The sequence below is a fragment of the Pinus tabuliformis genome, chromosome 3_2, assembly GCF_031772625.1.
Source record: "Pinus tabuliformis cultivar Carrire ecotype Pingquan chromosome 3_2, CPIR1, whole genome shotgun sequence".
In the NCBI taxonomy this organism is placed as follows: domain Eukaryota; kingdom Viridiplantae; phylum Streptophyta; class Pinopsida; order Pinales; family Pinaceae; genus Pinus; species Pinus tabuliformis.
The window spans coordinates 137,194,744-137,483,101 of record NC_142302.1 but is presented as its reverse complement, the minus strand read 5'-3'; the positions used below and the strand labels follow the sequence as shown (position 1 = coordinate 137,483,101).

The 288,358-nt window shown below is 38.6% G+C and overlaps 1 protein-coding gene across 1 annotated transcript; it reads right to left on the bottom strand.

Moving 5' to 3' along the window:
• Positions 1-283,814: 283,814 nt before the first annotated feature.
• On the bottom strand, positions 283,815-284,288 carry LOC149180202 (uncharacterized). Its single transcript, XM_089413803.1, has one exon. The coding sequence runs from the start codon at positions 284,286-284,288 to the stop codon at positions 283,815-283,817; it is 474 nt and encodes a 157-aa protein (XP_089269929.1).
• Between the last annotated feature and the right edge of the window lie 4,070 nt (positions 284,289-288,358).

Genomic DNA, 288,358 nt, shown 5'->3' with positions numbered 1-288,358 from the left:
TCAAGGAGGAATCTCATAGGGATAAGATCAAAGGATAATATTGGGAGAATTCTAACACATCCACAACAAAAAACATCCATCTCGTTATTATGGAAGCTTCTAGATCACGAAGTTTCTCCTCCAGTTTGGGAAAACTTGCCTTAAAGGGCTAAGCGCGAGTATACAAGAAATAATCGCACTGGTAGTGTGAGGCTCCTATAATGCCACCTGCCATCAGCATGAGAGGGCAGTGTCATAATCGTGCTGACCTATAAATTAGGGTTTTGAGCTTATCTTTCTCAGGAAAGACTCAAGGAAACTTTTCAATAGTTCTTCAGGAAGGATTTGGTCTGCATATCAGGATGGTTACACAGCATAGTTGTGTAGAAATTTTGAATAATTTAACACATATTCACAGAGATTATCCTGATCATACAATTATAAGCGGAACATGTATAATACATAATCTCCTCTACGTTGATCATCAATTTACAGAAGCAGAAACATTCACAGGCACACATAGAAGCATCAATCAAACTCATAAACACAGTATGTATCCCGGGGAAAGCATCTCGCTAAAAACCCCACACTATCTGTATATTATATTGATTGAATCATGTAACATTACAAAGTACAATTCTTATCACAAGCAATCCAGTACCAGCTCCACCTGTTACACACAATACAGCTCAGATCTGATCTCCAAATCTCCCCTGCTGCTTGCCTGCCTCCACTGCTCAATACCTGCTCAAGAACTGATGAGAATGGCTTCCCAAACTCGTATTTCACCTCAAAATAATCACTCACACTTTGTTGGATGTGAGAAAAGGCTACAATACTGGGCAAATACGTGAGCAAACTCATTGGCATACTCAATCCCTTGATTGTGCAAGATCTGGTGCACAACTATAGTCACAACTGATAGCAATCTGATTCTCTACCACTTGTCCCTGTTGAACTGAACATGAACTGACACGCAACTGAGTTAACTGATGTATTCTATAGTTGCATTATGAGTTAATAACTTGTGAATTAATTAATAACTAATTCACCCAACTCATCTCTAGTCTATTGATCAGTTAGAATAAATACAACTAGTTTAACAAAGCTAAACCGAACACAACTCCATCAACTGCACCTCCAGTCCACTAAACTCAACTCACTTGAGTTCTAACTGAAGTCATGCATGCAACAACTCAACTGACTCATAAGAAAAGCGTATTTCCTTCTGACCGCTGCATGTGCCACCTCTGTAGCTCAAACTGAAGTGCTCCAAGAGAATAAGATCAAGTTTATAGTCCAAATATTATTATGAGACAATAATATTTGACTTTTCTATTTTTGACAGCCAGTCTAAAAATAGACTTTGATCACTCACACTTTGATCAAAAATAGAAGTCCATCTATTTTTCCCAACTAGACCAATCATCCATAAACAGCAACCTGCAATTCATAGACATGATCCATATGTCTAAAAATAGACTTGCGCCAAAAATAGCATGCGGGCCCACTTAGTGAAGGCGACTCTTTTCACTAAGCTCCATCATCTTGTTGCACTCTCAACAAGCATTTCTTGTTGCACACTTTTCAACAAGTTGTCAATGTTTTGGCACTCCGAGGTATGACACAAGGAAGTGCAAGAGGTGTGAAAAAATATTGTGTAACACATCCAAATTCAACACGAAGGCATACAACCATGAAATTTCTCAATACATTCATATTCTCACTATAAATTGACTCAACAAGTACAACCCTCAACAAATCAAGTTAACATTATATAGATAGAGAAATAAACATGTACAGAGGCATTAAACAAATTGTTCATTAATCAAATCCATACATACATTAAAATGGCCAAATTTACAATGTTGGCATGTGTAGCCCATGCGTCTTGAACCCTGCCTCTCCTCTTAGCGCTGGAGCTTCTCCTTCCTTCTCCTTCTCTTTTCCTCTACTGCACACACTACTCTTCTCAAACACTCTTCCTCTTTAAAAAGAAAGCTACATGGGATAACCAAGAGTCACAAGTGATGGTTCATTTCCCCTTCTCACAAAATATGGGAAATTGAAATTATACTTACATTAGAAAATATTTCCTCCAACTTATTCTAAAAACAAAACTCACATCCTAATGCAAATATCTACATAACATTTAAAATCTTTCCCAACGTCGCCATGTGACCATCCCATCACATTAGAAATACATCAAAATTTGTGCTCCATCTATGCATCTGCAACAATAGGGTAAATGAAGATGCTAGCTCCTTTCTATTTGAATTTGATATTTTATGTCGTAACTATGCTTAAAATACTAATGCGTAAAAATTACATTTTTTCTTGCAACATTGAAAGAAGTTGCATTACGTTGGTTCATGGGATTAGGTGAAGGTGCTATTGCATATTAGGATGATATGAAGAAATATTTTCTTAAGAAATACCAACCCTATTGCAGACCTATAGATTCTCAGGACGATATATTTCAAATGATGCAACAAGAAGACAAAATCCTAGAAGATTGTCTAGAAAGATTCTTATACAATTTGTAGAAATTCAAACAACATGATTTGAGTCATGACATAGTCCACACAATATTCTTAAAAGGAATATGTGATATATATATAATTTAATGAGTTTTGATGATATTTCTCATTTAACGTTTGACAAAATTAGTGATTTGTGCAGGAAGTACTCAAGAGGGAAAGCTAAAACTAGTGCAGGGATAAGAAATCCTCTTACCAAAGTTACTAAATCGACTACTAGAGGTTTCAGTAGAGAAGAATTAGGAAATTTGTTAGAGGGTTCCAAAACTGATCTTTTAAATATTCTTACTTCTCAAATAGATGATTTAAACTTTAGGAAAAATAAGGAAGAGAAAGAATCATTTTTTTCTATTTTTTGCACTAAATGTCAAAAGAAACAACCATTAAGGGAGTTCCCTCTAGATAAAATTCAATTTTGTTTAATTTATGTTGAACAACATAAAACCGAGGAACTCCCGAAATTTGCTAAGATGAAAGAAAACTACCAAGGAGACTATGGAAATGAAAAATTACTTTACAACATTATTACCCAGAGACCTTGGAAACCACACAAAGCAGATATGTATCAAGATCCTAGTCAGTAAAATCTTCCTTATTATAATGTTCCTCAAAATACATGGAATGCTCCAATTCCATGGAAGGCATGGCCTCCACAACAAGTTCAAAATCAACCCTATCAACGGGGTTGGAGAGGATTTTCCTATGGAAAAGTACCCACCCATCCTTATCCACAACAACAACAATTTCAAGCCCCATACCAATAACAACCATATAACAAACCTCGGCTCCCATATCAACAATACCCACAAATGCAACTACCATATCCATCCCTTCCTCAAGAACCACATCCTCCTCAACAACCGCAATTAATTCAACCCTAATAATTACAACTTCCATCCAATCAACCACCCCCACAACCTACTCAACTTCCTTCTCAACCAGTTGCGAATTTAAATAACAAAATGGAAAAACTTGTTTATAATGCAGAATTTGAATCATTTCCCACATATCTCATAGCTCTAGTAAAATTACAAGAATTTTATGTACAATTACAAAAATCTTATGTACAATTACAGGAAAATCTAGTAAAATCACAAGAAAATCCTGTAAACTTACGGGGATTTTTCGTAAAAGTAAAAAACATTCCTATAGAGTTACATGAGATTAATTTGCGATCTCATAAAGCTGTGAACCCAAAAAATACAGTAATAATTAAAGAACAAAATAAAAAAATTGTAGATAAAATAAAAAAATAAAAAACAACATTAAAAGAAACTGCCCCTTTACAAGAACAACCTCAAACTTCTAAGACAATTCTTTTTCCTGAAGATGGGTTCTTGAAAAACCAAAAATACCAAAAACCATACTTGAATTTGATATTATTGATGAATTGAAGAATATTTCTATAAAAAATCCCATAGAGCAATACAAAATATACCAATTTATAACAAAACAATAAGAGAATTATACACTATAAGAACTGGAAAGAGGAAACAAAATCCATCAATAATACAAGTTATAGGTAGATTGGACAGCCTAATGACTACTGAAATCATTGCAGAAAAATATGTTGACCCACACATACCCATTGTAGCAATAGCAATCAAAAAAATTTCTATTCCTAACACACTTATTGATTTAGGTGTTGCCATAAATGTGATGACAAAAGAAACCATGGAAAGCCTACAAATTGACAACATTAGACCAACTCCCACAACATTAGAAATGGTTGATAGATCAAAAATTAAACTCGAGGGAATTATGGAAGACATTGTTGTTTATATTGACTCTCAGGTATATCCCTTAGACTTTATGATCCTTCAACCCAAATCTACAATAAGAGGACATCCTTTAATCTTGGGAAGACTGTGGTTGGCAACTACTAACGCGTACATTAGATGTCATTCCAGAAAAATGACAGTAACAAATGGAGACGAAATAAAAAACATTACTTTATACCCCCTTTATAAAATTAAAGGTGAATTAAAGAAAGTTCATTTGTTTGATGAAAATGAAATAGATGATGAAATCATTCAGCTTTTACTAACCATTGAAGAAGCATTTAATCTTTAGGAAAATACTCATGAAAATTAAATTGATCATTTCATTTCTCATCTCAATTTTCTATAATATTTTAGGGGAAAACCATTTAGAACTTCAACTACAACATAAAATTTCACAAAATCTGAAAATCATGAGTAATCTAAAAATTTTGTAATTCTTGTCATTTCTGAACAACCTATAATTCTTATAATTTTTTAATAGTTTGAAATTCCTGCAATTTCTGAGTATCTGAAATTCCTGCAATTTCTGAGTATCTGAAATTCCTACAATTTCTAAGAAATCTGAAAATTTTCCTATAATTTTTGAACAAGCCTTATTAAGTACTCAACATTTTCCTTTGCATTCTCTTGTAGGTCAACTTTTCAAGAAACATGTACCGTGGATAGCTTAAAATATTCTTATTTTCTAGTCTTTCATGTATATTCAATATCAAATTCCTGAAATAAAGTCATTGAAATTTCTCTTGGAAAAAATTATATATCAACTATGAATTAGAAAATTTTCAGCAATATCAATCAATTACATTATTGCAAAAATATTCCAAATCCCTTGCTTGGGATTATATTGATACGCCAAGAATACATGTTGATCCATGCAGGCATCACATATACATTTAAGAAAATGTTAAACTTGTTAGACAACTGCAATGAAGAATGAATCATGTATTGAAAGAAATAGTAAAAAAGGAACTCCAAAAATGATTAAATGTAGATTTCATCTACCCTATATCTGGCAACCAATGGGTTTTGGCCTTGGATATTTTTTCGAAAAAGAACGGTAAATGGAGGGAATGTATAGACTACATGGAACTTAATAAATCCACTCTAAAAGACCATTTCCCTTTGCCTTTCATAGATCAAGTAGTAAATAAATTGGTCGGAAAGAGATACCTTTCTTTCCCCGATGGGTTTAGTGGCTAAAATTGAATAAGAATAGCTCTAGGAGACCAAGACGAAACAACCTTTACTTTCCCATGGGGAACCTATGCTTATAAATTATTACCTTTAGGACTTTATAAGGTGTCTACCTCATTTCAAAGGGAAATCTTGGTTATGTTTACTGATTTGAGCCATGATTGTGTAGAAGTGTACATTGATGACTTTACTATCTATTTAAATACTTTCAAGGAAGCCTTGGATAACCTAGAAAAAGTCTTAAAAAGATGTCAAGAGTCAAATCTTTCTTTAAGCAATGAAAAATGTTTTTTAATTTTTAATCAAGGAATTGTCCTTCGACATCATGTATTTTTATTGGGTATTAAGGTGGATCCACATAAGATTGAAATGATTGTTAACTTTCCAACTCCATCCTCCCAAAGGGATATAAGAATATTTTTAGGACAAGTGGGGTATTATAGGCATTTCATTAAGAAATTTTCAAAAAATGCCTTGCCATCGTTTAAAATTCTTGTAAAGGATGTTGAATTATATTGGGATAATGATTACCACATTTCTTTTGATGTGCTTAAAGAAAAAAATTCTACAACTCCTGTGTTAAGAGGACCTGATTGGACATTACCTTTTCACATATCTACAAATGCTTCAAATTCAACCATAGGAGCAATTTTAGGACAAAGAGAACAACAAAGAACATATGCTATTTACTACATCAGTAAAAACTTGACTTCGACTGAACTTAATTACACTGTTACAGAAAAGGAATTTTTGGCAATTGTTTATGCAGTTAATAAGTTTCGTCATTACATTACGGGATATGAAGTCTTTGTGCATACTGACCATTTTTCCATCCGATACTTAATGAATAAACCAATAACAAATGGCATAATTACAAGATGGTTGTTACTATTGCATGGAATTTAACATCACAGTGTTAGATAGGACGGGGAGAGAAAATTAGGTAGCATATTTCCTTTATTGTATCAACAATCTTGGTGAGACCATTCCTGTAATAGACAATTTTCCTAATGAAAATTTATTTGCAAATTTTGTTATAACTCATTGGTTTGATGATATTTCCAATTACTTGTCTACAGGAAAGTTTCCACCACATTTTTCATCAAAGGAAAAGCAAAAAGTGATCAGACAAAGTGCTAAATACTCCTAGATTCAAGGATATCTTTTATATATTGGAATAGACATGGCTATTCGCAGATGTGTTAGAGAGGATGAAATGCTAGATATCCTAAAAGCATGTCATGATGAGCCATGTGGTGGAAATTTTTCAGATAAGAGGACAACCTATAAAATTCTCTAGCTAGGATACTATTGGCCAAGCATCTTTAAAGATGCCAAGAAGTATGTGAGAAGTTGTGATAGTTGTCAAAGAATGGGTCGTCCAGTTGCAGCTGATGAAATTCCTCTTCATCTGCTATTCCTTGTGGAACCTTTCAATAAATGGGCCTTAGACTTTGTGGTACCCATTAAACCAGCATCGAGAAAGTAGAGGTATATATTAGTTTGCACATAATATGTAACAAAATGGGCATAGGAAAAAGCTTTGATAAGAGATAATGAGAAATCAATAGTGGATTTTCTCTTTGAAAGCATTTTTTGTTTGCTTTGGGGTACCTAGAGAGATAGTTACTAATAAGGGGGCTCAATTTATATCAAATTTAATTGAGTCAATTGTGAAGGAATACAAAATCAAACACCAAAATTCAACTCCTTATCATCCATAGGCCAATGGCCAAGTGGAATCTACAAATAAGGTTTTGGAAGGAATTTGACAAACACTGTTTGGCTTCGCCAAACAGATTGGGCATAAAGGTTTCTTGAGGCCTTATGGACATATATAAAAACATGGAAGAGTACAACCGGTCATACCCTATATGAACTGGTATATGGAAAACAAGTAGTTTTTCCCATTGAATTTCAAATTAAAACTTTCAAAATTGTAGCAGAATTGAGATTAAACCTATCAAAATCTCAACAACAAAGAGTTTTACAATTAAATGAATTAGATGAGATGTGGTTAGATGCTCTATATAAAACCACTCTTATACAACAGTAGAGAACTAAATGGCACAATATATTTATAAAGAAGAAGGAGTTCAAAGCTGGAGATTGGGCCCTATTGTTTGATTTGAGGTTTAAAGACTTCAAGAGTAAGTTTACTACTCATTGGTTGGGTCCCTATGAAATTCAAACTATGTTTGATAATGGTGTTGTAGAAGTAAAAATATTGATGGATCAAACATCTCATTTATAGTCAATGGTCATAGGTTAAAGTTGTACCATCAACCAATTTTAAGAGATAATTTTATTTCTTATTTATTTAACCAAGTAGAGATGGACATTGTGGATAAAGGGGATAATGCCCCTCATCCACTTTCATCCTAAATTTACATTTTTGAAAAATAATGAGCTAACTTTGTTCCTTCTTATGGTCATTAAACTATGAGAAGGACATCTATCAAATAAGGGTTTATCCCTTTATCTGGCCTTGGTAGATTAATAATGGAAAAGGAATGTCGTTAGAGTTTTCTTTAAGTTTTTTAGTGTAACACCCCCTCCTCCCAGGTCCACCCAAGAAACCGAACATCCGGCGTAAACATGTGACGAGAGAGGTCACTATAAGGGATTCAACTTCCTTAGTGACCTTAAGGAAATGGAACAAATAGAACATATAAAACAAACCCATCCACATCAACAACAACACCTTCAGGAGACATGTCAGCCACTCAGATATCCCATCCCTGAGTCCCAATGATGATTTAAGTCTTTTAACCCCTATTCGCGCTCATGGTATAGGCAAGACAGTGTCTAGAAGCCAAAGTCACTCTCACAGGCCTATGTGCCAGCATCCATGGACTCTTTTCAGAAAACCTGTGCCAATGTCCCTGAAATTTGAGCCACTTTTCTAGCCCAAAATCCTGACCTCTGCCCAGAAAATGTTACAACCTCTAGAATCCATCAAATACATGATGACAAGATAAACAAATCAAAAATCAACCTCAGGACTAAGCCTGAGCATCCCCAACCAGGATTGATATTCTGTCAAACACTTGGCATCAATGCAACCTATAGTTCTAGGATACAAGGCAGAGCATAAATGATTGAAAGAACTTATGAAACATAACCAGAAGGATCACCACCTTCTCCATTGAACTATTATATCATCAATTAGGTATTTTATCCATCCATTTAACAATTACAAGTAAATAAATGAAATAACTATGACATGAACCAATCATATAACCATGCTTATAACTAGCATAAAACCATATAAATATTAGAGATATGACAACCATTAAATCCACATAAAAACAAGTGAAAAGGTAAGAGAACTTATATTTTATTAATCATACGAAAATCCGACCAGGTTCGGGACTTCCATGCACCACCTGACCATAGACATGGTTGAACCAGATCTGTCTTTCATCCAGTCACCCCCGTGCCATATTCTAAGCATGAATGTGGGATCTCATAGAACAACCAATCCAAGAAAGATCAAGGGAATCCATAGGTTAAACCACCTCCAGCCTCATTAAACCATGATCACACAAAAACAGGTGCTCCAATCACAACTAAACCGAACTTGGAATGCCATCTGGAATCCATCACTATCCTTAAGGAATTTTCCATCTCCTTGTCTCTCAGGATTTACCGCAATCTAATCCCAGATCACTAGACCCTAAACTGAGACCAGTCTCTCAGGCTTTATTGTAATCCAAACCCTAGATCACTAGGCCTTAAACCGATACTTCTCTCTCAGGCTTTACCATGTATCCTGTCGAAACCGGTCAAGAGATCCCTAGGCCTTTGGTAATGAAACTTGAGACCACCTCCGCCCAAAATTCTGAAATCCATCTGGCAAACCAAAACTCAAAACTGAGATAAACATCCTAACATACCATGGCATCCAAAAAAAGGCAAGGCTAAGTTGAAATCCATTGTCATAACCCGACAAAACCATGCCACCGACAGCAAGAGAACCATACACCAACATGCAAACCCATGCATTTCCAAACCAGCTAGGAAATCACATACGAAAAAGGTTACCTGCAACTATTTCTATTGAAGCTGCATGATCCTTCTTTTCCTTCCTTAATCCTTGCTTTCCTTCCTTTCCCTTTTCTTTCTTTTCCTTCCTTGATCCAAATCTAGAGTGCTCCAAGAAAAATCTAATGACCAAGAGTGAGAGAGAGAGAGAGAGCTAGAATAATGAGAGAGCTCCAAACTTGAATTGACAAAAGGTTCCCAACTGATCCTCATAATACTTTTTATGAATGAGGCCTCCATTTTCTTCATTTTCCATTATTTTCCTTCATTTTCCTCCTCACATGCAACATGTGACCATTCACCTTACTTTTCTCCTAATTTCCTTTATTTCCATAAATAAATGTGCCAAAAATTCCTTTTTTCCTTTTCATGCCTTTGCCTTAGACTTTGTCAATTTTCCTTAGCAAAAACACACATCTAGTGATGCCCACTATGATATCTTTGCCCAACATTCAACTTGGAATAAGTGTCCCTTAACCGTGGTCTTATTTTTCCTTTATTAACTTTTATTACAGGGATTTTTTCACCTGGGTTATTACAGAACCCTCCCCCTTGGGGAACACCGTCCTTGATATTAAACCAAAATAAGGCACAAAACCATTGAAAATAAAACATATTTCCCATGGATCTTTATAACCTAGCTCGTTGCAGTATTTACAATGAAAGACCTGCTCAAAAGCAAAACATCATGACAACATGACAATATAACAACCATAATAACATGACACCCATACTGCTTATTGGAGCTTTATATCTTAGCTCATGGCGGTATTTACATCCATATACATATATACATATACCAAAACACCAGAAAAACATATGCCAAACATATACCAACATCAAACCAAAAATGCTTTGCCTCAACTAACAAATAATGAAGGATATAGGGCTCACACCTGATCTGCCATCTCCCATGTAGCTTCCTTAGGCCCAAAGTGATTCCACTGCACTTTAACTTGCTCTATGTCTTTTCTCCTGAGCATGAGATGTTTCTGCTACAATATGCATTGAGGCTTTGGCTGGAACTCTCCTTCTTACTCCACCTACAATATAGATCAATCAATAACATGATCAACATCCTTTATATAATTCTTAGGCAATGAAACATGGAAAACATCATGGAATTTCATTGTTGGAGGCAGTGCAAGTCGATATGCCACTAATTCAATCCTCTTAAGGATCTCGAAAGGCCTGCGATACCATGGTGCCATCTTGGCACATGAACCAATCCTCAAAGAGTTTTTCTTGGGCTTGATGTGCAAACACACATGCTCCCCAACCTGAAACTCCTTGAATACCATGTGTTGATCCGCATAAATCTTCTATATATCCTGTGATGCCTTTAAATTCTTCTTTATAAGCTGCATTTCCTGCTCCATGTCTGCCAACATATCATGTCCAATAAGTTCCCTATTTACTAGATCACTCCAACTAATGAGAGTGTTACAACTCCATCCATACAATTCTTCGAAAGGACTCATCCTCAATGACTCCTCGCTCATCAATATAAACCTCCTTCAAAGAAGATATTGCCTCCACATCTTCAATGCATGTATAATCATTGCTAGCTCAACATCATGCATCGGATAGTTCTACTCATGATCATCTAGTTTCTGCGATTTACAACACACTACCTGTCCTTATTGTGTGATAACTCCACCAAGTCATCTCTTGCAAGCATTTGTACACACTACAAACTCCTTGTCCAGATCCACAAACTTTAGCATTGGTGCATGTGTCAACAACTTCTTAAGCTGCTCAAAACTAGCCTCACATTCTTCTATCCATTCAAACTTATTACCTTTTCGTTGCAATGATGTGATAGGATATGAAATGCGTGAGAAGTTCTCGATGAACCTCCTGTAGTAACCTGCAAATCCCATAAATGATCTCACCTCATCCACATTCTTAGGAGCTTCCCACTCCATGATAGCCCTTATCTTCTCGGGATCCACTACTATGCCATCCTTGAAGACATCATGCCCCAAGTAATGTACCTCAGTATGAAAGAAGATTCACTGACTAAGTTTAGCATATAATTGATGCTCTCTTAGCAATTTCAACATTGCTTCTAAATGATCAGCATGTTCTTCTTCATTCTTAGAATATACCAATATGTCATCAATGAATACAACAACAAACTTGTTTAGATAAGGATGCAACACACTATTCATCAGACACATAAATGTAGTTGGAGCATTAGTCAAACCAAATGGAACAACAACAAAATCATAATGCCCATACTTGGTCTTGAACACAGTCTTGAATATATCCTCTTCCTTGATGCTTACTTGATAGTATCCTGATCTCAAGTCGATCTTAGAGAATAATGTTTCTCCCTTCAACTGATCAAACAAGTCATCAATCCTCGACAAAGGGTACATGTTCTTGATTGTTACCTTGTTCAATTGCTTATAGTCAATGCACAATCTAAGAGTACCATCTTTCATCTTTACGAACAACACCAGTGCACCCCAAGACGATACACTTGGCCTAATGTATCCATTGTCAAACATCTCCTTTAGCCATAATTTCAAATCTACCAACTCAGGTGTGCTCATCCTGTAAGGTGCTTTTGATGATGGAGCTGCCCCTGACATTAACTCAATAGAAAAGTCTACCTCCCTGTGAGGTGGAAACTCTGTAATGTCCTCAAGATATACATCCTGAAACTATTGCAAAATTGGGTACCTGCTTAACACATATGTATCCTAAACCTCCTTACCCTTGTCGCAAGAAATGTGTACTGCAAACATCACACAACCTTTTCTGCAACTATGCTTAGCCTGCATAGTGGTAACCATCCTCACTAATGTAGGCTTCTTATTCCCCTGCAAAGTCCTATTTTCTCCACTATCATCCACACACTCAATGTCCTTGTCGAAGCAATCCACTTTGGTCCTGTGAAGGTATAGCTAATCCATACCCAAAAGCACACTATACGATCTTAATGGAAATACATTCAAGTGTGCTGCGATAGGCATACCATTTAACTCAAATGCACAAGATCTTACCCAATGGTTAACTCGCTTCTTTGTACCTGTAGCCAACTGTACCAACCAAGATTATGCATGCAATTCTTTTCTCAAACCACACTTATCCACCAGGTCATGATTAATATAACTATAGTTAGATCCATGATCAATCAAAATAGAAACTGCTTGATCACAAATCTTACCATCCATCTTAATGATCGATGCATGATGATCTGCCTGCCTATTGTCCACAGCTTCATAGATCTGAGGAATGTTATGACCAACATCACCAACTGTATGCACCTCCTGAGCACTATAGATCTGGGATCTACCACCACTCTGACACTATGGACAATACATCTTATGATGATCCTTACCACATATCCAACATTGCAATGGTTCCTTACCACCGCCTCTAGCTTGTTTCTCTCCACGTCCCTTCTCAACTATATTAAACCTCTTGTAAGGAACTAAATGTTCTTTCTCACTTGCGTCTTGAGGTATCCCTCTCTTTGGTGACCATTTTCCTTTAGATTTCTCATTTCTTTCCAAGTCATGCTTAGGCTCAACTTTGCGCTTTGACTGCTCATAACAATGTTTCAACTTTCGGATGGCCTCCTCCAATGATCTAGGCTCATCAAACTCAATATGGTCTACGTATGCTACTAGCCATCCATTGATGAATCTTTGAACCTTTGCCTTCTCCTCCCTGGGGTAAAGCACACATCTCAACAACTCCAAAAATATAATAGTATACTCCTCATCTGTTATAGAACCCATCCGCAACTCATAAAACTCCTTAGGCCTGTCATCATAGTACCTCTCTGACATGTACTTCTTCTTGAAGAGCCTTTCAAACGCATGCCATGTCAAATCATCCTCATGTATACTTTTGAAATTATTCTTGTCTTCCCACCAAATATCTGCTTTACATTTGAGACTAAAAGTGGCTATCTTTGCTTTCATGTTTTATGAATAATCAGGAAATCAGAAGAATTTCTTCATACCAAGCAACCACACCTTTGCATCCTATGATTTCTTCATTTCTCCATTAAATTTAGGTGGCTCTGATTTCTTAAAATCATCTGGCAAGTATCCCCTATCACTCCTCCTGTAAGGATGATAACGATGATTATCATGATGCCTATCAGAGCCAAAATTGGAATAGTACTTGTGTCTATCACCTCTCCTATCTGGAGTGTCCAACAACCTGTCATCTCTAATTGTGTTAAATCTATTCGACCTATGTCTAATAGGATACCTATTGCCATATGCCCCATTAGTTCTATCCTCTTGTCCATGGTTGATCTGAAGTGGCCTCTCTCGCTGCAATTCTAACAAACTCTGAAGTAGTATCACATTCACCTCTTCTTTTTCTCTTCTGCCTGCATGATTTTGTCATTGTCTTCTTTGCAGCTCCTTATTTCTTCCTTCAGGCTTCTCAATGTGTCTTCCAAATTAGAAGAGTGCCCCACACCACGTTTCCCATCTGATGCATAGGGAGAATGTATTTAGTCTACCACCTTGCTAGCCATCTGATCTCTTTCCGACAAGGCATACTATGTCAACTAAACCAAATCACAATAAACCAACATACCTTAGCATAATTAGAGGAGGATACCTTGTCTGCAATATCATAAAATCAGTGTGATGCATGTATAATATAAACATAAAAACATATAGACATATATCAAATAAGCATATCAACGCATAAACATCATTCTAGTTAGGGTCTCGTCATCAATGCAAAGCCATATCAACAATGCATGCTATGACCTCATGCATGACAACAACCTATACTCCATTGTACACATTGCCACGTGCAACCATCAACATGCATAAGAAATGCCTAATCAACTACGCATACACATAGATGCATGTAGTCTAGCATAAGCGATCAATTCTTGTAATCAACCTAAAATACTGATACATTTAATCAAACAACCAAGAATGCAACCTAACGTACAAGGATGTAATCAAGTTGCATATAATCATATAACCAATCATATACTCCTGACAATGAATTCTAAAGAATCAACATGAAGTTACTCCTGACAACCTTATTACAATCATGATCAACATGATGCAATGCAATAAGCACCTAGAATTCAAGGGTAAGAGACACACATGCAACTGACGTGCATGCATGACCAACACATTCACCCAATGAGAGCGCAACCACACTCTGATACCAATCTGTAACACCCCCTCCTCCCAGGCCCACCCAAGAAACCGACCAGTTGGGGTAAACATGTGACAAGAGAGGTCACTATAAGGGATTCAACTTCCTTGGTGACCTTAAGGAAATGGAACCGATGGAACATATCAAACAAACCCATCCACATCAAAAACACACTCTCAGGAGACATGTCAGCCAATCAGATATCTTGTCCCTGAGTCACACTGATGATTTAAGCCTTTTAACCCCTGGTCACTCTCATGCAATAGGAAAGACAATGTCCAGAAGCCAAAGCCACTCTCATAGGCCTATGTGCCAGCGTCCCTAGACTCTCTTCAACAGACCTATGCCAGCTTCCCTAAGATTTGAGCCACTTTTCTAGCCCATAATCTCGGCCGCTGCCCAGAACTTGTTACAACCTCCACAATCCATAAAAGACATGATGACAAGATAAACAAATCAAAAATCAACCTCATAACTAAGCTTGAGCATCCCAAACCGAGACTGATGTTTTGTCAAACACTTGGCATCAATGCAACCTACAGGTCTAGGATACAAGACAGAGCATAAATGAGTGAAAGAACTTATGAAACATAACTAGAAGGATCACCACCTTCTCCATTTAACTATTATATCATCAATTAGGTCTTGCACCCATCCATTTAACAATTACAAGTAAATACATGAAATAACCATGACATGAACTAGTCATATAACCATGCTTATAACCAGCGTAAAACCATACAAATATTAGAGATATGACAACCATTAAATCCACATATAAGCAAGTGAAAAAAGTAAGAGAACTTATCTTTTATTAATCATAGGAAAATCCGACCAGGTTCGGGACTTCCAAGTACCACTCGGCCATAGACATGGCTGAACCAAATCTCCCTTTCAACCAGTCACCCCTATGACATATTCCAATCATGAATGTGGGATCTCATAGAATAACCAAGCCAAGAACAATCAAGGGAATCCAGAGGTTAAACCACCTCCACCCTCATCAAACCGTGATCACACCAAAATTGGTGCTCCGATAACAACCGAACTGAACTTGGAATTCCATCCGAAATCCATCACTATCCTTGAGGAATTTTTTGTCTCCGTGTCTCTCAGGATTTACTGCAATCCAATCCCAGATCACTAGGCCCTAAACTGAGACTAGTCCCTTAGGCTTTACCGCAATCCAAGCCTGGATCACTAGGCCATAAACCGAGACTTCTCCCTCAGGCTTTACCATGTATCTCGCCAAAACCGGTCAAGGGATTCCTAAGCCTTTCGGAATGAAACTTGAGATCACATCCACCGAAGATTCTGAAATCCATCTGGCAAACCAAAGCTCAAAACCGAGATAAACATCCCAACATACCATGGCATCTGAAAAAAGTCAAGGTTAGGCTGAAAACCACTTCCATAACCCAACAAAACCATGCCACCGACAACAAGATAACCATACACCAACATGCAAATCCATGCATGTCCAAACCATTTAGGAAACCACATATGCAAAAGGTTACTTGCAAGTATTCCTGCTAAAGCTGCTTGATCCTACTTTTCCTTCCTTAATCCTTTCTTTCCTTCCTTTCCCTTTGCTTTCTTTTCCTTCCTTGATCCAAAGCTAGAGTTCTCCAAGAAAAATCTAAGTGACCAAGAGTGAGAAAGTGGTCAGGTGCTCAAAATTAGGCTCAAAACTCAAAGTGGCAAAATCTTGATAAAGTTAGCTTCAGATCGAAGTGCTTGTCATCCTGATTCCAACGATGCAAATGACACTTGAATCTATGCTCATATGAAGAAGTTAGAGCAAGTCAAAGTTCAAGTTTGACTTGGACAGATGGCAGGAGAAGATGAAATGGCAGACTCTTCAGTGAATGGGGAAGCACCAAGTGGTAGGCTTCCATTGGCCCCGCATTTCACAAATCACATATCGCAGGCGGGTCAACGTTAAAGAATCAGCCCTAGAACAAGCCAGGGTGCGATGCGATAATCACAATCGCACATCCCAAAAGGGAAGTACTACAAAAATCGACCCCTAATGTACCGGATTGTGATGCGATAATCACAATTACAGATAGCATAGTGAAGAGTCTCGTATATATATGTTACCCCCTGACTCCGTTGATTGTGATTTGTGATGGATCCTGGATGCGATTGTTGGAAATAATACTGACAGGGGGGGTGAATCAGTATTATCAAATTCTTTTCAATATACCTTCCAGATTTATACTTTAATTTATTCTTCAAATATTGATAATTAATTTGTATGTTAGTGCCATATAATAATGAACAAGAACAAGAAAAATAGATAGGCACACCAAGGAACACCAGATATAAGGTGGAAACCCAATGTGGGTGAAAACCACCTGCTGCAATATGTCTCTATCTTCTTTCAATTAGAAACTTCTTTTACAAGGATTTTGTATTGCTGCAGTCCTTTACCAGTACGCAGGCTGCAACCTGCAGAGAGCTACAACTCTCTCTCGTTTTCCAGTCTCTCCTGGAAGGGAGCTACAACCCCCTTTGCTCTTTTACTTCTTTAAGGACCTAGATCCAAGAAGATCAAATAATCATCAAGTACATGCAAATCACCCAATCTCCTTATACAATCAACCAATGAATCACCCAACTTCTTAGAATGTTGTAAACAGAAAAGTACTACCAGAAATCTAAACCCAGAACACTGTAGCAATAGATAAAAGACAGCCAAAAATTGTTTCAAGATAGGTCCGCAACTTCACCAATAGTGACCTGCGAATACCCGCAGCTCTTCTGTGTCTAAACTGCGCAAATCCGCACCTGGTCGGTATACTGCTCTACGTATCTCCACACCACTCGTTTTGCTTCCTTGCATACCTCTGGTCAGATCCGCACCTGCACTGCCTGTCTGACAGGGTACCTCCGCAACTTGTTCTTCTATTTCCCTGCGTACCTCCACAGTGTGCCTTCTTCTGCATTGCGTACCTCGCACTGCGCCTTATGCTGCGGTGCGTACCCTCGCACTGCGCCTTCTCCTGCGCTGCGTAACCCCGCACTCACGTCGTGGATCGCCTGCGAACCTCTGATTAGGGCCAAATTAACAGTCTTCCAATGTGCCACAGACAGTCAGATCCACAGATCTGATCATGCGCCCGAGAGATCACGACTTATCAATAGATTCACCTTAATTTTTCTCCTTGATTTAGATCTAGCTTTTAAAACCAATCACCAAAAATTTCAGATCTTAAGATATTCAAATTTCACAAGTGTCTAGCCAAGTGATCTCCTTTCCTTTTTATAGGCAAGCCCTTATTCAAACCATGGGACAAAACCATCGAAAACCAATACAAGGGATCCAAACAGGGGTTCAAATAATTTAGATCCTATACCACGGGCCAAAACCATAGGATCAAGAACGAAGGGCTAAATACCAAGGACCAAACATAAGAAACCCCACGTGAGCGTGCTTCTCTGCATTGGAGTGAGTGAACTGGGGGACCGCACCTTATGAACGGATAACCTGCGGGTATATCCGCACTTCCTGGACGGCGAACCTGCGGGTCCGCACCTTTTGAACGATGCACCTGCAAACCTCTTATTTTTCATCATTTTGAGAGCTTGAAACAGAGTTTTTCCACTTGAGTGAGTTGCCATCAAGTACAACACATGTACCAGAGAGCCAAACCAGAATCATAATGCCAACAATCTCCCCATTTGGACTTGATGGCAACCTCAAGATCCTCAACATCATTCTCCCCCTTTGACATCAAGGGCAAAGGGTTATGCTCCCCCTGAGAACATGCTTAGGCCTTTGCTTTGCTGATGATGCTCCCCCTGACTAAAGATCAGATTTGCAAAAGAGAAAAAAAATTCTTCAAGAACCATAATCCACCATACACCATAGATGACCGTGAAAGAGATAGAGACATATTGCAGCAATATTCATATCAGCATCCATGTTCTCCTTCTGTACTTCCTCCAAGATCTTCTACCATAATGCCAACAATGCATTATTAGAAGAATATATGCTCCCCCTGAACCTGTGCCATTCGATCTTCGACCAATCCGCAACCCAGCAAATGTACGCGTATACCCCATATGAAACTTGCGTACAACCAACAATCTCTGAAACATATGAGATTCAACAACAGGATGATGCATCAACAACCCCCAGCTTTTGCCTGAGGTATTCAAAGGTCTCCCTGGGCAATGGCTTGGTGAGTATATCAGCAACTTGTTCCTTAGAAGGAACATACTCCAACTTGACCTTTTGTTCAAGCACTTGTTCCCGGAGAAAGTGATACTTGATCGGTATGTGCTTTGTCTTTGAATGCATGACTGGTTCTTTGAAATGCTGATTGCACTTGTATTATCACATAAGATGGAGATAGGTGGAGTACAAGTGATCTGAAAATCCTGCAAGGTCTGCATCATCCAAAGGAGTTGAGTGCAGCAAGATGCAGCAGCCACATATTCCGCTTCAGCTGTAGATAAAGCAATCGAACTCTATTTCTTGCTAAACCAAGATACTAATCTGGAACCCATAAAGAATGCACCACCACTTGTGCTCTTCCTGTCATCCACGCTTCCGGCCCAATCTGCATCTGTATAAGCATGAAGTGTGAGATCTGTATCTCTAGGATACCATAAGCCATAGTTTTGAGTTCCTTGAAGGTACTTGAAAATTCTCTTCACTGCCTGAAGATGAGTTTCCTTTGGATTTGCCTGAAATCTTCCAACTATTCCCACTGCATGCATGAAGTTTGGTCGGGTACCTGTCAAATAAAGTAGACTTCCAATCATAGATCTGTAGGTTGGTTGATGCACTGCTGTTGATTCATCATTTGCACTGAGGCTACATCCTGTGACCATGGGGGTACATACTGGTTTTGCATCTTCCATGCCATATTTCTTCAAAATCTGCTTGAGATACTTGGTTTGAGACAAGAAGATCCCGCCTTCATTTTGTTGGATTTGCAATCCAAGAAAATATGTCAATTCTCCAAGAAAATACTTTTCGAATTCTTTCTGCATCACCAAGGCAAAGCTTTGACTCATAGCTTCTTCATTGCTACCAAAGATAATATCATCTACATACACAACAAGTATTAGCAATTTGTCATTTTCAATTTTTATATAAAGATTGCTACCTGTTGTTCCCTTTGAAAAACCTTGTTGATGAAGATATTTGTCCAAACAGTAGTACCAAGCCCTTGGAGCCTGTTTAATACCATACAGAGCCTTTTTTAGTCTGCATACAAGATTTGGATCATTCCCAAGGATGAACCCATCTGGTTGCTCAATGTACACTTCTTCTTCTAAGTCTCCATTCAGAAAGGTTGATTTTACGTCCATTTGAAATACTTTGAACTTCTGAAAGCTTGAGAGAGCAAGGAACATTCGGATGGCCTCAAGTCTAGCAATGGGAGAAAAATTCTCTTCAAAGTCTATTCCTTCTTGTTGAGCATACCCTTTACAAACAAGTCTGGCCTTGTTTCTAATTACTTCCCCATTTTCATTCAACTTATTTTTGAAGATTCATTTTGTCCCTATGACATTCTTATCTTTTGGTCTAGGAACCAACTACCAAGTGTTGTTCTTTTCGATCTGCTCAAGTTCTTCATCCATTGCCTTGACCCAGCATTCATCTTTGCATGCCTCTCTTACATTTTGTGGTTCAGTGGAGGAGAGTAATGCCAAATAGCTTGAGGCTTCTGCAATTTTTCTTCTTGTTTGTACACCTGCCTATTTCTGCCCCAAAATCTGAGATTCTGGATGATTCTTCTAAACGTACCTGGATGGAGTCTTCTCTTCTATCCTTATCTGTTCCTCTAGTGCCTCTTGAGGTTCTTCTTCATCATCAATCTGGTTTGGAGAGTAGTCTTTTCATCCTCTTTGATATTTTCATAATTTACTTGCCTAGGAATGTATCCTTTTTCATCAACTACTACATCAATGCTGTCAACAATTCTTCCAAGTCTTTTATTGTAACACTTATATGCTTTGCTGTGGGGAGAATAACCAAGGAGAATGCCTTCATCTGCTCTAGGTTCAAGTTTTCCAAGTTGTTCATCATTATTCTTAATATAGCATTTGCTTCCAAAAATTTTGAAATGCTTTACCGAAGGAGTCTCACCATACCAGAGCTCATGAGGAGTTTGAGTGTTGTTCACTCAGACATTTGTTTTGTTGAGAATAACAACCGCAACAAAAGCAGCTTCACCCCAGAAGGTTGCGGGAGTCCCAGACTCATCAAGCATAGCACGAGCCATTTTTTGGACCGTTATGTTCATCCTTTCCACCACTCCATTTTGCTGAGGAGTCTTAGCTGTAGAGAATTCCCTTCTTATTCCATGTTCTTCACAGAAATCGAAAAATTCATTTGAGGTAAACTCCCCACCTCTGTCGAACCTGAGGCACTTAATTTTGTGATCTGATTCGTTTTCAGCCAAGGCTTTGAAAGATTTGAGTTTTTCGAATGCTTCGTCCTTGTGTTTCATAAGTTCCAACCAAACCATCCTGCAGAAGTCGTCAATGAATAATATAAAGTATTCTTCTCCTCGAGGTGACCTTGTCCTAAATGGACCACATACATCTGTATGGACTAGTTCAAGAGGCCTGTTGGATGATCCTTCCTTCTCAGGGAAGTTTGTTCTGGTTTGCTTACCAAACTGACATGATTTGCATATGGTGTTGTCTGGAATTTTGATATCTGGAAGACCACGAATTGCCTAGTATTTGCATGCTTTCCTTATTTGTGAAAAGCTTAGATGCCCCAACCTTCGGTGCCATAACCAATGTTCATCATCTTTGCTCAAATAGCATTGTTGTTGTCCTTCTTCAAATATGTATAGATTATTTGGAGTTCTTCTGCCTTTGATCACTGTTTTTCCTGTATCAAGATCACGAACACTACATCCATTTGATCAAAATATTACCTTTGTTCCTTGATCGCACATCTGACTGACACTTAGTAGGCTATGCTTCAAGCCATCAACATACAAAACATTTCCAACTTTGACCTTTTCTTTCAACTAAGCAGTGCCTTTTCCTTTTATGGCTGCAGGGGTATCATTTCCAAAAGAAACTTTCTTTCCCTTTTATAAAGCAGTATATGATTCAATTTTTTCTTTATCACCTGTCATATGCTTCGAACATCCGCTGTCGATGTACCATAGATTTTCTTGTCCTTCTGCATAAAATGCTATCCCACATCTTTCTGTTTGTGGTTCCTTTATTCTCCATGTTCTGGTGCTTGAGGCTTGTTCCTTTGTCTGCCGAAACTTGCTCCTGCATTCAGAATCTTCATGACCGAAGTTATTACAAATAGAACATTCAATTTCATTTTCAAGGGCAGAAAAGTTGTTATAGGTCCTTTTCGTAATCCCAGTCATACTTCTTTGTTTTTGAGCTTCTCTAGTCATGATTGTCTTATAAGCAACACATTGAGCTGCTTTGTGACCAAAGTTATGGCAAGAGAAACATTGGCCATTGAAGAAACTTCTGCGATTATCAAATCTACCAGCCAAATGATTGTAATTTCTATTGTCATCCATTCTTGAAGCAAATTGAGAAGTTTTTACCTGTGGCTGGTTGTAGCTTTTGTTCACCCTTAAGATGGATTGCCCCTGGTTTACCTGGTAGTCTTTGTTTGTTCTTGATGTAATTCGTCCCTGCCTTACCTGTTGATCTCCATTGGGCTTTTGCTCATTCCTCCTTGCTGCATCAAGATAACTCTTTGAAGTGGATGCTTGAGATGTTTCTCCATTATAACCCAGACCTGTCTTGATTAGTGGAGAACGTTGTACATTGATAATCTCATCCAGAGTTTCAGATCTTTTAACAAATTTAAGATTAAGAGCCTTTGTTTTCTCAATTTCTTTTCTAAGGCCAACAATTTCACATTCTAGCTTCTCAAGAGATTTTTCCTTTTCATCAAATTGGAATTGTAGAGTATCAATGATCATATCTTTTTCTTCTAAACATATTTTGAGTCGAGAAATCTCTTCATAAAAACCATCTACATCTATAGCGTCCATGTAATCATCATCTTCGAAGGCCATTAAAAGTTTATAATCATTACCTCGTTCATCTGCGTCACTATTTGATAGGCCATCACTATCTTCATGAGTGTAGTAACTTTTCTTAGTTGCATTCTGTTTCTTGTTCCATCTAAAAAATTCCTTCCCTTTGCCAATCTTATCCTTATGAGTACATTTGGAAGCATAGTGACCGACTCTTCCACAAGCAAAGCATTTGAAAGGTAACTTACCTTGGAAACGACCAGTACCCCGTTGAAGATTTCTGACAAAATTTGATTCTTCATATTCTTCTGACACGTGTCCTGACTCATAGTACTCGCCTTTGCCTGAAGCCTTGAAGGTAGCTTCTCTCCTGTCTGATGGACCTCCTTTCCTCATTCCATAAGCAGTTAGAATTTCGTGCAGCTGTGACATTTTAAGGCTTTGTAGATTCTCTTTTTCTTCTATTGCAGAAACTTTAGATTCAAACCTAGGGGACAAAGATCTTAGAACTTTCTCAACCACAACAGCCTCTTTTATTTCTTCACCCAAATTTTTCATACAATTAACAATCTCATCTACACGAAGAAAATAGTTAGCCACACTTTCATCATTATACATCCTGAGATTTTCATACTGAATCCTGAGGGTTTGAAGTTTTGCTCGTTTTACCTGATCATCTCCTTCATAGCTCAGAACAACCTTGTCCCATATCTCTTTTGCGAATTTACACTGCATTACCTTGACAAATTCTGATTGAGATAGGCATCCTAGTAGAGTATTGACCGCCTTTGCATTTGTTTCATATTTCTTCTTCTCATCCGGATCTGTAGGAGTTGCTGATGGAAAAGTATACCATGTATCTATGATATCCCGACTTCTGTACCAAGAGATTGAAGATAGGCAGTAACTCTTACCTTCCAATAAACGAAGTTTGTCCCATCAAAAATTAGTGGCCTGATTGATGCTTCCCTCTCGTAGTTGCTCATGATGAAAGATCTTTCTTCAAGCGATCAAGCTTCTTCTAAAGAACCTGCTCTGACACCAACTGTTGGAAATAATACTGGGGGGGTGAATCAGTATTATCAAATTCTTTTCAATATACCTTCCAGATTTATACTTTAATTTATTCTTCAGATATTGATCATTAATTTGTATGTTAGTGCCATATAATAATGAACAAGAACAAGAAAAATAGATAGGCACACCAAGGAACACCAGATATAAGGTGGAAACCCAATGTGGGTGACAACCACCTGTTGCAATATGTCTCTATCTTCTTTCAATTAGAAACTTCTTAACAAGGATTTTGTACTAGTGCAGTCCTTTACCAGTACGCAGGCTGCAACCTGCAGATAGCTACAACTCTCTCTCGTTTTCCAATCTCTCATGGAAGGGAGCTACAACCCCCTTTGCTCTTTTACTTCTTTAAGGACCACGTTTCATTAATTTTCAAACTAGATCCAAGAAGATCAAATAATCATCAAGTACATGCAAATCACCCAATCTCCTTATACAATCAACCAATGAATCACCCAACTTCTTAGAATGCTGTAAACAGAAAAGTACTACCAGAAATCTAAACCTAGAACACTGTAGCAATAGATAAAAGACAGCCAACAATTGTTTCAAGATAGGTCCACAACTTCACCAATAGTGGCCTGCGAATACCCGCAGCTCTTCTGTGTCTAAACTGCGCAGATCCGCACTTGGTCGGTATACTGCTCTGCGTATCTCCGCACCACTCGTTATGCTTCCCTGCGTACCTCTGCTCATATCCGCACCTGCATTGTACGTCTGACAGGGTACCTCCGCAACTTATTCTTCTGTTTCCCTGCGTACCTCCACACTGTGCCTTCTTCTGCATCGCGTACCTCGCACTGCGCCTTCTGCTGCGCTGCGTACCCCCGCACTGCGCCTTCTCCTGCACTGCGTACCCCCACACTCACGCCGTGGATCGCATGCGAACCTCTGATTAGGGCCAAATTAACAGTCTTCCAATGTGCCACAGACAGTCAGATCCACAGATCTGATCATGCGCCCGAGAGATCACGACTTATCAATAGATTCACCTTAAGTTTTCTCCTTGATTTAGATCTAGCTTTTAAAACCAATCACCAAAAATTTCAGATCTTAAGATATTCAAATTTCACAAGTGTCTAGCCAAGTGATCTCCTTTCCTTTTTATAGGCAAGCCCTTATTCAAACCATGGGACAAAACCATCGAAAACCAATACAAGGGATCCAAACAGGGGTTCAAATAATTTAGATCCTATACCACGGGCCAAAACCATAGGATCAAGAACGACGGGCTAAATACCAAGGACCAAACATAAGAAACCCCACGTGAGCACGCTTCTCTGCATTGGAGTGAGTGAACTGGGGGACCGCACCTTATGAACGGATAACCTGCGGGTATATCCGCACTCCCTGGACGGCGAACCTGCGGGTCCGCACCTTTTGAACGATGCACCTGGGAACCTCTTATTTTTCATCATTTTGAGAGCTTGAAACAGAGTTTTGCCACTTGAGTGAGTTGCCATCAAGTACAACACATGTACTAGAGAGCCAAACCAGAATCATAATGCCAACAGCGATAAGATTATGGGTTTCAGTTGATAGTTTCGTTGGGTCCGTCGTTTATCGCTCACATATCTCCCATGTCGCGTTCATAAAACCATTAGACCCGTTGGTTCTTGTTGATTACGATTTCCGATGAATTTGTCGGTGTTGATAGCTTTTCTTCGCCGTGTGGAGATTTTTTCACCCAGTTAACACTTTTTGGAGCAAAATTGTAGGATCATGCCGGAAATGGTGCAATTTGTGGAGTGAACATTGGAAAAACTAGGAGAGGCCATAACTTCTTCAGTTTTCCACCAAATTGGATGCAAAAGGAGGCTAGATAGCCATTTTTGGATAGTCTGGACTCATTGGAGTAGGTTTCAGAAGCATTTGAGCATTTTAAACACATCCTTTTACACTTTTGAGCATAATAGAGAGGCCCAAGCCAATGGAAGCAGGACCAAGGAGACGTAGCCCAAGAGGGGTGAAATCCTTTATCATGTTCATGTTGTAATGTGTTCTTGATGATGTTCTGTACATGTTTATGATGCTATTTAGTCTCTTATTTATGTTTAATTTCTCATAAAATCAACATAAAAACTCATTTTTCACTTGCAAAAACTCATAAATCCTTAAGCACAATGAAAACATTTTGTTTCTAATCTCAGGAGGATCATAACACAACAATCTAATATTCTAAATCAGATCATTTTCGTATCAGAGCTCTAGGTTTGATTTGTGAAAGAAGGTTTTAATTGTTTGCAAGTTTATGTCATGCTTACAAGGTTAAAAATCAAAAGAGGAGAAGGGAAGCTGGTTGGAAGCCCTGAAGTTGGGTGAAGGGGAAGGAGAGAAAGGTTGCCACAATCTCCAATACCAATTCAGCCTCGAGTTGCAGTTGAGACTCCAAAGATCATGTATCATGAAGGAGAACCTACAAACATGATAGAAGATGAAAAGGCCTTAAAAAATGTTTTCTTTGATATGAAGATATGGTAAAGGTCTTCTATGAAGAGAGGAATACTAGGTTAGGGGAAAGTTCCAAACCTCCCAAAGGAGAAAGATCTTCAGGAGGAGGTAATGGAAATAGAAACAAACCTCCACCCTCTCCACCATCTTCTTCATCTTCTTCTTCACAAGCATCTTCACCCTCTTCCACTAACACAACCCTTACTTGTACTCATCATCATACTTCAAAAGGAACTGGTAAATCACCTTTTTTTTAACTTGATGTTAAATTTGAGATGCCCATGTATAATGGTGAAGTGAATGCATAGAAGCTTGATAATTGGATTCATCATTTGGATATCTATTGAAGGATTCAAAACCTTCAAGAGGATGACATAAAGATTCAGTTATCTTCCTTAAGAATGGAGGGTGCAACACTAGTATGGTGGGAATCAAAGACCCAAGAGGAGATTAAAAAACATAGTAGGATCTCAATTTCTTGAAATGATTTCATTGTTGCAATCAAAAGACAATTCTACCCTCTAGCTTATATGCAGAAAGCCATCATGAATTCCTAGAACTTTAGACAACTAAAAGGTCAAAATGTGCAAGATTACACCCAAGAATTCAGAAAAACATCTTTGATGTTAGGTGTAGATTTTAAATCATAGGACACATTGCTGAAGTACATATGGGGTTCACACAGTTACCTTAGGCATACTATCTTAATGTTTAATCCCAATAATCTAGATGATGTGTGTGTGCAAGCCACTCAATATCTTGAAGCAAGAGGGAAAAACACCCCAGAAGAAGGTAGTAAAAAGGCATTTAAGAGTAAAGGAAATGAAAAGGATTTCAAAGGGAAGGAAATGAAAAATGCGTCTATCAAAAAAGGAGAGAAAGTTACATGCAAACATTGTTCCAGGGAGGGTCACAATGAAGTTCATTGTTGGAAGCTTCATCCTAAAATGAGACCAAAGAGAAACAACAACAAGGGAAAACAAAAGATAACTGCAACCACTCAACAGGATTTGGGATCCAATTTGGGTGATGAAACTAAAATCACATCCATGAGGTTAAAAGGAAAAGAATCCATTTCTAGCACTAGTTCTTCAAACTCACAAAATGAAATTTCAAACAAAAAGAGGAGAATATAACTTTTTCACATAAGGGTGATCTCAAAACATAACAAGATTGATACGCTTTTCAATAGTTGCTCTCAAGCCAATATTATCTCGGAAAACATTGTCAAAAGTTTAAACTTGGAAATCGTTCCACATCATAAACCATATCCACTTGGATGGGTGTGTGACAATGCATAATTGCAAGTTACTAGAAAGTGTAAATTGAAATTCGCCATGACTGCAAATTTCATAGATGAAGTGGAGCTTGATGTTGTGTCGTTAAATATTTGTGGCATAGTTTTGGGCAGCGTGTACCTTTATGATAGAAAAGCTATTTTCCATAGACATGAAAACAAATATCATTTATTCAAATATGGAGTAGAATATATTGTGAGAGCTCATAGCAAGAAAATAAATATTTCCTTGTTAATGCAAGGCAGATGAAAAGACTACTGAATTCGAGCAAGACTTTTGCGCTTCTAATGATCAAACCAAAGAATGATGTTGACAATGAAGCTTTTAAAGGTTGTGATTCAAATTTGAAAATTGAATTGGTTGAAGTAGTTAACCAATATGATGAGATGTTTTAGGAACCAAAGGGATTACCTCCCAAGAGAGGAATCCAACATGAGATATAATTGCAGAATCCTAACATTGGTATGTACAGGATGTCAGTGATGGAAAGCACAAAAATTAAGAAGCAACTTCAAGAGTTGTTGATTAAAGGGATTAGACCATCTTCCTCGCCATGTGGTTCACTTATTGTCTTGGTGCCAAAGAAGGATGGAACATGGTGCATGTGTGTGGACTTTCGTGCATTGAACAAAATTACAGTAAAGAACCATTACCCACTGCCTAGAATAGATAATTTACTTGATAAATTGAAAGATGCAAAGTATTTTACTAAGTTGGACTTAAGAAGTGGCTACCATCAAATTAGAATAGTTGAAGGAGACATTTGGAAGATAGCATTCAAAACAAAACAAGGATTGTTTGAATGGATAGTTATGCCTTTTAGTTTATGTAATGCTCTCGCTACATTCATGCATGTGAGAATGATGTGTTGAAGCCATTTCTTGATGAGTTTGTCATAGTCTACTTATATGACATCTTAATTTTCAGTAAATCTCGTGATGAACATGTCATGCATGTAAGAAAATTACTTGATGTCTTGAAAAAAGAACAGTTGTATCTTAAGAAATCAAAGTGTGATTTTGGAAAAACTTCTTTAATTTACTTGGGTCATATTGTTGGAGGAGGTGAGTTGAAAATAGATCCCTCCAAGGTTGATGTCATTGTAAATTGGCCAAGGCTTTTTGAGCCCCAAAACTACCTCTCTTCCAAGCATTTTCTTAAACCCTTTCTCTTCTATTTTCCCATGTCAGTGCATCCTAAGCTATCAAAAGTTGTTACATGTTGATTTCAAGAGTATATTTGAGTGATTTTCAAATTATATCATTGTGTGTGCTATTTGATCTAGGTTTTGTTTATCAGCTACAGAATGTAGCCACTTTCCGTAGCTAACTGGCAATTCTGCAGCCATTTCCATTGTTTTATAGGTTACAGGTGTCAGGAGGAGGAATGAGACACATGGGCAGCTCAGGAATTTTCCACACATGGATGAGGTCCTATTCACTTAGCCAGATTCGGAAGGAAAGGTCCCGGTCAAAGGGAGGTCAACGGAGAATTCTATGCCAGCTAGAACTCTATTCTTGCACGTAAAAGAAGCCCGAAGCCGTTCCTGAACTCGTGGATTCGTTTTTGCCACCTGCATGCCATCTACATAACGCAATCCAACATCCACCTCGCATAGATTTACTGCTCATGGCAACCGGGAGGCTGAATCCTCGGATTTTGACCTGTTCACGTGTCTATCGTTGAAGAAATTCCTCTAAGATATAGTTATCCATTTTCTCTATAAATACAAGCGTTTGCAACGCAGATAGGACGTTCTGGATATTGTTGTTATAGTGTTATTTTGTTGTTCTGTAACCGAGAGACACATTACTCTATTTTTCATAATACAAACTCTGTTTTCACATGTCTGTTTGAGCGTATTTTGAAGTAACAGCATGCTAGTCCGAAGCTGTGTAGAGGGCCCCTGCGTAGTTGAGGTCCTTCTTTTGTTTTTTTATAGTTTTCATGTACATTTTCTCTCATTCGAATTGTGTATTTCTCATGTTTTGCTTATGATCTTAATCCTTTTAACCTTGTATATGTTTTTGCAGCTTGTCATATTTCTTACTAACATTCACAGGTGCATTTCAGAGTAGGTCCTTAACTCTAGTTATGCTCGAGCTTCTTAGTGTAATTTTTGCATCAAGTGGTGTTATTGAGACTTACTTCCTCTACTGAAACTCAGTTTTCAATTTCAGTTGTTTATGCTTTTACTTTGTGAGATTTTTTTACTGTTCAAGATAGTTTAGATGTCAGTTCTTTCATGCTATATGATGATATTTCCAGAGCCTTTAGCTTAACCCTGTTTTAGAAGTTAATTGGCGAAATATTGTGATTATAGATGAACTAATTGGCTTTGCTTTCATTAGTGTGCAACTAGATAATTTAGATGTCATTTATTTCATGCTATATGATGATATTTCCAGAGCCTTTAGCTTAACCTCATTTTAGAAATTAATTGGCGAAATGTTGTGATTATAGATGAAGTAATTGGCTTTGCTTTCATTAGTGTGAAATTAGATAATTTAGATGTCATTTCTTTCATGCCATATGATGATATTTCCGGAGCCTTTAGCTTAACCCCATTTTAGAAGTTAATTGGCAAAATTTTGTGATTATGGATGAAATCATTGACTGATCATTAGTTTCCAGTGTCTTTACTTTTTGGTTTAAGTTGCAACAGTTTATTAGATTTCAATTTTACAATTAGGATGAACAGCAGAGATAGTAATCTCATTTTCGGTACTTAATTTTTAGTTTGGTTTATATAGCTGCATATTCACACTCTCATTCAAGTTCTGATTTTGTAGACAGCATGTTTTAAGATCTCCTAAGTTCAAAGTTTGGAAATTATCACAAGAAGCAAGAGGATAAAACTTGTCTTCAACTCTACATCCACACTTGATCTTTAAAAGATATTCTTAAACTTTTTCTTTAACAACAGATTAGGATTTCCATTGCATTAAACCACTTTAGGAGACCAACAGAACAAAACCCCAAAACAAGATAAAACTGAAAACAGTGAGGTAAGAAAAGGGTTGTCTATACAGTGCACTACATTTCATCATTTTACGACTCCCAGATTGACAACTTATGTAGCAATTTAGGACATACTAAATTGACTAAACAAGGCCCAAGACAGTGACGGAGGTAAGAAGTTTTTTGGGAGCAACCCAATATTGGAGGAAATTCATTGCTAATTTTTCTCTTATAGTTGCTCATTTGCATGCGTTGACAAGTGTGAAAAAAAAAATCAGTGGGGAGACAAACAATAAAAGCCCTTTGATGCATTGAAGGAAAATATCAGTACAGCTCCAGTACGTGCACTTCCAGACTTGAGGCATTCATTTGAGATTCAGACTGATACTAGCGACTACGCCATGGGTGCAGTCCTCATGCAACATGGCAAGCCTATCTGTTTTCATTCGGAAACTTTTAATGGTGCAATGATTAACTATCCTAAATATGACAAGGAATTGTATGCATTAGTGCAAAGTGTGAAAAAATGGAAACACTACTTGATGGTTAAGGGAACAATCATTCACACTGATCATCAACCATTGCAATACTTGCAATCACAATCAAAGTTGTAGCAATCAAGGCACTTCCGATGGATGGGTTTTGTTCAACAATTCCACTTGGTAATCAGGTATAAGAAAGGTATCTATAATAAAGTTGTTGATATGCTTTCTAGGCCTACTTTTAGTGCAGCTACTTTACTCAAGCATAATTATATTTTACATGAAATTTATATTGAGAAATATGCATTAGATAATGACTTTCAAAATGTTTATGCAAGCTTGAGTCAAGGTAACCAAGTAGAGGAATTGGATTATCATTTGCATGATAACTTGTTGTACCATCTTGGAATGCTTTGTATTCCACAGGGAGAAAGAGTTAACATCATAAGGGAGGCACATAATTCTCTTATTGCTAGTCATTTTGGTGTAAGTAAGATAGTGGCACATCTACAGAGGTATTGTTATTGGCCTCGTATGCTTGAAAGTGTCTCATTTCATTAAAGGATATTCATTATGTGCAATCAGTAAGCCTAGCAATAGGAAGTTAGGATTGTACAAACAACTTCTGGTTCCTTCATGACCGTGGGAGAGTGTTTCTATGGATTTTGTAGGAGGTCTTCCATTGTCAAAAAGAGGTCGTGATTATTTCTATGTAGTTGTGGATAGGTTCAGCAAAATGTGTATTTTGATGCCATGTAAAAAGCAAGTTACAACTGAACAAACTGCTCAGTTATTCTTTTAGAATGTTTGGGTGCATTTTGGATTTCCCACATCCATTGTTAATGATTGAAATTCTTGCTTTGTTAGGAATTTTTTGTCAAGCTTGTCGGGATTCATGGACACCAAATTGAAAAAGAGTACAAATTTTCATCCACAAACAGATGGTCAAACATAAGTGGTGAATAGAATAGTGATACATCTTCTTCGTGGGTATTACAGCAAGCATCCTAAGTTGTGGGATGAACATTTTCACTATATTCAACATGCTTACAACCAAGACAAGCACTCTTCAACTCAAACTTCGCCATTTGAGGCATGCTTGGGATACTTACCTAAATCTCCTTTGCATTTTATTTTTGGAAAAGATGTTACTATTGAAGGTCATAGCAACATAGACAAAGCAAGAAAGTTCATTGAACAAATCCATTTAAACACCAAAAGGTTCAAGAACAGCTTGAGAAAAGCCAAGGCAAGTACAAATAAAAGCACGATAAGCATCGTCAATATCACAAGTTCCAAGTTGGTGATGAATTTTGGCTTCACATTAACAAAGAGAGGCGCCAAGGAGAAGGTAAAAAGCTAAAACGAATTAGATATGGTCCATTCAGAATTTTGGAAAGGATTGGTAACAATGCCTTCAAGTTGGATTTGCCTTCATATATGAAAGTTTATTTTGTTGTTAATTTTGAGAATTTAAAGTTGTATGAGCCTCCTTTGATTGAAGATCAAGGAGAGAATATTCAAATTCCATCTATTGAAGACTTTTCTCCAGAATTCCTTGATGAGCTACAACAAGACACTATACTTAACACAAGAACAAGGACATCAAAAAGGGTAAGTATCGATTATCTTCGGGTGGGGCTCAAGGGTACAAATCCTTTAAAAGCCAAATGGATAGAGGTTGGAAAGGTGATGGAATTGTACCCTCACCTTCTAGACAATTGAAAGTGATCCTTTGGGGTCCAAAATGCTTCCAGTGGAGAGGAGTGATCAGGTGCTCAAAATTAGGCTCAAAAATCAAAGTGGTAGAATCTCAATAAAATTAATTTCAGTTCGAAGTGCTCATCATCCTCATTCCAAGGGTGTGAACGAAACTCGAATCCGAGTTCATATGAAGAAGTTAGAGCAAGTCAGAGTTCAGGTTTGACTTGGACAAATGGCAGGAGAAGATGATGTGGCAAGACTCTTCAACGAATGGGGAAGTGCCAAGTGGCAGGCCTCCATTGGCTCCACATTTCACAAATCGCATAACGCAGGCGGGTTGTCGTTAAAGAATCAGTCCCAAAACAAGCCAGGGTGCGATGCAATAATCGCAATCGCACATCGCAGAAGGGAAGTACTACATAAATCAGCCCCTAGTGTATCGGGTTGCGATGCGATAATTGCAATCGCAGATACACAATGAAGATTCTCATGTATATATATATCTATATATATATATATATATATATATAGATGTTACCCCTTGAATTCACTGATTGTGATTTGCGATCGATCCTGGATGCGATAAGATTATGGGTTTCAGTTGATAGTTTTGTCGGGTCTATCATTTACCGCAATCACATATTGCCCATGTCGCATTCACAAACGATAAGACCCGCTAATTCTCACCGATTACGATTTTTAATGGATTTGTTGGTGTCGATAGCTTATGGCTGCCGTATGGCAAAATTTTCTCCCAGTTAGTGCTTTTTGGAGCGAAATTGTAGGATCATGCCAGAAATGGTGCAATTTGTGGAGCGAATAGTGGGAAAACTAGGAGAGGTCATAACTTCTTTAGTTTTCCACCAAATTGGATGCAAAAGGAGGCTAGATTGCCATTTTTGAACATTTTTGACTCATTGGAGTAGGTTTTAGAAGCATTTGAACATTATAAACACATATTTTTACACTTTTGAGCATAATAGAGAGACCCAAGCCATTGAAAGCTGGACCAAGGAGACGTAGCCTAGGAGGGGTGAACTCCTTTATCATGTTCCTGTTGTAATGTGTTTTTGATGATGTTTTCTACATGTTTATGTTGTTGTTTAGTCTCTTGTTTATGTTTAATTTCTCATAAAATTAACATAAAAACTCATTTTTCACTTGCAAAAATTCATGAATTCTTAAGCATAATGAAAGAATTTTGTTTCTAATATGAGGAGGATCTTAGAACATCAATCTCATATTCTAAATCAAATCAGAGAGAGAGAGAGAGAGAATAATGAGAGAGATCCAACTTGAACTGACAAAAGGTTACCAACTGATCCTCAGAAGCCTTTTTATGAATGAGGCCTCTATTTTCTTCATTTTCCTCCTCACATGCCACATGTGACCTTTCACCTTAATTTTCTCCTATTTTCCTTTATTTTCGTAAATAAATGTGCCAAAAATGCCTTTTTTTCCTTTTAATGTCTTTGCCAATTTTCCTTAGCTAAAACACGCATCCAGTGATGCCCACCAGGATATCTTTTCCCAACGTTCAGCTTGGAATAAGTGTCCCTTAACCGTGGTCTTATTTTGCATTTATGAACTTTTATTACATGGAATTTTCACCAAGGGTGTTACATTTAGACTATCTAAAATTGAAAATATCGGCAAGAATCAACTATCCTGAGCTCGATAAAAATCCATAGGATAGTGTCATAAAAGTGTAAATAGTATGGATTGATAGTAAATATCAACAAGGAAGTGATCTTGCTCAGTAAAGTTCTCTTTCTTTAACAATAAATTGTGTGAATTGTTTCCTGTAATTCTAGAATTTAGAACAAAGTTTTCTGTAAATTCTTGTAATTATAGGAATTTTTGAGCATGAATATTTTCAATTCCTATAATTTCAGAATTTAGAACGGAGTTTCATGTAAATTCCTTCAATTACAAGAATTTTTTAATTATTTTCAATTCCTATAATTTCAGAATTTAGAACGGAGTTTCCTGTAAATTCCTTCAATTACAGGAATTTTTTAACCTGAATACCTTCAATTATTTGTCCAAGCAAGGTTATTTTTAATCACTCTTGTCAGCGAATGCATCAAAGGAAAAATTTGCATCAGCATCAACTACAAAAACTTCAATCAACATCAACCAAGAGAACACTATCTCAGATTCCAACAACTGAAGTTCCATTTCCTGTAATGAAGTCTCAAATTCTTACAATTGAAATTCCACTTCCTATAATTAAGTCTAAGATTCCTGCAATTGAAGAACAATTTCCTGTAACATAAGCCTCAACAGAAAATGTCAACCTCAACAAGAAGTCTTTACTCTATTTTTGCATGTAAAAAATGAAGGTACTAAACAAGCTTATATTCAACACTCTTTATAAAAGGTAATGAAGTAAAATGGTTCATTTATATTTATTTATTAAATTGGAAAGATTTAAAAAATAATTGATTTTACCTAAAAAAATCCTATGTTATGTCTTTTTCATCATTATCCTATATGATATTCAAACCTATAATGTCACCTGCCCTTCTGCAAAATCATTACTTTTTAATGTCTAACACTGATAATCCAAACATTTCAAAGTCATAATTTTTAACCTCATCGTCTCTCATTTTTTTCAAAATCCACCACACAATTCGATAATTTTCTAAAATTATGATGTGATATTTGTACTATAATTACAAATATCACTATCGTTAAAAATCAATATTATTTCGAATTGTTTCATTTTATATTTTACAGTCATCCTGAATCTTGCAAGCCAAGTTCTCCTAATATGTTTCCTACATTGCCTACTAGGATTCAAATTGAACTTTCTTCCACATTTTTGACAAAGAAGTTAAATATGGCTACCATGGGGGTGGTGCAAATTGAACCCTGTGGTATAGAAATTTTGGAAAGGTTCCCTGCATGCATAATACAATTCCATAATGCAGGTTTACTCTCGTTCGTCAAGAAATTTTAGGGACATAATGCAACAACAATAAAAGTGTTTGCCAATACAATCGATGAAGAAATTGCAAGTATTGGAAACATTACAAAGGAAACCCTAGCCATTGTTACAAGGTTAGAACAAGATGGTGAAAAATGGTTTAAAGGATAGTGAATAAAGAACGGAGCGTGAATGGGTTTTCTAAAAATGTCAAACCAAAATGTTGATTGGACAAAAGTAGTGCCGAGGAGACGACTTAAGGATCCATGGGTGGATATCATTTATTTTCTTCATAAATATGTCACTTTTGAGGGTAGGTACAATATAATTTTCTTTATCATAAATGCATATTTGAGTATGTTAAGGATAGTGCTAGAAAAGTCAATTTTCCATATTTCCTTTATAAAATTTTGTTTGAGATGGAAACTATGGTCCAAAAGTGTCGTGGAAATAAGAAAACACTATTATATCATCATAGATTAATAAAATTACTTGTTCTGGAAGAATTAAGTAAATCAAACAAAAATTGGAATGAGTTTTTACAGAGAAATCATTTTAGGGTTGAAGAAATTATAATTGAAGATCCTAATGAGGCAAACCCTGACCATGAGGAAGAACATGCTGACGAAAACAACTTGGAATCACTAGTAAAGCCTATTTGTAAAGTACACAAGAATGTGGAACCTGTGCAAAGCCCTCAAATCCAACAAAAAATAGAAGAAAGTAAGGGAGAAGAGCAGAGAGAGACTTGTTTGGGCAAGAAGAGGAAAACTAGTTCTAAATTTGCATCAACAACCTATAACATGTTAACAAGGGGAATGATATGGTTATTAAAAGAAGCCTATGGGGAGAGTTACAACTCTACTGAGCTAAAACAACCACCTAAGAGAGATAAGACCAAAGCTCAAATATTTTATGATGAAGCACTGGAAGAGCTTCATGTTGAACAAGCTCAACAAATTCATAAAGAACATGGGATTTATACTCAAGAGGGTTACATTGAGGAGGTGTACACTGAACAAATCCAAAAATTTAAGCAAGAACAAGAAACCTTTGAAGAACAATCACCACAGAAAGAAACTCAAGTATAAATAGACCCCAAGGATCAGCAAATCAATAAGTTGTTGGCCAAATTGAAGAAAAACAACAAAATGATCAAAAAGTTGAAGCACAAATTGCATGAAGTAGAAATGGTAAATGAGGTAGTATAATTATAAAATTAAAGATTGAAGGATCGATACCATAAAAACAAGGAAAGGTGCAAGACACTCAGGAAGAAATATATAGACATGTATGATGAAAACATAAAAAACATCAAAATCAACAAGAGCTTAATGTTGAGGAACAAAGGTTTAAAGGAAAAGTAGAGGAATAGAAATGAACCTTCAAATACAAATTTGAACCTCCTCATTAAAATAGAAGGAGCTATATAAGATAACAAGTTTACAATTTTGACTAGGTTTTGTGAGGCAGTAAAGTACAATTTTGACTAGGTTTTGTGAGGCAGTAAAAAGAAAACTTCAATTTTGTTGCATAAGGGTCATGAAAAAATATAAGTTTGGGGGAGGTGTTGGGTCCAAGTTTTGATATCCTTGGCCACTTTATTCTTGACCTTTTTATCCTCCATTTGAACCTTAAATCCTTATCTTTTTACCAATTTGATGAAGGAAATGGCATAAAAGGATAAAATTGAAGGTAAAAGTCTTTTATGGAAATTATATTTTCTTTTTAATTCATAATTATTTATTAAATGCATTTATTTCATGTACTAATGGGTAAAACAATAAATTACAAGAATTCTTGTAATCATAGGAAATTAACAAATACAAAATTCCTATAATTTGTCCAAATTTTGTGGAGGTCTAGATCAGCTAATGCAATTCTGACACATGGAGTATGATCAAGATGTTCATATAATGGATGAATACCTATATGGCCTTCTCGTAGCTGCTTACAACCCATGAGTCAAGGTTGGTCAACACAACATATCTACTTAGCAAATCCTGTAGGCCATTTTGGAAATTGCCTAAATCCTCTCCATCTGTTGGTATTTAATCATATGTACCTGGAAGTTGGCATACAAGTGATGAAGGATCGAGGAGACCATGCAAGGATCACTAATTTTCCTTTATAATCGTTTTATTTTGGCTTGAAGCATTGAACTAGCCTTTCTTTTGGGAAAGTCAGTTTAAGATTTACATTTATGTATAAAAAGACGATGCATAAAGAAGATATAGGTTAGAGAGACATATGTTATAGTTATTATCTTTGAACAAAGTAGTGATTATGTATTAAGCTTCTGATTCTCATTAATATGAGAAGTATTTCTCTAATATGGTGCACATTTTTCTATAATCTCTTAGTGTTTCATTGGCAACATACACTAGGAGGCCCCTTGGTAGGCGTTGCATATCTTTTGTCATTTATTTTACAAATTCTATTATAGTTTGAATGACATTTGTTTATTAATTTTGTTATGTATCTAAAAAATGTACATACTCAGTTTTCTTGTAAATACAATAATTTCCTGTAATTTTCTCGTAGTGATTATGTAATCACACAAAATCCCTGTAATGTGTGCTCTATTTTCCTGTAATGATCTTGTAATCACATTGAATTCCTGTAATGCATGCTCCATTTACCTATAGTAGTCTAGTTTGATAATAAAAAAATGTAGCAAGGGAAAAAAGTTTAGTTAGATATGCCTCCCTGATTAGTATTTATTGTGTTTTTAATATTAAATCATCAAAATTAATCATATTTACGATGATGAAACAATAGTTAGAGGGATAAATTGAAGAAGTTTTTATTTTAGATTAAAAGAAATTGTCATTATATTTGAGTGAATTTGTTTATAAGCTTGGAACATTGATTTCACTTAGAATTCTCGTCTATTACATTCTTAAATCAGTTTTGACCATACAATTACTCTTTCAGAAAGAGCATCTAGTGAGAAAGTGTGATGCATCTATCTGAATCTGCAATCTTGTTTCAACAAGGTCAAAAATTGAATTTAGAAGTATGAAAACCATTGTAAGTTGGAATCAACTCTGAGATCTACCTATATTTGGTTTATGCTTGATTTATGCATAGGAAAGTAGTTAAGTAACCAGTTTATACATATTGTGTTTCACCTCACAATTTACTTACCTGGGTTTGACAAAATAAATGTTAAATCATTTACTCCACATTATGACTTGACAAACATCAAACATTTTCCACATATTTATGAAACTCTTCTTTTGCTACAAGGTTGATACTTGTCTTATAGAGATGAGATTTGAAACACCTTTCACTATTTGTAGGTTCCCCATTGTCATCCATGTAGTCAAAGGTTTTGTTTTCGCAATCCAATTTGACCCAATGTACTATAAACCAATCCATGCCAATTAAAACATCATGTGAACATAATGGAAAATATTCAAATTTTCCCTCAGAATTGATCCATTCATTTCCACTGAGCATGCTTCCACTAGATTACTCACTTTTCTCTAAGTTCATGTAGCCATCTATACTAACCATGATTTCCTATGCTTACAATTTTGAAGGAAACAAGAGTCAACAACTTGAGGTGCAACATATTTAAGTTTAGATTTAGGGTCAATAAAAATGGAAACAAATTACTTGGAAATACTACCTTCAGCTTCCACCACTGATGCTTAGAAGTTAACTTGTCAGTATTCTACAACAAAATAGATTCTAGGAACATTTCTAGCTTCATCATTCATTTTTGTAGATTTTTATATGTTGTGGATCATTCTATTGTTGTCCTATCTATGAGGAAAATCCTTGAGCAAATGCTCCTCTCCACATGCCCAACATTTTAGAGGTACTTTCTATTTTCCCCCGGCCTTTTTCTCGTTTCCTCTACTTACTTGTTTCCACTTTGTCATGGAAAACTTGGCCAGAATCGACTCCATGCATGGTTAATTGGAATAATATTCCTTGAATACTTCTTATACCTTTACGGCTTAAACCCTTTATTCTTATAAATATATTTCTCCTTTCTCTTTCTTTCCAAGCCTTATTGAATTTCATTTCCATTTGGCTTTCTCATGATAGTATTTTTCATTTTAGATTGTTTCCTCAAGAGGCTTGGCTCCTCAAACTCAATCAAACTTGGTAGAATTGAGAAAATCTGCCAAGAAAGTTTTGAGTGTTCATCTTCTCATCTCTGATATATGGAACATATCACAACAATTCCAAAAATCAGTTCGCATAATCATCCATGGTTAACTGTCCCGACTTCATCTTGTGAAAATCTTTGATCTTACCATCATAGTACATCTTTGGAAGGTGCTTATGTTAGAAGCATCTCTTGAAATACTATGAGATGACTTTGTCTCTCTAATCCTCTTCATATTCTTGAGGTGTTCTCACTAGATTGATGCTTTTCCATTGATATTAAAAATGGCCACTCTACCCTTCATATTCTTAGAGTAATTGCATACCTAAAAGTATTTATTTAATCCAATAATCCATGATTTGGCTTCTTCACTGGATTACCTCACCATCAAAGGTGGGTGGCTCTACCTTCTTAAACTCCTCCTGTAGACAATCTCTAAAATGCCTCTTCTTCTTATGTCTACATGATTATGCTTTGATGTGTTACTGATTGATTTGTTTGAAGTGGTTGTATCTTTGTTTGAGGAGTATAGCAATGTTCCTTCACTTCATATCCGAGTCTAAACACCATGGAACCTCTTCCTTGAAGGGATTCTACTAGTGTTACTTAAATTTATCCATGATGCAATTGCTTTTGAATTTCAATAATAATAAAAAAAGGAAACCTTTAACTCGTTATGTGCTTCTCGAGCCCATATTATATTCTCATTATCTACCTTGAAACTTTGAAGCTTTTCTTTTAGGATAGTCATGGTCTTTTCCATGACTATCAATATTTCTCCACTCATTATAATTAAATTCTTAGGAGTATGGTAAATATTCCATGTTAATTCTTAGTAGGAATGATCACTTGTAATGTCTAATCACTATTCATTACAGCTCTCTCTCTCTCCCTCCCATGTTAGAAGAAATAAATAATTTATTATTTTTTGAATTTATTTTTAAAATCGTAGCTGTTGGAAATACTGAGAGGGGGGGTGAATCAGTATTTCTTTTTCCCACTATTGTTTTACCAGTTAAAACATATATATTCAGAACACAATATGAACAGCAAGAATAAATGCTTTTATTAATATAACTGTGCAGCAAAATAAATACAATAAATAGATGGTCACAATCGGTTGCCAAGCTCCAACTTGGACTTTGGTGAGGCTCCAACCTCCAGAGCACCAACTCTATTTTCCCAAGACACCAATCTTGGAATTAAGAGCACCAACTCCCAAGGACTTCAATCCTTCCTGCTTTTGAGGCACTAACCCCAAGGACTCCAATCCAATCTCACTTCTGAGGCACCAGCCTCAAGGACTCCCATCCTTCTCACTTTTAAGGCTCCAACCCCAAGGACTCCAATCCTTTTGCTCTCAGAACTCTTCTCTGCTGAGTTCTGTCTATTTACAGCTTCACTGTAGTCTCCAAACTACAGTATCAATGACAACCATGTCTTCTTATGGATGAGTCTTCACAGCTCTGCACACTGCCCACGCATAGTCTCCAATAGCCTTTTCTGCTGTTGCTGCCTCTATAACCTTCGCTGCTTCTGCAGCCTCTGCTGCTTTTACTACCTCACACTCTGGTTCTTCACCCCCACAGCAGCTCCAACAGTGTTCAACAGCCGCAGCAGTGTTCACTAGCAAATTCAAACAATGCTCCACCACCTCTACTGCTTCTGCTACCTCATATTCTGGTTTGTTTGCAACAACCATCACCCATGCAGTCCTCTGTTTACTGTTTTATGCATACCTGTCTTTGTCCATTCGTTTCCTCTTTCTCGCTGGCTCTTCGGCTTCCTTCTCGCCTGCTTCAGCTTCCTCACTTGTTGGCTTATTTGTCGCTGTAGCTTCCTCTGTCCATTCGTTTTCACAGGACACGTTGAATCAATGAGCAAGGATCGAGTCATCCGTAGAGAACACAAGTTCAAAAACTTGTAACAGCGCTGCTTTGCCAATAATTGTGGGCATACACAGGGATGGCATTTTTTAACGGACAGCCACATCCTTATCATAATCATAATCGTCGTGATTTGGTCTCCTGCACTATCGGGACTGTTCCTCACAGTATTTTCGCCTCCACACTATAGAATCAGAGCCACCCTTTTTATCGCCGCTTTTATGTCTATCGGAAGCCACCGCCCAACCGTGTCCACACATACAATCAACACAAGCATTTCAATATATGTCTTAAGGCTTAAACCCACAGCCACATATAATATATGGGAAACATTATAAAACCCCTTTATAAAGATTTCGGTCACATATATTTTAATACACGGGAACCCATGTAATTCTGCTCAATATGAACATTCGCGGATTTCAAATCTTATCCGCCCGCCTTTATAATTATCGGCGGGTCCGGATTTCGGTGATCCCAATTAATCCCTTAACTCCGACCTCCGACGCCCTTGCGGACCCGATATGCCGATTACATCCCTTCCTAAAATGACTTCGAGTCCGGGATGTCGGGGTTATCGCGGCCTCTTGCGATGTGATAGTTCTGCGGACCCGACGGCCCTCTATACTCTGCTTCTTAATGATTTCGGGTCCGGCTTTTCGGCAGGTTTGCATTGGCATTTTTGTAATACAAAGGGTCTGCGGACCCGACGCACCTTTAGGCTCTATTTTATAATATTTCGGCTCCAATTATTGGCGATGTCACATATCGCTTCCCCCGATCCTTCCGACGCGATCGCTCCAATATGCCGATTGCCGATTAGATCTCCGCCGTCCATTATTCCTTCAGATCGGACGGTCAGCGCTAAGTCGCATATCGCGTCCACTGCATTGTTGCTCCGTTCTCCGACAAGGAACGCGGACCCGACACCTCCTTATACTTCTTCCTAACTTAATTTCGGCTCCGGGTTCTTCAGGATTTCGCTGATCGCTACCTCCGAAATGATACAAGTCCTCCGCGGACCCGATATGCTTTCTATTTTGCTTGATAAGAGTTTCGGCTCCGGGTCCTTCGGCGATTTCGCTGATCGCTACCTCCGAAATGATACAAGTCCTCCGCGGACCCGATATGCTTTATATTTTGCTTGATAAGAGTTTCGGCTTCGGATTTCGCTGCTTGCACCTTGAACAGTTCCGACGACTCCAAGGGACTTTCGCCGATGCGATAAGGATTCTCTGCTCCTCTGCGATTTCTTCTGGACCATTGATCTGGCAGATCAAACGGCTCCTATGTATTCTCCCGCTTTGATGAAAGTTTGGCTTTAAACACAACTATATATATATGAAGTATTGTCTTCGATATGGCTCCTATGCTCTGACACTCCTTCGATATGGCATATATATATGCTCTGTTCCATTTGCTCTGTTTGCTCCTGTAGCTCCGCTAACTCTGTCTGCTCCATTGCTCCTCTTCTTTGGCATATATGTATGGTCTATAAGTATGGCTCCGATAGCTCCTCCGATGGCTCCTCTTGCTCCTGTAGCTCCTCCGATGGCTCTGTGTGCACCTCCTCTTTGGCATATACCGATGGCTCTATATATATTGCTCCTCTTGGCTCCTCTTGCTCCATCTGCTACTCTCAGTCCATTTGCTCCATTTGCTCCGATATGCCTGTTTTACAGGCAGTGTTCCTCTTGCTTTGACATGGCTCTCCGATGGCTTGGTGGCTCTGTCTGCTCCTCTCGTCTCCATCTACTCCTCTTGGTTTGGCAGTGTCTTTCAAAGACCAACTCCTTGCATATATGTCTGTTTCCGCATATATATATGATATATATATATATGGCTCGGCTATCCTGATGGCCTTTGCTCCTGTCTCTTCATGAATCTGCTCTGCATCCCCTTGGCTTCATGTCATCCTCTAGTATCCAGAATATTGCCATATTGACATCAATGACAACCTAGTTCAACAGTAGCATCAACACTATTATCACTCCCTTTTTTCTAAGCTCATACTATACATAGTGCATTCTAGTCTAATACTTGAGCCAAGGTGCTAATAGCTTCACCATTGTGGTCCTGCTCCTTCATTGGAAGAAATAAAAAGTCAACAATGCTAAACGAGATAAAAATTCCCATCATTGAAAATGAAGAAAAGTTAGAGTGCAAACATGAGTATATTCCTCTTGTCGATTGAAGAAAAAGTCAAATAATTGCAAGGTAAAGTTTTTTGGTTGTCGAAGTTCTAGAAAAGTTTGAGGTGTTGATGGGAGAGTTTGAGCTAATCACCAATGAGGATGAAAGATTGAAGGTGTTGGCAGCAAAGAAAAGTTTAAGGTACTAATAGACATAACCTATCAAAGCACTAATGGAATGAATTTCATACTACCATGCGAATTATGGATCCCATCGTTCATATATTGACTCACCTTCATCCATATAACAACATGTTAACATCCAAGGGATCATTTCGTAACGATCTTCATTGGTATAAAATTCGCACTGATTGCCAATGGGTGAGAAAATTTCTACAACCCAAAATTACTTGATTCATAAGTATACTCCCATAGTCATAATGGTACTAAAAGAGAAATAAAGTGATGTATCATTATAAAGGAATTATATGAGTTAAAACTCAAGGAAGAGGTAATGAGTAATCAATTATTTTCCAAGCTCATGAAATTACATACAACACCGAGAGCCAAATTCCATATAAAAAACACCATAGATATTTACTTGATCCTAAATCTCAAAAATGAAAGAAACACCATCCAAAACCTTCATTTCCATAACTTAAACACTATAAGTCTCAAAATATAATTTCCAGGACCATTATAACATACTTAAAGATAAAAACCAATAATTTAATTAATTGTTTTGGTAGAAATTATAGAAAACAAATCCTTTCACTTCACAAACTGGAAATATGGTTCATATTTACACACATGAATAAATTAATATATAGCCATTCAATTATTTATCTAGTTAACTATATTTATCTTTACAAACCATACAAATTTTCACAATTTAAACAACATACAAATTTACAAAGCTAGAATGTGATATTATATATTTAAAATTCTTGTCCAAATAAATTGCCTTAAGGTGAGTGATTTTCCACACAACCATAGGTGTTGTTGCACATCAATCTCTTTATAATAGGCCACTTCCTAGCTAGGCCATGATACCACAAGGGTGAAATTGGTACTCACGGGGATTTTCTAGTAACCTCTCAAACTCAGAGCTAAGATTTACCATTAGGAATCTCACTACTTAGTTCTTAGGAACAACAAACAACAATTGGGCACCGCAAATGCTTGCCCCACATAAAACAAGGATAAAACTCTATTCTCTACTCTACAATCCCTCAGAATCCTCCCCTCCAATGCTTTTCAATGTGTGCCCAACAAGGTTCTAGTTGTAGTCCTATAACTACAATAGTTTTCCCATTTTTCATGCATTTCTCAAGGTGGTAAGCACTTGTTTTCTTGGTTGGTCTCATTCACACACTATGGCCAACTCTCTTTCTCTATAGAAACTATGATTTTGTTCACCCCCCTTTTACAAAACTTAACACCCTTTTTCCCATTCCTCGCTCTTTTTCCCATGCATGCTTTGATCCTCACAATTCTGAAAATTGGGTATACTCAACCCATACTTGAATAACTTAGTGAATTGACTCTCTCACCCACCATTTACATGAATTCAATGATACCATTACCATCATGGGTACTTTCCGAACCCATGATCTCATAACCAGAGGTGACTTCTTCCGATATCCCCTTTCATGCATTCAATGATTAGCTTGGATGAGTAAAAGGGAAAAATAAATGGATGCAAAAATAATTATATGAGGTGGCTTGGGATTTTTAGGCATGTAGAACCCTCTTTAGGTCCCCTCACTTTCCCCACTCATGGTTTCATGGCCCATATAGGTGCTTGTGCTCAATTAGCTATTTGGTTTCTTCATTGAATAGAAAGCATATATACAATGTTTAATATGTCCAAATCACCATGGCATGGTAATAAAATATCTATGCTAAAATTAAACCAACATTAAACATAACTAGTTAAAAATTAATCGTAGGATCAAAACTAGGAAGTTATAGATGGGGGTTTGGGTATTAGTGAGAACCGACTCTCGTTGATCTACAATATTGGAGTTCAATGTTTCCATCAATGTAATAAAGTCAAGTACTATGAGTGATTAATTTAATAGATTTCATAATAGAGAAATAATAGAACTAGTTAGAGATGGTTGAGAAATTTTATCAACTTCTCCTTTGAAGGTAAAAATAAGTTATATATGATAATAACTCATGAACTCTATATAATGGAGTCACAACCTATTGTAATTATATATCAGTTGTAAATAATATCATTTTTGTAGATGAAACTATGTCTATTCTCCCATTTTCTATCATGGTATCTAAGTGGATCTAGGCTTAACTCCCCCATGGGATGGATCAGGAACATGAGAGAACCATAATAGTTGATCTTCCGTGCACATATAAGATTAAATTAACATAGGAGAGTGAATTGTTGGTGAGAGTAAATTATTTTTATTTTTTGGTTGATAGTGGATTGGTTGCTACTTTGCGTTTGTTTCTAGGTACACATTCTTGATTGAAGTTGGCTTTTACATGGAGATTGATTGTCTTAGTTGGCTTGTGTGAATACTTCCATCATACTAGTACTCTCCACATTTGGGAACGATTTGTTGTCGTCAACTGTGAGTGACTTCTATATTCACATAGTTTAACAGATTGAAATGTGAAGTATGCAACTTATATAGAGGCATTCACGGTCATACATAAAGATATATCATTCTATAGAAGCCTGTGATGAAATAAAGAAGGAAAATCACTATTTTCACTCTTCTCACAAATTTGTCAATCCCATCCATTGTCATTTATAATATTTATTAGTGAAGAGAATGAAGTAGTTTCCATGTGTAAAAAATCGTCATCACTACTTGCGCTAGATCACTTTCAACTATCTAGGGATCTATGTTTTTCAGCCACCAAGGTAGCTTCCATACAATTCCTAAATTAGGAAGAGCACAACCAAAAATTAACCAAAATCATTTTATCTTTGGAGAAGAATAGGGGGTAGACAATGATGACAAGTTGCAAGTAAATGGGGTACATAGCCTATGCACTCGAGTTTGTCAAAGGAGACGTAGCCATCATTTAAGAACCTCCAGATATCACTAGTAATGTTGTATTAGTGAAAAGATATTGAATATACTTTTCAAAATCCCACATATTGGCGATAATGAAGGATACCGTGAAAGATAGATAATTGTTCAACAGTCTAGGATACTAGAGAATCAAAGAAACTATAGCTCACTTGGGTTATGTGATATGCATGTGAGCACTGTTTTTTTTTAGACAAAAACGGTTATTTTTATTAAAAGGCGCCAGCGTTAAGGCAAAGAGTGAATACAACGCTTTTCTGGAAACTAACCGAGGGCTTGTTTTTCCAGCTATTACAAAACACTGCTAATCGGAGATAGAAAACATCCCACTGCTGGAGACTATCGGCAGAAATCAACGGAAACATCAGCGCTTTACCTTCAGATCTGTAGCAGTTCGCTGGATGCTGAATGGGCCCAGAGGCAAAGGATCTCTCCAGAGCAGCAGACGGATTCATCAGTCCCAGAACACCACGATATGCGCTCTTCTTATTAATCTTTTGTTTGCACTTACAGCAGAGAAAAAACTCAGTGCGATAAGTCAGCAGCAAAGGATCCAGGGAGCACTTCTTAGGGGATATTGCAGAAGCAATCGACCTGGTTAACTGACAGCGAACTTTTGCTTCGCAGAACGCCTTGGTTGGCTTCCATATCTGCTTGGGAGTTTAAATTCCTGAGGATGTGATAGAAGGAGATCTTGTGGAATTTGGGCAATATAAGTCTGATTCTCCGGAGGATGGTTGATAAGTGGAGCTGAGAAGGATTCTTTTTGGATTGCAGAGCCTGGATAATAATCTTGGAGTCCCCGAAGACTGAAATGGAACGGACGTTGCCTTTGATCGCTTGAGAGAGCCCCTGCCACAAAGCCAGAGCCTCCGCTCTGTTGTTGGATTCCTTGCCTAAACCCCAAGCAAACCTTAACACCTCAGAGCCATCCGGACACAAAAGAACTCCGCCGCCTCCTGCGAAACCGGGGTTGCCTTTGGAGGCCCCATCAAAAAACAGGCAATGCTCATTCAGAGCCGACCTCCATTTAATGAACTCTTGCTCCTCCAGCCTGATTTCCCAATTGGAGGGAACGTTGGTAGCGATGGTAGCACAATCTTTATGGTTTGGGACCAAACCATTCAGCCAGAGTTCCTCTTCTCTGTTCAGGGCTTTCCCAGATTTTTTGGCAAAGCTGGCATCCAGAGTTTCTCCTAAAAGAGCTTTAACTTTGGTGATGACTTTGATCGGGTTGCAGCTTTCGTTTCTGAAAAGTCTGTTATTCCTTTCCAGCCACAGCTTCCAACAAACGAACTTGGGGATCCAAAGCCAGCAATTTTTGAGGAGGATATTTTTGGAAAGACCATACGGAGATAATTTGCTCCAGGACTGGAAAAGGTTTTGGATGTTCCTGGGGAGCTCGAAATTATCAGAATTTAGCATGAGAACCCCCTTCCAGACTTCTGATGCAAAAGGGCAGGTTAAGAACAAGTGGTCAGCTGTTTCTTCCTCTGGCTTGCAAAGAATACACCAAGATGGTCCTTCCATTCCGTGCCTACGGAGATTATCTCGAGTGAGAATACTATTGTGGGCTAATGTCCAGCAGAAGAAATCAATTTTGGGAAGAGAGGGGGAATCCCAAATAAAATGCCATTGAGCCGGATTTGGGGGAACATTCGAGATGGCCATAATACTTTTGTATCCTTCAGCAGCAGAATACGAACCAGAGACAGAACCCCACCCTCGTTTGTCTTTTGCTGAGGCTTTTACTGGAGCTTTCCCTTGAAGCTTATCCAAAAGAACAGTGGCTTCACCCTCCAGCCATTGAGGGACCTCCCCCAATTGCCAGCTTTCCCAGAGACCATCCTCCGACCAAGAGGAGATATCCCAGAGAGTGTTCAGATTGCGATCTTGAAGCCAGACTCTGATATTGGAGATTTCTTCCACCTGTTTCAACGGTTGGTCACCTAGTATAGGATCATCCCAAATTCTTATTTTTCGCCCATTACCTGGAATCCAATACAGTTTATGACTAAAATGTTCCAAAGCTTTGATGCAGAGATTAAGAACATGAGAACCTTTGGGGGAACGAGGAGGATGATCCAGGCATCTGAGGCGCTTCCCATGTAAATATTTTCTCCACAGGACCTTCTTGCTCCAACTAATTTTTCCAGAGACAATGTCCCAGAGCAGCTTGGTTCCCAAGGCCAGATTTTGAGCAGCCAGATCGCGGATTTGTAATCCTCCTTCCATAAATGGCTTTTTAATAGTATCCCATTTAACAAGGTGCAGCCTTCTTTCGTTGTTTTTTCCCCCTTCCCACAGGAAGCGCCTGAGAAGAACTTCCATCTTGTTGATGAATGTTTTAGGGGCCAGGAGGATAGAGTGTTGATATAACGGTAGACTTGAGAGGACCGCTTTCATCAAAATGATCTTCCCCGCATTATTTAGCCAAGAAGCTCCCCAGGCATGAATTCTGTTTTTGATCTTGTCCAGCAAGGGCATCCAATGGGCAACTTTGGGAATGGTCCTGAAGATAGGGATCCCTAGGTATTTGAAGGAGTCCCAGGCCCAGGACCCTTCCATATGGAGAATCCTAGCAATATCAGATAATTCCTTGACCGAGCAATTCCAGCTATAGACTATGCTTTTTGTAAAGTTGATCTTGCTGCCCGAGACTTCTCTGTAGCTGTCCAGCTCCTTCTTGAAGGATTTTGCAGAGTTTATGCTTGCCCCACCCAATAAGAGCGTATCATCAGCAAATTGGGCATGATTTATGTCTTTGACCTGGTGAACCATGCGGAGTCCAGGAAGGATTTGAGTCTGGAGGTTATGGTCCAGTTGAAAGCTAAAAACTGAGGCTTGAATCGCGTAAAGAAGCGGGGACAAAGGGCAACCTTGTCTGAGGCCCCTAGAGGCTTGGAAGAAGTCTGAAGGTCGCCCATTTACTAAAGGCGCAATCCAAGGAGAGGCAATGCAGGCTTTTATCTAGTTAATGATAGCTGGAGAAAAGCCCATTTTCTTCATAACCATAAACAGGAATTCATGCTTTACCCTGTCAAACGCATTTGCCAAGTCTAGCTTAATCACCATACCTTTCTCCTTACGATGATAGCTTGAATGAACCGCTTCTTGCACCAGCACTATATTGTCAAGAATTTTTCTCCCTTTGATGAAACCACCTTGATTTTCAGGGATAATGGCAGGTAAGATTTTTTTGAGGCGGTTGGCTATAATTTTGGTTATAAGCTTGTAACTGGAGTTACACAACGAGATTGGCCTGAATCTGCTGAAATTAGATGCTCCTTTCTCTTTTGGAATCAAGGCCAGAAACGCTGAATTGATGCCGCCTCCGATCTTTGCACAAGATTGGGATTTCTTAACCATTCTCAGAAGGTCAGATTTGATTATGTCCCAACAGGAAAGATAGAATCTAACAGGGAACCCATCCGGACCCGGAGCTTTGTCCGGTTCCATACTGTCCAAGGCATTTCTGAGCTCATTCATGCTGATCGGAGCCGTCAGCATAGTGTTGGTAGGATCTTGGACACAATGAGGGATCAAATTCATCGGATAGACCTGAGGATCCAATGGTGGTTCATCCGGGGCTGAGTAAAGATCTTTGAAGTGAATGTGAGCTGCCCGCTTGATTTCTTCGAAGTCTTTAACCACTACATTTTGATGGTGAATTTCTTTAACGGATTTGAATTGCTTGCGGGCTTCAGCTTGCTTGTGGAAGAAGCTGGTATTTTTGTCCCCAGCTTGTAACCAGAGAGCTCTGGATTTCTGCCTCCAGAGTTCTTCTTCTTCCCTGCTTGCTTTGTGAAATTCTTTTTGCAGGTCAATTTCTCTTTGAAGAAGGTCTTGGGTGACTACAGTATTTTCCAAAGACATTTGATGGGTAGCAAGATTGTCCAGGGCCGTCTTTCTGTTGGAGGAGGGAGATTTCAGCGTTTTTGCCCACTCCTTGAGTCTTCTTTTGAGCCCCCTCAGCTTTTCTTCCCACACATAGAAGGGGGAACCTTGAACCGGTCTGTTCCAGGCTTCTGAAACCATCTCTTGGAACCCCTCATGTTGAAGCCATAATGAGCTGAACCTGAAGGGAATGGGCCCAAGATTTTCCTCCGTGGAAAGCTCAAGAAGAATGGGTTTGTGATCTGAGGTGCTGTTTGGCAGAATTTTGGACGAAGCCATGAGACCACAAGTCAGGAAAGAGGATTGAACCAGAAATCGGTCTAACCGAGCTACGATATGATTTGGGCCCACCCTTTTGTTGGACCATGTGAACTTCCCAGATGAGGGCTTGATATCCTCTAGTTCCCATCCCAATATGAGATCTTCAACCCATTCTCTTGCTGGGTCCCTGACCGGGGATCCTCCCCTTTTCTCATTTGCAGCAAGAGTAACATTCATGTCACCAGCTATAATAATGTTTTCAGGGTTGTTCAGCGAGAGATAGGACGAAATTGAGTCCCAGCAGGATTTTTTCTCAGAAGGAAGAACAGGAGCATAAATATTAAACAAACTTACTTGATGGCCGGAGTCTTTATGGAGGAGCTTCGTGAATATCCAGTGGGAGGAGTTATCTTTTTGAATCAGGTCATAGATAGTGCTGTCCCAGAAGGTAGCGATTCCACCGGAGGCGCCTCTTGCACTGACAGCACATCCAATACCTTTTCGCCAGAAGGATTTGCTAGCATTAAGGAGGAGATTTTCCTCCAACTTTGTCTCCTGGATTAGAAGGATTTCAGGCGAGTACATTCTGACTATATCTTTGAGGGCATCTTCTTTTAGCTTGCTGCCTAGTCCTTTGCAATTCCAGGAGACGTACTTCATTATTTATTGGCTTGGGGGAATGTGGCTCCTTTTGGAGCCGAGCCCTGCTTGCGCCCAGACCTTGTATTCATCATTCCCTTGAGAGTTTTTTGGGATCCTTGGAGAACATCCCTATAGGTTTTCTCCTCTCTTAGTTTCTTCTTGGATTTTCGACCCCTAGCTGACTTGATAGGAGTGACTTGAGAGCTGTCTGACTCATCGGTTCTTCCTTCTGAGTCTTCATCCGATTCAGAGGCCAGGCTTATGTGTTCTTCATTATCTTTATTTCCTTCAATGCCTCCTGAGGCTGGGGGGGTGAGTTTTTCAGTACCCGTTTCTTTTGCTTCCTTCATTGAGTTTTCAGGTGCTTCTTGAGTCTCGATGGTTTCTGCGTTCCCTCCGGAGGAGGTTCCAACTTTTGGATCTTCATTGTTCTTCAGATTGGACTGCAGCTTCTCCCCTGAACCAGAATTTTTCTTCTCTGTTGGTCTTGGGATAGCCTTGCCTCTTTTGATTTCTTTCCATCCTTCCTCGTCTTCCTTAGTCCCGGCTTGGGATTTGGGGCAATTCCGTTGGAAGTGTCCGTGTTCATGACATGTTCTGCATTTGAACGGTAGTTGTTCGTAGTCCAGCTTTTGATAGTGATGCCATTCTCCCACTGTGATTTTAATCGCTTCGGGAAGACCAGCCTCTAAGTCAACTTCCACGCAGATTCTTGCACAAGTGTATTGGCCTTTATTGTCTGCTTTGTCAATGAATCTGCCCAGACCGTTCCCAATCTTTTGCAATGACTGATAGCTCCAGCAGTGGATCGGAAGGTTGGGGAGCCTAACCCATACTGGAACTTCCTTCGGAACATCTACTGAGGGATCGAAGTCCGGGGTCCATTTATTGAGGTACAGACCCTGATTTCCCATGAAATACGGTCCATTCCTGAAAACCAGATCCCGATCTTCTTTGGTGGTGAACTCGAAAATGAAGAAACCTCTCCCTACCGGATAACAGATCACACTGTTCTTCAGCTGGGGCCTCCAGTTGCGTTGAATCCAATCATCCGTGGTTTTTGTAGAGGGCCAACGCCCCATGAATTGCCCGACCAATCCTCTATCAGCAAGGGCAAGAGCAATTTTGATCGGCTGATCTTCTTGCAGGGCTATCTCAGGCACTTCCTCGAGTTTTTTAATGAATTTTGGGATATCTGGGGCAGGACGTTTCTTTCCTTTCTGCGTTAATAATCTCCGGAAGGCTTCTTCAGAGGATAGTGGAGGGGTGGGAGAGGATTCCCCACCCCCAGGATCACCCATGACTGCCACAAAGGAGCGCAACCAGGGATCTCAGCTCATACCCCAGCGCCCCTTCAAATCCGAGAAAACAAGCTTGGATCCAGAACACGGCTCAAATAGACGCCCAGCCGAGGGCGCAGCGCAACAGAGTGAAGCGGAACACTGTGAGGGAGCCCGTTCAGTCGCCCAGAGGGCCGAGGCCGCCGACACAGTCTCAGAAACCCTAGCAGAGCTCGTTCCCCGCCCGACCTAGCTAACTCAGAAGTTCTGATATGCATGTGAGCACTGTTATCCAATAGTTCGATGGAGATTTGTGATTCCAAAGCTCAGGATCATACCTCTACAAGGGTTATGAGACATTGTAAGGGATAATGGTGTCCATTGGTGTTGGGAAACTTGGGTCACAACTAGGAGATTAATTGTTTGGTGGAACAAGAAGCAACCTTGAGGAGTTGTACTAATATAGCATCGTCTATTTCTATTTCTATGTATGTTCATTCAATGTGTGCTTGTTTCTTCCATAATGTAAGCATTAAGAGGGGTTGTTGGAGTTTAACACTTACATTGTTGTAATAAAGTCATGTAATATGAGTGATTAATTTAATATATTCATAATAGAGTGTTAATATAAGTGGTTAGAGATGATTGAGGTATTTTCTCAACCTTTTCTTCTAAACTAAGAATAAATTAAATGTGATAACAACTTGTAAACTCTATATAATAGAGTTACAACCTATTGTAATTATAAATCGGTTATACATAATATTGTTTTCGATATATGAATCTATGCCTATTTTTCCATTTTCTATCACACATAAAAGAACTAGATAATATTGAAAGATTTACTCTCATCTTTCTCTTTTTTATTATTTTTCATTTTGAATTCTTTGATGCTTTCTTTTCTTCCTCAAAAAACTTTTTAACTTTTTCTTTCGTTGATATGTAGTCACTTTTTAAGATGGTTGTATTTTTTATATATTGTTTATCACCTCTAATTTTATTATTATTATGACATCTTCTTTGTAGTTTTATTTATTTATTATAATGTTTTTATCTTTTTAATTTTTAATTTAATTTGATTTGAATTTTTATTTTTTATTATATTATTTTATTTTTTTTAGGGTTTTTCTTTCTTTGTTGTGTAAACTCTATTTTTATGACTCTTCCAATTTTGATTTTGGTTGATTTTTGTATTTTTTTTGGTGATATTTTGATCATTATGCTTTTTCATCTTCTTCTTTCTTACATTCCCTATGTCTTGCCTTAATTGTTAGGGGTGTGATATACATGGGTTGGGTATGGTGATGATGGGTTAGCATTACATGTAGGTTGCTTGTAAGGTGATCGTTGAGACAATGTTCTAGTAGTATAGGCAAAGTGTGCGAAAAAGAAAGGGTTCCTTTAATGATAGGAGCAAACACAGTGAGACATGTTTATTTGATGATGTCTCATAAAGCCTGCATGGTTTCATTGTAGCTATTGCCTTATTATCATGTTGCTGGCAGGTATTACGCATTCAGTAAGTCATAGACTACCGAATTAGTGAGTTCTTGACTAAAAATTAAAAATCGTTTTCTAACGTGAACATTGCAAAACCAAAAATATTTATTTTTTAAAATATTTTGTTTTATTTTTTCTTGCATTATTTGGCAATGATTTCATTGCACTGACAACAATAAATATGAACCAAATCCTCTAGCAAAATGTATAGAGTTTGTACTAACAACAATGAATGCTCCTGCCACAAATTGGATCAAATCAGATCCTCCAACGATCTTCGCAGTGGTAATGTACATAGTTTTGTGGTTAATCATCATGACAAAATAAATAAATGACTAGATTCTGATTTGATAGGTTACAAAAAAAGCTAAAAAAAGTTGAGACGTTAGAAAATATTAATGACTAGATAAATAAAAACCATAAAATATTAAAAAAATAAGATAAAGGTAAAAAAAAAATATAATAGAAAGTAATAATTTAGGAATAAATAAATAAAATAATAATACAATTAAATAAATACACTAAGAAGTAATAAAAGAGTAGTAAATTTAAGAATAAATAAATTAAATAATAATTTAACTAAATAAATAATTGAAAAATAAGAATACAATTATAAATAAAAACCTATAAAGTAAATCAATAAATAATATTTCCATTCTGAATACTCCCATGAATATTTAATTTACTTTTGGATCCATCGATTTGGTCTTAAATGCACATTTATAACGTAGTCGTACACTGCAAATAACATAATAGAAGAGAATAAATCAAATGGGTGGAATAACTATTACAAAAACTGTTGGACAAATAAAGTATATATTAACCTAAGAAAAGACAAAAAAACAGATATACATCTAAATTCACTGTGAATAAACCTCCAAAAAAACCCACTGGATGGACTGTGCATCCATAAAAATAATAATTCCTATCCTTCCTATCCCATAGCCAATCAATTAAAAGCCATATGACTCTCTATTACCTGCATGTGCATCCGCGAAAGCAAGAAAATAATGAATTCCTATCGCTGATTAGCCATAGGAAGACCTCCATGAATTCCTATCGTTGATTAGCCATAGGAAGGCCTCCATGAATTCCTATCGTTGATTAGCCATAGGAAGGCCTCCAAAGTAGAACGAGTCTTGCTATTGTACCTGATGTGGCAACGTATAGATCATTCTTTAATGCATTTAGGGTTAATTAGTTCTATATTGATGATAAATTTATATTATTTTATATAAAATATTATAGTTATTATTATTTTTTAATATTCAAAATTATTTAGGTAATTTTCATTCGATTATTGATCGAGAATCTTATTGCAAGGCCGATAGTAGGTGTACTGATGTTAGATGTATTAATGCCCACCACTTTCAATCATTAATTTATTTTAGATTCAAAATTAAATGAAAAAAGCATGAGTATACGTGTTTTTCTTATTATACCTGCTACAACAAGGTATAATACAACCATTCAATAAGACTGAAAACCTATTCACAATTACATCAAAATGAAGTCATAACCTTACGAGTAAGTAATATCATCTTCAAAATTGAACTCCAACGAGAATGTAATTCATTAGGAATCCAAAACAACATGTTTTAATTATTAGTTCACAACAAACATTGTATTCTACAATCACATTAATATCAAACCAAACAAATATGTAACTAGACAACTATAGGTGATACCATGTTCACAACTGAGCTAAAAGTAGAATGTAACTAGACAATAGTTAATAGCATGGTCCACTATTTATCCATTAAATCATGTGTATTTGAGTACATATATATATATATATATAACCCATAAAACAAAATTCACAACTCACAACAACGCAATGAGTTCTAAACAAATCCAATTATAACTAAAAAATATTTATGCAAGAAAAATATTATTATTAAATAAAAATAATAAATTTATTGATTTAACCAATCAATAAAAGTTCAAATTTGAAAGTTTATTCATATTTAAAAAAAAAAAAATTAATATAAAAGACCTAGAATAACTTTAAATTAAGTTTTTGTTCAAATTTGAAAATTCATTTATATTTTCAAAATTTAATAATTAAACTGAGTAACAGGAAATGCTAACTATTCAACTTTGTTTTAAAATAATGCCATTAGAATGAGGGACATGATGCCAAAAGAGTCATCATTAAAATCGGAATTCCAATGAAGGTTCATGCTGGAATATAATCCTTCATAGTAAAGTCGGAATTCCAATGAAGGTTCATGCTGGAATATAATCCTTCATAGTATGTTTAGTATAAATATTTCTAATGAATTTAATTATTAGTATTTTTTCTTATTAGTTCCCGAGGAAAATGAGTATTATAGCAATCAATTTGACTTGGTATAATTTAATCTGACTTCATATAATTTAGTCTTTTAACTATAATATTTTGTATTTATTATATTTTTTTATATTAGTAAAATATATATTTTTTTGAATGATTGAATTTCATTTATCTATTATTTAAAGTTTTGGAGAGATTTAAAGTGTTTTTAAGTAATTACCAATTAGATTCCAAGTTTTTGGGTTTTTGTGAGTTTTCGAGTTTTTCTAATTTTATATTGTGGATTAGCTAATTTTTAAAGCCAAAAAAACATAAAAATATTTTGTCTATCAGAGCAACATTTAATATAGTTAGACATAATTAGCTTAGAAAGGTAATCTATATTTATAATAAATCATAATATGTTAGTAATTATTTTTTTTCCAAACGAAAAAAAAAAAAAAAAAAAAAACCGTAATTTTATTCATTGTGAAATGATTGAAAGTCACATTATGTAGATACTTTTTATATAAAACTGTTATGTGAGCTCTTAAAAAATAAGCTCTTTTGACTAGAATGCCCAACCATTAACCATAAATTTATAGTAGAAAAACATAAATGCTATTAATTACAACCAAAGTGAGGTGTAAAATTGTTCTATCCAACGAGATATATTTTACCTGAGTGGTTGAAAAAAAATAAACACAAAAATAGAGAGCAAAGATTTGGAGCTTGTGGTATTATGCTCTTGTTGTTCCACATTTGGTGTCCCTGTATGCCATGCGATAGAACTCATAGGCCTATCCATTAATTCTCTCCATTATACCCCAAAGTCCTTGATCCATCTCAAGGCCCTCTTTTGAGAGGCTTCTCTCCCTGTAAATATGAGAACATGTAAAAAGTAAGAAAGGTTCAATGAATCACATGGATTCCTGCATAATAGGCACGAGAATAATGCACAAGGGCTTCAGTAGGGAGTAATACCATACCACGTGGGTTCATATTGGGCTATATATATTGAGGAAAAAATGACATAATATATTGAGCATATATTAGGAGGTAAAGGGTTTTCATATTGGCAGGTATAAAATATGGAGGTCAAAGTTAATGAAAAAATATAAAGGGTTATAAAAAATGTTAATGAAAAAAAGGATACCTACAATATCTAGTGAAAGTAGGGGTTTTTTGAATCGGAAAGGTGTATTGGGTTTGTATTGGTAGGGGGTTAAGTAATGTGATTTTTAGAGGTATTTCCCAATATGTAGTAAAATTAGGGGGTATTGTTTAGCATGGCATGAATGCACGTGATATGTCAGAGGTTCATTGAGTGAAGCCCCCGTGGAATAATGTTCCCGCATAATTGAGTTTTGTTAAGCCAATTAATAGTGAGCATAGAATCCCCAAAAACGTGAATCTGAGTACATCCCTTTTCAAGAGCGAACGACAACAAGTTTTTATAAGCCAGGAGCTCTGCTTAGTTGTTGGACCTGTTAGCCTTGTTGGCAAATGGCCCAAAAATGGTTCCAAATATGCTCTTTAAGTCTTCAAAATTTGCCTAACGATCATGCAAAAATCACAACAATCGCATGCCAAGAGCCCTTAAAAGGGAGGAAAAACACTATCGGGAGGCTAAAACAGAGAAAAAGCACAGCAGTCGTTAGATCTGGCTGATGAACGGCCCAAATCTAAGCAACAAATTGCAATCGGCGCTGCAGAGAGGACGACTTAAAGAAGGGGCTCAAGACACCGCCAATCAGCGATCTCCGATGATCGGATCGGTGGGTCGCATCAGCGGGGACATGCGCCGTGTTATATAGAGACCTTTGGCTTGGGTGATATGCGATTGCGACATCGTCGCATCGCAATATCACAACGGAGCAATGCCAAAGGGCGGGACCTTTACACATTCATAAGCGCTAATGCGATAACGCCCAGACCCGAAAGGGTTCGGGAATGATATTATATAACATTTCAAGTCCGCTGTAAGCCGATTTTCAATGCATTTTCGATGTATTTCGTTATATAACAAAATACAAAGGGAAGCTTGGGTTTGCGATATGCGATAAGACCCGGACCCGAAATGGTCCGAGAAGGGAAATATATAATATTTGAGGTCCGCGCCAAAGCCATTTTCAATGTATTTCTTTATTTAAACGAAATACAAAGGGAACATGGGAGCAGCGCCAATGCAACCTTATGAACCCGAAAGGGTTTATTAAGGCAGTTGAACACCATTTCAAGTCCGATAAAGCGGGATTTTCACATTTTTATGTATTTTCCAATATAAAGGGAAAATAACAAAACCAGCAAGATTTCGGGAGAGCCAAAGGCGATAAGTGGTTTAGGTCGAGCTCCACCCGATGCCATACATCGGATGCCACGTGTCTAGGATGAGGAGAGAGAAAACCACCCTCATCGGGCGGTTAACTCCAGTACAAAAGAGCTGCCCGAAATGGATCACAACCGTTGAATCTTGAACTCCCAGATCAACGGTGGAGAGGTAATATCACTACAAAGGTGGACCCAATAGGAAGATAGGCCATGATTAAGGACTTTTGAAGTCCGGGAGAGCAGAGCTTGGCGGGATTTTTACAGTGTTGTTGTGTTCTCTGTATTAAACAGAAAAACAGTCATTCTAAATATTTAAAGGGAAACAGAGACCGAAAAGGGGATAACAAGGCCCACGGGACACGCAACTCATCCCAAACCGACAAAGCAGTCATGGAGCAGCACAACGCAACTAGCCCGAAACAGAAATATAATGGGCATCAACAACGTAACACAGCCACAACAATAGAGATCATGGAGCAGACAACGTAGCTAGCCCAAAATAAACAGAAACATCATGGGGCATTGATAGCACTCAGCCCAAAAACAACAAAATCAATTAAGGGGCATCTCTGGCGCGAGAGAGCTCCCTGCCATCACAGCAAACCACCTAAATGCGGTTACTCTTCTGTCAGAAGAAGGAACCTTCGAAGCCCATGCTTGCCTAGTCAGGGCATCAGTCAGTTAACAAGACAGATAAGACAGATTAAGTCTTCGAGCCTTAGAGAGCTCAGGAGCATTGTAAAAGGCCTATAAAAGGCTGGAAACTAAATGTAACAAGGGTTCAACTTCTGGAGATTGTTACTACTCTGTTCCTTCAAGCTTCTCCTCTTCATTCTAGCAATATAAGCTTCTTTTGTTGTTATATGTTCAATGTCCATTTTCTCTTCTGTTCTAAGCTTGCACTTGAACAGGTTGTTCATGTTTCTTTTGTGTCTAAGGCCAGATAAATGTCATCTTATCTCTGCTTTGATAAATTAGATTTGCAAGCTTCTTTTATTGCCTGTAGCTAGCCATTCATATGTGGTTATATATGCATCTGCTGGTACAGTCAGTATTCTCCATCTATCCATTGAATCTACAAACTATTGAGCATTAGTGGTCTAAAACCTTGTAAAGTTGAGGGTGTTCATGCATGTCTTGAGTGAAAAACAGAGTTGAAATGGTTATCTGGCTTGATCCAAACCATCATCCATTCCAATAGTTCTGAGAACAATATTGAATATTATATATTACCAGGCATCTCCGAGCTGCAACCTAGGAGAGTTTCCTGGAGTGATAACAAGACCCTTGTCCAAAACCTATTTTAACCTAATAAAGGTGAGCCTTTGTGAGAAAGAGGACAAAGCCTCCTCCACTCTGTTGTCCATTATTGTTTGGGGCTCCATTAAAGTAGGCCCACAACCTTGTTTTATCAATGATTTATGTCACGATCACTCTAGGGGGGCAAGACCTTTTTCTTGCAACAAATGACTTAAGCTAGTGAGGGCTTTAGTAGCAATACGCTCAGGTATCAGAGGGTTGTCTTGAAAAATGGCAATATGTTAGTAATTATATATTAACTATTAATATATTTCTTTAATATATAATATTTAATTAACTAATATTAAGATTAAACGATCACTATATATTATAATATTATTAATTAACTAATTTACAATTAAATAGATATGTAATATAGTTTTTTCCCTGAGAAAAGAAACCCATATCTTCATTCATGATTAAAAAGAAAATACATTTTGTATATACATACTTATAAACGTTTGCATTCTTCAAGGAACTGCCCAAATCCTTTTGTGGAAAAAAAATTCAATACAAATGCTTTAAAGCATTCAATAAGTGCCAAAGGCCAAAACAAAAAATGAAAAACCGAAACAAAAAATGAAAAACCGAAACAAAAATAGAAATACAAGGGTAGGATCAAGTAATGGAGACACTTGTTTTCCCTTATTCCCTTTCTTTTTTTGGACCTAAAGTCAATCCCTAGCTTTGGGATCCAATGGAACCATAGCCAAGTCACCCACAAAAACCTCGGAAGGTTATTCCTTGTCCGAATTTGAGCCCTTTTGAAATGTGGACATATTTAGAGCTCATTGTGTTGTCCTCCTTGTGTGTCATATTTATTTGATGTTCTAGTGAAGTCTAAAAGCAATATGTAACAAAGAAATTATGGATTTGTGTGTCGACCCCTAACAGAGTCGCGGTGTCCCCACCCATTTTAACCTATCGTTGTCCCTATTGAGTTCCATTGTATTATTTCCCCTCATCATCTAAAGGAGGTATCTCATAGAAATGCCAAAAATTTGGCCTATTTGTCTATCCATTTTTCCTTTTTGTTTGTCTTCTTGGCCAATGGACATGTGTTCTGAAAATGGCCTATTTGAAAACATACCCAACACCAAAATGTCATGTTCTCATAATCTAAAACTTGAGACCACTGGAAGTCCCTATGTTTCAATGTTATGTGATCTGGTAGCGCCTTAGATCTATTTCCACACAAATTTAGGCAAATGTGAAGACACCATTCTCTGATCACTCCATATCCATTTTTTTGAATTTACCTAATGTATCTCCTATGTCTTCAAGAACTTTGTGATGTCATAATGGAAGAGGGAGGTTTGGAAGCCTAACCCATATTAGCATAGTTGTAACCACCATAGAAGTAGCATCAAAACCAAGATACCATGGAGTGATAGATAAACCAACTCTACCCCAAAACCATGGTACCTCATTTTGAACAAAGTCCAGGTCCTTTTGTGCTTCAAATTGGACTATGAAGAATTCTTTAGAACATAGAAAAATGTTACATTCTAGTGTCCAAGAGGTGAGCACCCATTGAAATAAGGGATCAGGTTTAGGCCAAAAGCCATTGAATATGCATATACTGGATTTTGATTGCAGAGCAGAAAACAATGAAGATACCTTTGAGTTATTAATATCCACGGATGGAGCTTGCTCCATTTTGTCCATGATATAGGGTCCTAGTGTATATTGGTTCATATATGTAGTGGCAGTAGCCTTCCCTCGTATAGGTTCCTTAAAGGATATTGGAGTATCATTTAATGTCTTGACATCAAGAGCACACCCCCCGTAACCTCATATTCAGAATAATAGTTGTGTTATTTGTGATGTTGTAGTCTTTTAACTAGGCAAAATCTTGTAAGACCTTTCCACCAAACTGTAGGCACTATAATGATGTGGGTATACCCGCTTTCAACTCAATAGACTCCTTTAGTGAGGAGACATAATTTGTATTCCATACCCAATATGTGATTGATTTCCCACTAATTTCTTTAATAAAAATATGAAAATTTGCATTATGTGTCCTCCCTATTTGATGTAAATGAAAAATGTCACAATGGGGTGGACCAGAGCCCAAAAACCCATGAACAACGTTGGCACATGAAGCACAAAGGTGTGGAAATGCATTCATATGGGGCACCCAAGTGGAGGTTCTCGGAACAACTACCATAAATCTATACCAATCCACTTGCGAAAAGGAACTAGTCACAACAAAAAATCAGACTCCACAACCACCAAAAACCACCCCACAAAGGATTTTGTATATAAAAATTATAACAAGAAAATAAATTGGGGAAGGACAATACCCTTGCAAAACTAGGCCATTCGTCCCAACTCATCCACACTAGCAAAGAGAGAGTGCCCTCATAAATGGCCAAAGGCATTTGAGAAATGATTTTGATACAAGGTTCTGACTTTTTAAAGCCCCCAATGAAATATGCACCCACAAGGCCGAACCTTCCTACTTCGTAGGATGCCTTGAACATGAAGCACAATTGTTCCAATCGAAACTCCATTAGAAAAAATGAACCATGACTTCGTCTTAGCTTGTTTTCACTATATACCTCAGTATAAAGACACCATGGAAACTAGCAAGGGGCTTGTTTGTGATCGCGATGCCAAACTCCATGAAACAAAGTATCAAAACCCTAACACAAGTTCTTTCTTTTTTTTCAAAAAATATATAGCCCCATTGATATATATATATATATTGTCAAAAGTAAACCGACCTCAATCCGCCACAAGGGAAACCGAATATGTTGGTTGGTAAGAGGAGAGATAGAGTTTCAACGAAAAGAGACTTCAATTGATCATAGCAGTGCTACATCACAACAAGGCTACATGATAAACCAAAATAACTATAAAAAAACATACTCAAGAATCTAAAGATGCCATAGGAGCAGGGTCCCTTGCACTTGTGCCAGCTAGTGCAGAGGGCTTGAACTCGAATTAGAGGTGACTCTCTCGGTGGGTTAAGCGAGCATCCAATCTCTCTAGACAAGACCATTGATAACATTGTACCCTCTAGATCTTGTTCAGGGAGGAAATTATATCATTCATATCTTCATGTTTCTCCTTTAGAGCTCGAACTAACAGGGTCTTCAACTACAAGTGTAAGGTGATGGAATGGATGTATTCGCTCATTTTTCCCCTAGTATGACCAAGGTCAAGAAGCCAATTAGAAACCTCCTCCATAATTTAAGAATCTCAATAGGCCTGAAGATCATAGATGACATAATTCTCAACGAATCTCCTCCCAAATGCTAGGAAAAGTCGTTGAGTGATAAATGGCAACTGCTTCTTGGGCCTGGGTCTAGGTACACAATCGACCTTGTTGGACACATCCGCCAAGCCATTTTCCATCGTGCATCCTCTGACAAGGCATTGAGGTCAAGTAACAAGGAAACTAAACACAAAACCAAGACCATAATCGACTCCTTTAAAACTAGAACCAACCACCAAGTGCCCCTCTACTACGAACCAGTGATAGAAGAGATAACAAAGACACCTGAACCACCCCAGAAAAGCAATCAACCAAAATAAGTCTGACTCACAGAAACTCAGCCTTGCCTGAAGGAAAATTGACCAGGTAACTCCAGGGTGCAAAATGCAGGACAAATTCAAACCAAAGAGCAGGACACCTGTGGAATTAAGTTAAAAAAACCCACAATAGGAGTGGGGCAGGACCAGAAATATAAGATGACATAGGATCCACCAGAGACCCTAAGAAATTGAGACCCAATAAATAGGAATGTGATAAGAGAAATGTATGAGGGCACCCAACAAAGAACCAACCATAGACATATAATGAAAGATCCAATTCATATAACAGGGGGGAAACTATTACCCAGAGAATGCTACCTAAGAATGTCGAGGTTGATAGAAATCTTGAGCTTAGAAGTTGAGTGATGGTGCTAAAAAACTCCACTAAGCAGTGCATATGACCCTACAATATCTCGACTCTTAGATCTATAATAGCTTCATGACTTGGAGTAATGACACCTCCCACTCCCCTGAAAAAACACCTTAATCTCTCAGACACCAAAAGTAGAAGAAATTGGAAGCTGACGTGGGTCACTGCCACTACTACAATATCAACATGCGACCCCAGACTGGGAAATACAAATCCCCGCTCCATCTATCATTCAAGTTTTCCTTGATTTTAGAATCCACTATGTAAACCAAAAGGAAATAATATCCAATTGGTGGCAGGGGTGTAATTTGAACCAGGCATATAAACCAATATCCATGCAATAACATAACAAGTCGAGGCCCTGTGGAGAATTAAGGTCTCACATGCTTCAAGCATTAGAGGAGATGGCCACACTACCCCCCTCTTAATTCCCCACAGTACCTCTTAGAGGGGAAAGTGGTGGGGTAGTAGGCACCCCTCCCAACCTCCATTGACATTTGTCCTTGCACCACGGTAAGGGGATAACTAGTATAATATTTATTTTTAATTAAAATTATAGTATTCTAATATCACTATATATCATATAAGTTAACGCACACTCACATAATATTAATATTTATATTAATAATATGTTAATTGATGTTATCTCGGTTGGTTAAGCTAAATGATTATTATTGTATAGACTCAAGTTCAAATTTGCAACAGTGACATGTCGAGTTTTGACACCTTAATGAATATTGTTCTAATGAACTCTTAAGTGAGTGTATATATATAATTAAAATGTTGCTTTGATATCCCTGCTCAAAAGTGACATCTATATTAGAGAATTAATAATATTATATAATAACATTAATATTATATATAAAATAATATTAATTGTAACTATATATTACTTTAGCTAATTAAAATATATATTAACTATAATATATATATATATATATATATATATATATATAGAGAGAGAGAGAGAGAGAGTTAACTAATGAGTGTTAAGTATATAATATAATATAACACTAATATATAGTATTACTCTATATATATATATATATATATATATATATATTATGAAGTAGTTTTGTATTGCTTGTGAATAGAATTACATCTCAATGTCTAATGTCAGAGTTTTGATCTGGTTAGCTGCTAGGAACGACAGATCATAATTTCAATCTCTTCAAAAGAGCACTAGACTAAAAATATATCTCATCTTCTGAGTTCAAAAAGATAAAGCAGATAGTTGGTCCTCTTGGGCCTATTGCACAAGTCTGGTAATTACAAAAATGTTGAATAAGATAAAACTATAGCAACTAAAGACAATTAGGAAGAGTTCTCTAAATCAATAGCTTCTACTTGGATGCGCTTATTGTTACTATCTGGAGAGCAACTTGTTTCACGAGGGATGCCCATGTGAATTCAACGTGGCCAAGCCTTCGGTCCATTACTGCCAATTTCCTTTGCATGTTATCCAAAGAGAGAAGAATGTCATCTTTTCTTTCATTATGTCTATCGCAACTCTTCCTAGGAAAAATTTGAGGTGTCAATAGATATCCATAGTATACATGTATTGATTATATATTCCACATGTGTGAACAACATTTGGAACCCAATCAACCACCTCTGCCAACACTTCATTTTTTGTAAGGGAACAAAGCTCGTTTGCCAATTCCCTTTCAACTTGAGATAATTCCTCTTGCATTGACTAGGGAGTATGTTCTCTCAACCTAGTCGCAGAGCTTTCAACCCTTAATTTGGCTCGAGTACAGACATGTTCTTGAGAGTGTATAACTCCATGGTGGAAAAGCACATTAACATGACATGATGCCCTATTTTGGAGCTATTAAGGAGTCAAATTGGGTTGTGAATCTTACAATATAGGAGTAAAAATTCATGGAGAAATTAGGTTTGTGATGTGAGAAGATGATGAGAGTTAACTCTGCCTTACTAGAAGATACAAATCTCCTAACACAAGTAGGACTCCTAGTGGCTTCTAGAGAGAAGGACAAGTAGGACTCCCAATGGCTTCTAGAGAGAAGGATGTCCCTCTCCTAGAATCCATGTTATTGCCTTCCCTCTATCTAGATACAACATACCACACAAAAACAAAGATAATGACAAGTAAAAAAATTTGGCTAATGGAGAAGACCGAAAACTCACTTGACCAGTCTCAATCACCTTCCATGACTTGCGAGATAGGTAAAGTTTGAAATCTTTGACAGAGTTGGCTTAAGTTTTTCCTTCTCCGACTCAGCCGGCGCTTTGGAAGAGTTGACATGAGCCATAAAAATAGCCAAGAAACATAAATAGTGAGCCCATATTTTTGGCCTAATCCCCCGATGAAGCTGCTAGTATGAGCTCATGCCCAAAATAGAGACCTTAACAGACATCAAAGAGGCATAATCATGAAACACCACTGCAATAGATAGGAAAAACACTTAAATCGGATGCATTGAGGAGGGTTTTCCCTGAAACTTCTACCTTGAGACTTCAATTTGGGCTAGATACCTCCCATGAAGTGATGAATAATGAATTCCTTGAGCTAGAAACCAAATCATAACCCTTCCACATGCCACCAAATGAATGCTTGATTTATGGGACTGGACAAAATGAAAGGCATGTCGGGCGAGTAAGTATACATTTCATATATGGTCTCAAACTTGATTGTACTTCACACCATCAAAAGTTGGTTGCAAGGTCTGAAGATGGGACTTGTGCAGATCATTGGGAGGTGATTGAATAGGCTCCCTCGTTACTACTACATGTGATCTAACAAACCACTATGAAGGCATGCTACCAAACCCACGGGCGTGTGACCTAGTGGGATGGTGGCAACATATCCCCCCACCACTTCTGGATTCTGACACCCTAACGAGGAATAATATTATTTTAATACCTTATTAACTCAATATTATAATAATATATGCTAATATTAATGGGAACTATTGAATTTGCAATAGGAAAAAAACAAAGGAAAAGGTAAAAAAAAAAAAATTAAAATTAAAAGGCAATAATTATTTTTTTTAGAAAAAAAAATTATAACCAATCAAAAAGGTTTTTAATTATTTTTTCCTTAAAGTTAATGAAAATTTTTTGACAACATTATTGCATTAATGTGTGTATGTATAATTATTACTTATTTCTAACTGCACATTATTAATAGTTATTACATGGTATAGTATGAATAAATAAAATTAATTCTTATAATGGTGTTAATACCTAATTTTCAATTGGAAAAAAAAGGTTTTCTTTTGATTTTTCCTTCAAGCTAATGTTCTAGTGGAGTTTTGTTTGAATATTATATACATTAATGTGTGTATATATATTATTTTATAATGTCACAATATTAATAGTTAATATATATGAGATAATATGAACACATCCAAATATGATGCCAATATGGTTAGGTTTAAATCTCTTTTTGCTTTAATTATGAGTAAATAATTATCTTACAAAGTGTAATTAGTCATTTTAAGTTTCACTATTCACTATATTTTTTCTTACTTTTAGAGAGAGACTAACCTACCATATAACACTTATAAATAAGTCATTTTATTTTATTCTCAATTCTATTTATATTTATATTTAGATTAATGTTAATTTTAGTCATTATTTTTATTTTTTCCCCATTGTAATTTTATTAATGAAAACCAAATTACATGTTGTAGATGCTCGTTGAGCATTCAATCAAACCAGTGAAAATGGTGCTCACAGAGACAGTACAAAATAAAAGCAAATAAAAATAAACTACTCCTAAAAGGAAGAATCTAGTTAGCCTTTTCTTCCTTTCTTCTTTTCTACCTTCCGCCATCCTCCTTGATTTGGAGTGGTCATTACAAGTGTTAGTTGGTTCTCTTCATTCATCCTTGGATTTTCCTTATCTGAATCTGAACTCTCAGAAACATTATGTTGTTTGAAACCTCCTGTCTCCTTTTCTTCAGGGATTTTCTCCTGCTGCATTGTTGTGACTGGGTTTCCTGATGCTTCATGATTAGCTCCCCCATTTGCTACACTTTCTTGTGGATTATGGGTTTCTTCATTGATAGGGAGACCCATTTCCTCATCATCCTCTTCATCTTCAGACTGTTGCTCTAGAAATTGTCATCCCTTGGGTTTCCTCACTAGATTCTTTTTCCTTCTTGGCTCTTTCTTGGTCATAGGACATGTGTTTTGTAGATGTCTTGTTTGTCGACATATTCGACACCTACATGTTGTGTTTTTTTAGTCTAGAAACTATGTCCAACACTACTTGTTATGTGTCAAGAGGATGCGATCTGACAATCCTTTACTGAGGTCCACCTCCACATGAATTCTGGTGAAAGTGTAGATTCTTTCTTCGGTTCTTTGTTTATCCGTCTTTATGTACCTCCCTATGTGAATACCAATTCCTTCTAGCACTTTATTGTGCCAAAAATGAAGAGGGATATTATGCAATATAACCCAAACCGACATTCTTAAAACCACCATTATATTGGCATCAAATTCTAGGAATCATGGGGTGAGAAAAAGTCTCGCATTACCCCAGAACCATGGGCCTTCTCATAAGACATATTCTCGTGCTTCCGATGATTCAAACTTTACTATGAAGAAACCCCTGGAGCATAGGTGAATCTCACAATTAATTGTCCATGTTGTCAAAATCCACTGAAATAGATTCACTGGATTTGGCCAGAAACCATCAAATTTGCATATGACTACCTGGGATTCAAAGATTGTACATAGATCATTTGTCTATGATAGATCCACTGCCATTGATAGGACTTGATTCAATTTCTCCACAATATAGAGGCTGGGTATATTGAGAGCCTGATATGTTTTGGTTGAGGCAACACACTTCCCTTTAAGGACGTCTTTGAATGAAGTACCTCCAGTTATTTGTCCCTTATTCGACTCTGATCCTTTGGGGAAACTAGATCCAAGCAAACTCCCCCTCAACCCCAGATTGATAAAGATTGAGGAATTTCATTCAGCTCCTTGGTTTGGTTGCAACATTTCATCTTGCATATATCTGCCTGCAGAAATCAAACTTTGCATCTCCATTGGAATATCTGTTCTTTTATAGATCCCCCATTTCAGATCCAACACCAAGAAGTCCTTTCAAACCCCTATAAGAAGTGATCTACCATATGGAGTCTTCGCAAAAATTTGAAAGGAAGCTTCTTCTTCCAATGTTGTTGTAATACTATTATTCTTACACCTTTTTGGCAGATTTGAGAGTATATAAGGTGGATATGCAACTATTGGATTTTCAACAAGCCTGCTCATGGCCCGCTCTGTGTTTAAGAAGGGCAAAAACCATGATGGAAATAGATTGAGAGCTCCTACCAAGAGATATCTTGATATTCTCCTTTCCCATATCAGATTTGCAAGTAGAAACACTTGTCCTTGATCCCCATAACCCTGATCTATACAAACAACAACAGATCTCCAGAGATCATCGCTCGTAGGGAGGAGGAGATCCAAAATGGCGTTGTTTAAAATGTATATTGTGAACCTATCCTCGCGACAACCCTGAATCCACCATGAAAGAGTCTCGTCTCTCTTACCTCGAAAATGACTGTCAGATATCTTAGCTTGCTTAAGCCTACGACTCTCAGTCGAAGTTATCACCTCCTGCACTGCTCGACCACTACATGTCTTTAGCACAGACACTTGAACTATTTTATATCATAATCATCCAATCATTATTTTTATTATTGTTAATAAATGTATGAGAATTTATAATAAAGTCTGATATTAATACTTGTCATTAGTAAACTTAATATTAATACTCATAAATATTTACTATGGATGCTTGTGGTAATATTAATATTAATTATATATTTTAATGTTAATTATAATATTCTCATTTCCTTCATTATTAAAATAATTTTTTTATTAATATTAAGTATACAATTTTTGTTTTAATGTTTATATTTTGATTATTCTTCATTTTTTCTTATTATTACTAATTAAAAATTAGTTCTAATATTAATAGTAATAAGTTAGTTGGAATTGATGACTTTAATGTAGTAAACCTTTTGACCTTGGATCTATTTTATTTATTTATTAAAGTTTGACAACATTTTATATTGATTTAGAACCAAAAAAAAAAGGCACATCATATTTTTTGTCCTACCCCATGGCATTAGGGAAATCAAATTAGTGGCACAAAAGTAAAGCTTAAATTGCTTGAAATTATCTAAACATTATGGAAAAATTTACTAGGTGACATAAATTAAGAGTCTGCAAGCCTATTGTATAATCAGTATTTTTCCTTTCTTGTTATTGTAGTCAAAGTCCTAAAACTACACAAAACAAAATAAGCTAGATATACAATTTAATTGGAGGGAAAGTTGACCTCAGGAGGACTTGTGTCACTAGTGGAGTTAGTGAACTCTAGATAACCAAGATTTTTAGCTAGCATGTTGACTTTTTCATATAACCTCTACAGATGAAGGAGAACTTCATCTATGCTCAATTATTTGCTTGGTTCTTGTACTACATGTGTTAGGTATCCATCCACCAGACTCCTCGTTTATGTCTACATACGAAATGAATCTCCTTTCTATTCAAGCTTCCCTCTTAATAACTTAAATTTCTCGTCTTATTTGAGGAGTGAGTCAAGTATATGTTGTTGTAGAGTAATTTTCTCCTTGTTCAGATTTGGAGGAAGGGGGAAACCTTGAGCTTCTTCTTCCTCTTTCGCTGGAAGATTTCGAGGCATGTGGCATGGTCAAACGGGGATTTATAATAGGAGTGAAGAGATAAAGAGGAGAAGGGAGAGTCCATGGTTGGTGGAATTGGCTAGCTACAAATTACCGCAAGAAGGTTTCAGGGAGGATGGTTGAGACCTCTATAAAGGATAACGCTAAAAAAAAGAGAATATAATTTGAAAAATCACTAAGACTTTCCAATACCCTCAACCATGATACTAGTGGACACACAAAGCTAATAACACAACAAGGATACACTAACCATATGTAGAGGACCTTAGACAATAGAAGTGAGAACCTAATTATGTGAATAAACACTTGAACTCTTAGACCATGCACCTAAAGAATTAATGAGTAAAAAGACAAGAAATAGATTGTAAGAACCTATGTTCAACTGACATGAAAAATCGAGATAATAGAAACAAAGAATAATACTTCATTGATGCCAATCCTTTTGGAGAGTTCCCTAAAGAGAAATCCCATGGAGGATACCAATTTTCTGAAAGAAGTGGAAGGTGGCAAGACCATTCTTAGTTTCACCTCCTTGCGTTTTTCTTTCACACACAAAGAATTCTCTAAAAAACATGGTAGAACTTAAAACCCATAGCTTTATAACCAACATGAAACCAAAAATCCCATTGAATTGTCACTAGCAAGTCCAATAATGATGAATCGACGGAGGAATACTTTCACGTATCCTCTACATGCAAATTATTGAACATAAGTAAATTATCTCTACTTTCCATCAAAGTTGAGAGATTCAATGGCATGTTGATTATAGGAAGTGGAGTGGCTGACTGACTTCAAGCCATTACGCTTCAGAGTCCATAATTGTAAACATACCCATTGCATGTGATCCCACAAGGTTGGTTTTCCACGTGTTTGGATCTCTCTATCGCCACCCGCCACGGTCTCCCAAACCATTATTCTTCGAATCACCAATGTGAACAAACACCCTCGATGGGGAAGGGTAGCCTTCCAGAGCTATGGTTTGACACTGTGATATTAGTGGCTCTTTTACTAACTATGATAACTCCACATCTAGAGGTGATTCCTCATATTTACTTCCTTCATTTTCCATTTTGTCTTCAAGCTTGTTTGCAGTTCTTCTCACATGAGAAACTGTAGAGGTTGGAAAAGCCAAGAGCATGGATCTAATTCTTTTCAAGGCTCCTTCCAGTCTCCAACTGGCTAATATTTTTGAAGGTGGGGACCCATTTTGCAATTTCTTAGTCATTTGTGTAATGAGCAAGGGGTCCCCTTCGATGATGAGGGTTATGAAATTGTTTCTAAGGGTAGTCTATAGACTAAATTCTAGTGCAAATAACTCAGTAGATTTATTACTATCTATAACAATAGAAATTGCATAAATGATCAAGATGTTTTCCTTTTCATCTTTGAAGTCTCACCTAAAGCTAGGTGGGCATGTGTTTCCTTTAAAGATGCCATCAAAATTTATTTTGATAAAACTTAAGGGAGTAGGACTCCATTCACTAGGGTTGTCACATTTGGGATTGAAGGGGCCAAAATGATTGCAGAGATAGATTATGAGAGATTCCCATGGCTTTAAGTATTAAAGCTTCCTAGGCATTGTAATTACAATCATGTGGAGACCAATTGGAGGTTAGCACAATTTCTTTAATGATTTTGATTATTCTTTCCCAAACAAAATCCTCAATAGCACAAGATTTATGAAAAGTATTATGTTTCTTTCCTTACATATTTTCCAAAGGAGGAATCCAGGAAGGATTTTCCATATTCTTCTTATAACTAGTTTTGAAAATGTTGAATCTCTCTAATTAGTGGGGGTGAGTTTCATGTTCATTTTGGAGTGATCCAATCAACAAAGGAGGTGAGCTACCCTATCCAACAAGTTGGAGGAAAAGTGACACTCCTCAAGGAGATGCTTAGCATTTTTAGAGCCCTTGGCAGAAAGATGGTAGGAGGGATCTTAGAATCCTTTGTACTATAAGTTGTAGCAAGTTAGGATCTTCCCTTGAACTAGAAGCCAAATAAATAGTGAGAATTTCAACCATGGGTTCATTTCCATGTTTTGATCCAAACACTGTCATTTTGGAGTGTTGTGGCCTTCATTACTAGATTATAGGCTTCCTTTACGTTGTATTGGCCAACTTGTTTGTATACCCATTGGATCTCATCCTTTCCTTGCTAAACTCTATTTCTTCCAGTTGAAAAAATCTTCTATAAGTTCTCTTATATAGTGTCATTAGCCATTTGAGTCCATTATTCTTTTCGCAGCCAAGTCCTCCATTTTGATTATTACGAGGTAGTTTCCCAATAGTGCGCAACAAAGTGTCTACCATGTTTGCTCATGCTAGTGTAAGATTCTTGAATGTTATCCATGTCTTTTAATTTGGGGAGATGATTCTAGGAATCTTTCCAAAACCAAGTGTTGTTCCCTTCTCTTACTTCCATAAGTTATGGTTTTGGATAAGGAATCTATTTTTCCATGCTATACTCCATAATTGTGATTTGTTCATGTTCCCTTCCATCCTTATCAGGTTTTGTTCTTCTAGGTTAGGGGCATGTTTTTTTCCTCCATAGTTTACCCCATGCCTCATTTGGGGAATGAAGCCATCACCACCGTATTTTGCAAACAATATTTTAGTAAGGGCTTATGGATCATTGAGGCCAAATATTTCTTTCATTTTAGGATGACAGACCTTATCCCAAGAGGCTAGTGCCCATTTCCTCCCTAATTTGGCACCCCCCAAGGAAAATATATTTGGATATTAAGGATGTTTTTAATGATTATTTTTGACATGGCCAAAGATGAAAACAAATAAAGGGGAAAAACTTGGAGGAAATATTTAATAAAGGTAAGTTTGTTGGCTATATTTAGGGATTTATAGGTCTAGATTGCCAACTTTTTTTCAAATTTGGAAAGAAGGTCTTCCCATGCTCTATTTTGAAGAGTGTTTTCCAAGAGCAGTGCAACTAGGTATTTGGACATAAGGAACACCAATGAATACCAAATATTATGGAAATATGAATTTGAATTAATTTGGGAGTATTCAAGAAGAGTATATGTGTTTTATGAAGGTTGATCTCTATTCCCGAGGCCTCCTATAAGTCCTTGAGGATTTTTTTGATGGTTGAAAGTTCCTTAGTTATAGGGACGACCATTAGTAAGATATCATCCACAAATTGTTATTGTGATGATGAATATTCTTCCCTATGAGTCTTATACCTCTGATTTTATTGATATTCTTAGCTTTTTGGAAGCGAGAGACCAATGATTCAGCCATGAGGATGAAGCAAAAGGGAGATAAATTATCTTCTTGTCTTATACCTCTAGAAGGATTAGAAGTAATCAATTGCATGACATTAATGAGAATTGAGAAAAATGCATTGGAAAGCAATGCCAAGACACAATGGATCTGTTTTTTGTATGCCCAAAAACTTATAGTATATGATAAATATATTGACATCTAAGGTGATCGCAAGATTTAGAGAAGTTTAATTTAATAAAAACACCTCATTTCTTGGTGGTATTTAATGAATGATTTAGTTTATGAGTGTTATGGAACCAACTCACAAAACAGAAGAAAAGATAGAACAACGACTTGAAAAATAACCTCTTCAAGGAGGCAACCTCCTTTACATCACATAAATGAACAATTCTTGTATTATAAAAATACTAAGGCCGCCTTGGTGTATATAGGAGTCTAAGGAGTTACAATATAATCAGAGTCTACATAACAATAATAATGTAAAGGAACAACAATAATAATAGTGGGTTTCTATGGGGCAAAACAATAACAATATGGGGGATACATGAGCACAACAATAACAATAGGGGGATACAATAATAATAACAATAAGGGGGATACACCAGTGTTATAGGGATCTAACATGCCCCTCTCCTTCAAAAAATTGTTGTCCTCAATGCTTGAGTAGTTCTTGATGCTTCTGTATAAAATTATCATCCTCCCATGTGGAATCTTCAGCAAGTAAGTTCTTCCACCTAATGAGATACTCTTAAATTAATTAATTACATAGCTATTGAGTTCTTGTTTCTATGATTGCTTTAGGCTCAAATACGATTTTTCCTTCTTCGTCAAGTTTTGGCAACATTGTTTGAACTGGGAGTTTGTCACCAATAACCTTCTTTAAGCATGAAACATGGAAAACTGGGTGTACTCGGGAATCTGTGGGCAGCTCCAATTTGTATGCCATAGTACCAATCTTTTGCAACACCTTGTAAGGACCATAGTACTTGGGTGTTAATTTATTATCCTTCTTAGCTTGCTTGAGAGACATTTGTTTGTATGGTTGTAGCAATAAAAATACCCAGTTGCATACATCAAAACTTCTTTCACTGCGATGTTGATCTTCTTGTTGTTTCATTCGATTCAATGCCAAAGTGAGGTTATCCTTTAAGAGTTGCAGAACTTGTTGTTGATGCTCGATGTGATCTTCCACTGCTTGAACCTTAGAATTTTCTCTTAAAGATGATGTGATAGATGGTGGATGATATCCATAAAGTGCCATAAATGTGGTCATTTTTGTTGCAATTGGAAGGAACTGTTATACCACCATTTAGCTAGAAGTAACCACTTAACCCTTTATGTTTGTTTATAAGATACAAAGCAACGAAGATATCCTTCCAAACATTTGTTGACTATCTTAGTTTTCTCGTCATATTGAGGATGATAAAATGAGCTATGAGCTAATTGGGTACCAAGACAAGAAAATAATTTCGTCCAAAAATTTCCAGTGAAAATTTGATCTTTATCACTTACAATAATATTTGGGTTTCCATGTAGATTTTGAATAGTTTCCAAAAATGCAGTACCAACTATACTGGATTTAAAAGATGAGATAATGCACAAAAGTGTACGTACTTGGTAAGTCTATCAACTACCACCATGATGACACTCTTTTCTTCATTCTTGGGTAAACTTGTGATAAAATCCATTGAGACCTCCTCCCAACATTGAATTGGAATGGCTAAAGGTTGTAACAAACTCGAGGTGTTAATTGTCTCAACATTATTTTTTTGGCAAACCAAACATTCTACCACAAACTTCTGAATATCAAATTTAAGGCCATGGAAAGTTTTTAAAAATCCTGAGTGCCCTCCTAAGGGGTGGTGTGCAATTCCAAAAGAATCTTTTGTCTAAGTTGGAAATTCTTACAAAGATATAAGAGATATTTGTACCATAATGAATAATTTTTCCAACTAAATGTATCTAATGCACTGGGATCTTGTTGCAACTTTTGAATGAGTTTCCACACCTCTTCATCATTTTTCTATTCATCCCTTGCTTCAGTTATCTAATCAGGTTGGATAATAGAAATGGAACAAATAAATGCTTCCACCTCCTCATCCTTTCTTGAGAGTCCATCTGCAACAACATTTTGCTTCCCTTTTTTGTAGATGATTTCAAAGTCATAACCCAACATCTTTGTGACCCATTTTTTCTTCTCTTCTTAAGATAATATTTGTTCCAAAAAGTATTTAAGACTATCATGATATGTTTTTACATTGAAGTGTCTTCCCATTAGGTAAGGTCGTCATTGCTTTAGTGCATGTAGTATTTCCAACATTTCCTTATCATAAATAGGTTTGTGTAAATACTTTCATTTGATTAGACGACTTTCAAAAGCAATGGGTCTTCCTTCTTGCATTAAAACAACACCAATTCCATTTCCCGAGACATCACATTCCACAATAAAGGCTTTTGTGAAGTCTGGCATAGCTAAGACCAGTGCTTGGCACATTTCCTCTTTAAGATGTTCAAAGGCCTTAGTTGCTTCTGGAGTCCAAGAAAATGCATCTTTCTTCAGTAATGTTGTTAGAGGTGTTGTTATTCTTCCATAATTCTTAACAAAATTGAGATAATATTTGTCAATCCAAGAAATCCTCGAATATGCTTTATGGTTGTGGGGATTTTCGATTCCTTAACATTGTTAATTTTTTTAGGGTCTACCTTAACACCCTCATGAGATACAATATGACTCAAATATCCCACCTCTTGTACTCCAAAGAAACATTTTGAAGTTTTTGCATATAATTGTTTCTCCTCCAATAGTTTGAGCACCTTGTCAACATGTTGAACATGATCCTTCCAAGACTTGTTGTATATGTGTATATCATCAAAAAATACTAACACAAATTTTCTAACGAAGAGTTTGAAAACGAAATTCATCAAACCTTGAAATGTGGAAGGTCCATTAGTAAGCCAAAAGGCATGAACAAAAATTCATAACGACCCTCGTGAGCTCTGAATATTGTTTTTGGAATTTCTTCAATCCTCATTCTAATTTGATGATATCTTGCATGAAGATCCAACTTGGTGAAGTAAATTTATCCATGTAATTCATCCAACAATTTGTCAATGATAGGAATGGGAAATTTATCTTTAATAGTGAGCTTGTTGAGCTCCATATAATTGATCCAAATCTCTTCAGCTACCAAAATTAACCAAGATCTTTTACTTTTGTGATGTTAGCAGGCATATGAAAGAGTATGAAAAGCCACATGTGCATATTGTAAAGAAGATGAAACATAATGACAACCATCAAATAGAAGCACACACACACACATTGATAACAGAGTTCACCGAGTGTGGGTTACGTCTCCGAGCCTTGGCGTCAAGAGTGGGGAGGTCGCTTCATTAAATGTTGCAAGATGATGATGAGTACAAAGTACATTCTTTGTCATTACAAGGATAAATTCCCTCAATCAAGGTGGCATGTCTCTCCACGAGATGTTCTCCCTATAAGAACTCTCACTCAAATGGGCCTTCCTTCAGCATGACAAGCTATTCAATTCTCACATGATGTGGCATACAAGTATCCCTCAACATAATGATAATAAGGATCTTGACAAAAAAACATCATCTCAGCAAATCAAAAGAAAAAGACATGGCATAACTGCATCATATACCTCCACTTTCGGGGATGACCGAAAAATGCAAATCTCAGATGTTGAAACATACATCACCAATGAATTCGTGGCATGAAATCGTGTCAAACGACTATAAACTTTGCTCCTTTCTGACATCGAAAAAAATTAGACCCTCGGGAATCTTGAAAATTCCCCCAAATATTCCTTCTTGAAGATGGCCGAAAAATCCATTGCTCGGATGAATATTCTGAGCAAATCACTACGTTCCCTACAAAATTCTATGAAAAATGGCTATAAAGTTGGCATCATTCTGTCTCGGTCAAAAATGCTCTGTGTGGGGACGCCACGTGGCTACCTCCCATTGGCCCACGTCGCTACCTACTATTGGTCCACCCAATACACAACATCCACCAATGGAAAACCTACACAAATTCCAACGGAGAGAGGCCAAGTGGCAGCCTGTCACTGGTCCTCAAAAACCCAAAAACACAGTGAAATCCCAAATTTTGCCCTTTTTCCCCTGTTTGCGAAAATGGTCAGCGAGCTATAACTTGAGCTCCCAATGTCGAATTGAGGTGAAATGAACGTTGTTGGATTCAGAATGAAGAACACTTTGATTTGGCGTTGGTTGCAACAAGTTCTTAACACTTTCATTTTCAAGCATAAATTTGATCACCTGCTCACTCCTCCCCACTAGGAACTTTTGGACTTCAAAATTTTACTTCCCTAGTTCATATAAAGAGGCTACAATTGAAAAATACTCAAAAAACTCAATCCAAATTGCAAAATTTTCAATTGGTGCCCTTCAAGCCCCAATCAAGGCACTTCACTTATCATCCTCATGAAAACCTATTGGCGTGTCAAGAATCGAGCCAACATTCTTATGTTGTCACAAGAACAAAATATCAATGAGTGGAATCTGAGCATTCTCTTTAATCTCATCTTTGTACGGCTCCAAAACACTTCATCTTGAAATCAAAATTGTTGAAGACAAACTTGATTCCATCTTGGAACTCATAAGCAAATGAATATGCTTTAGCGTCCTCAAAATGAACTTGTACATGAAAAGTACACTGTTGCAAAATAGTTATTATGCAAATGGATAGGAGTAGTACTTGAGATATTGATTACCTATTTAAACTTGTCATGCATGCTTTCTGCTTTTGATGGTGATGACGACGACCAACTTGTAGATGAATCTAACCATCCACCCTTGTCCATTGCTATTGGGGGTGCTTCTTGAAGATGCTTACAAAACTCATATGCATCATCTTCTACATATGATCCAAAACCACTATTTGAACCATGAGCACATATTGGCTTCATCTTAGAGGTCTCTTTTGCTGGTGCAAGAGTAGGACTTTTTGCAACTTGCTCATCAAGCACTTGCTGCAACACAAAGTGGATGTGCCTCTTCTCCTCTTCAACTATCTCCAACATCCTTCTCAACTCTATATTATCCATCCGGGGAGCCAAATTTCGCTCTTCAAGCTCTCAGATACTCTTTTCGCTGCCCATCTTGCAACTTGGTCAACTTGTGCTCTGATACCAAACTGATTTGAAAATGGAATAGGCGATTTCTGTCTCTCTTTACAAAATCAGATGAAACAAAAACTATGAGGACCATGTTGACTCTTTGCAAGCATGAAATTGGGTCTTCATAAGCAACATGTTTTTTAGTGTCCCTTAAAGCATGAATTAGTTCTCATGTGAAAGTTAATCATAATGAACATAACACATATAATTTATGTAGACATAGAGAAGAGCAACACAAGGTTTGATGATGGAGTTCACCCCTCTTGGGTTGCATCTCCGAGTCTGTCAACATGACTAGACCACTCATATTTCAGTGTAAAATTGAAGTACATAAAGTATGTTGATGACCATGTGGTTATTTCCCCTTCAAGGAAATGTTCTCCTGCAGAGAAATCTCACATAAAAAACAACATGACAACCTGCAATTACCATGTAAACTACATCAATACAAGGAGTCTTCTACAAAGACCCTAGACCTCATATGAAAATGAGCATATATGCAAAAAGAAGGACATAACCTAAGCTTCCCTCATCTTGACATAGAGAGAAAAATGTCCAAGAGTTGAACCCTGCAAGTATCAGTTGCCGCAAATGGATTTTGAAGGTGAAGAAACCCTTACAAGGTCTTCTTTATGCTCAATACCCTCAAGATCTGCTACCAATCCTTGTTTGATCCATACATCCCTTAGCCTTCAACCTGCAAAAAGGTCATCTAGATGTGCTCTAAACATAAAACAGAGGTCACTAATGGATTCAAAGCATCCAGAAACCCCAGGTAACCTCTTTCTGAGCTCCAATTGGTGAAAAACTCAAAAAGTTATGAGCTACAACCTCATCCATGAACTTGGTTGTTAACCATTCTACAATTTCACCCTTCTAGCTAACAATCCTACAATTCTGCCCTTAAAATCGCTAACTAAGCGACAAATTCGCCCTTCGCATGTGCAATTTGTTGGGCCATTAAATTGTCCTCTAACCCCTTGAGAGCGAAAATCGTGGCCATATGGCCGCATAGGGCTGAGGATTGGGCCTTCACGCCCGCCTTCGACAGCCTAGCCCTTAAATTCTAAGCAAACGGTTACATGGGGTCATGGGTCCATGGGTTGGGCCTTAACGCCCTCCCACCTGTCGGAGCTCTTTTCCTCTTGGCGCACAGTCATGTGCATTGCATATGCCTTGGGGCTAGCCCCCAATCCTTGGCGCCTTCCCACCTGGCTCCTTATCCGTTGCATGTGGTCATGTGGGCGCGAGGTGGCCATGGGCTAGGGCTTAGCCCTAGCTCCCTTCTCCAAATATGCGCCACATACCCTTTAAATAAATGTGCTCCTCTATAATTTACAAGGAAAATAGCGCGCTGTAATGATTAGGCATGTGGTTGCTTGGTGGGAGGTCACGAGTTCGATTCCCGTAGGGTGGCTTGACCCTCTCAACCAATATTTTTGACCTGTGTGGGGAGGCCACTTGGCTCCCTGTTATTGGTCCACCCAATACACAACATCCACCAATGGAAAACCTACACAGCTTCGACCAATGGAGATAGGCCAAGTGGCAGTCTGTCACTGGTCCTCAAAAACCCAAAAAACACAGTCAAAACTCAAATTTTGCCATTTTTGTTTGTTTGGGAAAATGGTCAGCGGGTTATAACTTGAGCTCCCGGTGTCGGATTGAGGTGAAACAAACATCGTTGGATTCAAAATAACAAACACTTCGATTTGGCACTAGTTACAACAAGTTTTGGACACTTTCATTTTCCAACATAAATTTGATCATCGAATCAACAATTCATGCAACTTCAAGTTACATCATAAACTAGGAGTGTATATATTGTAAATTTTTCTTTATTTCAGGGCTCTATTGGAATATATTCACCTCCAACCCCCCCTTCCTTTATATGTGTGAATAATGTACCTCTCAAGAGGACAATATCGATTTTGGACAGGAAAGATCAGTCTGAAAGGCTTAAAGCTATGATGATGTATTTCTTAACGATTTTCCGTGAACGAGATGAATTTTGATCTAATACAAAATTCTTGTTATTATTAAAAAACAAATAAAAAACCTCAAATTTATGGAATACATGTGTATAATTGATTTGATTTATAATTTATTTTTATTCAAAAAAATTTAAGAGATGATAGTTATGAAGATCTTGTTAGTGAAAATCTAAGGCAACTAAAACAATAGGAATTCACTAGGAATTCTATTAAAAAATAATTAGGAAATGATAGTCATTTTTTTGCGTGTTGTGTGTGTAAGCAAGGCATTTATTTTATACTTCTTAAAAAAAACATACATATTCCTATCTATTGGACTTCCACTAGGGCAACTAGATCAGTAACACTGGTGTGTTGCCTTTGTCCATATAATCAAGTTGAATTCAAAAGTGACATAATAAAGAAAAATTATAAGCTTGATATTGTCTGAAATTTTATTACCTGACCTATATCTAGGATCATACTAATTAGTAGATTTACTATTGATTAAAAGAGGAATATAAGACTTAATTCTTAACATGTTACTAAAAGGGTGAGTCTGCTCGTTTTGCCACTAAATGTTCTTCTTCTTATTTAGAATCAAGAAATTCCAAGTTGACTATCTTCTTTGCCAATTGGGAGACCTTGTTGTCCAGTTTTTTACTTAGAGCTAGAGAGAATCTATGCATAATAGGATTTCTTGTTGGGCCAAACACCTTTCCACAAACACTTTTACCGTGTTAGTTTTCACCTACCAATAAAGGTCCACTATTTGAAGTGACATGTTGTGTCTCCCTTTGATGATACCAGTGTTAAGGATCCATTGATCCATATTCTCTTTAATTTCTCTATCCTCAATGAACTCTCTTTCTTGGCATTCATCTGTGCACAGGTTTGGGGATGTCCCCTGTCACCATGATGGCCCCTTCTGGTTTGGCCAACACCAATGCGAGGCATTTTGGGAAGTATACTCACAAAAACGACATGGAGGTGAGGCAACAGAGGATTGGGAGACTGAAGAGAAATCAAAGGGGGACTCAGGTTGCAACAAAGGGTGGAGGAAGGTGAGTAGGAGAGGCCACCAAAAACACACTAATATTAAACTAAATAGAAGGGAGGAACTGTAAGGGGTGGATTCACTATTTGAGAGTGGAGGAAGTTGCAACAATAAAGTCCATAGGTATGAAGCCCACTAAGGTCAAAGTGGGTTGAACACTATAAACCCATTAGGATAAAAAGTCCACTAGGGGAGTAGAGGGGAGAAGACCAATGTGTTGGGATACAGTACCAGGGGAGTAGACCAAAGGGATATGCTTACTCTATATAGAGAAAGCAGTGAACACAATACTGGAGGACCTCATTGCTTCATACCACCTAATCCATTTTCCAAGTCGATTATGCCCACATAGGAAGCTAAGTGACACAATCTTGGATGCTTGATGAAGAATACAAATGTTTGCATTTTTTAAAATAACCTTGTTCCTAAGTAACCAGATTCCCCACCATACCTTCTTTTTTGCAGATTTTCCCAAGTCAGAATTTTGTTTTGAAGGGCTAGCCAGGAGAAACATTTTAGCTTATTAGGGATGTTCCATTTCCATATATAGTTGTTCCACCAGCTGGAGTCTTAAACGACAACAGAGTGGCCAATTGCTTCATAGGCCAGAATTTCTTTCACCTGCCTGAGGAGGTGTCCCAACTCCAAACTAGCAGGTCCTTGGAATTATTTAAATAGACCCTGTTGATATTTACCTCCTCAATGAAGGAGTTCCACTCCTCTGCCAATGTTCCAACCAGTCCCAATTCTGTTGAAGTAAACCAATAACTCTTTATGGAAAGAGAAGAGGCCACTCTTTTTACAATATAAAGGTAGATGTAGCCTTTGGAGTTCAAGCAATGAATAAATTTTGAAGATAACTTGCAGACTCGGGCACCTCCTATAAAGGGGTCCTTTCCCAAAATCACCTATTTGTCTTCTCCAAATTTTCAGGCGAGCCAGTTGAAGAGGAAGGTAAAGAGTCCATAAGGGCCAGTTCTAGACAATGGAGCCCCTATTGACAAGATTTTTTGCTACTCCTCTAAGCCATTCCACCACCGACAATCTTTTTAGATATTTCTTCTTAATAACTTGGCTCTAAAGCCCCCCATCGAACAAACCTCTCCACAGATTTTTCAGAGCTAATGCTTTGCCAAACTAGGATAGGTTCTTGAAACCCCACCCATCAAGATTTTTTGGTTTGGACAGGGAGCCCCAGCTGGCAAGGTGAATCCTTTCCTCACTTTTTTTACCAATCCACAGAAAGTTGAACATCGTTTACCTAATACTATTTAGAATTGATTTGGGAATCTTGGATATAGACAACCAGAAGGTTGGAATATTTTCCAACATTAATTTAAATAAAATCATTCTTCCGCAGGGACAACCAGTTGTAACATCATGGCCTTATTTTATGTTCGATTCTTCTGAGCAGACACATCTAGTCTTCTTTATGATAGCCATTTGGCTTTAGGAAGAAGGTTAAGTACTTAAAACCATTTTCCATAGCCTCCATCTGGAAGTGCAAACATGATTGAATGGATAAGAGGGTTTCAGAACTGATAACATCGTGATGAAATGAAGATTTTTCTGCACTAATATCCATTCCAGTGGCCTGGAAAAATAAGTTTATAACCCTATGAAGACTTTCCATTCCGAGACGGATCCATCCACCATCAAAGAGCATCATGCACAAATAGTAAGTGTGTAATACACTGTTTATAAGAGATTTTTATACCTTTAATGTTTCATTCCTGCTTTTCTTTTAGCAAAAGTAGACTCAAGCTTTCCATCATAAGCATAGACAAAAGGGGAGACATTAACCCCTGCTAAGGCCTCTGGAGCTGAAAGAGTTGCTTGTAAGGAAGCCATTGATAGATATGGAGAAATTTGTTGAGGTCACACAACCCATAATCCAATTGGTGACCTCTAAGCCCAATCCAATATGTAATAGGACTAATCTAAGGAAAGTCCAGTTCACTTTGTTAAAGGCCTTATTGAGGTCCATCTTGAGAACTAAGGCTTCTAGATTTTTTTTTTTTATGGAATGGAGGATTTCTTAAGCAATGCCAATAGCATCATGGATCTGCCTATCGGCCAGAAAGCCGAATTGATTAAGGGACATCTTATCAGCTAAAATTTGTTTAATCATATTTGAGATCACTTTTGAAATGATTTTGCAAACCAAATTACACATGGATATGGGCCTGAAGTCAAATAAGGTCTTAGGCTTGGGGCTTTTTTGGATCAGGGCAATATAGGTAGCATTAATGGCTTTTGAAACTTTTCCAAATCTTCTTGATTCCTCCACCATTTTACAAAGGTCAGGCCCCATGAGGTCATAGAAAGAAAGAAAGAGTTTGATAGTCCAGCCATCTGGGCCTGAACTTTTGCTTTGGAGAAAAGCTTCAACACCTCTTTAATTTCATAAAGGGAGACAGGGCTACCGATCTTTACAGAGTCCTCAGGGCTGAAGAATCTTGGGTAATTTCGGATGAGCCGAAGTTGAGAGCTAATGTTGGTAACTTGGTAGTACCCAGATCTCTTAATAGTGACGAAAAGTAGGTAGTAGCAACATCTTTTAAATCATGTTGACTAGAGGAAACCTTTCCATCCTCCAACTCAAGCTTCCAAATAGAGTTAATATTTCTTCTGTGATTAGCAAAATTATGGCAAAATTTAGTATTACCGCCCCCTTCTTGATCCAAGTCGCCCCACTTTTTAATTTGTAGGTCTCTTTTTTTAGATTTAAAACATGGAATTTTCTGGCTTCCAAGGAGCTCATTCTTTTAGCTAATTCTACTGGAAAGAGAGCTAGAAAAAGCCAGAAATATTTTTGAATTCTATTTCTAGATCCACCAGTTCTTCATTTTGTTCCTGTTTCCTTTCCTTTTCCCATTCCACAACCACCTTCTTGAGCTTCCCAAGTTTTCTAACAAGGGAGTCCATAACAGAGGAACAACTTTATACTGAATTGCTCTTCCAAATACCCATCACCATAGATCTAAAATAATCTACTTCCAACCATGAATGATTGAATTTGAAGGAGCATTTTTTATGTGATCCTCAAAATCCAATTCTAATAGGATTGGAAGATGATCCGATAATTTATCTTGAGATATCCGGGATCTGAATCTCCCCACATTATCCACTAGCTGATCAGCCCTCAATAATTTATCAAGGCTCTTTGCTATACCTTCCTCACCAATCTTGTTGTTTCTCCATGTAGGAGCTAATGGAAAATGTGCATTATCACGGAGATTTAAGTTCTACATCTCTGAAAAGTAAGTTGCCAAAGGATGCAAGCCGGCTCGAGACCCCTAGACTCCGCTGACTAGATTGGACCTTATCCCAAAATTCTCGCCTTTCTCCTTAGGGACTGTAGCAGTTTACTAACTTGATTAGCAAAGGAAAACCCCTGATAAACCCTTCTAAGATGATACCAACAGAAGAGGAGAAGCCCTGAAATTATGCAAGCTTTGATAAACCCTTCTAAGATGATACCAATAGAAGAGGAGAAGGCCTGAAATTATGCAAGTTTTGGATTCCATAAGGAGAGAATCCCTCCAGATAGGTCAGTGGAATCCATAGGGACCGTAGCAGTTCACTAATTTGATTAGCACAGGAAAACCCCTGATAAACCCTTCTAAGATGATACCAACAAAAGAGGAGAAGGCCTTAAATTATGCAATTTTGGATTCCGTAAGGAGAGAATCCCTCCAGATAGGTCAGTGGAATCCATAGCACAAGAAAACCAACCCAGACATAGGTGTTGAAAGGCCTCCCTATCGTCCTCCCCCATAACCATAGTTTCTTATAGCAAGATAATAAAGGGTTTGTAGATATCTACTAGTCTCTTGAGAGAAATAAATTTGGTGGTTCCCTGACCCCCCTAATATTGAGGGACAAGATAATAATTTTTAAATAGCCATTGAGGGCTTTTGTGCTCTAAGGGCCCTTGAAACAATATCCTTGTCTATAGGAGGAGTCAGGCTTAGACCTCCTTGGATAGCCTCTGGAGAATTTCCTTCACTTGCCAGAGATTTTTTGTTTTCATTTTTCTTTCTGATGGTTACATTTCGGAACAGAGAGTTGAGATCATTATGAAGTTGATCGGTAGGGGATGTCCCTGAGAACGCAAAGAGGGGAGTCATATTGAGGACATCCTTAAATGAAGGGATAGAAGAATGATTTACCAGAATAAGGGAGACTTGGGAGCCTTCATGCGAAGTTAAAGGCGGTCGAGTGGATTTCACGGAGTGATTAGTCCTAGGAGAAAGATTTGGAGTAACCATTTGAAATAGTCGAAGGGTCACTGTTTTCCAAAAGAGGATATGTCCATATTGGTCGTGAAGAGCCATAGACTGACCAATCGATCTCAGAACAGGGTGTTGACAAGGCCCTAAAGATTTATTTAATTTTTTGTTTGAAGTGGTTGAATAAAAAAATTTAGTTTCCAGAACAAGGTTAGGAATGCAAGGAGGGAAAGAGGATGCATTTGAGAATTGTTCTGGTTGTTGAAAGCATACTTTGTTAATTGGTCAGTAAGCAAGGAATCTTCAAAAGAAAGGAATCGGATAAGAGAACTGGTGGATGAGAGCCTTACTGGAAATTTCATCGCTTCCATGTAAGGGTTCTATCCAATTGATCTTTGACAAGTCCATTCGAGTCAGAGGGCTCCAGGATTTTTCTGCTTTCCTCCACATCTTTGTCGATGGAATTTACTGCAGAAACCCCAGAGAAGCAGGCATCATCAAAACTCGGGCAGGAGTAATCATCCTTGGGTTTTATTCCACTAGTCGGAGCTTCATCCTTAGTCAAATCAACAGAAACCGAATTTTGAAGCACTGTAATACTATTATCAACCTCTTTCACAGCCTCGGAAGAAATGGAGATTGACTGCCAAGCCCCTAAGGTTGCTTGGGAGTGTGAGGAGGGTTTTTGAGACTCCGACAGAGTGTAAGGCCCTTCCTAAACCTTGCGGAGATTTTGAGACCCATAACCTCGACAAGAAGGAACCGCACAGGTGCCAAACAAATGTCCTACTTTTCAGCAGTTCAGGCATCTAAATGGAGTTTTCCAAAAATTGAGCGGTTGAAGGATGACTTTCTCTCCCCGCTGGATTTTAAGAGTCCCTGGTAGCCCCTCTAAGACATCCATTTGCACCAGAACCCATGCCATTATCTTTTCGACCTCAATCAAGGAAGCTTCTTGAAGAAAAACAAATCTACCAAGAGAGTTTGCAATATTGGTAAAAACCTCTTTGGACCAGAGCTCTAATGGGAAATCGGGCAACATAACCCACATGTTTCTACGATTTTGTTGCTCTGTTCTCAGACATAATGCAGGATGCCATCGTTGCAGGCACAAAGTTCCTCTGCCTATGACCCAAGGCTTGCTTAGGATCATATCCAGGTTAGATTCTGTTAGGAAATGGAAGTGTATCCATTTGTTCACCAAGATACTCACTACCAGGGTGTAGTCCACAAGGGGTTTCCAGGTGACCTTCATCCAGGAAAGGATCTGTTTGTGGGTGATAAAGGTGCAGATAAATTTACTCACTAGAGCTTGCATGGACAAGGATTCAACTCTATCCATGTTAACATCCAACCCAATTTAACTCCTTCACGGTAGCTAGTGCCTTGTAGGATTTTTGGGCGTGTTTCTTTTTTCCCTCTCCCACGGACACTTCCGGACAATCCCTTCTCCTCCCGCTCCAGCTTTCTGTAAAAATGCTTGGACAAACTGCTCCACACTGACATTTTGGTCTGGCATCGAGCGGTCTCGTGAGGAGTCCTGGAAAAACTGTCCCTCTGTCTGTCTATGGAGGACGACCCTGTTTTTCAGCTAAAACTTTTTGAAACTGGTAAACGCGGGAGGATCCCACTGGGACCTCTCCTGAAGGGCCAATAACGTGATCCATGAGCTTCGGGACTTCGGCCATTTGCAATCGAGACTTAGCCGCAAGAAACCAAAACCAAACGTGTGAAAAATTCCTTACTTATATACACACTGAGATTGATCTTAAGAAATATATTGCACATTAAATTTGTTATGATAAGTTTTCCATATAAGGGATTGTTATGAGTGCTGGTTTTTGAAAATTAGATTTTACGTAATTAAAATGTACATTTAAGATAATTTGCAAAATTAGCGAATCTTTTGTCGACGCGTTTCGAACCAACTAGTTTTCCAAGTTGAAGAACCAATCTAGCTTAGCGTGAAGATTGGTTCTTCACGCTAAGCTAGATTGTTCTTCAACTTGTCCTGACGATGAACCACACTAGTTGGTTCGAAACGCGTCGACAAAAGATTCGCTATGTGATTTTGCCGAAGATTATCTTACAATATTATGGATCACAGAAGTCTAAATTCCTTAAAATGTACATATTATTGAAATTATAATTTCATTTTTCATTGGTTCTCTCTCACCTATAGTTTGCATCGCTGCCTGCTTGATACATTAATGCATTTATCCAATTTATAATACACTATTATTTTTTATATGTACCCAAATTATTATTATTATATAATATAATCTCAAATTATACTAATAATATGCTTAAATTATTATAATGTATAATAAAAACTAAAATTACAATGGAATTATCCCTACATCACACAAACAAATTACGCAATCAAATTATTTTCTATATAAAGCTTTAGTTGCCATCCTAATTTACATCATTTTATTTATTCGAAAATTTTGACATTTTTATTTATTTTACTTAATTTAAATATAGCTAAATTAAAATAAAAAATAAAGAATGAAAAAATTTGTTCAAGATGAGAGACCAATTAATTTAGTTTAAATATAACTAAATTAAAATAAAAAAATAATAAACAAAGAAAATTTATTCAAAATGAGAGATCAATTGATAATCAATATTTATTTTTAATATTTATATATAATTTAAAATAAATATATATTTAGTAAATTGGTTTGTTTGAGAGAGATTAGATTAATTTTAAAAGTTTTATAAATTTTACATATTTTATGCTTACCATTGTATAGCATTTTTTCCTGCCTCCATTAACAATAAAAGCTCTGGTAAAAAATGATGTTCTTCTAACCTGTATGAGTCTTGCTCAATTAATTTTAAACCAATCCACTATCTAGGAAATTTAACATGTATGAGTTTTGTTGGAAATTAGGATTTTGTTAAAAAAAACTGTCCACCTAATGTATTATACAATATCATTAATGATCTTGAAAACACGTAGAATTAGATCCAATGTCTATAAACAATTAGATCCAATGTCTATAAACAATGTAACTAGCAATATTACGTTAATTACAACAATCAAAATATTACGTTAATTACAATTATCCATTGCGTATAGGTTTAGGAGTTGTCTTTAATGTGAATTTTTGGACTTTCTAGTGTCAGAATCGAGCAGAAAAAATTGAGTTGAAATCTTAATTTTTGTTATTTGAATTGGTTTTTTCACTGTATATATGGATTTAGCACCCTCAAAAACCCTTAGGGCACTTCGATTGTGCAAGGTTACCCATCAAATTTGTGATTAAAAACCCTTAGGGCACTTCAAACTTGTGATTTCAATAAATTCCTGTGGGATTTTAGAGAAATGAGACTTAAAAACCATTCGGAAAAGCTTCCAAAAAGTCGCACTAAAGACAACTCAAGAGATTCTTAGGCTTGAGTAAATGTATGTAAAAATCAAGATTTAGGAGAGTTTAATAGAGGATAATTGCCTTTGAATTTTTTCAATGGTAGAAATAGAAGTGTTTGGATAAACCCAATTTGTCAGCGCACAGATGGTCGCAAGATGCATCGTCAAAGTATGTGTCTACAATTATTTCCTTGCAAACCTATTCGTAGAGGTCATTCGAACCAGAACGTACTATGTATGAAAATTAAATCACTAATCTGTGATATGAATCATGAATCATTAAATTAGGGATTGGCTAATAACATGTTAAAATAAATAGTCAATAATGTGACACATAAATATGAATAAAATAAATGACAAAAAATTAAAAAATTAGTTTTTAAAGTTACCAGTTGTCTTTAGTGCTACTTTTTGGAAGCTTTTCCATGGGTTTTTTTGGTATAATTTCTCTAAAATCTAACACGAGTTTATTGAAATCACAAGCTTGATGGCTAACCCATGCACGATAGAGGTGCCCTACGGATTTTTTTTGTCTAATTTCTCTAAAATTAACATGAATTTATTGAAATCACAAACTTGATGGCTAACACATTCACAATCGAAGTGCCCTAAGGATTTGCTAGGGTGATGAATCCATATATACAGTCAAAAAACTCGTTTAAATAATACAAATCAAGATTTCAACTCAAATTTTTCCGTGGCACGGGAAAGTCCAAAAAGTCACACTAAAACACCTAGAAGGATAAAATCTGGTAAGATACAAACCTTTCAAAAAAAAAGATTTGATCCCTTAAACACTTGGTAAATCTAAATTAATTGATAAATCAATAAAATAATATATCTTTTAAATGATGGATCATCAATAAAAGAATATTGAGAAAGTATTGCATGGATATTTCAGGACAATGAAAATGGTGAGAAACATCATGAAATTATTCAAATAAATTTAATAAAAATTCTAAAACTTGTGAAAAACCTAATGAAATAGCGCCCTGTACCGAGGTGGAGGAATTGATCGGACCATCAAAAGTCGTTGGGGGTAAAAGAAATTCAATAAATCTTGGAACCCGGGTGAAAGAAATGTTTGAATCATGTTTTTGATGGTGGAAATGGATTCAACACCATCAAAAACTTTTGGGGCACCCAAAATCTTAAAATTTGAAAAACCCCAACAAAACTTTATCACAATATTACCAAAATTTTCATAATTTTGAAGCAAAAATACAACGAACTACTTTTAATAATAACACAATTAAATAACATTGTGTATGTCTTATCTTCGTGTAAAAACCGTAACCAACAGGTGACAAGTGGTTCCAAATCCCCTACAAAATTTCCACCGTCTGTTGGATATGATTATGAGAATGGCTGGGAAAATCTTCGTGTCTCACAAGCCATAAATATTTGGTCACATGGAGACAAGTAAACATTTAAAAAAAAAAAAATTCAATCTTACTTAAAGTGTGTAGTTCGACTGTGCACATTTACAGTTGAGATTTATGCGGATATGAAAATTTTATTTTCTATATATAGTTATTTAAGAAATAAAAAATTATTGAGATTTATGTTTATATGAAATTTTTTATTTTTTATATAATTATTTAAAAATAAAATAAAATAAAAAAAATATATTAAATATGATTATTGTAAATAAATGTATTTTTTTCAAATATTTTTATAGATATTGATAAAAGTTTATATTTTTTATATTCTATTTTTTAAAGTTGGAGGGAAATTTAAGGGATTATAAATATTTAGATTAACCATTATAGAATTATCTTAACTTTGGATAGCATTGAGAGGGATCAAATCTCTTGAGATGCAAATCATTTTTAGAGTGAAAATATTTGATCTTTGTTGATACTTAGTAGATCCGGAGTTAACACAGATTTAAGTTGGTTTAATTTCGGTTTAATTTCCCCCTTTAAATAGTTTATACTCCACATGAATACCATGGGTTCTCATAAACTTGGAGCTCAAAAACCACTTGACCAAGTCAAGTTTACCTTAACTACCCAACAAAAATTAGCATAGAATTGTTATTTTTATATTTTAACATAGAGTTATTAGTCTGTGCCTTGCTAGGGACTATAACATTCTCTAAATTATTTTGTTGTGGTTTTGCAATTTTAACCAAAGTTTCTGGAAAATGTTGAATATTTCTATTTTCCAGTAAATTAAAAAATAGTTTTCTAATTTTTTGGAAAGCTTATTTCTAATTTTCAATTGATTGACAAGCTCTAAGAGGACATAATTGAGGGCGTTTTATTATCTCTATTTATGAGTGTGTGACAATTCATGGCGTTTTATTTATCTCTATTTGTGAGTGTGTGACAATTCATTTTAAAATAATAATAAAAAGGTTAATTTTGTGAGTGATCATTACTTCGGTGAGTTTACTGACAGTGACACTATTATGCTACTACTCCTTTACTTAGGTCAAGGCGGGCAAAACAAATATCTATAACATTTGATACAATGTGTGGAGTGAGAGGAAGAAACTAAGAGTGAGGAGTGTCGAGGATTTGATACAATGTGCAAAGTGAAAGGAAGAAACTAGAAAAAACTAGGAGTGAGGAGTGGGGCTCCTCCGCACAATGTATTAATGTTCTAGATTTTTCAGTTCATTAACAATAACCATCATCTTGTCAATCAATTTTATAACATGTAATTTAAAATAATGATCTTACAACTTCTCCTAAAATGATCAGGATATATTAAAATATTGTTAAATGGATGTCGATTTCAAGCAAACACTATCATTTTTACTTCAATTTGATTCAGGTTCATCTTCTATTCAATGGTCTACATCACCTCATTCTGCTCATATTCTACACACAAGAGGTTCAATTGAACATGATAAAGCATTAACTTAATTTCCTTGTAGAACTGGTATTCTACCATGGGTTCTCTGTCCATGATGGCAACTGGACCTAGAGATACCTGGATGCTAGACAGAAAGCAACACCAAAGATCTGGCGGGGGTTTGAACTGGAGACACACCATTGTCATCAATAAATCATTCACAAAGTTCCAAAAGACTTGTGCAAACAGAGAATACCATCGTTGATCCTTAAACTTATTGAGGGCAGAGACAAGGGGTTTGTATGGGGTTTCGATATCGAGATGGAACTTTAGCGTAGAGAGGACAAACTACTCACCCCTCAAGACTAATTGTTTTCTTTGTTGGAAGAATTGGGTGGCCTTTATAACCTCTGCAGTGAGCAAGTCTGCATTTTCATGGAGGACTTCGTAGGAAAATAGAGTCAGATATTTGATCAAACACATATGTTGTGATTGTGTATCTGTCGTTCTTACTGTGAATATTCAGTAAATGCATTTTACAAATGTCCTCTATAATGCAACCCTTATAATACTTAATTGTTAGAAATTGTAATATCCCTTCCTAAACTATTTTGGAACATGATTTATTTCTACATTTTGGGGCCAATTTTGGAGGAGATGGAGCCCATTCGATTTTATTAGGAGACTTAGGAGTTAGAATTAAGTTATTTTGGTTTTGTGCACACAAGGAAAATAAGCACTTCCTAAGCCAATAGTTTGAATTGCATGAGAGGGAAAATCGATGGCTTAGTGACAGACCCACAAAGGAGGGAAAATGGAGGGAAAAAATGCTCCACTAAATCTATATAAGGAAGGTAGCTCTCATCATTTCATTCATCTTATTGGAGTATATCGAATTCTCTTTGGTTGCTCGCGCTGCTTAGCTGAGTCACTGGTTGTTTAGCACGAGTTCTTCAGGCAAAGATCTCACCCTTTCTTCAGGGGACTTTGAGTGATCACATTGTGATTCCTAGCAATAGCATTCCCTTCCAGGTTGTGCGTATTACTGGGGGACATAGTGGAGAGGAGGTCGAGTTCATTGGTGGTGCTTAGTAGTGGAGATCTAATGTGAGATTTTTCGAAGAGGAGGCTAGGGAGGATTGTCATCATCTGGGAGAGTTTGGGATTTGATTGAGCTTCTGGCTTAGCAATGTGACTTTCACACTACCTAGGCCAGCGAAGAGGCAGTGTGTGGGAGCTCATTTGGTGGGTAGAGTATTAGTCCTTGAGGCTGAGCTTTGCCATGGAGGTTAGAGAAGATATTTGGAGTAGTGCTTGCTTCCATTTCAGAGCTTGGAGGAGGACTTTGTGGTCATTCCTTGCAGGCCGTATTTCTGGAGTTGTTTGGAGGGCATGGGCCATAGAAGAGGTCAAATTTTGGAGGTCAAAATCCAGCCAAACCATTTCTAGGTTTTTGACAAGGATCTCAGATATAAAGATTAAGAATTTTCTAAGCACCAGAAGTGGGGTTTCCAACTGTATCTTTGCAGCATACAATGCATAATTGCTAGGGATTGCACATTTCTTTTCAGGGTCGATTTTGGGAGGTCAAAATCGGGCCAAACCATTTCTTGGTTTTCGTAGGTTTTGGTCAAGGAGATTGGGGCTGAATTTGTAGCATTTTCCAAGCAACAGAAGTGGAGTTTCCTTTCCAGCCAACAGTGTAGTTTTCTAGGTAGCACAGAGCATTAGAGAAGTAGACATTTTCTAGTACTTGATATCATTGTCTCATCCCCTGGATTGTGTCATGCTTGCCATTGAGGCAAGCCTAGGTGCATTCGTACATACTATTGTACTGCTCCATTGATTAATAAAATGGCTCAGTTGATTCTACTTCTAGAGTTTTTATGAGCATGCGTTGTTTGTTAAAAGTTTTTGCGTTTAGAATCGTTTTTCTTTATATATCACTGTTTTTTTAAGTTTAGAACTTTACAGTGGTATCAGAGCATGATCTTGGCCCAGCTGTGGGAAATTAGCCATAAGATCATGGAAGCTTTGGGTATGAGTGCACAGTGATGGGTGAAACTAGAGACAAACCCATGGCTCAAGGGAAATCAAGTATGCAGAAATTCTGGGGTGGAGTCCGTTGGGACAATGAGAGGTTGGCCTAGTTGGTGGCCACCCACCTATCCCATTTGGACCCCCACAACTGTCTCTTTCAGTCTTTTCAGTTTCCTAAATTGCAGCACAGCTTACTATTTTTAGCAGTTTTTCAGGTCCTGAACTTCCAGAGCCGTTTTGAGGCCCTAAACGACGTTTTTTTGGGAATCTGGGGCAACATGAGTCCATGGATCGATGTTGCCTCCCAAAGTGGTAGTACTCAGATAGATCTTTCTAACGAGCTATCGTACGCATCAAACGGAGATCGTATGCCAAAGTTACGACCCCGGGAAATTGATGTACCAATTTACCCAAACGGGGCCCACAATTTGGCGTTTCATCTTCTAGGGTTAGGTTTCGGGATGTGAAGGGTTTTCCATTGTTTCTCAACAATAAATAGGCCTTCGAGCCTCATTGTAATACAATTTTAGAACAGTTCAGAGGCATGTAGCCACCACATCTCTTCTCAGAGATAAGCTACCATCGCCCTAGCTGATTTATTTCTATTTCTGGTTGTAAGCATATTTCAGTATTTTCCATTAATGAAATGAAGTATTATTTCCGCTGCATCTCTGTATTTATGGTTATCGCATCTCTGTATTTATGGTTATCTCTGTAATCTATTGCGTTCCTGTTTAAAATCCGGATCAATGGTATCAGAGCGGTCTGCTTTTCTCTGTTTTTCTTGTTGAGATTGCAACAAGATGATGGAACTTAGTGAAAAGAGTCGCCTTCACTAAGTGGGCCCGCAGGCTATTTTTGGCGCAAGTCTATTTTTAGACTATGCCTATTTTTAGACATATGGATCATGTCTATGTTTATGGATGATTGATCAAGTTGGGAAAAATAGATGGACTTCTATTTTTGATGAAAGTGTGAGTGATCACAGTGTGAGTGATCAAGTCTATTTTTAGACTGGCTGTCAAAAAATAGAAAAGTCAAATATTATTATCTCACAATAATATTTGGACTATAAACTTAATCTTATTCTCTTGGAGCACTTCAGTTTGAGCTACGGAAGTGGCACATGCAGCTGTCAGAAGGAAATTCGTTTTTCTTATGAGTCAGTTGAGTTGTTGCATGCATGACTTCAGTTAGAACTCAAGTGAGTTGAGTTTAGTGGACTGGAGGTACAGTTGATGGAGTTGTGTTCAGTTTAACTTAGTTAAACTGGTTGTAGTTAGTCTAACTGCAGATAGACTAATGATGAGTTGTTAAACTAATTATTAACTCATAATACAACTAAAGAATACATCAGTTAACTCAGTTGCATGTCAGTGCATGTTCAGTTCAACAGGGACAGGTGGTAGAGAATCAGATTGCTATCAGTTGTGACTATTGTTGTGCACCAGATCTTGCACAATCAAAGGATTGAGTATGCCAATGAGTTTGCTCACATATTTGGCCCGCATTTTAGCCTTTGCTCACGTCCACAAAGAGTGAGTGACTATTTTGCAGGTGAAAATCGAGTTTGGGAAGCAATTCTCATCAGTTCTTGAGCAGGTATTGAGCAGTGGAGGCAGGCAAGCAGTGGAAGAGATTTGGAGATCAGATCTGAGCTGTATTGTGTGTAACAGAGGTGGAGATACTTGTGAGAAGTATTATGCTGTGTAATGTTACATGACTCAATCATTAATATACAGATAGTGTGGGGTTTTTAGCGAGATGCTTTCCCCGTGATACTTATTGTGTTAATGTGTGAATGCTCTTGATGTTTTATTGTTATTGATGCTGCTATATTCTTGATCAACGTAGAGGAGCTTATGTATTGTGTATGTTTTACGCATTAGTACATGATCAGGATAATCTCCATTGAATATGTGTTAAATTATTCAAAATTTCTACATGGTATCAGAGCTAGATAATTGTAGAGAAAGTTTCTACATTTCTTTGCATGTCCCCAACGAGGTCGGGATATAAGGAGTTAGGGCTTGAACTAGTCGAACCTTTGCAAGACCAGCCTCGCAAATCCCGACGGCCTCCTATGGCGGATGAGAAGAAAGATGAGGGGGCAGGAGATCCTATCAAAATCTTGCTCGAAGAAGCCCTCGAGCGACAACGGAACGCGATGATGGACAGTTTTGCCCAAATCCTTCAGCGGCTACCCCGAGGCGACGCATCGGCTTCCAACAACGACTCTAGAAACGCCACGCCGTTTAAGGTACAAGTTAATTTTTAAATCCCCATCTTCGAGGGTCAAATAAACGCAGATGCCGTAGATAAATGGTTAAATCTGCTAGATGGGTATTTTTCTGTTCATGAATTTTCAAGTCGGGAAAAGATTGTTTTCGCTCTTCTCAAAGCAGCCCCCCACGTCAAGGACTGGTGGGAAACCTACTGCGAGCAGAAGGATGAAAGTACAGGCTCACTATTTTCAGCCGCACCCACTTGGAATGACTTCCGGGATGCCATCAAGGAGCAGTACTACCTTGTCGGAAGCTATGAGGACAAATACATCAAATGGACCACACTGTGGCAGGGACGAGACCAATATGTGCCGGAGTTCACAAACATTTTTCATACCCTTCGCACACAGTTGGGTATTAAAGATTCTGAGCTGCATCTGGTACTTAAATACCGTGGCTGCCTGCACAAGTACATCCAGGAAGAGATGGTGTTCTTGAACATCTCCTCACTTGGCACAGCATACCGATACGCTGTCAAAATCGAGCAAAAGTTCAAACAGAAGAAGCGAGACTTTGGATCTGCAAATCCGAAGCCCAAAGGACAAAGCCAAGGCGGGGTGACCCAAGACAACCCGTCGAAGCCGCAAGAAAAGAACAACACCATGAAGCCGAAGAAGGACACAGGGAAGTGGTGTAAGTTCCACAAGAGTCCCACTCATAACACAAGTGAGTGTCGAACCAAGCAGTTGCTGGTGGCTGAGTTGAAGGCTTCCGAATCAGATGCATGTTCCGACCCTGAGCCAGAACCCGACAAGGGGAATGGAAAAGGGAAGCAGATCATTGTTGCGGATCACAGCGCCACTGTTGCCACCACCAAGATCGAGAAAGATGAGCCCGAAAATCCAGAGGAAGGGGAGCGTCTTTTCCACTCACAGATGTGGGTGAAGGGTTCGCCGCTACAATTCATTGTCGATAGTGGCAGCCAAAAGAACCTCATTTCAGCAGAGGTCGTGAAGCGGTTGGGCCTACCGACTACACCGCACCCGCAGCCGTACAGTATCGGGTGGCTTCACGAAGGACGAGATCTGAAAGTTCGCCAGCAGTGTCGCCTTCCATACAGCATCAAGCCCTTCACAGACGAGGTATTGTGTGATGTTACACCTCTAGATGTTTGTGATGTATTATTAGGCCAGCCATACTTGTGGAGGCGACATGCTGTGTATGAGTCCAGGCCTCGTGCTGTCATTATTTCTTTGAATAATTCATTATACAGGATACCGGAGGTAGCCCCACCTACCGCCACATCTTTGATCACTACCAAAAAAGGCAGCAAGCTCATATCACAGACAAGGAAATTCATCTGTCTGGTTCACTCCCAAAGTAAGGGGAAGATCGTTGCTACATCCATGACCCCTACAAAGGGTTTCTCCACGCAGCAGCAGCAGCAAAGGGATACGGTCATGAAAAAACACAGGAACAACTTCTCCTCACCCACATGGGTACCACACAAGTTTCAGGTGGGCAACAAAGTCTGGTTGCATCGACAGAAAGAACGCCTTACCAAAACCCATCAGAAGCTCAGATCACTCCGACATGGTCCTTACAGTAGTACCAAGGCTATGGGGAACAATGCTTTGGAGCACATCATTCCTCCATTCCTTCGTTGGCACCAAATGTTCAATGTGGACCATCGTCAACCATGCTTCCCACCATCACTGGACACATCAGAGATTGCAGGACAAGTTCAGCAGATGGAGGAACTCAACGCAATGGGGACCATTGCTTCCTAAGGGGGGAGGAATGATCCAGGTGGATGTTGGTGGCCACCCACCTATCCCATTTGGACCCCCACAACTGTCTCTTTCAGTTTTTTCAGTTTCCTAAATTGCAGCACAGCTTACTATTTTTAGCAGTTTTTCGGGTCCTGAACTTCCGGAGCCGTTTTGAGGCCCTAAACGACGTTTTTTTGGGAATCTGGGGCAACATGGGTCCATGGACGAATGTTGCCTCCCAAAGTGGTAGCACTCGGATAGATCTTTCTAACGAGCTATCGTACGCGTCAAACGGATATCGTATGCCAAAGTTACGACCCCGGGAAATTGATGTACCAATTTACCCAAACGGGGCCCACAATTTGGCATTTCATCTTCTAGGGTTAGGTTTCGGGATGTGAAGGGTTTTCCATTGTTTCTCAACAATAAATAGGCCTTCGAGCCTCATTGTAATACAGTTTTAGAATAGTTCAGAGGCATGTAGCCACCACATCTCTTCTCAGAGATAAGCTACCATCGCCCTAGCTGATTTATTTCTATTTCTGGTTGTAAGCATATTTCAGTATTTTCCATTAATGAAATGAAGTATTATTTCCGCTGCATCTCTGTATTTATGGTTATCGCATCTCTGTATTTATGGTTATCTTTGTAATCTATTGCGTTCCTGTTTAAAATCCGGATCATTTTGGTCAAGGAGATTGGGGCTGAATTTGTAGCATTTTCCAAGCAACAGAAGTGGAGTTTCCTTTCCAGCCAACAGTGTAGTTTTCTAGGTAGCACAGAGCATTAGAGAAGTAGACATTTTCTAGTACTTGATATCATTGTCTCATCACCTGGATTGTGTCATGCTTGCCATTGAGGCAAGCCTAGGTGCATTCGTACATACTATTGTACTGCTCCATTGATTAATAAAATGGCTCAATTGATTCTACTTCTAGAGTTTTTATGAGCATGTGTTGTTTGTTAGATAATCTTCGGCATAATCACATAATCAATCTTGTGTCGACGCGTTTCGAACCAACCAGTGTGGTTCATCGTCAGGACAAGTTGAGGAACTAATCTGGCTTAGCGTGAATAAATAGCGTGTGCAGAGACTCCAACGGCTATAATGCTAACGGCTACTTTTGACCGAATGAACTTGGTCAAACCACCAACCTCGGTAATAGGTATAATATTATTATTATCCAAAAATCAAATTCCGTTGGTCATTATATATAGTAATTAATCTATATTTAATTCCTATAAAATACAAGAACTAATCTATATTTAAATAGGATGGTCATTATATTTTGTAACATATATTAATAAAACTATAATTAATTATTATAAATTACTAGTAAAGGTAATACTCCTAGTTATTTATAGAATCTAGTTATGTTAGGTAATTGTGTAATAATTAATCTATATTATAAAATATAAGTATTAATCCTCATTTAATTAAGATGGTCCTTAATCCCATAATTTAATTATTAAAAAATACAAGTAGAGGTAATCGCTCATATATACTTTTAGAATCTAGTTATGTTAGGTAATAGATTAATGATTATTTAGGTAATTTAAATATATTGGTCCAATAAAATAATAAGTTATATATATTTTTCAAATAATCAATTTATTAATAAATTAAATTAGAATGTAAACCATTAATCATCCTAGAATTTTGTTATAGTATAACCAATAATATCGTTATATCATCAATTAGAACTATATTTATTGTAAATTAACCCAGACCTTAGGTCAAATAACTATTACCTATAGGAGCTTACTATAATATATGGAAGAAAGTTTACTACTATACTAATCATAATCTATCTTAAAGGTCTAATAAACATCAAATCTTAATACATAATTATTTATTCCAAAATTTTACTCAAGTTAATAATGTCAATAATACTTATACGGTTGCCAAAGGGTTATTTCTATGGTTGAGGGGGCTAGGAGGACAAGGCCGGGACCCAACAACTGCTAATCTTCCAGCCATCATCCCTATTAAGGTTGTTTGGCCTTTTCTCAATCTCTAGGGCCTCTCTAAATTTGCGATGGTGAAACTGCGCAATTTTGGCAATGACCTGAGCCTCCTCTATACATACATGATGCATAGTTTTTCCCGCATGCTCAGCCAGGGCTGAGGACTTGGTCCTCCCATGCCTTAAGTCCGCCGAATGCTCGCTAATCCGCTGATTAATAGAGCGACCAGTCTCACCAATATAAGGGGTCCCACAGGAACAGGGAATGAGATAGACACCCTTCATGTCCTTAGGGTCAATCGAGTCTTTCACCGACCTGAGGGATCCACGGATAGTATTGAGAGGTCTAAAGGTAGTGGGCACATCATACTTCCTCAGAATCCTTGCAATCCTGTCCGTGGTTCCTTGGATGTACGGAATGTTCACACCCATGGTACGATCATAGGGAGCTTTCCGGATCGAAGGTTCCTTCTTGGCCCTGAGGAATGCTTTCTGACCTAAGTGCCTATCATAACCATTCTTCTCGAAGACCTCAAGGAGGTGAGCCTTTTCCGCTTCCAGGCTCTCCTCATCCGAAATTCTAACGGCACGGGTGGCAAGCGTGCTAAGGACACCTAACTTCTGAGCAGGGAAATGGTGTGAAGAAGCATGCAAATATTGCTCAGTATGCGTCTTCTTTCTATACACCTGATGAGAAAAGGAACCATCCACCTTCTTCGAGATGAGAACATCCAAGAATGGAAGACAACCATTCTCTTCTTTTTCCATCGTGAATTTAATGGCGGCGGATTGGTTATTGAGGTGACCGAAGAAACGATCCAGCTCAACAGGGCCATGAGACCAGACAACACCAGTGTCATCAACGAATCTCTTCCAAAGCTTTGGAAGGAGACGAGAGGAGGTTAAAGCCTTAGACTCAAAATCCTCCATGAAGAGATTTGCGACTATAGGGGACAGGGGGGAGCCCATGGCAACCCCGCAAGTCTGCTCGTAGAATTCACCCTCAAAACTGAAAAAGGTAGAGGTCAGGCAAAGTTCAACTAACTTGGACGTATCAGGGTCAGTTAGCTTATTAATTACCTCCATGGCCTCATTGATAGGGATACAGGTATAAAGAGAGACCACGTCAAAACTAACCAAAATGTCCTCTGGATCAAGATTGATATTTTTAAGATCCTTAATAAAAGCAGCCGAGTCTTTGACAAAGGACTCAGTCTGCCCGACCAAGGGTCTCAATTTTGCAGCGAGGAACTTGGCCAGGAGGTAGGTCGGACCTCCGATCGTATTGACAATGGGTCTCAGGGGGACCCCATCCTTATGGATTTTTGGGAGACCATAAATCCTAGGAGTGATGGGGTTACCCTCAATAAGTTTCTGGGCAAGAGGAATCGTGGAATTGCACGATTTGATCGCAAGAGCGACTGCTCTGGAAACCTTCTTGAGGGGATTCTTCAACAGCTTCTTATAACTCCCACTATTACAGAGATGGTCCAACATCTTATTTCTGTAATCTTTCTTATCCATGATAACAGCAGCCCCACCTTTATCAGCTTTCAAGACCACGATGTCAGGATTACCGTTCAAGCTCTTCAGAGCTTCAAACTCGGCCTTGCTGATATTGCTACGGGGAGGCTTAGCCCTCCTCAGGGTAACGGCACAATCCTGCCTAATTGTGTCTTTAATCTTATCCGGAAGGTTCTTAATACCATATTCTACATCGCAAATGATGTCTTCAACCGGGATCTTCCTGGGGGCTAAGGCAAAATTTAGACCTTTCCCTAAGAGATTAAAAACTTCAGGCGGGAAGGAAAAACCTGAAAGATTTACCACCTTATTACTTTGAGGACGGGAACCCGAATTACAAACCGACATACTCTTGCTATCAAACTTACCATACCGGCTATCAATCCCAGCTTTATTATTACCATGTCTACTAATACTCTTATTACAGAGTTTAATAGAATCATACTTATGAGTATCGTTTTTACTTAAATAACTTACCGCTCTATTCTTGACATCACAATTGTTAAGGTTATTCTCAAGAGAATTCGTATCGCTATCCTTATTATCACTAACGCTACCAATATTATCAAGACTATCAATATTCCTATTACCGACAATATTAGAATCGAACTTATGACTAGAAATGTCACATTTATCGTCCTTATGGTCTATGCTACAATTACGAAAATCCTTCTCACTAACTAAATTATCATTCGTGCTATTAACCAAGCCCGATAATGGATCTTTACTACGAAGGGAGCTACTCACCAATTTATTAACTCCAGCTCCAATAACCACCGATACGTTCTGCTGGACCGCCGAAAGGGGAACCCTTGACTCCACCTCACACACGGCTGGGACATTCCGCACGCCACACCTAACCGATTTGGCTGACCACTCCACGCCTTCCAGCTCATCAAAACCCTTGCGCAGATCGATCACCGATGACCCAATATTATCAAGGCCACCTGGAACCGCATCTACGTGCAACTCTTCATCACCCTTAACAGATTCCGTTCCAATGCCGGCCGAGACGATCTGCTGGACAGACGTAAAGGGAACATCCGACTCCAGCGTACAAACTGTCGGATCAAAACGCAAGCCGTTTTTAATCGAACGGGCAGATCTCTTCACGCTTCCAAGCTCATCAGAACTTCTACGCAGATTAACATCCGAAGACCCAGTCAAAACACAGCTACCCGGAACCATACCTCTGTGCAATTCATCAATCACCGAATCAGCCGAAACTCCAACAGACTGCTGCGAGCAGGGTGGAGAGCGAACAGTTGAATCCACGGCTTCGTTGACCAGATATACCGGCCCACGGCTACCGCAGCCATCTTCAATGCTCGACACCTCGCCCCTACTTGCACCAACGCTAACCTTCACTAAGCCAGAGCCATCGGATGGCGGATCCATACTGACAGACGAAGGGTCGTTCAAAACCCAAGCCCTTAGGGAGGAAACCTGATTAACCGAGACACGACTGCCTGAACTTCGAACATCGAAAGGGCAAGACTCCAGAATCGCACAGCCGGAAAGTCTGTTATACTTCGCGGACTGTCTTAGCTTAAGGGATTCTTCCAATCGCAGGGATTTCAATGCCGAACATGCATCGATCCTGGCCCAGATAGAAGAAGGAAGGAAATTCGCCAGCTCCAAAGGAACCTCGAGAAGAAGCCTGGACCGATGATCCAGATCCTTCCTAACCCTGCTAATCTCAGACCTGATCAACCCTAAACTAGCCTTCAGAAAAACGCCATGATTCTTAGGAACATTGAACATGTGTTGTTTGTTAAAAGTTTTTGCGTTTAGAATCGTTTTTCTTTATATATCACTGTTTTTTTTTAGTTTAGAACTTTACAGTGGTATCAGAGCATGATCTTGGCCCAGCTGTGGGAAATTAGCCATAAGATCATGGAAGCTTTGGGTATGAGTGCACAGTGATGTAGAGACAAACCCATGGCTCAAGGGAAATCAAGTATGCAGAAATTCTGGGGTGGAATCCGTTGGGACAATGAGAGGTTGGCCTAGTTGAGGAGGGTGGCAGACCAAACCCATCCTCACCCTTACAATAGAGACGTTAGAGGTGAGCAAGGCGTGGGGGTGAAACCATCTACATCATGTGGGGAAAGTCGACCAGATCAGGGCACCAGATCTTTTGAAAAGGAGCAGGCAGGACAAAGACAGTTAGAGGGTGAGACCAGGGGCGCTTTTGATGGTGGAGACCTAGTTTTAGACATCAGGGGCCTGAGGAGGAGATTGAGCATGAGGTAGAGGACACGCGGGAGTGTAAGGAACACATTGGTATACCCAGTGTGGGACAGAAGTCAGCATTGTTGGATACCTCTTTAATAGCACTAGTTGACACCTTGGGGGAGAGAGAAGAGCATACACCCATAGGGACATCCATTGATGAGGTGCCAGGAGACACAAACATGTCCACCGTTGAGAAGGTGACATCCCTTGTTGAGGTATCCAGGGTCGTGACCGAGTTTTCAGGTGATAGCAGTGCATGACTGGATGATGAGGTGACAAGAGATATCACCACCCTTGATGAAGATTTGATAGGTACAAAGGCACCCAGATCTATAATAGAGTTACGGGATGACATCCACCTACAACAACATGGAGAGAACATAGAGGGGTGTGAGCTAGTCATGGAGAGGCAGTTCGTGACTCATGTTGAGCCCATGGTGGAGGAGGACAAGCAGTATTCTTTGGGGCCAACCACTGACTTAGAGTTGATAGATGCACAGACCGTCAACAGAGTTGCAGTACTTCCAAATAATAGCTCTCTCTAGGATTATATATATGGGGCTTACAACATTGCTAGACTACCTTTGCACCATGGAGAGAGAGATGCAGAGACACCCCGACAAATTTTATGTGTTGACCAGGATGGTGAGTTGAGGCGACATGAGTTGCGCAGGGTGCAAAACTTGCAGGATGGAGGGCTTGTTCTATGTGATAGAGTTTGTGCATTCGACCCCTCTCTTGGGGTTGGATGGAGAGATATTTTGAGTTGGTACCCGGTGGAGTGGGCTAGACTCATGGAGATGGTCGTACTCTTGAGTAAAGCTCAATGGGAGCTCTCAGACATCAAGGGTGATGGAGGCCCAGGTTGGCATTGGGATCCAGGCGGGGCTTCCTATCCGATATCAAATATGTGGGATGGTTATGGCATTGATGAGATAGTCAACCTCGTGCCAGAGCGCATACATTCCTTAGGGGAGTTCCAGTTGACGCTAGTGGCCAAATGGTTTGTGAGAAGAATCCATTGGTTGTTTTGGCATGCTGGTTACGCATGGCCCCGTAGGATGATTAGCATTCTCTGGCAAGAGTTGGTTGGAGGAGGTGGCATGGGTAGGCCACCACACCGGATATTGTATGAAGACGATGTTCTCCCATTGAGGTTTAAGACTTAAGGGTCACAAAGTATCGACATAATAGAGATATCCCCTCTAGAAGGAGTGGAGTTAGGGTGCTCAGGTCTACCAGGATGGACAAGGGGACATGATGCATGTCATGGTGGGGTCACTATTAAGGTGGAATACACTTTGGCACATGTGGGATACCATATGTTACAGGGTGGTATGAAAGTAGGCAATGGTACACAAGACTGCACAGAGTCAGGTCGTAGCGTCAAGTGTTATATAGAGGGATGTGGCTTGATGCATACAGACCCAATTCCAGGCCATAACATCCAGTGGTGTGCAGGGCTATGCAGCGAGGAGAACTGGCCTGCAGAGGAGCATGGAGATACATGGTGGTATACCACAGCATGTCAATTTACAATGTGGGGTAGGAGGAGTGACTCTCATTGCATTGAAGACGTGTGGGGAGTGACAGGTGCAGTGACACAAGCAGGACACAAGATGCTACAATATGGTATAGACGTAGCCTGGGGTATCCAGTGGTGTACAGGGACATGTTGCGGCATACAGTGGCATGTTGAGGAGTGTGGTGGTATTTGGTGGTATGCAATGACACATGATGTGGCGCAATGAGCTCTTGGAGCATTTCCTCCAGGGAGACTTATGGACAGGGAAAATAGGTGTACCATTGGATGCAACTCGCCTAAGATCGATGAGGACATCATTGAGCATTTGAGGACACCATGTTTAGTGGAGGCAGGGCCTCGAGGGAGTTATCAGCAGATCCAAGGAGGAGAGAAGGTCGTCTGTAGGATTACTCTTGAGCATTCCGGTAGATTCTTGATCATACTCTTTGGGACATACCCACCCATCATCCTCTAGTGTTGCTTATAGCCGCAGAGAGTTTAGTTGTTGCACTTTGATACTCTCCATTCAGGCAGCAGGGTATGGAGGACTCACCCTAGGTAGTTGGATGAGACACCTCGCGTCATGAGTCGGGAGGAGACTCTCCTATTGAGACACTTGGTAGGTGCACAAGTTGACAGTTACAGGCTTAGGGATGGCATGGTTGATTGTTGAGGTAACATATGTTCCACCCCTAGGCTCTCACTTGGGGAGATGACCGAGAGGGAGTTACATGGTGCTTTTTCAGTTGGACAACTTAAGGCACCAAGGGAGCATGAGGTGCAGAGGACGGTAGTCCTTATTGGCAGGATGATGCCTAGGCTTCTGGCAGTACCCGAGCACATCATCAAGAGCTGGGATAACAGATCTCGTTGTGTGATTTGGTAGGCATATAACAACTGGATATTTGCGGCACAAGTTCTTGATGCTCAGTGCATACTTATTGGATACCTACAGGAGGCAGAGACGGGACACTGAGGGGTCCCAATAGCTAGTAGCATATCATAGTGATAGACATAGAGGATTGGGGGTTGTGGACCTCCTGTATGGTTATGGGATCCAGGGATCCAATGGATTGGTGGGATACTCCACTCCTCAATGAGCATGATCGGGATAACAAGCGGAATGATTCATTCATAGGTAGACACATGGGCGATAACCGAAGTCCTCACTATAGGACAAGGCAGATTGTTGCTCAAGATTTGGGCTAGCCACGGAGTGATAGGCACTAGCACTGTTGAGTCACTTTGGCCAGATTGGCCTAGCTTCAATCATCGCATAGACTATGGCTGAGATTTATGGGAGAGGAGGTTCGAGTATGAGCATGATAGGTAGTCATTAATGACCAAAGTGTCACGATGTCAGCAGGATAGGTTCCTTTGTGATGGGCAAAGGATTCTGGCATAACGGGGCTAAGTTGTTTAACTACCCATAGAGGTCAACTAGTTTCTACAGGGGAGGGTCATCTAGATCTTCCATCTGGTTTTAGTGATCCATTGATGGTGTGGGGAACTTCACCGTTGTGGCAGGGTGATCAACAGGAGGAGATCAGGGGAGGCCCGGGTAGGCGAGGGTTCAATTTCACCAAGATTGGATTGCATCTTCAGGAGTTTACTCTTGTAGTGCATGAGATGGACTACTCAGTAGGGAAATTTCATGGGGAGTTGGGTAGAGTCCTACATTATCATGATTCTCTACTTATTGCTAGTATGTAGAGGGCTTCTAATACCTGTATCTGGTTGGTTAGCGAGTGGAGAAAGGTGTGCTTCACATTGATTAGGATGGCTTGGGACCCTAGTATCGAGGGATTCCTTCATGTCGGGACAATGCTAAGATTGGGGATGACTCAATGGTACATTTGGGACCCTGGTATTATTGGTGGTTACAGTGATGATCAACAGTCAGAGAGGACACTTGTTTAAGCATTGCTTAAGGACAAGAAATTTTTGGCGGGGAGGACTGTAATCCCTTCCTAAACTATTTTGGAACATGATTTATTTCTACATTTTCGGGCCAATTTTGGAGGAGATGGGGCCCATTTGATTTTATTAGGAGACTTAGGAGTTAGAAGTAAGTTATTTTGGTTTTTTTCACATAAGGAAAATAAGCACTTCCTACTGATGGTGCTGGACCCTCCAACATACTAGGGGATCTCCCCATTAAGAAGTCCCAACTAGACCTCAAACCATTTGGTGTAGGAGTCCCAGCATTGGGTCGTACGGTATTGCCTTGACTGTGGTTGCGCACAAAGGCAAGTAAAATGTCCTTGTTGGTAGCAAGGGTGTGACATGTGCAGCAAGCCAAGGAAGGTGCTTGAACGATTCTAACACATGGAGAGTGAGGTGAGTGCGCCCCTTGGAAACGTGTGAAAGCACATGGCTAAGAAGGGAACACACGAGCAAAGATGCATCACAAACTGGGAAGAAAGTAAGCTAACAATCCAAAGTGATGGTTAAACCAACAACACAGCTCAGTGAGATTCATACATACTTATACAGAAAGAGTCCATACATGCATGTGTAAGCAAACATATACATATATCATTAGAGTAACCAAGATAGCTAAAATACAATAGCAACATATGCATGAAACGTGTTGGCTATGTTATATTAAAAGTGAAAGTTCTAATCGTACAATACAACCATGACCAACCACTAGTCCCGGTAGCAGAACGTTACAGTCACTGTTGCATGCTCCTCCAAAGAGATGTACTAGCTCTGCACTATGGAGAAGCCAAGGCTCGTTACAATACTCTCCAAGCTTTCTCTAAGATACTCCTATCGGAATCTTGGTTGACCAAAATCCCTTACAATGAGTTATGAGGTACTATATATAGCAAAGGGTGGGGTGACCCTTGACATTCCCCTTTGTGACTGTTCATCTACCCTCATGACTCTTCAACTACTCTATGACTATTACATTTAGCTATCGACACTTGAACTTCCACTTGACAAGATGTTACATACAATCTGCACATGTACCCATGTGAGACAAAATAGGCTTGAGAAAGCCATGCAAGACATCACTATGACTCGGACAACTGTGGGAAGACCAACTCTTCGACATCCTCATGATGGTTGATGGTGGCGAACTGATGCCAAGCTTGGTAGTCCGTGATGGTGTCTGTGTACTATGTGGTGACATCTTTCTGGAAACGAACTCTTGCCTCTGTTGCATCTAGGTACACTGCTTTGGCTCCTCTGTCCAACTTGTCTGATAACATGCACATCATTGTCTTGAGTGTGACCAGACTAGCGACATACTGATGCATAGTATCTGCACTGATTTCCAAGTTTGCGTTGGTGGCTATGCGCATCAACTTGTCAAAGTATGACTCTAGCTCCAGTCGGACTTGTGCCTTTGTCTTTGCTTCGGTGAGTGTCCTAATAGATGGGATCGCATGTGCGCACACAACAACATCCATGCTTCTGAATACTCGTGCATGGGAAGCTTGCAAACTGGTGATGAGCTGCAGGAGTTCTTCATAGTTCTGGATCTGACTCCGGATGTGTGTCTTCAACTCAACCTCCCTGGGCTTCATCATCTTGGGAAAGTGTAAGGAGGCTCTCTTGTATCTCATTGTCCATGTTTGCATGTAAGCGAAAGTAACATGCAAGTTTGACAAGATACGTGCTCTCCTAGCACAACACTACTGCTAACCATTGAGATGGACAACTACCTTATGCACGATACCAAATATGGAATATAGCACCTGCATGACTGTCTCAAGGGACGATACTTCATCCAGTATCGCCTTCTTCAACTCTGCTTGGATGGATGTTGTAGCCATTACTCCTCCCTGCTTGGCCGTCTGTAACTCCTTAGCCATTCGCTTGTTCTCTGCTATCAAGAAGCGAACACTTGAGCTAGTGGCTTCGACATATGCTCTGGTAGCATCGGCCAATGCTGCTGGATGCTTGCGCACATCAGATATGATCACTTGTTGCTCAAACTGCATAGGAGATGTGTGGTCATCCAAAGTAAACACTCTGCATGATTACACAACTCTATGAATCGACTCGTCGAATGATATGTTGTGCATCTCTTCTTCTGGATTGTCTCCAAGGATCTTAGTATCTCCTTGGTCACTTGGGACCTGCTCTGCTTCCAGATTCAGTGAAGTCAGTGGATCAACCTCTTGGTGGTATGGCATGAGGTCGATATCTTGTTCTAACTATGGCTGCTTCATCTCCATATCAATCTGCTCAAGTACTCGTTCAATCTCTTGAGCAAAGTCCTGCTCCTGCGACTGCTCAACCTGTCTGCTTTGTGCTAGCTGCTTGGATGAGTCTATCACCTATATGGGCATAATTTCATCAATCTATGCATGTTTCACCCCTAGTGTATTTGTCCTTGTTGCGCTTCCTTCTCATGTCTGTGCAACTCTTGTTCCTTCAACTCTTGCAACTCCTTCATTGTTTCCTCGATCCTCTGTTTTTCTCTCTACCTTTGCGTGGTCCTCTTGTCGTGTTGTTGCTTCTTCGCTTCTAGTACCAAAGATGCTTTCTGCACAAGTGGGTCTGCTCTAAACTTGTAGCTTTGTTCTGCCTCTACACTTTCGACAATATTTCTCTTGCCTTTGTCGCGCGCCAGTATGTTTCCCTCTACTGCTATTGTTGTTAGTGCTCTCCTAGATGTTGCTTCATGCTGCTTCGCTGACCATTCCACATCGATGTCGATCGGTTAATTGGGCCTAGAGAAGCTGTGACAATATCTCCATGGGTCTTCCTCAGCCCAATGACACACCTCGTGGATCCACAGAAATTGCACTCTCGCGCAGTGATCCTTCACAAAGCAATGCGGGTCATACGGATTGAAGCTTCTGGTGCCAAAAGTAAATTTCTTGAACTCTTTTGTCTCGGCATCCGCGTGCTTGAGATTTCATATCTCGTACAACCTGATCCACAACAGAAGAGTGGGACAAGGTGCCTTCTTCTTCCAATGCAGCCTAGCTGACAGTCCTGCTAAGATGTGGTATGACACTTCTTGCATGACGAGCTTGTCCATGGAAAACTTCGACAAAACATGCAGAGGCTTCTCCGTGTTGTACATCCATATGAAGGTGCCAAAAGGTGAGGCATACCAATCCGCTATGTCGATCAGTGCCTCCATTGTTGCCTTTGACATGTAAGGTGGATCCTACTCAAATATCATCTTGTACACCGAGGTGACAAAATGGTCTGACAACTGTGTGATGACCCCGCGGAAGCTGCATTCAAAAAACAATTTACAATAAGTGTTGACATAGGTTTTTGCGGATGTCCATGCCCACTTCAATCCCGGAAACCATTGATGGGCATAGATTGCATCCAAGATGTATGTGGACATGTAGATTTCTTCTTGCTGACCTTTCGGTGGTTGCCGAGCTCCTGTTACCTGTTCCTTCAGCTTATGAGCCAACATGTCAGACCAGTTGCATGCTTTTCCTTCACTGCCTAGTTAGTCCAACATGATCACCCAACTCTGCAGGAAGGTCTCCGTGTTCTCTTGGCCATACAAGTGACATGCAAAGATGACCAAGTACTGATATGCCTTCCACAGTATCTTCGTCTTGTAAATTGTGTTGGGTGTTATCCTGAATTTGGCTGGCTCCTTCACCCAGTTCTTCAAGATATCCCTGGAGTTGGCATTGCTACTGGGTGTGTTGAAGGGTGTCTCCATGGTGATCAATGAATTTGGCAAGTGGTACATCTGCTGATAATCCTGTGCCCTGAAGGTAGCAATCTTTGTCCCGCTGACATTGCTTAACACCATCGTCTCGGGATCAGTGTGCGAGACGATCCAATGTATCATGTCTGTGCATGGGAACGTGGGATACCTGCATGCAATCTGGTACAAGTCGGACTTGTGAATGTTCACATAGACTTTTCGATCTTCAAGATCTTCCCCAAATGTGTTTGAGAATGCATCATTGACCTCCTGTCATTTCAACTTGTGTTCTTTGTCTACGATTAGCTTGGTGTCTTTGTATATCAGCAAACTCATAGATACTCGCTCAATTGCTTCGCCAGTGGCGCTTCCGTTAGTGCCCTTTGACCCTACTCTCTTGGAGGCCATTGATCCTTAACTGCTGAGAGACGGATGAACACTTGCTATAACTGGAGACATGGCAACATGCATGGCAATAAATCTATCAGTTAAAACCAAAGAAAACTTGAGGAATGACATGCAACATACTTGGGGAACTGCTGGCAAGGATTGCACGATTTTCACTGGGAGATCGGGAGACTCACTGTTAGAGTTGAGAAAAAGGTAGTCTGGATTTTCGGGAGGCTGGCTGGTTACTGGAATTGTGCAATCCAGACTGGCCTATTGGGTGCTGAGATTGTGCAATGTGCAATTTCAGCTGGCAAATGATAAAGGCCCAGGGACTACATTGCATAATTTTCTGGGACAATAGACATTGCGTCTCAGAATTGCGCAAAGAAATACTGGAGGACATAGTCTGGCCAAATTTACACATTTTCTAGGAGGAAGGCAAAGCCTTCCCTGTCGGAATTACGCAATGTTGTCCAGGCAAGGCATAGTTCGGGCCAAGGTTGCCCAGACCTGCCGACGGGCAATTGAAAGCATATGAAGATGTGAATGCATGGCGATACTGAGTGTAAGCAGGAGTGAATGATCATGCATGCAAACAATGAATGCAAGATTCAAAAAATGGAAAAACATGCATGTGTGTGAAACAAGTCACCGAATCGGCGACCGTTCATGCAAAATAGTGTCATGCATGTGACAAAAGTGAGATGCAAACAAAAACTTAAATGATGCTTGTACAGGCTAACATGCATACAAACGACAACAAGCATTCACAGAAATCAAGCAGACAAGACTCACACAAGCCAAAACACAAAAAGCGATAGAAATGTTGCAAAAGACAAGTAAAGTGGATTTACCCGAAAATAGTTGAGCTGGATGTGCCGAAGACTCTTGGATGTGCTATGGGACATCAGAGCTCCAATATCGATGTGAAGAATGAGCTCTGAAGTGTCAAAGAAATAATTTTGAGGCTCATAACATGCATGCCACAAATCTAGGAAAAACGACACTTGGAGGGAAGTTTCTAAAACGATCTTTGCATGTAACCTCGAGCTGCTAAAAATAGCTCCCTAAAATCTAGGGATGCTTTTTGTATGTTGCTTTTTTGTTATTTATGGAAAAAGCAGCCCATGCATGCAATTCAAGTTGCTAGGTCCCGGGTAGAACCGGTCAACCTGAAGGCACATGCAACAACCTGCTTGACTGAGGAAGAATTTTGCGCAATTTCTGGGAGGAGTTGGGCTGGCTGTCCCAGAGGGATTACAAAATTTCTAGGAGGAGCAGGTGACTACTGCCCAAAATTTCGCAATTTGCGCTGGGCTGCAGTGTTGGGCCAGATTGCGCAATTTTCCCGAGGGAGGCTGTCTGACTACATTGCACAATTTCTAAGCCTAGCAGGTTGCCCAGCAGATTTGCACAATTTCTGGAGGGAAGGCTGGTTCCCCTCCATATTTGCGCAATTTTCTGAGGGAGTTACTCAGCCAGCAACAAGCTTAAGTCTGGAATGACAACCTATGAGGGGGGTGAAGCAAACTGACATGCACAAGCTGGAAAGCTACTGAAAAACCAATGAAGCCTATGTACTTGACAGTGCAAGACATGCAACTAAGGATGGTTGGTAGGGAGGTTCCGAAATGAAGCTAAGGCAAAATTTTGGAGGGTGGTTGTAGCCACTACAACACTTCGTAAGCCAATAGTTTGAATTGCATGAGAGGGAAAATCGATGTCTTAGTGACGGACCCACAAAGGAGGGAAAATGGAGGGAAAAAGTGCTCCACTAAATCTATATAAGGAAGGTAGCCCTCCTCATTTCATTCATCTTATTGGAGTATATCAATTTCTCTTTGGTTGCTCGAGTTGCTTAGTCGAGTCACTGGCTATTTGGCACGAGTTCTTCAGGCGAAGAGCTCACCCTTTCTTCGGGGGACTTCGAGTGCCACCCTAGGAAGGTTTTCTTCATTTCTTCAAGAAGAGGATCACATTGTGATTCCTAGCAGTAGCATTCCCTTCCAGGTTGTGCGTATTACTAGGGGACACAGTGGAGAGGAAGTCAAGTTCATTGGTGGTGCTTAGAAGTAGAGACCTGATGTGAGATTTTTCGTAGAGGAGGCTAGTGAGGATTTTCAGCATCTGGGAGAGTTTGGGATCTGATTGAGCTTCTGGCTTGGCACTGTGAGTTTTGCACTACCTAGGCCAGCATAGAGGCACTGTGTGGGAGCTCATTTGGTGGGTAGAGTATAAGTCCTTGAGGCCAAGCTTTGGAATGGAGGTTAGAGTAGATATTTGGAGTAGTGTTTGCTTCCATTTCAGAGCTTGGAGGAGGAATTTGTGGTCATTCTTTGCAGGTTGTATTTCTGGAGATGTTTGGAGGGCGTGGGCCATAGAAGAGGTCGAATTTGGGAGTTCAAAATCCGGCCAAGCCATTTCTCGGTTTTTTTGGGTTTTTGACGAGGATCCCAGATATAAAGATTGAGAATTTTATGAGCACCAGAAATGGGGATTCTAGCCATATCTTTGCAACAGACAGTGCATAATTGCTTGGGATTGCACAATGCCTTTAGGGGTCAATTTTGGGAGTTCAAAATCGGGCCAAAATATTTCTGGGTTTTTGTAGGTTTTGGTCAAGGAGCTTGGGGCTTAATTTGTAGATTTTTCCAAGCAACAAAAGTGGAGTTTCTTGCAGTTCCTTTCCAACTAGCAGTGTAGTTTTCTGGGCAACGCAGAGCATTAGAGGAGTAGACATTTTCCAGTACTTGATATCATTGTCTCATCACCTAGATTTTGTCATGCTTGTCATTGAGGCAAGCCCAGGTGCATTCATCCATACTATTGTACTACTCCATTGATTAATAAAATGGCTCAGTTGGTTCTACTTCCAGAGTTTTTATGAGCATGTGTTGTTTGTTAAAATTTTCTGCGTTGAGAATCATTTTTTCTTTATATATCATTGTTTCTTTAAGTTTGGAACATTACAAAAATTGTAATTACTCCCGCATGTCGAGTTAGCTAAAGTTATAGAGTCAGTTAACTGAGTGTTGAGCGTTGAGTCAAGTTGAGTGATGGATGAAGAGTTAAGTGCAGTCCATATTTAGAGTGTGAGTTAACTAAGTTAAGTGGGTGTGCATGTCAAGATATTTTAGGCGAGTCGCTGGTCGAAAAGGTTTAAATACCCTTCAATCGGTTCATTGTAAAAATCAAGTTTTGTGTGATCAATAGAAAAGTTGTAGCTCGTGTGTTTTGGGTGAATATGTGTTTTGTCTCCTAAGCCTTTCCACAAATTGGTATCAAAGCCAGAGATGAAAAACTAGAAATTTTGTAGTCGTAGCTTGTAGAAACCCCAAGTGAAGAGTCGAAAGTTTCACCACTGTCGTTGAGCAATACACTGTAGCTTGTCGGTCATTGAGTAATAAGTTGTAGCTTGTCGAATTTTCTGAATAAAGAGACGGTCACAGCCCTAGACACCGCCAGCTGAAGCCCGAAGTGCGTCAACCACAATCGCCGCATCCACATCGGAATCCGAAGTGAGCATGCAGAGAAGAGATCCGACAAAAAAATTCAAAATATTGTTTTATAGGGCGATAACCGTCATCAAAATTCAGTGCTGAGTTAGCCACCGAAGCCAAGTTTGCAAAGAAGTTAGCGTACCAGGTCAAAGGAAGGAGATGCACGAGAAGTCAACCAGAATGTGCGTGGACAAAATCTCAAGAATATGACAAGGAGATATATTTTTAAAAATCCATGTGTGCAAGACCATATAATTTGCATTTGAAAAAAAGTTTTCGAAAGGTTTGAAGTTCTAAAAGCGTATTAAAAGGGATTTAAAGTACATGTGTTATGAAAGGTTATTAAACGAAAGCTTTTTTTAAGAGGTTGAATTAATTTAAGTATTTTTAAAGGCTGGTTAAAGTTTGATATATTTAACGGCTGGGCTATTATAAAGAATTTTTGAAGGGTTTTTATTGGGAAGAGAACATAGGGCTTTGCAAAAGTTTATCTATTTGCAATTTTTTTTTGTTTTTTTATCAAGTATGATAGTGTTTTGGGAGAAGATTGTGCCTTACGGGGGCGCATATTGAAAATCATATTTTTCTTGGGGTGATATGCAAGATAGACTCAAGCAATCAAAAAAGAAGCTATAAGAAAAGGAATGACAACAATCATGGGCCGCAAAGCACGACTGAAAAAGTCTAAGAAAAGGAATAAAAAGAAGAGGCAGAGATTATTGACATGGTTAGAGAGGTTCAAGCCATAGCCAAGGAACTAAGAAGTCTAGCAAAAGATGAAGAAGAATTTGGTGCAAGGGGGAGTGACATGCAACAGCAGGTTATGTCACAAGCAAAGAAGTCAGCCGCAGATATGAGAGTAGATGAGCAAGACTCTGAGAGGAAAACAGAGCTTGGAGAATCCCACTCAAAAGTGGATGATGGTTGTCAAGACCATAAAATTGAAACCCATTATGCAAGCATGAATATGGATGAAGAATATGCAACAAAGATTGCAGAGAGAGAAGTTGAAGCCTTTATGTGTGAAACAGAGCAAGAGCAAATAAATGCTCAAGGACTCTAATGTAATGTGGATGATACAGATGATGGTGAATCCCACTGTGATGAGACACATGTGGATGATGAATGCAAAGTTATATGTGAATTGTTGAATCCAGCCGTAGCTGATGGATTTGGTGAAGTTGAAATTGTCAATGAAATTGACAATGAGCACATGCATGCTCGGATATCCCACCATAGTGTGGATGAGCATTATGTTGATGATATGTGTGCTTTCTTTTTTGAAACAGAGATTGATTGTGGAAATATGGTAAGTGTAATGTTTGATGAACATTGAAGGTTGAAGTTGCCACTGTAGCAACAAGATAACTACTCATGAAGCAGTCGGAACTGCTCATGAAGCAGTCTGTCATCTAGCAATAGTTGATGATCAAGAATAGGGTAAAGTGATTGAAGAGTTTTTTATGAGAATATCCGCTAACAACATCACAGTGGAAGACAACCTCCATGCAGTTGAAAAAAAGGCAGATGTAGAGTAGGAAGCTCTCACTGAAGAGAGTCATTTTAAAGATGTTTTTAACATTGTTTTTGAATATGCAGGTGTTCAAAATAGCATGGGAGGAGAAGTTGAAAGCAAGGTTGTTAATAAATTTGATGCAAATTTGAAGCTCATTGAAGAATGGATTCAGAAACCAATAAAACAAATTGTTGCAAGTCTTAAAGTAGCAGTTGGAATAAAAGAATTGAATGAAATGGTGAATAATGATCTTGAGTGTGCAAATTACAAGAAAAAAGATGAAGTACCTGATGATGAAAGTGAAAATAATGATATGGATGTTTTTGAAGATGAAGATGAATGCATTGAAACCATTTTTCAACAATGGATTCAAGAAGAGATAAGATTCTGCTATTAAGAAACATGGTAAAAAAAAGTAAGGAATATGAAGCACAAGAAGAAAAGCAAAGAAGACGGTTTGAAGATGCAATGTTGTGGAAGTAGTCCATGGTTGAACGAATATTTGAAGAGGAAAGTGTAGAAGACGAGATAAAATTGTGTTTCAGTGCAAATTCAAGAAAACTCAAAGGAAAGTTGCTGCAGCAACAAGTAAAGGAATATGGAGCCTACAACAAGAAAGTGCAACGGAGAATGAAACAATTTCGAGGATATAAAATTTGGAAGAAGAGAAAAAGAAATGGAAAAATGTGAAAGTCTTGATTCACTGTAAGCTTAGCTGAGACATAAATCAGCATGCATGTTTCAGTGATAATTGAGTCAATTTCTATTGTAAGCCTAGTTGGCATAGTTGAGTCATGTTAATTCATACGATCGTAATTAAGGGGGAGTGTTACAAATTGTAATTACTCCCGCATGTGGAGTTAGCTAAAATTAGAGAGTCAGTTAATTGAGTGTTGAGCATTGAGTCAAGTTGAGTGATGGATGAAGAGTTAAGTACAATCCATATTTAGAGTGTGAGTTAACTAAGTTAAGTGTGTTTGCATGTCAATATATTTTAGGCAAGTTGCTAGTAAAAAAGGTTTAGATACCCTTCACCGAGTTCATTGTAAAAATAAAGTTTTGTGTGATCAATAAAAGAGCCGCAACTCGTGTGTTTTGGGTGAATTTGTCTTTTGTCTCCTCTATTTTTCCAACATTAATATCATTTATAGTTTTTATTGAAGTTACATAACAAAATATCATTGAAAAAAAAGTTAGAAATGAATTAACATTGGGCCCTCATATGATTTTGTGCTATGGATTGTGGGGGTGGTTCTACAGACGAATATGGCTGAATAGAGGAAAGTGGGGATAGACTTGCTTACCAGTGAAAATAGGCAACACATATTTACCAGTCTATGAGGCTATTAATATGCGGGGCAGTATATGCCCGGTGCTTGGAGAATGTACCTAAATATTGGTTGTCAAAGCAACTTGCAGAGTAATCAATATTTCTTATAAATCTATTCTCCATAGCATGAGTCATTTCACATATTTATAAACAAATATTTCTTAAGTCGTAACCTTAGTGTAAATACAATTTTAAAATTACTGTTGCACCTAATTGTAGTTTAGCATGTCAAAATATGTAGTGTCGACATAGTGAAAGTCGGCAGAGTAGCATGCTTCTAGAGGCTTTGAGGTTGGAAGATACCTACATTTTCGCTTGTTGCAGTGAATGTCAAGACCAGTAGTTGTTGGAGTGAATGTCAAAGTGACCAACGACTGGAAGCTCTGTGATGCTACCAACATCGTGGTTACTGGGAGGTCCAAAGTCAGGCAAATGTTCCAAACCTTACAGGGAGGTCCAAACTAGGCAAATGTTCCAAACCTATTCTCTGCTTGAGCTTCAAAAGGTTTTCATTTTTCTCATGTCTTCAACGTTTGTAATTGATTACTTGCAATGTTGGGATGTTCTTTTTAATCTATAGTTTCTCTACACTCTACTTTGAACAACCGCCATGGAATTTTGTTGGCAAATCTATAACAACCATTTATAAACCACGATATAAATTAAGTAGAGAAGAGGAAACCCAGGAAACAGAGAAAGATGAAATGAATGACACTAGCTTATCCCACAAACTTCTATTGTGTTCTGAAAGTTTATCCCACAAACTTTACAATGAAGAGTTCTTCTTTTCTTCCTATTTTTTACCCCTGGCCAACTATTTTGTTCACATTAATTTAAATGGTCTACACCTTCTAAACGTTTTGTATACACAATAATTTTATGTCAATATAGCCCTCACGGTATGTTTTCTTCAGACTGTAATCAACTAGTTTGAATAAAACTACGTCTATCATTTTCATATTAATTTTTTTTCCCATGGTTAGCTTTGGTTTTTAAAGAAGCATATAAGTGGATAACTTAATATCATGTATTATAGTTTTAATAAGTAAAATTTATAACTAGGTATAATAAGCGTTAAATTTACTAAAATGAACATAGAAATAAATTATGAAATATTTTCAAATTTGAGATGAGTTGGAGTTAAGTTGAATTAGAGAGATATGTAGTTGTGGAATGAACATAAAAATAATTTAGGAAATATTTTTAACCTTAAATTGAGTTGGAGCTAAGTTGAATTTTAAATTTGTAGTTGAGTTGAATTAGAGATTTCTAACCATCTTCCTCTTACATTTCTCCATAATTGTTAGACTAAATTTAACATCCAACCAACTTGAAACAACCTTTCTTGCTACTTAGCCCTCAATAACCCCTTAAATTCCTTAAGACAGATTTGTGCAACTTACCCATTCACTTTATGGTATGTTCACGCATTAAATTCCTTCATGTTTGTGATGATACAATATCATATTTACATTTGGTGAGTTTTGGGTTAAGTCAAGTTAGAAATTGAAATAATTATAATTTTAAGTTGTTAAATCTACATCTTAGAGTTCTTCAATATACTAACTCTGTTTCTACATTCAAAAATATAATTTAAATAACAAAACATCAGCATCTCATCAATAATATAATCATATTAAAAAAAATTAAAAAATCACCTAAATCTTTATACTTTATTTACACTTTAAATCAAAATATTTACACCTTCTAAGTGATCCAATATCCATGAACCTTTTCCAACTAATCATAAGGTAATTTCCAATACTAACAAGGTCAAAGATTATTCCAACTTATCACCAGATAATCTCATGTGCCCTTTGTTTTCTCACTTCTGGCTTAATTAACAAATGATATCACTCAGATTCTCATAGTCTATCTGATCCACCAACATTCCATTTTGAGGTCAAGAATTTGCCAATAGGTTGAGACAAGTATAGCAGAACAATGACCAATTGTGCCACGAGAATAAAGTCCTTCATATACAATTGGATGATGGGCGGAGGAAAAGGATATCATCCATGAGAGAAGCAAGTAATCGAGGATAAAGTAGAATCAATTCAAAATCACATAGGACATCCAAGGTATGCATAACTTTTTTTTAATCTTCCAGTGATTAAGATCTTGAATGTGGCCATGCGTTGGTCCTGTGTTAGTAACCGAAGCGTGTAGCCAAAAAAATGTTATAATAATTGGATTGTAATTGGTGTAGGGTGTTTCTTTATTAGTTAATGGTTTACATTTATTTCATTTTAATTTAGTTATATTTAGTTTAGTTTAACTTTCATTTAATAATAAGAATAATTAATTATTTTATAATATTGAATATAATTAACTATTTTATATTAATTTATAACATTAAACAAAAGTCTATTGAGTTATAAATAGATTACTAGCCTCCACATGCTAGCATGTAATTATTTTTAAATAGTTTTAGAATCTCCCAGGCCTAGGTGTATGCATTATAGTAGTTAATGAGAGTCAACTTGCTACCATCAGTTCTAATTATTTTATTAGGGTGAAGTAAACCTTTTTGGTTGCAAACTTATTGAAAACAACGTGGCATGTCCTTGAGGATTTGACTCCAAATTAATACCAGTGAAAATGAAAAGGCTTCAATTTCAAAATAATAGTGCTCAAGATCTGGCATCAATTTCAAGATAGTTATACTCAATATTTGGCAGTTCTAAAATGTTCATATTTGAAATATATAAAAGAGGGAATAAATATTAAGAATCAAGTTCAATCCTAGTAACCAAAATCCATTAAAATTAGAGAGAATTGGTTTTAGAATTACCAACCACATGGGGCAAACAAGCAATGATCAAATTTGATTGAAGTACCAAGCACAAGGGCAAGCAAGTAATGATCAAATTTGATTGAAAATGAAATGAAAGGTAGAGATAATATATTGTTGTCAATTGAAATGTATTTTTTTTTAACTTTTCATTATGGAAGGGTAGCGTGAATACATGCTCTTCTAATTGAAATTAAGACATGCCCTTCAGATTTGATCACTGCTCTACACCTCTACACCTCCGCACACCTCCACATACATCATCATACAAAAGACAAAGTGGAAATAAAGCATATGCAAGGAAAAATATCGAAGGAGATCAACACCCTTCAAAGATTCCATCACAAGGGTCTCGTCACTCTGCTCGACATCTATGTGGAAGAATTGGTGGACCATGACTCATATCTTGTCTTCAAGTAAGATGAAAATGGATCTCTAAATGTTTGGATCCATGTCACACGATCACATGTAGGGGGTTCAAATCTAACTTGGAACCAGAGTCTGCAAATTGCTCTGGACATAGCATATGGGTTGGAATATCTTCATCACAACACGACTCCCACCTGCTTTCATAAGGACCTTAACAACAACAATATTCTTCTAGACAATAATTTTCAAGTGAAGATCACCAATTTCAGATTGGCCAAATTTTGGGTGACAGAGGATCATAGGTTCATGCATTGAAAAGCTACATCATGAGGAAGTTGATTGTGTGGAGTGAGGAGGTCCTCCATGCTCAGCATAATGAATTTTCTTCAAAAACTCCACATTCTGCTTTTCGCTCAACTATATTTTGAGAGCCATTGATCTCCATGCTCATGGTGGAACAAATGGTATCAATCTAGGATTCTTGTGTAGGACTTGTGGAGAGTGTTAATGATTAATGGAGGAAGTTGTGTGGAGGCAGAGGAAGTTGTGTGGAGGTGGATTTCATTGTGCTAGGCGTGCATATGTGCGAAGGAAGTGTGTGTGGAGGTGGTTTCTCAAGCAACCGATGTAAAAGCCTTCGATTTTATTTTATTTTGAAGTATTGATTTTATTTCTTCATAGAATCATGTGGACAACTTATGAGGTTTTGATTCCCATACATAGCTTTCAAATATTATAGAAAAACATCTACAGAACACTATGAGCCATAAAGGTAATCCAACACACACTCTCAAGAAGCATTCCACTAAATTTTCAAATCCCTTAACTAGGCAGCATCGGTGGAAAACATGAGCATAAAAGAGATCTCTAGCAATATTTTTTGTTCAATCTTTCCATTTTGTAGAGTATGGTTTCAAGTTGGCTTTCAAACAAGTGCATGTCATGAGACGCAATTATTAACATACTATCAACTCAAAATAGAGTTTGTTGGAGAATGAAATATGGTAGCTTATTCATTCAACTTTTCCTTAACCTTAATAATTGCTTGTGAACTGTATTTATCTTCCTATGTTTCTTTATTAGATCTTCTTCATCAAACAATTATCAAGAGAAAAAAATAATAAAGACAATGGACACAAAAACTAGTCTCCAAGCCACGACAAAAACCCTCCAAGTAGAGAACCCAAAAAAATCTCTTATCTTCTTATATAATATGCTTCAAATGAGAAAACCAAGACCAAAACCTCCTCATAACACCAAGTCAACCCTCTAAGAAGACCTCCCCATTAGGTCAAAATCAAACCAAGTCAACAAGAGACAAATCCTTCCAAAACTACACCAAACTCAGAATTTTGGCCCCCAACTTCAGAATTTCGGACATGTAGTAGTTCTGCAACTTCGACCCCTACAACAGTGTAACTACTTCGCACGTGTGAGAGAACGCTAGTGAAAAACTTCGATTTTTCTTCCTTCTAGCTTTTGCTTCATTCTTCCTTGCCTTTCTTGACCTTCTTCTTGAACTTCACACTTCAAATTGAGTTCCTTGATTATATATCAAAATGGTGAGCAAATGAGGTCAAAAAACTTATATTTATGCTCATTCGGCTGGGTCAAATAGCCCTCTATGGTTCGACTTATCTCAGGCAGGGCCGACTTGTGCTAGGAGGCTTATTTTGACTTCTTTAACTCAAAATAGATTCTTTTACAAGGTACATTTTTCCCAGATGGGTCTTATAATCATGACATTGACTTTCTTAACTCATGAAAATAAATCCTATGACCTAACAAACCCTATAAGCATGAAGAACATGCTTTTACCTAGAAGACCATCAACAAGAAGCATGAAACCCATGCTCTAAAATAAACCCATGTTGGAAGAAAATATGAATGGCGAAGCCATTTCCTATACATATTCAGACTTTTTGTCTATATATCAGCAGATATAAATATTTACATATTTGATGAAACTCTGAAATAAACAACAATATATATATATATATATATATATATATATATATTATATAGGGCCTATATAATTAGGGCCTATCCACCCTATTGTAATCCTGGTCTATATATGGCTTGTGGTGATATAATTAGGGCCTATCCACCCTATGGTAATCCTGGTCTATATATGGCCTGTGGTGATATTGGTAGAAGTCTGCTCCCCTCTGTTCAGAGATTATCCACATGCCTCGGGGAAGTAGCGAGCCCTCCTTGGAAAGTCTGTCAACATCTTCATTATATTCCCTGTATATATGATGACAAGAGACTGTGTTAAACACTGCTTTGTAATTGAAGACTTCATCCAAAATGTTTTGTAGAGAAATAGCATGACAATGATTTTTGTTGTTGAACCAATTGATAATAATTTTGGAATCCCCGTAGATCTGAATAGAAGTGCAGTCATGTGCTAATGCAAAATGGAGCAGATGTCTGAGGGTAATAAGCTCGACAAAGTTGTTTGTACCCTCCCCTAGACCTAATTGGACCTTAAAGAAATGTTGTTCAGAGATGTATAGCATGAAACCCCCTCCGCAACCATGTGGTTGGGCAGCTCCATCGAAGTAAGCCCATGGCTTGGATTTATCGATCTGACCCGGTGCCGAGGTTCTGCGAGTGTGGGGGTTTGCCTCTTCTGGGATATCCTGATAAGCTGCTACGACCTTTGCAATGAGAAGTGGCCATCGGGCAGTTTCATTCTTGAAAATAATTTTGTTTCGGGTCAGCCATAAGGTCCAACAGATGATGAGAGGTAGGCATTGTGCCTTAGCTCCCTGGTGTGCTGCAATCCAATTGTTCCATGCTTGGAGAATAGAAGTGCCTTGCCATGCATTCTGCATAGAGAGTTGTTGAGTTGTAACTTGCCAGAATTGTATGACAGTCGGACAGAGGAGAAATAGGTGTTCATTGTTTTCAGTGTCTTGATTGCAGAGAACGCACCAGGTCGGGCCATGAATAGATCTGTGCATAAGGGCATCGCCTGTAGGAGTTTTGTTACATAAGACACTCCACATGAAGAGGCGTGCTTGGGGAGGAGTTTTCATTTTCCAGATCTGTTGCCACCATGTTTGAGAGTGTGTAGGCTTGCGATCCAAGAGAAGTTGATTGTATCCCTATTTTGGTGTGTATTTCCCATGCTCAGCTGGGATCCAAACAAGTACATCTGGGTCATGATTTAGGTGTACATGAGCTTCAGACAGAGCTGATAGATATGAATCCCAGGATTGTTGCCATTGTGCAGGAATGTTCAATTCAGGTGTTGTCCTCCAGTTTTGTTTGAATATAGTGTTGTGCTCAGGATCGACGATGTGTGCAATCGTCAAGGTATTCCTGTGCTGTAGGTATTGTATGAGTTCAGGTGGTAAATGATATATGTTTCCCCCTCCTATCCAGGGATCAATACCAATGTGAACAGATGCACCATTGTTAATGCGCCATGCCAAGCCTGATTTGATGAAAGGCATCGATTGAAGGATTGCTTTCCATACTATGGAAATGCCCACCCGAGGCCATTCTGGTAATCTTACCCAGTCCAATAATTGCAGCGGCCATATATATTTGTGGTAGGACACAGTTGTCCAAAGATTCTGTGAAGTGAGGAGGGACCAGCTCATCTTGGCTGCAAGAGCTTGGCCAAAAATAGACAGGTCTTTTAGTCCCCATCCCCCCCATTTTTTTGGCAATGCGATTTTCTTCCAACTTACCCAAGCAAAGGTTTTACCTTCCTTTTGTCTGTTACAAAGATATCGACAACATATCTGTTGGATGCGCCTGAGTATTCCTCGAGGGATCTAAGCAAGTGACATCCAATATACCGGGGTGGCTTCCAGGACTAATTTTATCAGGACAAGGCGCCCAGCTCTTGATAGAAATCTATGATTCCATGCTTTCAATATCTTCTCAATTTTAATCACTAACCAGATCCAGTCAGCAATCTGATAGTTGTGGGGTTTGATCCGAAAACCCAAGTATTTCAGACCCTCCGAGAGATTGTGCAGATGATAGTGGAAAAAATGGAGGGCAGCTCTATCCTCCTGTGGGGTGGTGTGAGACAGAGTAATAGTAGATTTTGCCTGATTTGCAGCCATACCAGTGGCTTTTTCAAAGAGATTAAGAATGTCATGGAAGGAAGAAGAATCCCTGATGCTGCCATCCAGGAAGATCATAACATCATCAACGAAAAGAAGATGTGTGAGATGACAAAGTTCGTTCATTTTCAGTCCTTTGAGTCTGCCTTCCCGTTTTGCAGTGCCGATGAGCCTACTGAGACCTTCCATCACTATTAGAAACAGAAGGGGAGACAGGGGGCATCCTTGCCGGAGTCCACGTTCGGCATGAAAGAAATGGGATGCAGAGCCATTAATAAGAACACTGAAAGATGTCAAGGATATGTAGCAGATAATCCAGTCTGTGAAAGCCAAGGGGAATCCTAAGTGGATCAGGATCATCTTAATGAAGAGCCAGCTGACATGATCAAATGCCTTCGCAAGATCTATCTTGAGGATGATGCTTTTTAGATTTTTAGCTTTGATAGAGTGGATGGCTTCCTGGGCAGTGCCTATGGCCTCATGGATCTGCCTATTTTGCAGAAAAGCAAATTTCTTAGGAGAAATGTGATGGGAGAGTATAGGTCGGAGCCTGTTTGCGATGATCTTTGCAATGATTTTATATAGGGTATTGCAGAGAGAGATGGGTCGGAAGTCATTGAAGGATGCTGGAGAGTCAGATTTTGGAATGAGAGCAATAAAGGTGGCATTAATAGCCTCATACATTTTCCCAGAGATCCAACACTCTTCTACTACATTGAGGAGGTCATTCCCAATGAGGTTGAAAAAAGCTAAGTAGAATTCAATGGGCCATCCATCAGGGCCAGGGCTTTTATCTTTCTGAAACCATTTTAGTGTCCCTTCGAGTTCAAGGCAGGGGGCTCCCTGTAAAGTTGTTTGAAATGTGAGATACCTAACCAAGATATTTGATTGAATGTTTTTGCAATACTTCCATCCGGAGAGGGCATTTGCCAAATGGTGTTGGAGGCTTTTCTTCCCTTGGCAAAGTTTTGGAAGTACCTTGTGTTCTCATCCCTAGCTTTGAGCTAGATCGCATGGCTCTTGAGTCTCCAGGTTTCCTCTCTTTCCTTCAGAATTCTGGCTCTTTGATTTTCTAGCTCGATCAAATTTAGCTTGGCTTCAGGACTTAAGAATCCCCTATTGTGTTCGTCCATAAGGTGCGCCAAGGATGATTCAACAGATGTGAGGGTATGGGAATCCTTTTGGAGTTTTTCCTTTGCCCACTTAATAGTAAGCTTCTTGAGATGCAGTAGATTTTGACAAAAGCCCTCAGCCCAAGTGTGTCCTTGGGAGGGAGGATTTTGCCTCCAGAAGTCTGTAACCAGCTTAATATAGGAGGGATCCAGAAGCCAAGATGAATTGAACTTGAACGGGGCTTTGGGCTTGATAGGAGGACCTGATATTTCAAGGTAGATAGGCGAGTGGTCAGAGATGCCTCCGGTTCCAACCCACTACCTGTAATGAGATAATCGTTGCATCATTGGATTTTTAAGAAGGAAACGGTCCAGTCTTCTAGCGAGGGCAACCTCTCCAACTCTTCTATTCCTCCATGTTGGTAGGGGTCTGTTCATAGGGATATCAGTGAGGTGAGCTTGATCAAGGAGGTTTTCCATGATATCAGAGAGTGGGTCAATCTGTGCCGATGATCCCCAAGACTCACTATATCCAATGGAGAAATTTAGGTCCCCGCCCAAGATGAGATTGTCTGGAGAGGTAAGAGAGAGATTTAGGAGCTGATTCCAGAATGCCTCGCGATCATGGCACGGCCCATAAACATTCATGACACGGAGATCCATCCCCAGCTCAGCAGAAAAAATATCGATACCAATGAACCCCTTTCCTCCCCAGGCCGATATTAGGTTTATGGATCAGGGATTGTATCCCAAGGCCAATCCCCCTGATCGACCAGTAGCATCAAGAGCAAGGAATTCCCATCCCGGGCTTATGTTATGCAATATCCGAATGATGTGTTGGGTTTCTCCGAGGGTTTCTTGAAGAAGGATAATGTCCACAGACTTAGCTGTAAATAGCCTGCACAGGGCTAGCTTTTTGGGTGAGCTAGCCATACCCCTGCAATTGAAGGATAAGAATTTGTGGTGGAACAATATCAATGGTAATCTTTGCTCTAAGAACTCGATCTAATGAGGTTTTCCTACTCGAGACCACCTCAGCACCAGCCCCAAGAATAGCATGTGAAAGGTAAGACTTGCACCCACGAAGGGGTTTGATGGTCGATGAGGGGAGGGACAACCCAAGTCCAAAGGGTGTTGGATGGGAGTCCCTAGAGGATGGCCGAGATCACAGATTGTAATGGTGAGGGGGATCAGGGGGAGGAGAAGATGGGGGAGAGGTGGACACCAATTGAATGGTAGGGGCAGTGGTGGAGAAAACCAGGTGATGGGGGAGAAGGGGGCAAGGAATAGATGAGGGAGAGATGGTGCGAGTCTGAGCCAGTGCATTATGCAGATGCTATGCAGAAGAAGTATGAGCAGAAGATAGAACAAGGGAAGAGGGGAGAGGAGTACCCGATGATCAAGCCGCTTCAGCTGTTGCCCTGGCTCGAGTCAGAGGTGGAGATGGGGGTCCCGAAGAGTTTCCTGTGGAGTGCTGGACTGGATGGGATGGAGTCACCTTCCGAGATGTTGCAGGTACTGAAGATGGAGCCTTCCTAGGTGTGTCAAGGGTGTCCTTACCACTGCCTGCCTCCTTTTCCAATGCTGCTTCCTGGGGTTTCGAAACCAGAGGACATTCCTTATACAGATGCCCGACCTTGTGGCAGCGTCGGCATCTAAATGGCACCCCCTCGTAATCCAGAATTTGAACCCTAGTAAAATTTTGCCATTGCAGAGTTATTTTTTCTTCCAGGCCCTCTCGGGTGTCCAGATGCACCAGAATGCGGGCTAGGGTTCGATTTTTGGATTGTACTATGGATTTGTCATAATCCAGAAAGGTGCCAAGGGTGTTCCCAATCCACACGAACACTTCTTCAGACCAGTACTGAAGAGGTAACCCTGGTAACCATACCCATAGAGGTCCAGCTCCTATCTGCTCTCTTTCCGGATCGAAGAGAGGGCTCCATCTTTTGAGCAGCACTAACGCCATTTCGATATGCCAATATCATGCAAGTGTCAGGTTCGTGTATTCCTCCAGAGAAAAATGAAGCGCAAACCATCCTCGAGGCAGTATCTGGACTTCCGAGAGCTGAATGAAAATATGTCCCCATATCTCTTTAACCCACAGCCCCAATTGCTTTGTCATATAGGTTCTTCCACAAACCCTTCCCACCAGAAATTTCCCTGCATTGTCGGTAACTTCCCCCATGGTGAGTCCTTCGCCAAACTTTATGGTGTAATCCTTGCCGGATGCCTTGACGCACTTTGTTTTCCTCTTCCTTGTACGTGGAGCAGTAGGGTGGTCCTGTAACGGGTCCGAGTGGCTATTAGCTTATGGGTGTGTCTCCACCGACCTAGCTCGAATGACATGGGTATCAAAACAGCCAGAAGGAGGAGCTGTATCCTGAGTCGCCTCGCAGCCTCCAGGGTGGACGGACGTCTTCCATGTTTCTACGACCGCATCAGGGATGGATCCCGGGTGAGATGAAGGGTTCTTGGAAAAACAGAGGTCTGCATCAGGCGAAGGGTCAAATAGAGGGGACAAACAAGTAGCCAAGAGGTTGAGGGTACCAGGAGACAACGACGGATAGTCTAGAGCAGGTGAGTCTATGGAGAGGGTCCCAATGTGTAGAGTGGAGGCCGTAAGCCCAGGGAGGGAGACAACCGGCACCGGATGTGAGTTGGACGGTGCTAAGGAGACGGGAACCGGTCTAGGGTTAGGGTTACAGAATATGGCCTGCTCTGGGTAGGGATCTAGCGAGTAGTCTACGACGTCCAGCTCCATACCCTCCATGCTATGCCTTGGAATGGTAGAATGACCATTAACCATCGACAATTGGTTGCAGATGCAAGCTTGAAACGACAAGGTGTAGGTGTTGTTCGGAGGTTATCGTGACTGCAACTAATCGTGGTCCGAAATTCATCTAGGGTTTGTGCAGGTGGAGTTGCAGCACGCCATCCAGAGTCCCCTAATCTTGGTCTTGAATACAATCCGTAATGATTTCCTATTCATCATCTCTTTTTTTTTCCATTATATTGTATTTCAATTTAGAATCTTTCCAAGTGTTACTAAAGAATGTTATATGTTGCTCAAAACCCTACTGGCACTAATAAAAATTGAGCCATTTTTCGACGAACTTTTGTCACTATTGCCACAACATGTCATCACTATAATGACAAAAGGGGGTTTTACTAAATGTGGAACACGGTGCAATCACATTATAAATGTTTTCGAAATTTTTCATAATTTTAATGCCTACCACACATCAGTCAACTAAGGCGAAGGAATTGTTTGGATGGTCAAAAGTGGTTGGAATCCGGGAAAAAAAAATTCAAAAAAATCTTGTAGTAGCAGTGTTTGAATCATGTTTTTTTATAGTGGAAACATATTCAAAAACCTCTGGGTCACCCAAAATCTCGAAGTTTGACCGTTCTAACCTAGATTTAGAAAAATACCTGCTGGATTTTATCAAAACCTCGGGGGAATTTCCATGATTTTCAAGGAAAAAAAGCAATATGGTTAGACTACAGCTTATGGAAGTTCCATTACCACCACTTATGGAAAATTCTACTTTCATTGTTTGTCGTATTCTCTATCTTGTCATGTCTCGTTGGACTTAAATACTAACACAAACGTTTGTCATGCTCACATATAAATTTAATTATTTATTTGAATTTCTCAATGCATATGAATCATTCTTGAAAACACTTCACTACCGAGTTTGTCAAAGCAACTTGCAGACTAATCAATATTTTTTATAAATCTATTCTCTATATCTATTCTCCATAGCATGAGTTATTTCACATACTAATAAATAAATATTTCTTAAGTGGTAACTTTAGTGTAAATAAAATTTTAAAATTACCTGGTTTGATAATAAAGTTCACAAGGCTATAGTTCTTGCACCTAATTGTGGTCTAGCATGTCAAAAATTTTAGTGTCGAGGTAGTGAAAGTTGGTGGAGTCACATGCTTCTAGGGGCTTTCCAGTTGGAAGATACCTACATTTTCATTTGTTGCGGCGGGTGGAGTACTTGTGTGGAATGTGGAGGCCTCTACATTTCATAAAAGCCTCCACACACCTTTGCACCTCCACACACCTCATCATATAAAAAACAAAGTGGAAATACATCATATGAGAATACACGTATCGAAGGAGATCAACACCCTTCACAGATTCCATCACAAGAGTCTTGTCACTCTGCTCAACATCCATGTTGACGAATCGGTGGACCATGAATCGTATCTTGTCATTGAGTAAGCCAAAAATGGATCTCTAAGTGATTGGATCTATGAAACACGATCACATGTAGGGGCTTCAAATCTAACTTGGAACCATAGGTTGAAAAATTCTCTGGACATAGCAGAGGGGTTGGAGTATCTTTATCACAACACGACTCCCACCTACTTTCACAAGGACCTTAAGAGCAACAATATTCTTCTAGACAAGAATTTTCGAGTAAAGATCACCAATTTTAGATTGGAAAAATTTATGGGTAACAGAGGATCATAGGTTCATGCAGTGAAAATATACATAGTGAGGAAGTTGATTGTGTGGATTCTGGAGGTCCTACACTTTCAACACAATGAATTTCCTTCAAAAACTCCGCATTCCACTTTCCGCTCAACTATATCATGAGAGCCATTGATCTCCATGCTCATAGTGGAACAGATGGTATCAATCTAAGCTTCTGGTGGAGGACTTGTGCGGAGGCAGAGGAAGTTGTGTGGAGGTGGCTTTCATTGTATCAGGCGTGTGAATGTGTGGAGGTAGTTTCTCGAGCAACCAATGTAAAAGCCTTCAATTTTCTTTTAGTTTGAAGCCTCGATTTTATTTCTTCATAGAATCATGTGGACAAATTATTAGATTCCAATTCCCATACATAGCTTTCAAATATTACATAAAAAATTCTACAAAACACTATGATCCATAAAGGTAAGCCAACACACACTTTGAAGAAGCATTCCACTAAATTTTCAAATCCCCTAACTAGGCGACATTGGTGGAAGGCATGAGAAAAAAATAGATCTCTAGCATGGTTGTCATTCAACCTTTCCGTTTTGTAGAGTATGGTTTCAAGTTGGATTTCAAACAAGTGCCTATCATGACATGGTTATTAACATACTATTAGCTCGAAGGAGAGTTTGTTGGAGAATGCAATATGGTAGCTTATTAATTCAAATTTTGCTTAACCTTAAAAATTTGTTGTGAACTTTATTTATCTTCCTATGTTTATTCATTATATCTTCTTCATCAAACAGTTATCAAGAGAAAAAAACAGTAAAGACAATGGACACAAAAATTAGGCTCCAAGCCAAGGCAAAACCCCTCCAAGGGGAAAACCTAAAAAAATATCTTCTCTTCTAATATAATTTGTTTCAAATGAGAAAAATAAGACCCAAACCTTTGCATAGCACCAAGTCAACCCTCCAAGAAGACCTCCTCATCAGGTCAAAGTCAAACCAAGTCAACAAGAGACAAATCCTTCTAAAACTACACCAACTCAAAATTTTGGCCCCCAACTTTAGAATTTCAGACCTATAGTATTTCAACAACTTAGGCCCCTGCAACAGCGCAACTACTTCGCACGTGTGAGAGAACACTAGGGAAAAAATTTGATTTTTCTTCCTTCTAGCTTTTGCTTCCTTCTTCCTAGACTTTCTTGACCTTTTTCTTGAACTTCACACTTCAAATCGAGTTCCTTGACTGCAGATCGAATTGGTGAGAAAATGAGGTAAAAAAACTTCTATTTATACTCATCTAGGTGGGCCAAATAGCTCTCTATAGGTCGACTTGTCCTTGGTAGGGCCGAGTTGTGCTAGGAGGCTTATTTTGACTTCTTTGACTCAAAATAAATTCTTTTACAAGGTACATTTTTCCCAGATGGGTATTATAATCATGAAATTAACTCTTTTTACCCATGAAGATAAATCCTATGACCTAACAAACCCTATAAGCATGCAGAACATGCTTTTACCTAGAAGACCAGCAACAAGAAGCATGAAACCCAAGCTTTAAAATAATAAATATTATTTCTCCTTTTTCTTGTTACATAAGATATACATATTGAAATGAGTACAAATACAATTATGAAGCTCGAAATTAGTTACATTTTCTAACACTCCCTCTTAACTGTGTGTTAACTAGGGGGGTATTCATAATTGTATAACCAGTACAACATCATTCTCAAAATGAAGAGTTCTCATAAGAAGAGTTAGATTGATAAGTCATCTGTAAGAATCAACATTATAACCAACATTGTAATCTAAGCCTAACTTGAAAAGCTCTACTTCATTCGAGAGCATTATGCTGGAAGGATTGACCTGAGATACTTTACTACATCTAAGGCACATACCCCATCTAGATGTTCACCGAGCATGTTCTTTTAGGACTATTCTTATCTTATATTTCCAATCCTCAATACTTAAATAATATTGGTCCTCTTCAACCACTCTTATCTTGGAAACATGTCCTGTCCTCAAAGAGTGTCATTACATTTCCTTTCTTGGATTGTCTATCCTCAAGGAAACCACAGATTCTTATTCAATCTTCCACCATTCTCCCTTTATATCTTTCACTGGTACTTATGGTTGTTAGTCCCGGCTAAGTGCATGACACATGAAGAAGAGAATTCACATGTGATGTTTAGCATCACTCCCTCTCAACCAAAGAATAGATCCCTATTCTCACTTGGAATAGATCCTTGTTCCTTCACAAATATCAGGAGACTTCATACTTCTTCTAAGGCATAAAGGAGATCATTTCACTTTCTTTCAAGTGGGAATTCATAACCACAAGCTCTCTAGCTTGATTCCATAAGAGTATCAACTACCTATTCTTTATGGAGATAGTTGCATGGTTCGTTCCTTCCTTGGTATCTTTGGAGCCATCATCTTCCTTCAATCTTGTGTCAAGGTTTAGGCCATCAAACTTCAAACCAACCATAGCTCCCTCTGAAAGTGATCTTTGTTGTACGTACATGAATTTCAAGTTATCTTTTCACATTTCTACCTTTTAATCCCAAGATGAAAACATCTTGACCACAACATTTCCAAAAACATATGCTCAATCCATATGTTGAACTTTCCTTAACTATCATCATGTATTTCTGCAATATCTTTCTAGGTAGCAAAAAAATACGTTAACCAGATAAACAATATCAAAATATTAATATTAGACTTACCTTATCATGATGGCCTTCTCATCAAACCATCAACTTACTTGAGTTCTTCAAGACCAACATCCTTCCGCATGACCCATCTCCACATGAATATTCCTTCATGTATTTATCAGAGTGCCCATGGATCAAAATTTATTACCAAGTTACAATTTCTTCCTTAGAATTTTTATTATTAACTCCCTTTGTTTCCTTCAAAGACTATACTAGATGTTGATCAATATTTTATACAATCTAGTGAGAAAATCAAAATTCTTATTTCAAGCATCATATAACTATATGGAAGATTCACCAAACATATTTTTATGACCAACTTCTTTTGCAAGATTTTGTACATATGAATCCTACCCTAGAGAAGAGTTACTTCAAATATGCATTCATATGCTTCCATACAAACATCTAGCCATTGTTCTTAAATGATTATGCATCTTATAGAAAATAGGTTTCTTTCTTAAGACTGTAACTTTACCATATGCATTCCTTCATCCTTTAATAGTATTGTTTCCATACTATATGGAATATTTACCAAACTTTTCGTAATGATCCTTCCGAGAACCTTCCAAAATGATGGCTCTTATAGGATCTTGATGACCCTTTTTAGAAAAATGACCACCTCTAACATAATGTTAGACAATGCTTGGATAAAAAATAATATGAAAAATGGTCCCAATCTTCTCATTTGTGTAAAGTAGATGATTCTTGTCAAAGAAACTCAATCAAATAGACTCTAATACTTCTACTATCACACAATTCTATCTATGATGCCATGTTTTTAGAAAATCAAGACTATAATTCTAGAGTAAACAAAAGTGCATACTATTCTACTTAATAAAATAAAGACAAACTTCATAAATAACTTGACAGAGTGGAGGCATTCTTTAGTAATACAAATCTTTGGGATCTTCTCCTTTCGAATTCTTCTCATGTTCTCCCTTCTCTTTGGCTATGTGAGCTTCACTTCTTTCCTTTCTCTTGTTGTTATTCTTTTTAGGACAATCCCTCTTACAATGTTCATACTCATTGCATCCAAAACATTGAACCTTGTACATATCTACTTTCTTTTTGAACTTTCCAAACTTTCACTTATTCATCTTCTTAGTTATTGCAATGAAAGGTTGGTATTTTTCATCTGATCCAGTGTCATCCTTTACCTTGATCCTAGTTTCTTCCAAGATGCATTGAGCCCATAACTCATCAAAATGTCTAGAATCCTTCTTTGAATAGATGGTAGTTGCAAAACTACTCCATTAAGGTGGCAAAGCATTTAGCACACAAATGGTCATTTCATAATCAGAAACAGTTTCCCTAAGCCAATGTAACTAATATCTTATTTGTGAAACCTTCATTAGATAGGAGGCCATGTCTTCATCCTTCGATTTCCTTATTCTATATATTTGGTTCCTTAATGAAATATTTTGACCTAATGTACTTATCTAGTACAACTTTACCAATTTATCATACATAGCCTTGGATGTCTTCAAATCAACAATAAAGGGAACAAGATGATCCTTAATAGATTCAATAATTATTCTTAGTGCCCTTATCTATCCTTTCTTGTAATTTGCTAACTCTTGAGTCTTTTCTTTGCTAGGTTCAACAACTTCACCAATAACATATTACATAACCTCAAGTTCTATGAATTCCAAGTCAATCATTTTCTTCCATGCAAGGGAATTTGATGAACCAACAAGCTTATTGGTTTCCTTGCAGAAAGAACCCATATGACCTGTATATTGGGACTTAGATGATGCCCTAGAAAGATGACTTTTGGGATTCCTTCAAAAACGACTTCAAAGAGTGATGAATGATACCAAAATTTCTTGATGCTTTCCTTCTTCTTCAAGATGATGTACTTAGAGAATCTTCAATAGGTAGTTGATCATCCTTCTTTTAATGAGATCTTGATGTAGTCACCCTCCTTCAAGATTAGTAGGTCTTCTTCTTCTTTCCTTATGTCCTAAATGATTTACATTGACAAACAAACCCTTTTTTGTGTCGACAAGATGATCTTTTTTCAATTGCCTTCTCCTGTATGAGAATGCAATATGGCAACTTATTAATTCAAATTCTCCTTAACCTTAACAATTTCTTGTGAACTTTATTTATCTTCTTATGTTTCTTTATTAGATCTTCTTCATCAAACAATTATCAAGGGAAAAAAGCAGTAAAGACACTAGACACAAAAATTAGGCTCCAAGCCATGGAAAAACCCCTCCAAGGGGAAAACCCAAGAAAATATCTTCTCTTCTAATAGAATTTTCTTCAAATGAGAAAACCAAGATCCAAACCTCAAGACCAAAACCTCCTCAAAGCACCAAGCCAACCCTCCAAGAATACCTCCCAATTAGGTCAAAGTCAAACCAAGTCAATAAGATATAAATCCTACCAAAAGTGCAAGAAAGTTAGAATTTCAGCCCCCTAGCTTCAAAATTTTGGACCTGCATTAGTTCTGCAACTTCGGCCCCTGCAGTAGCACAACTACTTCGCATTTGTGAGAGTAAACTATGGAAAACTTTGGTTTTTCTTCCTTCTTCCTTCTAGGTTGTTGTCATCTACAAGTACATTAGGCGGGATGTCCATTCCACCCACCCCCCCGCCTCTTTAATGCAAGGAGAGGCAGAGAGGTGCCTCGCCCCACCGCCCATACTGTTGGTTCTTCATACAATGCCTTGATCAGGGACACCTTGGCGTGTAGTTAGAAGAATGGTTTACTCCAATTGCCTTGATAGGTATAGTTAAAGACCACAATTTTATATAGTTATAAAGGTGATTTTTTAATGCCCTTATAGGTACATAAAAGGGCTGTTTTTAATTATAGCTATTGGGGTGGTATAGAATAATTATTAAAAGGTTTGGAACGATACATTCTTTTGATTAGTTGTTTTAAATTATAATTTTTGGGGTGCTATAGAATGATTATTAAAGTTTCATCATCATACTTGCTTTTAACGATGGTTGTTTAGAACCACTGTAAAAGTTAATAATGATTGCTAAAACCATCCTTAAATTAATTGTTAATATAACTTTAGTAGGGACGACTATTGAAAAACCATCGCAAATAATTTAGACTTTAGTAATGCTTTCTTTAAACTACCCTTAAAATTGATTACGACAACTTCAATATTCCAATAATTTAATTCATATTTTTATTAGTGATAATCATACACTCTAGTAGAAACCACTTCTAAGGATTTTATGAGTGGTTCCTTTCCAAGCATAGTGACCTCCACAAACTCCATTATGGTGCTTTTTAACCAAGAAATCTAAGTCACCTTCTAGTACAGTTTAGTAGAATCCCTACTGTATCTTTTCTAATATAATGTATTATTTATTATATAATATTTTATAGCTTTTATTTTTTATGAGCAAGTTTGTGATTTACTCAAATGAGTTGAACATTAAAAAGTCTGAAGTTAAGTAATAATATTAGTATACTAGCTAGATGAAAGGAATCTTTTGTCAATTGGTGGAGTGTTTTGATTAGATAACAACATCCTTAGTTGTTTACCCTTTTCTTCTCCTTCTATTTATTATTATTAACAAAAATGATAATATTTTCTATTAAAATATGTCCTTGGATGTAGTAGTTACTCAGGAAGTAGTTACAACAATTCATCTAATAGTGGTTCCTTTAGAGAGAAGCTTTCTAGAATTACTAAAAAGTTATACTGCAAGCTGACTATTATTGGCGAGCTACATTCATAAACTTTGAAAAAATGACTGAGAAGGAATCACATTTATAGAGGGAATACATCAAAGAATTGATGGGGGATAATGTTTGGGAAGCTAGTTGAGATTAGGGAGTAGTCTACCCACATGCTAATTGGAAGCATTTTTGTTGGTAGTCTGATTATCACTGACTAGGTGGTGCACCTTTAAACCTTCTATCTACTGTAAAAGAACATCAATTTTGTCCTCATGTCGAGCTAATTTTTCTTTCAAGGCTTATATTTATTCAAGGGGTTCGATGGGTGTTTCCATTTGTTGATGCAACTTCCAATTAATTTCCATTATTTCCAGTTGTAGAGATTCAATTTGTTGGGAATAATTGTTGCAATCTAGGTTACCCAAAGTTTGAAGAGTTTTATCTCTTTCTTCCCACTGGCTTAAATTGATGGAAGGGAAGACCTTTTTTCGTTCTTGCATGATGCGCAAGAGGCATTGGAGAAAAACATGAGGGATACAAGAGAAAGGGGCCAGGGCAAAGGTTTCTTGGAGGAGGAAAAGAGCAACCCTATAATATACAACATGGTTTAGGCGAAGATGAAACAACCATAATTCACCAAAGGAGGTAGAGATCACCCAAAGAAAACCAGATGTAGAGATGCATGGGCCAGAGTAGCAGTGAGACAAACTAAATTCACTAACAAAAGGGTGAAGATAACATAGACACAAAAGTATAGAGCTAACTATGGAAATGGAAGAGGTTGCACTGAATTCAAAGAAGTAAAGGACGAGCCAAAAGAGGAGAGTACCATACAGATGGTTAAAGAAAACTAAATTGGAGGAGCTCTAGCATAAAAAGATAACCGAGAGATTAAAACATGACTGACAAAGACTAATTGGCATGGGCATACCAAAATGAACCAGAAACCCATAAAAGTCTAGAGGGAAGTGCTACTATTGGAGTTAACTCAGAAATTGATGAAGCAGGATACCAGAAATTTATGCCCCCCACCATAGAGAAGCCTGGAGATGTCAATCGTGCTAAGGAGAAACTGCTTAAAGCACCTCTGAAGGAAATATAACTCAAAATGGCAGGGAATTGACAGGCTAAGAGTAGGAAATCAATTTGAGACCATACATTTAACATGCTTGGAGTTAATCCCACATGTGATTCTACTCCATACTCCATTAACCTTCATAATTATTTTAGCGATTAGAACAATCAATAAAACAAGTTCAAGGTTTGAGAAGTGATCAAACCATTGTCGTTTCCTTGTACTCAGAGAATGTGAAGAGATTGAGATTAAATGAGTTGCATGAAGTGTTGCATCAATGGGAGCCACAAACCCTGTCACATGGTCCCCCATTTTTACCCATTTTCCTAAAGTTTGGATAAGACTGAGGGGAAAATGATTTGGCCTTATAACATTAGACATTAAAGCATGTACTTGAAGGAGGGGTTCATGGGATACTTTTCCATCCATTAATACCATTTACTTATGTTTGTCCTGCTTTAAGGAGACAAGCTAGGTTGGCTTGTTTGTCAGCTTCTGAAGTTTGATGCCTAAGGATGCGAAAGAAGTATTTAAGAGGGAATAATTCAAGAGCTCTAGAGATTCTTTAGAGAAAGTGTTTGAGACTGTTTTCTTTAGGCTAGATTCCTTTGTGCAAATGTTGAATTGTTAGAAGAGAGTCCCCCAAGATTGATAAATTTTGTATATTGAAATATTTTGCCTAGATTAAACCTAGGAGAAGGCCATATATCTCCACTTTATTATTGGTCCTTTGTCCCAGCCCCCAAGAATAACTAATAACTAATTTTCCATCAGAGTTTTGTATATTATTCTCCTTCCAGTTGAGTAATAAGGCTCAACTGAGTTATTTGATTAATCCATAGGGCTTCAAAATTTGTTTCAGCCAATAATTTTGCTAATCCTTTCCCTTTTATTATATTTATTTTATTTAATTCAATACCATATTCATGTATTTTTGTTATCCACTTTTTTCTCCTTCCTTGGTTGTGATGTTGGATTAAAATTTCCTTTACTACAAGTTTATACACATAAGAAATGGTTTTTTATTTTAAGATATAATATCCAAAATATCTTAGATACTTAACCAACACATATGTTTGTTTTTTCCATTATATTATATTTAAATTTAGAATCTTGCCAAGTGTTACTAAAGAATGTTATAGGTTGCTCAAAACCCTACTGGCACTAATTAAAATTGTGCCATTTTTTGACGGCCTTTTGTCACTATTGCCACAACATTTCATCACTATAATGACAAAAGGGGGTTTTACTAAATGTGGTACATGGTGCAGTCACATTATCAATGTTTTCGAAATTTGTCGTAATTCTAATGCCTACCACACATTAGTCAACCGACGAAAGGATGATCTTACCACACATCGGTAAACCGACAAGAGGGCAGTCTTTTTGTGTCGCACAATCAACAGAACTTGTCATGAAAATTCCAATGGATGTAGGAGTCTTCTAGTGTCACACAATTGATGATAATTATGGTCGGCCTACCACCAAAAGTATAGATACTTCAACAAAACTAGTTGTAGGAAGACTGATGGATATTTGAGTCACTCTACTGACATCATCGAGCATAGGAGTCCAAAGAGTGACAAAAAAATTAGCGTCAGTAGATAGACAAAAACCAATTTATTGCGACGAATGTGTTATATCGTCAACATTAACAATCGTCATAATTGTCCTTGTAAGACCAAAGAGGATGTCATCGTAACACTGACGAGGCGTAGTTTATATATATATTCATAAATATCTCCGCCCACATTTTATTTCATCAGATTGATTGCATAACCAACGAAGGAACTGATAGCTAAGGATGGTAGGTCTACTCCTAGGTATGGATATGAAACTACTTATGCATCTTTCACATAAGAAACCATTGATGAAACTACTCAAAGGTGGTGGCGTAACTGATGTTACTGCTACTTATGGATTTTCTTCCTTAGTCGATTGTTGATTATTCCATACCCTTATAACCAACCATTTAGAGTTGGCCATTTTGGTTCCTTTTCTATGTGTTGCTAGGGTTCATATAGGTGGATCATTGGGCCAAGACCTTCTTACCTTACAGACCCCAATTTTATTCGTTGTCCATTCTGCACTATTCCTTCAATTGATCTTAATATTATGGTATAAAAATGGATAGTAATTGATTCTATGATGTGTCAACATGTCATAAGTTAGCACAATTCTTATAGGTACTGTTAGTGTCAGTCTTTCCAGCCTTCCTCTAGTGATCAAAGCTCTTTGCATTTGCATAAGTAGGTGTCTCATTAGTGTCTTCTCATTGCATTCCATTAGGCATGCCATAACCCTGATGGAGGAGCTGGTGTCTTTATTCCCCTCTTGGCATTGCTGGATCAAGGTTGTTTAAGTCCTTAGACTCTTTCAAGCTTACTTGTCTTGTCTTGAAGTCAAATTCTAGGTCTAGGGTTTTGGTCAAGATTGTCTTCAAGGTCATGTCTTTGAAGGTCAATAAGTGCCCAGCAAGCCAGAGGGATGATTTTCAAAGTATTTCTTCGAAAGATTCTATCTTGTACAGTTAAATTTCACCTTGGATTTAAAAACCCTGTTTTTAAAGCCAAGGTCATTTTTCAAAATTTTGTAAAAAATGGTAAAATTTCAAAAGGTTTCAAAGGACAGCATGTAACCTTGGCTCCCTTGCCAAGATCCCTCAGATGTTATCCCTGCAAAAAGTATTGAGCAAAAGCATCAAATTAGTCAATTTCAGGATAAAAGGAAACCAAAAACATCAAGTTTATAAAGTGTCAAAGAAAAACATTATAAAGTGGGTTTGGGCATGAAATTAATTCAAATCAAGGTTATAAAAGCCCAATCTCCCTCCATCGAGCCTCATTGTGCATCTAAGTCACTTGCAAGAGAGATTGGACGAAGTTTTTGAGCTGGACAGGCGCGCGACCCGTCAGACCAGGCGTGCGACCCGTCAAAGGCGCGCGACCCGTTGAGCGCCCTTCGACAGTGCAAATTTATAACAGGCGCGACCCGTCAGTGGCGCGCGACCCGTTGGGTGAGGCGCGCGACCCGTCAACGCCCTCCTTATAAAACCGCCTGTAAATTTCACCAAGGAGCCACAAAATCGCCGATTGTGTGAGGTAGGCCCTCAAGCTTAAAAATTTGTTGCTTGTTATGGTTAAAAGAAATCATGAGTACATTTTCAAAGATCTCCATGTGCAAGAGAAAAGCTCCATGTTGCTGTAGTTTGAAATTGTAAAAGTGGCTAGGGTTTTATGCTGTTTTAAGGTATTCCCTTGTAATCATTTTTCCCCATTCCCATTTCTTTTTCCTTGACATTCCATGTAAATTTCCCTTGCAAAATTAGTGAAAAGCCCTAAACCCTACCCCTCTTCCCTAACAAGTAAAAATCAAACCCTAACCCTACCTCTAATAATATCCATGTTAATAAGTTTGTATAATGGTGTATATGCAATGATTTTTCCCAAAATCCCTGTTTTATATATTTATTCCCATTTTCCCTTTAAAGTGTCCCTCCCCTAACATTCCCCTCGTGCTCCTTGTCCCCTTGAAACAACATTTTAATCAACATTTTACCAAGCAGAAACAACAGTACATTTCAGCCACTTTTCTCCTTAAACAATGTCAGAAACCGAAACCAATTACGAGCAAAGTGATGACCAGGCATCAGCTTCAGAGTTTGAGGTACAGAGGAGGCCTCATAAGGGTGAAAAGGGTGGTCATCATAGGAGAGAGGAGCCCACTTCTTAGACAGATTTACAGGCTTGTCCTATGGCAGTCTCATGTTTCCCGTATATGTCTTGTTATGAGTTTTGTGAGAGGATCTCTCGGATTCAACATCACAGAGAGTTGGCTCGCCTATTTGTTTTACATTTGCATGATGGACATGTCAACCTTGCCGGGGTGGACTTTACATTGACACCCGAGGTGATTGCACAGGCCACAGGGATACCTAATGTCGGAGAGGTATGGAACAAGCGCAGGATGTTGGACAGTGTTCAGTTTGAGCCTTTCATTAGACCTGCATTCATGAGACATTTGACAGGTGTGTTTCCCTTCAGATTTCTCAGGAGTGAGTATGCTCCCATGATGAGGCTTATCATGCTCTATTTTACCTGTGAGGGCAGATTTTCACAGGTATATTTGTACCATATTCGAATATTGATGCATTTCACACGGGTACGGATGATGAACATCCCTGTTTTCTTTTGCAAAAATATTGAGAGGATGGTACCCGTGATGCAGCGGAAGAGCCCGGCACAGCAATATAGGAGCCTCTACCATTATGGTTTGATTCAGCTTGTGGTCTTACATCAGTTGGCTCAGCAGGGCATCTCATGGGAGGAGTTCATCTCTCGTGAGTTCTTTACAGCACCACCACCACATCCGGAGATTGTTCATGAGGAAGGAGGACCATCACAGCAGCATGATATCCCTGAGACCAGATATGTCAGCTCTCCTCCATTGGTCACTTATCAGAGAGGCCAAAGGGCCTTATTTGCAGCAGCTAGGCGAGTACTTTCTCCACAGCAGGTGGAAGGGGTCTCGCCTTCTTCATCAGCACCACGAGTGTTATCTCCACACCAGGTGGAAGGGGCCTCGTCTCCGACAGCAGCACAGGTATCAGAGAGGGGCAAACAGCCCAGGATTGATGAGGGGCCATCAGGTGTTCCAGATATAGAGCTTGTTGATCTCGATGTCAGTTCTCCTAGCCAAGAGTCAAAGGAGATCATTCAGCACCTTAGAGCTGAAAATGATGCATTGCAGAGGAGATTAGAGGGGGCACAATGGACAATCTCATATCTAGAGCAGCGCAACAAACAGTTGGAGGATGAGCAAGCTCTTGATGAGTTGTGGAGGATTCGTGGAGACCGCATCTTGAATAGAAGAAGACCCGGTGATCTATTGCCCGCTGAGCGAGAGTCCATGCTTATCCGGCTCAATGCTCACTTGGAGAGGCTGTTGGCTAAGGCCAACCAAGATAAGAAATTGTTGAGAAACATGAAGAACCATTATTGGGCGCGGATGCACGTGTGCAAGGCGAAGATGAAGGTGCTTCAAAGGCGGTTGGCCAAAGCACAGAAAAGGAGAAAAAGGCCCGATCCCCTCCACATCTTGGCCGAGGCTTCCTTGAAGGAGAAAGGCACTAAATAGCTTAGTCCCAGCACAAATTCCAAGAAATTTTGATCATTTTGGGTGATTTTTGGTTTTTAAGGCAAAAAACAGGTTTTTCCGCTTGACGGGTCTCACCCCCCGCGCGACCCTTTCACTTGGCAACTCTATTTTCAAAAAACTCAGCATTTCTGGATTTGGCATGAAAAGTTACACATGCTCACCCATTTCCAAGATATTTTATGAAGTTTTGGGCCTCCAGAAAGTCAAAAAATAAGCAAAAAATGACTTTCTGCCACATTTTTGAGACACAGAAAGTAGTCTTGGGAGATTGCAATTTTGGAGGGGCAAATGACAACCAAATTCATAAATTTTAGTTGGGTTGGAAAGTAGACTCACAGACCTTTCCAACAAGCCTACTCTTGCCTCATTTAGACACCTGAAAGTTCCCCAAAAGTGCTCTCAAAGGCGCGCGACCCGTCAGGATTTGGCACGCGACCCGTCAGGCAAATTGCTTAGGATTTTAGCCTACAGCTCAGCAAAACGCAGTTTTGACTGTGTTTGACTTTTTGGAGTTGATATTTATCCTTCTTGTTGTAAATGATGTAAATTTATGACACTTTTACACTTATGTATCTCTTCTGGAAGATTCATTCATGAGATAGGTGAAAATTAAATGAATGAATTGGTTTCCTAGTTTATAGAGGCAAGTTGTTTTGACTGCCTAGTTTTTAGTGCTCAGTTTAGAATTGGTTGAAACAGCTCCTAGAAGGATGAGCTCGACCCCTAGAGGCAAGGAAAGGTGTTAGCTTGCCTATATTATGTATTTTCTTAGTCATTTTCAGAGGTTGGAAGGTTGGACTCTTGAGGGAGAAGCTATCATTGTATTATTCACTGTATCTCTGCAATTTTTGGCTAAGGAAGACCAGGGTTTTGCAGTCCTTTTTGGGATTCTTGTGGTTACATGTATTGATGGCATGTTTCTCTATGTACTTGTAAGTGTGTTATGTGAATCATTTCCTTTCTTTTCCTTCTGCACATTAAGCAAATGAAGTGTTAAAGTAGAACTCATGACTGTCATGCTCTGCTTTTAAGTTTGTTTAATTTCAATGTTTTCTACTGTTTAAGGAGAATTCAGAGTTATTGTTTGCTCTCCTTAACTCCTCATCTGTCATTCTTAATCATCCACCTCAATCAAAGGCATCAATACTGTCTCCTACCTCGCCCCAAAGAACCCCCTGCAGAAACTGTGTCCAATCCCCGCACCCAAAATTGCCACCTCCTCAATTTGCCACCAAAAACCCTAAAAATCCCAAATCAACCCTTTGATCAGTTTACTAGCCTAAAATCAGTGTTACCCTATTGGTTATCTCGCCCATTGAATATCTTTATCGAGATAGACCGGAGAGAGCCCTCTCCTGCCCCGTAGGGCTAGCTACGAGGCTAAGTGGTTTGATGTTGCCTTGAGGTTTACCTTTCTCAGCCTGAGGTGAAATTTCAAGCGCTAACAGGTACCATGATAACGAAGTAATGAAATCCAAAAGTCAAACTACCAAAATGATGTTGAACACTACATGAGTACATGTGAAAACCAAGAGGAACATTAAGGACTACTAAATGAATGTTTAATCGATAGCTATGATATGTTAAAAGGTAATAGTCAATACACACACACCGTCAATGAATGGGTTTTGACATAAAGGATATGGGAGGGAACCTAGGGATCAATAAAGATAGGAAAATAAGTGTATAATTCTTCTAACAATTAGAGTTCATGTTCAAGATATGCAAATGAATCAAAGGTAAAATAACTTGTTCAACTTAATAGCTACACACATCAATTTTCATGCAACATAAGTGTGATGAAGATATATATTACAAATACATAGTGAATATATGGATGGTTTGGATGTCTTAGAAAGGAGACTTTATTATGGCCTCATTACATTTAAAGAAAAGTGGATCGCCAAACAATATTATAAAGACTAAAACCATTTACATGTGGTATGAAATGCTCATCAAAATGGATCATTGTATATGGCGTCGACTCACGTTTCATCATTTCAAACCTCTTGAGATTTGAGATTGAGATTTTATCTCAAATTTTATACAACTATAACTTGTGGTCTACTTTTAACCTTTACGCTCACCACTACCAATTTTGGGCACCAAGGGATCATAAATTTCAAAAGGTATCTTTACACATATCATGGACATGTGATCATTTGTGAAGAAGGGGCAATTACTTTCACTTTAAAAAATTCAAGGGGAATCATGAAAAATATTTGTTGATAATAGTTAGGTGAGATAAGATGAAGTGACAACGACAAAGTGGAACATAATGAAATATGGAAAGATGAAAGTACAATGAGTTTGTTAGTCATGCCATGGAATTGAGAATATTTCATGGCTTGACTTTCAAGTTGAGGAAGCTAAAACACTAGCAAAATAAATGGTTAAGAAACACCCAATCTCTTGGAAACATCACACATGTCATACCCATGCAAGGGTAAAGTATTAAGAAGGTTTAGTAAAGATTCAACTTCCAATGTGGCAATGATATAGACTCTAATTTATAATAAGTCATTATGACATACGAACCCCAACAATTAGGCTCAAACTCGTATTAAGAGTCTTAATTTAGAATAGCTTTCAAATTTTATTTTAATACCATGTCTCAGGTTCGAGGCGAAATTATCTATTGTAAGCTCTAGCAATTTTCTTATTGTATTGATGTGTGTCCTCAAGGGGATTAAGGTGATTTTCATCCAATATTTTTAACTCAGTAAAGCATGTGATTCTCTGCTCTTTATTATGGATGGAATAATGCAAATAAACTCTAAGGGATGACATTGTAATATATGTCATAATTAGAAGAGGAAAATAAGAAGGAATGGGAAGAGCCACAATATATAAACCCGATGGAAATTGGGCCATAAGAGACTTCCATCGTCACTCCAAGAACTTCCTTCAAAGAAGGCCATTTTCCACATGGAGAGGTTGGACTAGGTGAATTTGTCCCTTCTAAATGACATATAATTGATAGCCTAGATGCATTTATTCTCATAAAACAAGAGGGAAACTTGTTATACAATCCCATAATAAGTTAAAATTACAATGAGTTTAAATACTTATGATAACCATAGAGACCCCACTTGTGGCACATATTCGAAGAAACCCTATAGCTACGGACTTAGCTAAAGTAGAATTTTCATAATTTGTAGATCAAAACATCAAAAGCAGGGCTCAAGAAATTGAAGAGCGGAAGGACATGAATCTATGACCTGGAATAAATCATAATGAATCCCCTCTCTCCTTTTTATAAATCTCAACCAACGTTGATCCTATTCAGGGGTGTTTCAGATGTGACTTTATCAATAAACCTTAGGAATCTGAACTAATTGCTAATAAATACCACTAATCTCTAAGATTGTTGAAACATAATTGTGTTATTTTTTATTTTTTGGCCTAACAAAAATAGGCTTTAGAGTGCAAGAAACCCTTTTAGATTGAATTATAAATGCATTCAACCAATTCCAAGCCTTATATGATTTATTTAAAAATGTGATAGATGTGAATTGGTTAATAAACCCTATATATTTGCTAGGAAAATTCATACCAGGACCTATATAATAGAGATGTATGAGATTGTGAAAAGAGACCAATGTATTTTCTTTTTTGGCTTAATAAAACAAAGGCTTGAAAGGGAAATAAAAGCCCCATCTCCTTTATTTTAATATTTTAAATTTCCATTTCGGAAGTAGTAGAATAGAAAGCTCATCACTAAATCAAATGAGCCTTAAACATTGAAAACATATAGACTTAGACCGTTCTAAGCAAAATCATATGCTAATAGACTCCAAATATTGAGAATTTGTAAGTGGTTGATGTGGGCCTCCCAAGCCAAAGTGAGAACATGGGTACCTAATAAACATGGAGCTATGTTTGATCCCCAAGCTCTGACATCTCAAAACAAAAAACCACTGGACTTTGAAATTAAATATTTACTTGACTATGTACATTTGAGACCTTTGCGTTGCTGGAAAATGGAAAGAACACAACTCTAGTACAAAATGATTAAGATATAATTCAATGCTAGACACATACATCATCCTTTGAAATATAATGTAAAGCATTTGATGCATCCACACACCCATTTATAGCATGTATTATGGCATCCCAACATAATAAGTAAATGTTGTAGGCATTGGATAGGCCAATACCGTGAAATATTATAGAAATTCTTATCTAAGATGTCCCCAAGGAATATGATGATCACCAATTTGACCAAATATTTCCAATATGTACTGACCAACACATTATGTTGACATGCAATTTGTGCATCCAAGCAGGATTGGTTAATGTAGCACTAGGAAAGGTCACCCAATTGCCTACATATATGGATTGGGCCTTTCAAAAATGTTAGCATATGTTGTTGTGGAGTTAGATACATATATTGGTAAAAAATAGGACCAAACTAAATGAAACAATTTATGATTTCCACCCATAAAGCATGGAAACAAGAAACACGTGCTGGTTAAGATGTCATGGGCATTGACTATACATAAGTCCCAAGGCTTAAGATTGTTGAAGCGAACCATTAACACGGGAAAGTTTGAAAACAATTATTTGTGTTCCCAAGAATATCATGCATCACACATTATTAGGATTTTCATTTGAACTCATATGACCTAGGGGTGCAAGCACAATTTTGAAAAAGTAACTAGGCTATTGTCAATGTTGAATGCCTCCAGGGCACTTTAATTATTAAGCTTTCCATTCAAAGTATTCATTCTGAAACACTCATTCCATATTCCCAAAGCTTGGATTCATTTAAAAATGCTAGGATATAAATAGAAAAGAGCATATCTCGTAAGAAGTTGTTGTGCTCTACAACAACCCCCCATTTCATAACATTTTCATTCACAAAAAATTAACATATGGAATGGGTCCCTTTTTAAAATTAAATTGGCATCAATGCTTTTGTGTTCAAAAAGGTATGACAATCAAATGAGTTTATGTATTTAAGCCTTTTTGAATAATAGTGTTCCAATAATAAAACAATCTTTTGTTATTGCAATAAAGCGATCGCAAGATCGCATATCGCAATGACATGAGAAATACATTAAAATGGCACCTTGTTCTCCGCCGATGCGATATCGCTGTCGGCGATCGGCGATATTCCATGCACACCTAATAAGGGCACATAACTCACGCCCCGACGCGACGCGATATCGGCGATCGGCTATCGGCGCTGCCTCATGTGAAAAAAAAAAAACGCTTTAAGTTATAAACCCCGACCCGATGCGATATAGCCATCGGCCGTCGACAGAATCCCATGCACTTTGATAAGGCACTCGGGTCTTACCCCCGATGCGATGCGATATCGCAATCGGAAATCGGCAGGATCTTTTCCTAATAATTGTGTAGCATCTATTCCCCGATGCGATGCGATATCGCTCATCGGCGGTCGGCATTCTCAAAAAGTCATTGCTTGAAGCCTTAAAGTTATATTGATATCCGGTTGATAAAGCGCAAATTTCAAAATGCCGTTAAATGCAGGGATAAGGTAATGCATGTGTATTTAAAACTTTGCCCCTTCGATTAACGAACACTTGCGTTTAACCGCCAAAATATCTGTTGCACGCTTAGGGGGGTCATTCAGCCGGATAACGGTGTAATAGTCATTTAATGGGTAGCAGGCCTTAAATCACCATTAATGCATCTGCAATATCTTCCCAGTGATTGGATCCGCAGCCACTTTTGAGAATTAATCTCACCACACTTCAAATGATATATCTTTCCCGTTATGGATTGTCATTGTTATTTCCTTGTTACGATTTCTCTTGCATTTGTGTAGAATTCATCTGTTGAGAGAAGCCTAAGCATGATGGGGAAGAAATCCAAGAGGACCACGGGCTCCACTGCTACATCTGTTGCAGGACAAGCTGCCGCAGATAAGAAGAAAGGCCTAATTTCAGACACTACGTGCACTGGTCTCACTAGGACTTCATGGCAGGGCACATATAATCTATTAGAGGCTGAGCAACCGAAATTGACAGTGACAGAGGCTAGTGTGGATGTACTAAAGAAGTCCGATGCTACTCTCAAAGACTTGGCCGACTCCTTTCTTCACAGGATAGCAGCCAGAGAGCAGGTCCTTCCCTACACTGATGTAGTGCGCTGGGCAATCGAGGAAATTCCAATCATCGATAGAACGTTTCACACAAGGGATGGAAGGATTTTCGGGTCGTTCAAGCCAGAGCACCTAAGGCAAATGTATCATTTGCTCGAGCCGGAGAAAATCTATAACAAAGCCTTCGTGGAGAAATTTGCAGCCGAAAATGAAGTACAATCTGAACCCATCCGGGATTGGAGGCAGAATCCGGCCAAACACAAGCGCGAAAGCTCGGGTAAGTACTCCGTCGACTCTTTGGCTTCTCCCTATTGCTATGCGGGGATTATGATGTGTAGGCTATGGGGGTTACATGACTCTGCTAATTTCGACATAGAAATGGTTCCCCTGATGGAAGCAGCTATTAATAGTATAATCATGGATTGGGCCACCATTCTTTCTGATAAGTTGGCCGTAGCTGTTCGTGACTTTAGAGCCAAATCCAGAGTTACCGAAAGGAAAATCCCACCATTTTATTATAGTGCTTACATTATGGATACCTTGTGCTTTAATTCTGAGTTTCCTATCCTCGGTTGGAGGTGGACCACCCAAGACCCTTCACCCATTCATTTGTACCATCAGAAATTGTGGAAGTCCTCTTACAAGGACCATGTGTATCAAATTTGCAATGGTTTTATGGTTCCCATTCATTATTCCATTTTTGATCGGCCTATTCCCAAAATCTCCTATCTGGCTTCCTTCGACTTACCAGCTGTAGCAAGTTGGTTCGGGGAAGAGCATTTTACCTATGTTAGGGTTTTTGGGAGCCAGGCCAAGCCGCATGTTCTCCCTTTATATGTTCCAGACAAATTGTTGGCCCGAGAAATCTCCTACCAGATTATGGCCGAGAGTGTCACACAAACTCTCAAGAAAGAAAAGAAGAGGGGCTGGCCCTCTTTTCCCTTGAGAATTGGTGTTTTTACTCTGCATGATCTCAAGCATGCAGAAAAAGAGGCAACAAAGATACAAGCTTTATCCCTGGCCACTATCCCAAGCAGACTCTATGATCCAAATAAAACTGCCTACACTGCCCTAGAACAGGCCAAATTAACAAAAGTTGACCATCAAGAGGATATGTTTGATGACCTGTTCGTCGCCGCCGATACAATAAGCCAGGCCAAAGAGCTTGCTAGAATGAGATATAATGATGAGACGTTAACCCAGTTCAATAAACTTAGAGAGCAGAGGTTGCAAACTCTGCCTCTAGATTTATTGACAACAACCCCAGCGTCTTCCTCAAGCGAGCCTGGTCAGCAACAGACGAGCCAACCTCCTGTTACAACTAAGGAACAAAAGAAACAACAGGAGGAAAGCCAAAAGAAGCTATAGGCAGAAAAGCAAAGAAAAGAGCAAGTTGAGAGGCAGAAGAAGGAGCAGATAGAAAAACAGCAAAAGGCGCAGAAGGATCAAGAACAGAGAAAGTAGAAAGAGATAGAGGAACAGAGGAAGAAGGAAGAAGAGGAGAAACAAAAGAAAGAACTGGCAGATAGGCAGAAAAAGGAATTGGCAGATAGACAGAAAAGGGAGCAAGAAGAGAGACAAAGAAAAGAGTTAGAGGAGCAGCAGCGAAAAGGACTAGAAGAGCAGCAAAGGTTAGAACAAGAAAAAGAGCGGAGCAAATCCCAGACAGAGCAACATAAACAGACCTCCATTGATCCTGAATTGCTTAAACAATGGAACCAATTCGATTCCATTATCAGTGGAAAGGAAGGCTCCAAAGACACAGACACCTCTAAGACAAGAAATGCACCAGATACCACTTCTTCTCAGGTTCTAAGCGGAACCAGCGGCCCACCCATTTCAAAGGATGTCGAGGTAATTACTAAAGACCCTTCCGATCAAATTGTTCTCCAGGTAGAAGATATTCCTCCTCTGGATGTTTTCTGCAGCCCAAAGCATAAAGCCGTTGTTAAGCGCTCAAGGAAGAGACGAAGGCTTGATCAACCTTCTATCTTTCCTGAGCAAACAGTTACGGGCAATGTAGTCTGGAAGGAGGAATTGGATCCCTCCGATGATCTAACAAAGTTGTCGTAGTATGCGGGAGCTTATTCTGCAGCGACTATTGACAAGGCATCGGAGGTAAGTTTTCTATTGAAGACTAAGGACCAGGAGATTTGTACATTACAGGCAGAAGTAACCGAGGCGAAAAACAAGGCAGCGCAGGTAGAAGAACAGTTGCTGGCACAACAACAAGAAAACAATATATTAACCCAGCAACTGCAGACTGAAAAACAGAGAATCGACCAGAGCGCAATCCAGAAGCAGAAAGAATTGTCAGAGGCATTGGCACAGTTGAGAGCGGCGAATGAGCTGATGATGAAATCAAAAGACGAGCAAATAGCTCGACTATTAGCGCAGCTTGAAGACATCAAGGGCACCCAGAAAGTGGAGGATTTCAGAGCAGAAGTAGCTCAAATAAATGGCGCATTAATATCTCAGATTAGACTCCTATGCCAGCAACTTACTGAGGCTGAGCCATTATGCGAAATATCTACAGCAGTATGTCAGCAGATAGAGAAAGCCAGAAATGAGCTAGATCAGGCCGAAGAAACCATAGCCGGATATCTTGATTGGCAAGATACTGATGTGGGGAAGGCAGCGAACTTGCCTAGAATCTATGAGACATACAAGGACATACTCTTCACGGAGTGGAACACTCAGGTGATGAAAGCGGAAAGGGCAGCTTCAAGGTGTAAAATGATTGCCAGCAATATGATTGATTTAGTCAACAACACACTCTATTTGGCAAACATGATTTCCCAGTGCACACCTGGAAGCATAACAACAACAAACATGATTGAACAAACAAGTTATCATGACTTGGAAGAAAAGGGAAGGTTAATCGCTGGAGTAAATACTTTAACCTCCGAGGCATATTGGCTCTTTCTAATCAAGCCACACACTCAAAGGTCGGCCCTCAAATGTTTAACAGATGCTCTCGGATGCCTGATCCCCGACATTCAGGATGCCACATATGATGCCCAGCTCACTTCGTGTCTCAACACTCCACCGGAAGTAGAGCCAATGCTGGCGATATGTCAGCTAAGGTTTAAAGGCAAAGAGGCCACCTGATGAAGCATTGCCGCCGAATGCCAGATCGCCAAGGAAGATGGAAGAAATATTTATTGATGCCAATTTAATAGCTTTTCAGTTTCTTAGATATTTAGATTAGCTTAGTATTTATAGACCCTTTCATTGTTTTGGAAAGGGTCGTAAAATTTTGTAATAGACTTAAAGGCTGAAGTTTGCACTACTGTGCTTCAGCCTATATTTTTTTGTGAAACTCGACCGATAGTTCTTAATTTAACGAGAAGGCTGTTTTATACAATTGCGCACTATTGTCTCTTGTTTGGAATGCTTTCTGGTTTGAAGGAAGGACTGCGACATAGCGATTAATATACTGGATTGTTAAGCAGCTTACATGGTACTTTTATCTGCATCTGTGTTCTTTCCTCTTATATGAATTGCTGTGTTATTATTTTTGCTATTGTTGAATACATGTATGCGCTGTAACAGCAAATCTTCATTTCGTTCCACTATTGGATGTTTTGCGATATGCCCTCTCTTTTAATCATGCATGTAGCAATGATATGAATGACAAAGTGTAGTAATTCGCTATTATCGCTCTGCATAACTAATTATGCAGAGCAATCTTAAATGGTTTAAACATCTATGCTTTAGCGTTAGAGTCATCTATATGCCTGCCTTAAAGCACAGATTATCAAACGCTACGCTTTAAAAATTGATAAGTCCCGGGATTAGATTATAGTTAGTATATTTCGCCGATAGTTTTAGTTGTTCGCTTATCACCATCATATATCATAAGTCACTCATCCATCCCGTTTACTTATAATTCTTGGGAAACTGGTCCCATTATCCCCAGTCGGATCCACTATTCCAAACGGAAAAGGAGCTGTACTAAGGTCCGGACCGGGTGGTTTCCCCAATGTTGTTGCAACGATTTTCGGGGCCTCAACATTTTTGGCGCTAGAAGAAGGGCATCAACTGTGAATGGCACATAAGTCTAAACCTATAAGCCATTCCAAGAGTATTTCCCCCTCCGAATCCCCTCGACCTTCCCATTTGCATACTGGTTCGCCGGTATCGAAACAAGGAGAAGAGGAATCAACTACCACTGCTCAAACCCACCATACCACAGAACAATTAAGTCTTGAATCACCTGAAGTCCAGTCTCTAATCCATAAACTTCAGAGCTTCTCGATTTCACCATAGAAATCTGAGGTATCAGAAGGCAGCGCGACTTCGCAGTTCAATCTCACTCATCCTCTCACCAGACTTCAGAGCGAAAAACTCGGTATTGAACCCACTGAGTTTCCTTTACCTAAAAGGAAAAGGGCGAAGAAAATTACTGAAGGATCTGATAGTGAAGAGCTCTCATCCACGTCCTCCATTGCATTTTCCCCTCTGCGAGGTCAACCATCCACTCCCCCATTACAAATTGTCGCCCATCAGGTATCAGAAGCCTCAATATCCCAACCTATTCACTCCTCATCTTTGATCCCTTCCCATACATCTGGAATCCCAACATGTAGTGTCAACCATTGTCGCTATCATAATGGCAGACCCATGGACTAGGCCAGGTGCAGTCAACATGCCTGCACCATTGCATGATCTACCAGATGCTCCCAAAAAATGGCTGCCTAAATTTAATCCAGATGACGGGACCCAGGCTGAAGAACACATCAACAATTTTATGTTAGCAGTTAACTTAAAAGGAGTGACAGAGCAAGATGTTGTTGTAAGACTCTTCCCCTACACCTTACAAGGATCAGCAGGATCCTGGTATTTTTCCTTACCTTCTGGTTCAATTACCAGTTGGAATACATGCCAAGTGCAGTTTCTTACCAAATATGGAGATGATAGGTCCTTAGCTACTTTAATAAACGACCTCTCCAATCTGAGAATAGAGCACAGGGAACCAATAAAGGAGTTTAATGCCAGATTTAATAAACTCTTGAATAAAATCCCTACCGCTTCTAAACCAAGTGAACAAATCCGAAGCGAATGGTATATTACTGCCCTACTTGCCAACATAGCTATTTTTGTAGACAGGGCTGGGAAACCTACCTTAGCTGAAAACATGAGAGAAGCATTTGCTGTTGAAAAGCGCATCAATGCTCTAGAAAAGAAAGCTGCTTTGGAAGATAGAAAAGCTAAAAAAGTCTCGTTTAAAGAAGATTCCAAGAAGAAAACCCCAAAGGACCCGTATGACATGGAAGGTTTACAAAAGGTCCTTAAAACATTGTCTAACGAAATGGTCGAGATAAAGAAGCAGGTGGCCGAAACCTCAAACAAAAGACCATTTAGAACTTATAAGAAAACTGAATCAAAGCCGCCCAATGTTATATCTAACGCAGATTCAGAGCAAGAAGAAGAGGAAGAGGAAACAACTTCACAAACCGATGATGAAGAAGAAGTAGCTGAATGCCACAGAATGTGGGATTTTATACTCCCAAACTCTGATACCGAGAATGAAGAAGAAGCCTTTCCGGTTACTACAAGAAGTAAAAGTACTTCTGAACCTGCCCAGGCAACTTCAAAGAAGAGGAGCGCAGGTGCTGCTACAGCAAAGGAAAAAGTCCCCCCAAAGAAGTCGCCTGTAGTAGTTCCCCAAAACCAGCCTTCAACTTCTAATTCTCCTTCAACATCCAAGACATTAGTGGTATCTGATTCAATGGAATATAACATTGTTGATGACATGAAGAAAACTAAGGCAAATATAACCATGTTTGAGCTTAGCAAATTAAAGCATCAACAAAAATTACTTCTTAAAGAATTAAATGCAGTTCCCTCTACTCCCCTTCCCAGTGCAAGAGCTGCCAATGATTCAGGCCAGCCTCCTGCAGGTATGGTTGAAGCTACCGATTCAGTTCTGATAGGGGACAGATCAAATTCACATACTCCTCCCTTTCTTTTGACCTATGAGATATATAACATAAATCTGCACAACTGTTTAATTGACTCTGGGGCATCATCTAATATAATGCCAGCTTCAGTTTGTTCTAAGCTGAACATTGAACCCCAGAAGTCTACCATTCATATTGTACAGTTGGATAGGACTAAAGTGCAGGTTGTGGGAGAAATTAATTCTGTAACCATCAGGTTGTCTGCCGACCCCAGGATTGTACAGAGGATTGACATCTTAATTGCAGACATACATGAATTTTATGGTTTAATTTTGAGCAGAGATTGGTCCGAAAAACTGCATGGGTATATTTCCACAGATTGGTCACATATGTGGCTTCCCTACAAGGGAAAGCCAAATCAAATAAGGATCGATCGAGAGAAGCATATGACCCACACAGTTACTGAATTTGAGCAAGAAAACCAACCTGTGGCATTCAACAACAACATTTTGGGGAACTATTCGTCAGAATCATTCTTTGGCAACTTTGTTGCCCAACCATCTCCTTTTTCAGTCAATCATTTTACATCTCAGATTGAAATTTTTTCACAAACTGATAAGTCCAGATGTTTTAATGATGCTGAGAAAAATGTAGATATTTTTGTTAATACTCCTTTATTTTGGTCTTTATATTTTGATGGCTCTAAGTCCAGTGAAGGCTCAGGAGCAGGTTGCATTTTGGTTAGTCCACAAGGAGAAAAGACAATGTTGTCTTGTAGGTTAGAATTTGAATGCACTAATAACACAGCCGAATATGAAGCTTTAGTCCAGGGATTATATAAAGCAATCGGCCTTGAAGTGCGATATCTAAAAGTATTCGGCGATTCAGAAATCATTGTCAAACAGGTTAGAAATGCAATTCATTGCCTTTCGACTCACCTTAAACATTACCAATCGCTAGTCCAAGAGCTTACCTCACACTTTTTGGCATTCAACATTTCCTCCATTCCTCGATCCCAAAATTCGGCAGCTGACCTACTAGCCAATGTAGCTTCTAAGCTTCTACCTTCTGAAGACTACAGCCTTGATAGATTTTCTGTAGAATTACTTTTTAGGCCTTCAATTCCTGACAATGTCACTAATTGGAGAGTATTTAATCATGATGATGATATTTTGCAATTTTTAACTTCTGAGAAGTCTTATGATAATCAAGTTATTGAGGAAAATGATCATGATCTACAGATGAAAGAAATGCCTCAAGAAAATTCGATCCCTAAGCCTGTGGTAAAGCTAGAAGATCTTTATGATATCAAAGACATGTTTAAACCTGTAATTAATGCAAAGCTTCAAAGTTCTACCCTTAGGTTTGAATTTATAAATCTAGGCACTAACGATGCTCCTCAAAACATCAACTTAGGAATAGGACTTTCCTAGGAAGAAAAGGAAGCATTTATTAAACTATTAAGAAAAAACAAACAGGTCTTTGCTTGGAAATATGATGACTTGAAGACATATGATACATCTATTATCCAGCATACCATTCCTATGCTTCCTGATCAGAAACCGATTCAGCAAAAGTTAAGAAAAATACATCCAAATTTGGAGAGCCAGATAAAGTCGGAGCTTAACAAGCTCTTGAAAGCCAAGATTATTTTTCCGGTCTGACATTCAAACTGGGTCTCTAATATGGTGCCAGTCAGAAAGAAAAATGGCGACATTCGAATCTGTATTGATTTCAGGAACTTGAATAAAGCGAGCTTAAAAGACAATTTCCCATTGCCTACTATGGAGCAAATTCTCCAATCAGTGGCAGGCTCTGAATTGATGTCCTTTCTAGATGGTTTTTCAGGGTACAATCAAGTTCTGGTTCATCCTGATGACCAGCTTAAAACTACATTTAGAACAAAATGGGGAACCTATGCATATCAGAAAATGCCTTTTGGACTCATAAATGCGGGAGCGACATTCCAGAGAGCCATGGATATAGCCTTTAAAGGGTTGATTAATCGATCAGTAGTCGTCTATCTAGACGATATTACCGTGTATTCTAAGAAGAGATATAATCATTTGCATGACTTAAATCAAATCTTTCAGCGATGCAAAAGATATGGTATTTCTCTGAACCCAAAGAAGTCTTTCTTTGCTCTTGATCAAGGAAAACTCTTAGGCTTTATAGTATCCAAAGATGGCATTTATATTGATCCTGATCGGATTAAGGAAATTTCTGAAATCCCTTTCCCACACAATAAAAAATCAATGCAGTCATTTTTGGGTCAGATTAATTTTGTCAAACGATTTGTTCCAGATTTTTCTCAAATTGTATTACCACTTCAGACAATGATCAAGAAGAATTCAGTCTTCAAGTGGGGATCAGAAGAAAAGCAAGCTTTTGATGTTATCAAGCAATCAATAATCAATGCCCCAGCCTTGAATACTCCAAATTTTTCTAATCATTTTACATTGTATACCATTGCGTCCGATGTATCTTATGCTGCAGTTCTCACGCAGCCAAATGCTCACAATTTAGAGGCACCAATATCATTTTTCAGTTCAAATCTTCAGGGTGCCGAATTAAATTATTCCGATGTGGAGAAACAAGCCTTTGCTGTATTCAAAGCAGTCAAACATTACAGACCCTTCCTTTTGAAAACTCACACAAAAGTTATAGTCCCTTTCCCAGCGGTAAGGCAACTATTAATTCAAAAAGAACTGGGTGAAAAAAGGGCCAATTGGGTCACAGCGCTTCAAGAGTATGACTTAGAAATAAAGCCAACAAAGATTGTTAGGGGCCAAGGTTTTTGCAGGATATTGGCAGGAGCATCAAACATTCCTGAATCAAGCGATATGGATCAGACTGAATCAATCAATCAGATAAGTGTCACTGATTCTGAATCTCAATATGCAGATTTAATATTTTATCTGAAGAATGGTTATGCTCCTCCAAATTTATCTTACAAAAATAAAAGGGCCATTAGGTTAAAAGCAAAGAATTTCACTCTCATTGATGATGTGCTTTTTAGACAAAATTATGATTCTATCCTGTTAAGATGTCTTGAGAAACCTGAAGCTCAAAAGGTTTTGCAGGAGCTACATGATGGACCAGCAGGAGGACATTTTGGAGCAGACACAACAGCTCACAAAGTTATTCATGCTGGATATTATTGGCCTACTCTGTTTAGAGATGCTCATGAATACGTAAGAAAATGTTTCAATTGCCAAACTTCTAGTGGAAGACAACGGAAATCAGCTTTCCCTCTGCAACCTGTCAACATTGAACAGCCATTTGAACAATGGGGATTAGATATCATCGGGGAAATTACTCCACCATCTTTCAAACAACATAGGTATATCCTCACTGCTACCGATTATTTTACTAAATGGGTGGAGGCTATTCCTTTAAAGGCAGCGAATTCAGAGGCAATCATCGAGTTCATAGACCAATTCATCATTACCAGGTTTGGTGTCCCAAACGCTCTCGTTTTTGATAATGCTTCCTATTTCTCAGGAAATGCTATATATGATTTCGCTATTAAGAGGGGGTTTAAACTGAAGTATTCTGCTAATTATTATCCCCATGGAAATGGTTTAGCCGAATCTACTAATAAGAATCTCATCAAAATCATTAAGCGAACTGTTGAACATAATCATAGAAACTGGCACAAATCTTTAGTGTTTGCATTATGGGCTGATAGAATAACACAAAAGGCTTCTATAGGTTCCTCCCCATTTAATCTGGTATATGGAAAAGAAGCAGTATTGCCTACGAATCTTGTTCTACCCTCTTTAGCCCTAGTACAGTACATTGAAGAGACTCCTTCTTCTTCTATCCAACTTAGACATGACCAAATTCTCAAATTAGAAGAAGAAAGGGAAAAAGCCAGAATCACTCATGCCAAACATCAACAAATCATCAAAGCATCCTTTGACTCAGCATCATCCGGTTCCAAACAGTTTCAAGTTGGTGACTTAGTTCTCAAATGGGACAAGGCCCATGAAGATAAAGGTAAGCATACCAAATTTCAGAAAATGTGGCTTGGACCATTTCAGATCTGTGAGAAGATAGGCCATTCAACCTTTATATTTCAAGACTTATCAGGGTTGAGAGATTCTCTCCCTGTTAACGGCCTGATCCTGAAGAAATTCTTTAATTGAGAAGGTAATCCCTTCTCCTCTTTGTAGATTTGCGTAGTTTGTAGGATTGGTAGGAAATAAAATTGTAGAGTATCCCCATTGACCTTTTGCTGTGTTTGAAGAAGCTGTCTCACAAAAATAATATGAATATTTGCTTTTAGATAGTATAACCCTCAATCAAAAGGAATAATTTCTAGGAAACTAGATATCCGTGTGTTCTGAAACCACAATCTAACTTTTGAAGACCCTTCTCAAGATGTAAAAGTTCTGTGAATCATTTTCTGTTTTCAAAACTGGTCTCCAAAGGTTATCCATTTTAAGATAGAAACTAACCCATTTTCAACATCTTCAACTCTTCACCTGTCATCCATTTGCTCTTAAGGAGAAGATTGTTCACCCCATTCACTAAAGTTTACGGTTACTCAGAGTGTAATTCTAAAATATAAAAGATTAAAGATAAGAGGTCTTATTACAAGCCTGCTTACCATGTTCATAGGAAAATAGTTTGACTGACATTACCAATATTGCCTACCAAAATAGGGTAATGGCTTGAAATTTCAAGACAAGAGGTCTCATCACGAGCCAGCTTGCTCAGTTAAATTATTACCAGTGAATGGCATTGTCAACAGCTGGCCACCAAACCAGGACAATGGCTTTTTATCTTATCAATGACAAAGAAGGAAAAACAGATGAAAAATAAAATATGAGAACATGTTTTAGATTCATTTTGTTAACTACACTCTTATGTGAATGGAAAAGTGGACAATACTATGGTTAAAAGGTATCCCTGTCGAGACTATAAATGTTTGCTGGCAACAGAGGCTCTACCTATGACAGAGGGGTTAATTATAAAGCTGATTTGGGAAAGTTTTCTGTTGTATCATTATAAACCAATAAAGGCCTATTTTAAAAACTTAGAATGTATTTATTTTCTTGAAACTAAATGGGAAGAAGTTAACAGAATAGGTTCACTTTGTTCAGAACGCATGAATATCCAGTTATATTAGAAGTTTCCCCTTCTGATTGAGTTTCTATTTTGGAAAAGCTTAAGTGTTTGTATTAGTTTCAGAGATAACTGGTTCTTCCAGCGAATCGCCATTTGTTGTGCTCTACAACAACCCCCCATTTCATAACATTTTCATTCACAAAAAATTAACATATGGAATGGGTCCCTTTTTAAAATTAAATTGGCATCAATGCTTTTGTGTTCAAAAAGGTATGACAATCAAATGAGTTTATGTATTTAAGCCTTTTTGAATAATAGTGTTCCAATAATAAAACAATCTTTTGTTATTGTGATAAAGCGATCGCAAGATCGCATATCGCAATGACATGAGAAATACATTAAAATGGCACCTTGTTCTCCGCCGATGCGATATCGCTGTCGGCGATCGGCGATATTCCATGCACACCTAATAAGGGCACATAACTCACGCCCCGACGCGACGCGATATCGGCGATCGGCTATCGGCGCTGCCTCATGTGAAAAAAAAAAACGCTTTAAGTTATAAACCCCGACCCGATGCGATATAGCCATCGGCCGTCAGCAGAATCCCATGCACTTTGATAAGGCACTCGGGTCTTACCCCCGATGCGATGCGATATCGCAATCGGAAATCGGCAGGATCTTTTCCTAATAATTGTGTAGCATCTATTCCCCGATGCGATGCGATATCGCTCATCGGCGGTCGGCATTCTCAAAAAGTCATCGCTTGAAGCCTTAAAGTTATATTGATATCCGGTTGATAAAGTGCAAATTTCAAAATGCCGTTAAATGCAGGGATAAGGTAATGCATGTGTATTTAAAACTTTACCCCTTCGATTAACGAACACTTGCGTTTAACCGCCAAAATATCTGTTGCACGCTTAAGGGGGTCATTCAGCCGGATAACGGTGTAATAGTCATTTAATGGGTAGCAGGCCTTAAATCACCATTAATGCATCTGCAATATCTTCCCAGTGATTGGATCCGCAGCCACTTTTGAGAATTAATCTCACCACACTTCAAATGATATATCTTTCCCGTTATGGATTGTCATTGTTATTTCCTTGTTACGATTTCTCTTGCATTTGTGTAGAATTCATCTGTTGAGAGAAGCCTGAGCATGATGGGGAAGAAATCCAAGAGGACCACGGGCTCCGCTGCTAGATCTGTTGCAGGACAAGCTGCCGCAGATAAGAAGAAAGGCATAATTTCAGACACTACGTGCACTGGTCTCACTAGGACTTCATGGCAGGGCACATATAATCTATTAGAGGCTGAGCAACCGAAATTGACAGTGACAGAGGCTAGTGTGGATGTACTAAAGAAGTCCGATGCTACTCTCAAAGACTTGGCCGACTCCTTTCTTCACAGGATAGCAGCCAGAGAGCAGGTCCTTCCCTACACTGATGTAGTGCGCTGGGCAATCGAGGAAATTCCAATCATCGATAGAACGTTTCACACAAGGGATGGAAGGATTTTCGGGTCGTTCAAGCCAGAGCACCTAAGGCAAATGTATCATTTGCCCGAGCCGGAGAAAATCTATAACAAAGCCTTCGTGGAGAAATTTGCAGCCGAAAATGAAGTACAATCTGAACCCATCCGGGATTGGAGGCAGAATCCGGCCAAACACAAGCATGAAAGCTCGGGTAAGTACTCCGTCGACTCTTTGGCTTCTCCCTATTGCTATGTGGGGATTATGATGTGTAGGCTATGGGGGTTACATGACTCTGCTAATTTCGACATAGAAATGGTTCCCCTGATGGAAGCAGCTGTTAATAGTATAATCATGGATTGGGCCACCATTCTTTTCGATAAGTTGGCCGTAGCTGTTCGTGACTTTAGAGCCAAATCCAGAGTTACCGAAAGGAAAATCCCACAATTTTATTATAGTGCTTACATTATGGATACCTTGTGCTTTAATTCTGAGTTTCCTATCCTCGGTTGGAGGTGGACCACCCAAGACCCTTCACCCATTCATTTGTACCATCAGAAATTGTGGAAGTCCTCTTACAAGGACCATGTGTATCAAATTTGCAATGGTTTTATGGTTCCCATTCATTATTCCATTTTTGATCGGCCTATTCCCAAAATCTCCTATCTGGCTTCCTTCGACTTACCAGCTGTAGCAAGTTGGTTCGGGGAAGAGCATTTTACCTATGTTAGGGTTTTTGGGAGCCAAGCCAAGCCGCATGTTCTCCCTTTATATGTTCTAGACAAATTGTTGGCCCGAGAAATCTCCTACCAGATTATGGCCGAGAGTGTCACACAAACTCTCAAGAAAGAAAAGAAGAGGGGCTGGCCCTCTTTTCCCTTGAGAATTGGTGTTTTTACTCTGCATGATCTCAAGCATGCAGAAAAAGAGGCAACAAAGATACAAGCTTTATCCCTTGCCACTATCCCAAGCAGACTCTATGATCCAAATAAAACTGCCTACACTGCCCTAGAACAGGCCAAATTAACAAAAGTTGACCATCAAGAGGATATGTTTGATGACCTGTTCGTCGTCGCCGATACAATAAGCCAGGCCAAAGAGCTTGCTAGAATGAGATATAATGATGAGACGTTAACCGAGTTCAATAAACTTAGAGAGCAGAGGTTGCAAACTCTGCCTCTAGATTTATTGACAACAACCCCAACGTCTTCCTCAAGCGAGCCTGGTCGGCAACAGACGAGCCAACCTCCTGTTACAACTAAGGAACAAAAGAAACAACAGGAGGAAAGGCAAAAGAAGCTGCAGGTAGAAAAGCAAAGAAAAGAGCAAGCTGAGAGGCAGAAGAAGGAGCAGATAGAAAAACAGCAAAAGGCGCAGAAGGATCAAGAACAGAGAAAGAAGAAAGAGATAGAGGAACATAGGAAGAAGGAAGAAGAGGAGAAACAAAAGAAAGAACTGGCAGATAGGCAGAAAAAGGAATTGGCAGATAGACAGAAAAGGGAGCAAGAAGAGAGACAAAGAAAAGAGTTAGAGGAGCAGCAGCGAAAAGGACTAGAAGAGCAGCAAAGGTTAGAACAAGAAAAAGAGCGGAGCAAATCCCAGACAGAGCAACATAAACAGACCTCCATTGATCCTGAATTTCTTAAACAATGGAACCAATTCGATTCCATTATCAGTGGAAAGGAAGGCTCCAAAGACACAGACACCTCTAAGACAAGCAATGCACCAGATACCACTTCTTCTCAGGTTCTAAGCGGAACCAGCGGCCCACCCATTTCAAAGGATGTCGAGGTAATTACTAAAGACCCTTCCGATCAAATTGTTCTCCAGGTAGAAGATATTCCTCCTCTGGATGTTTTCTACAGCCCAAAGCATAAAGCCATTGTTAAGCGCTCAAGGAAGAGACGAAGGCTTGATCAACCTTCTATCTTTCCTGAGCAAACAGTTACGGGCAATGTAGTCTGGAAGGAGGAATTGGATCCCTCCGATGATCTAACAAAGCTGTCGCAGTATGCGGGAGCTTATTCTGCAGCGACTATTGACAAGGCATCGGAGGTAAGTTTTCTATTGAAGACTAAGGACCAGGAGATTTTTACATTACAGGCAGAAGTAACCGAGGCGAAAAACAAGGCAGCGCAGGTAGAAGAACAGTTGCTAGCACAACAGCAAGAAAACAATATATTAACCCAGCAACTGCAGACTGAAAAACAGAGAATCGACCAGAGCGCAATCCAGAAGCAGAAAGAATTGTCAGAGGCATTGGCAGAGTTGAGAGCGGCGAATGAGCTGATGATGAAATCAAAAGACGAGAAAATAGCTTGACTATTAGCGCAGCTTGAAGACATCAAGGGCACCCAGAAAGTGGAGGATTTCAGAGCAGAAGCAGCTCAAATAAATGGCGCATTAATATCTCAGATTAGACTCCTATGCCAGCAACTTACTGAGGCTGAGCCATTATGCGAAATATCTACAGCAGTATGTCAACAGATAGAGAAAGCCAGAAATGAGCTAGATCAGGCCGAAGAAACCATAGCCGGATATCTTGAATGGAAAGATACTACTGTGGGGAAGGCAGCGAACTTGCCTAGAATCTATGAGACATACAAGGACATACTCTTCACGGAGTGGAACACTCAGGTGATGAAAGCGGAAAGGGCAGCTTCAAGGTGTAAAATGATTGCCATCAATATGATTGATTTAGTCAACAACACACTCTATTTGGCAAACATGATTTCCCAGTGCACACCTGGAAGCATAACAACAACAAACATGATTGAACAAACAAGTTATCATGACTTGGAAGAAAAGGGAAGGTTAATCGCTGGAGTAAATACTTTAACCTCCGAGGCATATTGGCTCTTTCTAATCAAGCCACACACTCAAAGGTCGGCCCTCAAATGTTTAACAGATGCTCTCGGATGCCTGATCCCCGACATTCAGGATGCCACATATGATGCCCAGCTCACTTCGCGTCTCAACACTCCACCGGAAGTAGAGCCAATGCTGGCGATATGTCAGCTAAGGTTTAAAGGCAAAGAGGCCACCTGATGAAGCATTGCCGCCGACTGCCAGATCGCCAAGGAAGATGGAAGAAATATTTATTGATGCCAATTTAATAGCTTTTCAGTTTCTTAGATATTTAGATTAGCTTAGTATTTATAGACCCTTTCATTGTTTTGGAAAGGGTCGTAAAATTTTGTAATAGACTTAAAGGCTGAAGTTTGCACTACTGTGCTTCAGCCTATATTCTTTTGTGAAACTCGACCGATAGTTCTTAATTTAACGAGAAGGCTGTTTTATACAATTGCGCACTATTGTCTCTTGTTTGGAATGCTTTCTGGTTTGAAGGAAGGACTGCGACATAACGATTAATATACTGGATTGTTAAGCAGCTTACATGGTACTTTTATCTGCATCTGTGTTCTTTCCTCTTATATGAATTGCTGTGTTATTATTTTTGCTATTGTTGAATACATGTATGCGCTGTAACAGCAAATCTTCATTTCGTTCCACTATTGGATGTTTTGTGATATGCCCTCTCTTTTAATCATGCATGTAGCAATGATATGAATGACAAAGTGTAGTAATTCGCTATTATCGCTCTGCATAACTAATTATGCAGAGCAATCTTAAATGGTTTAAACATCTATGCTTTAGCGTTAGAGTCATCTATATGCCTGCCTTAAAGCACAGATTATCAAACGCTATGCTTTAAAAATTGATAAGTCCCGGGATTAGATTATAGTTAGTATATTTCGCCGATAGTTTTAGTTGTTTGCTTATCACCATCATATATCATAAGTCACTCATCCATCCCATTTACTTATAATTCTTGGGAAACTGGTCCCATTATCCCCAGTCGGAGCCACTATTCCAAACGGAAAAGGAGCTGTACTAAGGTCCGGACCGGGTGGTTTCCCTAATGTTGTTGCAACGATTTTCAGGGCCTCAACAGAAGTGTAGGAGGAAAATTGTGCATCTTGACACTATCAGTTTGAAGAAGTTGTTGAAAGCTAACGGTGATGCATTCCTTTTAGATGATAACTTTGAATTAGATATGTCTTGTATGGAACTGAATTCAAAGATTGGGTGCATTCTTAGCAAGAAACTGATCCTCTTCACATCATCATATAGTCATAAAGTGATAAGCAACGTTATAAGAAACTTATAAATAAATTTATGGAAATGATGAATCTCCTACAATGTATCTCCTCTTCCAAAATTCTATGGAAACCTTCAGTCCTGAAGATGTGTTAAAGTATTCATAGAGTGTTACTAGCATCCTCATTAGTAACCTCAACAACACAAGTTACAAAATCTTAACTAGTGATTTGATCATATCTAGCAATCCATGAGATGGGTATTCATGATTTTTGTTGGGGAAAGAAATAAATACAACAAGTGTGCTTACAATAATTTCTCAAAAACCCATGTTGTAATTTTGGAGAAATAGGCCAATTATTAATCTATTATAGAATCATACCTGTAGAAATTTGGTATAGAATTAGGTCCGCAACAACTTGTTGTAGAATCCCTATGTAAAATTGATGCAAAATCATCTAAATATGTTGCTATTGAAGGTATGTTTTCCATAGATCACTCTAGAAACCATACCTAGCTTATAAAAATATCCAAGTGACTATGTGATAATAAATCATTAGATGGATCAAGCTACTTTATGGATAATTTCATTAAATGTGTGAAATTCATTTTGGCAGTAGACCGACCATATTCACCTTGATGCATCCATTCCAAGTTTCATTGAGGGAATAACAATCTAGCAACAAACAAATATATTCCCAACTCTTGGAATATTCCTCAAATAATGACCTTGGAGCACATGCTTGGATAGTGGAGAATAAAGAGTGAAGAAGAATATGAATTTGTTTAGTAAATTCTCCTAAATTCCAAATTTTCCATACCCCAAATGGGAGGGATCAATAAGATATGTCATAAAAGGAGGATTTTCCTTGGCCATGAAGCCATGATTTCAAACGAAGGAAGGGAGGGACATAAGAGATGGGGGGCCCTTCCCATTATGTTATCATTTCAAATATGAATGTCTTTCCCATTATCCAGAGTCCATGAGAACTTCTCTTGAATGGGAGGAGAGGATGTCTAGAGAAACTTCCACATTTGTGAACCATCAGAGGGCCAAAAGGTCTAATCTAAATAATGATGTCAGTATCTAGAGAGGAATTTTCTATGGATTTCATTTTTTCACTTGTCAAATTTCTTGATGAACAATCTCCATAAGAGTTTATATCCTAAGGCTTGGTTGATCGAAAAAGTGTCTTTTATTCCTATCCCACCATGAGATTTGGGGGCTCCCGCTATGTACCAATTTACCAAATGAAAATTCTTGTGGTTTTTTTTTCCTCCTTCCCAAAGGAATTTCCATAGGTCTTTAGCTATAGCTTGTTTCAATCCCACAAATACAAGGAGAGAGGATAACTGGTAAATTGGATAATTCAAGAGGATCAATTTTAAAAGAACAAGATGTCCAAATGGATTTAACCATCGCGTAGAAAAATAGTTTTTTTGGATAAGGTGTGACTAGTAGATTTAATATTGGAAGTAAGGTGCAACTAGTGGATTGAAAATTGGAAATAAGGTCCGACTAGTGGATTGATAAGGTGTAACTAGTGGATTGAATATAAGAGCAAAGGATTCTCAAAATCTAATGAAGAAACACTAGATCCTTCCCAGACAAAATGTCAGATACACTACAATGCAATTTTCCACTATATCTAATGCAATCAATCTTAATATATGTTGAATTCTTCCTTATTTTCAAATCTTGGTAATTATTGCCTTATGATCAATAATTTTACACTTGAAAAAATCTCGACCTTAATTTTTTTTTTTTATGATTGAGTAAACATTATTAGATTAATATAAGATATATGATATAATTATTGATATATGATTACAATTGAGGGCCCTGATATATATACATAGTCAGGGTGTCTTTTCATTAATAGACATGCCTTTTCAATAAGACGTGTCTTTTATTTTCAATATTAATTATATATATATATATATATATATATATATATATAATATCAACACTCCCTCTTAGCGAGAAATATATTCTTCCATGATGTTCTCCTCTAGTAGTCTCAATCACACCCAACCACTTCACATGGTATGGGCAGGACTACCACCATAGTCTCGAGACTATGCTGCAAATATCTAATATGTTTCTCCTCTCCTATTAGTCCCAGTCACACCTAGCCACTTCACATGGCGTAGGCAAGACTTATACCAGAATACTTGTTACTCCCTCAATCATTTCACATGACTAATCTGGGAAACCCTTGGTCAGAGAGAAAGTATCTACCCATTGTAGGAGAAACATCACAACTCCCTCTCAACTATGGTGGACATTCTGCATCACCCCAAGCTTGTCTCCAAAGTATTCAAACTTCACTTTAGACACAGAGGCTTGGTGAGAATGTTTGTTGTATGCTCATTTATGGATATGTGTCGAAGCTATAATTTTCCTCTTTGTACCATGTCTCAAATGAAATGGTATTTGATCTCTATATGATTTGACTTATAATGGAAGAATGGATTCTCTAAAATCTTCACACAACTTTGATTATCACAATATATCAAATTTGGATCTAACTCTAGATCAACCTTACAAGAAAATTCTAAAGCGACACTGCTTCATGGCTTGCATCATTGGCTGCTATATATTCTATCTCTATTTTATTGAGTGCCACTAACAAATGTTTTCTGCTAAACCATGAGATCATACTTGTTCCCAAATTGAAGCAACATCCTGATGTACTTTTTCTGTCTACTTCACTTCTTGCTCAGTAAGTGTCTATATAACCTTGTAGCTTTACTTCACATTTGATACATATCTGAGTCCATATCTAATCGTACCATGAAGGTACCTATATTCATGCTTTGCTGCTACCAAATGTACATGTCCAAGCTCAACCATGTACTGACTCAATGTATTCACTTTAAAGCATGTATCCAACCTAGTATTAACCATGTACATCAAGGCTCCTATCAACTATTTGTGTATCATGGGATTAACCAAATCTGAAGAAGAATCACTCAAGAACTTTATATTCGTAACCATAGGTGTGGTCATGGAATTTCATTCTATCATTGTGAATCTCTGTAAGATGCCAATTGTATACTTCCCTTGGCTAAGAAAGATCTCATATGATCTCTTCTTAATGATGGTAACCTCTTTGGGTGGATCTACTGGTATCTTTGGCTCTTACTGTCTCATCTTGATCTTCTTGGATATGTTCTTCTGGAGTAGATTCAACCACCACTGTATCCTTGGGAGCCTCTTGCTCCTCTCTGTCCTCGTCCATGTGATACTCTCTAGATTTCCTAAAATCTACTTCTTCATCAAAGATGGTATTTCTTCTAATCTCAATATTTCTCTATCTAGAGATGTATATTATATAATCCTTTGAAGTCTCATTGTATCCAATGAAGGTTCCCTTATTTCTTGAAGGCTCTAGATTCCTTCTCTTTTCCTTGGGAACATGTGTGTACACTAGATAACTAAATATCCTTAAATGGCCAACTTTTGGTTTCTTTCCTGTGAATACTTATTCTAGAGCCTTGTTCCCTAATATCTTATGAGGACTTTTGTTTTTAACATATACGTTGTTCTGGATGCTTCTTCCCATAGATACATGGGTAAGTTATAGCCATGGATCATTGTTTTAGCTGCTTCTACAATTGATTTATTCTTTCTCTCTGCAACCCCATTTTGTTGGGGGTTTAGGGAGTTGTCAACGTTCTCTTAATCCCCACTTCTCTGCAAAATTATTTGAACACATTTGAGGTGTATTCACCTCCATTATCTAACCTCAAGACTTTAATATTTCTTCCAGAGATATTTTCTACTAAAGCCTTGAACTCTTGAAACTTATTGAAAACTTCATCTTTTTCTTTCAAGAAATAGATCCATGTTTTGCATGAAAAATCATCAATAAAAGTGGCATAATATAAAAATTTACTTAGAGATGGTACAATCATTTGTTTGCATACATATGAATGTATAATGTCCAAGATCCCCTTAGATCTATTGTCATTGCTTGGAAAAATTCCCTTGGCATTCTTTCCAAGTGAAAAACCTTTGTATAGTCCATCATACTCCACCTACATATTTGGTATACCTTTGACCATTTAGCTCAAAAATGGCAAGGTTTTGTAGCTGAGGTGAGCAAGTCTTCGGTGTCATAGCTCATTGGAACTAATACTATTGTGTACAAGAGCTTGTGTTGGGTGTCCCTTTAATTTATACAATCCTCCCTCTCGGATACCAATCATGTCGGTTGAATCTCTCTAAAGAAGAGATAGAGAGAAAATTATTCTTAAAATTTTGTACAAGAAATACATATTTTCTTGAAATGAATTTACTTTAATCAAGTTGGTGGGATGTTTCTCCTATTCCTTTTACTTCATGCTTTGAATCATCTCCAAGTTCCACCTGAAGGGATGAACTCTTTTTTGTCAAATTTGTAAGAGAATTTCAGAACTCAGTCATGTGCTTGGAAGCACCATGTCTACTATCCAAATATCACTAGGTTTGAGTGATGGTTCATGTGAGAACTAAGACAAAGGCATACTCTTCATCTTTTGTATCCCTTATGTTTTTCTGAGATGTAGACTCATCCATTTCTATTGCATGTGCATGATGTTTTCTTTTTCCTTTCCCTTGAGAACATTGGTAAGAGAAGTGTCCCAACTTCTGACAGTTGTAACACCTAATCTTAAATACATCCTTCTTGTGATCTAGAACTTGATCTTATATTTTTCTTCATATTGGTATTTCTTCTTTCTTTTCCTTTCTTCATAAGCGCATTAAGAGCTTGATTTTCTTCATCATTGGTATTATGTGTCTTGTATATCAATATTGATTCTTCTAGAGCACAATATCTCCATAGCTTATCAAATTTAGGTAATGTCATTCTTGCATAAATTCCTTGAACAAATTCATCCTAAGAAGAAGGAAAACTATTTAGAGTTATAGTCACAAGCTTTGCACCATCCATTGAATCTCCAATAACTGCTAGTTGATCCTTGATTTGAGAATTCATCATGAAGTAGGTAGAAACTAAATCTAATTTGTTCATCGTTACATTTATGACTTGAGCCTTAGAGTTAGCTTCCTTGCTTTATTATTTTTTTCATATAATCTTGATAACGCATCAAACATTTCCTTTGGTGTGTTCAATTCTGATACATGAGGAAAATAGTGGTCTTTGTTTGAATTTGACAAGATCCTCTTGTACATGGGCACATTCTTCTTATTCTTTGCCTTGACCTCTTCCTCTTTTGGTTCTAGGAGGTATTTATTGAAATAATCCAAGAGCTCATTCTCCTCTAGGATGAGAAGTATTTTATGCTTCCATGATCTGAAATTGTCTACTCCATCTAGCCTATCTTCTACTCTGAGATTGGGCACCATCTTGTAAATGGAAAAATAAATTAATTTATTTCCAACTATGGAGTAGCTTTGTATTAACATGAACTTCAATTTAATAAAGCCTTTTGTTTTGTTGTATATGATAAGAAATACCATGGGCCAATGGTTTACCAAAGTCATGGAGCTATAAACCAACAACCGTAAAAAGATATTACAAAATGATACGTAAATTCTTTTTTTGATCTAGTAAGATCATTTTACGGATCTGTAACAAATTCTTTTACGAATTTATTTTGGAAAATACCGTAGGCTCTTTACCAATGCTCTGATACCATGTTGAATTCTTTCCTATTTTCAAATCTTGGTAGTTATTGCCTTATGATCAATAATTTCACACTTAGAAAAATTCTCAACCTTAATTATGATTTTATAATTGAGTAAACATTATTAGTCGATTGATATATGATATATGAGATATTTATTGATATATGATTCGAATTGAAGGCCCCAATATATACACATAGTTAGGGTGTTTTTCATTAATAAACACGCCTTTTTTTATTATTAATTAATTATTGATTATTTATATTATATATTATATCATATATATAATATAATATATATATGAATATATATTGTTGTGCATAATATAATATATATTATACATTGTTGTCTGGAAGGGAATACGTTCTACTACTATATAAAACATCAATAATAAATGCTAAGGGAATGGAGAATGTGGCCCATACACTTTATTTGGTAGTTGTCCTTACATAATCATGGCTGATATAGCCCAAAAATTCAAATCCATCTCCTAGCACTTGGTTCCTACACACAAGAGAACAAGAAACACCAATATAAAACCCTTCCAAGCAATAGGAATATTGATATTGTTATATATAACCTAATCTACTCAAGGAAGATTAGATCTACCATCTTTTTGCCATAAAACATTGAATACACAAGATAATGTAGGGGAAAATCATATAGATCTATATCCATAACAAGAGACACATTACATTAACTAAGTTTTTTAACCTTGAGTCCCAATTGAAAGTCTCCTAGCTTCTTACTCCAACTCCTCCTTGGCCCTCACACAAAGATGAATGCTTTGATCTCTAAAGGTTGTTATAGAAATTTTTTACAGAATATTCAACCAACACTTAAAGAATTAGCCAAATAATAAAATAAATACCTAAATACCCGAATGATCTCCTCTTGGTTTCGAGAATAGTTTATTGGAGTAGTCTAATCTTGGAGCAAACCTCCCTTGATTTCACAGAGAAATTTCTTAAAATATATATATATATAATTTTTATTTTTATTTTTTTAGCTCCATCATTAACATTATAATTTATTAGTTTTAGACTCTATAAATTTATTAGTTAATTATTTATTTATTACAAATGAATAGTTATAAGCAAGAATATCTTTCAAATTAATCACATCATTATTATGTGGCCGACGCTTTGAACCAACTAATGTGGTTCATCCTCAGGACAATAAATAAATAAATAATTATTAATAAGTAAATAACTAATTATTATTTTATTTTTTTGTAATCTTGGTAGGAATACATCTTCAACATGTCCAATATATCACCCTGATAGGGGCGAGGAATTGAACTGGTGACTTCACATCAAGGAGTGCCTTAACAAAACACCCAATCACCATCTATCCAAGACCCTGTGGACAATAACTAATTATTATTGATAATTAATTAATTTTATAATTACTGGTTACTAATATTTGATAATTATTTATTATTTATTATTAATCATGAATCATTTATTTATTTCAAATGAATAAATAGTTAGTTGTTATTAAACAAAATATAATTAATTAATCATTAATGATTATTTATTTATAATAATAATTATTTATTACAATGAATAAATTATTAATTATTAATAAATAAATAAAACTAATTTATTATTAATAATTCATAATTATTATTTATTATTTATTTATTTTAAGTCATTTATTTCTCTGCATTTTTTCATTTCTAATCAATTAAATTAGGTTTAGCTTTTATAGCTTTAGGATTTTAGTCAACTCTTTTTAATAATTTTGTTCATTCATTTATTATTTATTCATCTTCCCTTTGGTCGTTTAACTCTTCTTTCATTCCCTCACTTACTGTCCTGATGATGGATCCCCTTTGGGATTCGAAATGTCGACAAGATTCATATAATATCGCGAATATTCTAAACTATCTTTTTCCAAAATAAGGTCACATAAGTTTAAAATCTAACATTGACTTTGTTGTTGCTTTGTTGGATCGAGGGAGGTTTGTTCAAAGATTATTCAAATCCTAATTTATTCTCTACTAAACGAGTCCAACCACATGAATATGGAAGCTCTTATGCCCCCTCCCCTAAACCTTGTACCTTCAAAATGGTAGAACAGACATAAGGAATCTTCATATCTTCTTTGTTTTCATCTTCCTAACAAATACAACATTCAACAATTGTAGCATCTCCACAAAGGAGATATGGATATTCCCTATGCTTGTTCTAGTGTTCGAGGTTCATAACCAAAAATGGGTCGGTTCGAGGTTCAAAAACAAAAATGCCCGGTTTGGTGCCAAACTAACCTTTTTTCACTGAACCTGTCATTTTTGTACCAAACCGACCTTTTGTACAATTCGACCAAAGATGTTCCAAACAATTTATTTTTTTTAACAAAAAACAAGAATTTTGTAGTGGGCCAACCTCATATTCAAGCCTATGACACTAGTATCACTATGTAATTCATGGTAATGTTAATTTCTTAAATTAAAAGTGGGATTAAATGAAAGATAAAGGAGAACGTCACTTTTAGTTTAATTTTTAACATTACCATGAAATGACTCAAGATGTTTGAAATTGGTTTTGACCTCATTATCTTTCATATGGAGAAAGTAGAATTTTAGATCTCACTCAAAATCCAACAAACTTAATAGTTTTTTCAGGATTGGAGGGTTTGCAACATTTCCATCGGATTTTTCATTTATGAGGGTATGGAATTAGTATTTAATCAAGGGAACCAAACCCTCTTTTTACCTTGATGTTAGTGGCATTGGTTGTTGAAATTCTTTATCATGACCCTACTAAAAATGTACCCATCACTCAAACAAAATCTTTACCTGACATGTTATGTTTTTTCTATCTTATTTTAATGCTTAGAGGGTTATATTGATGATAAAGATCTCAATATAGACAATGATTTTGATGGTAGTTAGTTATTTGTTGTAGCATGATTTGTTTTGGATGTTAGAGACCATCTAGAGCCTATTTGTTGATGTATTTTTGGTTCAAAGATAGATTGCATTCGATGCTATTTTGGTTATGTGCACCCTTACATTCTATATAAATGAGAACTTTTTCTTATTTGTGCATAAATGGCTTGGATTCATATGAATGCACATGAATATATATTATTTTCTTTAAAATTTGAATATTTTATGTGTTTTTGGTTGACTGTTTTTTTGGTCTGATTTTTTTACCAGTTTTGATCACTTCCCGATTCAGAGGGTTTTCTAGTTCGGTCACCGATTCAGTTCTGATACATTGGACTATTTTTCCTTTTTGAAGATACATGGTTTAGGGGAATAGATAAGAGTGATTTGTATAAAAGAATCAATGCCAAAGCTTCCTACTACAATCTCCTCCAACGATTGTTCTACTAATTCAACCAACACTTAAGAATCAACAAAATAAAAAAATAAAATAAAATAACATTTTTTTGCTAAATAATAATTAAAAATACTTGATTTCATGAATACCTGAATGATCTCCTCTTGGTTTCAAATCCTAATTTATTATCTACTAGACAATGCCAACCACGTGAAGGTGGAATCTCTTATGGCCCCTCCTCCCCACCCCTACCCCCACCCCCTCTCACATCACTCTCAATTCGCTAGTACCCAATCTACATACTAGAAAATAGTTGAAAGCAACACATAAATATTCATGCATAAACACTAGAAAAACAAAAAAAATCATAAAGAAACATGTGGTTTTTGTTGAAGATAATGGAGAATATCCTAGAATAGGTAGAGTTGGTCCATGTAGCCTCAGGATAGGAATTAGTTTCTATTTCTTAGGATGCTATTCTAACTTCCCTAAAACCATGTATTCTATTTAATGTGTAATGTTGATGAACAATGTAGAGCGTTCTGCAAAGCCAAACTCTCCTGGTTCAGACTCTCTTTTGTAGAGCTGACCAGTGGGTTTTATTTTTATTAATAAAAACATTACCATTTTTATCATGGTATCAGAGCATCAAGGCTGAGGAACCTGTACGCTAGCTGGTGGCTAGTTCTTTGAACCAAAATCGTCACAGGTTTTGAGTGGATAGCCGCGATGATAGCACTACTAAATTTTACTTTTTGATCGTCGCAGTTTTTCAGTGTACAACTGTGACGGTCTCAGAAAATTGGTGTATTTCTGCGACCGTCTCGAATATTGGGCGTATACCTGCGACACGTCTTAGAAAATTGGTGTATTTCTACGACCGTCTCAGATATTGGGCGTATATCTGCAACGATGGTGTAAATCAAAGAAATTGCAAAGGGAGCCAAGAACAAGGTTGTAGCTGTCAGAGAAGCTGAGTGGGGAAGCCAAGAACAAGACTGTAGCTAACAACAGGAGGTTGTCTGGAGGCTGAGAAGAAAGCCACGGTGATCTGCACGTGTGTTGCAAGATCAAACAACAATGATCTATCTCTGTCATAGATTTGGGGTAAATTTAACATCTTTTACCTGTCGAGTTTTTTTCTTTCTAAATCACCAAGATGAATAGCAACATATTTGAAGCATGCATGAATGAGCATGACAAGGTTGATGGTTCCAATTATGAAAATTGGAAGTTTAAGATGGAGAGTCTACTAGAAGCGTAGAGTGCTTGGAATCTTGTGAATGGGGATGAACCGAGGCCCGTGACTGGATCAACATCGGTCCCAAATTAGGAGAAACGAGAAAGAAGATCAAGGACAATGTTAAAGATGTCAGTGAAAGACTGCATTATACCGCACATAAGAGAAGGTAAGTCAGCTAACGAGATCTGGGGAATTCTGAAGGAACTGTACGAGATCAGTAATTCAAATCGTCTTTTGTTCCTCAAGAGTAAGATTTTGTCCATGAAGATGGAGGAGAATGAAACGATTGCTTCATTTGTAGCAAGGATCAAGGATCTGAAAACCAAATTATCAGATATTGGTCATACAATGGACGATACAGATCTTGTGACCATTACAATGAATGGTGTCACTGATGATTATCAGATGTTCATCACTGGGATTAATGCCATAGAAAAGATCCCACATTTTGAAGAGTTGACAGGTATACTGATGCGGGAAGAAGAGAGGAGATCGACTCTGAAGCCCCAGAGTGTCGATATTGCATTGGTGGCGAGGAAGAACTTCTACAAAGGGAAAGGAGGTCCACAACAGCGAAATGTAGCAAGTTCACATAAACGGCCAAATCTGACCCAAGGTACACACCCAAATAAAAACTACTCTGAAACTAAATGTTTTTATTGTGGAAATTGGGTCATATTGCCAGGGAATGTAGGAAAAAGAAGTATCATGAAGAACAACAGAAGCCAAAGAGACATGCAGGTCATATCGCGAAAGGTGATCAGGTTCAGAATTTAAGATTGTGCATGGCAGATCATGATGAAAATGTTGATGCAGACATCTGGTATGTAGATTCAGGAGCATCAACACACATGACAGGGAACAAGCACTAGTTGGAGGATTTTAAAGAAATCAATGAAGGCACACAAATTTACTTAGGTGATGACATAAGTCATCAAAGCAAAGGATGTGGGAAAGTTTCTGTCATTCTACTTGATGGTAATATCAAACAAATTTATAATGTAATGTATGTGCTTGGCATAACAAAGAACTTGATTTCTGTATCAATGATTACAAATCAGGATTTGAAAATTGATTTTTAAAAATCTAATTGTTACATTAAGGATCTGCTAGATGGAATGAAGACAATTGCTACAGGAATTCGAACAGGAGGACTGTACAAGTTGGATGTGATACTTGCACTGGTTCGAGCATTGACAGTAGCGAGCCTGACTACAAAAGAGCTTTGGCACCAGAGATTCGGCCACATCAATTACAATGATTTGCTGTTACTAGAGAGGAAAGAAATGGTAAGAGATCTTCCTATGCTAAAGCAAGTACATAATGATTGTGATGCTTGTACTTTAGGAAAAATGCATAGAGAAGAATTCCCTATTAGAGTAGAAAAGAAATAGAGGGATATACTTGAGTTAGTGCACATGGACCTTTGTGGTCCCATGTAGAAAAAATCATTAGGAGGTGCAGTGTATTTCCTATTGTTTCTTAATGATTGTACGAAGTTTTCTTGGGTGTATTTCTTAAGTAAGAAGAGTCATACATTCGAATACTTTAAGCAGTCTAAAAATATGATTGAAAGACAAACAGGGAAACAGATAAAAAATCTCCGCTTTGATCAAGGGGGAGAATACAAGAAGGACGAGCTGATTAGGTATTGTAAAGATCATGGAATTTTGCAGCAGTTCACAGTACCCCATACTCCACAATAGAATGGAGTAACAGAAAGGAAGAACAAAACTCTGGTGGAATGTGCGAGAAGTATTCTGAAAGGTAAGAATCTTTCAAATGGTTTTTGGGCTGAAGCAGTGAGTACTGCGGTTTATTTAAAAAATAGGATTCCTACAAGAAGTATTGAGTTTAAAACTCCTTTTGAATCTTTGTATGGATATAAGCCTACAATAAAACACTTAAGAATATTTGGATGTAAATCATTTTCCCACATACCAAAGGAAGATAGAAAGAAATTAGACTCAAAAGCCATCAAATGCACTTTTATAGGGTATTTTTCGTCATATAAAGCATACATATTATTTAATCCCTCTACTCACAAGATCTTTGTTAGTAGAGATGTTAAATTCCATGAGCAGGATAGTGAAGAAACTGATGAGCACTATGATGGATGGGACATTCCGTACTTTGAAGAGAATAATTAGGATCAATAGCAAACAAAGGCAAAGGATGAACAACAACAGCAACAACAACAACAACAACAACAGCAGTAGCAAGAAGAAATAAGGTTTGAAACCACCACCCCACCACTCAGGAGATCAGGTAGGAAAGTTCAAATGCTTGCAAGATATAAGGAAAATGCATTTATAACTAGTATGATGAATTTTGTTGAACCATCTAGTTATAAAGAAGCAAATGAAAGTAATGAATGGAAAATAGCCATGGAACAGGAATATGATTCAATAATCAGAAACAACACTTGGGAATTGGTAGAACTCCCTAGAGGAAAACAAGTCATAGGTTGCAAATGGTTATATAAACCGAAAATCAATGCAGATGGAACTATAGAAAAACTAAAAGCTAGGTTGGTTGCAAAGGGGTATACACAAAAAGAAGGGATAGATTATGAAGAAACCTTTGCCCCTGTAGCTAAATTGAACACCATCAGAATGTTAATTGCTTTAGCTACTAAGAAACATTGGATGATGCACCAACTAGATGTAAAGTCTGCATTTCTGAATGGAGAACTGAAAGAAGAGGTTTATTTAGAGCAACCAGAAGGGTTTGTCCAAAAGGGAAAAGAACATTTAGTCTGTAGGTTGAAGAAAGCACTCTATGGACTAAAACAAGCTCCCAGGTCGTGGTATGAGAAAATTGATTCATTTTTTCTACAAGCTGGCTATCATAGAAGTAAGAATGACCCTAATCTTTACACCATGAAAGATGAACAAGGCCGCGTAGTGCTGATTTCATTATATGTAGATGATTTGATAATTATAGGTGATGCTATATATCTAATTGATGAAATCAAGCAACAGATGTCATAGATGTTTGAGATGAAGCATCTCGGTGAACTCAGATACTGGTTAGGTCTCAAGATCTGGAGAGATTCAGGTCAAACATTTCTGTCTCAAGCAAAGTATGTCAAAGGCCTGTTATAAAAGTTTAGAATGGATAAGTGTAAACCTACACTGGTACCATTACAGCAGAACATCAAATTGCAGTGTGAGGATGGCTCAAAAGTGGCGGATGCAACACTTTACAGACAACTGGTTGGGAGTCTGATCTACCTAACCACCACTAGACCTGATTTGGCTTATGCAGTCAGTGTGTTAAGACAATTTATGTCTAAGCCACTTGAAAGCCACTAGAATGCAGCGAAGAATGTTTTGAGGTATCTACAAGGTACTGTAGATTATGGAATTATTTACACTGACTCTTCTGATGTTACATTGGCAGGATTTGCAGATTCAGATTAGGCAACAAATGTAGATGATCGCAAATATATAACAAGTTATGCATTCAGTTTTGGATCTAGGGTGATCACATGGAGCAGAAAGAAGCATAACATAGTCTCCTTGTCCTCAGTAGAAGCAAAGTATCAAGCCATGTGTGCAACAACGTGCGAGGCGGTTTGGTTGCAGAGACTTCTCCAGGATGTCGGGGAAGAACAGACAGTTTCAACAACAATCAGATGCGACAATCAAAGTTCAATCAAGCTCACCAGCAATCCGGTGTTTCACAAAAACACTAAACATATTGATACTCAATTTCATTTTGTCAGGGAGAAAGTGCAGTCTAAAGAAATTCATTTGGAATATTGTAATACATGTGATAATGTTGCGGACATTTTCACTAAGCCCCTTGGAAAAGTAAAATTTCAAATGTTTAGGGAGATGTTAGGGATATATGTGAACCCATTCTCCATTGAGGGGGAGCGTTGAAGATAATGGAGAATATCCTAGAATAGGTAGAGTTGGTTCACATAGCCTCAGGATAGGAATTAGTTTCTATTTCTTAGGATGCTATTCTAACTTCCCTAAAACCATGTATTCTATTTAATGTGTAATGTTGATGAACAATGTAGAGCGTTCTGTAGAGCCAGACTCTCCTGTTTCAGACTCTCTTTTGTAGAGTTGACCAATGGGTTTTATTTTTATTAAAACAAACATTACCATTTTTATCAATTTTGTACATAAAGAAACATATAGGAATCATTCATTAACATTTAACATATATTCATTCATTAATCATAGACACAAAATACTTCATCTCAATAAATTTTATCATAAAAAATATGTTGATGTTTCTATTTATATAACTAATTCAAACATTTATTTTTCATTTTTTTTACATGAATTAAGAAACGAGGACATTAGTTTCTTTTTCCTCTTCAATTGTTATGGCCTCTGGAAATAATCTTGAAAGCTTGGTCATGTACTCATGAAATGGAGATTACTGCAAGAGGCGTGAATGATCAGCTACAATAAGAAATAAATGTCAAATTGATATTTTTTGTTATTATTATTACAAGTATTTCATTAATAAAAAGAGAATTAGAGCGTTCTTTACCTGCTTGAGTAGCAGAGGTAGGCGAATTAGTTTCTTGTCTAGCCTCATCCTCTACCTAATTTGGAGTTGAAACAAGAAAGGTTATAATTAATACACCATTTGCAATTAAATATTAATCATAATCCTCTTTTTAAAGGAATAAAAGTTTAAGCTACCCAACAATTCAAATGACTCATTCAAAGGCAATATAGAGGATCCTCATGTGTGATGAGCTCTTCCATTCAAAGCACAAAATTGATAAGTACACAATCATAAATTATTATCATAAAATTTATAAGCACAATCGTAAAATTACCATTGTGGGCATCATATGAAAAAATACCATCAGGTTGCACCCCACTGTCATGGGGCTACATGGGAGCACCATGTTTTGGCTGCACTCCACTATCAACGTATTATCGTTGATATTGTTTCTCCCCTGCTTAAAACAAAGAAAAACGTTACAATTATGGACGACATCAAACATGATTCTATTTTAAAAGTAATGAAAGGTTAATGTGGATTGATTTTTATTTACCTTGTCCATCAAACTAGACCTTGGAGTTTATCCCATTTTTACTCGGCGATCAACAATAGCTTGAAAGTCGAACTTGAAACCAAGCTGAAAGTATTCCTCTGTGGCTTGGGTTCCAAACTCGTCGCCCTCCAATGCTAAGAGTATTGATTTTTGTTATTGGATAGCTAATTCCCAAATAGTTGGAAGGTGATATAACAAATAATATTGTTAAGATGTTTGGGTACTTACAACTCGTGCTTGTAACTTCAAATATCTGCCCTGACCTAGTTTGTGTTTCCCATGCTTCTCAAACCTTGCCTTGGTGGCTTTCGAAGTCGTGGGGAGCCTATGAAAAGTTTCAAGTATGTTATATACCACAATTTTATTTAAAATTAAATATAATTAAAAGTATTTAATTGAAAATGTAATTTACCTTGGCGCAGCAGGTGGTGTTTTTCCTTCTTTTAATTTTGTCTCCAAAATTTTGCATATGCTTTGATTTTGGAGCCTTCCTTTCTATTTGCACGAGCTTATATTTTACTCTCCTCAATTATTCATGATTTTATTAAGACTTATCTTTTTATGTTGTGCTTATTTTTTGTTGTTTTCACACTTATCTGATATTTTTAGTTACAAGCTAACCTCAAGAAACTGTCCAATCCATGAGGGCAAGCTAGCCTTGGTGATGGAAATTGCGCAATCTTAATAGGAAGCTCAGCTTTGAGCTTGAGAACTGCACAGTCATGGATGGCAGCCCAACACTAAGCTAAGAAACAACACAATCCATTCCTTGAGCTCAAAAACTATGAAATGCATTGAGTCAGGAAGCTGCCTAGTTCCCCAAAATTATGCAATCTTCCTTTGCAATGTGCATGACAAGTTTCCCGAAAAAGAAAAAAGAAAAAAAAAAAAGAGAAAAAGAAATCCCTAGAAAATAGGGATTCTTCATTACTTTCCTAAAGGTGGCACAGTCCCTATTTTTACAAATTCCCACCAAGTGTCATTTTTTCCTTGATTTTAGGCATGCGCGTCAGAAACCCCAATATGCCTAAATATATTTAATAGACGTCTCTAGAACTCATTTGTACATTCGATTTTGGATCTCTAGCATTCCCAAGGGTATCAAGAAGCCTTCGGTGGAGTTTGCATCGCTTTGTTGGGTGAGTTTTGTGTTTGTCGTCTTTTGCTATTTTTTTCTGTCGTTTTTTGTTGTTTCACTTCGATGAGTGTTGTTTTTCTTGTTTCTCTTCATGATTACTAGTGTTTTAAATTCTATTAGTTTGTGGAAGTGTTGTTTCAGTTTTTCATTCACCTTTCATAATTGTTGCATCGATTTTCTTGTTTTTTCACACCAGCAATCATTGTTTTAGTGACTCTCCTCACATATATGTTTTTCCTTATGTTTGTTGAGTTTGTGCACTTGATTCACATTGATATATCCATACTTATTCAGATCCATGTTTTAACTTGTATTATCTCTTAGATCTTCTTGTTTCCCACACCTTCACTAGGAAGATTTACACTTCTAGTGGCCATGCACTGACTTGCCTAGCTGGGCATTGAGCAAGTTTGAAGATCAAGCTGAGGATTGGCCTTTAAGACTACGCAATGCACTATACAAGCTAGCCCAATTGAACATTGTGTAGTCCCAGGGCTCAATCCTGCCGCCTAGGCCATTGAGATTGTACAATGCACAGTCTCTTCGTGACAGTGCCCCGGTTGAACTACACATTGCACAGTCTCAAGCCTTAGGTTACCTCATTTATTGTTGATACTGTGTAATGCGCAGCTCCCTCAGCTAGTATCCCTCCCTCTTTCATCAAAATTATGCAATTTTGATCATCAATGCACTGGTTTTGATCCAAGTGGATGTTAGTGGCCACCCACCTATCCCACTTGGACCCCCACAACTATCTCTTTCTGTTTTTGTAATTGTAGCACAATTTACTATTTTTAGCAGTTTTTTTCGGGTCTAGAACTTCCAGCGCTGTTTTGAGGCCCTAAACGACGTTTTTTTTGGGAAAACTAAGAGAAACATCAGTCCTAATCCCATATTTCTCTTCCTAAAGTTATAGTCCTCAGATAGATCTTTCTAACGAGCTATTGTACGCGTCAAATGAAGATTGAATGACAAAGTTACGACCCCGGGAAGTTGATGTACCAATTTACCCAATCGGGGCCCACAATTTGGTGTTTCATCTTCTAGGGTTAGGTTTTTGGATGTTTAGGGTTTTCCATTGTTTCTCAACAACAAATATTCCTTCGAGCCTCATTGTAACTCAATTCAGAGGCATGTAGCCGCCACATCTCTTCTCACAGATAAGCTACCATCGCCCTTGCTAGATTATTTCCATTTCTGTTCATAAGCATATTTCAGCATTTTACAATAATGAAATGAAATATTATTTCCACTGCATCGCTGTATTTATTGTTATCTCTGTAATTTGTTGTGTTCCTGTTTAAATCTAGATCAGTGGTATCAGAGCGGATTTCTCTTTCTCTGTTTTTCTTTGCATGTCCCCAACGAGGTCGGGATATAAGGAGTTAGGGCTTGAACTGGTCGAACCTTTGCAAGACTAGCCTCGCAAATCCCGACGGCCTCCCATGGCGGATGAAAATAAATACGAGGGGGTAGGACATCCTATCAAAATCTTTCTTGAAGAAACCCTCGAGCAACAGAGGAACGCGATGATGGACAGCTTTGCCCAGATCCTTCAGTGGCTAGCCAGAGGCGACGCATTGGCTTCCAGCAGCTACTCTGGAAACGCTACACCCTTTAAGGTACAAGTTAACATTGAAATCCCCATATTTGAGGGTCAGATAGATGCAGATGCTGTAGATAAATGGATAAACCTACTAGAGGGTTATTTTTCTATTGATGATTTTTCTAGTAGGGAAAAGATTATTTTCACTATTCTCAAAGCAGCCCCCAACATCAAGGACTGGTGGGAAACCTACTGTGAGCTGAAGGATGAAAGTATAGGCTCACTATTTTCAGCCACACCCACTTGGAATTCCTTCCAAGATTCCGTCAAGGAGTAGTACTACCCTGTCAAAAACTATGAGGACAAATACATGAAGTGGACCACAGTGTGATAGGGAAGGGACCAAGATGTGCCGGAGCTCACAAAAATTTTTCATACCCTTCGCATACAGTTGGGTATCAAGGACTCTGAGCTGCATTTGGAACTCAAATACCATAGCTACCTACATAGATACATCCAGGACGAGATGGAGTTCCTGAACATCTCCTCGCTAGGCACGACCTACCAATACGCTGTCAAAATCAAGCAAAAGTTTAAACAGAAGAAGCGAGACTTTGGATCTGCGACTTCGAAGCAAGAGAAAGGCTTCCCCAAATCACAGAACCAAGGACAAAGCCAAGACAATGCAACCCAAGACAACCCGTGGAAGCCACAAGAAAATAACAACACCATGAAGTGAAAGAAGGGCACAGGAAAGTGGTGCGAGTTCCATAAGAGCTCCACTCACAACACAAGTGAGTGTCGGGCCAAGCAGTCGCTGGTGGCCGAGTTGAAGGCCTCATAATCAGATGCATTCACATGAAGCCTAGCGCCACTATTGCCACTGCCAAGATCCAGAAGAATGAGCCTGAAGATCGAGAGGAGGGGGGGCATCTTTTCCACTCACAGATGTGGGTGAAGGGTTCGCCGCTGCAATTCATTGTTGACAGTGGGAGCCAAAAGAACCTCATTTCAGTAGAGGTCATGAAGATGTTGGGCCTACCGACTACACCACACCTGCAGTTGTATAGTATCAGGTGGCTTCACCAAGGACGAGATCTCAGAGTCCACTAGTAGTGTCACATTCCCTATAGCATCAAGCCCTTCACAGATGAGGTATTGTGTGATGTTGCACCTCTGGATGTCTGTGGTGTTCTATTAGGCCAACCATACTTATGGAGGTGACATGTTGTGTATGAATCAAGGCCACGTGCTGTTATTATTTCTTTGAATAATTCATTATATAGGATACTGGAGGTAGCCCCACCTACCGCCACCTCTTTGATCTCTGCTAAGAAATGTAGTAAGATAATCTCATAGACTAGGAAATTTATTTTCTGTTTGGTTCGCTCCCAAAGTAAGGGGAAGATCGTCGCCACATCCATGACCCTCGCGAAGGGTTCCTCCACGCAGTAGCAGATGGATATGCTCATGCAAATAGACAAAAACATCTTCTCCTCACCCACAGGGACACCGTTGCACTATCAGGTACCACGCAAGTTTCAAGTGGGCGACAAAGTCTGGTTGCATCTGCAGAAAGAACGCCTTACAAGAGCCCATCAGAAGCTCAAACCACTTCGATATGGTCCTTACAATAGTACCAATGTTGTGGGAAACAATGCTTTGGAGCACAACATTCCCCCATTCCTTCGCTTGCACTGAGTGTTCAATGTGGACCGTCGTCGACCATGCTTCCCACCATTACTAGACACAACAGAGGTTGCAGAACAACTCACCAGGGACCACGTTCAATAGATGGAGGAACTCAACGTAATGGGGACCATTGCTTCCTAAGGGGGGAGGAATGATCCAAGTGGATGTTGGTGGCCACCCACCTATCCCACTGAGACCCCCACAACTGTCTCTTTCAGTTTTTCAGTTTCTGTAATTGTAGCACAATTTACTATTTTTAGTAGTTTTTCTGAGTTCTGAACTTACAGAGCTGTTTTGAGGCCCTAAACGACGTTTTCTCGGAAAACTATGGCCCAATTTTCTCTTCCCAAAGTTATAGTGTTTGGATAGATCTTTCTAATGAGCTATTGTACGCGTCAAATGGAGATCCAATGCCAAAGTTACGACCCCGGGAAGTTGATGTACCAATTTACCCAATCGGGGCCCACAATTTGTCGTTTCATCTTCTAGGGTTAGGTTTTTGGATGTTTAGGGTTTTCCATTGTTTCTCAACAACAAATAGGCCTTCGAGCCTCATTGTAACTCAGTTCAAAGGCATTTAGCCGCTACATCTCTTCTCAGAGATAAGCTACCATCGCCCTAGTTGGTTTATCTCCATTTCTATTGTAAGCGTTTCTATTTGTAAGCATATTTCAGCATTTTACAATAAGGAAATGAAGTATTATTTCCGCTGCATCACTGTATTTATCGTTCTTTGTAATTTGTTGCATTTCTATTTAAATCCAGATCAGTGGTATCAGAGTGGTCTGCTCTTTCTCTGTTTTTCTTTGCATGTCCCCAATGAGGTTGGGATATAAGGAGTTAGGGCTTGAATTGGTCGAACCTTTGTAAGACTAGCCTCGCAAATCCCGACGGCCTCCCATGGCAGATGAAAAGAAAGACCAGGGGGCAGGAGATATTATCAAAATCTTGCTCAAAGAAGCCCTTGAGTGACAAAGGAATGCGATGATGGACAACTTTGCCCAGATCCTTCCGCAACTACCCAAAGGCGACGCATCGGCTTCCAGCAGCCACTCTGGAAACGCCACACCCTTTAAGGTACAACTTAACTTTGAAATCCCCATATTTGAGGGTGAGATAGATGAAGATGCCGTAGATAAATGTTTAAATCTACTAGAGGGTTATTTTTTTGCTCATGATTTTTCCAGTCGGGAAAAGATTATTTTTTCTCTTCTCAAAGAAGCCCCCCACGTCAAGGACTGATGGGAAGCCTACTGCGAGTAGAAGGATGAAAGTACGGGCTCAATATTTTCAGCCACACCCACTTTGAATTCCTTCCAAGATGCCGTCAAGGAGTAGTACTACCCTATCAAAAGCTATGAGGAAACATACATAAAGTGGACCATGCTGCGGCAGGGAAGTGACCAAGATGTGTCAAAGTTCACAAACATTTTTCATACCCTTCGCACACAGTTGGGTATCAAGGACTCTGAGATGCATTTGGTACTGAAATACTGTGACTGCCTACAAAAATACATCCAGGACGAAATGGAGTTCCTGAACATCTCCTCGCTCGGAACGACGTACCGATACGTTGTCAAAATCAAGCAAAAGTTTAAACAGAAGAAGCGAGACTTTGGATCTGCGAATTCGAAGCAAGGGAAAGGCTTCCCCAAATCAAAGAACCAAGGAAAAAGCCAAGACGGGGCAACCCAAGACAACATGTCGAACCCACAAGAAAAGAACAACACCACAAAGTCGAAGAAGGACACAGGAAAGTGGTGTGAGTTCCATAAGAGCCCCACTCACAACACAAGTGAGTGTTGGACGAAGCAGTCACTGGTGGCCGAGTTGAAGGCCTGAGAATCAGATGCATGTTCTGACCCTGAGTCAGAACCCAACAATGGGAATGGAAAATGGAAGCAGATCATTGACGCGGAGCCCAGCGCCACTGTTGCCACTGCCAAGATCCCGAAGAATGAGCCCGAAGATCCAGAGGAGGGGGACATCTTTTCCACTCAGAGATGTGGGTGAAGGGTTCGTCGCTGCAATTCATTGTTGACAGTGGAAGCCAAAAGAACCTCATTTCAGCAGAGGTAGTGAAGCGGTTGGGCCTACCGACTACACAACACCTGCAACCATACAGTATCAGGTGGCTTCACCAAGGACGAGATCTCCGAGTCCGCCAGCAGTGCCACCTTTCCTACAGCATCAAGCCCTTCACATATGAGGTATTGTGTGATGTTACACCTCTGGATGTTTGTGATGTACTATTAGGGAAACCATACTTATGGAGGCGACATGCTGTGTATGAATCAAGGCCCCACACTGTTATTAATTCTTTGAATAATTCATTATACAGGATACCGTAGGTAGCCCCACCTACTGCCACCTCTTTGATCTCTGCCAAGAAATGAAGTAAGATAATCTCACAGACTAGGAAATTTATTTTCTATCTAGTTTGCTCCCAAAGTAAGGGGAAGATCGTCACCACATCCATAACCCCCTTGAAGGGTTCCTCCACGCAGCAACAACAAATGGATACAGTCATAAAAACAGACAGAAACATCTTCTCCTCACCCACAGGGACACCGTTGCACTATCAGGTACCACACAAGTTTCAAGTGGGCGATAAAGTCTGGTTGCATCTGCAGAAAGAACGCCTTACAAGAGCCCATAAGAAGTTCAGACCACTCTGACATGGTCCTTACACTAGTACCAATGCTGCGGGAAACAATGCTTTGGAGCACAGCATTCCGCCATTCCTTCGATTGCACCGAGTGTTCAATGTGGACTGTCGTCAACCATGCTTCCCACCATTACTGTACACAACAGAGGTTGCAGAACAACTCACCAGGGACCAATTTCAGCAGATGGAGGAATTCAACGTAATGGGGACCATTGCTTCCAAAGGGGGGAGGAATGATCGAGGTGGATGTTGGTGTCCACCCACCTATCCCACGTGGACCCCCACAACTGTCTCTTTCAGTTTTTCAGTTTCTGTAATTGTAGCACAATTTACTATTTTTAGCAATTTTTTCGGGTCCTGAACTTTCAGAGCCGTTTTGAGGCCCAAAACTACATTTTTTTGGAAATCCGAGAGCAAAATAGCTCTTCTCAAAGTTATATCCCTTGGGTAGATCTTTCTAACGAGCTATTGTACGCATCAAACAGAGATCGAATGCCAAAGTTATGACCACGGGGAATTGATGTACCAATTTACCCAATTGGGGCCCACAGTTTGGCGTTTCATCTTCTAGGGTTAGGTTTTTGGATGTTTAGGGTTTTCCATTGTTTCTCAACAACAAATATGCCTTCGAGCCTCATTGTAACTCAGTTCAGAGGCATGTAGCCGCCACACCTCTTCTTAGAGATAAGCTACCGTCGCCCTAGCTGGATTATTTCCATTTCTATTCGTAAGCATATTTCAGCATTTTACAGTAATGAAATGAAGTATTATTTCCGCTGCATCATTGTATTTATGGTTATCTCTGTAATTTTTTGTGTTCCTGTTTAAATCTGGATCAGTGGTATTAGAGCGGTTTGCTCTTTCTTTGTTTTTCTTTGCATGTCGCCAACGAGGTCAGGATATAATGAGTTAGGGCTTGAACTGGTCGAACCTTTGAAAGACTAGCCTCGCAAATCCCAATGACCTCCCATGGCGAATGAAAAGAAAGACAAGGGGATAAGAGATCCTATCAAAATCTTGCTTGAAAAATCCCTCGAGCAACAAAGGAACGCAATGATGGACAACTTTGCCCAGATCTTTCAGTTGCTACCCAGAGGCGATGCATTGGCTTCTAGCAACTACTTTGGAAATGCCACACCCTTTAAGGTACAAGTTAACTTTGAAATCCACATATTTGAGGGTCAGATAGACGCAGATGTCGTAGATAAATGGTTAAATCTACTGGAGGGTTATTTTTCTGTTCATGATTTTTCCAGTCGGGAAAAGACTATTTTTGCTCTTCTCAAAGCAGCCCCCCACGTCAAGGACTAGTTGGAAACCTACTACGAGTAGAAGGATGAAAGTACATGCTCACTATTTTCAGCCACACCCACTTGGAATTCCTTCCGAGATGCCGTCAAGGAGAAGTACTACCCTGTCAAAAGCTATGAGGACAAATACATAAACTGGACCACGCTGCGGTAGGGAAGGGACCAAGATGTGCCAGAGTTCACAAACATTTTTCATACCCTTTGCACACAGTTGGGTATCAAGGACTTTGAGCTGCGTTTGGTACACAAATATTTTGGCTGCCTACATAGTTACATCCAAGACGAGATAGAGTTCATGAAAATCTCCTCGCTTGACACGGCATACCGATATGCTGTCAAAATCGAGCAAAAGTTTAAATAGAAGAAGCGAGACTTTGGATCTGCGAATCCAAAGCAAGGGAAAGGCTTCCCCAAATCACAAAACCAAGGAAAACGCCAAGATGGGGCAACCCAAGATAACCCGTCGAAGCCACAAGAAAAGAACAACACCACGAAGTAGAAGAAGGATACAGGAAAGTGGTGTGAGTTCCATAAGAGCCCCACTCACAACACATGTGAGTGTTGGACGAAGCAGTCGCTGGTGGCTGAGTTGAAGGCCTCAGAATCAGATGCATGTTCCGACCCTAAGTCAGAACCTGACAATGGGAATGGCAAAGGGAAGCAGATCATTGATGTGGAGCCCAATGCCATTGTTGCCACCTCTAAGATCTAGAAGAATGAACCCGAAGATCCAGAGGAGGGGGAGTGTCATTTCCACTGATAGATGTGGGTGAAGGGTTCACCGCTGCAATTCATTGTTAATAGTGGGATCCAAAAGAACCTCATTTCAGCAGAGGTCGTGAAGCGGTTGGGCCTACCAACTACACCACACCCACAACCGTACAATATTGGTGGCTTCACCAAGGACGAGATCTCTGAGTCCGCCAGGAGTGCCATCTTCCCTACAGCATTAAGCCCTTCACAGATGAGGTATTGCGTGATGTTGCACCTTTGGATGTTTGTGATGTACTATTAGGCTAACCATACTTATGGAGGCGACATGCTGTGTATGAATCAAGGCCCTGTAATGTTATTATTTCTTTGAATAATTCATTATACAGGATACCGGAGGTAGCCCCACCTACCACCACCTCTTTGATCTCTGCTAAGAAATGCAGTAAGATAATCTCGCAGACTAGGAAATTTATTTTCTATCTGGTTCGCTCTCAAAGTAAGGGGAAGATCGTCGCCACATCCATGACCCCCGCGAAGGGATCCTCCACGCTGTAGCAGATGGATACGGTCATCAAAACAGACAAAATCATCTTCTCCTCACCCACAGGGACACTGTTGCACTAGCAGGTACCACGCAAGTTTCAAGTGGGCAACAAAGTCTGGTTGCGTTTGCAGAAAGAATGCCTTACAAGAGCCCATCAGAACCTCAGACCACTCCGACATGGTCCTTACACTAGTACCAATGCTGCGGGAAACAATGCTTTGGACCACAACATTCCCCCATTCCTTCGCTTGCATCGAGTGTTCAATGTCGACCATCGTTGACCATGCTTCCCACCATTACTGGACACAACAGAGGTTGCAAAACAACTCACTAGGGACCAAGTTCAACAGATGGAGGAACTCAACGCAATGGGGACCATTGCTTCTTAAGGGGGAAGGAATGATCCAGGTGGATGTTGGTGGCCACCCACCTATCCCACTTGGACCCCCACAATTGTCTCTTTCAGTTTTCAGTTTCTGTAATTGTAGCACAATTTACTATTTTTAGCAGTTTTTTCGGGTCCTAAACTTCCAGAGCCGTTTTGAGGCCATAAACGACGTTTTTTGGGAAAACCCTAACTGATAGTCCTCGGATAGATCTTTCTAATGAGCTATTTTACGTGTCAAATGAAGATCGAATGCCAAAGTTACAACCACGGAAAGTTGATGTACCAATTTACCCAATCGGGGCCCACATTTTGGTGTTTCATCTTCTAGGGTTAGGCTTTTGGATGTTTAGGGTTTTCCATTGTTTCTCAACAACAAATAGGCCTTCAAACCTCATTGTAACTCATTTCAGAGGCATGTAGCTGCCACATATCTTCTCAGAGATAAGCTACCATAGCCCTAGCTAGTTTATTTCTATTTCTGTTTGTAATCATATTTCAGCATTTTACAGTAATGAAATGAAGTATTATTTCTGATGCATCGTTGTATTTATGGTTATCTCTGTAATTTGTTGTGTTCCTATTTAAATCTGGATCAGTGGTATCAGAGTGGTCTACTCTTTCTATGATTTTCTTTGCATGTCCCCAACGAGTTCAGGATATAAGGAGTTAGGGCTTGAACTAGTCGAACCTTTGCAAGACTAGCCTTGCAAATCCCGATGACCTCCCATGGCGGATGAAAAGAGAGATGAGGGGGTAAGAGATCCTATCAAAATCTTGCTCGAAGAAGCCCTCGAGCGACAAAGGAACGCGATGATAGAAAACTTTGCCCAGATCCTTCAGCGACTACCTAGAGGCGACGCATCGGCTTCCATCGGCTTCCATCAGCTACTTTGAAATCCCCATATTTGAGGGTTAGATAGATGCAGATGCCGTAGACAAATGGTTAAATATACTAGAGGGTTATTTTTCTGTTCATGATTTTTCCAGTTGGGAAAATATTATTTTCGCTCTTCTCAAAGCAGCCCCCCATGTCAAGGACTAGTGGGAAACCTATTGCGAGTAGAAGGATGAAAGTATGGGCTCACTATTTTCAGCCACACCACTTGGAATTCCTTCTGAGATGCCATCAAGGAGCAATAATACCCTATCAAAAGCTATGACGACAAATACATAAAGTGGACCACGCTGTGGTACGGAAGGGAGCAAGATGTGTTGGAGTTCACAAACATTTTTTATACCCACTGCACATGGTTGGGTATCAAGGACTCTGAGCTACATTTGGTACTCAAATATCGCAGCTGCCTACACAAATAAATCTGGGACAATATGGAGTTCCTCAACATCTCCTCGTTCGGCACGACATACTGATACGCTGTCAAAATCGATCAAAAATTTAAATAGAAGAAGTGAGACTTTGGATCTGCAAATCCGAAGCAACGGAAAGACTTCCCCAAATCACAGAACCAAGGACAAATCCAAGACAGGACAACCCAAAAAAACCCGTGGAAGCCATAAGAAAATAACAACACCATGAAGTCAAAGAAGGACACAGGAAAGTAGTGTGAGTTCCATAAGAGCCCCACTCACAACACAAGTGAGTGTCGGACCAAGCAGTCGTTGGTGGTTGAGTTGAAGGCCTGAGAATCAGATGCATGTTCCAACCCTGAGTCAGAACCCGAAAATGGGAATGGTAAAGGAAAGAAGATCATTAATGCGGAGCCCAACGCCACTGTTTCCACCACCAAGATCCAGAAGAATGAGCCTGAAGATCCAGAGGAGGGGGAGCGTCTTTTCCACTCACAGATGTGGGTGAAGGGTTCGCCGCTGCAATTCATTGTTGATAGTGGGAGCCAAAAGAACCTCATTTCAGCAGAGGTCATGAAGCGGTTGGGCCTACCGACTACACCACACCTGCAACCATACAGTATCGGGTGGCTTCACCAAGGACGAGATCTCCGAGTCCGCCAGCAGTGCTTCCTTCCCTACAACATCAAGCCCTTCACAAATGAGGTATTATGTGATGTTGCACCTCTGGAAGTTTGTGATGTATTATTAGGCCAACCATACTTATGGAGGCGACATGCTGTGTATGAATCAAGGCCCTGTGTTGTTATTATTTCTTTAAATAATTCATTATACAGGATACTGGAGGTAGCCCCACCTATCGCCACCTCTTTCATCTCTGCTAAGAAATGCAGAAAGATAATCTCACAGACTAGGAAATTTATTTTCCGTTTTGTTCGCTCCCAAAGTAAGGGAAAGATCATCACTACATCCATAACCCCCGTGAAGGGTTCCTCCATGCAGTAGCAGTAGATGGATATAGTCATGAAAACAGACAGAAACATGTTCTCCTCACGCACAGGGAAATCGTTGCACTATGAGGTACCATGCAAATTTCAAGTGGGTGACAAAGTCTGGTTGCATCTGTAGAAAGAATGCCTTACAAGAGCCCATCAGAAACTTAGACCACTCCGACATGGTCCTTACAATATTACCAATGTTGCGGGAAACAATGCTTTGGAGCACAACATTTACCCATTCCTTCACTTGCACCGAGTGTTCAATGTGGACTGTCGTCGACCATGCTTCCCACCATTACTGGACACAATAGAGGTTGCAGAACAACTCACCAGGGACCACGTTTAGCAAATGGAGGAACTCAACGCAATGGGGAACATTACTTCCCAAGGGGGGAGGAATGATCCAGGTGGATGCTTGTGGCCACCCACCTATCCCACTTGGACCCCCACAATTGTCTCTTTCAATTTTTCAGTTTCTTTAATTGTAGCACAATTTACTATTTTTAGTAGTTTTTTCGGGTCCTGAACTTCCAAATCTATTTTAAGGCCCTAAACGATGTTTTTTGGGAAAACTAAGAGAAACATGGGTCTACCCATGTTTCTCTTCCCAAAGTTATAATACTTGGATAGATCTCTCTAACGAGCTATTGTACGCGTCAAACAGAGATCGAATGCCAAAGTTACAACCCCGGGAAGTTGATGTACCAATTTACCCAATCGGGGCCCACAGTTTGGCGTTTCATCTTCTAGGGTTAGGTTTTTGGAAATTTAGGGTTTTCCATTATTTCTCAACAACAAATAGGCCTTCGAGCCTCATCGTAACTCAGTTCAAAGGCATGTAGCTGCCACATCTCTTCTCAGAGATAAGCTACCATCGCCCTAGCTAGTTTATTTCCATTTTTGTTTGTAAGCATATTTCAACATTTTATAGTAATGAAATGAATTATTATTTCCGCTGCATCACTGTATTTATGGTTATCTCTGTAATTTGTTGATTTTTGTTTAAATCCGGATAAGTGGTATCAGAGCGGTCTGCTCTTTCTTTGTTTTTCTTTGCATGTCCCAAATGAGGTCGGGATATAAGGAGTTAGGGCTTGAATTGGTCGAACCTTTGCAAGACCAGCCTCGCAAATCCTGACGGCCTCCCATGGCGGATGAAAAGAAAGACGAGGGGGTAGGAGATCCTATCAAAATATTGCTCGAAGAAGCCCTCGAGCGACAAAGGAACACGATGATGGATAGCTTTGCCCAGATCCTTCCGCGGCTACCCAGAGGCGACGCATTGGCTTCCATCAGCTACTTTGGAAACGCCACACCCTTTAAGGTACAAGTTAACTTTGAAATCCCCATATTTGAGGGTCAGATAAACGCAGATGCCATAGATAAATGTTTAAATCTACTAGAGGGTTGTTTTTTCGTTCATGATTTTTCCATTCGGGAAAAGATTATTTTCGCTCTTCTCAAAGAAGCCACCCACGTCAAGGGCTGGTGGGAAACCTACTAGGAGCAGAAGGATGAAAGTAAGGGCTCACTATTTTCAGCCACACCCACTTGGAATTCCTTTCGAGATGCCATCAATGAGTAGTACTACCTTATCAAAAGATATGAGGACAAATACATAAAGTGGACCATGCTGCGGCAAGGAAAGGCCCAAGATGTGTTAGAGTTCACAAACATTTTTCATACCCTTCGCACACAGTTGGGTATCAAGGACTCTAAGATGCATTTGGTACTGAAATATCGTGGTTGCATACACAAATACATCCAGGACGATATGGAGTTCCTAAACATCTCCTCGCTCGACACGATGTACTAATCCGCTGTCAAAATCGAGCAAAAGTTTTAACAAAAGAAGCGAGACTTTGGATCTGCGAATCCAAAGCAAGGGAAAGGCTTCCCCAAATCATAGAACCAAGGAAAAATCCAAGATGGGGCAACCCAAGACAACTCGTCGAAGCCACAAGAAAAGAACAACACTACAAAGTAGAGGAAGGACACAAGAAAATGGTGTTAGTTCCATAAGAGCCCCACCCACAACACAAGTGAGTATTGGACCAAGCAGTCGTCGGTGGCTGAGTTGAAGGCCTCAGAATCAGACGCATGTTCCAACCTTGAGTCAGAAGCCAACAATGGGAATGGAAAAGGGAAGTAGATCATTGACACGGAACCCAGTGCTACTGTTGCCACCGCCAAGATCCAGAAGAATGAGCCCGAAGATCCAGAGGAGGGGGAGCGTCTTTTCCACTCACAGATGTGGGTGAACAGTTTGCTGCTGCAATTCATTGTTGCAAAGGTCGTGAAGCGGTTGGGCCTACCGACTACACCACACTCGAAACCGTAGAATATTACGTGGCTTCACCAAGGACGAGATCTACGAGTTTGCCAGCAGTGTCGCCTTCCCTACATCATCAAACCCTTCACAAATGAGGTATTGTGTGATGTTGCACCTTTGGATGTTTGTGATGTACTATTAGGCCAACCATACTTATGAAGGCAACATGCTATGTATGAATCAAGGCCCCGTGCTGTTATTAATTCTTTGAATAATTCATTATACAGGATACCATAGGTAGTCCCACCTATCGCCGCCTCTTTGACCTCTACCAAGAAATGCAGTAAGATAATCTCACAAACTAGGAAATTTATTTTCTGTCTGGTTCGCTCCCAAAGTAAGGGGAAGATCATCACCACATCCATGACCCCCGCAAAGGGTTCCTCCATGTAGCCACATCAGATGGATACGGTGATGAAAACAGACAGAAACATCTTCTCCTCACACACAGGGACACCGTTGCACTATCAGGTACCACGCAAGTTTCAAGTGGGTGACAAATTTTGGTTGCATTTGCAGAAAGAACGCCTTACAAGAGCCCATCGAAAGCTCAGACCACTCTGACATGGTCCTTACACCAGTACCAATGTTGCGGGAAATAATGCTTTAGAGCACAGCATTCCCCCATTCCTTCACTTGCACCGAGTGTTGAATGTGGATCGTCGTCGACCATGCTTCCCACTGTTACTGGACACAACAGAGGTTTCACAACTCACCAAGGACCAGGTTCAACAGATGGAGGAACTCAACGTAATGGGGACCATTGCTTCCAAAGGGGGGTGAAATGATCTAGGTGGATGTTGGTGGCCACCCACCTATCCCACTTAGACCCCCACAATTGTCTCTTTCAGTTTTTCAGTTTCTGTAATTGTAGCACAATTTACTATTTTATGCAGTTTTTTCGGGTCCTAAACTTCCGGAGACTTTTTGAGGCCCAAAACTACATTTTTTTGGAAAATTGAAAGAAACACGGCTCTTCCCAAAGTTATAGCCCTTGGGTGGATCTTTCTAACGAGCTATTGTATGCGTCAAACGGAGATTGAATGCCAAAGTTACGACCCCGGGAAGTTGACGTACCAATTTACCCAATCGGGGCCCGCAGTTTGGCGTTTCATCTTCTAGGGTTAGGTTTTTGGATGTTAAGGGTTTTCCATTATTTCTCAACAACAAATAGGCCTTCGAGCCTCATTGTAACTCAGTTCATAGCCATGTAGCCGCCACATCTCTTCTCAGATATAAGCTACCATCGACCTAGCTAGTTTATTTCCATTTCTATTTGTACGCATACTTCAACATTTTACAGTAGTGAAATGAAGTATTATTTCTGCTGCATCATTGTATTTATGGTTATCTTTGTAATTTTTTACGTTCCTGTTTAAATCTAGATCAGTGGTATCAAAGCGGTTTGCTCTTTCTCTATTTTTCTTTGCATGTCCCCAACGAGGTTGAGATATAAGGAGTTAGGGCTTGAACTGGTTGAACCTTTGCATGACTACCCTTGCAAATCCCGACCACCTCCCATGGCGGATGAAAAGAAAGACAAGGGGGTAGGAGATCCTATCAAAATTTTGCTCGAAGAAGCCCTCGAGCGACAAAGGAACGCGATGATGGACAACTTTGCTCAGATATTTCAGCGGCTACCCAGAGGCGACGCATCAGCGTCCAACAACTACTCTAGAAACGCCACACCCTTTAAGGTACAAGTTAACTTTGAAATCCCCATATTTGAGGGTTAGATAGATGCAGATATCGTAGATAAATGGTTAAATCTACTAGAGGGTTATTTTTCTGTTCATGATTTTTCCAGTCGGGAAAACATTATTTTTGCTCTTCTCAAAGCAGCCCCCCACGTCAAGGACTGGTTAGAAACCTACTGCGAGCATAAGGATGAAAGTACGGGCTCACTATTTTCAGCCACACCCACATGGAAATCCTTCTGAGATGATGTCAAGGAGAAGTACTACCCTGTCAAAAGCTATGAGGACAAATACATAAACTGGACCACACTGCAGCAGGGAAGGGACCAAGATGTGCCGGAGTTCACAAACATTTTTCTTACCCTTCGCACACAGTTGGGTATCAAGGAATTTGAGCTGCATTTGGTACTCAAATACTACGGCTACCTACACAGATACATCTAAGAAGAGATGGAGTTCCTGAACATCTCCTCACTCGACACGACGTACCGATACGCTGTCAAAATCAAACAAAAGTTTAAACAGAAGAAGTGAGACTTGGGATCTGTGAATCCGAAGCAAGGGAAAGGCTTCCCCAAATCATAAAACCAAGGACAAAGCCAAGACGGGGCAACCCAAGACAACTCATCAAAGTCACAAGAAAAGAAAAACACCACGAAGTCGAAGGAGGACACAAGAAAGTGGTGTGAGTTCCATAAGAGCCCCACTCACAACATAAGTGAGTGTTGGACCAAGCAGTCGCTGGTGGCCAAGTTGAAGGCCTCAGAATTAGATGCATGTTCTGACCCTGAGTCAGAACCCAACAATGGGAATGGCAAAGGGAAGCAGATCATTGACGCAGAGCCCAGCGCCACTGTTGCTACCACCAAGATCCAAAAGAATGAGCCCAAAGATCCAAAGGAGGGGGAGCGCCTTTTCCACTCACAGATGTGGGTGAAGGGTTTGCCACTACAATTCATTGTTGATAGTGGGAGCCAAAAGAACCTCATTTTAGCAGAGGTTGTGAAGCGGTTGGGCCTACCGAATACACCACACCCGCAGCCGTATAATATCAAGTGGCTTCACCAAGGACGAGATCTCCGAGTCTGCCAGCAGTGTTGCCTTCCCTACGCATCAAGCCCTTCACAGATGAGGTATTGTGTGATGTTGCACCTCTGGATGTTTGTGATGTACTATTAGGCCAACCATACTTATGGAGGTGACATGATGTGTATGAATCAAGGCCCTGTGTTGTTATTATTTCTTTGAATAATTCATTATACAGGATTTCAAAGGTAGCCCCACCTACCACCACCTCTTTGATCTCTGCTAAGAAATGCAGTAAGATAATCTCATAGACTAGGAAATTTATTTTCTGTTTGGTTCGCTCTCAAAGTAAGGGGAAGATTGTCGCCACATCCATGACCCCCACGAAGGGTTCCTCCATGCAGCACCAGATGGATACGGTCATGAAAACAGAAATAAAGATCTTCCCCTCACCCACAGGGACACCGTTGCACTATTAGGTACCACACAAGTTTCAAGTGGGTGATAAATTCTGGTTGCGTCTGCAGAAAGAATGCCTTACAAGAGCCCATCAGAAGCTCAGACCACTCCGACATGGTCCTTACACCAGTACCAATGTTGCGGGAAACAATGCTTTGGAGCACAACATTCCCCCATTCCTTCACTTGCACCAAGTGTTCAATGTGGACCATCGTCGACCATGCTTCCCACCATTACTGGACACAACAGAGGTTGCAGAACAACTCACCAGGGACCAAGTTCAGCAGATGGAGGAACTCAACACAATGGGGACCATTACTTCCTAAGGGGGGAGGAATGATCTAGGTGGATGTTGGTGGCCACCCACCTATCCCACTTGGACTCGCACAACTGTCTCTTTCAATTTTTCAGTTTCTGTAATTGTAGCACAATTTACTATTTTTAGCAATTTTTTTAGGTCCTAAACTTCCAGAGCTGTTTTGAGGCGACCCATGTTGTTGTTCCCAAAGTTATAGTCCTCGGATAGATTCTTCTAATGATCTATTTTACGCGTCAAACAGAGATTGAATGCCAAACTTACAACCACGGGAAGTTGATGTACCAATTTACCAATCGGGGCCCACACTTTGGCGTTTCATCTTCTAGGGTTAGGCTTTTGGTTGTTTAGGGTTTTTTATTGTTTCTCAACAACAAATAGGCCTTTGAGCCTCATTGTAACTCAGTTCAGAGGCATGTAGCCGCCACATCTCTTCTCAAAGATAAGTTACCATAGCCCTAGCTAGTTTATTTCCATTTTTGTTTGTAATCATATTTAAGCATTTTACAGTAATGAAATGAAGTATTATTTCCTTTGCATCGTTGTATTTATGGTTATCTCTGTAATTTGTTGTGTTCCTGTTTAAATTTGGATTAATGGTATCAGAGCGGTCTGCTCTTTCTCTGATTTTCTTTGCATGTCCCCAACGAGGTCGGGATATAAGGAGTTAGGGCTTGAACTAGTCAAACCTTTGCAAGACCAGCCTCACAAATCCCGATGGCCTCCCATGGCGGATGAAAAGAAAGATGAGGGGGCAGGAGATCCTATCAAAATCTTGCTTGAAGAAGCCCTCGAGCGACAAAAGAATGCGATGATGGACAACTTTTCCCAGATCCTTCAGCAGCTACCCAGAGGGGACGCATCAACTTCCAACAGCTACTCTGGAAACGCCACTCCCTTTAAGGTACAAGTTAACATTGAAATCCCCATATTTGAGGGTCAAGTAGATGCATATGCCATAGATAAATGGTTAAATCTACTAGAGGGTTATTTTTATGTTCATGACTTTTCCAGTTGGGAAAAGATTATTTTCGCTTTTCTCAAACAGCCCCCCATGTCAAGGACTAGTGGGAAACCTACTGCGAGCAGAAGGATGAAAATATGGGCTCACTATTTTCAGCCACACCCACTTGAAATTCCTTTCGAGATGCCGTCAAGGAGCAGTACTACTCTGTCAAAAGCTATGACGAAAAATACATAAAGTGGACCACGCTGCGGCAGGGAAGGGACCAAGATGTGTTGGAGTTCACAAAAATTTTCATACCCTCCGCACATAGTTGGGTATCAAGGACTTGAGCTGTATTTGGTACTCAAATACTACGGTTTCCTACACAAATACATCCACGACGAGATGGAGTTCCTGAACATCTCCTCGCTCAACATGGTGTACCGATACGCTGTCAAAATCGAGCAAAAGTTTAAATAGAAGAAGTGAGACTTTGGATCTGCAAATTCGAAGCAAGGGAAAAGTTTCCCCAAATCATATAACCAAGGACAAGGCCAAGACAGGACAACCCAAGACAACCCGTGGAAGCCACAAGAAAATAACAACACCACGAAGTCGAAGAAGGACACAGGAAAGTGGTGTGAGTTCCAAAAGAGCCCCACTCACTACACAAGTGAGTGTCGAACCAAGCAGTCATTGGTGGTTGAGTTGAAGTCCTGAGAATTAGATGCATGTTCCGACCCTGAGTCAGAACCTGACAATGGGACTAGCAAAAGGAAGTAGATCATTGACGTGGAGCCCAACGCCATTGTTGTCACCGCCAAGATCTAGAAGAATGAGCCCGAAGATACAGAGGAGGGGGAACGTCATTTCCACTCACAGATGTGGGTGAAGGGTTCACCGCTACAATTCATTGTTGATAGTGGGAGCCAAAAGAACCTCATTTCAGCAGAGGTCGTGAAGCAGTTGGGCCTACCAACTACACCACACCCGCAACCGTACAGTATCGGGTGGCTTCACCAAGGACAAGATCCTCGAGTCCGCCAGCAGTGCCGCATTCCCTACAGCATCAAGCCCTTCATAGATGAGGTATTGCGTGATGTTGCACTTTTGGATGTTTGTGATGTACTATTAGGCTAACCGTACTTATGGAGGCGATATGCTGTGTAAGAATCAAGACCCTGTAATGTTATTATTTCTTTGAATAATTCATTATACAGGTGTTGTAGGGAAAAGTATCCGATTCGGATGACCCTATCCCACTCTAAGGGTGATAGTACCTCAGCAACAACTGTAAAGAAAACTACTTAAGGTTTACTTCTTTATGAAAGCAAGAGAGAATGAAGAAATGCACTAACCGTTGTCTTGCGCTTAATGTCGAATCCAAACTCTTCTCTTTGCTTGCTTGCTCCCAGCTCCTTGCTCTTTTGCTGGCCCAGCTACAATGAGATCCTGCAAAATAACCAAGAAGGGAACTACAAGAAGCATGCAATCATAACTGATTCAAGGATTAGCATAAATCAAATACACAATCATCACAACATAACATTGAAACAAGTGCATATAGAAGAACCTCAATAGCTTTTTATTAATAGAAGAAGTAAAGTTCTGAGAGTGTTACAACCATTGAAGGCTCCAATCCAGCAACACCTCCCAGCAGAAAGAATTTCTCCTCTTCACCTCCTTCAAGCAATCACCCAATAGCTCTATAGTGAAACCAACAGCATATCATTACTTTGCACAAAATTCCAGCCTCCTGAGCTCATAGGAGAGAGCTCAATATATAGATGAATTGAGAAAGGATGAGTCAGCTTGCAACTGATGTGTAGCTGCCTTGTGTTCTCTCTCTCTTCAGTTGATCTTCAGTTCTTGAGTCCACTTGGAGAACCTTGATTCCACTTGGAGAAACAGAGCCTCTGACTCATCACAAGGCGAAATCCCTGATCCAAGTGTCATTTTTGGAAGATTCCAGAGCAATGACTCATTGTGCCACTTGTCCCATCTCGCTCAGCGCAGGTGGCCTTTGTTCCACTTGCTTTGCAACGCAGGTACACCATGGAGCAACTGAGTTTCAGCGCAGAAACCTAGTGGAGCACCTGCTTTGATTTCAGGATTGCTTGTTTTTGAGTGTTTTCAGGTGGAGAACTGATCTGAGAGCTGTTGGCTTGCTGACCTTGTTCCTCTAGGGGTAGGAACATCATGTTTAGGGACTTTGGATCCCTTGGATTATTGACAATTCATGCAAGGCACAAAATTGTCTATAACAGATGCCCCCTAAAGTGTGAGGTCGTTTATCGGATGAAATGCTTTATTAGGAGGATCCGAAGTTCATTCAATCTGCTGAGAAGTGTCCTGTAATAAGATACAATACAATACATTATTTTTCATACTTTTTCATGATCTAGCTGAGGCGGGCATTCCCATGCTCAGCTTTATAAATTCATTTTGGTACATAGAACAGACGATCGTCTGATGGTAGACTGATAATTCTCTGCTGAAATCATCATCCTTTGAGAAGGATGATCATCTGCTGCAATGATGTACATATCAAATGTCTTTATATCCTGAATATATATCGCAGCCCGGATGGATGAAACTAGATCCGGGGTCTTCAATCTCTTCCGATCTTCACTCGATGTACAAGTCGATCCATGTGAGAATTTCTTGAAGTCGAACATGGAAAGACATCGCTTGATTACCGGTCAATGATGTAAACCGTTAACAAACGCGAGAGGAATCACCGATAAGGATGATGACCCTCAAGGTACAGCAGCACAATTCACATGGTGGGAATAAAGGACTTGGTGTCGACCACCATGCAAAATCTTCTGGTCGAAGGTCATTGATGTATACCTGTCGCCGGAAGTGAGAAACTTGCCATTGAGGCATGCAAGCTTCAAAGTACTGAAGGGGTTGTTCCTAGATCAACTCCTTGGATAATGAACTGATGTCGACAAGGAGCGATCCGTCAAAGGAGGGCCTTAATGAATCCCACATCATTGACACGGAACGGAGCTAGTGATTGTGATGAGGTGAAAACAAACTGTGATGTATGATTCAGGGTGGCGGTCATGAAATGGATGAAGGATAATGTATGGCAGTGGATGGGACACGGTTGACTCTTTGCAGAACAACATCTCTTGAACATATAACGACACTGATGTGATGGATCGGTAGCATTACCCCAACTATGGATGGTGTGGCGAGGACCATGGTGATGAGACCGGTGAATGAAACAACCCAACCCGATGTGATACGGAGGACAAAGTGTCATGTTCAAGAGCGACTTGCTACCATTAAAGCTGTGAGGTTCTCCCAATTTTTCCCCAGTCATTGCTGACCAGTACCTCTTTATTTTTGTCAAGCTTGAGGAGGATAACATATGCTTGTTCTATAACCTGCCCTTTGGGCAAGCCCATCGCTATGTTTTAACGAGCCTAGCGATAGGGAAACTCGTTCTCGTCTAAAGACAAGTTTGTCGCTATTTAATAAATTTAACGAGTCTAACGACAAGGATAACTCGGTCCTTTTCATTTTTAGAGAGTCTGAAAAGGTACATAAAGTTAACTCCAAAATTCCTTTTTCTTCATCTAATCCCTTAAGTCCGAAAAAGTATAAAACAATACAGAAGGGATGAATTTTCGATTGCTTTAACGAGCCGAACAAAACAAGCGCTCGATCTTTTTGTGCAATAATCCCTCAGGTCCAAAAAGATTAAAATCTAGAGGAGGGATAGCTCTTCCGGTTGCTTTAACGAGCTGGAAGGCCAAAACTCGGCAAACTTTTCATATTTTACGAGTCAGTGAAAAGAGCTCAAAGAAGACTCGTCTTTTGAGGAACGAGTGATGAACAGGGTAGCAGCAGATTCCAGGTACAGGTTGGAATATTCCAATCACGGCAGTGTCACAAGGATGGCTTAGTGAAATCACTCTTCGCAGCTGTTCCTCAAAAGAAGGTAAACAATCATATGGAGATGAACGATTGGCCAAATGAACGGATGGAGGTGATGGCATATAAACACGACCAAGGGCTTTTTAATATGGCAGTCAAAGGTTACATTTACCAAGGTTATTTACCGGTTCATTTTTTCTGGGTGAGCTTGAACTCTAGGGGAAGATTGCTCACAACTTATGTTTATTTTTTAACGAGCATGAACTATGTCAAAACTGCTCGAATCTTGCGTTTATTTTTTAACGAGCATGAACATTGCTAAAACTGCTCGATTCTTGATGCCCCCAGCATAAAAATGCAGATGAGGCATATGTCCTCTAAACCTTAAAGGGACATTTCATTTTTTAAAGAGGTTGACATCGTAAAGAACTATCCTCTTTACTCTTCATTTCATTTTTTAAACGAGGTTGACTTGAGACAGGAACTATCCTCGAAACTTTCAAATCCATTAAAAATAGAAGGCTTCATATTCCGTTGCGCCCATCTCCGTAAGATTACTCGGTGGTGGTGGGGCAAAAGTGCCCATTAAAGAAGGGCCTTTTAGGAAAATTACTCCGATATATTGGAGAGGATGATTGCCTCCATGGATCGTTGGAATGCTTCCTGTATTGGATGGCGGCACAACTTCTGTCGAAGTTGTTGTCGAACTGCCTAATCGACTTTTTCTCTCGCCATTCAACAATTGTGAATTCCCATGGCTTTTGTTCAATGTTGAAATTAAAGCATCATCTTGGCGCTTAAAACTTGACAACATCATAACTTGCGATGGAGAAGCATTTCCACTATCAACCAGATTCTGACTTGGATCGGGAAACGGATCAGTTAATACAGCTGGGGTTTGTGACTTCTTTATGAATCTTTTAAACTCAGCTTTGAATGGACAATCTGTTGTCCAGTGATCCTCTTCACATATTCGACATGGATATGGTTTCCTATTCCTAGGAGGGCTTGAAGAATTTTTCTTAGGAGATGACTCACCTTGTTTATTCTTCTTCCCTTTGTTTTGTTTCTTCTTGCTTCCTGGTTGATTGGTTTCTTTGCCCTTATCTGTCGATACGGCATTTACTTCCGAAGCAAGAACTTCTTCATGCGCATTTTGATTCGAATCCTTACGGGCTTTCTTTTGATTGGCCTTTTTCGGATTCGAGTTTGCTGTGCCAATCACGCCGTCGCCGGCATGAGAGTCACTGTTCGATTTAGGAGGAGGAGGGATTGAAAACTCTGGTCTAGGGGCGTCTGGTATTTTGTCATAGAGCGTGCCGGACTGAGTATATACTAAGTCCAAATATTGCGCACGAGCAATAACCTGCTCTTCTGTTACGACTCCTCCCTTCGCCACATCTTCCGTTATGGCCGGAAGTAACGACTTTATAAACCATTCAGCTAAAAGCTGATCAGGAACATATGTTTTAACCATTCTTCGTCGACGTCGCCACTCATGTATATGATCTGATATATGAGTTGCGGTTGTCTGTTTGAAATTGGTCAATATTTCTGTTCCCGTTTCATACCTTATTGGTAATTGAAAGTGGGTTAAGAATGTCGTGGCAAGGGAGTTAAAATTGTCGAACGAAGCTCTTGGCAATTCTATATACCATTTTGTCGCTGGACCTGTCAATGTCCTCTGAAAGAGGCGAAGTCTTATCGAATCGTCATTTAAGGTGTTCGATGAACACCATAGATGAAATGTCATCACATGATTCGACGGGTCTTCACCTGGATTTCCATTGAATTTAGGAATGTCGGAAGGAAGTTTGTGTGGAATCACTGGCCACCATGGGGCGTAAGCAATTGGATCGTTGGTTAATCGATGTAGATCAGGTAACTCTAAAGTTGCCACGAATGGTAACTGTTGATTCAAGTTAGGTGAAGCGTAACCAGGATACGATGGAATCGCCTGAACAGTTGGCCTTTGCATGCCAGCATAATGGAGTTGATGCTGGTATGACTGGTACGGTTGGTGGATGCTACCACTATAAAGTGGTTGATTTTGACCATTTTGAATATATGGTTGTCCACCATTCGCAAAGATTTGCTGTTCAGAACCTTGGTACACTTGTTGGAATTGTGGTTGCTGGTACTGCACTAGCCACGGTTGTGAGACCATGGGTTGTTGTGCTACACTAACCATTGGACCAAGATGTGGGGTAATTGTACCCGATTGTACTTGTGTCGCCCCACCAGTAGGCGATTGTGGTTGGGTCGCAGGGTCAAGGGGCTGTTGCATGAGAACCTGAGAAAACTGAGGTTGACATACAACAGGCATCGTTTGAACTTGCGACACGGTTACAATGGCCGGTGTAGTTGGGATGTTCGTCACAGGTACACACTGTTGCATAGAATATACAACTCTCGGTTGCTGGGGTAGCATGGGTACCCAACTACTTGTTGCAATTCCACCATAACTTGAATAAGGTTGAGAACTCCCGTATGGGTACCCTCCCGGAGGGGGTAATGAAAGGGCATACTGCCCCCCATACGGTGGTAATCCAGAACTCAAGGCAATTGATTGTCCTGGAGGACTGGATGGCCTAATTTGATTCCCAAAAGGATCAATTTGATGAGTCTCACCATAAGAGTTACCAGATATTACTCCGGAACAAACAGGAACAGACCATACCGTCGCGATAGTCCCTGGGTGGACTCCTTCTAGCGGTTGAGAGCTAGTTGGGACAGATGGTATGCCGGCGAACATTGTCGGATTTGCAGCAGTTAATTCTGCTGTCGTCGTGTCATTTGACACAGTCCTAGATGTCGACGGTTGTTCAGACATTTTGAGTCTATCCAATTGATCGCCTAGTGATTCTACAGGAACTTCCACTGGTGATGGACAAACTTCTGTTGTAGCAGGAAATAGAGTGACCCCTACTCCAAAATGAGTTGGAGTGGATACTTGTGGTTCCTCTATAATTTCCTCTATCGTAATCAGACCAGGTGGAAGAGGAAGACCGTCAGGTCCGTAAAAGATTTCCGGTGCCGAAGAAGGGGTTGTATCGACAGCGACAGATGTTTGAGGAACAAAACTCTCTGGACCGGTTACAGATGGAACTGGTTCAGTTATACAAGTATTTGCCCCCAGACTAGGATCAGTATTACTGTCCTTCTGCTGCGGTTGAACTTCTTCTATAGAGGCAGGGTTTCCGGAAATGTTTGGAGTCACCAGAATCTCAGATGTTGTTGGAACACTTGTTCTAACTTTTAAAGGAGATTTTGAACTGGTTCGACGAGCTCGCTTTGCCCGGATTGTTTTCGATTCCGGAGACAAAGACGGTTGGCTCGCAAGCCTCCGCGAACGACGGATATTCAATTGACTTTCTTCCACGATTGCGGATTACTCGATCAACTAAAATATAAAGGGGAAAAATTGTGTTTCCGATTTGAATGAATTTTATTAGACGCTTTTAGACATAACTTTGCTTTTTCATGTTTTAAGAGTCGAGAAAAAGCTAAAGATGACTCTAGTCTCCTTCGATGTATTAACGAGCCCGAAGTGACAAATGCTCGGTTGGACTTTTTTAGTTATAGAGTTTGAAAAAGGCCAAAAGAAACTGCTCTGGAGTTCTAGGCAGAGGGTGTGCCAAACCTTTCGCAAAACCACAGAATACGTTTTACGGTACGTGTGGTCAATCTTCGTGAATGCTGTGTTCACTGCATTGCGATCAGTAGGGCGGCCGACACGGCTTCCTATGGATAAAGGCTTTATTCCTATAGGGGTCTCCCAATATATACGCGACGGTACGTGGGAGCACAAGTCCGTATTAGTGCCACCGACTCTCAGGAGGAATCACCCACCTTCGTAGAGATCGATAGTCACTAAGTTTAACGACGCCGGAACACGTCTCTAGCTTAGACCTCTATATGTTTGCGTTATGTTTCAATGCATTGTTAGGTTCATTCAGTATATTTTAAGTTGATCTTTTTAAAGTTTGCCTTTCAAGGTTCACCACGAGATGTATATGACAAATTCCTAAATGCAGCCTAAGATGAGAAACAAGCTTTTTCAAATCTTTTTGACTGATGAAAATCTTAACTACTGAGGGAGAAGAAAAGCATATCTTTCCACACAGTTCATACAGCACAAACTAATGCACTTTCTCCTAAATCATCATGCAAACTTTTTCAAATGCAAAATGCACAATGCATGTATTTTCTTTTCCCTTTCTTAATGTGGATGGGTTACAAAAAGAAAGTTGCTATATAACTTTGATTTCGATTTAAAGCGAAAGTAAACAAGCTAGTCCAAAATCAAAAGACACCTTAAGATTCACTTGTTTAATCACTGGAAATACATGAAATCAAACCATAATGACAAAAGTGAAAAGACTAATCAGCTATGGACAGCAAACAAGCTAACTCTTTAGACCAGCAAAATGCCTAACACAGGTTCAGATCTAAGAGGCCAAAAACAAGACTAGTTCACTTTCGTTATGGGAAATTGTAAATGACGTAAGAAATACAAAAGAACAAGTACAATTTCGATATATAACAGAGGCAGAATGATGGCAAGTAATATTGGTTTCAGAACAGGTGCAAGACTGGTAACTGGCAGCCAAATCAATAATGAAAACAGGCAAGAGAAAAGGAGGAAACCCCAACAGCACTAAGCAAAATTGGGCCAACGCAGGTGCTGCACAGCCAGTCTGGCTCTCAGCGCAGGTAGCCCCTTCGGGACCTGCGTTGCAAAGCAGGTAGCCTGTGTACTACCTGCTTTGGAAAACGAGAATTGCGTTTTCACATTTTCCGGGTCATAATTTTCTCAAAAATGCACAGTTTTTGCTCAAATCAGAAACAATCAGTCAAGCACACTCAAAGGGATGATTAGGAAGGTGAAAAGCTATCACTAAGAGCTTACAAGGATCTTTGTAGATCATCTCTTCAAATCATGAACTTGCTCAGAAATGAGCTAGAGTAGCTGCCCTCTACTTCGCTTTTGATATAGTCAAAAGCTTTTCGATTTGGTACTCTTTTGTTCAGGAAATGAATAGCAAAATACTACAAACAATCAAACAGATACGATCCCCAGTGGAGTCGCTAGTTTGTTGTAGGGAAAAGTATCCGATTCGGATGACCCTATCCCACTCTAAGGGTGATAGTACCTCAGCAACAACTGTAAAGAAAACTACTTAAGGTTTACTTCTTTATGAAAGCAAGAGAGAATGAAGAAATGCACTAACCGTTGTCTTGCGCTTAATGTCGAATCCAAACTCTTCTCTTTGCTTGCTTGCTCCCAGCTCCTTGCTCTTTTGCTGGCCCAGCTACAATGAGATCCTGCAAAATAACCAAGAAGGGAACTACAAGAAGCATGCAATCATAACTGATTCAAGGATTAGCATAAATCAAATACACAATCATCACAACATAACATTGAAACAAGTGCATATAGAAGAACCTCAATAGCTTTTTATTAATAGAAGAAGTAAAGTTCTGAGAGTGTTACAACCATTGAAGGCTCCAATCCAGCAACACCTCCCAGCAGAAAGAATTTCTCCTCTTCACCTCCTTCAAGCAATCACCCAATAGCTCTATAGTGAAACCAACAGCATATCATTACTTTGCACAAAATTCCAGCCTCCTGAGCTCATAGGAGAGAGCTCAATATATAGATGAATTGAGAAAGGATGAGTCAGCTTGCAACTGATGTGTAGCTGCCTTGTGTTCTCTCTCTCTTCAGTTGATCTTCAGTTCTTGAGTCCACTTGGAGAACCTTGCTTCCACTTGGAGAAACAGAGCCTCTGACTCATCACAAGGCGAAATCCCTGATCCAAGTGTCATTTTTGGAAGATTCCAGAGCAATGACTCATTGTGCCACTTGTCCCATCTCGCTCAGCGCAGGTGGCCTTTGTTCCACTTGCTTTGCAACGCAGGTACACCATGGAGCAACTGAGTTTCAGCGCAGAAACCTAGTGGAGCACCTGCTTTGATTTCAGGATTGCTTGTTTTTGAGTGTTTTCAGGTGGAGAACTGATCTGAGAGCTGTTGGCTTGCTGACCTTGTTCCTCTAGGGGTAGGAACATCATGTTGAGGGACTTTGGATCCCTTGGATTATTGACAATTCATGCAAGGCACAAAATTGTCTATAACAACAGGATACCGGAGGTAGCCCCACCTACCACCACCTCTTTGATCTCTGGTAAGAAATGCAGTAAGATAATCTCACAGACTAGGAAATTTACTTTCTGTCTGGTTCACTCCAAAATTAAGGGGAAGATCGTCGCTACATCCATGATCCCCGCGAAGGGTTCCTCCATGCAGCAGATGGATACGGTCATGAAAACAGACAAAAAAAACTTCTCCTCACCCACAGGGACATCGTTGCACTATCAGGTACCACGCAAGTTTTGAGTGGGCGACAAAGTTTGGTTGCATCTACAGAAAGAACGCCTTACAAGAGCCTATCAGAAGCTCAGACCACTCTGACATGGTCCTTACAACAGTACCAATGTTGCTGGAAATAATTCTTTGGAGCACAACATTCCCCCATTCCTTCTCTTGCATCGAGTGTTCAATGTGGACCATCATCGACCATGCTTCCCACCATTACTGGACACAACAGAGGTTGTAGAACAACTCACTGGGGACCAAGTTTAGCAGATGGGGAAACTCAATGCAATGGGGACCATTACTTCTTAAGGGGGGAGGAATGATCCAGGTGGATGTAGGTGGCCACCCACCTATCCTACTTGGACCCCCACAATTGTCTCTTTCAATTTTTCAGTTTTTGTAATTGTAGCACAATTTACTATTTTTACCAGTTTTTCGAGTCCTGAACTTCCAGAGTTGTTTTAAGGCCCTAAATGACATTTTTTGGGAAAACAAAGAGTAACATGGGTCAACGACCCATGTTTCTCTTCCCAAAGTTATAGTCCTCGGATAATCTTTCTAACGAGCTATTGTACGCGTCAAACGGAGATCGAATGCCAAAGTTACGACCCCGGGAAGTTGATGTACCAATTTACCCAATCAGGGCCCACAGTTTCGCGTTTCATCTTCTAGGGTTAGGTTTTTGGATGTTTAGGGTTTTCCATTGTTTCTTAACAACAAATAGGTCTTCGAGCCTCATTGTAACTTAGTTCATAGGCATGTAGCCTCCACATCTCTTCTCAGAGATAAGCTACCATCGCCCTAGCTAGTTTATTTCCATTTCTGTTTGTAAGCATATTTTAACATTTTACAGTAATGAAATGAAGTATTATTTCCGCTGCATCGCTGTATTTATGGTTATCTCTGTAATTTGTTGTGTTCTTGTTTAAATCCGAATCAAGTTTGCTGCCTGATCTTGATTTGAAATTAGATTTAAAAAGCTAATTTAGTCTTGCCATGAGTGCCATTTCCTTCTCACAACTACCATAGTCGTTGAGCACTTCTCTCCAGTGGTCACTCTTACCATGGCACCCAAGAGATCTGTCTCAAAACATATCATAGTAATCAGTACCATGGAAGAAGTTGAGATCATGGTAGTAAACTTGCCAGTATACTCAGACACTCAACTGTGTGTGGAAAAGGAATCAGATCTTACATGGCAGAAAGTGAATGAAGTTTTTTCAGCAAAGAACTTCGAAGCAAATCTAAAGGACCGAGAGGTTTACCTTAATATCCAAAAATCAGGGCTACACAGGATTGCATGCAGATATCCATCCTTCCCATGTGCAAATGTGATCAACTAGATTGTCTCACATATTGATGTGAATACCATGACTTTGAGCAGTGCTAGTGGATGGAGGCTTGCTACTTTTCTGGCATCATATTACTAATGTATGTACCATCTGGCTGAGCTAGAAACACTCATGGATTCATAATTCTATGCCACCAATATCTATTTGGGCATGAAATATGTTGTTAAGAGTTGGTTGAAGGAGCCATCAAAGTTTCGACAGACACCCACCAACACATCTAAGACAAAGTCTCTCAGGAGGGCCTATCAACTGTTGATCATATTATCTTGTAGAATCTATGGTTAGCATAGCACAAAGACCTTTCCAGAAGGGTGGGAAATTTTATTGAACCAAGTTGAACAAGGGGAAGTCGTTTAACTGGTCATACTTGTTTGCTTGATAGTTAAATATCCATGTAGGTAATGCCCTGAATTGTCCCAAGGGTGGGAAAGCGATATTTTATATGTTTGCACATTTACTCGATATAGTGTGTGCAACATAACGCATTCCCTGGCATGAACTGGGCTTGGACACCTTGAGACCCTGTCGTGCTCATCCACCGCAAGATACTCTCTGATTGCATCCATCTAGGAGTTATGGAGAAGGTGACTGACCACTTAATCATTCCGCTATACAAGATTATCTTTGAGGAAGAACCACCTTGCATGTCACCTAGGGAAATGGAAGTAGTATCTAAGGTTGCAGATTGGTTTGCCTCACCGGATGGCACCTTCCTTAGAGTGTTCGACCATTATAAGTTGCCACATATTTTTCCAAGGTATGCCACTAACAAGCTTGTCATGCAATAAGTGTCATATCATCTCGCCACATGGTTTCCAGTAGCTTTTCACAGGAAGAAGCAATCACCTTAACCAATTATTCCTATACAAATTGGATTGTATGATATAAAGAACCTGAAAGTCATAGATACCGAAGGAAAGGCGATAGAGAAGTTTTCATTCGGTACTCAAGACTTTAATCCATACAATCCCCATGGTATTTTCAAAGACCATTGTGCGAGAATTCACTTTCAGTGGCTCAGCGGGACATTTCATTGGTAAGAGGAGGATCCATGGAAGAATTTCTATAATGCCTCCAAGACCCATGAGCCGGCCAGTTTTGCAAGAACTTGACAGGTGACTCCACCGAACGAAGCTACTCTGGAAGTAGTGCCAGTAGAAGGGAGAAACCCCGTGTAGGATAAGGGAAAGAGAAATGTTTTTTATAGTCTAGGGGGAGAAAGAATCAACAAGATGAAAGCAGATCCAACTATTATGAAAGCGGATTTAGTGGTAGAGGAAAAGAGGAAGCAAATAATGTAGAGACTAGAATGGATGAAGATGGAAGAGCAGAGGAGATTGGAGGAAGAAAAGCAGAAGAAAGGACAAGAAAAGAAGTAGAAGCGGGAAGAAGAATAAATGTGGAGCACAATAGTAGAAGAAACAACACAGAAACAATTTGAAGAGTAAGAACAAAACCAACAACTAGTAGAGAAGGAGGGCGACCGATGCAAGATTAGGAGCTTGGTCAGTAGATTGAAAAGTTGATACATATCAATGACACAGAGGCAGATCCCGAGCCACATAATCAAGATGTCGACCTGATTCCTAGCACACAACATGTCACTATTCAGTCTCCACCACCTCTAGCAACAAAGTTAGCTCCATGAAATGAAGGGGAAGTTGTTCCTCTTGACGATGATCTGGTTATGGACACACAATTTGTCGTATGATGAACTCCATAAGAAGATTGTACAAGTGTGTAAGAAGCATTTTCTAGACGATCTTGCATCTCCTGCATTTATTAGAGAAAGGGTGATTGTGGTCGAGACCAGGAGGAATCTCGAAGGAATTTCCTTAGCCAACTTGGCCTTCTCAACAAACACTCAGTATCTGATGGATGAGAATAATCAATTGGAAAATAAATTGCAGGTTTCCAGGAAAGAGGTTGAACAACTTTGTGCAACAAATTAGAATGCAGCTTCCGCATAGGTACATCTGGAGGAAATGAGGGCAGTGATACTTAGCGAAGTATCGAAAATTGGAGAGACCATGCGAAATATCTATGAGGAGCTTGTTACCATCCATAAGGCATTTTTCCACCTGCATGCCTTGCAGCATCAGTATAAAGACTTTGTCAAAACTCTCTGAAATGTGAAAGTTTCAATCGTTGTCATGCATGAATGTAAAATACAATACAAAGGGGCATCGATTGACTTAGGTAAGAAAATGAAGTCACAAGAAGAACTGGAGAAAGCAAGAGTGTGGATGTTGATCTAGAATAGCAAACAACTTGCCTCATTCATTGGTAACATTCAAGTCTCATATGCATGGTTATACAATGGTCTGGATTTCTTGGTAAAGACCCATAAGAACCCATTAGTTGGCTCACCCACAGAAGCCAAACCCAGGAACCAGGCTAGGAGGGACATAGAGGAATACTTGGAGCAGCTGAGATAGATTGCCACTAAGGAAGAATTGGAGGTGAATAGATAGAACATGGACAACTACATCAGTGGCCATGTCCAAGTGCAGACAATGTTGCTCATGCTTCAGAAGGAAATAGAAACTGGTTCCAAATCATTGTACCCGGATTCCATGGAGGCAGGAGTATGCTTCCAGCCAGACACCATCCATAGTTTGGGGATGTCATTGCATGATACCAAGCTTGACACCGATACATGACCGAGAAACATAAATTAGAAGTTGTTGAGCTGGAGTTCTCCCAAACTCAAGCATGATAGTGTTTTGTCTTGTTAGGCTGTCTAGTTGGCTCTACCCTATTTTGTCTTATATGTGATCCGTAAACTGTCATGGATATTCCACTGGATAGTTCGCCACAACAGATATGATAATATTATATTAAAAATATGAGATTCTACACTATTATAATTTTATTTTATTTCTAGATCTATAGATCTTATTGTAGTTAGTGCATGCATGTAAAAGTAAATTATGCAGAAAAGAAGAGAACGAAAAAATAAGCTCACACACACACATAAGACATAATATATGCTCTCTAGGAAACCCTTTTGGGAGAAACCCCAGTTGGAAGGTGAGGTCGCTTCACTCTCTTTCTCTGTCTACAAATATGGCTACAGATACAAAGAGGTAATGTTTATGGTTCATGGGATGCTACAGTGCACAGATCCTCTCTGTGTACTCTACCTCCTATCTCTCCTGGCTATCTTTGCTCAACTATGGAACAAAATGCTCTCGAAAAAATGGAATGCCTCTACCTCCTAGTGGCCCGGTTATAACACAACCCGATAGCCTACTAGTGGTTAAGTTTGACTACAACTCTTAACTACAGTTACAAAATAGACTCTTCTAGAGTCATCTACATCAAAAACATGTGGCTAGCCCCTTTTCCATGAATAATGGGGGCTGAATTGACATCCTCCCGAACTATAGGTGTGAAAACAAGAAGGTCAACTTCTTAGTGGCATAAATTTTGCATACGAACTACGATTGACGTGATTCTTGAGGCCTCAAAACACTCCTGGAAGGTTTCAGACCCCGTTTCACGAAACTGCATCCTGCTGGTAAAAACAGTCCCATGATATGATTCCTCCACTTTTTCTACTCCAAATGCATCGAGATGGATGACAAACAATATAATTATCCAACTCAGATCAATATGGGTATGAGTGTAAATTGTAATATTATTTGTAATTAATTTGTAATTGGAATTCCAAGTGTCAATATTGGAATGTGAAGAGCCATGATGTAATGTAATGAGTTGTTTGTAAAGAAGTTGAAGAGTCATGAGGGTAGTCCAAAATTCACAAAGGGAGGTTGAAGATTCACCCCCTCTTGTTATAAATAGAACCTCATAACTCATGCAAAGGGATTTTGGGAGCCAAGCTTTTGGCTAGGCTTAGGCTTAGAGTTGGGAGCTTAGGAGTTTTCTGAGAGCCTTGGCTTCTCCGTACCATAGGGGAAGTGTGTTTCTTTGGAGGACTAGGTGATGTTGGATTCATGTTCCACTATTGGGGCTAGTGGTCTGTCAATAGTGTATGTATGATTGGAACTTTCACTTAATAAAAGCTCAGAGCCGACATGTTTTCATGCATATGTTGTAAATATAGTAGGACTATTCTTGTTATGTTTGCAATGTATGTTATTTAACTTATGCTTATGCTTATGAACTATTTCATTTGCATTGGTATGAATCATGTTGAATGCATGTTGTTGTATTAATTCATCATTGTTAACTTGTGAACTATTTCACATATTATCTTGTGATGTCATTATGCTTGTGTGTTCCTTTCAAGTTGCATACTATTACATGCTTTTAAGGGGCTCACTTATTTTCCCTTCCACATGGTAGAACCTTCATGCATTGCACTTGACTCTCCGCAGGGTCACACACTTGTTCTCACCAAAGTCACTATACATCACTCTATGCGTCATTTTGGCTAAAGCATATCATTAGCACCCACTGCATCAAAAATCGAGCCGTATTTCGAATGCAACTCCTACACCAAACAATGTGAGGTCTAATTGGGACTTCATATGGGCGAGATCCCCTAAACGTTGGCGAGTCCAATACCATCAACATATTACAATTATTTCATTAATAAAAAGAGAATTAGAGTGTTCTTTACTTGCTTGGATAGCGGAGGCTGGCAGAGTAGTTTCTTATCTAGCCTAATCCTCTACCTGCTTTGGAGTTGAAACAAGAAAGGTTATAATTAATACACCATTTGTAATTAAATATTAATTGTAATCCTCTTTCTAAATGAAGAAAAGTTTAGGCTGCCCAACAATTCAAATGCAGTACCATTGAAGTAGTTCATTAATACTAAAAAATACCTTTACAATGTAATTATGTACTTACTACACTAGTCAACACTGTTGGAATGCTTGTCCTGTGCTCCTCTTCTGGTAGAGGATCCTCATGTATGACATAATCTTCCATTCAAAGCACAAAATTTATAAGTACACAATCATAAATTATTGTCATAAAATTTATAAGCACAATCATAAAATTATTGTCGTGGCCCTCATCTGAAGCAATATCATCGGGTTGCACCCCACTATCTCGGGGTTACATGGGAGCACCATCTTTTGGATGCATTCCACGATCAACATACTGCTCGTTTATATTGCTTCTCCCATGCTTAAAAAAGACAACACATTAAATTTATGGACGATATCAAACATGATTGTATTTTATAACTAATGAAAGGTTAATGTTGATTGATTTTTATTTACCATGTCCTTCAAACTAGACCTTGGAGTTTGCCCCATTTTTACTCGGCGATCAACAATAGCTTGAAATTCAAACTTGAAACCAAGCCCAAAGCATTCCTCTGTGGCTTGGGTTCCGAACTCATCGCCCTCCAACGCTAAGAGTATTGATTTTTTTTATTCGCTAGTGTAATTCCCAAACAGTTGGAAGGTGATATAACAAATAATATTGTTAAGATGTTTGGGTACCTACAACTCGTGCCTGTAACTTCAAATATATGCCCTAGCCTAGTTTGTGTTTCCCATGCTTCTCAAGCCTTGCCTTGGTGGCTTTGGAAGTGTTGGGGAGCCTATCAAAATTGTAGAGTATTTTGTATACCACAATTTTATTTAAAATTAAATAAAGTTAAAAGTTTTGAATTGAAAATGTAATTTACCTTGGTGCACCAAGTGGTGTTTTTCCTTCTTTTCTCAGTTTCTTCTCCTCTACGTTGGCGATTAGGCATTTCATTCCCTCACAGGAATCATGGGTGGGCGCTCATACCTAGAGTTATTTTCCAATTGACCTAGTATACATGTCTTGTATATATCTTAAATAGTTTCCAATTATGGAGGTGACCGCGCTTTTATTAAAGGTATCTACCCTAAATAGACCTTCAAGGTAATCCATAAGCTCTTTCTTTAGGTTGGGATTTTGGGATTTCCACCCTGTACGTATGGTGGGCCCAAAAATCAACAACAATTTTTCATTCATGTGTCTATAGAAAAAGTTGTTTCCTACATGTTAAAAGATATGATCATTTGTTTGAAAATAATAATCTATATCATTTATGTTTGAGAGCAACAACATGAACCAATTAAAAATTAAAAATTACCTAGGATTTTTGGTGTTTTTATTGGAATTCCTTCTTCATTCGCCAAAATTGTGCAAGGAATTGTCTCCATACTAGTAACACATGATGATCCAAGAAATGAATCCATAGTGTCATCAATAGGGTCACCTCCATCACCACCTCGAGAAGTTGGCTATGTGTTTTCCTTTGGGGGCGTGTTCTCATGGGTCAGAGCCAAAGGTTTGGACTCAGTCTGACTACTAGGACTATGACCACTCGAAGGTGGAGAAGAGAATAGCCTCGCAGGCATATGTTGGCTTGTGTTGGCCTAACGCTATGGTGTCTCTGCCAAATAATCCTATAAAAAAAAAGAAAATGCTTTTTCGATTAGATAATGTAAAAGTTAAAATACAAACTTTCATAATCCAACTTATGACGTAAAAAAAAATCACTTTAAAATATGGTTATTACATTTATCTCTTAATATCTTTGTTCAAGATGTGCATCCTCTGTTTAATCTCAGGAGTTTTATCTCTAATGTGAATCAAATGAACAAGTTTTGTGTTTTCTCTAACCACAAGATTTTTTATTGTTTCGATTGGGTTGGGAGAATTAAACAACTCCTCCTCATCAAACTAATCACAATCACTGTGGTCATGTAGTCCAGATTACATATTTCAAAAAAATAAAATTTGTTTCAATTATTTAAAAAAATAATCAATTTCACATTCAATGTAAATAGAAATTGTTAATCGTTTACCTGTTTTGTCTCTGACCAAATTTGAACTTTGGTTAGTTGGATCATATATACACATTCTTATAAAAAAGTTAGTCATAAATTCATTTATTTACCCCTCAAAAATGCAAAATGAGAATAGATATAACTTTTTGATAAGTCAGATATACGATGTTCATTGGCCATGAAATTTTGATATGTACCTCTACCATAATGCAATGTTAATTGTATCTATTCTATTCAAGTTGTAATTTATCAACAAATATTGTCCTGCATGTATTGATTTTATTGCACATACAAATACTTGGTTTCCTTCACTCCCCTCAAATACGCATTTGGGTTGCTTATTTGTTGTCACGGGTTGTGTGTTGTTTATAAAAATTTAAACATTAAATCAAAACACTAAATGGAAGCATGCATCAATCAGTAATACACCATCCATTGTTAAAGGATTTCACCCCTCCTGGACTACATCTCCGTGGATCAGCGCTAATGGCATGACCCCTTCTCATTATGCTCAATGTTTAGAAAAAGAAGAGCACATAAAGTGTTGAAATGGAATGGTTAGTTTCTCCTTCAAATAAACAACTTATGCAAGGGTTATCACTCCATATACATGTAAACCTACACTCAAACATGTAAATTGTAACACCCTCCTCCCACATCTACCCAAGCAACCCACCAACCAGGGTAAACATGTGACGAGAGGCCACTATGATAAGATTCAACCTCCTTGGTGACTTTAAGGAAATGGAATCAATGGAACATCACACACAGTCATCCAACCTCATCCACATAACCTTCAGGAGACAAGTCAACCACTCAGATAGCCTGTCCCTGGGTCATACTGTTGTTTGAGAGACTTGGAGCAGGGTAACGCTCCCTAGACACTATCCAAGCGAGTTAGTCTCTAGACTAACACTCCCCAAACACTGGCAAGGCACATCCCAGACACTACCCAGGTGAGTTAGTCTCTAAACTAACACTTTGCTTTGCTAGCATTCCAAGATTTGAGCCACATTTTTCAGCCCAGAGCCCAAGACACTACCCATAATGGAATGATCACTTAAGATTGGTAAGAATACAAGGAAATAAGATGCAAAAGTAATAAGATGAACAAGACCATAACCAGATCCCTACTAGCCATGACGAGACCCCTACTAGCCATTTCGTCAAACATATCATCGACATGTAATCTACAGGTGTAAATAATAGAATTAAGTGTAGGGATCTCACACTTATCTGATAATCACTATGAACCATTGTTCTCTTATGCCATTTGTGGAAGTATCCTCTATTAAGTTATAGAAACATTATCCATTCACATAAAAGTAAAAACATGCTAAGAGCCATACATAGTTGTTGTCATAAAATGTGCATATAACCAACATAATAGGAACATAAATACAATAAACATATCAACCATCAAATCCATACATACATCAATACCTTTACACATGAAAATCAAGGGAATGAATTTCTCATTAATAAATGCAATCAACCAACCGGTGATGGGACTACCATGTTCCACCCGACCGTAGAATGGTTGAGCCAAATCTCTCTTCAACCATTCACCCTCGTGCTATATTCTAAGCATGAATGTGGGATCTCATAGAACACATCAATCAAAACTCATCCAGGGCTTCCATAGGCTATCCACCTCAACCCATCAAATAATGATTCCACCCCATGGTCGGACATCACCAAAACCATCATTAGATTGGTCTCCATCCAAGCCTTTTAGGGTCTCTAAAGCATTTTTCCAGCAAGGCTTCCAGAACTAGTAACTCAACCCACAACTTATACAGGGCATCCAGAGCGTTTGTCCAACCAAGACGTCGAGAAATAGTGACTCAACCCACAACTTATACAGGACTTCCATAGCGTTTGTCCAACCAAGGCTTCTAGGACTAGTAACCCAACCCACCAAGGGCTACTAGAGCATTTGTCCAACTAGGGTTTCTAGGACTAGTAACTCAACCCAAGTTGTTACAGGGATTCCAGAGCATTTTTCCAACCAGGGCTTCCAGGACTAATAACTCAACCCAAGTTGTTATAGGGCTTCTAGAGTGTTTGTTGAACCAGGGCTTCCAAGACTAATAACTCAACCCAAGCTAAGGAAATATGAGAACCAACCAAAAAAAAAAATGAAATTAAACCCACAATCACCATGGCTATCCAAGAAATGGCATGGTTAGGAAATCCACTATCGATCCAGGAAATCCTCCATGCCAGTGACAAATCACAACCAATAAACCACATGCATATGCCATGCATTCCAAAACTAGTGAAGAAATCATACAAGCAACTCGGTACCTGCAAGAAAATATGAGTCACGTAGTTGTTGATGTCGATGCCTTCTTGTGCTTTCCTGCTCTTCCTTTGCCTTCTTGCTCCAAGTATCCAAGTATGCCACACCCTCCAAAAGTGCTCCAAGAAAACTCTAAGTATCCAAGAGTATGAGAGAGAGAGAATAATTAGATAGCTCCAAAGCTGGATTGGCAAAAGGTTCATACTTAGGAAGAAGCCTCAAACTGATCCTCACAAGCCTTTTTATTAATGAGGCCTCTATTTTCTTTATTTTCCATTATTTTCCTTCAATTTACTCCTCACATGCAACCTATGACCTTTCACCTTCCTTTTCTCCTAATTTCCATTATTTTCATAAATAAATGTGCCAAAAATGTCATTTTTCCTTTCCAAAGCCTTAGACATTTCCTTATCCATAAAATACCAAATGAACACCCACTAGGATGTCTTTCCCACCATTCAGCTTGGAATATGTGTCCCATCATCCGTGGTATTTATATATTTTTACATGGAATTTTCACCAGGGTTGTTACAGAACCCTCCCCCTTAGGGGAACACCGTGGTCGATGTTCAATGACACCTATAACCAACATGAATGATGAAACAAAACATACTGCCCATGGAGCTTTATAACAGAGCTTGCTACAGTATTTACAATGAAAGGCCTGCTCAAAATCAAAACATCATGACAAAATGACAAAATACTGCATATTGGAGCTTTATAAAATAGCTCATTACGGTATTTACAATAACCACATATACACATATGCACATTTTCTCAACTAGAAAATAAAATAATATGATGAATGCATCTGCAATAAGGGAATCTAGAGGCTTACACCTCCACCCTCAAAGTAATACCAATAACCTCCTCCTTCCCAGGAAGTCCAGAATCCACCGCAAAGTCAAATCTCCATCCAATGTCCAATGCTATAATCTCACGCCACTTGTCCTCTCAGCGAACAGTTACCGACTCATTGTTCCAGGGTGCACTCCCAATGTGAATCTGGTCCCATATGGAAATGCTAACAACCAAAACCAATATATTCGTGACCTTCCCTTCTCTGCTACACAGTCCCTCAAGAAACTCGGTCACCCCTTACTTACAGTCACTCACCTTCCAAGTTCCACTGGCACCGCCATCCCGGGCAGTCCATCCCTTGGCAAGGCTTCCTTGCATCAGAAGATACAAAAACTAGGGAATATACCTACCTCAACACATCATACTTGTCATAATATGCTCACGGAAATCAATGGACACTATTGGGTACCAGTGCCCCACAATGACCCCACTCTTGAAGTGCTTTACCAACATACTATTGCATTTTTCAATTCCTTTCGCTGATGCTTCCAATTCTTGTAGTTGATTTCGATCACTAAACTAGGCATGTTCATGCATTCTTGTTCCAAGCATATAAATTCCATTAGATTTAAAATAAATTGAAATAAATTCACATCATACATCATTGGTAGCTTGTCAATAAGGTACATTTTCAATCATGTTCTCTTCCTGTCACAACAAGTCAAACTAGCATATTTGACCAAATCAACATGTATAAAAATATCACATCAGGTTAGCTCAAAGCATAGCCATCAAAATCATAAATCATATGTAACCATCATAAACCAAAATCATAAATCACATATAATCATCATATACTAGAATCATAAATCACATGCATAATAATTTTAAAATACAATACTGATACTTGTCCTTCATCGATCTTTACTTCTGTCTTTGTTCATATTTCTTACGCACACCAGATTGGTTGCCACACCCCAAAAAAAAAACCCAGTGCCTTCTCCTTAACCAGGTGACATATACATAGTGTGCATCACACACATACAACCACACACAACATACAACTCCATGCAATACATGCACCTACCCTGACATACAACACATACACCTACACCCAGTGTACGCACATATAAATACTCAATATACATCACAATACATGCATCTGCACACAACGTGTGATGCCACAAAATGCATACACATACACCTAATATACAACACAACTCATACATATATACCCGATGTATAATACCGCACAATACATGTACTCACACATAGTACAACACAACAAGTATGCATGTCACGACACCACAACATATACGACATGCGCACAATACCACACGTACACTAGTACCATATGTACCACATGTACACAGTACTATCTATACACCACAACCACATGCACAATGTGTTCACAATATCACATGTACACGACACCACCTGCACAACGTGTACACAACACCGCATGTACACTGCACCACTTGTACAATGTGTACACAATACCACGTGCACGACATGTACACGACACCACATTTACACAGTGCCACATGCATGACATGTACACAGTACCACATACACACAACACCACTTGTACAACATGTTAACAACACCACGTGCCCAGAGCACCACTTGTACAACCATGCACACCACACCATATATACCTAGCACCACATGTACAACATGCACGCAACACCACATGTACATAGCACTACATATCCAACATGTACATAGCATCATATGTACACATCACCACATATCGAACACACGTAAAGCACCATACACATACAAAATTACATATCCATCATGCACACAACACCGTATATCCAACATGTACACACACTATAATGCACAACACTGCATGCACACAACATCACAGATGCAACATGCACAACATATACCAAATATGCATAACAATAGTACCACACATCGGAAACCATACTACCTCTGCCAAGTAACCTTGCTTCCAGTGTGTTACCCATGCTTGTCCCAACATGCCGCAGACCACACTGCTTTCATTTTGCTGATGTATCCCTCAGTATAACCTGTCCATAACATAGACATACTATAATCACACAATATCAACTCATAACCACGTGATACTAACATCATATATTTTTCATGACTACTCTTCCCACTTGATTCCTCATGAACTAGGCACCTCTTCATGTCATCCTCTTGCATAGGCAATCATTCCTCTACAAAAACTATCCTTGAAAGCCCTATCAGATAGTGACATGGGTACATATATACATAAATATATAATCATTAGCATAAAACAATCATGATCCTGTCAGACGATGATATGCATATATACATATAGACATTAGCCTTAAACAACCATGATCCATGACAACCTTGTGAGACATGACATACATACATACATGTATACACATATAGACTGTAGAAATTTTGAATAATTTAACACATATTCAACAGAGATTATCCTGATCATATACTATTGCAGAATACATACACAATACATAAGCTCCTCTATGTTTATGATCAATATAGCAGCATCAATAACAATAAAACATCAAGAGCATTCACACATTAACACAATATGTAACCTGGGGAAAGCATCTCGCTAAAAACCCCAACTATCTGTATATTAATGATTGAGACCATGTAACATTACAAAGTACAATGATTATCACAAGCAATCCAGTACCAACTCCACCTGTTACACACAATACAGCTAAGATTTGATCTCCAAATCTATTCCACTGCTTGCCTACCTCCACTGCTCAATACCTGCTCAAGAATGAATGAGAATGGTTTACCAAACTCGTATTTCACCTCCAAAGAATCACTCACACTGTGTAAGATGTGAGCAGAGGCTATAATACTGGGCAAATACATGAGCAAACTCATTGGCACACTCAATCCCTTGATTGTGCAAATCCTCATGCACAACTATCGTCACAACTGATAGCAACCTGATCCTCTAACACCTGTCCCTGTTGAACTGAACATGCATTGACATGCAATTGAGTTAACTGATGTATTCTATAGTTGTATTATGAGTTAATAATTATTTTAACAACTCATCATTAGTCTATTTGCAGTTAGACTAACTACAACTAGTTTAACCAAGTCAAACTGAACACAACTCCATCAACTCCACCAAACTCAACTGATTGAGTTCTAACTGAAGTCATGCATGGAAAAACTCAACTGACTCATAAGAAAAGCGTACTTCCTTCTGACAGCTGCATGGGCCACATCTGTAGCTCAAACTGAAGTGCTCCAAGAGAATAAGATCAAGTTTATAGTCCAAATATTATTATGAGACAATAATATTTGACTTTTCTATTTTGGACAGCCAGTCTAAAAATAGACTTTGACCACTCCTGCTGTGATCACTCCTGCTGTGGTCACTCCTACTATGATCACTCCCAGTGTGGTCACTCCTGCTATGATCATCCCTGCTGTGGTCACTCCTGCTGTGATCATCCCTGCTGGGATCCAAAAATAGAACTTGCGCCATAATTTGCCTGCAGGCCCACTTAGTGAAGGTGACTCTTTTCACTAAGCTCCATCATCTTGTTGCAATCTCAACATAGACATCAACATAATCATGATCACAACATAAATACCAGATATCATAAGATCAAGGTTAGAACTTCCTTTATTCATGCACGACATCGAGAACAATAGTTCTCAACATAGCCAAGGCATTTGACACCTCAGATCCATTTACTTTACCTTTTCTTGATTACCTTTCCCATGAATGTTTTGTCATCATTCATTTACCACAATGGACCCAACCAGTCCAACTGACTGTCATAGTCTTACCTTCGGCTACGCTTACTCGTGCACCATGCTTCATTTGAGCCTTACATCACCTGTCGAGTACCAAACAGCTCTCCCCGAGCTCCATCAACTTTCCTCTTTCCCAACCAATTCCCAAGACTCAAAAAAATAAAATAAAAGACAAGAAACAACCAAGAAGAAGACCACAAAAACCCATAACGATATAACACTACAACAAATTGGCAGGGCCTTGCACGAGACATAACAAAATCGAAAATCAAGCTCAAAAGACCAAAAGCACAAGATTGACACCGTGACTCAATCCCCATGGTTCCCAAGGAAAGCTAAACCTGGGCCTTATTCAAGATTTCATGGAAACCTCTCTTGCCATGCAACTCCCTGCATCATGTTACCAGAAACAAATAATTGTCAGTGTATAAATAAGCATAACAATACACCAATTACCTCATCTTGTTGTGCCAAGCACGCTACTTGCAACTGAACACATCCACATAATCTCTCAAGGGACTCCAATCCTTTAACAGATCCACCTATAGCTAAAGACTAGCTAATATACATGTCAAGTACATGTTCATGAATATAGCACATATCCACATAATGTTAAAGAAAATCAAGGTTAAGAAGACTTCTTGTGTGCAAAGCACTCAATCATTTTAAATTAGGGTTTCCAAACATAGCCAAAGGAATTCTTGCCCAATTCCTTTCTACCTTGTTGGAATTGAGGCTTACCATGTGCTGTCACACCACCCAACTATTAGTTATATAAACACATCAACTATTACCTTGTCATGCTAATACCAAGCATGTTACCTTGCAACTTCTCACACATGTCAACCACATGTTTCAAATATCAAGACAATCATATCTATCAATTTGAAATCAACCGTTACCAAGACTAAAAATTATGTCATAATCCATAGTCAACTCATAGTCATCAATCATAATACTACAACTATCACCTACTATACTCAAGCACATATCAATTGTCTCAACACATATGTGTTAGTACAATCACCTACTATACTCAAGCACATATCAATTGTCTCAACACATATGTGTTAGTACAATCATCTTAAAAGAAGATCATTTGAACACATACTCATGTTATGCAATTCATCAAACATTCAACCAACATGCAATATACCATGTTAAATACATCAACTAGGCACCAAACACTCAAACACCAAATAGACGTCATAATCAAATAACCAAGTGCCAAATATACGACATAAGAAAACTCATACCTTAGTGTACCTCAGGGGAGGCTATCTTGTCTGCACAATAAATCTAGGTTAGCACGATACAACTTCAAAACATATCAACTCAAACATAAATCATGATATCCATAGCAATAACTAACTAACATGTTCACATCATAAGATCATAATCATTTGTCATTCATGCCTAACAATCACATATGTACAATCAGTCTATTAGTACGACACCATATCACAAATATGTTGACTCATACCTGAATATCACAACCATAACCATCTGCATAGGTCAAACCAGGTTAACACAATACATATAAAATCAAGACCTTCAATGCAATGAGCATAACCATCATGCATATGATCAATCCAAATTACAACATCAAGATCTCAATGAAATAACCCTAATCATCAATTTAATAACATATAACAACAATAAGCAATGCATATGGTCACATGTTACTATCATTCATGACTATCCGACACATGTGCATATAACTATACTAATCAACTATCATTTATCATGTATGTAACCATAACATCAAAAGACATGTACATAAACCTAATGTATATAACCCTAATGCATATAACAATCTATTAACTAACATACATGGATGTCGAACATACAATACTTGTATGACGATCTGATATTACCCCAATGTCCAATGCTACAACCTCATTATGATGATCTGCATCTCCTACTCTATCTCAACCAACATATTGGCATGATAACATCCAATAGCACTATGATGACCTAAATTTCATACCATGACTTCACAAGTCATGTTTAACCTACTATTCCTGCATAACTATAACCAAGACCATACATGCATAATAACTACATATAGACATATAACACATATGAGTACAAGACCATATACACATCATTCTAGCTAGAGTCTAGTCATCAATGCATGACCATGTCAACTACACAAACCATGACCTCATGCATGATAACAACCATTACTCCATTGTACACATTTCCACATGCAACCAACAATGTTTATAAGCAAGGCCAAATCAACTACACCTATGCATAAACACATGTAGTCGATCATAAGCAATCAATTCTTGTAATCAACCTACAACACTGATACATGTAACCCAACATACAAGGATGTAAGTAGGTGACATAAAATCAACATGTAAGCAATATATAACCATATACAACCAGTCACATACTCATGACAAATGCATTCCACAAAATCAATATCAAATTCTCCATGATAACCATACTACAACCATAATCAATCATCAAGCAAGTGGAAAAAGCACATGAAATGCAAGTTTAAGAGACACACATGTAACTAAAATACATGCATGACCAACACACACTTCCCATCCAATTCGAGAGTTGAACCATCCTCTGATACCACTCTGTAACACCCTCCTCCCACATCTACCCAAGCAACCGACCAACTGGGGTAAACATGACGACAGGCCACTATGATAAGGTTCAACCTCCTTGGTGACTTTAAGGAAATGGAATCAACAGAACATCATACATAGTCATCCATACTCATCCACATAACCTTCGGGAGACAAGTCACCCACTCAGGTAACATGCCCTTGGTCCTACTGTTGTTTGAGAAAATTAGGGCAGGGTAACGCTTCCTAGACACTGTCTAGGCGAGTTAGTCTCCAGATTAACACTCCCCAAACACTGCCCAGACGAGTTAGTCTCTAAACTAACACTTTGTTTTACTAGCATTCCGAGATTTGAGCCACCTTTTTCGTCCTAGAGCCTGGGACACCACCCAGAATGGAATGATCGCTTAATATTGGTAATAATACAAGGAAATAAGGATGCAAAGTCAATAAGATGAATAAGACCATAACCAGACCCCTACTGGCCATGACCAACATTTCGTCAAACATATCATCGACATGTAATCTATAGGTGTAAATAACAGTATTAAGTGTAGGGATCTCATACTTATCTGAGAATCGCTATGAACCATTTTTCCCTCATGCCATTTGCTACATTATCCTCCATTAATTCATAGACGCATTATCCATTCACATACAAGTAAAAACATGCTAAGAGTCATACATAACTGTTGTCATATAACCAACATAATAGGAACATAAATACAATAAACATATCAGCCATCAAATCCATAAATACATCAGTACCTTTACACATAATCAAGGGAATGCATTTCTCATTAATAAATACAATGAACCAACTAGATATTGGACTACCACGTTCCATCCGACCATAGAATGGCTGAGACAAATCTCTCTTCATCCATTCATCCCCGTGGCATATTCCAAGCATGAATGTGGGATCTCACAAAACACATCAATCAAAACTCATCCAGGGCTTCCAGAGGCCATCCACCTCAACCCATCAAACAATGATTCCACCCCATGGTCAGACATCACCAAAACCATCATTATATTGGTCTCCATCCAATCCTTTCAGGGCTTCCAGAGCGTTTGTCCAACCAAGGCTTCCAGAACTAGTAACTCAACCCACAGCTTATATAGGGCTTCTAGAGCGTTTTTCCAACCAAGGCTTCCATAACCAGTAACTCAACCTACAACTTATATAGGGCTTCCAGAGTGTTTGTCCAACCAAGGTTTCCAGGACTAGTAACTCAATGCACCAAGGGTTTCCAGAGTGCTTTTCCAACTAGGGATTCCAGGACTAGTAACTCAACCCAAGTTGTTACAAGGATTCCAGAGCGTTTGTTCAACCAGGGCATCTAGGACTAGTAACTCAACCCAAGCTGTTACAGGGCTTCTAAAGCGTGAGTTCAACCAGGGCTTCTAGGACCAATAACTCAATCCAAGCTAAGGAAACATGAGAACCAACCAAAATAAAACAATGAAAGTAAAACCACAATCACCATGGCTATCTAGGAAATGGAAAGGCTAGGAAATCTATTGTTGATCTAGGAAATCCTCCATGCCAGTGATAGATCACAACCAAGAAACCACATGCATATGCCATGCATGCCAAAACTAGTGAAGAAATCATACATGCAACTCGGTACCTGCAAGAAAATATGATGTGGTTGCTGATGCCAATTCCTTTTTACGCTTTCCTACTCTTCCTTTGCCTTCTTGCTCCAAGAATCCAAGTATGCCACACCCTCCAAAAGTGCTCCAAGAAAACTCTAAGTATCCAAGAGTATGAGAGAGAGAGAGAGAGAATAATGAGATATCTACAAAATTGAATTGACAAAAGGTTCATACTGAAAGGAAGAAGCCTCAAACTGATCTTCAAAAGCCTTTTTATTAATGAGGCCTCTATTTTCTTCATTTTCCATTATTTTCCTTCAATTTCCTCCTCACATGCAACTTGTGACCTTTCACCTTCCTTTTCTCTTAATTTCCATCATTTTCATAACTAAATGTGCAAAAAATGCCATTTTGCCTTTCCAAAGCCGTAGCCACTGCCTTTGCCAATTTCCTTAGCCATAAACAACCAAATGAACACCCACTAGGATGTCCTACCCACCATTCAACTTGGAATATGTGTCCCATCATCCGTCGTATTTATATACTTTTACATGGAATTTTCACGAGGGTTGTTACATAAAGTTTCAGCAAACAAAGGCATCTTGCACCAAGACCCCATACTCCAACTTCAAAGAGCATCAACAATACCACAATCCACTTGAATTACATAAACACTTCTCTAACACTTAGATAAAAGAGGAATAAAAGCTATAACGCTGATGTAATATGTATTACAGAAAGCACATGGAGGTTAGAAAACCCCTGCAAGGTTATCTCCATCTTTAAACTCCTCCATAAACTTATTCAACACTTTGGCTGACCATGACACCCATAGACTTAAACATGAAAAAATCCTATCTAGAAGTGCTCATTTGATTCTGAAACCTATTCCAATGAGTCCAGAATGTCAAAAAATGGCTACCTATCCTCTTTTTTCACCCAATTTTGTCGAAAACTGGAGAAGTTATGACCTCTCCTAGTTTCTCCACTATTTGCTCTACAAATTGCACAAAATTTGGCATCATCCTACAATTTTGCCCACCAAGTGCTCTAACTGAGAGACATTTTCATCGAAAATTGGGCGGATTTGTAGGACTATTAATTTAGTCGTCGAGGCCTAAAAACCAAAAGATTTTTCATATGGAGGTCCATGCGACAAGGGGCTAGCCGTTGACACTACCTTCCTCCCTCCGACTGTCACATTAAACATTAGCTTGGCGTGTTCACATGTGGAGGCCCCCAGTGGTTAAGGCTAGCTGTTTGTGATGGTGGTATGCAGGCGGCCAATGCTAGCAGTTAAGGCTGGCAGTTATGGTGTTCACATGCAGGGCGGTTAAGTCCGCCCGAGCCCCCAACCATTGCAGCATTAAACTAAAACAATAACCCACCTCTCGATATGGTTAAGTAACAACCATGTGGCATATTGGTAAGCCATTGCGTTAGTGTATGGGAGGTCACGGGGTCGATCCCGGCCTCTGCCCTATCTGCCATAACAAATTTTGCATTAACATGAGGAGGACATGTGGTGGCCTCAGGCTTAGCCACATGTCACCTCCTCAGTGGCCCAAACAAAAACACGTGGACCAATAGAATGATTCCACAGAGCCTAAGAATATTCCAAGGAATATGTCGAAAGAATATACCAAGAATATTCCTTTTGATGACTGGGTTGTACGGATGCCCAGTCAGCATCCCTGTTAGCACCTGCAAAATTTTTGCCTATTTGAGAAAACGATCAACACACGATATCTTGAGCATATGATATCGGTTTTCCACAAAACGAGTTGCGTACATCTCGTCGTCCTGATTCTAACACAACTTGTTTCATGGAAAACCGATATCATATGCTTAACTTTTCCAAAGTCGATCCAATCGATGATTGTAGTGCCTTGACTTGTACTTGTCTTGGCTCTTTCTCAAGCTGAACTTGAAATATAACCTGACTAAAGAATTCAAGTTCAATGTTCTTCTCAGCTTGTCCATGTCGCTATGGTCATCCACAACAACATCCTTCACAAGAAGAATTCCCATGGCGCTCTTCTATAAAATTCTTATCAAGGATAAGATCCCAAAAAGACTTTGACAAATGAACCAAAACAAATTTCACATGGTGAGTACTTGTATAACTGAGTGCTTAACACATTTATAGTATACTAAATGTGTTGAAACTACTCATACAAGAGTTTTAAAATTCTTTCTTAAACTAGAAATAGAAATTCATTTTACAAGATGGAATAAACTTGACTCCCAAATTTTCCATTCAAATTGACTATGAACAAGGAAAACTAGCATAACAATGCCCAAAGAAAACACTGTTGCATATAAGTGATTTGTTTATGAACATCACTTTTACAAATTTCCCAACTATAGGGATATGCAACTAGTGCAAAACAAAGATTTACAAACTTTAGTTGGACAAATAGTCTGCCCATTTCTTACCCAACCAGGTAAATGAACCCTCTATTTGAACTTTTTCTCCTTCTAGAGCTGCTTCAGGGAATCGGGATGGTCGCATCTTGCACCACTTTTTCTTTTGTCTCTTCATCTTTTGGTGCTTGCATAATTTTCTTGCCCTTGCCAGGATGAAGTTGTGGAAACAATTTCCAACACTTCTCGACCCAATGCCCACTGATATTGCAATGAGTGCAAAATTTCTTTTGAGCTTCTCTTGGCTCACATGTCTTTCACCTTGGATGAGATTTTCTCTTTCTGGTCTCAATTCCATTAGACATAAAAACATTCTTGATGATTAATTTCCTTTTATAACACTTATGTACACAATGGTTAGATGAAAGGAAAAAGGTGCATGGAAACACATTCCTCAACATGTTGTTTTCCATTATGAAAAACATTTTAATTAACAGGACAATTATTCCTCTTTTTGTTGTCCTTTGGTTTACGCTTCTTGCGTGAGGAACTTGCATGGAAAGAAGAACTTAGCTTCATTTCTTATTCAACTTGTTCATCTCTCTTTAGAGATGTTTTGTACTTCAATTCCTCCTTATACTTGAGGAACCAAGTAGGTACCAATTCTGGATGCAAATCCCAACATCTTGCCTCCTCGTGTCCTCTCTTATGGAAAAAGGAACACGATACCCATGAGTTGTCGCTAGAAGACCATTCTTCTTTTGCAACATAGCCTAAGCCTTCATATTTAGGCCTCTCCTTTTCCTCTGTTGGATTTTTAAAGCCTTGGTAGTTCACTCCAAGACCTCCTCCCTTGTAACCCATCTTGGTCAAGAGCTTGGATCCAATGCCTTTACTATGTTTTTCAAAGGCTGCAAATGAATTTACATCAACACTTTCATGTAAAGAAGAAGCATGTAAATGCTTACCATTTTCCTCATCTTTTGATTGACATACAAATATGTTTTCAAACTCTCTTTTGATTATGGATGTGTCTTCTTGGACTCTTTGGCTCTCTTCTTTTAGCTCCTTGAATTTGGGTGCTGATAGAACCTCATCCTCCACATCATGTGGAAAAAAGGTACAAACTTGTCCATCTTCCTTCTCTGAGGGAATTTCTACACTAGCATATTGCATAAGAGTTGTAGAAAAATATGAATATTGTGGAGAAGATGGTGGTTTATCACCGTTCTTGTTACCTTGTTCCCTTGGAGAACATTATCCTCTTCGAGATCTAGAGCTTTCACCTTGCAGTTTGGTATTCTTATCTTCATAGAGGACTTTCACCATTTCTGCCATGTCTAAGAAAGCCTTTCTAAAATCCTTCACATTCTCTGACATTCTTGAAAGCTCTCCTCCTTGGGACATGCTTTTCTTGAATCTTCTACTACAACTTGAGGTAGAACTGGTGGTAGAGATTGTAACAATAATGCTCTCCTTTCCAAAACCTTCTACTCACTTGAGCTTAAAAACACATTCACTTGAAAACAATAGCAATTCCTCCTTTCACAAAGAAAATCAGTTCTTTGATACCAACTTGATCTGAATGTAGGATATTAGTTTTCTATGCTAAGATCCTCATCAGAATACAAAAATGTGCTTGAGGTTTGTACTCCAAAATAGCAAGTAAAAACATGAGCTTTTATGTATGTTTTCTTATGTTAATTCCATGAAAAAATTTAAACATGAAATCAAAACACTAAATGGAAGCATGCATCAATCAGTAATACACCAGCCACTGTTAAAGGAGTTCACCCCTTCTAGGCTACATCTCCTTGGATAAGCTCTAATTGCATGACCCCTTCTTATTATGCTCAATGTTTAGAAAAAGAAGGGTACATAAAGTGCTGAAATGGAATGGTTAGCTTCTCCTTCAAAGAAACAACTTATGCAAGAGTTATCACTCCATATAAATGTAAACCTACAGTCAAACATGTAAACTTTTAGCAAACAAAGGCATCTTGCACCAAGACCCCATACTCCAACTTCAAAGAGAATCAACAGCACCACAATCTACTTGAAGTACATAAAAAGTCTCTTTTCCAAAGCACATAAAGAAAAGAGGAATAAAAGCTACAACGCTGATGTAATAGATATTTCAGAAAGCACATGGAGGCTAGAAAAGCCCTGCAAGGTCATCTCCATCTTCAAACTCCATAAACTGATTCAACGCTCTGGTTGACCATAGCACCCATAGACTTCAATCTACAAAAAACCTATCTAGAAGTGCTTCTTTGATTCGAAAACCTACTCCAATGAGTCCATAATGTCCAAAAATGGCTACCTGGCCTCTTTTGTACCCAATTTTGTTGAAAACTGGAGAAGTTATGACCTCTCCTAGTTTCTCCACTATTCACTCAGCAAATTGCACAAAATTCGGCATCATCCTACAATTTCACCCGCCAAGCGCTCTAAATGAGCAACATTTTCGCCGAAAATCATGCGGATTTGTAGGACAGTTAATTTAGTCGTTGAAGCCTAAAAACCAAAAGATTGGTCATTTGGGGGGCCATGTGCCCAGGGGCTAGTCCCCGATGCTGGCCCCCTCCCTCCAGTGATCACATTAAACATTAGCTTAGTGTGTTCACATGTGGAGGCCCCCGACGGTTAAGGCTAGCTGTTAGCAATGGCGGTAAGAAGGGGGTCAATGTTAGCAGTTAAGGATGGCAGTTATGGTGTTCACATGAGGGGCGGTTAAGTTGCCCGACCCCCCAACCATTGCGACATTAAACTATAACAATAACCCGACTCCCCATATATTTAAGTAACAACCATGTGGTGTATTGGTAAGTTGTTGCGTTAGTGTATCGGAGGTTGCGGGGTTAAGCCCAACCTCCGCCCTGTCCATCATAACAAATTTTGCATTAACATGATGAGGACCCGTGGCAGCCTCAGGCTTAACCATGTGTCACCTCCTCATTGGCCCAAATAAAAACACGTGGACCAATAGAATAATGCCATTGAGCTTGAGAATATTCGAAAGAATATACCACAGGAATAAACCAAGAATATTCCTTTTGGTGACTGGGTTGTACGGATGCCCAGTCAGCACCCTTCAGCACCTGCAAAAAATTTGCTTGTTGGAGCAAACGATTAGCACGCGATATCTTGAGCATATGATATTAGTTTCCATGAAACGGGTTGCGTTAGAATCAGGATGACGAGATCTATGTGGTCATTAGGTTCCAAACCATTCTGACAACTTTGAATTTTTGGCAAATTTTGAGCTCCTGATCATATTTAGATGTTTCAAAAAACAATCCATGTTCCTTCCCTTGTTTAACAAGATGTAGAAAAGATCAAAGAAAAAATTCCCCAAAATCTAGTTCCCAACACTCTTTCTCCTCTAATGTATCTAGTGGGGACTTTTGGTCTTTCTCAAATCTTAGAAATGTTTTGTTCTAATATCTTTTTGTGCAAGTAATTTGTAAGATTCTCCTACTGCACTCAAGACACAATATGTTTAACTTTTAGTAGGTTTAGTATTGGATCTTCCCCCTCTATCATTTTGTTGGGAGGAGGATGGTATTTTGACTGTTTCTTTTTAGAAACATTGAAGCAAATTTCCTTGTAGCATTCGTTATGATGTACTACTATGCGTTTTGGATACATATTTTTTATTAATAGAAATTTCTCATTACAATGTAAAAACTATTCTTATTTAATTTAGCCTTTGTTATTTATTATTTTTTAATGACATCTCTTTTGACATTTCCTCTCTTTCCTCAACATTAACCTTTAAATTTTTACTCTATATCCTCACCCTAGCACTCTTTTCTAAAATTTCAACTTGGTTTCAAAATATTTTACACAATTTATATCTAGAAAATTAAAACACATTATTGATATATTTTGACATAAATCCATCCTCCATGCCATTAACTCTATTCTTTTCTAAAATTTCAACTTGGTTTCAAAATATTTTACACAATTTATATCTAGAAAATTAAAGCACATTATTGATATATTTTGACATAAATCCATCCTCCATACCATTAACTCTATTCAAATAATATGAGAGTTACTGTATCAAATTTCAAAAGATAAAGACCAAGAAATAATTATATCAAATGCCAAAAATCAATTTTTGCAACAACATAGGATCATAAAGGTTACATAGAGGGTGTTGTTCCATTTGGGAATCATTACTCTAGATGGAGATGGAACAAGAAGGAACAACAAAAAACTTGTAGAGATCTCTTATATATACATATATATGCCAACAACATTTGTCTTCCTCCATTTTGTTCCCTTTTCGTCCCTGCTTTGTTGGATTCAACTTTTAGGAGGAGATGAAATCATAATATTTAAACAACAAATTTAATACATTAACCCTAATGTTATATGTACATGCTTCTTCATTTCAAAGGAAAGGAAATTAGATAGAGAGGAATAATTTGCAAGAATCATAGCTAACATATGAATGGAATTAAAACCACAACATAGAAGAACCATGATCAAATTTGAATACTCTTGTTTTTATTACTCTAATTTACACAAATTGAATTTTATTTTAGGTTAGTATAAGAAAACAACACCAAAAAACTAATGTAATAAATTGGTCATCTTTAAAAATGTTACCTAATTGGTGTTGAGTACATTTTTCATACCCCAACTGCAATGGAAGGAAATCCTCACCCATCTCAACAAAGAGACGAACCTTTTTTCACTAACATTGAGAAGAAGACCATTAGTAATGATGATGACTCACACTTTAGCCCCAAGAGGCACATTACTCTAAACAATAGTTGGCCACATTATGTTAATAAGGAAGGGGTGTGGGTTGTCCATTCCCCTTGCTTCCTCCGAGTGGATCTACACATGGTTATTTAAGGCACTTGACGAAACTCACACAATATATATTGGGATTATGGTTGTTTTTTGCTACATATGGATTTGTCTAGAATTGGTGGAGGTCTGGGCATGGTGGTGTATTATTGTATGGGATAAAAGAAGTGATAATTTGTTGGTTCGTGGTTCATCTCTCACCCAGCCAAGATTGTGGTTCCTAGTCAAAGTAAGACCCATATGGAGGGTTCTAGTAAATCATCTATTTATGTTCCCTTTGTACATTCAACTCCCTTTCACTACTTCAAGTGGATTGAATGATTTTGTTACATCACATATATGCAACCCTCTTAATGAAATTATTTTGATCTTAGGTGAAAGGCACTCTAGTTTCAATATGAGTACTATTTGGTTTTAGTTTGCATCCAATCACTCCCCTAGTTTTCTCTATCTTGAGTCATGTTCATCACATAGGGAAGAGATGGATAAAGCAGATGTTAATGAGGTTCGTTAGGTATTGTGTAGAAAGGGAAAGACAAATCGATCAAACAACATACCCTTAATTCCTAAAATAATAGAATTGGAGCAAGGCAATGTAGGTCATAATGCAAATGCAATGGGCCTCTTGTAATCACAAAATCAACCAAGAAGTGAAATGAAATCATCTTTGTACTCTATTTTTGGTCTAGCAAATAGTTGTTTTGTCTTTGGTTTCAAGGCATTTTTTAGTCCGTAGAATATGTTGAAAAAGATACACTATAGAAAAGTAAGTAGTTATTGGTAGTGTTCCACGGGGACTCGCCCCCCCCCCAGGGGTCTAGTTTCCTCGCTCCCCCGCGCTCTAAGGACTTGGGGGTGAGTAGGGGACGTTTCCCCACGCTCCCAAAAATTAGGGTATGCAAGGGGACGTGCCAAGGGGTCATTTCCCTGTCCTGAGGGGATGGTTTCCAAAAAGGGAGATGAGGGGGGTCGTGAGGGGACGAGGGGGGTCGTGAGGGGTCGTGGGGGGATGGGGGGGACGAGAGGGGACGAGAGCACGCTTTAAAAAAAATGTTTAAATTAACAGTTTTAAAACTAAACTAAAGTTAAACTTTAATTAATTTATAACTAAAATTTAATTAATTTAATAGACACGTAGGGTTTTAAGTTATAACGCGTAGGACATCTATGCTTGACGTTAGATCGAGATGAGAACTTGGAGAAGAGAGATGCCATCAGCTTGTAAATGATTGAAACTGCTTCCTGGAACACTAGAACTAACTATTGCACTGCTGCTACAAGCTGTGTATGCTGAGAATTTGGTGATTTGAATTTTGGACGACAAAAAGTTCTTTGTTTTATGTCAATGAGGTTAATGAACACTAGAAACCCTAGGACTGTACGTTGGTAAAGTTGTGTTCACCTGTGGGAGCTAAACTGGGCAGAAATCCACACAAAATAATGAGTGCAATGAAGATATTTTTTGTTGTTGGTTTTATATAGAAAAACATCTACAGTTTTTTATTGGGCTTGTGAGTCTGAATTGCTGAGCTGTGAAAAACTTTGCGATACTCACCAGTTAGATAACCTGCAAGTGCTCGCATGTGTATTTTCTTGCTGGTAAGTTAGACTCACTGTTAGCTAGTCTAGCCTATAGTTGTTTCATAATGGCTTGTTTCAATAGCTGGGCCAAATTTGACTCTCGAGTTTGAGCCAAACTTGTCGGGATTTTCTGCTGGTTTGGACCCAATCTACTCTGTTAACTTTTTGCTCCATGTTGACCACTACGTGTCAAATACCCATAACAGTACACCCCCTTTTTTCCCAAAAGGGATAGCGCTTGATCGACGTGTTTGTGCCATTCGACTATCATCATCAGCCCGATCATGTTATGTTGTAAACCTAGTCTGCATGTGCAAATTGTAAATAATCTTAGCAGATCTATGTCATGTATGTATTTGCCTAGGTAAACCTAATTTTCTAGTGATGATCTACGTTCCAGAAGGTTTTTTGTCTCACCAATCCATGATGGGAAGAGTTTTCCTTCAGCGTAACCCTAAAGCCGGAATGGATTTTGTCATTAGAATCTTAGGGGAATCCTAGTGTACTAGGTCGAGTCTATGTAAAAGTAATTTGGAAATAATTCTGACTATTTAGTTAGGTTATTACAAATTGCTTGATCGCAGAACAGGGTGGTCTATGTCAAATGGGTTTTTCCCCTTAAGACGTAAAATTGTAAAAGTCATGATGTAAAGTGTCTTGAGAGTTAGAAAATGTTTTATCCCCTCATAACACCTAGGTCCTAGGTGTTCTTTCCCAAAGGCTAAGTTCGAGGGTCCAAAAAAAAATAATAATAAAAAAATTAAAAAAAAAAATAAAAATTACAAAATTAAAATAAAATAAAATTAAAAATTAAAAAATACAATAAAATAATAAAATAATAACAAGTCAAAGTTTTGAGGAAATAAATGCAAACTTTTAATTTTTTAATATATTAAAATGCATTTAAAATTTCGACCGATGAGATTAAAAGAGATTTTGATCCTCATCGACGGTCGAGATCATTTTGACGTGGATCACTCGAACTAGCATTGCGAAATTTTTCTTTAAATAGGGTGTCAGGGGTCATTTGATCTCATTCGATCTTAGAGTCGTGTGCTAAAGAAAGCTCTATTGTAGTCATTTCTCATGTGCAATAAAGAAAGACTTTGGGGTTGAAATCTTGCTAGTGTTACTCTTTTGGAAATGTTGTAAGATGTTTTATTTCTGTGCATGATTTTAATTTCAGCCATTGATGATAGCTTTATGAAGAGTGATTTTAAACACAAGTATCTTGTTTAGTTGCTAGGGTTTGAATGGTAGTTAAATTTCTGAATATGATGGCAGGTAACTCCATTACATTTGGATTTTAGTATCGTTTTCTCCTTCTTCGTTAATGGTTGAAGTAAGTTGTGCAGGAAAATCTAGATTTTGAAGATCAACGGGCATTTGGGGAAGTTCTCGGCTGAACCAGCCAACTCCCGAGAAAGCATTTTCTAAAGAGCCCAGCTGGTTTTGATCCTGGGCTTATCATTAGAATTTTTGTTGCAGATGCATGAAAGGTTGTCTGAAGCACCTCATCTAAAATTTTAAAATTTCAAAAATATATTTGTGGGATACTGACAAATCTTGCTATTTAGAACCTTGAAACTGTGAATATTGTAATTATTTCGCTGGTTTTAGGGTTTTTAGTTCTATTTCTTGCACATTTTATTTCTGGGTGTTTAGTTTTTGTTATTGCAGGTTGCAGATCGGAAGAAAACATTTTGTCCGAAGCCAGATCTAGGCCCTGGAGGGTAAGATCTGGCCTCAGAGTTGGCTCCTGCAAGGATATTTTCAAGATCTGGAAAATTTTATGGGTTTTTCATTTGACAATCTGAAGCAGTGGATTTAAAAAAATTCTAAATCAAGACTTCTGGAAAAGGGTTCTGGCAAATTTTAAAGAGTTTTTCGGCCATCTGTTTTCTGATCGGTTTCTTCAGATTTGTTGCCTGGTGGGGTTTCATGCTACATAAAAATTTCGAAAATTTTCAGGGTCTGCAGTCATTTCTCTGTCCTTGTATCAAATCCACAACTCCCTTACACTCTTAGGTATCCAAAATCCACAACTCCCTTACACTCTTAGGTATCCAAAACCTGCAAGAAAAATTGAATTATGTTGCCCACAATGTTTCTTATTCTTCTTTTGTCGTTCATTTTCATCATCCACAGCTCCTCATCCATTAACGCTGCCAAAATTTGAATAAAATATAAAATAAAAATTGAAGCCCCATCTCTTCATCACAGCCAATCCACTCTTTCCGCCGCTTCTCCAAGCTGTCTCTGCCCACCAGCATTTTCCCAGCTCTCCATAGATCTGCTACCACGCGTTCCTACCCTTCTGCTGTCATCCATTGCTGCAGCACGAAACCTTGCTACCCACACATTTTTGATCCCCAGGCACTCATTCCCACGCTGCTCCGAACCTGCATTATCATGTGAACTCGCTGTAATTTGCATCTTCCAAAACCTGCATCCACGTTGCCCGCAGTCTTCCCTTTCCAGTAGCTGTTGCTTCACGCTGCCTCATCCCCTCCAACGTCCTCTGCTCCCTTTCGCACCTACACATCTCTCGAGGCACCTGCAAAACTCACGCAGCTTGCGTCGTCCCTTCTCCATCCCGTCGACCTCTGCTCCTCACGCCTTTCTCCCACTGCTTTCTCCCACTACCACAAACCTGCGATAGCAATACATTTCGATTTGTTTTTGGGTGCTAAGGTTATTTTTTAAATTTTTATTTCTTATGCGTAGTTTCAGGTTTATGTTTTTAGGTTTCTTTTAGTTTAGAATTTTATTTTATTTACATTCCTTAGATAGGATTTATTTAGTTTCACATTGTTCGATTTTTATTGTTTGATTTTTATTGAAATTCATAAAAGTTAAATAAATAAAAAAGAGTAAAAGAAAATAAAAATAATTTTTTTTTTTAGGGTTTTGTTTTATTTTCTGAGTTAGTGTTAGTTCATTTAGATAAATTTTAGTTTAGATTATTTTTTAGTTTTAGTTTTAGATTTAAATTTCTTTAAATTTAGATTTTGTTTTTGTTTTGATTTTGACTTTAAAAATAATATAAAAAAATATTAAAAAAAAATAAAAAATAAAATAAATAAAAAGGGCATAAAAAAGTTTTTTTTTTTAGGTTTTAGATTTGAGTTTTTAGAATTTAGATTTTATAAATTTTCATATATATATATATATATGATAAGGTGTTAGCTTTATATTTAGATTTAGATTTCTTTTTAGTTAGGTTTAGTCATACTTTTGCTTATTTTCTATTTCATTTAGACTTAGATTTTTGTCCTTTTTAACTTTAATAAAAATAAAAATAAAAAATAAAAAATCATTAATTTTTTTTTTTTTTCAAAATTAAAAATCTAAAAGTTAGAGTTTTATTTGTTTTATTTAGATTTAGATTTATTTTTATATAATAATAATAATAATAATAATAATAATAATAAATATTTAAAAATAAAAACTTTTGAAAAATACTAATTAAAAATTGAAAATTCATTTTAAAGTCTTTTTTTTCTGTTGTGGTATAGTTAAATGTGCTTAAATGTTTATATTTGGAGATTAACTATTTGAAACTGGTTAGCATTTAAATTTCGTGGTTGCTTAAAGTATTTGATCTTTTGAAATTTAATTGCTAAAACTTTGTGCATCTTTTGAATATCTTGCATCTGGTGAAATTAATCATTTCTTGGATTATATAATGCTCGTTACATGTTCAATATTTTGTAAATATTTTCAAGCAATCATTAAATTACTTCATAAGCTGCAGCTAATTAATTACTTGGTTTTCATTAACTCCATAAGGCACTGGTCTTAAGCATGTAAAGATCTAATCAAATTCTAAAATCGATCAAGTGCTTGTTTCCCCCAGCTGTGTCTCCCAAGCCAGCTGGTTCCCAGTTGGTCTTCCTTTATCCCATAGGGTCCACCCCCCTTAGACCGCTATAGGGAGATGGCTTAAACGGAAAGATCAGAGATCAGGGTGACAGCTCCCGGTCTGAGCGTTGTCACGTTGCCTAAACAATCTATGTGACAACACTCCAGAAGACCTTGCTTTTTCTCCAAGCAATATTATCTCTGTTAGATTAGAAATTACTTAGAACTGAATGCTATCTCTTGTAGTTCTTCTAGGTGCAACAGATGACTAATGTGTGATCTATTACTGTGTCTATAGAATATACATCTATGAGCTCCTATGAATTCATATTACTAACTGATTTACATCTTCTTACACAGACACACACTAATACACACATTAGTTACTTCAAATCACACCACAAATAAGTGGAAGAGAAAACTTCAGCTAAAGTCTAGAATAGAAACTTGCCCTTAGGGATCATCACATTGTCGTGTCAAGTTATATTGATAAGTCAAAGCAAATTGGTTGGTATTGAAACCGTATTTTGTGTGGTTCATGGTAAAAGATCTTTGCGGTTAAAGACCTTTCAATCTCATAGTAAATTTCCTCCTTGTTGATCATAAAATTTAATGATATTTGAAGACACATACCCTCAACGTTATATGTTATCTTTAATCTTTAAATTTATGTTATCTTGCATTGAGCTCAGCTGATTCAAACCCAATTGTCATAGTGGACTCAATTAATAAATTATATTTTATATTTATAAGTTTTTAAGACCCTGACACTTCCCCACGTTTCCTAAAAATTGATGGGGAGCTTTTGCATAGGCCACTCCCACGTATCCTCGCTCCCTCGCCCCCTTGTCCCGGAACTTTGGTGGAACATTGGTTAATGGAGATTGAAGAGTAAAACCTTTTTCACTATAAAAACTAAAACACTCAAAATAATACAAATCACTAAAATATTTTATATGTTTCGAATCTTTTTACCTAACCAGCTATTTAAAAAAAAATTGGAATAGTAAAAAAATATCAAAATAAAGACTTTTATTTTATCAAATAACACACTCTTTTCCTATACAATTATATAGGCTCAGCTAAACACTTTAATATATTATCGTTTGTATTTTTGATTAAATGAAATAAAATAATATAACATAACCACTAACGATCTTCCAACTCTACAAATATTTGTGTTGGTGTCATTAACCCTCTCCAAATAATATGAAACAAATATCAAAGTTACTATATCGAATGTTAAAAGATAAAGACCAAGAAATAATTTTATCAAACGACAAAAATCAATGGATAATGATAATAGAAGCGTGGGCAGAGTCAGTAAGATGACACCCCCAACCCCCAGAGTCCATAATTACCCCCCAATTATTTCGTGGATAATTTCTTCGAGGCATCCCCCAACCAGCGTTCAAAATTGAACACGTCAGAGCCCTTCAAAGGGCCACGTCAGAGAAGTAAGGAGAAATTTTTACACGTCAAAAAAATTTAAAATATGATTTTTGTCATTTAAAAAAAAATGGAATAATATCTTAAAATGTTTTAAGAAGGGCTGTTAAATTTTCAATCCTTTTTTTAAATTTCATTTTTTCTGAAATTAAAATTTTAAGAATGTTGAATTTGGGAATTTCATCTCATGTTAAAACTTAAATCCCATTTGAGAAACTCCCATTTCAAAAACCATAGTTTCTTTTTGAGTTGTTTTTCCTAATTGTGCATATGACGCAAGTTCTTATTACTTATTATGTCAAAATTACCTTTTCATACCATTACATTTGGCAGTTTCTAAGTTGCTCCCATTTAAAAAACAACAGTTTCTTTTTGAGTTGTTTTTTCTAATTGTGCATATGATCCAAGTTCTTCTTAATTATTATTTCACAATTACCCTTTGATACCATTTCATTTGTTAGTTTCAATTGAGAGCCACTAGATGTCAATATGGGTCATGTATTGGGTCTGTAATTTTACTGGGTTGTGGCTGCCCAAAGCAAGGTTTGACAACGATTTAAGCTGGAGAGGAGCATAGATTCATGATTCAGCAAACACCTGTCAAGTAAGGTTTAAGCACAATTTATGCTTGGAGAGGAGCGCATTCCACAGGCTTCCTAATGTACTGGATTTTATTTGTTTGTGGATTCCCAATTCCTGGTATGTTTTCATATTCCCAATTTCTGAATGAGTTACTTGTATCAGTGTTAGTAAATGTGCTAGTGACTTGGAGGCAAGATACTAGTAATAAGAGAACAGATTTATCTTTGTTCATAATAATTCTAGATGCCACCCCAAATCTGGAAAGTATGTTGTGGAATGCTTGTAGTTTGCTTACTTTATTTTTCTAGAAAACAACAGGTCATCCACAAACATGAGATGTGAAATACCAGTGGTTCTTATTACCCCGCATCTAGCAATTAGTCCATTTTCTCTAGCCAACTGAATGCCTCTGCTCAGACCATCAATAACTAAAATAAATAGTAATGGAGAAGGGGAACAATCTTGTTTTAGTCCCTTGTAGAGTTTGAAGAAATTAGTCAGTTTCTGGTTGATGAGTATTGACAGTTTTGTTGAGGAAATGCATGTCATAACGTAACAAGATTAGTCCAGATCGGTATAGCAGGCAATTCTCTGTGATCTGTAAATAAACATGTACTCATTTTTAATCAATCAATATCATATTATTTCCCCATCAATATCAATATTCAATAGGATGGTCCATTTCATCATCACCCTTTCATTTGAACTTAGAGTGATGGTTAAGCTGGAGGACCACAACTGTCAAAGTTTTATAACTGAAAGAAAAAGCTATCTTAGATCAATTTTGCGGCCAAGTATAGGGATTGTAGTTCCAATAATTTGAGATGTGTAAATATTGGAAGTCTCAGATTTCCAAAAGAGTTTTAATAGACAATAGAATAGTGATTTGGTCAAATTCGAAGTTTATAAGCTAGAATTACACTGATACTTCCTATATAAGCTAGAATTTTTTTTTAATTTTATAAATGAAACCTTCTATATACTTTTAATATAAGTATTTTTGTTTCTTCGTATTTTTATTTTTATTTCAATTTCATTAAGATGTAATTATGGATATATGTTTATTTTTTGTACTCATATGCAGTTTCCCAACTATGATTTTGTCCCTATATTTGGCTCAATTGTGGTTGAGTTCAAGGCCTGCACAATATGATCTTATGTGGTTACATTTCTCAATCACACGTGTAAGAGTAATTCATTTACTAATGCAGCCTTTGACATAGTAGTATATTTTTGTTTGTGAAAAAATAAAAAGAAATTTGAAAATAATTTACTATTGTCAATTGAATTGCTTCTTGTTTTTATGCTTTTCATTATAGAAGTGCGACCTAGATGTGTGCCCTTCTAAACGAAATTAAAACCTACCCTTCAAATTTGATCACTGCCCCCAACCCCCTCAAATTTAAGGACGTAACATTCATGAGGGAGTCTCATTTCATTTGTGAGCGTATTTGCTGTAAGGGCTCCAGCAGTATCTATGATAGGAACCTTCCGCAACTATGGTTGGGAAACCTTAGTTACCAATCTATGGTTGGGATTACCATACTACCAATACCAAAAACCGATACAGAAAGGCGCCTAAGTTCTTAGAGAGGAAGACTCCATTCACGTTTCTTATGTTAAGACCGATGAGAATGAAAACAGCTGCAAACAAACACAGCAGTTGTAGGATCTCACTCACCGGAACGTCCTCCATTCCTACTCTAGAAGCAGAGAGTCCAATTAGGGTGTAAAGTTTGAAAAAGGCATAATCCCTCTTATCTCTTATATCCCTGGATAAGGTATATCTATTTTGATTATATATACAGGTATAATTTTTTTCCCTTCATTGTTTTTGGCATAAATTTTGGGCATAAATTATATAGTTTAAATGTGTAATTTCAAAATAGTTTATACCCAAAAATCATTTTTATTTTTATTAATATTTAAATATCATATAACAATTTTTGAGCTTAGATATATATTTTACAATCTGAGGGACATGTGTAAGTATGTCACGTCCTCAAAAAAATAATGAAAATAATTTTAGCTCATGTTAGCCAAACAAAAAAACAAAATTTAAATAACCATATAAATAAACAATTAAAATTTTATTAACACAACAATTAATTCAATTAACTCAGTGTTTGATATTTCACTTTCACTCTTCAAGTAATAAATACAATGTTTCGATGCCCATCTTAAATAATATAAATTTATATAACTTTACAGAGATAAAAAAGAATAAAAAAGAATAAAAATATTTCTCTTATAAATATTTTAATATAGAACTTAAATTAAAAAAAAATAATTAAAGATAAACTAGAGTAATTACTTCTTAATAAGAGGAAAATGTGTAACTCATTTAATTTTTAATATAAAATATTAATAATGATAAAATATCAAAATATACAATTTAAATAATGAAAAATTACCACTATAGATCTATATTAATCACATATTTACCAAGCACTAAAATGGATTAATTGATGTGTAAATCTTTTTTCAAGTTTGAAATTTGATATCTCTAGGCTCTTGGTAGATCCGTGGTTAAAATGCATCTAGAAACCAGTGTGAAAGCGATGTGTATGTATGTTCATCCCTCTTAACTAAAAATAAAATATTATCTCAATAAAAAAACAATGTTTACTATAATACAAAAGAAAAAAAATGTATTCTATGCCTTTTTAATTAGTTGTCCATATGACCTAATATCATGTAAAGTAATTAGAAGTAAAAAATATGTGAATAACATGTTTAAACCTTATGTTTTTCAAAAATATTTTAATACGTGATATCAACTTTATACATGTCTATATATAAAAAAAAAGGGGTTAAAAGAAAATATTTTAATGTCGTATAGAATAAAATATCCAATGTGAGTTATGAATAAAATATTTTAATATGAATTAATATAAAATGGCTCAATACACATGTTATGTAATCTCTATAACATTCAAAAATGCAATTTAAAGAAAAATTACACATTGTTTTTTGCACTCTAAAATAAGTTTGCAACTAAAGAAATTTGATCTCTCTCGGCTCATGTTAGATTTGTGCTTTAGATGGATCTATGTTGGTATATTAAGAATTAAATGAATTGCAAATCTCCCTCTAATTACACAGTACTTGTAATTATTTATTTTATTTTGACATTGAATATATATATATATATGAATTGATATTGAAATATATTAGTTTATATAGATATTCAAATAAAATTTTGTATTGAAATATTTTTAAAAAGTATAAGAATTATACATTTCCCCATACTTAAAGTGAATTTAAGATTTTTTTGTTGCTTTTAATTACTTCATTTCTCTCCAAACTTTGATATAAAATTATGTTACTTACTATAAACATTGAAATATTTTATTTATAGCTTTGAGAGTAAAATATTTTTACCAAATCTCTTTTATAATGGATTGTAAAATCAACACAAACAGAGTATTATTGATGTTTTACAATATTTTTAACTAAAACTAATTTATTTATATTTTTATCATAGTCTACATTGTTTTTATATATTATCACAAGTTTTAAATGTTCTATAATTATTTTTACTTGTAGTCATTTCATAAAAATATTTCTAATACAATGGTATAAGCAACTTTGCTCTTAATTTCACTTTTTGTTTTGTTTTGTTTAAATAGTATTTAAAATTTGTTTATTATTGTTTTTATGTGATTTTTTAAATAGTATTTAAAATTGGTTTATTATTTGTTTTTCTGTAATTTTTTAAAATAATATTTAAAATTTGTTTTCATTTTTTTTTTAAGATAATGGTTTGTTGTCTAATTTTTTATTTTTTTTTGCAATGATACAATTCTTTGTAGGATCATTTTTTTTTGGTCAAGTAAGAATGGATCTTTCTATTAACTGAACAAGTACATTACATATGTTACAGGGTAAACCAAAATTCCTTTCGTTTACCAAATAATGGTTCACATAACCTATCATAAGCGTTATTGGCTTTAAGCCTTTAAAACTCAGAACCATTCACTCTATCGAAAAATAAGGATTACACAGGAAATACACAAACCCGACCCGCAACCCATAAGGTCGGATTTCAAAAATAATACATCCGCGACCATAAAAAACGGCAGGTCCACACAACCGCACCTCCACCGTTGATCTACCCCTCGTGGATCCAACGGTCCACGCTGATTTCGGGTGGACAAGTAGCATGAGGATTAATTGCCCGAAAAGCGGTTTCCTCTCTCCTCCTCGTTGCTACGTGTTGCTTGAAGAGTGGAATTGGAGGCCAACCTCGAAAAACCAATTACCACTCAAACTCTACCCCGAAAAACCACTTATGGTTCGAGAAACCATTCCCGCGCGAATTAATTTGTGCGCTCTTCCGCCAAGCGAATTAAATTGCACACTCTTCCGCCAAGCAACAGGCAAACCGTTTAGGCTTCCCTATCCTCCCACCTGTCTCCTGATCCTCTTCGATCCATCCTATCAATCCATTTCTCCCTATCTCTGGCAGCCTGACAGAGACAGTCCTTTAACAATTTACCTAGGGGTAACAACTCCCAAACGTGCTGAGTGTCCCTTTCCTTATTAGTCACTCGTTCATTCGCCAAACGATCAGCTAACATGTTAGATTTCTTTTCACATGGACAAAGCTTACAGTTTTTAAGGTTTGTAGGTGGGTGTAGATACGGTGAAAGACCTATGATAGCCTCCAGTGTTTTGACACTTTGTCCGATGACGTGCCATTACATATTCTCTTGGCCGCTCTAATAATCAATTATGAATCTGCTTCAATGATGACATTATGTGAATTTGAATCCACCAAGATTTCCAAGCATTGCTATAGGGCCATGAGTTATGTCGTGTTATTAGTGGCCTTCCCCAAGTGGCCATGAAAGATCTTCTTTATTTGACCATGTTATTCTCTTATAGCACCCCCAAAACCAGCTAACCCTAGGCTACCCTTAGAGGCTTCGTCTATATTTACCTTTAAGAAACCATGTGGAGGAGGCTTCCAAATATTTATATCTGCATTTGTTTGGCTCACACCCTTGATTATGCCCTGTGGGCTTATAGACTGGAGACCCAAATGAAGTAGAATGCTCGCATCTTGGGGCAAAGGAGGGTCCTTAGGAAGTGTCCTCAACGAGCTACTGATTGGTCTTTAAGTTGCCTTAAAATTTGGTCAATTATGTGCTGGGGCTTCCTTGCTTTGTTCCTGAAGATCCGACTATTGCACTCTTTCCAAACATTCTAGATGACAAAGCTTGGAACCATAGTCCAGGATTTATTAATGATTTGATTCCCTAAGAAATATTTCCTCCAATTCTTCAAAGTGTTGGAGATGCTGAGTCTGTCCCTATCAGTGTACCTAAAGATTGAGGCCACCCAATCCCACATAGTGGAGGTAAAAGGGTGGAGGTTGAGAAGGTGATCCATCGTCTCCTCTTGTGAGCCACAGAGGTAGCATTTGGATGGTCCAGTGAAGCCTTTTTCAGGAGATTCTCCCAAGTTAAGATTTTCCTTTGATGAACTAGCCAAATAAATAATTTTATTTTCATCCAGTGGGGGCTCTGCCAAAGATTCTTCCAAACTTGATCAGGGTTTAGATAGTTAAATCCTGTTACTACCTATTTAGCTTCTTTGAGGTTAAAGTTTCCTTCGGTGTTCTTTCCCCATCTTAGTTGGTCAGGCAAGGAGGATACCAGAATCCTCCTATGTTCTAGATCCTGGGTAAGAGAGTCTGCCTAGGCCTTCAGAGGACTCTCTTCACTGTAGCCTAGATCCTTCCAAGATCTCCATTTTCCATTGTTCCTATCCTAGTCCCAGAAGTCTTTAACCATAAGTAGACCTTTGTTGTTTGTGTCATTCTTGAGAGCTGCTAATTCATCCTTATACAAGTTGGGTTCCTGTTGCCAGTTTTCCTCCCAAAATCGAGCTAGGTTCCCAGCTCGAATTTCCCAGAAACTATGTTGCTGAACAATACCTTTATTTTCCCAGGCAAGGTTCCAAATGTGGGAGCCCTTAATATGCCCTGACATTCTAATGTGATCCTTCTCCTGCCAATGCTTGGCATATTTTTGTTTCCAAAGCTTAGCCCAGGGAGTTTCTGATTCCTTGATCCACCTCCACCAGAGTTTAGCTCTCGAAACTCTGCTTATGGTTTTAGGATCATGAAGCCCCAAGCCACCATGGCTCTTGGGTTTGCAAATCTTGTCCCAGGCAACTAAAGCCCATTTCTTTTTCTCTTCTCCTCTGCCCCATAAAAAGTCCCTTTGTATGCTCCTGATCTGTTGCATAATTCCTTTAGGAGTAGGAAGAGTTGAGAACATGAACATGGGAATGGCCTGCAGGACAACCTGTGTGAGCACAAGGTGCCCCACCAAATTTAAAGACCTGCATGTCCATTTTATGATCTTGTCCTGAAGTTTATTTATAATTGGCTCCCACACTTCCTTGCTGAGAGGTTTATTTGTGAGAGGTATGCCCAGATACTTGGAAGGTAGCTGGTCCCTTTGAAACCCAAGAATTCTGGTGATATTTCTTTGAATAGCAATGTTAGTGTTAAAGAAAAAAAAATTTGATTTGTTGAGGCTTACCTCTGTGCTAGCAGCCATAACAAAGTCATTCAAAATATGTTTGATCGTTCTGGCTTCCCTGACTATGGGTATGCCCTGCAGCATTGTGTCATCCACAAATTGTTGATGAGTGTTAGCCGCTCCATCCAATGTGAGTTTGATGCCCTGGATTCTTCCTTCATCATTTTCCATTTTAATCGCTCTGCCTAACCCTTCCATCATGAGAACAAAGAGGAAGGGTGAGAGTAGATCCCCTTGTATAAGCTCTCTGGAGGGTGTGAAGAGTCTTGAAGGAGTGCCATTAAGAAGGATGGAGAAACTAGTCGTGGTAACTAGTGCTATAACCCATCTTATCCAGTTTTGGTCAAAGCCAAAGGCTCTTAGAATTTCCCTTATATAAGACCAACTTAGCTTGTTGTAAGCTTTTTCTAGGTCCAGTTGAATGATCATACCAGCTTGTTTGTTGCTTTTGAGAGAGTGAACCACCTCATGAGCTTCGATGATATTATTGAGGATTTGTCTTCCTTCCACATAGCCCGTTTGCTCCCCTGAGATGAGAGCTGGTAAAAGGGTCTTGAGTCTATTTGCGATCACCTTGGAAATAATTTTATACACCACATTACATAAAGCTATGGGTCTGAAGCCATCCGGAGTCATGGCTTTTTCCTGTTTTGGGATCAAAGTTATGAAGGAAGCACTAAAAGCCTTCAAAACTTTTTTGGATCTTCTTGAGTCTTCCACCACCTCAAGGATATCTTGTTTGACTGTTTTCTAGCATGCTTTGAAGAAGTCTACATTGAACCGATCTGGGCCTAGAGCTTTTCCATTTTGCATTTCATTGATCACTTCACTGACCTCCTCTTCCGACATTGGCCTGTTAAGATTGTGGTTATCTTCTCTCCAACTGAGGGATATACTGAGTGAAATTGTTGATGAACCTGGATCTATCCCCCAGAGGCTCCTCTGTAATACTGAGGAAATGTTGTACAAGGAGAGAATCCATGTCTTTGTGAGAGACTATTTTCTCCCTTGAGAGTCTTTGAGCTTTGTGATTCTGTTGTGTGCCCTGTGATCCATTGTGGATTTATGAAATAACTTTGTGTTTCTTTCTCCCTCTCTAATCCACTGTATCCTTGACTTCTGTCTCCAGAAAATCTCCTCTTGCAAGCACCAATCTTCCCATTCTTCCTGCAAAGAATCAGCTAGCTTTTTCCATTCCTCGGTAAAGCCCTCTGTGATGTTGATCTGATTGATCTCTTGGAGTTTCTGCTCAGCTTCTCTTTTGGCTTTGAAGATATTACCAAATTCCTTTTTGTTCCAACCTTTAAGCTTGGATTTGATATGTTTAAGTTTCTGTTGGAGCAGGAACATTCTAGTGCCTTGAATGTTTAGATCCTCTCTCCACCATTTGTCAATATTACTGGTGAATTCAAGGTGAGAGAGCCAGGCATTCTCAAACCTGAAAGGTCTGTTTCTTGGTGTGCCCATAAAAGTGGCTTCCAGCTGTACAGGCCAATGATCCGAACCTCCAAAGGGAAGAATAGAAGCTGTTATGGTAGGGCCTGAGAGAAAGAGGTCCTCTAAGATAATAAATATATCTAGTCTAGATGCGACTTGTGAAGCCCCTCCCCTTTTTTTGTTCCAGGTGAAGATCCAATTTATTGTTCCAGTGTCCACTAACCCCATGTTCATTATGAAGTTCTGGAAGGCCATGGAGTCTCTGCCTAGCTGTCTGATACCACCTTTTTTCTCTGCAAGAGATCTTATCATATTGAAATCTCCTTCAACGATCCAAGGCATATTAGGGTGTCTTGCTCTTAGTTCCTTAAGGGAGGTGAGAATCTTGAGTTTGTCTTCTTGCTTTTGAGGTACATAGACATTTGTGATCATGTATATCTCCTTATCACCTAAAGGTTGACAAACCAAATAAAGATAGTTCCTAGATTCCTCAGCATCCAGGATTCCAAATTTCTGTGGATCACACAGCGTGAGAATCCCCCCCGCCTAGTTTTTTGCTTTAACCTCTAGATACTCATACTTGATTAGCCATTTATTATGAATTTCTCTAAGCTTATCCATCGAACATTTTGTCTCCTGAATAAAAACCATATCTAGTTTTTCTTCTTTTATTCTAGTACTGAGATTTCTTTGTTTCCTTCTACTTCCTATGTCTCTAATATTCTAGGTTGTGAGCTTCATTAAGAAAGGTTTGTAAAGGAGTAACTGGTGAGATCTTTCATCTTACCTAAGTTAATCAATAGTTTCCCACATTCGTTTAGAAACTCCTTTTGTCTTTTTCTTCCTCTTTTCTTGCCTGGGTTCTTTGGAGATTGTGCCTATGTCTCCTCCATCATTTTGACCCCTCTATGTTCCTAGCTTTCATGATTTATTTTGACTCCGGTTCCCTTCGATTGTGATATCCATAGGAAGAGTTGTTGAACCTTGTCATATTCCTCTTTTGGCAGGGAGTCCACTCCTTTGGTCATCCCTTGTTCTATAAATTTCTCTAGATCAAGATTTTCCCTATCCATAATCTCCCGCAGTTCATGGTCCTCCATTCCCGCCTCACTTGGAGTCATCTCATGGTACCTATTTATCTCCATAATTTTTTCTATGATATCTTCCATGCTGTCATCCTTTTCCTTCTCAGTAATGATGTTCTCCATATCCTGGTTTGTTTCTTTGTTTCCTTCTTCTTCTTCTAGGATCTTAAAGCTATTGTGGCTTGATTCTCTTTCCTCGATCTTCTTTTGCGGCCTCTTTTCGCCTTTGCCTTTGCCCCAAACCTTGGTAAAGCCCTCAGGATTTTTATCCACAGTGGTTTTCACATTTCTCTTGATGTTGTTTGTTGGGCAGTCTCTATATAGATGCCCATGCTCATCGAATTTGCGGCACCTAAATGGGATGTGCTCATAGTCCACCGCTTGTACCCATTCTTCATCATATACTTCTAAAATTATCGCGTCTAGAAGTGCTCCAGATAAGTCCATTTCCACACATGTCCGGGCAAAGGAGGTGTATTTTCCTTTCAGAGTCGCATCTGAGATCTTTAAAAAATGCCCCAGTTTGTTGCCTATTATTTTCAGCGATTCCGATAGCCAATAATCTAGGGGAAGGGGTATAGTCTGATCCATACTGGTACCAATGTAAATGTCTCGCATTCCAAAACAAAGTTCATCATCCATGGCCGCATGTATAGGCCTGCAACAACATAGAAATAAGGTCCTCCTTCAAACACTTTGTCTTTATCCTCTAGGCTTGTGAATACTACTGTGAAGAAGCCCTTGGATCCCAAATGAAGGTGTATTTCCCCCTTTGGCTTCCAGTGGCTCCTTATCCATACATGCAGCGCCCTCTCCGTCGGCCATATTCCCATGAATTTTTAGATGGTCGCATGTACCATCATATGATCCCTATGTGCTTGTAGCGCAGGGTCACTCAAAATGACCCAAGGAATGATGTTTGACTTAGGTTTTCAGACCCCAATTATCCTTATAGAAGTAGGTTTTTGACTATTATCCCCTTTCTCCTTTTCCTTACTAGCTTCCTACTACTCCCCTTCCTATTCATGAGGTCTGTTTCCTCCCAATATGTCCATGTTACTTGCCACTGTTGCCTTTTCTAGAGGCTTCTTGAAATGTTGCTTTCCTGCATCATTGCTTCTATCTGTAACTACTTGATTGTAGGAGGGAGTAGCACTCCCCCCTGCACATCCCACCATGGTGCCCAATGTCAAAACCCTAACCCTAGATCAAGTTGCATAGCTTCACCTTTATCGAGTTCGCATTCAATCAAAGGTCTTTGTAGGATCATTAGTTTCATTACTTGAAATGTATTTTTGAATATATACACAGGTTTAAAGGCCTGGAAAAACTTTAGATTACTTAGTCTATACAAATTTAAAAATCAAATCTACTATTCCAATAACTTTTAATTGGATTTCAAGTGAAATTTCAAATTACTCAAAAAGAGAAAATATTTATTTTTTTTAATCATTTTTTCAATTTTACAAAAATAGTAGCCAATTGATCTGGAATTGATCTAAGACAATTAATAAGGTATTACAGACTCATGTGCATGGGTGTGCCTATGTTATTTTATGCAACAGATCGATAAGATTGCGAAATACATAGGCAATGAAGCAGTTAAAGAAAACATAACAGGCAAACATATAAACACAACAAGTTTAATAAGGAGTTCACCCAATACTCCTGGGCTACGTCTCCCGGTCCAGCCTTTTGTGGTGGCCTCTTTATTATGTTTTCAAGCAGAGTTTTTACAACAGTGAGATCAATTTCAGTCTCACACAATAGATATAAATCAACAAGATTGTACTTGGATCCCCCAAGTTTCTGGAGTACACAGACTCTCCTTACTAACTCTCGACCTCTATTGGTCACAGTATTATGAACCCAATCTGAGACTCATACATGACAGGCATTACAGAGGAGTGCACTTGAACGTCTCAAGCCTTCTCTAGAGCACACAGGCTCTCTGACTCTCTCTGTCTCTGTCTTAACTCTGGCTCGATGCTCCCTTTGCTTCTGTAGGTCAGCTCGGCTTCTTCTCTCTTCTCGCTGCTCTTAGCTTTCTGCTTACTGCTTTCTCTATCATCTTGTGGCTTTAAAGCCAATCTGCTTTCTGACTGTTCATTTCTACTTCCCGGCTTTCTGGTTCTCCTACCTCTGTCCGTTTGAATCCCTCTGTTCTGCGTAATCAATCACTATATAACGCCTCATAGGGAGGTGGCCACCTATTTCCTAACATATGAGTGTCAGTTCTCTTGGACATCTTTGAACATTTTTTTCCATTAACTCCAAGAATGCCCGCGAAACATGACCTTCTGCCAACGCATCGTCCATATCGAACTTCAAATCCTATACAACTCTGCTTGTTAACCTCGTCAAATTTGGTCATCCATCGGAATGTGTCTCTGTCGTTGATCTGGAGCCTCTAAATCCTATGGTCATCGTCCATATCGGGCGGATAAGTAACATGATGTTTATTCGTCCGATGTGAACAATTTTCTCTCTCTTCTGCCGGACGTGTGGCAACCATTGTATGGCATCGGGTGGGACTCGGTTGAAACCGCTTATCGCTCGAAGCCCTTCTGATATCCTGTCGACTTTTGTGGGACACTGCTTCTGACAGAATCATAACGATATCTGTTGTATTTTATGATTTTTTGGGTCCAGGTGCTTGTGGCCTTTCCTTCTTTGATGGGTTTGCCCTGCGATATGCGATTATCGGAAACGACCCCCGTTTCTTGAAATGACCTCTGGATTTGCTAATTTGCGATAGCGCGCGTTACCATGGGCCGACAGTCTGCGCACTTGACCGACGGTCCTCGTTGCTCCGCGTTGATTACCAATTGCAACTGTTACGAGGATACCTTTGATAAGCTTGATCTTCACAAGATTTGTAGCCTTTGGCATAATTTTTGAAGAGTTCATGAAAACTTAGAGAGTGTTCTAGGATCCAATTTGGATCACAGCCTTCCCACTGAAAAAGCTTTTGGACCACCAAAAGTTGGTTTTTAAGCATCAATCAAGTGAGGATATAGATTCCTCGCTTGCCCAATTTCTATCCATTTTGCGCTGCTTGGTTTTGAACCTTTGAGTCCAATCCTAAGGTACTCAACATCCCCTCTACGCGTAGTTCTCACCTTCTTGTCCAGAAGTGTATCTTCCTGCAATTCATTGTGATATTCAGGCAACAGATCATCAATAGAAGGCAATTGACTCTGCTCTTCGAGATCTTCAATCAACGAAGGTTCAAATAGTCTCAAGCTTTTTGCATTAACAACTGAGTAGATGTGCATGTAAGCTGGCAAATCAAGGCAAAAATCATTCTCACCTATTTTCTCAAGTATCTTAAAAGGTCCATACCTTATTGGTATCGACTTCTTACCTTCACCTTGCATTCTGTCTTTGCTGGTATACAGCCAGACTTGATCACCAACTTGGAAACTATGCTCAATCTGATGCTTATCATGCCTTGCCTTGTACTTGGCTTGGCTCTTTTCCAGTTTTTCCTGTACTGCCTGGTGAATTTCTTGGATTTGTCCAATGAACTTGGTTGCCTTGTCCACATCACTGTTTCCATCAACCATTATGTCTTTACCAAAGACAAAATCCAAGGGAGACCTTAGTGTGAAACCAAAACAGGTCTCAAAAGGAGATCTCTGTGTAGAAGAATGTTTAGCTCGGTTGTAAGCAAGTTTCACATAACACAAATGTTCATCCCAAAGCTTGGGATGCTTGCTGCAATAACCTCTGAGAAACTGGATCACTGTCCAGTTGACCACCTCTATTTGGCCATTTGTTTGTGGATGGAAGGCTGTGCTCTTCTTCAGTGTGGTGTCCCTCAATTCCCACAGGCTTGACCAAAACTTCCCAACAAATCAGGAATCTCATTCAGATACAATAGAAGTGGGTAATCCAAAATGAACCCATACATGCTAAAAGAACAACTTTGCTATTTGTACAGCTGTAACCTGTTTATTACAAGGTATTAAAATACACATTTTGCTAAACCTATCCACAATAACATATAAATAGTCATGACCTTTTCTAGATTTAGGCAGTCCCCCAACAAAGTCCATGGAAACACTTTCCCAAGGATGAGAAGGAACTAAGAGTGGAGTGTACAAGCCTAGTTTTCTATTGCTGGGCTTGCTTTTAGCGCATATGGTACACCCTCTTACATATCTAGAAACTATTTCATTCATTTTTGGCCAATAACAAAATCGTTGTAGCTGTGAAACTATGTTACTTACACAAAAATGACCTGATATTAGAGAAGTGTGTGCTTATTGAATTATCTATACTCTTTCGGTTTGAGGAATGCATAACTTTCCAAAATGATACAAGAGTCATTCCTTAACATGATAATCCAATTCTTCTACTTGTTTGCCATGACTTAAAGTTGCATATACATCTTTAAAATCTATATCTTAAGCATATTGTTCAATGTAGCTTTCATGCAATACTGAGTTATGCTTAAGTATAGTAGATGTATTTATGATTGGTCTGGAAAACATATCTGCAACTTTATTATGTATGCCCTTTTTATATCTAATGACAAGATGAAACTGTTGTAGAAAACCCATCCACCTATAGTGTCTTGATTGCTGCAACTTAGTTTGTGAGTGTAAATATTGAAGTGGTTGATGATCAGTATGTATAACTGTCTCTTTGCCCATTAGATAATGTTTCCACTTTTTCACACTCTGTACTAATGCATACAATTCTTTATCATATGTGGGATAATTAACTACTGCAGAATTCTCAGAATGATAACATATGGGTTTACCGTGCTGCATCAACACCACTCCCATGGCATAGTCACTGGCATCTGTTTCAATCTCAAAGGGTCTTTGAAGATCGGGCAGTGCTAGTACTGGTGCTATACTAATATTTTCTTTTAAGGTGTCGAAGGCTTTCTGTTGTTTTCCTCCCCACTGAAACACCTTGTTCAATCTTGTTAAAGCATGTAAGGGAGCTGCAATCAGGGAAAAATTAGAAATAAACTTTCTCCAATACTGTGTCGCTCCTAGGAAGCTTCTAACTTCTGTAGAAGATTTGGGTTTAGGCCAGTTTACAATGACTGCAACCTTAGAGGGATCTATCTTCAATTCGCCTCCCCCTACAATATGACCCAAATAATTCAAATATGTTTTTCCAAATTTAGATTTTGATAACTTAACATAAAGATTTTCTCTTTTCAAGCATCTAGAGTCTGCTTTACATGCTTCAAATGTTCTTCCCATGTTTTACTAAATATAAGAATGTCATCTAGATATGCAATGACAAAATCATCATTGAAAGGCCTGAGTACATCATTCATTATCATGAAAGTAGCAGGAGCATTAGTTAAGCCAAAAGGCATAACTAACCACTCATACAATCCCTGCTTTGTTTTGAAAGCAGTCTTCCATGCATCTTGCTCTGCAACTCTGACCTGATGGTAGCCACTATGCAAGTCCAACTTGGAAAAATAAACAGCTTCTTTCAACTGATCTAACAGATCATCTGTGTGAGGAAGGGGATAACGGTTTTTGATCATTATCTTATTCAGTGCTCAGTAATCAATGCACATTCTCCATGAGCCATCTTTCTTTTTCACCAAGACAATTGGAGACCCACATGGTGATGTGCTAGGTCTTATGAACCCCTTCTCGAGCAACTCATGTACCTGCTTCTTGATTTCTGCATTCTCTAAAGCAGACAACCTGTACATTCCAATGTTAGGCAATGGAGCATCTTGTTGCAAATTAATATCATGTACTATTTCCTTTTTGGGTGGCAGACCTTTAGGTTCTTGAAATAGAATATCATATTCTGAAACAAATTTTTCTAAATCAACTTGTTGTTTAGCATTACAACGCTCAAATACATTGGTTTTTTCAGGTTTCTTTTCCTTTACAACCATCAGTAAAAATTGTTTACATGAATTTACAATTATTTTCATCTGCCCTAAGTTTATGAGAGTATAATTATTCTTGAGTTTATGAGCTCTTACAATATATTCGATTCCATCTTTAACGAGTTGATACTTGTTTTCAGCTCTATAAAAAATGGCTTTTCTATCATATAGTAAGGACTTCCTAAAACAATTCCACATATATCCAAAGGAACAATATCTAACTCAACCTCATCTACAAATGCTGACCTAAAAGAAAACCTAAGTTTACATTGTTTAGTCACTTGTAGCTTTGCTTTATCACATAACCAACCCAATGGATATGGCTTCTTGTGAGGTGTGGTTAGTAATCCCAGCTTCTTTACAATTGCTTCGGAAATTAAGTTTACTTGTGAGCCACTATCAAACAAAGTATCAATCTTTTGATGCTTGGAAATAAATCTAATATGAAAAATCTCATGTCTTTTCCTCTCATTTTCTTCATTATCAGTAGATTGTGCAGAATTACTAGTAGATGCTTCAGAATTTTTACCTTTTATACCTGTGGCTGTGATCGTTGTTTCATCCCCTGATTCTAACCCCAAATCCTTCTGAATAGCTGTAACAGTCTTCTTCTTTTTTCCATCGTACTTCTTGGGCCTCAGCTCCGGATGCAGAATCCAGCAGTGTTCATCAGCGTCCCATCCTTCTTGCAGTCAGTGCATGAAGGCTTGGTCTTTTGTACAACATTTGTCTTCCTCTCTTTCCATTTCTGCTTTCTCTTTTCCTTGTTCTTGTTTGCAGTGAGCTTTGATGATCCCCCAACTTCTGGGTTCACATTCTTGCTTCTAGCCTCTATATGTGTAGCCTGAACAAATACCTCATCTATGCTAGTAGGATTAAACATGAGAATGGTGTGCTTTAAATAGTTGTGTAGACCACCTATATACTTCAGCAAAGTTTCAAGTGAGTCGAAAGAAATTCCTAGAATCAAAGCTCTTTTTCTAAATTCTTGGGTGTAACTTTGTACACTTTGCCCTTTCAATTGGCGAAGAGTTTTCCAGCTCATCATAGCTTATTGCATGTAAGCTAGTGGATAGAATTGTTTTTTAATTGCAGAAACAAATTCACTCCAGATAGAAATAATTTTACCATGCTTCTTCATGTCAGCTTGTGTTCTGCCTTCCCACCATACCAAGGCAGTTCCTCCAAGGCGTAGGCTGGCTAGCTGAATCTTACTTCTGTCTGAATCAATGCTCTGCACCCTGTAATATACATCAATCTGTCTAATCCAATTATCCAGCTTCTCTGCATTCAACTCTCCATCATATATTGGAAAATCAAATTTAACATCTAATTTAATTAAAGATGCTTTCTTCTTTTTATTTTCAGGACTATCAGGAGGTGTGGGAAGTTTTTATTCTTTCCCTTTGCCTTTAGAATGGTCATTTAGGAGAGATTATTCTACTCCTTTGTCATGTTGGGAAGTTGAAGAATCTTCACTTCAACCTTTCTTAAATTCTCTATACATTTCCTCTACCATGGCTCTCATGGTCATGAAATTGTCCATGAACTGGGAGTCTGATTCCAAGGGACTTTCTTCTGACATTTTCCTCCTAGGATATACTCTTCCAATTTCTGGGTTAGCTTCAACCAACTCTCCTTCTCCTAATTTGAGCTTTGTCCTAGTTAGCATTCAACAAAAAAATCCAGCACAAGCTTGTCTAACCTTAGTAACCTAAAGCTCTGATACCACTTGATCTGGAATTGATCTAAAATAATTAATAAGGTATTACAGACTCATGTGCATGGGTGTGCCTATGTTATTTTATGCAACGGATCGATAATATTGTGAAATACACAGGCAATGAAGCAGTTAAAGAAAACATAACAGGCAAACATATAAACACAACAAGTTTAATAAGGAGTTCACCCAATACTCCTGGGCTACGTCTCCCGGTCCAGCCTTCAGTGGTGGCCTCTCTATTATGTTTTCAAGCAGATTTTTTACAACAGTGAGCTCAATTTGAGTCTCACACAACAGATATAAATCAGCAAGACTGTACTTGGATCCCCCAAGTCTTTGGAGTACACAGACTCTCCTTACTGACTCTCAACCTCTATTGGTCACAATAGTATGAGCCCAATATGAGACTCATACATGACAGGCATTACAGAGGAGTGTGCTTGAACCTCTCAAGCCTTCTCTGGAGTACACAGACTCTCTAACTCTCTCTGTCTCTGTCTTAACTCTGGCTCGATGCTGCCTTTGCTTCTGTAGGTCAGCTCAGCTTCTTCTCTCTGCTCTCTGCTCTTAACTTTCTGCTTATTGCTTTCTTTGTCAGCTTGTGGCTTTAAAGCCAATCTTCTTTCTAATTGTTCATTTCTGCTTCCCGTCTTTCCGGTTCCCCTGCCTCTGTTCGTTTGAATCCCTCTATTCTGCGTAATCAGTCACTGTATAACGCTTCACAGGGAGGCAACCACCTATTTCCTAACGGATGAGTGTTAGTTCTCTTGGACATCTTTGAAACGACCATTTTTTTCGTTAAATCCAAGGATGCTCGCAAAACATGACCTTCTGCCAATGCATCATCCATATCAGACTTCAAATCCTATACAACTCTGCCTGTTAACCTCGTCAAATCCGGTCATCCATCGGAATGTGTCTCCATCGTTGATCTAGAGCCTCCAAATCCTACGGTCATCGTCCATATCGGGCGGATAAGTAACATGATGTTTATCCGTCCGATGTGAACGGTTTTCTCTCTCTTCCACCGGACATGTGGCAACCATTGTATGGCATCGGGCAGGACTCGATTGAAACTGCTTACCACTCGAAGCCCTTCCGATATCCTGCTGGTTTTTGTGGGACCTCGCTTCTGATGGAATCAAAACAATATCCGTTGTATCTTATGATTTTTCAGGTCCAGGTGCTTGCGCCTTTCCTTCTTTGAGGGGTTTTCCCTGCGATATGCGATTAGCAACTTGGAAACACCCCCGTTCTTGAAATGACCTCTGGATTTGCTAATTTGCGATAACGCACATTACCATAGGCCGACGGTCTGCATGCTTGACCGACGGTCCTCGTTGCTCTGCGCTGATCACCAATTGCAATTGTTACAAGGATACCTCCGATAAGCTTGATCTTCACAAGATTTGTAGCCTTTGGCATAATTTTTGAAGAGTTCATGAAAACTTAGAAAGTGTTCTATGATCTAATTTGGATCACCAACTAGGGAAACTCAACTAGTTACTACCATGTTATGAAGTATTATTTAAAATGTGGAATTCAAGGTTCAAATCCCTCATGGGTGAAGCCAATAATAATAATAATTTGACCCTTTTTTAAAAAAATTTGTGTTTTTCTTATTTTTTAATTTTTTTCTATTTATTTATTAATTGCTTAAATTTCACATTTTTAAGTGTTTTTTTAATTTTTAATTTTTTAAATTTGGCTCATGATTTTTTATAGGGCATTTGTTTAACTTGTTTGTTTGTGTCCCGAATGCGGGTGCACATGGTGGTCATGAGGTAGACCACTTGTCCCATTCTCTTGTTGCATGGCAAAATGGAGGGAATGGTAGAGTGGTGACCATTCCCTCACCTCACCTCAAGCCACATTCGTTGCGCTTAGGCGATGCATGACATGGCTTCAAGATTAATTACCCCAGACATTCCTCCTGGCAGAATCTAGGTGCAGAGAGGGTTCGTTTGCTGGTGGTCTGGCATTGTTGAGTGCTACAGTAGGCTCCTGCAAACTAGTTGGTATATCATTACTCTGATTATTATGGTGCGAGAGAGAGTCTGTGCTAGACGAGGTGGCAGGGGACGAGGTCGGAAACCTCTCCCCCCTGGCATCCTCAGGGGGAGGAGGAATTTGATGAGGACATACCAGTTCATATCCTTAGACTTGTGTCAGACATGGAGGTTGAGGAGCAACAAAACACTAGAAATCATCTTTGGGTTGTTAGGAACTTGATGGCCAAACATCATAGGGATCAAGAGAAAATTAAAGATAATTATAATAGCATGATGGTAGAGGCCCGTGCCTTTCTAGTTCACACACGAATGACACTTTTAAACCTAGCTAGGGCGATGAGGATCACCTTTCCTCCTCTTCCACCTCCTCTAGAATCTTCCAACTCACATGGTAGATCTGAAGCAGAGGGATCTTCCCACTAGGGACAAAGACCCTCTCCTCGGAGACACTTAGAATTGCAAGCAAAAAAGGTTGAAGGTGAAAGCCAACCACAACTCTCCAGAACTGGTGGAACAACCACCAATCCTAACCAATTAGACTAGAGCTGAGTGGACTTCAAAGGGAGAGCCGTCCAAGAAATTGGAGGAATCTTACAAAGGGCAGGCTTACATTAAATGGGAGCACCCTCCCTGGATTTCGAAGGGCTACGATGATCCATTCTTGTTCCTAGATCTATAGGAGTAGGCCTGGAAGGAGAAAATACAACTCATAAAGGTCCCAGGGGAGATGGCTCAACCACTTCATCCCAAATATGACTAGGACAAGGCCCCCCAGGCATGAAAATTATCTAGGATTATGCTCTCTCAAAGGTTCCCACTTACTTGTTAGTTTATTGTTCTAGATTGTCTAGTTTCTGTTATGTTTATTTTGGTTTTGTTATCTTATGGTCTATGTCTCACACCTGAACTCACTAAGAGACCATCTAGTTTCCCAACCATGGGAAGATGACTCTCTCCTTAGGTTTCCTATGTTTTCTTGTACCACTATTAACACTCAGACTCAAAGTTTTGATGGAGACTGTATGGTTTCCCTTTCATGGGTAGACAATCTCCACATGGATCCACTGTCCATATTTTTCTTTGGCACACATATAACTCCAATTTTTCAAGACTGTAATCAATCTACATTTATGATAATATGAAATTTTTAGTTGCCTAAAAAAACTTGTTTTTTGTGTAGTTTCTTTTTCAATCTATTTTTTTTTTAGTATAAATTAAAAAAATAATTAACCATTCCCTTGAGGGATAGCTCAACTAGTGATGGTCGTGTAAATTAATTATTATGTGTGAAGAGGTTCGGTGTTCAAATCCCCCCAATTCACTTGTTGGTGCAGAAGGGGCATACATACATGCCTAGGGTTTATAGTGGTGGTAGTTGGAATCGACCACATGTCACACGAGTACAAAACTAACTCAGCTTTTGATTTGTCGAGATATAATAATAATAATAATAAACCAACCTAGATCAGGGAGGCTGGAGCGAAAGGGGTTATATTTCACCTCAGTGGAAAACCAAAGGTTAAATATGTTTGGGGGCTAGGGATCTCAACCAATAATCAGGTTGAGTTCTTCGCCCTTTGGCAAGGTTAGAATTGGCTCTAGAAAAGGAAATTTGACAATTGATGGTCTTCAGAGACTCCATGTTAGTAATCCAACATTTCATTAAATCCCAAGAGGACCCAATGTATAGGAAATCTCCCATGTTGCAATGAATTTGTTTGCAAATCTCCAAGTTTGAAACAATTGAGTTCTTCCATATCAAAAGTAAACACAATGTGGAAGCTAATTTGTTGGCTAATCGTGGTGTCAATCTAGGAGCAGGAGTGATGGAAATAGATGGCTCTATGTTATCCAAATATATTCCATGAGTTTCCAAATTCTAAATTTATTGAAATGAGTTCTTGCTCTTAAATAGAGCATTAAAGAGAATTGACAATGGGTGCAATCTCATAGGAAGATTGTTAAATTTCAAAGGGGGATGCTAAAGCTCCAATCTTTGAATTGACGATCTCCAATTAATATGAAATGACAAATTCATGGGATTGCGTCTAGAGATCACATGGAAAAGGTCTGGAGGATAGCTAAATGGAAGCATAACCACAATGTTTTTAGTTATGAAAGGATGTGGAAATCAGTCAGTCGTAACCTTGGAGATAAAACATCTCGTGCCAAGCCCTGTGCATTTATGGATTCGATAGGAAGTGACAATTTACTTGAGTGCAAGGGAGAGCAATAGATGTCAAGGAGTTACACTGATGAAGGAGAGAATCCATCCTTTAGATATGGATGTTTGATATTAATGATAATCCTTTAGAATTGAGATCCAGGAATTAATGGCGAGAGGAATTCATGGAAGAAGAATTAATACAGGGGATAATTATTTGAAGAAAACCTTGTACGAGGACCGTCAACATCCAGTTTCAGAATAAGAAATACGCCCAGTAGGTTCGGTCTTGTATTGTTATAAAAATGATGTGAGTTTCATTGTTAATACAAAGTTAAGGTTTATTAATTTCATCAGAGTAAAGAGCATAGAGGTATATTGCAACTGTGGGATGGAGTCGTCACATGCAGAGGAGAATGAATTAGCTCGACACCTAGTCCATATGATAGTGACTATGGAGTTCATAATAAATTTATTGGTTAAACAAGGGGAACTGAAATAGTAATATGAGAAAGCCCAACTTGTGTTACTGTACTAGAAAATTGGTTGGTTGTAGGACAAAATGGAGCATATGAAAGTAGCTTTCGACTGGTTGATTTTGAAACTTGATCAAATTATTTTGAACTTGGTAGTGTCATTGGTTGATGATAAGGAAGGGATGCTTGAGGAGAACAAGATACTCAATGTGGAGGCACCAAAACAGTAGGCAACACAGGTCAAAAAAGTGAGTTAGGACTTGGCTAATGTCCTATGTTTCCAACACCCAAAAGTGTATGAAAATGTTGAAGCCTTTGTTCTAAGAGAAATGGTGGAATGTTAATCTACTCTTTTAGTTTACTGTTTTATGTAGATATGTAGAAATATAAGGGGTTTTCTGGAAGGTTTATAAGTTCATTTGTGTTAGATTGTCATTATGTAATCGGATTGCTAGTGTTTTAAGACCTTTTTGGACTTTTTTGAGAAATGCAAAAGAAGATTTGGTGTCAATTGTAAAAGGTTATGGCCTTCAAACCAAATTTATATATGGAAAGAACCTACCCACCTCTTTTAAGAAAATAATAATCAACCTACCTAGATCAATCTTAAACTTGGATCTATCAAGCATTGAGAAGGATAAAATCTCTCAAGGTGCAAACCATTTTTTGAGTGCAAAACTTGACGAAAGGTTTGCACCTTGAGAGATATGGGTTTAAGATGGATATAGGCTAGTTTTAGTTGTGTGGGTTACACAAAATTAGTTGAATATCTAAATAATATGATAATTTTATTTTAAATTTTCTTAGTTATCTTAATTTGTTAAGAACATAGAGAGGCTTAATACGTCGAATGATTAAAAAGATGAAATAAACATTTTGAATGGAAAGGAACAATGTAACAATTTTGAGTGATAGAAATTATGAATAATAAGAATGTAATTGATTACAAATAGGTTACATTGTGATCAAAGTCAATCTATCTTCTTCTGCTTTTCTTATAGCCACACATGATATTTTTTCCATATTTTCATATCGATCATATGAAAAGGGAGGTTTAAATCATAGACAATTCAATTCTTTAACTTGAGACATTGTAGTAAACATCATACCTGGTCTCTATTGCTTGCCAATGTTAATAGTAGCTTTCTCCAATGTCAATCCTTTTGATTGATGGACTGTTAAACCCAAATAAAGTTTCAAAGGAAGTTATTTTTTAATACCCTTTTCAATAGGTGTAATAGGAACTTTTTATGGGAATGAGTCATCCCATGGAACTCCCACATAATTATCAAATCATACTAAAACATATGTGGGTGGTTTTGGGATAAAATTTCATTTTTATACACAATTTTTTCTACAATATCCAAATGGATCCACTATCCCCCTTTTTGTTCATCATAGCAGTAAATGGGTTGGGGTGATACATTCATACAACAGCCTATATGGTTGCCTCATAGGTCTAAATATCCCCAACATGGACCTAACAAAAACTCATCAACAATTTGTAGATGATAATCTGCTTTTCAGGGATCCATCAGTGCAAGAAGCAAGAGCGATCATGTCACCCTTGAAGACTTTTAAGAGGCATTAGGTATGTTGGTCAATAAGGATAAGGCTAATTTATATTTCTTTAATACATTGGTACCTATCCAATCACATTTAGCCTTCTTGATGGGGTTTCAAATTGATACGCTGCCTTCAAAATACCTTGGGGTTCCTCTTGTGTCCAATCCACTCAAGATTGTGTGTTGGAAAGTAGTATTTAGTAAATTTGTCAAACAACTCTCAAATTGGACCTTTAGGGGCTTAAACTTGGCAGGAGGTGCAACTCTCTTGAAAGCAGTCCTTCAAGCTATCTTGATATACCAATTGTTTGTCCTCCCAACGCCTAAGAGAATATACTCATAAATAATGGCAGATTTTAGGAAATTCTTATGGCAACGAACATATTGAAAATAGAAATTGGAATTAGTGTCCTCGGACAAGCTCTACTTGCCAAAACTTTGTGAAGGTCTTGTGCTTCAAGACCTAGAAACTCTAAATAACATGATGGACACTAAGTTGTGGTGGAGGTGGCCATAGGGAGGACCAAAATTATGGAAGAGAATTTGGGACAAGAAATATGGTCAAGAATGCAGTTAAGTGGAAAATATAAGATATGAAAACTTTCCCACGGGATCAATCCTTTGGAATCTAGTAAAGAGAAACAACAATATTATTAAACTTCATTTCTCCTAGGAAATTCGGGATGGGACAACGAAGTGCTTCTTGGAGGAATCATGGAAATAGTTGCCTAAGTTATATTGAGAGCAAGAGTTCAACAAAATTAAAGCTTTTCTAGGCACTCAAAATGCAAGGACAATGGTAGAGTATTGGAAGAAACCCCTTCAACAGGAAGAGTGGAAAATTTGGAAAAATGAGGAGTGGAAAGTAGCATATGAACTCTAGGATTGGATAATATTCAAAACCACTCACAGAGATCGTTGCATTCTAGTCATAGAAGGAGTTGACAACTTGAGATGGGGATACAGATCTAAAGGTATGTTTACAACCAAATAAGCATATAATATTGCAGCAGGATTTAACTTGCTCTAGTGGGATCCACTATGGAGCAATATATGGACTCATAATCTTTGGCCAAAGGTTTCCCATTTCCTTTGGCTAGTGGGGAGAAAGTGTATCCTAACATGGGTTCACCTTTTAAGAAAATGTGATGTTGGGCCTCCTAGATGTCATTTTGTCAAAGGCAAGTGGAAACCTTGGAACACCTTTTAAACTCCTGCTCCAAAGTAGAAACTCAGTGGAAGTGAGTCGAGAACACCTTTGGCATTCTAGACAGATCAAGGAACAACATCCAAGAGACAATTGTCCAAGTCTAGAGTCAATGTTTGTTAAAATATTTCTATAAATGCAATTCATTTCATCTATTGAGATATATTTCACATTCTTCATCTCTTATCATAAGGTAATTAAATGTGATCCGTGTAGACATATTATTTCTTTATCATGATTTGAAGTGCATAATGAATTGTTGTTGCAGATATGTTGAAAGTTGCAACCCCTGTAGGAGCTAAAAGAAGTAATGGACTCTTCTCAGGAGGAGACTCAATCTCAAGAGAATTCTTAATAGCTCTAATCAAATAAGAATTTCTACTTGTAGTTCTTTTGATTATCATACGTAGTGGATCAACACTTGATCTATAATGGCCAAGGATAATATTTATATCTCTTCTTTGTTTAACCCCAAGAGTTTTAAATGAATAATACTTTGGATATTGGTTTATATGAATGGATTTCAACTTTTGCTTCTAAGATATGAAATGAATAACATGATTGGAAGTGTCTTCATCCATAAAATATGTGCTTCAATTATGCAAAACATCAAAATCACTATGTCCAAGCATCTTGAACTCATTGTAATTTATAAGTTTATTGTTATACAATCCACAAATGATCTCCCACTCATTCCCCCTAGAATCTATAGGTGGATTTCGAAATGAATCTTTGTAAGATTAAACTGTATCAACTAGGGGTAATGGATTGTGATCAAAATGCTACGTTTTTTCCAATTTGCACTATCTCATAAGTTGTAAGACTTATATCTCTATGGATATCACGAAAGGTCTTGTATAAAACCAACCTGGACCAAAAAAATTCTATGAACTTTTCATATTCTCAATTAGGAATTGAATTATATCAAGGAAACACGCGTAAAATAGTTGCATTCTTTCAATATTTGTATTTTCCCCATGCTTACAACTATCATATGACCATGATTTTTCCACATCTATCAATGGAAAGTGCTCAAGATGGATAGGTTTCTTGGTATATGCATCAATATCATTGTTAGTGCTATATGTATCAACATGCACTTGTTTGAAAACCTTTATACCTACATTTATAACCATAATTCAATGGCTACATTTTAAAAGAGGGAGCTCTAAAAGAAAATGGCATGTCTTCTATGCACTTGTATCCATGTCAAAAATGGTTTCACATAAAAAACTCCTACACTTGCATGTTGTTATTTCATTTGGATTCTAAATAGAGGAGACATGCATCAATACATCATGGAATGTTTATGATCATTTTTGAGATTTTGATGCATTTTTTTCTATGTAATTAGTGACCGCACACTTCGAAAGAACATGTTACTAATCGATATTATCCCTCCCCATCATCAATGATTCATGCTTATGTATATTCAATATATCGTCATTTCATCTCAGTTCATACTTTTTTCCTCCATTCTCATCAACATAAAGACTTTTTGAATGATCAAATGGATCTCATGTTTCCTTATATCGACATACCAATATTCTCGCCTTCTTTCGAAAGAAATATTTTTCATTGCAAGCGTCACAATATTTCTCATTGCAAGTGATGTGACGCTCAACACAATTACAAAGTTCTTCATAATCAATCATTGGTTCAAATTGAAATATTTGTTGTGTGTCCTTTAAGTAAGGATGATCATCAACATTAAGTCTAACATGAACATTTCTTTGATATTGATCACATGGATTCATTTCATGTACACATCTATCGAAATATTCTTTAGAAAATCTAACCTATGTAGGATCATCCCAGTTCAATGTGTCCATGTTAGGACTATTTTTTAACCATATAAATACATGCACATGTGTAGATTGTAAGTTTTAGCCCCGTACAAAAATTACCTGCATACGAATTCTAAAACACAGAAAATAAACAATGCGAGAGCATAACACATAAAACACATATACACAAAGATTTTCCCTTGGATCCCAAAACTGGGACTACCAGCTTGATTTTTCATTATGTTCCTTTCACTGTTTCAATACATATGTATACATGCCGAAGCATCCAATACCATGGACCGAAAACCATCGTGTCCAATACCATGGACCGAAAAACCATGGCATCCAAAAAAAAACATGTGCGAAAATCATGCAAAAAACCATAGGTGGGTCTGCCCAACCTAACATAGGGTCCAAAACCAAAATTTTCCAGGGCATTGCCCCGGACGCCATAAAGCGGGGTTACGGGTGCCCTTCAAACCCCCTGTTAACTACGTGGAAAGAATTTAACACAACCCAACATTCTCCCATTTGTTGTTTTCTTTCCACAAGGGGCCACAAGAGAGCTTAGTCATTTTTCCAACCCTGAAATGCCTATTGTCTCTCTACACCAAGAGAACTTCTTAGAGCTCACAGATTTTGTTAATGCATCTGCAGTATTCTTCAAAGTGTCCACCTTTACGAGCAACACCTTTTTGTCTTCTATCATATCCCTCACAAAGTGATACTGAACATCAATGTGCTTTGTCTTTGAATGATATGCAGGGTTCTTTGCCAAGAAAATTGCACTTTGGCTATCACAGTCTATCCTTATAGCTTCCTATACTAACCCCATACTTGAACACAATCTATGCAACCAAATTGCTTCCTTGCTTGCATGAGTGGCTGCCATGTATTCTGCCTCTATAGTGTTGGAAATAATACTGAGAGGGGGGGGGGGGGGGGGGTGAATCAGTATTATCAAATCAAACACTTTTTCATTTTCATACTCAGATTCATATACGCTACTTCAGTGAAGGGAACTTGTGTGTACACACAACTGTGTCTAATGCAACTAGCGTATATCCAGTAAACTTATGATTCAGTTAATCCCTTAAATGTTGATCTTTAGTTAGTGCATCAGAACTTTTATTAACCATATGAACAGTAAACAGGTGTAGTAAAACAGAATAGATCATCACACACAAGAAGCACACATGAACACCATGATGTAAGGTGGAAACCCAATGTGGGTGAAAACCACCTACTGCAAGTCGTCTCTATCTTCTTTTAATAAGAAACTTCTTTTTAAAACATTTATGTACTGGTGCAGTCTTATACCAGTACATAGGCTTCTACCTGCAGAAGGCTACAACCATCTCTCGTTCTCCAGCTTCTCCTGGAAGGGAGCTGCAACCCTCTTAGCTCTTGTACTAGCTGATCCTTTTACTAGTACATAGGTGCCGACCTACTGAATGCTCCAACCTTCACTCGTTTTCCAGCTGCTACTGGAAGGGAGCTACCACCCCCTTAGCTCTTGTACTAGCTGATGTACTAGTACGTAGGTGCCGACCTACAGAAGGCTACAACCTTCTCTTTCTTCCTCCAGGTACCACGTTTCATAAATTTTCAGACTGGATACTCATGGAACACATCATCATAATATGAAGGCCACGTTTCATCTAATTTTCATACTGGACCCATCAATATCATTGAAGCACACAATCAATCAACACTAGCATCATCAATCTTTGAATCACCCAATACTAAATCACTGAAACCCAGTCAACAAACTACAATCACCAGAACACAGAGCAGAACACAGAACTCTACAACAATGTTCAGATCTAACTGTATCATCAAAAATCATGTATTAGAGTGCATACGCTACTTGGAAGAGCCGAACCAGCGTGTATACGTAACTTCACCAAATCAAACCAAGGTATATGTCATTAATTACTTACTTATAACTTCGCTGCACTTCTTGACTCCAGACAAACCCAGATCATTACATATACAAGGATAATACGTATGTTAGCAACCATATCTAGTCCATCAGATCACATAAAGATAAGTCATTATGATCCTGATCCATTATAGATCTCATCCATCAACACTGAAGCTAAACATAATCAACCAATCTGAATATGCAGAATACTGACACCAGTAAATAGTCACTAGAACTCAGACTTTGCATCAACTACCAGAACCACCTGTAACTTCAAATATCATAGTGTATATGGTATATGCTACTTAGATGTATATAACCTGCGTATGTATGTGCTTTTATCAAAGTCAACTAGCGTATACATCTGTAAATATTCATTCATGAGTTGCAGCTATTTCAAACTTAAGTTATACCCAGATCAGAACATTACATGTGTTAGTATACAGATCTAGAATAAGCATAATCAAACCATATAGAGATGATTCATTCCAAATGATTTGATCTCGATCTATCCTTAGATCTTGTTCTCCATCAACCGGTGAGATTCCTCCTTAGCTCAGATCAAGCAAAACATCATGAACCCATAACCTGCATACTGGATCTCATACTCCATCAGATATTCAAGATTTTCTGAATGCATTTGCCTAATGATCTTCTTCTCCTTTTATAGTCTTAGGCCTTACTCAATACCAAGGTCCAAAACCATAGAGAATCAATACCATGGACCCAATACCTAGGTTCAACACTTCGGACGAGATACCATGGTCCAAAACCATAGGTCCAAATACCAAGGACTAAATACCATGGACCAAAATACCACAGACCCAAAACTTAGTTTTCTGACATGTACGCGACTTTCCTTGCGTGAATGTGCGTGTGTACGATATACGCGCCTTTGTATATAGTGATCCTGCGTGTATACATTACTTGGTATATAGCGAATAATGTAAACTTTGAAACGGGAACTATAAACTCAAAAACGGGAACTCTGGCCAAAAAAACCCCGAAAAAACATCAAAAACAATGCTAAAAATGAAAAGTGTTGATGCTGGAATAACACCTTTTTTTTTTTTTTTTTTTTTTTTTTTTTTTTTTTTTTTTTTTTTATTTAACCAGGGCAAATTTTCAACATGTTTTAAAAATGGCGGTGAAAACTAATTTTTTGTGCAAAAATTGTCCAAAAAACACCCTCAAAACAAAGTGTTGATGTTCGAATAACATTATTTTTTTATTTTTTATTTTTATTTTTATTTATTTATTTTCAATGGTAAATTTTGTGCAAAAAACACCCTCAAAAAGAAAAGTGTTGATGCTAGGATAACAATTTTTTTTCAAGGGTGAAATTTCAACATTTCGAAATAATAGCATAAAATATTTTATCATGACCCCAAAAAACATTAAAATTTAAAAAAATAAAAACAATGAAAAAACACAAAAAAAAAAAATAAAAATATATACTAAAAAAAAAAATCAAACATCAAAAATAAAAAAGTAAAAAAAAAAAATAATAAATTAATTAATTAAATAAATTAACCTATAAAAAATAAGAATTAAAAAACTAGAAAAAAATTACAAATTATAAACAAATAAATAGTAAAAAAAACACATTTGAAAAAAATGGGGGAAAAAACAAACAAACAAATATGTAAACCATAAAAAAGTTTGGGAAAAAGAAAAAAAAAAAACTATAAAATTAAGTAGGTAGAAATAGAAAAATTAAAAAACATTAACAAAATACTAAAAAAAAATGAAAATTAAAAACAAACTAGATTTTAAAAAAAAAAAAAAAAATAAATAAATAACTAGTGAAATTAAGATTAAAATGATGATTAATTAAAAAAATAAATGTAAAAATACATATATATGAGACAAAAAATAAATAAAAAAATGTTTAAAACAAAATTGTTTCAGAAACCATAAAAGAATTTGGAAAAAATTAAAAATTAAAAATTAAAAAATTATATATATAAAATTAAGTAAAAATAGAAAGATTAAAAAAATCATTAACAAAAACTAGCAAAAAAATAAATAAAAAAAAACTAGATTAAACAAAAATAGAAAATTAACAAAAAAAATAAAATTAAAAACTAGTAAAATTAATATTAAAAAAATTTAGAAAAAAACTAAAAAGACAAAAATAAGCTCAAATTATTAAAAAAAAAAACTAAAAAAATATCGAAATTTTAAAAATATAGGTCTTTTCCAATTAAAAAAAATAAAATAAAAAAATAACATTTTCAACTTACAAAAAATGTCCTTTTGATTTAAAAAAAATAAATAAATAATTTTTTTATTATTAAATTTTCATTATTTATTTAAAAACAAACAAAAAAATTTACATAAATAATTTTTTTATTATTAAATTTTCATTATTTATTTAAAAACAAACAAAAAAATTTAAATATAATTTTTTTTAAACGTAATTTTTTTTTTATTTGAAAAAAAAAAAAAAAAATTCATTAAACAGTGTTAATAAAAGTTATTAAATTTTAATTTATTAAACAATTTTAATAAAAATTATTCAATTTTAATTTATTAAACAATTTTAATAAAAATTAAATTATTAAAAAAATTTATTAAAATATTTTAATAAAATTAAAAAAAAAAAATTTCAAAAAAAAAAAAAAAAAATTGGCCCCCAGCCGCGCCACCACTGGGCGGCGGGAGGGCCGTGGGGCGATTCTCGTCTGTGTGCAGGCACTGGGCCCCGGCCGCGCCACCACCAGGCAGCGAGAGGGCCGTGGGGCGATTCCGGGAATCGCCCCACGGCCCTCCCACCGCCCGATGGTGGCGCGGCCGGGGGCCAAATTTTATTTTTTTTATTTTTAAATATAAAATGTAGGTTTAATTTTTATTTTTATTTTTCGAAAATAGAAAATGTAGTTTTAATAATTTGTATTTTTAAATTAAAAATAATAATAATAATAATAATTGTTTAAAGAAATCCAGCACCCAGCTCAAAGACTGTAGAGGAAACAACTGAAGACTACCAAGAGCCCCAACTCATGGAGGAAGATCCTGAGAATATCGATATTGGTGAACTGGATATCCTAGGACTAGAGCAGGCATGCAAAACAAGAAATTTTGATAAAATCCCAGACTGGCAAGTTGACAACCTGGTGGAGGTCCTCACGCGCGCACAAAAAAAATACTCTCTGGGGGTTCAGATTGGTAGTCCGTGGGATGGAAAGTTCATTACCAAAGACAACAAAAAGCGAGGGAGGAAAACCACTCTCGAAAGAACTATCAGAATAGGAGAAGTGTTAGTTGAGTCAGGCAGATATGCTAAGCTGACTAAGTACTTCAACATCAACCCCAACCCTTCTCAATGAAGCTGATCTCATGGAACATTAGAGGGCTCAATAGCCCAAGAAAAGGCAGACTTCTAAAAAATATGCTCATGCAGGAAAAACCTAATATTCTTTTCTTGTAAGAAACAAAATGTAACTCGATAGTATTGGAAAAAATGGCAGCAAAAGCTTGGCCAGGAGGGATGGTAACGGCTGTTGATGCTCAAGGGGCGTCGGGCGGACTTGCAGTTCTCTGGGACGCGCGAGTGATCCAGCTTAACAACATACACGCAAACAAGAACTTCATCCAAGCAATATTTCACATAATTGGCACTAATATCCATGGTCATATGACTAATGTGTATTTCCCTCAGGAAACTATACACAAAGCTGAAATCCTGGACACCTTATCGGAGCTCAACTCAAACAGGCTGCACCCACTATGGATTTATGGAGGTGACTTTAACATGATTGCAAGACTGGAAGAAAAAAAGGGAGGCAGAAACAGAGGTAACAGAGATGGGAACATTCTAAAAGACTTCATACAGAATAATTGGCTGATAGATATTCCTTCAAATAATGGCATGTTCACATGGAACAACAAAAGAGAAGGTTCGCAACAGATAGCTTCACGCCTTGACAGATTTTTATTATCAGATAACGCAATTCACTTGGGTGGAGAATTCATTGCTTCCATACTGCCGATATCGGGTTCTGATCACTGGCCAATAGAATTGCAGTGGAATCGACCCGGCAACAACATTCGGCGTCCGTTCCGGTTTGAAGCTTTTTGGTTGTCTCATCCGGACTTCAATAAATTAGTCAGTTCAACATGGCTCAACTTTACTCCCTCTAATGGCTCCAAGATGTGTCAGTTCCAGCAGAAACTAAAGCACCTTAAAAGCGAAATCAAACACTAGAATCATACATCTTTCGGCAACATTTTTCAAGCTCAGAAAGCCCTTAATCAAGAAATGAAGAATGTGCAGCAGAGGATCATAATCGAAGGAAGATCTGAGGACCTAACAAAACAGGAACAAATTCTTGAAGCTCAAATCTTAGCAAGAGAAAAACAGGAGGAAACATTGTGGCGACAGAAATCAAGAGTAAAGTGGCTGAAGGACGGGGAAAAAAATACAAAGTTCTTTCACAGAACCACAGTGCAGCGCAGAATGAACAACAATATATCCCACATTAAAAATGAGCAGGGAGCAAGGATTGAGACTCACGAAGGTATTGAAAGTGAATTTCTCAGGTATTTCAAACAAGCTCACCAAGAGCCTAACATAGATAGAACGCATGCTATTGACAGAGTCCTGAGAAACATTCCCAAATTAATCACAGAGGAGCATAATCAACTCCTTCTTCGTCCCACAGACCTTCAGGAAGTCGAGAATGCTGTGCAACAATTGAAAGCGGGGAAAGCACCGGGTCCGGATGGATTCACCTCCAACTTTTTTCACAACTTTTGGGATCTAATCAAAATGGAGGTCTGGCAAGTTGTGGAGGAATCACGCACTTTAAGATGGATGTACCCAGGGCTGAATGCTACCTTCATTGCTTTAATCCCCAAGGAAGAGGAGTCCAGTACTCCGGATAAGTACAGACCCATTGCTCTATGCAACATTATTTATAAAATTGTCTCAAAAATTATAGCCTCCAGATTGAAATTATTGCTCCCTCTCATTATTTCGCCAGAGCAATCTGGCTATGTAGAAGGCCGGCAGATTACTGATGGTATTATTTTAACTCATGAAATAATCCATTCTCTGAAGCAATCCAAGAAACCAGGTATGTTGCTTAAAATTGATTTATCCAAAGCTTTTGATAGCTTAAGCTGGGTTTACATTCAAAAAAATTTAAATGCCTTTGGCTTTGCTCCTCCTTGGGTCAGATGGGTTTTGAGTTTGTTATCTTCCTCGTTCTTTTCTGTGCTCATTAATGGTATTCCTTCGCCCACTTTCCGTCCCTCCAGGGGTATCAGGCAGGGAGATCCCCTCTCTCCCTTCCTTTTTGTCATTATGGCAGAGGGGTTGGGACGGAGCATCAAATCAGCCCTGCACTCTCAGCGGCTCAAGGGTTTATCCTTTCTCAACTCCCCCACTTACTCTCATCAGCAATTTGTAGATGATAACATGCTCTTTGGCCATCCTTCTGTTCAGGAAGCGCGCCTTCTCAAATCTCTCCTATCGGACTTCTCCGAAGCCTCAGGGGCCAATATTAATCATATCAAGTCTCAAAAAATTTTCTTCAATACTCCTGCACCTACCCAAAATGCCATAGCCCGCATTCTTGGATTCACTATTGCCTCTCTTCCTTTTAAATAACTTGGGGTGCCACTAATGGCCTTGGCTCTCAAGCATTCCTCATGGAAAATCCTTTTAGAAAAGCTAGAGGCACATCTTTTCCTTTGGACTCACAGGGCTCTTAACATGGCCAGCAGACTAGTTCTTATTAAAGCTGTTCTTCACTCCATGCCTCTCTATCTTTTTTCAATCCTAGCAGCTCCCAAATGGGTGCTCAAGGAAATAAAGAAGCTCCAACGTAATTTCTTATGGGGCAACTCTGGTCTCAACCGTAAATGGGCTCTTGTTAAATGGGATAAAGTCTGTCTTCCGAAGAAGGCTGGAGGCATTGGCCTAAGGGATCTGGGGCACAACAATGAAGTCATGGGAGCCAAAATTTGGTGGGGATGGCCCTGAACCCCCAACACTCCCTGGGCCTCCCTATGGACAGCTAAATATGTAAACAACCCTATCGAAGAAAGAATTCGAATGTCAGAAGTAGGTATGGGCTCAGTGATATGGAATTCGGCCAAACAACACAAGAACCTAACACAACAGCATAGCTTCTGGGAAATTAAGAATGGCAACACAGCTAGGTTCTAGGAGGAATCCTGGCAGCAACTCCCAAAGATCAAGGACATCCTCTCTGACCTTCACTTATCAGAGTAGGATTTGCACGAGCTATACAAGGTTAGTCGATTTTGGAATACTTCTTCCACACAGGGATACAGACATTGGATTGAGGCAAAACAGATTCTACGACACGGCTTTGAGCAATCTCGAACCTCTCTATCCTCATAATTACAAAAGAGGCAAATACTCTCTTCAGAAGGAATGGAAATTCTAAGGTGGGGATATGAAGAAAAAGGCACTTTTACCACAAGGGAAGCATACAATGTAATCATCAAGGAACGAATAATCAAATATGTTCTATGGAACAAAATCTGGGACCCCTCCAATTGGCCGAAGGTATCCACCTTTCTTTGGCTCCTATGTCAAAATAAAATACTCACTTGGGATAACCTCAGAAAAAGGAATTTTTATGGCCCATCTATATGTCTCAACTGCAAGCAAGCAGAGGAATCAGCTTTACATCTTATGCAGACTTGTCAAATTGGACGAAAGCTGTGGGAAAAGGTTAGCTCTCGTTGCCAAAAAGAAGGCAGAGTTCATGGGGACATCAAAGCTACTGTTCGTAACTGGATTCAAGCGCCATACCAAAGCAAACTCCTCAACACTCTTTGGCAGCTCATTCCTGGTCTCCTGATGTGGAACATCTGGAAGGAACGGAATTGCAGGGTATTCAAGGACCAATCCATGTCTACAGAGCAACTTTGGACTAGGCTATGCTAGAATATTAAAGAATCCCTCTCCATCAAGTCTTGGTCCCAGGAAGACCTTCCATCGCTACCGTAAGAACAATCCATCTGGGCCAACTGGAATATACATTTGAATCAAGAGCCTACATCCAAAGGCAGTCCTTCTCTACGTGATCAAATCCCGACAAAATGGATTCCACCGCCCAGCAATATGATTCAGCTCAATTTCGACGGAGCCTCAAAAGGCAATCCAGGAAAAGCAGGATTCAGAGGAGTCTTTAGAGATCATCACGGAACTCCTTTACTGCTCTTTCTTGGATCAAAAGGCTGGGATACTAACAACTCAGCGGAACTGGAAGGATTATGGCAAGGTCTCATCTTAGCTCAGGACAGAGGACTTTTCCCACTCATCATAGAAGGGGATTCGCAGATTATTATAAATATGGTTACAAAAATCATACAGGGCACTCCCTCACACAAGGTCAGCAACAGTTGGAGAATGGCTCAAAGGCTTGAGCTAATTGACAAATGGCTTTCTCAACACAGGGCAATTTCATTCAAGCACACGAGGCGAGAAGGAAACAAGCTAGCAGATTTTCTAGCTAATATAGGAGTGGAATGTGGGTTGGAGTTCTTTGTAGGATCGCTCTCCAGCATTGCCTCAGAGGATCAACTCTCAAATTACCACACCATAGTGAAGAATGATATGAACCAGGAAGCAGATACACACCTGGATGCGGGTGCTCCCGAGGCGCATTTAAGGCAGGTTAACACTCCGTCGGCAGCTGGCTTCGCACCTGGCGATCTGGCACGGCTCCCATAACCTTCCCACGATTGATATGAATGTTTTAAGGTACAGGCTACTCGTTAAGCATTCGGCAATGAATGCACTCCCTGTTCGAGATCCGGTGCAGGCTATTTTATTCATGGCTCAGTTTCTGGTTTTAGCTATCATTCTCATCGGGTCTTTCCATATCCGTCTGCCATTATTCCCGCATCCCTGTTTTTCTCTGGCAGCTTTGGGGCTTCTCCGGAGTCTGTTCTTTACCTAGTTCGCCCACCCTTGGTCCTATTCTGTCTGGTCTTGTTTAGTCCCCTTCTCAGGTCTCTCTGTCTTCCTGAAGATGGTGCGACGCCGTGGTGTTTCTCGTCGTGGAGGCACCAGTGGTAATCATGGTCGCTCTCAGCCTTCTCCCCAAAACATCATTCCGCTGGCTTCGGCTTCCTCGTCCTCTTATCATGGCAGGCCCTTCCCGCATAACTCATTTCAAACCACCCGTTTCAAATTTCACAGTCGGCTCAATAAACCAATTCTCTCAGCGAGCATTACAGTTATTTTGGCTGAGGAAGAAGATAAGCCCAGCAGCTCAGTTCATACCTCACCGTCGTAGTCTCAGGACGACAGTGTGCTTCAGGGAGATGTGGTAGGAACTGTGTTTAATTGTGATGATTTGCAGGAAGCGGGGAATGTGCCTGAGGTTCCTCAGCCTCCAGTTGATTCTGCTCAACACAATTTGCCTACGGTCGAGCCGGCGCACCCTTCTGACGGCAATCTGAACTTGGTAGCTCCTCCAGGTGGCGGCGACATGGGAGATGGGGACAATGTCGTTGACATGTGGATGGGCTCTCCTTGCCGGGTGGAAAAGGATGCTCCGGACTCTCTGAAACATGCTTGAATTTTACGGTACCGCGCCTACTGATGGCAGCTTCCCTTCTGATCTTTATATCCTATTGCTATGCTTCTCTGGATTATGTCAATTATGTTTTGTATCAGGTCCTGGCTGGGTATAGCTATCAGCCATTATAGTCTAATGCTTTGTATCAGGTCATGGCTCAGAAAGCCCTTGTTTTTGTTAAGTTTTGTATATGGCTATCAGGGCAGCACGGATATTAGTAAAGCCATAGTCCTCAACTGTTCTGTAGTGATGTTCACCACTTTGGTACGCATTTTTGTCTGTAAGGGCTCTGGAAAACATGTTTTGAGTTTTCTCAATCCCAGGATTGATGTCACAGGGTTATCTGTCTATCAAGGTATCTGGTCTTATGATCCCTGGGTCAGGGTTGTTGGATGGCTTCAGCCTCCTCTGAGGTCTTAACCTCTCTGTAAATATTTTCTCTTTTTAATAGATTTAGCCTTTACATAAAATAAATAAATAAATAAATTGTTTAAAAAAATAATAAATCTTTTTTTTAATAAAAAAAAAAATTTGTTTAAAAAAAAATTATTTATTTATTTTTAAATAAAATATGTATATTTAATAAAAAAAATTGCATTTTTTCTTTTTTTTTTTTTAATAAAAAATAAGAATTTTATTTTATTTTTTATTTTTAACTATAACGGGTATAATTTATTATTGAGGTATGGCTGGGCCTAAGCCTAATCAGCCGTCTTTACACAGCTTTTCCTTGCATCTAAATGCTTCTTGTTCAGTTTTGCGCTTGAATTAAGGAATATAATATGAGGTAGCGCTTTTATCATTGATGTTGAGAGCTCCCGGTGCTAGGAGACATCCTTTGTTTTCCATTTTATCCGACTCACTATTCAAACTTCTGAGAATATGATATATTTTGAAGGAAGTGAAATCATGCAAAATTATCTTTAACCTTTTCAGAGACTTGTCGAGAATAGCGTTGTTGAACTGGTCGTCCGAGATGATCTTCTTGATGAGGATTTCAGAATCTCCAAATGCTTGGCATTCTTTGATGCCTTTGTCCCGGACTATTTGGCAGGCTTTTGTGAGAGCAAGGAGCTCTGCCTGATTGTTTGTGCGAATACCAAGCCCCCAGCAAAAGCGAACTTTTCTGGGATTGTCTGAGAAGTAGATGACTCCTCCGGCTCCCACCGCACCTGGATTTCCCTTGGAGGCACCGTCGAAAAAGATTGAAGTTGTGTTTTGGATCTTCCACCAAGTTTGAAAGGCAGCTTCAGGTTCTCTAATTTTCCAAGATGGGATGGGGAGGGGAGGGGGGAGGGAATGGGCTTTGCTTATGGGATGGGGACTATGAAGGTTCAGCCATGCCTTTTCTGAGGGGAGGAGGGAGGAGTCTGATTTTTGGGAATGCAGGAGGACAGTTTCAAGAAGAAAAGCTTTTGCAATTGAGGCAGATTTAGCAGGAGAGCGTGTAGAGTTTTTGAAGATCGAGTCATTCCGGGCAAGCCAGATTTCCCAACATACAAATTTGGGGATGGTGAGCCAAATGTGAAACCAAAGGGATTTATTGGGGATACTATGAGGGTAACATTGAAACCATTTAGTAAAGAGATCTGCCATGGAACTATGTTGGGGAGGGGAGGCGGGCAGTCCAAGAAGAGTTAGTTTCCAAACTTCTTTGGCAAAATCACAATCAATGAACAGATGGGAGGCAGTTTCTCCAGAGAATCTGCACATTGTGCATCTATGAGGCCCAACGATATTACGTTTTGACAGATTATCCCCTGTGAGCTGTTTATTCTGCATAAGAATCCAAAAAAAGAAGTTGACTTTGGGTAACCCATTGGTGCTCCAAACCTGTTTCCATAACGCTGGAGTTCTCAATCTGTCTTTTTTGGGCTGTAGGGCAATGTAACCCAAAGCTGAAGTATAAGATCCAGAATCACCCCACCCCCATCTGTCTGCGCTGTTGCGGTGGACCGGCGCTGCGTTTGAGAGCAGCGTTTTGAGGATTGCGAGTTGATAGTGGAGCTGCGCCGGCACGGGAGGGAGTGCCCAGTCAGTCCAATTCCCTTTACTATCCCATGCGGAGATATCATTCAGCTTTCTTATACCTGCTCTGTGGAGCCAATCTCTTAGGTCGCGAATTTCTTCATGGGAGTTGATAGGGGGGCTATTCATGATGCGATATTTCCAGAGTAGGATTTTCTCCCCGTTGCCAGGTATGAGATACAGTTGTTCCCTAAAACTGTTGATGCATTTCCTATAGAGATTCCAGGTATGAGTGCCTGCGAGAGTGTTATTTGCTGACAGATGCCTGAGAGAGATCCCCTGCGCATATTTGGAGGTGAGCGTTTCACTGACAGGATGTGTGGGATCTGAATAGATTTTCCAAAGGAGCTTGCATCCAAGTGACAGATTAGATAAAGCGGAGTCTCTAATCTGTAGACCTCCGTCCAATATTGGCCGCTTGAAAAGATCCCAGTTTGCCAAATGTATTTTACTGTGATTGCCTCTGCCTCCTTTCCAGAGAAAGTCTCTCGGGAGACATGAGATCTGTTCCATTATGTGTTTCGGGGCTAGAAGGAAAGAGGCTTGTTATATGGGGAGAGCAGATAAGACGGATTTTAGTAAGATAATTTTCCCTCCCTTGGTAAGCCAGTAACCTCCCCAGGAGGTGATCTTGTCTTTAATTTTGCTAATGATGCCATGCCACAGAGATCTGTTGTTGACTCCAGATGTGAGAGGTAAGCCGAGGTATTTGATGTTGTCCCAATGGGCGAAGCACTCAAAACCAAGAATCTGGGCTATGGTATTGAGATTGTGTTGGCTTACATTCCATCCATAGATCGAACTCTTTCTGTCATTTATCACAGCTCCTGAAGCTCTGCAATAACTTTTTAGCACAGAATCGAAGTTAGCTGCTATTCTAGTAGAGGCTCCGCCTAGGAGAAGGGAGTCGTCTGCAAAGAGAGCATGATTTATAGGCTTGAGAGCATTTGCAGTTCGGATTCCTGGGAGATCACCAGTGTTCATTTCTGCAGCCAGCTTCCTGCTAAGAGTATCTGCCATGAGTATATACAGAAAAGGCGAGAGTGGACAGCCTTGCCTTAGTCCACGATGGGCTTGGAAGAAGGATGTTGGGCGGCCGTTGACCATGGGGGCTATCCAAGGGTTTGAGATGCATGCTTTAATGAGATTGGTAAACAGAGTAGGGAAGTTGAAGGATCAGAGGACTTGGAGAAGAAAGGAGTGGTTGACTATGTTGAATGCATTAGCCATGTCAAGCTTGATCAGCATCCCCTTCTCTTTCCTCTATTTTCTAGAGTGAATAGCTCCCTGCACTTGAATGATGTTGTCCAAGATGTGTCTGCCTTTGACGAACCCCCCTTGGGCGCTAGAAATTAATTTGTCAAGTAGGGGTTTGATTCTGTTTACAATGATTTTGGACAAGATTTTGTAGGAGACGTTACAAAGAGAGATGGGCCTAAACCTGCCGAAAGTTTCCAGGTTAGCCTCTTTTGGAATTAGAGCAAGAAAGGTGGATTTGATGCCTCCCCCAACCTTGGCTTTTCCAAAAAAACCTTGTATCATTTTCAACAGATCTGTTTTGATGATGTCCCAGAAGACTTTGTAGAAGTGAATTGTAAATCCGTCTAGCCCAGGGGCCTTATCTGATTCCATTGCCCATATGACCTTGATGATTTCTTCTTCAGATAAGGGTTTCAGTAAAGCCTGGTTGTCCTCATGGGTGATGAGGTGGGGAATATAGGAGAGGAGATCTTCAGTGTCTCTTATGTTGCCTTCATTCCTTGAGCCATAGAGATTTTTAAAATGGTTTTCAGCTGCAATTTTAATTTGGTCAAATTTGTTGCAAATCTGACCTTCTTCATTCTTGATCTCAGTGATGTGATTCCGAGATAGGCGGGCTTTATACTGGCGGTGGAAGAAAGAGGTGTTTCGATCTCCTGCCTTTAACCATAGGCTGTGAGATTTGAGCCTCCAATTCTCTTCTTCCCTTCTGAAAGCTTGATGGATATTTCTTTGATAAGCTGCCTCTTTGTTTAAAATTTCAGGGGTAATGTGGAGACCTTCCATTCCAGTTTGCAAAGTTTTCAGCTGCTGAACTTCATCTTTTCTCTGCTGGGTAGAGGGGTTGGGGAGTTTCCTTAGTCACTCTTTTAAGGCTTTTTTGGTGGCTTTTAATTTTTTCTCCCACACAAAGCTTGGGGATCCGTTGAAGGGGATATCCCAAGCCGATTGGACAGTGTCCAGAAAGCCTGCTTTTTCAATCCAGAGAGGACTGAATTTAAAGGGGATAGGGCCAAGGTCTTCCTCAGGGGCCATAAGGAGTTGAATTGGCTTATGATCCGAGGAGAGTTTGGGGAGAATTTTTGATGAGATAAGGAGGTTTTCCAGCAACAGGGAGCTTTGGATTAGAAATCTATCCAGCCGGGCAGCAATATGGTCAGGCCCAGTTCTATTATTGGTCCAAGTATATTTGCCTCTCACCGGGGCAAAATCTAGCAGGTCCCTCTGCTGCATTAATTCCTCTACCAAAGGCAGCAGCTGATCTCTGCTGCTGTTTCCCCCCCTTTTTTCCTTTGGCTTCATGACTAAGTTAAGATCTCCTCCCAGGATGATGTTATTTAGGGAGTGGAGATCTAAGAAAACCGAGAGAGTGTTCTAGCATTCTCTTTTTTCTGCATAAATGACAGGAACATAGAGATTGAATAAGGCTATAGTTAACTTACTTTCAAGGTGCTTGAGCTCAGTGAAGATCCAGTGTTGAGTCTCATGGGAGTTCAACAGGTGGAACTAATCTTCCGACCAGAGAGTTGCAACACCTCCCGAAGTTCCCCTTGCGCTAACTGCTATGCCTTCGTTCTTCTTCCATTTAGACTTGCTGATGTCCATAAGGGCTTGCCCTTCGATTTTGGTCTCTTGGAGCAAGAGGATGTCTGAAGGCTCTATTTTCATCAGATCTTTGACCGCTTCAATTTTTGTTTGGGTCCCCAGGCCTCTGCAGTTCCAAGAGACTATACGCATTATTTACCTGGCGAGGGATTTGGGATTCCTCCCTTGGTGGATCTTCCTCTAGTATTTATTCCTATAGTCATCTCTATTCTGGACTGGCTGCCTTGCATTTTTAGGCGTTCTGCCTCCTCCTCCCTGACTGCTTTGTGGGTCTTCCTACCTGTTTTCTTCGAGGGTCTCTCATAGGTATCTTCCTCTGAGGAGTCTGAGGGTTCTGGCACTTTTTTCTTCTTTGTTATATCTGCATACGAAGGCATGGAGGGGCTGCCCTGAGGAGAACCAGACGAGACATCTCCGCCTCCATCTTTATTTGCATGTGGATCTTCGACCTGTGCTGGAGTAGTCAGATCCGTTTCTGGGGGATCTGGTGGAGAGGTTCCTTTGGGGATTGGGATCTCGTCCAGGTTCTGAGGGGTTCCATTTTCATTGCTGGGTTTTTCTTGGTTATTCCCCTTTGTAGCTCCTTTCCCAACTGCTTTTGCATGGCCCGTTTTCTGGACTGAGATCCATTGATCTCCCTTGGGGGTGTGACTCTGCTCTTCCGCTTTTTTCTTGCAGTATTTTGCAAAGTGTCCATAGCCATGGCAGTGTCTGCATTTAAAGGGGATCTGCTCGTAATCCAGCTCTTGAATATGGGACCATCCAGCCACTGTGAGTTTTATTGCTTCAGGTAGTCCTTCTTCCAGATCTACTTCCACGCATATTCGGGCACAGGAGTACTGATCTTTCCTTACGGCCTGATCAATGTATTTACCAAGGGAGTTGCCGATAATTTGGAGAGATTTCTGACTCCAGCAATGCAGGGGAAGGTGGGGAAGCCGCACCCACACTGGAACCGCAGAAGGAACATCCTGGGTCGGATCAAAATCTGGAGACCATTTATTTAAATATAATCCCTGCGGCCCCATGAAATATGGCCCGTTCCTGAAGATGAGACTCCAGTCTTCTACTGATTCGAACACGAATACAAAGAAGCCTTTACCTACAAAATATGATTTGATTCCTTCCTTGATCAGAGGGGACCAGTTTCTCTTGATTCAGTCTTCAACAGATTTGGACGATGGCCAGAGGCCGGTGAACTGCCCAATGAGCCCTCTATCGGCTAGATTCAATGCAGAGCGACAAGTTTCTTCCTCGGGAAGGGCCACCGTGGGGATGCAGTCTTTTTTCTTGACAAATTTCTATTGTTGTGCAGAGGGAGGGCGTTTTCTGCATGCATCAACCATTTTTCGAAATTCGAGGACTTCAGGAGGGAGAGGAAGTGGTTCTGAATCCCCATCGTTGGGCATGGATGTTGGGAGGGCCGCAGCTGCTCTGGAGCAGGCGTGCGCAGCACAAGCGTGGCGCGGGAGCTCTGGGGAGCTAGGTCACGCAGCGGCCAAAAAAACCCCTATCAATTTTTTAATTTCTCTATTTTTACTTATATATATATATATATATATATATATATATATATATATATATATATATATATATCTTAATTTTGTTTCTTTTTTCAGAATTCTTTTATGGTTTGTGAGATTTTTTTTTTTTTTTTTTTTTTTGGTTGAATTTCTCAATATTTACTTACTTAATTTTATATATATATATATATATATATATATATATATAATTTTGTTTTTTTTTTTTTCCAAATTCTTTTATGGTTTATGAGATAAATTTCTTTTAACATTTTTTATTTTTTATTTTTGTCTTTTTTATATATATTTTTATATTTGTTTTTTAGAGACAATTATTTCATGTGGATTGAAAATTTAATTAACGATGTATAAATATGTAGAATATCGAAAATGCAAAATATCGACCTTCTTCTTTAAATATGCAGATCAATAAAATCCCACTACAAAAAAAAAAAAAAAACTAGAAAATATGAAGAAGAAGACCACTTCCAAAATTATTAAATTTACGAAATAATTATTTACATTTCATACATTAGAAAATTTAAAATCAAAAAATAGGTCTTTTAAAAAAATGATTATGAAATAATTATTTACATTTCATACATTAGAAAATTTAAAGTCAAAAAATAGGTCTTTTAAAAAAAGGGTCTGATGCAGAATAACCACTTTTTTAAATCAGCATGAAAATCACTACCATTCACTACC

Excerpts from the sequence above, each read along its gene's own strand:
- LOC149180202 (XM_089413803.1), bottom strand. The coding sequence starts at position 284,288 with ATGGCAGATACTCTTAGCAGGAAGCTGGCTGCAGAAATGAACACTGGT.